The sequence below is a fragment of the Eubalaena glacialis genome, chromosome 17, assembly GCF_028564815.1.
Source record: "Eubalaena glacialis isolate mEubGla1 chromosome 17, mEubGla1.1.hap2.+ XY, whole genome shotgun sequence".
Lineage (NCBI taxonomy): Eukaryota > Metazoa > Chordata > Mammalia > Artiodactyla > Balaenidae > Eubalaena > Eubalaena glacialis.
The window spans coordinates 88,673,366-88,895,669 of record NC_083732.1 but is presented as its reverse complement, the minus strand read 5'-3'; the positions used below and the strand labels follow the sequence as shown (position 1 = coordinate 88,895,669).

The 222,304-nt window shown below is 59.0% G+C and overlaps 16 protein-coding genes, 2 long non-coding RNA genes, 1 other non-coding gene and 1 pseudogene across 34 annotated transcripts; 10 read left to right on the top strand and 10 right to left on the bottom strand.

The window, feature by feature from the left end:
* Positions 1-2,032: 2,032 nt before the first annotated feature.
* On the bottom strand, positions 2,033-11,082 carry WDR97 (WD repeat domain 97). The gene is made up of 23 exons (XM_061171980.1): positions 10,857-11,082; positions 10,523-10,653; positions 9,705-10,333; positions 9,421-9,542; positions 8,523-9,228; positions 8,309-8,451; positions 7,990-8,226; positions 7,822-7,912; positions 7,587-7,719; positions 7,375-7,496; positions 7,039-7,099; positions 6,412-6,867; positions 6,205-6,330; positions 6,026-6,109; positions 4,908-5,036; positions 4,622-4,810; positions 4,344-4,538; positions 4,044-4,241; positions 3,847-3,968; positions 3,602-3,764; positions 2,778-3,232; positions 2,620-2,681; positions 2,033-2,509 (listed from the first exon to the last, which is right to left on the bottom strand). Exons 1-23 carry the CDS (start codon positions 10,984-10,986, stop codon positions 2,307-2,309), a joined length of 4,887 nt encoding a protein of 1,628 aa, XP_061027963.1. The 5' UTR covers positions 10,987-11,082; the 3' UTR covers positions 2,033-2,306.
* Positions 11,083-11,109: 27 nt separating this feature from the next.
* On the bottom strand, positions 11,110-14,217 carry MAF1 (MAF1 homolog, negative regulator of RNA polymerase III). Of its 2 annotated transcripts, XM_061171978.1 has the most exons (8): positions 13,851-14,214; positions 12,988-13,113; positions 12,756-12,884; positions 12,516-12,681; positions 12,262-12,383; positions 12,060-12,179; positions 11,749-11,889; positions 11,110-11,622 (listed from the first exon to the last, which is right to left on the bottom strand). In XM_061171978.1, the coding sequence occupies exons 2-8, from the start codon at positions 13,068-13,070 to the stop codon at positions 11,601-11,603; spliced, it is 783 nt and encodes a 260-aa protein (XP_061027961.1). In that variant the 5' UTR covers positions 13,071-13,113; positions 13,851-14,214; the 3' UTR covers positions 11,110-11,600. The 2 variants fall into 2 exon arrangements, with proteins under 2 accessions (XP_061027961.1, XP_061027962.1); XM_061171979.1 differs by lacking the exon at positions 12,756-12,884 and having other exon boundaries at positions 13,851-14,217.
* A 240-nt stretch (positions 14,218-14,457) lies between these two features.
* SHARPIN (SHANK associated RH domain interactor) lies at positions 14,458-18,785 on the top strand. The gene is made up of 9 exons (XM_061171977.1): positions 14,458-15,003; positions 15,302-15,476; positions 17,367-17,504; positions 17,577-17,718; positions 17,804-17,894; positions 17,960-18,113; positions 18,193-18,311; positions 18,399-18,527; positions 18,623-18,785. Exons 1-9 carry the CDS (start codon positions 14,647-14,649, stop codon positions 18,704-18,706), a joined length of 1,389 nt encoding a protein of 462 aa, XP_061027960.1. The 5' UTR covers positions 14,458-14,646; the 3' UTR covers positions 18,707-18,785.
* Positions 18,786-19,914: 1,129 nt separating this feature from the next.
* On the bottom strand, positions 19,915-22,415 carry LOC133076809 (cytochrome c1, heme protein, mitochondrial). The gene is made up of 7 exons (XM_061171377.1): positions 22,253-22,415; positions 21,452-21,648; positions 21,243-21,369; positions 20,998-21,155; positions 20,751-20,911; positions 20,321-20,421; positions 19,915-20,218 (listed from the first exon to the last, which is right to left on the bottom strand). Exons 1-7 carry the CDS (start codon positions 22,382-22,384, stop codon positions 20,114-20,116), a joined length of 981 nt encoding a protein of 326 aa, XP_061027360.1. The 5' UTR covers positions 22,385-22,415; the 3' UTR covers positions 19,915-20,113.
* A 10,044-nt stretch (positions 22,416-32,459) lies between these two features.
* On the bottom strand, positions 32,460-35,944 carry GPAA1 (glycosylphosphatidylinositol anchor attachment 1). Its single transcript, XM_061171976.1, has 12 exons — positions 35,754-35,944; positions 35,316-35,495; positions 35,119-35,230; positions 34,749-34,896; positions 34,567-34,668; positions 34,284-34,480; positions 34,015-34,211; positions 33,765-33,918; positions 33,506-33,601; positions 33,174-33,364; positions 32,922-33,092; positions 32,460-32,772 (listed from the first exon to the last, which is right to left on the bottom strand). The coding sequence occupies exons 1-12, from the start codon at positions 35,825-35,827 to the stop codon at positions 32,529-32,531; spliced, it is 1,866 nt and encodes a 621-aa protein (XP_061027959.1). The 5' UTR covers positions 35,828-35,944; the 3' UTR covers positions 32,460-32,528.
* A 1,575-nt stretch (positions 35,945-37,519) lies between these two features.
* EXOSC4 (exosome component 4) lies at positions 37,520-39,446 on the bottom strand. The gene is made up of 3 exons (XM_061171621.1): positions 39,238-39,446; positions 38,036-38,242; positions 37,520-37,921 (listed from the first exon to the last, which is right to left on the bottom strand). Exons 1-3 carry the CDS (start codon positions 39,406-39,408, stop codon positions 37,562-37,564), a joined length of 738 nt encoding a protein of 245 aa, XP_061027604.1. The 5' UTR covers positions 39,409-39,446; the 3' UTR covers positions 37,520-37,561.
* Positions 39,447-45,497: 6,051 nt separating this feature from the next.
* LOC133077374 (uncharacterized) lies at positions 45,498-49,055 on the bottom strand. Its single transcript, XR_009697706.1, has 3 exons — positions 48,627-49,055; positions 46,914-47,120; positions 45,498-46,380 (listed from the first exon to the last, which is right to left on the bottom strand). It is a non-coding gene; the product is annotated as an uncharacterized LOC133077374 (long non-coding RNA).
* Positions 49,056-49,568: 513 nt separating this feature from the next.
* Positions 49,569-50,124, top strand: LOC133077373 (speriolin-like). Its single transcript, XM_061172143.1, has one exon. It carries the CDS (start codon positions 49,733-49,735, stop codon positions 50,090-50,092), a length of 360 nt encoding a protein of 119 aa, XP_061028126.1. The 5' UTR covers positions 49,569-49,732; the 3' UTR covers positions 50,093-50,124.
* A 1,103-nt stretch (positions 50,125-51,227) lies between these two features.
* On the top strand, positions 51,228-61,069 carry OPLAH (5-oxoprolinase, ATP-hydrolysing). The gene is made up of 27 exons (XM_061172142.1): positions 51,228-51,310; positions 51,800-52,023; positions 52,099-52,290; positions 52,794-52,893; positions 52,974-53,097; positions 53,183-53,378; positions 53,460-53,625; positions 53,733-53,871; positions 53,952-54,019; positions 54,148-54,413; positions 54,510-54,622; positions 54,714-54,884; positions 55,033-55,170; positions 55,262-55,400; positions 55,542-55,654; positions 55,861-56,012; positions 56,536-56,696; positions 56,775-56,876; positions 56,948-57,122; positions 58,800-58,984; positions 59,107-59,253; positions 59,339-59,473; positions 59,661-59,810; positions 59,938-60,095; positions 60,188-60,348; positions 60,512-60,609; positions 60,858-61,069. The coding sequence occupies exons 2-27, from the start codon at positions 51,853-51,855 to the stop codon at positions 61,002-61,004; spliced, it is 3,867 nt and encodes a 1,288-aa protein (XP_061028125.1). The 5' UTR covers positions 51,228-51,310; positions 51,800-51,852; the 3' UTR covers positions 61,005-61,069.
* Positions 60,706-64,446, bottom strand: LOC133077076 (sphingomyelin phosphodiesterase 5-like). Its single transcript, XM_061171745.1, has 3 exons — positions 64,386-64,446; positions 62,306-63,444; positions 60,706-61,875 (listed from the first exon to the last, which is right to left on the bottom strand). Exons 1-3 carry the CDS (start codon positions 64,444-64,446, stop codon positions 61,846-61,848), a joined length of 1,230 nt encoding a protein of 409 aa, XP_061027728.1. The 3' UTR covers positions 60,706-61,845.
* Positions 64,447-65,345: 899 nt separating this feature from the next.
* SPATC1 (spermatogenesis and centriole associated 1) lies at positions 65,346-85,891 on the bottom strand. Its single transcript, XM_061171952.1, has 5 exons — positions 85,681-85,891; positions 74,300-74,932; positions 73,655-74,170; positions 73,405-73,544; positions 65,346-65,675 (listed from the first exon to the last, which is right to left on the bottom strand). Exons 1-5 carry the CDS (start codon positions 85,889-85,891, stop codon positions 65,346-65,348), a joined length of 1,830 nt encoding a protein of 609 aa, XP_061027935.1.
* On the top strand, positions 82,579-102,065 carry LOC133077232 (uncharacterized). The gene is made up of 3 exons (XR_009697691.1): positions 82,579-82,638; positions 85,672-85,877; positions 102,025-102,065. It is a non-coding gene; the product is annotated as an uncharacterized LOC133077232 (long non-coding RNA).
* LOC133077241 (HIG1 domain family member 1A, mitochondrial-like) lies at positions 100,192-100,811 on the bottom strand. Its single transcript, XM_061171958.1, has one exon. It carries the CDS (start codon positions 100,809-100,811, stop codon positions 100,560-100,562), a length of 252 nt encoding a protein of 83 aa, XP_061027941.1. The 3' UTR covers positions 100,192-100,559.
* An 11,815-nt stretch (positions 102,066-113,880) lies between the features above and the next one.
* Positions 113,881-116,758, bottom strand: GRINA (glutamate ionotropic receptor NMDA type subunit associated protein 1). Its single transcript, XM_061171327.1, has 7 exons — positions 116,634-116,758; positions 115,265-115,652; positions 115,058-115,170; positions 114,786-114,986; positions 114,513-114,641; positions 114,271-114,414; positions 113,881-114,184 (listed from the first exon to the last, which is right to left on the bottom strand). The coding sequence occupies exons 2-7, from the start codon at positions 115,626-115,628 to the stop codon at positions 114,035-114,037; spliced, it is 1,101 nt and encodes a 366-aa protein (XP_061027310.1). The 5' UTR covers positions 115,629-115,652; positions 116,634-116,758; the 3' UTR covers positions 113,881-114,034.
* On the top strand, positions 116,111-126,625 carry PARP10 (poly(ADP-ribose) polymerase family member 10). Of its 2 annotated transcripts, XM_061171326.1 has the most exons (11): positions 116,111-116,237; positions 119,238-119,313; positions 119,433-119,619; positions 119,697-119,951; positions 120,024-120,260; positions 120,341-120,918; positions 121,029-121,250; positions 121,381-121,477; positions 121,666-122,522; positions 125,732-125,906; positions 125,989-126,625. In XM_061171326.1, the coding sequence occupies exons 3-11, from the start codon at positions 119,439-119,441 to the stop codon at positions 126,333-126,335; spliced, it is 2,949 nt and encodes a 982-aa protein (XP_061027309.1). In that variant the 5' UTR covers positions 116,111-116,237; positions 119,238-119,313; positions 119,433-119,438; the 3' UTR covers positions 126,336-126,625. The 2 variants fall into 2 exon arrangements, with proteins under 2 accessions (XP_061027309.1, XP_061027308.1); XM_061171325.1 differs by lacking the exons at positions 116,111-116,237; positions 119,238-119,313 and having other exon boundaries at positions 119,325-119,619; positions 121,666-122,304; positions 122,389-122,522.
* A 387-nt stretch (positions 126,626-127,012) lies between these two features.
* On the top strand, positions 127,013-186,332 carry PLEC (plectin). Of its 10 annotated transcripts, XM_061172186.1 has the most exons (34): positions 127,013-127,077; positions 128,357-128,555; positions 162,615-162,676; positions 163,129-163,218; positions 163,519-163,554; positions 164,033-164,110; positions 164,193-164,285; positions 165,239-165,405; positions 166,040-166,155; positions 166,233-166,339; positions 166,415-166,534; positions 166,613-166,708; positions 166,921-167,048; positions 167,313-167,406; positions 167,907-168,061; positions 168,146-168,416; positions 168,518-168,595; positions 168,687-168,848; positions 169,003-169,107; positions 169,228-169,323; positions 169,575-169,700; positions 170,796-170,948; positions 171,035-171,189; positions 171,273-171,399; positions 171,486-171,669; positions 171,779-171,936; positions 172,060-172,238; positions 173,292-173,430; positions 173,532-173,888; positions 173,968-174,051; positions 174,215-174,319; positions 174,415-174,513; positions 175,486-178,866; positions 178,970-186,332. In XM_061172186.1, exons 2-34 carry the CDS (start codon positions 128,363-128,365, stop codon positions 185,186-185,188), a joined length of 13,713 nt encoding a protein of 4,570 aa, XP_061028169.1. In that variant the 5' UTR covers positions 127,013-127,077; positions 128,357-128,362; the 3' UTR covers positions 185,189-186,332. The 10 variants fall into 10 exon arrangements, with proteins under 10 accessions (XP_061028169.1, XP_061028170.1, XP_061028173.1 ...); XM_061172187.1 differs by lacking the exon at positions 163,519-163,554; XM_061172190.1 differs by lacking the exons at positions 127,013-127,077; positions 128,357-128,555 and adding an exon at positions 130,272-130,403.
* Positions 133,678-133,750, top strand: TRNAG-CCC (transfer RNA glycine (anticodon CCC)). The gene has a single exon. It is a non-coding gene; the product is annotated as a tRNA-Gly (tRNA).
* A 20,812-nt stretch (positions 186,333-207,144) lies between the features above and the next one.
* On the top strand, positions 207,145-208,859 carry LOC133077074 (epiplakin-like). The gene is made up of 2 exons (XM_061171744.1): positions 207,145-207,468; positions 207,576-208,859. The coding sequence occupies exons 1-2, from the start codon at positions 207,145-207,147 to the stop codon at positions 208,851-208,853; spliced, it is 1,602 nt and encodes a 533-aa protein (XP_061027727.1). The 3' UTR covers positions 208,854-208,859.
* A 63-nt stretch (positions 208,860-208,922) lies between these two features.
* On the top strand, positions 208,923-209,673 carry LOC133077395 (epiplakin-like; annotated as a pseudogene).
* A 1,923-nt stretch (positions 209,674-211,596) lies between these two features.
* On the top strand, positions 211,597-218,197 carry NRBP2 (nuclear receptor binding protein 2). 5 transcript variants are annotated; one of them, XM_061171654.1, is made up of 18 exons: positions 211,597-212,025; positions 212,494-212,616; positions 212,683-212,784; positions 212,882-212,971; positions 213,146-213,186; positions 213,281-213,375; positions 213,505-213,528; positions 213,601-213,684; positions 213,755-213,810; positions 213,907-214,002; positions 215,072-215,204; positions 215,321-215,423; positions 215,547-215,597; positions 215,680-215,815; positions 216,768-216,821; positions 216,920-216,983; positions 217,106-217,161; positions 217,252-217,408. In XM_061171654.1, the coding sequence occupies exons 1-18, from the start codon at positions 211,909-211,911 to the stop codon at positions 217,318-217,320; spliced, it is 1,494 nt and encodes a 497-aa protein (XP_061027637.1). In that variant the 5' UTR covers positions 211,597-211,908; the 3' UTR covers positions 217,321-217,408. The 5 variants fall into 5 exon arrangements, with proteins under 5 accessions (XP_061027637.1, XP_061027636.1, XP_061027634.1 ...); XM_061171653.1 differs by having other exon boundaries at positions 213,131-213,186; XM_061171651.1 differs by having other exon boundaries at positions 216,768-216,983; positions 217,252-218,197.
* Positions 218,198-222,304: the final 4,107 nt, after the last annotated feature.

Sequence of the window (222,304 nt, the reverse complement as noted above, 5' to 3'; positions counted from 1 at the left end):
AATGAGATTGTTTGGTTTTCACAGTTAATTTTGAGAGTTGCTTATATATTCTGGATATGTGTCCTTTGTGGATATGTCACTTGCAGATATTTTCTCCCAGTCTGTAGATTGTCTTTTCATCTCATTAGCAAGGCCTTTCCTTAAAATTTGATAAAGTCCAATTTATTGATTTGTTTTCTTTTACATATGGTGCCTTGGGCATTATGTCTAAGACTCTGCTTCATCAATTGCTAGGTCCAAAGGATTTATGTTTTCTTCCTAAATTTTTATAATTTTACATTTACATGTATTGAGTTTTGGCTTTAATTTTATGGTGTCTTTTGCCATAAATTTTTTTTTTTAATCAGCAAATATATGTCTTTTCTGAGTTTTCTAAGTTAATTATTTTTCTAAATTACCTTCTGATATATTTATTTATAGTTTTATTTTCTACATTCCAATCTTCAACTTATCTGAAAATTACTCTCATAAGTGATGTGAGGAAGGGTTCCGGCTTTGTTTTCTATCTACCTATGCTGTGCTCAGCACTGTTCCTAAGTGCTTTAGATATAACAATTCATTTAATCCTCACAGCAGTCCTGTGAGGTATCGTAGCATTATTATCCACATTTCATAGATTGGAAACTGAGGCTTAGAGAACTTAGATAACTTGCCTAATGTCACACAGTCAGGAAGTGGAAAAATATATATATTTATGTTTGCTATATATATATTTGCTATTTCAACATCTATAGTGGAAATCCCATTCTAGCTTTTTGTACACTTAATTGGGTTGTGTGATTTTTTTTTTATTGTTATTAATTTGTAGAACTTCTTTATATACTTTGGAGATAAGCCATTTTTAGTTACATGTATTTCAAATATGTTCTCCCACTCTGTGGCCTGACTTTTTACTCTCTTAATGGTATATTTTGATTAATATATTTCCTAATTTTAAAATAGTTATATATTAATAAATATATTAGTGTTTTCCTTTATGATTAGTGGGGATTTTGACCTGTTTAAACTTTTGCCCTACTTTCTCATGTTTGTATGTTAGTGTTTTTTTTTTGGCCGCACCGCATGGCTTGCGGAATCTTAGTTCCCCAACCAGGGATCGAACCTGAACCCTCGGCAGTAAAAGCGTGGAGTCCTAACCACTGGACTGCCAGGGAATTTCCGTGTCTGTATTTTTTAAAGCATTTATTGCTTCTGTAATTCGAAACAGAGAAACACCAGTAGATGCAGACTACTACGGGCCTCACGGTCCTTGTTTTAGCAGGTGCAGTTCCTTTTATAAAAACGTCAAGTCTTTCAGTTATCTGGACCTGGCACTTCTGGCCCTCCTTGGCCTAGGAAAGAGCTGACCACTCAGCAGCCCTGTAACAAGAGCCCCTGCACAGGTTAGGGGCTGTGGGAAAGGTGTGGGAGACCAATTGTAACCACAAAGCCATTGAGCAGAAATGTCTAAAGTCAGAGGCTGAAAATACAGGAAAGAAATCTCTGCTCAGACAACCCAGCAGCAGGATATAGAAAGCTAGAACAGGCCCGTCACAAAAGCCGTCCTAACAGCCAGTGCGCACGTGGGCTCCACGTGTGGTTGGGTCAGTGCCCTTTGAGGTCATGGCAGTTCAGAAGAAGGCCGAGGCCCCAAGACCCTGTGCTTCACAGACAAGGTCAATCTCCCAGTGACTTTTAGGTTGAAAGGTCCAGAGAACACTGCCCCTTTACTGCTTCTTGGATAAAGCGCACGGGGCCTCTTCATTAATTTTTTTCCTTTCCAGCCTAAAGGTAGCAAAGCTCCGACGGACTCCTGGTTTCACCTGCATCAAATGACTGCAAGTTCCCCGACACACACCTGCGACCACCCAGACCCTCCCCTCTCGCCGGCCCACCCGTTAGTCTCCCCCTCCCCTCCTGACCCCAGTAATTAACTGAGCACCGTGGCTGAGTGCCTGAGCAGGGCCACGCCCATGCGGCGGGTTCCCTCTCTGGGCAGACAGGCCCTCCCCCACCGAGAACACTGCCCCACCACGTGCTGACCCGAGCCCAGACCCTGTCCCATCCCAGACCCCACCGGTCCCCCAGCTCCTGCCTCACACATGCAGCTGGCCACCAGCAGGTTCGTGACACACCAGCCAGACCCCCCTGCCCACATCAGTGGCCCCCAAAGGTGAAGGTGGCATCCAGTGTGCTGGCTGTGGCCTCTGGACTTTATTCCAGCCCTGGGCCTTGGCTGGGGTGAACAGCCGGCTGGAGAGCCATGTCCTGACTCCATGCTGGAGGGAAGAGGGGGAGGCAGGGTCAGGCCAGGGTCACCAGCCAGGTCAGCTGTAGCTGTCAGGGTCCGTGTCATCTGGCAGAAAATAGCGTTGCAGGGCAGGCTGCAGGAGCTGCGGGGGCAGCGGATGGGCAGGCCTGGGCCAGTCTGGGGGGAAAGGCTGCAGTTCCACCCGGGGCAGTGGCAGCTTCAGCATCCGGATGGCGCCATCCAGGGTGCGGCCCGTCCAGAGCCGGGACAGCATTCGGCCTGGGGGCCAGCAGTATGGTGAGACCTTGGGGTGGGGTGAATGCTCCGCGGGAACTGGGCTGGGGTGGGGTGGACGTCAGGGTCCGATTTCTACCCCTGCCCCTACTCACCTCTCAGTTTCATTGGAGACCTCTGGACCTTGGCCTCCTGAAGCCGGAGGATGGAGTAGTGCCTGGAGGGTAAGGAGGCGGGTTTGGCTGAGCCCGCGCCTCAGCTGTTCCACACAGGCTCTGCCCCAGCATCTTCCAGGGACCCGTGGCGTGCTCACCGGGGTTCCCGGGGCTGTGGCACCACCATGCTGGGCCTCCGTGGCGGCGGGCGAGGGGGCAGGGTCTTGGGCTCCTCCTGCAGGGGGCCCTGCTGCCGAGCCCGCTGCTGCTCGCAGAAGAAGTTGAGTGCGTCGATGGGCCCCAGGTCCAGCATTTTTGACTGTGACCAGTTCGTCTGCTCCAGAGGCAGCGGCTCATCAGGCAGTGCGGCTGGCGCGGAGGATCGCAAGTGGGCCTCGGGCAAGGGGCAGAAGTGCGTCAGTGTTTCAGACAGTGCACGTCGGGTCCGCCCAAAGCGCATCTGTGCGAGCGTCTGCTGGGCCTGTGACTCCAGGGCGGCCAAGTCCGGCTCTCCGGGTGAGACCACCGGTGAGGGCGTCCGGGAGATGCTTGAGGGCATCACAGAGATATGAACAGTTGCCCCAGAGACCATGGAAATCTGCGACAGGGCCTCCTTCGAAGGAGGGTGAAGTGCTGAGGTCTCTGAGACCTCGGGCAGCATCTCTGACAACTTGGCTACCGGCGGCGGCACAGTTTCCATCTGCTGGGGAGTTGGCCAGTGGAGGCCGGAGAGGTGCTGCCCTTGGCTCCAAGCCTGAGACCCCACCCCAGACTCCCTCCTGGGGAGGCGCAGGAAGATCCCAGGAGATGGGGAAGGGGTGAGGGATGGGGGAGGATGGAAGAGGCGCAGAGCCAGAGTGGGGCAAGGAGCCTGCTGGCCTCACCTGGCTCTCCTCTCTGCACTTGGGAAAAGCCTGGGGAGAAGGCGAGAGGCTCTGCGGGCAGGTGGCCCGCCCCCGCCCGCCCGCCCGCCAGCCCAGACCTTCACCTGCCAGATCATTTCCTCCAGCTTCTGGCAGCAGCGCTTGCGCAGTGCGGCCTTGGAGTCGAGGTCCGGGCCCTGGACCCAGGTCATCATCTCCTTGAACAGGAAGCCCTGCGGGTCCTGAAGGCCGAGTCCATCCAGCAGCTTCCTGAGCTCCGGCCTGGGACGGGTGTGGGAGGCTTCTGGGCGGCCTCCCCGGCAGCAGCAGCGGGGAGGGGGAAGGGGAAGGGAGCAGGACTCACCGGCAGGAGGCTGGCGAGTAAAGGAAGTAGCACAGGAGCTCCAGCACCACCTCGCGGGACTCCAGGGAGCAGGCCAGGAGCAGCTGCAGCGCCAGCATCACAAACCGCTTCTGCATGCCGACCTGAGCGCAGGGGGAGCGACACTGGGGCCCGAGGCCTGGGGCGGGGCGGGGCCGCTCGCGGGACTAGGGGCTCACCTGGAGGCTGGGGGGCCGGTCCAGGTTGAGCAAGCGCACGAGGATGCCCTGCAGCCGGCTACAGAGCTCTCTGCTGATGTCGGGCAGCAGCCTCAGGAGCACGTGCAGGATGTGCACGCGGTCTGCCCAAGAGGCCTCGTCCAGCAGGTCCATGAACAGCGAGGCCAGGCCCTCCACCGTGCCCACCTCGGGGTACGCCTGCAGGGATCTGGTGCTGAGGCCTGGCCCCCTGCGCCGCACCCGGGCGCTCCAGCCTCCCCCTCCCATACCTGAGCCCGTGCTTCCAAAACTCCCCCGAACCTGCAGAGTGAAGATGGGGAAGAGCTTTTTGAACCAGTTCTGGCCGACGAAAAAATGCAGGAACCTAGGCAGATGCCCGTAGCGCTCTTCCCAGAGCGAGTGCCCATAGTGGAACTGGGGGCAGTCAAGACCGGTCTCGGCCCTGGCGGTGTCCTCGCGGGAGCCCATGGGCTTCGGGATGAGACACTCGGGGCTCTAGGGGCAGCGGCAGCAGCTGCAGACCCTGCTCTCCTCAGGCAGCTCCTGCGCCGCTGCCCAGCCCAGCCCCGGACGCCCACCTGCGCCTCCTGCTCCTCGGACTCCAGCAGCTGGTCAGAGAGCTGCCTGTGGGGGCCCAGCGAATCCGAGGCCCCGTCCAGATCCTCCTCCCCCTCCTCTCCCAACGACTGGATCAGCTTCTCCCGCCGCATGGCGCGCTGCCGCCTGATGCCCCGCGGCAGCCACAGGTCGTCCTGGCTCCCACCTGGCTGCGAAGTGGAGAGCGAGGCCGAGGCGTGGCCACGGGCGCGGCATGGAGCCGGCCCCGCCCCCGCAGACCCCGCCCAGCCTCGCCCCGCCCCTTGCCTTGCTCTCGCAGCGGCGCCTGAGCGGGCCTAGGGCTCCGAGGCCGCTGACCTCCACAGGCAGCCACATCTGCTGCAGCACCACCGAGTTGGGCACGCAGCCCGGGAAGCGGATGGGCCGCCGCCAGTACTGCAGGTGGAGCACAGCAGGGCAGGTTGAGGGCCTGGACTCCAGCTGCCCCAGAGACCACGCTGGCAGGGCACCCTGGCCACCAGCCCAGCTCTGCCCGCCTGATGTCCAAGAGCTGAGCTGGGCTCACACGCCCTGCCCACGACACACAGACAGGAAGAGAGAATCTCTAGAAATCAGCCCGAAGGGCAGGCAGTGAGTGTGGCATCAGCTGTGGTAACTGAGGAGGGAAATCTGGGTAACAGCTGGCCTTTGGGGAGCCCTGACACCCACATGGTCTCCACAGGACTCAGCCCCCGGTCCTGGAGCAGAGACGCTGATAAGAAGGGGGCAGTAGGAGGGACTTCCCTGGCGGTCCACTGGTTAGGACTCCGTGCTTTCGCTGCTGGGCCGGGGTTCAATCCCCGGTCGGGGAACCAAGATTCCACAAGCCGCGCGGCGCGGCCAAAAAAAAAAAAAAAAGAAGGGGACAATAGGAGCTCGAGGGGGGCTACTGGGGGCTTGGGTAGATGGAGTAGCAGCTGGAAGGCTCCGTTACCCACCTGGGAAGGTAAGAGTGCCAGATGTGTGGGGAGAAGGGGCTGGGCCTGTCTGGGCATCTGGAGGGGGAGAGAATGGGAAGGCCGGCTTCCACTGACTCTGCTCCCCTCAAGGAAGGGGACTCTGGTCTCCCGAAGTCCACAGAGGCCCCAGCCTCCCAACCCTTGCGCTAGGGAGCGGCTGTGGGAGTGAGCGCTGGCAGAAGCTCTGGCTTTGCCTGGTTCCTGCTCTGAAGTCCCTGGCCCTCTGGCAGCCAGTTCCCAGGGAGCGAGGGGTCAGGGCACACAGAGAGCAGCCGCAGCAAAACTGGACCCGGGGGTGAGGGGCGCAGGTGGGCCTGGCCCTCGGGCCAGAGTTGGGCACAAAGGCTTACAGCAAAGGGAAGGTGGGGTGCATAAGAAGGGCCCCCCTGGGGAGGGAAGGGCCTCAGGACAGCGAGGGGCTCTCACCTTACAGGGCTGAACAGCGGCAGGGAAGAAGCCCCTGAGGTTGGAGAGACGCTCCTGGGGCCGCCTCTTCAGCAGCAGGGGGATCTGGGGATGGGACAGGGCTCAGAGCCGAGTTTGGACTCCAGTGTCCCTGCAGTAATGCCTTGGGGCGGCAGCCTCCACCCGCCTGGGCCCCTCACCCTGCGCTGCAGGTGGGAGGACAGTGGATCCGGGGCCACAGGCTTCTCCCCGTGGAGCCACTCCAACTGCAGCTGCAGGTGCAAACTAAGGCCCAGTTCGTGGCTCGGGGAAGAGTGGGCCAGCAGCTGGGGTGGAAGGAGGAGTCAGGGGGTGGGACAGGAACCATGAGGTGAAGGGACAGGGGTGGGAGTGGTGGTAAGCCTCACCTGGGATGCTCTGCTGGGCAACCTCCGGTGGGTGGTGGGGGGAGGCAAGGGGACTCGGGGAGGGTGGGCAAAGCGCTGGCCCAGGGTCCCAAGGTCCTGTGGTGGCGAGGCTTCAATGCCCCCGAAATCGGGGACATCTCTGGGCAGGGCGCACACGTCCCACGTCTGTCTCTCCACTGTGAGGGTCACAGTGCTCCACTGCTGGGACTCTCCTCCGGAATACTTGCCCTGGCAGGGAGGGCAGGGCAGACGGGCAGTGTCAGAGGCCCCGGGTGAAGGGAGGGACTGGGGAGGCCCCACACTCACCAGCAGACCAGGGCCATAAATCAGACGGAGGTAGTTATCAAAGGCCTCCTGGCACTGCTGCCAGGAGGGTGGGGGCCGGGCAGCAGGGCCCACCAGCCCCAGTTTCAGCTGCTGAAGGTCTTGGTCCCGGGCAATGAAGGCTTCCAAGTCCTGGGGTGAGGGTCAGGGATCAGCGCATTCTTCCTTGAGCCTTGCTGCGTGCCCCTAGACAAGCACAGGGATCCCAGGCCTGCCCCAGGGACTGAAGGGGAAGGGCCTGAGCCGGGGTCGGGGGGCAGGGCTGGGGCACTGCGGTGGAGAGGGGGTCAGGAGCCACCCCACCTTCTCCAACACTGGCTGCTGAGGCGTGGCCGTCTGGCGATGGATGAAAGACGAGGCTGCGCTGCAGACAGGGAGGGACACGGGTGGGACGCTGGGTGGCATTACCAGTGGGACAGGGCAGAGGCTGAGACAGGGACCCAGGGGTGGTGGCCAGGCCCCTGGTGGGGAACCACAAACAGCCAGGAGTGGGAAGGCCGGGACTGGGACGGGCTTGCGGTGGGTGGCCAAGGGGCCTGGGAGCGCTGGGGTCTCAAGCTGGGAGCACTCGGCCAGGCCCTGACCCAGGGGAGCCAGGCCGGGGCCTCCGGGACGGCTCGGCTGGGCCTGCCGGCAGACCTGAGGCTGGCCACCCCACGCAGGTTGGCGAGCCTCTGCAGCTGGGCTGAGGTCAGCGACTCCTGGCTGGTCAGCGGCAGTGCAGGGTCATCCACCACATCAGGGGCATCCTGGCACAGCTTCTGAGCAGGGGAAGGGAGCCTGGAGCCCTGGCCTTGGTGGCTTGTCTGCCCACCACAGCCCCACCCCGCCTACCTGTGCTCAGTGCACACCTTAATCAGGTAAGACGTGGGCAGGTAGAGCCTGTGGGCCACCAGACAGAGGCAGGAGCCCAGGGCCAGCACCAGGTCCCCACTGTTACTGCAGAAGCTCAGGGCCTGAGGGGCACCGTTCAGCTGCAGGAGCCTGGAGAGTTGTTCAGACCGACAGTCCGGCACTGCTCCTCGGGACAGAACACGGAGGCAGCAGCAGAGGCAAGCCCCCACCCCTCCCCCACCCCCAGCCCACCGCAGCAGGCGGTTCTCCGCGGTCCAGATGCGGATGGTGCCGTCCAGGCTGGAGCAGGCGTACAGCTTGAGCGTGGGACAGCAGCACAGGCCTGGGGGGGCCAGGACTCAGGGTCAGGGGCCAGAGCCAACTGGCGGCCCGGACTTCACCTCTGCCCTGCGCGCTCACCGGTGATGTGGTCCGTGGGGTCGTCCTGGGGCCGGTGATCAAAGCGTGGGCCGTTGCCCAGGCCAAACTGCACCAAGCCATAGGTGGCGCTGTTCAGGTCCTCGAAGCCCACGGTGATGCGATTCCCGAGGGCGCAGAGCACCACCGCCGGGTGGCAGCACGAGAAGGTGCGCAGGAGGCTCAGGCTCTCCTCGGCATACGGGAAGACGCGCCACATCTTCACGGTCAAGTCTGCCCCTGTGGGGGCGGGAGCCACGGTGGGGCCTTTGGGGAGGGAAGGGGTTCCCAGGCCAGCCGTGGAGGGAGGAGAGGTACCCACCCGAGGACACGATGCTGTTCCAGGTGGACGCAATGGCGGTGACGGGGCCTGGGCCGTGCGCCTCCGTACGGAAGACCGTCTTCGAGGAGCGCAACTCGAGTACGGACAGGGTGCCATCAGTGTGCCCCACCACGAGCAGGTACCTATGGGTGACCACAGCCTGTTGGTGTGGGCTCGGCCGCCTTGCCCAGCCCTGGCTGGCTCCGGCACCCACCGGTTCTTGTCCTTCCAGGCCCAGGCCACGTCGCTGCGGCACAGCTCGCCCTTGTACTGGCGCACTATCTCCCAGGTGGCGAACGCGCTACCGGGATCCGTGAGGTGGCTGTAGAGGTGCAGGCAGCAGGGCCGGGGCGCCGGGGGCGGCGGCGGGCACAGGCGGCGCAGCACGCGCATGGGGCAGCGTGCTGCGTTGGCGCAGAGCAGGTGCCCGGCGCGCGTCAGCAGCCACAGCACCTCGCGGGGCAGGCAGTAGGCCACGGCAGCCGCGCAGTCCTCGGGCTCCAGCAGAAGCGCGCTCACGGTGCGTCCGCTGGAGACCGACACCAGGTAGACCGAGCCATCGGCGCAGGCGCACACGAGGCGCGTGGGCAGCTGCGCTTGCGGGGCCGTGGGCGAGGGCAGCGCCGGCGCCACCTGCAGGTGGAGCACCGGCGCCGACAGCTGGGCCAATGGCGAGTAGAGCTCCCGCATGCGCCACAGCTCCACGCTGCGGGCGCGCAAGGAGAGCAAGGGCCAGCCGGGGCCGGCGGGAGCCAGCAGATGGCTCACGGTCTCCGACGGCACGCGCGGGCCCCAGCGGCTCAGCGCCACCTCACCCACCTGCGCCGCTGCCTGCAGGTCCCACGTGCGCAGCGTCCCGTCTTGCGAAGCCGACAGCACAAGGGCAGTGTTCGGGAGCACGGCCACCGCAGTCACCGGGCCTGCGGGAGGGGCGCGGGTCACTCGTGCGCACCAGGGACTGAGGGAAGGGGAGCCGTCGGTCAGGGTCATGACCAGGGCGGAGAAGCTTGGCCAGGAGCCCATGGAGATCCTGTGCCCGGAGCTCTCGAAGGCAGGGCTGTGCCCAGGGTGAGGGGAGACCAGCCCTCAATAGCCACCGTGGCACGGCGCACCTGTGTGTCCCACGAACACCATCCGGATCTGCCAGTCAGCCTCCCACACCTTCACCGTGCTGTCCCGGGAAGCTGTCACCATGGCCCCCACCTCTCTACAGTACGCCAGGTCGGAGATGGTGCTGAGGGGTGAGAGGGAGGCCCGTGGACTCAGGACCGCAGTGTGTGTGTGTGTGTGTGTGTGTGTGTGTGCACGCGCCGGCACCCCTGCCACGACCGGATTTCTGTCGCGGACTTACCTCATGATTCCCCCCTCTCCCACCAGCCCCTGGGCCCCTCCTCACGTTTTGTGCAGATCCCGACGCACATCTGTGAGAGCCCAGGTGTGCAGATCAAAGGTGAGCACGGCCGAGCCGTAGGCTGCGCAGCAGCGTGGGACGTGAGGGGGATGCCGAGGCCCCAGAGCCAGGCGCGCAAGCGCACCCGAGAGGCTTGGCGGCAGCCGCAGAGGGGACCCATGGGGAACCAGGCAGCGACCCCCTGCACGGAACTTCCAAAGCGCCAGGCTTCCGCCCGCCTCCGCCACCAGCAGCAGCCCGGGGTCGGGCACCGGCAGGCAGCAGACTGGCTCGCGGCCCGGCACCCTGCGCTCCACTGGCTTACTCTGCCACAGCAGGCTGAGGTCGGACCTTAGAATGGCCAGCCCTGCTGGGCCCCATCCCACAAAGCGGCCCACAGTGCCCAGCTCGCCCAGCACTGCCACCAGCCCTGTAAGCGCGACTGGAGCCAGCAGCTTCTCTTGCGCCCAGCCATCCTCTCTGCGCACGTGCAGGCGGCCAGCACCGTCCAGCACCACGAAGCGTCTGCCCACGGGGTCCTGTGCCACCGAACACAGCCCGGCTGCCACCTCCAGGCGGCGCAGCGGCTCTAGCCCGTGCGTCAAGCGCGCCACACGCAGCTCAGCTCTCTTTTCCTGCGGACCGGGACCAGCAAGCCTGCCGTAAACTTGGCGGGGGCCAGGGGTTGGGGCGGGGGGCGGGGTTGTAGGCAGCACCCACCTAGGGGAGCCAAGAGGATCCGGGCTGGGGTCCTGCAGGGGACCCCTAGGGGAAGAGCCAGGCCGGAAAGAGGCCTTGAGACAGATGCCATGGGCAAGCCGCACCTTTTCCACAAAAGTGTGGAGGCCTGTACGCAGGAGCAGCCACAGCTGGCGGGCACGGGCGCTCGGGGTCACGTTCTGCCACTGAGAGTTGCCGGTAAAAAGCCGTGGGGCCGGCTCCTTAAACGATGACTCTGCGAACCGGCAGCGGAAGCCCTGTCAGTGTGGCCTTGGGCCCCTAACCCTGGAGGTCATGGGCAGCCAAGGCCCCTCCTGAGGGCCCTGCCAGGTTAGGGGACTGCCCGGGGAGTGCTGCATTCCCAGAGGACAGAACCAGCGCTTGAGTGAGGCCTGCGGCCAAGCGGGCCGTCTGGGGGTCGAGGCCGGGCCACCTCACCATCCTCTTCGTTGAGCAGTCCCGGGTCCGGGACGTCGTAGATGTCGGCATCATACAGGTCCAGGTCTGGAATCAGGTGGTCGCCTTCTACGGTAAAGGGGTTGCTTGCATCCAACACTTCTGGCTCCATTTCAGGAGCCGCGGGGTCCAGGCGGCTCAACAGCCGGCTAGGACCGTTGCTAGGATACCGGACGCAGCAGGCCCCGCCCCCGACGCAGGCCCCGCCCCCACACCTCGTGAGCCTCCGTCCACACTGAGTCACAGAAACTTTTATTGGAAGCAAACCAGCTGCAGCAAAGTGACACTCAGTGCACGCTGCCCGATGGGCAAGGTGGGGAGTACAGGTGGGCGGATGACCCCTGGGGACCGCCTGCTGGGTCTCCGGCCCTTTGGGCTGGAGTGTGCAGGTCCAGGCCTGACCCTGCACAAAATACAAAAATAAACTCTGTGGTCCAGCTGTCCCTGACCGTGTCAGTTTGTTTGGGCGGGGCAGTGGCTCTTCCCACCAGGCCCTGTGCCGTTGCTGTCCAGTCCAGCCACAGCGTGGGCAGCGGGAGCCTGTGGGGCTGAGGGGACATCCACAGGCTACAGCCAAAGGGCTAGGCGGGTGTGGCCTGGAGTGGCGCTGGTGCTGTGGCAGCGCCAGGATCTGGCCAGCAGCTGTGGAGGCCCTGGGGCCCCTCAGGTGGGCAGGTCCAGGCACTGTTTGAAGCTGGGTGAAGCTAGGGCCTCTGTTCCGCCTCTTCACATACAGATCACCGGGACCCTGGGCAAAGGGTGGCACATAGTGAGTTCTGAGGAGCCCACACTCAGGAGACCAGGGAGAGGGGGCCCCACCCTGCCCTGCACACCCCAGGCTCCAGGGAGGGAGGCCGCTGCAACCGTCACACACCTGTCCTCTTCCATGGTGCTGGTCTCCTCGGGGCCGCCCTCGCGGCCTCCACCTCCACTCTCTTCCTCCTCCTCCTCCTCCTCTTCCCCGAGCTCCATGTCCAGCTCATTGCCTGCCTCCGAGGGAGTGTAGGTGGATCCACTGGGGGTGGGGGGGACCAGTCTTAAAACCGCCTACCCCCAGCCTGCTGCTAACCCCAGGGAGGGTGTCCGGGGAGAACAAAGTTAGGAATGGGGTGGGCCAAGCTGGGGAAACGGTGTGTGGGCCAAACAGGGAGGTAAAGGAAGGGAGGTGGACAGGTGCCAGCCAACCTGATAGAGCGGCAGCTGAAAAACACAATCCGTTTCAGCCGCTTGTTGTAGAAGAAGTAGTTGAAGGACCAGAGGCTGCCATCTTCCCCAAAGGGGTCTGAGTCCAAGTCTGGGTTATAGCTGGGGAGTGCGGGGCGAGATGTGGTGTGAGGTCCCAAGTGCCACACAGACCCAGGACCCACCTGCAGGGATGCCAGCTCACCTGTAGATGTCGCACTCAGCCAAGCAGATCTCCTCATCCACCGCGTTCCACAGCTGCGGCTTCAGGGCCTTGAAGTCCTCGCGGACAGCCGAGAACAGACTGCAGTTGACTGCGTTCACCACCTAGGATGGTCACAGTCTGGGCTGACTAGGACCCAGGACAGCAGGCGTGAACTGGGCCGAGCCCCAGTAAGTTAGGGAGGACACCGGGGATGGTTGTGGGCCTGCAGGTCCCTTCCCCGACCCGACCCTCACCCAGCTGAGGCTGGGCTCCCGGCTGAACTCGTGGCTCCGGGCTGTGCTGAAGTCATAGTCCGGCCGGAAGGACTCGTTGAGCGTGGCAATCAGGTAGAAGAGGGTCTTGCGGCTGCACTTGTCGCTGAGAGGGCCCTCATCCTCGCCGCCTTGGCTCTTACTCAGTCTGCACAGAGAGAAGCGTCAGCCTGTCACTGCCCCGCTTGCCAGTCCACAGTGGGCAGGCCCTGCCCGGCTCACCTGCTGGGGCTGAGGCCCGAGGTCTGGGGTGGGGACAGTGCCTCCAGCACATGTGGCTGGCCCTCCTGGCAGAACTGCTTGAACATGTGCTTGTCGTCGCCCGCCATCTTACACGAGTAGCTTTCAATCCTAGAGACGCAGACAGGACCACGAAGATGCCACCCCCCCAGGCTCAACCCAGAGACAGGGCAGAGTGACCTCTGAGACGCCAGCCCCAGAGCCCCGGCCTCACCTGCCAATGATGTGGGCATCTCCTGTCTCCACGGTCAGCTGCGAGTTGATGGCCTCGAAGCTGGAGTTCTCCAACAGCTTCATGTCCTCGGGGAGGAAGTCCTGTGCTCCGAAGGGCTAGTGCTGCCTGAGGATGGAGGTCAGTCCATGGGTGTCTGGCCCTTGGGGCTCCACCTTCAGCCCTCCTCCCAGTAAGTGGCGCCGCTGTAAACAACTTGGGTCCCTCCTGCAGCCTGCTCCCAGGCCTTCAGCACTGGCGGGAGAGGTGATGAGAGCGGCATGTCCAGGCCCCAGATCAGCCTCACCTCTTGCACCTCACAGGAGTTCTTGGGCCAGGCTGGGGGACCCACCGGGGATCCTGCTAACCCCGGGGCTGCTGGGTTAGTCTCTCCCTCAACACCCCCCATCCCGACACAAGAGCCCTACCCACCAAGGGGGGCCCTGTGAGCCCGCGAAGGGACGTGACTCCTGCAGTGCCCCTCCGGCCGGGATCCTCAGCCCGGGTAAGAACCTGCACCCAGTTAGGAACCAGGTAACCTGGGGCTCGGCCCTGCCGTCACCTGGACGCGGCGCTCTTTCCTGTTCTACAGGCTGCTTTCTAGTGAGCTCCTCCGTTTTTCTCCGAAAGTACGACAGGGAGCGGAGGGAGGCCCCGCGGCCCCCGAAGGGCCTGTCAGCCGGGCAGCTAGGGCGCTGCAGCGTCTGCCGGGTCTAAGGGGAACCCCAGCCAAGCCGCGCGAACTACAAGTCCCAGGAAGCCGTGCGCCTTGGGAGGCGCGCGTGCGCTCCAGCGCGAAGCCTGCTGGGGGCTGTAGTTCTGGGGGGCCCGAGTCGGCGCCGGGCACAGGGCGTACACCTACCTACCTGCTTACTCTGCGCTCAATCGGGCCGGGCCGGACCAGGCAGGGTCAGGTCGATTGGCGTCTGTGCGGGTGAGAAGGCGGTGCGGGCCCCGGGCAGCGCGGACGCCTCAGGACCGGAGTGCGGCGCGGCGGCCTCCGCTCGGGCCGCACTGTATCCGGGGAAAGAAGCTCCGCAGCGACGTCCCGTTACTCCCGGCCCCGCCGGCCCATCCGGGCTGCCACCGCGACATAGCCTCGCCCGTGCACGGCGCCCGACTATCGCGACCGACCTGCCCGCCGACCGCCACAGAAGGCCCGAGCAAGCGAGCGAACGACCTCTACCTCCCCGGGCCGGACAACAACAAGCGTCCGCCAGGCCCGGCCCCACGCGTCTGAATGGCCCGCTCCAGCCGCCGGGACCGGGAGCTCGCAGAGCCATTGGGGGCAGTACCCGCCGCTCAGTCCTGTCTTCCACTCCTACTGGCTGTGGCGCCTGTCCGTCATCTTCTCGGCCGTGCGAACCCGCCTTCCTCCCTGGCGCTCATTGGTCGCGGCCCCTCGCCGGCTCCGCCCCGGGTGCTGTCCGAGTTCCCCGGAGCGACTAGCGGACTATTGAGGTGTGGGCTGGAGGGGGTAACGGAGTGTTCGGTGGGCGGCGAGAGGCGGGCGGCGGCCCAGAAGGAGCCTGGGGGCTGCAGCCCCCACCCGAGCCTCTAGGGCCTTCTAGTCGTGGCCGGTGCTTCAGTCCCTGACGCTTTGCCCAGAGTACAGGCCTCCAAGCCCAGCCTCGCCCGCCGGAGTCCGAAGACCCTCTGGCCATGTCCATCGTGGGCGAAGCGGGAGGGTCAGACGGCTCCAACGCTCAGGCGGCGCCCGGAACCCCAGGCTCGCGGCCCCAGTTTCCGGCCGGTGGAGGCGCTCAGCGGCCCGAGGCCACGGAAGCGGGCTCGTGGGGCTGGGCCGGGACCGGACCGGAGATGGCGCCGCCGGCGGGCGGCGCGGCTGCGGCCTCGGACCCCGGCTCGGCCGCGGTGCTCCTGGCCGTGCACGCCGCGGTGAGGCCGCTGGGCGCGGGGCCGGACGCAGAGGCGCAGCTGCGGAGGCTGCAGCTGAGCGCGGACCCCGAGCGACCAGGGCGCTTCCGGCTGGAGCTGCTTGGCGCGGGGCCCGGGGCGGTGAGTGGGGGCGGCGGGGGCGCGCGGCCTGGCCGCTGAACCCGAGGCCATACCCTTCCATTCGCCAGCTGCGTGCTCTTGAGCAGTTCCCTTTTCTTTGCTTCTGTTTCCTCGTGTGTAAAATGGGGATAATGCTGGTGCCTCCCTTCGTAGAACTAGTGTGAGGGTTTCATAAGGTAATACGTGTAAAGGGCTTAAAACAGTGTAAGTGGCCTACAAATGTTACCTCGTGTTCCTTTGATCTTCATGCAGTATGTGCTGGGGGGAGGCACTGAGCCCGGACTCTCCCCCTCCTCAGGTCAGTTTGGAGTGGCCCCTGGAGTCTGTCTCCTACACCGTCCGAGGCCCCAGCCAGCATGAGCTGCAGCCTCCACCGGGAGGGCCTGGGACTCTCAGCCTGCACTTCGCCAACCCTCAGGAAGCTCAGCGGTGGGCAGCCCTGGTCCGAGGTGCCACCGTGGAAGGACAGAATGGTCAGTGCCCTGGAGTGAAGGTTCACTGGGACTGGGGCAGTGTTAGTTCTGCGAGAGAACAGGGGTAGCCCCACCCCCCAGGTCTGGATGGGGGGAGTAGTGGGGAAAGCTGAGCCCACCTTACCCACTGCTGGGGTTCTGGGAGGACTCCCAGGAGGGAGGAAGTAGAGAAAAGGAACAGAGACCGAAGAGCTGGAGCCTGGAGTGCCAGACAAGTGTGGAGGGGCAGAGCACGCAGGCCCTCAGGACCTGGGCGAGAAGACAGACTTATGCAGAGCTATGGGAAGGTATTCAGTGGGAGAGTGACAGGCTCAGATGCGAGCTACTTAGGACTGGCTGAGACCTGCATTCGTGTGGGTGGTGCAGATAGGGCCGGAGAGAAGAAGGATGTTTCCAGAGATGCCTCGGAGATGGAATTGGCTGGATTTCCTTGAGGTTTAAATGGAAGAGTGCGTGGTTGAGACAGAAAGCTGCAAGGAACGGACACTGGGGAGCTCCCAGATAGAGGGCCTTTTTGGGAGGGCATAGAGGTGGTCAAGTTCTTAAACATGTGGGAGGGAAGGGAGGGAGGTGGATCTGGACTGGAGCTGGGGCTCTAAAGAGGTAAAGGTTGGGGGTAGAAGAGGTCAACCAAGGTCACCAGGAGAGAGAAGTGGGAAGAGAAGAGGGTCTGGAAGGCAGACAGACACACACAGTGTATCAGGGAGAGTCCACAGATGCATCAGAACAGCTGTCAGAGGGGTGAGAAGAAAACCACACACTGGGATGGAAGAGAGGTCCAGACAACAGCATCTGCAGAGAAAGAAAGGCCTTTTTTGTTCGTTCATTCGTTTGTCCGTTGGTTCACCAAATGTGTGTTCAGCACCTGTAGTAAGCACTTTTTTAAGGCCTTAGAGATTTAGCATGAATAAAACTTTAAATCTCTGCTCTCTTGGAGCTGGCATTTCCAGAGAAGAGACAGACGTATAAAATAAGTAAAATAAATTCTGTGAGATGGTGGAAAGGATGGGAGCGCTGGAAGGGAGGGGTTTGCAATTTAAAATAGGGTGGCAGGGAAATCCTTATTAAAGTGATCCTTGAGTGAAGTGTAAAGATCATGGGGTGAACGATGTGGCCTGGGAGCAGCAGGTACAAAAGCCTCAAGGCAAGAGTATGCATGAGATCTTTCGGGCTCAGCTGAGGCCAGGCCAGGCCTGGTGCTGGGTGCTTGGGAGCCCTGCTTATCTCAGTGGGAGGACAGCTCAGAACACTGAGGCCACCACAGGAGCTGCATCAGCACCGCATGGGCAGGGCCTCAAGTGGGTGGTAAGAAGCAGAGACGGCAGCATGCCCAGGGCAGGCATCGGCTGGAGAGGGTTTGTTTGGCATGGGAGCAGCCCAAGGTGTTCTGTGATGATGGTAGAGCCAAGAGAGAGGATGGAGGTCCCCGAGGACAACAAAAGGAGGCTATCTTGACTGCAGGGTTCCTGGTGAGCAGGATGGGGTGGGCTCCTTCTGAGGACCTCCTTTGGTTCTGCTGCGAGGCCAGGGAGCCTCCTGGCTGGCTGAGAGGGCCTGTACAGGCCAAGAGAAGTGGCCTGGCCTCTGCGGAGGAGGGGCACGGGTGGGACTGGGCAGCAGAAGGGACCAAAAGGACTCCAGAGCCCAAGGAAGAGCCAAGTGCAGCTCTGAGTGGAGTCAGCCGGGACCTCTGGGGTTTGCAAGGGCCAAGGCTGGGGAAAAGGCCTGGCTTGAAGTGTGGCCAAGGCGGGGCCCTGGCAGGGGCTGAGGTGAGGAGGGAGGAGACGAAGGTACCGGAAACCTGAGGTCAGAGAGCAGAGGCCTGGGTGAGTACTCAGCTGGGGGCTAGATCTCAGGAGACCACAGCCCACCCCACATCTTCCCTCCTAGGCAGTGACAGCCAGACCCCAGCCCTAGGCTCAGAAACGTGCCCTGTTTCCCCGCCCAGTCTCCTTGAAGTGCCTGCAACCAAGGCCCCCCAGCCCAAGGTGGACCTTCCTTGGCGCCCTGGAGACTTGATGGAGAAAGGTAAAGGCAGGGGGCTGGAGAGGCTGGGGAGGCAGCCCGTGGGGGGCTGTGACGGCCCTCTCCCCCCTGCAGAGGACCTAGCAGGGCACCTGACCCGGGCCATAGAGAGTGGGGATGAGAAGCGGGCAGCCCAAGCAGCAGCCATCCTGGCCCAGCATCACGTGGCCCTCAGCATCCAGCTCCAGGAGGCCTGCTTCCCTCCTGGCCCCATCAGGTAAGGCCTGGGACTTCTGTCTCTCCCTGACCTCCCAGCCCTCTCCGGTCCCCAGTCCTTACCACTGACCTACATTCTGGCCCAGGCTGCAGGTTACAGTTGAAGATGCTGCATCCTCTGCCCACGTCTCGCTGCCAGCCCACCCCCACTCCACCATCGGGGCCCTCCAGGAGCAGGTGAGCACAGGGTCTGGGGACTCTGCTGGGGGGACCTGGGTGACATTCTGACACTCTGGCCCCAGGTATTCTCGGAGTTTGGCTTCCCGCCGGCTGTGCAGCGCTGGGTCATCGGGAGGTGCCTGTGTGTCCCCGAATACAGCCTTGCTTTCTATGGGGTCCGGCGGGATGGGGACCCTGCTTTCCTCTACCTGCTCGCAGCCCCTCGAGAGGCCCCAGGTCAGTCCTTGATTGCAGTGGGATGAGGAAGGTGGGGTGCAGCCTGACATGGTCCTGAGTCTCATCCCCTCTATGGCAGGACGCAATCCTCAGCGCCCCCAGAAGATGGATGGGGAACTAGGCCGCCTGTTTTCTCAGTCACTGGGGCTGCCCCAAGCCCCTCAGCCAGCTGGCTCCAGCCTGCCCAACCCCCTTCAGGTGGGCAAGGGACTGGGCAGGGAGGGCCTAGGAGGCTGTGGGCATTGAAGGAATGGGTAAGCAGTAACCGTGTCCTCACCTCCCCAGCCCGGCTGGCCCTGCCCTTCCTGCACCTTCATCAATGCCCCAAGCCGACCCGGCTGTGAGATGTGCAGCACCCAGAGGCCCTGTGCTTGGGACCCCCTTCCCACAGCCTCCACCCAGCAGCTACCAAAGGTACCAGGGGCAGAGGCAGAGGCAGAGGCAGGGGAGGGGATGGGGGCAGGGGGGCAAAACAAGCAGAACGACCCATCTTCTCCCCCTGCCCCCAGGTCACAAGAAGAGAGGATGGCCCTCCCCTTCCAGACCCAAGGTCCCTGGACCCCCTCCTGAACCTCTCAGGGAACCTCTGCTGACTGACCGCTCGCTGGAGACAAAGCCGGGCTTGCCGGGGAGGGGCTGTGAGCTGGAGTCATTAAATACACTTGTGAGCCAGCTGGGTGCCCCTTCACTGTGCCCTTGTGCAGACTGGGCTGCTGGGAGAACGGAAAGCAGGGCACAGCCCCACTCAGATGAAACTTGGCAGCGAGGCAGGGGTGGCGGCTCCCCAGCTGGGCCCAGGTGGCTACTGAAGAGCATACTTGGGACGCAAGTCCCCTGAAATCTCCCAGGCCCCAAGGGTGCTTAGGACACCCCCTGCCTGCTGACCACTGGGCTGGGCCCTCTGAGCCCCACCCAGCCCTCAGCTGACTGGCCCTCCTTTTCCAACCAGAGCCTTTCAGGTACACACCCTCCCTCTGCCTTTCTCCTCTCTGCTCTTGCCCTCCCCACGCTGGTCCCCACTCCTCTGGGCTATTCCCGCCAGGCTGCCCCTTACATTCCCTGCTTGGGAACAAAAAAAGCTCAGAAAATAAGAGCCCTGAGCCAGGGCCCAGGGCTACTACCAGGAAAACACCGCCATGGGCCTCCTGCCACTGACAGGTCCACGGCTGTGTGAGCCCGGCCACTGTCTGGCCATGTGGCCTGAACCCACTCCCAGCCGCCCTGTAGACTGCGAGGAGGTGCCGTTCCCTCACAAAGACCGTGACCCTTGAGTCAACAGCACCTCCAGCTGCCCAGCCAAGAGACCAGAAGCACCTTCCAGGTGGCCTCCGCCTGCCTCTCTGCTTCCTTGGAGAGGTTGAGCGCTGCCCCTCCTCTCCCGGCCACCGCCCAGCCCTGCCTGCCCCTGAGCCCCAGGAACAGCTCCTGCAGCTCCTACTTTAGGCCAGCCTCTCCCTGGTTGAAATGCTATGCAGGGCTCCCTGCCGCCTTCAGGATGAAGGCCAAGTGGTTCAATACACGGACACGGGTGGGTTACTGCAGCAGGGCCCTGGGCTGTGTCCAGCCAAGCGAAGCCCTTTCCACCTGTAATCAGGTTCTCTCCACTCCAGTCAGTGTTGCCACTTTCTCTAATAGCTAGGTCTCCGCTTCCTGTCCCACATTCAGTGCTGACTGGACTCCCAGCATGCAGGGCAATGTTGGCCACACTGCACTGGACACCCCTGGGAGCTCTGAGGGCAAGGGTCTTAGTCCTAGAGTCCTCTGCAAACCTGTATTCCCATCACACAATAGCTCAAATGGGTATGTTGAGAAACTTAATTTATTTCCATGATGGGCGCTGAACGATCTGGAGCTGGAACCTCGTCTCCTGCCCCTTCCTCTCTTGTCCCAGAGGAAGAGGGGCTTGGCCAGGAGGGCCAGCTGGGACCTGAACAGGCCCAGGGTGGCTCCTTGGCTTGAGGACCCATTCAGGCAGGACAGCAAGCAGACACTGGGCAGGGTCACTTGGGTGGCCGATATGCCAGCTTCCGGCTTTTCAAGACTGACCACTTATGCCGCTTCATGGCATAGACCAGGGGCAAAAGCAAGCCCATCATCATCAACATCTGGGGAGGAGGCAGGCTCAGAGGAGGGAGGCGGAAAGGACCCCTGCCCAGCTCCCAGCCCCTCCCCCAGGCCCACTGTGCCCCTCCGCCCAGCCCTTTCACCTTGAGCCCCATGCGTTTGCGATGGTCGTGTTCTGGTTCAGATGTCCAGCGCAGGAAGGTACACACGTCCTTGGCTACCTGGGACATGGTAGCTGGGGTGCCTGGGCCAAGGACAAGTGGTACGAGCTGCCCGTGGGTGTCCCTGCCCAACGTGGGGTAGCCCAAAGAGCATCCTCCACCATGGGGCAGAGATGGGTTCCTGCCCACAGCTTCAAAAGGGATGGGACCCACCCCTACCACCACCCACCCCTACCACCACCCAGCACACAGATGGCCTCAAGGCTGCCCATGAGCCTCCTCAGAAACAGACAGACAGTGTCCCAGCCAAGGAAGGTGCAGGCACTCTTGGGCCAAGAACACAAGGAGAGCATCCCTAGCAGTGGGGAAAGTAGGACCCAGCTTGCCCACCCCCAGCGTGGGGGGCTCTCACCGTCGTCAAACTCCAAGACTTCGTTGTAGATGGGAGGCGCCATGCCAATGGCCTGGCCAGGAAAATAGGGGTTGAAGTAGAGGCCTTCTCGCAGCGGCACCCCAGTGGGTGGCTCACAGTAGCCCGTGAGTAGGGAGAAGACGTAGTCCTCACCACCGTGCCTGGGACCAGATCGGGGTCTCCTCAGCCCCTGGCATGAGGCAGCCCTTCCTCCCCCAGCACCCACCCCCCCACCGCAGGCCAGTACCTAGCTCGCACGACGTAGCTGAGGTCAGGGGGCAGTGCTCCGTTGTTGGCCGCTCGCGCAGCCTCAGGGTTGGGGTATGGTTTGGGGAAGTAGTCAGACAGCTTCCCCGGCCGCATGAACATCTCCCCGTTCTCATTGGGGCCATCCTGAACCTCCACCTGCCACCAAGAGCCCCATCACAACCCTGCTGTCCAGCACAGCAGGAGCCCCAATCTGTGGGGTCCTCCGCATCCCCACGTCCCCACCTCCTCAGCCAGCGCCTTAGCTTCATCCTCTGTGTAGCACACGCCCACCAGGTGGCGGTAAGCCACGTAGTCCATGCTGTGGCAGGAGGAGCACACCTGCTTGTACACCTGGAAACCCCTCCGGATGCTAGAGACATAGAAAGGGTTAAGGGCGCCGAGGATTCCACCCCACCCGGCCCACCCAGAAACTCCCCCAGCCAGCCACACACCTGGTGTGGTCCAGGGAGGAGAGGAGGCCGCGGTGGGACCACGGATAGCTGGGGGGGTGCAACTCCAGGTCACTGGCACTCACCGCAGAATGCAGAGCCACAGCCAGCCCTGCACCCCCTGCCGCCAGCATGCCCAGCGCTGACAGAATCACTTTCCGACCCCGGGACGGGCCACACTTCGACGACAGGGACACTGCCTGCAAGAGTCCCGCTCAGCGCCTGCCAGAACACCACCCAGCCCTACCTGGGGATCTGACTCTCAGCGCCTACCTCTCCCAACTCAGGCACCCAGCACCGGCCACCTCCCGTGCCACTGCCCTCCCCACCCTCCCCGCTGCGGACCCCTCGACCGGAATTCGGCCCTGAGTGGGGGGTTTTGTGAGGCGTGTTCTTAGATCCTGGGCCAGGAATCGGGCCGAAGTGAGCAAGGGTGCTGGGGCAGGCCAAGGTCACAAGCAGCTGGCTGAGATCAGGCTGAGGTCACTTTAGGACGCGGGCCCAGTCTGGAAGGCCGCAGCGGGAGCGGGCCTGGGCGCGCCCCCCGGGGAAGCGCCCAGTCCCGAGCCGGCAGCGAGCCCGCCCCGCCGCCCCCCACGCTCGGCACCAGGTGCCTGTGCTGCTCGGAGGGGTGGGAGCCCAGCCCTGCTCCCAAGGTCGGCGGGCAGCGGGGGTCCGGCCGGGGCGGGGGCCCAGGTGCGGAGGCTGCTCCCGCGCTGCCTGGCCCGCGCCCGGAGCCTCCCAGCGGTGACCTTCACTGGGCTGCGGGGCCGCGCGGCGGCCAGGGTTAGGACCAGCTCTCACCTGGGGTGTCCGCAGTGGGAGCTGCCCGGGCCGCGCACCGCTCAGCAGACCCCGGGCCCGCGCGCCCGGCAGCCCCGCGCCCCGCGGGCCCAGCACCAACCCGCGAAACGAAGCCACCGCCGCTGCCGCCATATTGGCCCTCCTCAGCGCGGCCACCGCTACCGTGGGCCTCTGCGGCGCCAAAAGAGCTTAAATCTCGCGAGAACCGGGGAGTGACGGAGGGGGGCGGGGCGGGGGCGAGGCGGGGCTCTGCCCGTCAGGGCCGCGCACCGCCTCGCCGCGCTTCTCCGGTCGTCGTGGAAACCAGCGGTTGGGCGGGTCCTCGTTGCGTCTCTCTGTTGCCGTGACAACTCCCAACAACCCTGGTTTCCCTGATCCCGCCGCTGGTCTCCGGGGCTCAGCGGTGCTGCGCCCCCCACGCCCGGACGCCCCCAACCCGGGATCCACCGCTTTTCGAAACCATCGCACGCTTTCGTCCAGCAACATTTCCAGACCTGGCGCGGTGGCAGAACACCCTCACTGCAAAGCATTGATATTATTTAACCAGTCAGATGACCCTCTGGAAGGCCCCTCTTGCCGAGCCCACTCAACTTGCCCAGTGCTAGTAGCCTATTCCCCGAGGCTGTTGAAGGCAATTACGGGCAAGTGTTGTAGTTTCAAAGCTGTAATCTCCCTGAAGCAATGGAGAACAGCTGGGGCAAATAACAGACTAACCAAAAAGCTTAAAAGGAAGAACTGGGGAATACATTGTCCACAGGGGCGTTGAAAAGCCCTACAAATTTCCGGAATACAGATGGTCAAAAACATAAGTAGGGCTGTGCATATACTCATGAAAGACCTGAAAAAGCCCTAAGTGCTCACTTCTGGCTGACCTTGAGTCTCTGTGCACAGGTGAAGCCTAAAGCAGAGTTGTAAACTGCCTGGCTGAATTCCGAAAGCATGTCCCACATACACACAGAGCCACTTGGGAATGACAGAGATTTATTGGTTCCAGACACTTAAGGAAATTTCTGTCCAATCATTTATCTGACCACTAAGCTAACCAGGTAGAGACTTCAGTGGCTACCCATGACAAATAATAGACTTGACAGAATTAGTTCAGAAAAGCCAATACACAAATACAACTACCATAGCAGCAACAGCAACAAAACCTGGAATCTGATTTCCAGAAATGCCACATTATATCATTTAAAATGTCTAGTTTTCAACAAAAAATTATGAGACATCCAAAGAAACAAGAAGTTCTGGCCTATAAATAGGGAAAAAAAGAACCAATCAATAGAAACTATCCCTGGGGCATCTTAACTATTTAAATATGTCTGGGGGGGATAAATTGGAAGATTGAAATTGACATATACATACTACTATGTATAAAATAGATAATTAATGAGGACTGAGGACCTACTGTATAGCACAGGGAACTCTACTCAATACTCTGTAATGACCTATATGGGAAAAGAATCTAAAAAAGAGTGGATATGTGGATATGTATAACTGATTCACTTTGCTGTGCAGCAGAAACTAACACAATATTGTAAATCAACTATACTCCAATAAAAATTTAAAAGTAATAAAAAATTTTAATAAAAAACTAAATTAAATTTTAAAATATGTTCAAAGAGCTAAAGGAAACCATTATGTCTAAAGAACTAGAGGAAAGTATGAGAATAATATCTCATCAAATAGAGACTGTCAGTAAAAAAAAATTATAAACAGAATCCAAATGGAAATTATGGAGTTGAAATGTACAATAATGGAATTGAAAATTTTTACTTATGGGGTTCTACTGCAGATTTGAGCAGGTAGAAGAAGGAATTAGCAAACCTGTAGTTAGGTCAGTTGAGATTGTCTGGTCTGCAAAACAGAAAAAAAAAAATAGAGAGAGAGAAAAATTAACAGAGCCTCAGAGACCTGTGGGACACCATTAAGCATACCAACCTATACATAATTCTCAGGAGCAGAGGAGAAAGAGGGGCAAAAAGAATATTTGAAGAAATTGTGACTGAAAACTTTCCAAATTTGATGAAAAACATGGATCTACACATCCAGGAAGTTAAAAAACTCCAAGCAGGATGAAGTAAAAGAGGTCCACACCTGTACACATTATACATTGTTGAAAAGCAAAGAAAAGGAATCTTGAAAGCAGCAAGAGAGAAGTGACTCATCACATATAAGTGGTCCTCAATAAAATTAACAGAAGATTTCATACCAGAAACCATGGAGGCCAGAAGGCAGTGGTATGACATATTCCAAGTGCCGAAAGAATAAACTTGCCAACCAAGAATTCTATATCTGGCAAAATCATCTCTCAAAACAAGGGGGCAGGGACTTCCTTGGTGGTGCAGTGGTTAAGAATCTGCCTGCCAATCCAGGGGACATGGGTTCAAGCCCTGGTCCAGGAAGATCCCACTTGCCACGAGGCGACTAAGCCCATGCGCCACAACTAAGATCTCATAAGCTGTGTGGTGAGGCCAAAAAAAAAAAAAATCTATGGGTATAGACACAGAATATATGAGGTGGAATATGTGGCAATAAATAAAGAAGGGGGAAACAGCTATACAGGAGCAACATCTTTTAATACAGTTAAAATTGATGTAATGTTAATCTAAATCAGATTGTTACAAATTAAGATGTCAGTTGTAATCCCAAGGGTAACCACTAAGAAAATAACTCAAAAAATATAGTCAAAGAAATAACAAAGGAATTAAAGTTGTACACTGGAAAATAACACACACACACACACACACACACACACACACAAAGACAATAATGAAGAAATTGGGGGGAAAAAAGACATAAGACACATAGAGAGCAAATATCAAGAGAGCAGATATAAATTGTACTGTATCATTAATTACATTAAATGTAAATGGATTAAAGTCTCCAGTTAAAGGGCAGAGATTGGCACAGTGGATTTTTCTTTTTAAAGTCATGATCCAACTATATAATGCCTATAAGAAACACACTTTATATTCAAAGACACAAATAGAAAGTAAAATTTGGAAAAAAGGACACCACACCAACAGTAACCAAAACAGAGCTGGAGGGGCTATACTAATATCAGACAATATAAACTTTATGACAAATGTTTATATTAGAGTTAAAGAAGGACATTTTATAATGAAAAAAGGATCAATTCATCAAGAAGAAATGACAGCTATAAAGATATATTTGCCTAACAGAGCCCCAAAATACATGAAGCAAAACTGGACAGAATTGAAAGGAGAAATAGAAAATTTAACATAACAGTTGGAGACTTCAGTACCCCACTTTCAGTAATGGATAGAACAGCTAGACAGAATATCAGCAGGGAAAGAGAAGACTTGAACAACACAATAAGCCAACTAGACGTAATGGGCAGCAATGAAACACTCCAACAACAGAAGAGTACATATTCTTCCCAAGTGCACATGGAATATTCTTCAGGATAGATCATATGTTAGGCAATAAAACAAGTCTCAATAAATTTAAGAGTAGTAAAAGCATACAAAGTATGTTTTCTGACTACAACAGAATGAAATTAGAAATCAATAACAGAAGGAGAGTAGGGAAATTCATAAGTATGTGAAAATTAAATGACATACTCCTAAATAAACAATTAGTCAAAGAAGAAATAACAGGGAGGGACTTCCCTGGTGGCTCAGTGGTTTAGAATCTGCCTGCCAACGCAGAGGACACGGGTTTGATCCCTGGCCCGGGAAGATCCCACATGCTGCAGAGCAACTAAGCCCGTGAGCCACAACTACTGAGCCTGCGCTCTAGAGCCCGTGGGTCACAACTACTGAAGCCCACGTGCCTAGAGCCTGTGCTCTGCAACAAGAAAAGCCAAGGCGATAAGAAGCCGCGCACTGCAATGAAGAGTAGCCCCTGCTCACAACAACTAGAGAAAAGCCCGTGTGCAGCAACGAAGACCCAACACAGCCAAAAGTAAAAATTAAATTAAAAAAAAAAGAAATCACTGGGAAAATTAGAAAATACTCTGAGATGAATAAAAACAAAAACACAACATACTAAAGCTTAGCACCATCAAGAGAGCTGCTAAGAGGGAAATTTAGAGCTTTAAAAAAATAATAAGATCTTAAATAAATAACCTAACATTCTAACTTTAAAAACTACAAAAAGTAGACAATCTAAACCCAAAGTAAGCAGAAGGAAGGAAATAATAAAGATTAGAGCAGAAACAATTGAAATAGAGAATAGAAAAACAACAGAGAAAATAAACTAAAAGCTGATTCTTTAAAAAGATCAACAAAAATGACACACCTGTAGCTTGACTCACTACGATAAAAAGAGAAGACTCAAATTGCTAAAATTAGAAATGAAAAAAGTGACATTACTACCAACCTTACTGAAATAAAAATGATTATAAGGGAACACCATAAATAATTTATGCCCCCAAATTAGATGACCTATATGAAATGGCCAGATTCCTAGAAAGACACAAACTGCCAGAACTGACTCAAGAAGAAGTAGAAAATCTAAATAGACCGATAACAAGTAAAGAAACTGAACTAGTAATTAAATAACAACAACAACAACAACAAAAACTTCCCAGAAAGAAAAGCCCAGGATGAGATGGCTTCACTGGCGAATTCTACCAAAATTAAGGAAGACTTAACTCCAATACTTCACAAACTCTTCCAAAAAATAGAAGATGAGGGAATATTTCCCAGCTCATTATTTGAGATCAGTATTACCCTGACACTAAAACTAGACAAAATATCATAAGAAAGAAAGCTACAGGCCAATATCCTATATGAATATAGATACAAAAATCCTCAACAAAATATTAGCAAACTCAACCCAATGCTTGAAAAATGCAGTACATCTTTTTCCCAGTGGGATTATCTCAGTAATGTAAAGATAAATCAATGCAAACATCAATCAATGTATAAAAAAACACTCAATATAACACATAATAGTAATAAAGGGAAAAGGACCACATTTTATCATTACAATAGACACAGAAAAAGCTTTTGAAAAAAAACCCAACACATTTTCATGATAAAAACCTCAAAAAAACAGGAATACAGGGCAACTTCCTCAACCTGATAAAGGACATCTATGAAAACCTCATGGCTAATATACTCAATGGTGCAAGACTGAAAGCTTTCCTAGTAAGATTAAAAGGAAGAGAAGGATGTTGGTTCTTGCCACTTCTATTCAGCATTATATAGGAGGGTCTATCCAGGGCAATTAGGCAGGAATATGAAATAAAAAGTATCTAAATTTGAAAGGAAGAAATGAAATTATATTTGCAGATAACATGAATTACATACAATTGACCCATGAACAACATGGGTTTGAACTGCGCAGGTCCACTTATACTCAGATTTTTTTGCTAAATACACACTACAGTACTACACCACCTGCAGTTGGTTGAATCTGAGGATTTGGAACTGCAGATACGGAGGGCTGACTGTAGTGTTATAGGTGGATTTTCAACTTTGCAGAGGGTCGGCGCCCCTAACCCCTGCATTGTTCAAGGGTCAACTGTGAAATCCTAAGGAACACACAAACTATTGATATTAGAGGTAATGGATGAGTTCATCAAGTCTGATTGAAGATCAATATACAGAAATCAGTTGTGTTTCTATACACCAGCAATGAACAAACTGAAAATGAAATTAAGAAACTAATTATATTTACAATAGCATCAAAAAATTAAATACTTAGGGGACTTCCCTGGTGGCGCAGTGGTTAAGAATCCGCCTGCCAATGCAGGGGACATGGGTTCGATGCCTGGTCTGGGAAGATCCCACACGCTGCGGAGCAACTAAGCCCGCAAGCCACAACTACTATTTCACAGCTGACCCTTGAACAACGCAGGGGTTAGGGGCGCCCGACCCTCTGCAAAGTTGAAAATCCACCTATAACTCTACAGTCAGCCCTCTGTATCTGCAGTTCCGCGTGCTGCAACTACTGAACCCTGTGCGCCTAGAGCCCGTGCTCCACAACAAGAGAAGCCACCGCAATGAGCAGCCCACGCACCACAACAAAGAGTAGCCCCCGCTCACCACAACTAGAGAAAGCCTGCGTGCAGCAACGAAGACCCCATGCAGCCAAAAATAAATTAAAAGAAAAAATTAAATACTTAAGAATAAATTTAACAACCTTTGTACACTGAAAATTATAAAACATTACTGAAAGAAATTAAAGAAGACCTAAATAAATGTAAGGACATCCTGTGTTCACAGGTTGGAAGTCTTAATATTGCTAACATGTTAATACTTCCCGTACTGAGTAGAGTGATGAAATCTTGCACCCGCCCCTCTGTCTTGCATGGGACACAAATGATCCCTTTGCCCAGTATATCCTGCCCATTAGTCACTTAGTAGCCATCTGGGTTATCAGATCAACTGTGGAGGCATCACAGTGTCTAAGTGACCCTTTTATTTTATTTATTTGTTTTTTCATATCTTTATTGGAGTATAATTGCTTTACAATGTCGTGTCAGTTTCTGCTGTATAACAAAGTGAATCAGCTCTATGCACACATATATCCCCGTATCCCTTCCCCCTTGCATCACCCTCCCACACTCCCTATCCCACCCCTCTAGGTGGTCACACAGCACGGAGCTGATCTCCCTGTGCAATGCGGCTGCTTACCACTAGCTAGCTGTTTTACATTTAGTGACCCTTATTTTACTTAAGAATGGCTTCAAAGTGCAAGAGTAGGGATGCTTGTGATTCAGGTACACCAAAGAGAAGCCTTTAAGTGAAATGAAGTGCTTCCTTTAAGCGAAAAGGTGAAAGTCCTCAACTTAATAAGGAAAGGAAAAAAATTGTATGCTGAGGTTGCTAAGATCTACGCTAGGAACCAATCTTCTATCCGTGAAACTGTGAAGGAAAAAGAAATTCGTGCTAGTTTTGCTGGTGCACCTCAAAAACTGCAAAAGTTATGGCCGCAGTGCATGATAAGAATTTGGTTAAAATGGAAAAAGCATTAAGTTTGTGGGTGGAAGACACGAACAAATAGGATTCAGTACTATCCAGGGTTTCAGGCATCCCCTGGGAGTCTTGGAACACAAGCCCCGAAGGTAAGGGGTACTACTGTACTGCATGAATCCATTCATTTGAAAGTCCAGATTTGGCAAATCTATAGCGGCAGAAAGTAGGTTAACGGTGCCAGGGGCTGGAAGGGGAGGGGCAAGTGGGGTACAGGGTTCCTTCTGGGGGGCAATAAAAATGTTCTGAAGAACAAGGCAGAAGTTGGCCAGGCAGGCCTTGGAGACCAAGGTAAGGAGGTTTGATTTTATCCTGGAGGCGATAGGCATCCCCTGAAGAGAGACAAGGTGGACCGCAGTTCCAGGATTGGGTGAGGGCACCAGGGGAGGAGATGCACGCGGGGTGGGAGGTGTTCAGGTTGGGAAGAGATGACTTAAAGGTGACCATGGCACATCCAAGAGGCCGAGGTGACAGGACGTGGCCTCAGGACAGAGGCCTAGAGGAAAGACAGGATCTAAGTGCAGGCATGAGGGCAGCTGGAGCCTGCGGGGTTGGCTCACAGGGAAAGGCCCCCAGGGCAGCCCTGGAGCCCCACCTTGAAGCCCGAGGTGGGATGGGGTGACTTGGCAAAGGGTCTGAGAGAAGCACAGAGGAAACCTGGGACAGCCAGCCAATTGCAGGAGGACGTCTGCAGAGGGTCTGGTCGTGAGGAAGCTGCTGGGTGTCCTGAGGTGGGTCCTGCCTGGCTCAGGACCTCCCCAGTCTTGCACCCTAAACTCCCGGGCCCTCACCCCATACCATAAGACAGGAGCCCCTGTGGAAGCCAAAAGGTCTGCCCCCTGGGCTTCCTTCTGGACCTCCAGAAGGGCTCCCTCTGATTCTTTCCTTCTTTCATTCAAGAAATATGTATGAATATTCCACCACGTCCCTGGCTCTGTGCTGGAAAAGAGGCAGGAAGAAAGACAAAGCCTGTGCCATAGAGCTGCTCTTCTGGGGCATGGGAGGCAAGCGACCAAGGAATGAGCACTTACTACCAACACAATAGACACACACACTTCTAGATGCACCCGGCTGCTCACCGCCTGAGAGCCCCATGTGAGCTGGGCTCAGCAATAGTCCCTCTTGCATGAACTAGACTGAGGTGTCAGAAAACTCCAATAACAACGACTTAAACACAGTAGAAGTTTGTTTCTTTCTTGCAAATGAAGCCCAGTTTAGCAACCCTGGGTGACGGCTAACCCCAGTTTAGCAAGGGCTTTGGAGGGTCAGGGAGCCCCTCCTCATCTCCACCCCTAGCCTGGGCTGGAGCTCACGTCCCAGACGTGATTCTGGTTCCACGTGGCCCCAGGCAGGAGAGAGAAGTGGCTCAGAGGGCCATCCTCTGTTTGAAGTCTCTGCATGGAATTCACCCTTGAAGCTTCTGCTCAGGTCCTGTGGGCCACAGCAGTCACACGACCACACCAACCTGCACAGAGTCTGGCAGTGTGCCTGTGCTCATGTCAAAAGTAGGGTGCCATGACTAAGGAGAAGGGACATGGGGGCCAGCAGCAAGCACCCTCAGAGTAAAGCCTGCGGGGCCTTATACTCATCCCCTGTACGTCTCATCTGTATCTTTACAGCCTGACGTTTCCTTTCGTTTTAAAATGTATTGCACAAGCGACATCTATGAAAATCAGAGCAGAAATTCTGCTTCCCCAACATATCAGCTTCAAAACTCCCATGGCTCCCCTCCACCTCTTGTGTATGGGTAAGCTCAAAACAACTGATGATCGGATAGCTTTTGTCCCCACTTGTATGTTTCATGATGTAAGGTATTTTCATGATTTGCATTTTAAGTGGCTGCCTAAGTCCAGTTAAAAATGACTGATTGGCGCCAAAGTGCAGGTAAAATGTGTGGAAGGGATTTTGTATTAGACGCCAGTCCACAAAGACAGAGACAACAGGAGACCACAGCAGAGCAGAGATCTCTATGCGCCTTGGAAGACGGGAAGCCCACAGGCAGGCGGTGCCTGCCTTATCAGGGGAGACTTCCGAGAGAGGCCAGTCTGGAGGCACTTCTGGGGGTGCAGGGTGTGGGGCTGCAAGTCCTCCTCTAGCCTCAAAATGCCTAGAAGACAAGCAGACCAAAGACAGGCTGCTAGTCACAGTGGGCCTCCAGCACCCTTGCCCCACCTCATCCCTAACACTCTAGACACAGAGCACACGTGCCCTTCAGCAGTGAGAAGCCCCAAAGTGAACCCCTCCAGGTGCTGCCCCCCACTGTGGAGTCAGGGACCCCCAGCTGTTGAGGGGAGCCCCCCAGGAAGATGAGCCCCACCACAGAGGCGGGCCTGGGCGGGGGCCGGGGGCAAAGCTTCCTGCCTGAGACTTTCCGGCCACCCCGTCCCGGGACGCGGTCCCGAAGGGAGGGAGGCTGGTCCTGAGCTGATGCTCCAGGCACTGCATCTCTCTCTCCCTTCCAACTCTGAGACCTGCAGGAGGTGGTACCGGTCTCGCTGCCCTGTGGGGCGCTGGCAGGGCCACCTTGGCCCTCCCGTGAGGTCTCTTAGCCACATGTGGCCGTGGTGTCACCAGAGGGCTACACTTTGCTTTTCTCCCCTCCCGAATGGACACTGGACACCCCAGTCCCTTTCAGGGGTCTTGGTACAACCAGTGACCTCTCTGTGTACCAGCCCATCAGTGCCCCCCCCCACCCCCGGGGCTCAGGTGGTCCCTGTTCCGTGGCCTGTCTGCTCTGGTGGTGCTGGGTGGGCACCCGGCCTGGGCTGGTTTGGCCCCCAGGAAGCCAGGCCAGGGGCTCCTCCTGCTCCATCCCAAGCACACACAAGGTTCTGGCCTTGGCTGGGGCGCCATTCTCCTCCTCTGGAGAGAGTCAGCTCCAGCTCCTTTGACCTCTTAGCTCCAGCGCTGAAGACTGTGCTGTGTGGTCTCTGGGTGTCTCAGCTCCTGTCAGGCCCCCCAGCCCTGCCTGTTGTGTTTCCTCTCGCACAGCACTGGACCATGACACGCAGAGACCTCCAAGGCTGGGAGAGTGCACTTGGGGCTGCGGCCAGGTCTGCCTGTGCCACTTCCACACCCCGAGCATCCATCCAAGGACCTCTTCCCAAGGCTGATGCAGCTGGGGCCCTCCCTCCTGCCATCAGTAAGTGGACCAGAAGGGGCTGAGCAGGGTGTCTAATCCTGCAGGCAGAGCCTCTTGCTGCAGGCCCCGGGGCCCCACGTACACAGCAGATAATGTGACCAGGAGCCCGAAGGGCAGCTAAACAGAACTGTTTATTTCCCAGGAAAGAAAGAACGTGGGACGCGTGGGGGATTCCCACCTGCCTTCATCACTTCCAAAAGAGTACATTCCAGAAGAGCAGCCAGCAGGGATAGAGGCCCAGCGCCAGCAGCGGGAAGAGCAGGGCACCGTAGGTGTGGTGTTCCAGCACGCCCTGAGCCAGCGCGGCCAGGAAGAGCCGCCAGCCCTCGGCCAGGGAAAGCGGGGCCTCCTGCAGCTGCTGCCACAGGAACAGGCCGCCCAGGAGTGTAGCTGCTGGGCTTGTCAGCACCAGCAAGGCAGCACAGAGTGGCCTGGGTAGAGAAGCAAGGTCAAGGGGGCCTCTGAGGTGGGGGAGGAGGAGGACTAACGCGTGAGGGGGAGTCTGTGGCGAGGGGCAGAGGCCCTGGAGGGGGTGGGCACGTCACGGCGGGCTTTGTGGTGGGGACTGACCAGCACATACCGGGGCCCGGAGGGCTTGGCGAGTGCAGCGCCGGGCACCATGGTGGCAGCCAGCAGAAAGCCCAGGGAGAAGTTGGTGAGGGTGATGCAGGCCAGCTGTAGTGCCAGGTAGATCAGGGCCACCAGCTTCAGCGCCATCCAGCTCCTGTCCGGGGCCTGTGTGCTCACCACCCTGCAAGGCAAGGGGCTCAGGGGCAGCCGCCTGCGTGTCCAGGGTGCACCCTGCCCGTGCCCATCCAGCCCAGCTCCTCACCAGTGGGTGCTGTGTGGAAGGGCCAGGCCAGCTGCATAGACGGCCAGCAGCGTCAGCACCACGGCCTCCGCCTCAGCCACGGGGAAGTGCTGGGCAGCCACGTGTTGACCCAGCACTGGGAGGACGTAGAGGGCCAGGCCCACAGCCTGGGAGATCAGCAAGGGTGCCACGAGCGAGGCCAGCCCCACGCGCTGCAGGGCACACGGGCACTTGGAGACAGATCCCGGGCCAGGGGCGTCCCAGGGATCCTCACCATCCCTCCAGCAGCTGAGACTGAGCGGCAGCAGTAACCACCCCCCGGGGCCGCAACAGCAAGAGTGGGGGCCCGTCACCTGTGTCGCAGGGAGGGGAGGACTGGACCCAGAGGTCCCCCCAGCCTGCTCAGGACCCACTCCAGCCTCATGCAGCTGCATCCACAGTTCCAGAGCGTGGCTGAGTCAAGGACCCTGATGAGGGGTGTGACGGGCTCTGCCCAGTGGGGGACCCAGGGCTCACTCCCACTCCCCCGCCCCGAGGTTGGAGAGCTCTCCCCAGCCTAGAGTGGGGGGACCTGAGGCTGGCCACAAACGGACAGCGGGCAGCAGAGGATATCTTGAGACCGAGGACCAGGAGCAAAAAGCCGGCGGCAGGCATGTAGAGGCCGATGGAGACGAAACGGGAGAGCGCAGGGAGCAGGTAGAAGAAGAAGGACTGGTGCAGGCGCTCCAGGAGGTGGTTGAGTTTGCGGAACATGCCCTCCAGAGCCCTGCCGGGCGTGGGCTGGGGTCACGGCTGGCCAGACACCCCCAGGCACCCACTACCCCACCCCGAGTATGCAAAGGGGAGACCAGAAGGCACTTACTTGCCTACTGCCACTAGGTCATACTTATACTGGCGGAAGCTATTGATGCCGCGCAGCGTTAGGGCCTCCACGCGGTAGCGCAGGAAGAGGCCGTGGGCGCCGTGGGGGTGGCCAGAGGCCTGCTGCAGAGCCATGAGCAGCAGCGTTTGCACGGCCTGCGGCGGCCCGTCCACTGCCGGCCAGTCCTGGGGCTGCAGCTTAGAGAGTTTGAGACACGGTCAGACGAACCCTGCACACAGGCCCCGTGCTCCCCAGGCAGGTGGCCCTACCTTGCCCTGCAGCGTGCACAGGAGCCCCCCTTTCTGGCAGAAGGTCTGGAAGAGGTTGAGCAGGTCCAGGTTGGGCAGCTGTCCGTTGAGTCCCTCCACAGCCACGTCGAGGCTAGTGACCACATCACTGCTCAGCTCCAGGGCCACGGCTGCCTGGATGGCCCCAGCCCGGCCCTGCAGAGGGGATGACTGCATACCTGTAGAAGCAGGTGAATCAACTGCCAATACGGGGCTGCTGAGGACAGTGGCCCTGTGGGGGCCAGGGCAGGGCAAGAACACCCACCAGTGACATTGATGTCGTGGTAGGCTTCAAGCCAAGCCTCAGAGCCCAGAAGGTCGTGTTCTGTCACCAGGAAGATGATGTCTTTGGCCCAGTAAATCTGCCCTAAAGGCCAAAAGCAGGGTCAGCAAGGCCTGAGGCGGTGGCCAAACCCTCCCTTGCCAGCAGTAGCCCCTGAGCCTCACCCCGGAAGTGGGCAGCAAGTGCCAGCATCAGCCCCACAGCCTGGCTGTTGGTAGACTCAGGGCCACAGGGCACGGTGAGCACCAGGGACTCAGTGCTGGCAGCGCGCGGTGCCCGAAGGATGCCGTACACGTTGATGCCCGACACCATCTGCATGCGGTATTGGGGAAGCCTCAGCACGGCCCCACTCTAGATGGCTGAAACCCCTCCCCTTTAGCCCTAGAACGCCCACCAGTGACTTCTCTGGCCCCAAGACATCCCCCCGCCCCCAATGAGCTTCCTGGCCCCAAGGCCACCCCCTTAAAGTGCTTTTTGGTCGCAGGCACACCCCCCTCCCACCCTCCTAACCCCCCCCCACCCCAGCCCCAGTACATAGCGCTCCTGAGTCTCATCTGGAAAGGGCAGTTTCCGGGAGAAACTCTGTGTGTAGACCTCCAGCCCCACTGACCGCATCGTCCGCTCCAGCCAAGCCACTGGCAGGGCCCTGGAAACACAAAGAGAGCTTCTGAGCAGAGCTCTCTGGCCTTGACTGGCATTGCTTCCCCCATACCCACGGCTCTGTCGCTCACCCCGACTTCCTGCGGTGGGCAGCGAAGTCCCGGGCAAAGTTTCGGGCACGGTCCCCGCCCGCAAACTGCTCCTCCACCATGGTGGAGCCCATGGCGTTCTCCGACATGTAAGTGCGCTGGGTCAGCGGCGGGAAAGCCAGCGCCAGGAACCAGGCGATGCCCGCCACGTAGCTCAGCACGCTGCGGGGAGAGGGACGGAGGGACCACCGGAGCGTTAGCGGGCCCTGGCACCCCGGCCCGCAGCCTCTACCTCTGCACTGGGGGTGGAGGGGGCATGTCTGCGGGCGGACTCTGGGACCTGGACCCAGAGTCCCGGTACTCGGGACGCCGTACGGCAGAGTTGAGCCCCAGGCCTGAGGCCCCGAGTGATGCCGGAGGAGACCGGCACGCGCTGCCGGAGGGGGGGGCCCCGCCCCCGCCCCCGGGCCCCGCCCTCACCAGAGCGGCGCGTTGAGGCGCAGCACGAGGCGGGCAAGCGCGCGCCGGCGCACCGGGTCCGACAGGAGGCCCATCCCAGGGCCGGGCGGCTCCGGGACCGCGCTCCCGCTGTCAGGTACGGCCGCCGGCCGGGCACGCCTCTCCTGTCAGACCCGGGGCTGCACGCCGGCCCCCCACTTCCGGTCCCGACAGCCCTCACGCCGCTGCGCCTGCGCCTGCGCCGTCCCCCAGTCACCCCCCCCCCGCACCGCCGCCGCGCATGCTCAGAGCAGAGCCGCTGTGGAGGGAGCGGGACCCGGGTTTGGGTTTCCCCGCCTGCGGAGGGCGTCCTTCAGGCAGGCCGACGGCATTGTGCAACGCCGGAGGGCAATGAAGACGACGGGCCGCTCGAGAAAGCTCGGCTCGAAGGGGAATCAGAGTAGGATGATGAGTAGGGCAGGTGGGAGGAAATCCGGAAGCGGCGACCAGAGCATAGACGCCGGAAGATTTCCGAAGGTGCTGCCACTGGCGGTGACAGGTCTGAATGCCGTGGTGGGAAGTGAGGGGGCTTCCGTGGACTGAGAGACCAAGGCATTGGCGGACCCTTTCCTATGAGTGTCGGTCACCAAAAACAGCCGAGTGGAATCACAGCGTGTGCCCAGAACCGAGGTCATTGGGGTCACATGACCACAGGGAGGAAGGTGCGTGATACTACTGGCCAAAGGGGTGTCAAAGGAGCTGGGGTGTGTTAAGTAGAAAGTGGGGCGCACCCCTGTCCAGGCCAGGAAGTGCCTGGGATATTGGAGGAGAAGCAGCCCCTGGGTAGGCTGCAGGGGCTCGGGCAGGTCTGAGGGCAGGAGGTGGAAGAAGGGGAGTCTGAAGAGGGAGGGGCAGTGGTGGGGCAGCAGGGAGTGTCTGTGTCTGACTGAGAAAGGATCAGAGCTGAGAAGACTCCAGGCTAGATCATGTGTCTGTTGTACTTTTGGAGCCCAAGGTAAGTAGCAGGACAGGCCCAGGGGATTCCTAGGGGGAAAGAGAGCATTCAGGGACTTCCCTGGTGGCGCAGTGGTTAAGAATCCACCTACCAATGCAGGGGACACGGGTTCGAGCCCTGGTCCGGGAGGATCCCACATGCCGTGGAGCAGCTAAGCCCGTGCGCCACTACTGAGCCTGCACTCTAGTGCCCGTGAGGCACAACTACTGAGCCCACGCACCTGGAGCCCGTGATCCACAACAGGAGAGGCCACCACAATGGGAGGCCCGCACACTGCAACGAAGGGTGGCCCCCGTTCCCGCAACTAGGGAAAGCCTGCACGCAGCAATGAAGACCCAACTCAGCCAAAAAAAAATAAAGTAAAAAATAATTAAATAAATAAATTTATAAAAAAAAAAAAAAAAAGAGAGCATTCAGTCTAAGCCATAATCCAGAGGATGTGGGATGTGGGCCCCTGCATCACCACGGGGGATACCACAGCCAGCTGAGTTCTCCCTCAGCACCTGTGCTCAGGGCCCTGAATGTGCCGGGGTGAGAATGACAGGCTCCACGGTCTCAGGGCTTGGCTCATTACACCAGGCCATGTCTCACTGCTCAGCTGCCTTGATCCCTTCCTGGCCCAAGCTGCTCTCCTCACCCAGGGACATCCCCTCCTTCTTCAGGCTTTGACTCCTGAGGCTGCAAGGGGTACGCAGTTCATGTGTGGGGGAGCATCCTTAGTCACCCCTGGAGCCAGCACCAGGCCAGGCTCTGAGGGCATGGAAGTGCTGCGGGGAGAGATCAAAGTACAGTGGAGTGTGCGTGGGTTTTATTCTGGCCCTGGGTGGCCATGTGCTCAGTCCCCCAGCAAGATAGAGGCCTCTTGGACGTGCTGCCGGACCACACGGTCCAGCAGGGTATGTACGTCTCGGGCGGCGTGGGCAGCAGCCTCTAGCACCTGCTCCAGATGGTCCTCATGCAGCCTGGCATCCATCTCAAGCAGTGCAATCTGGCCTGAGGACGGTAGCAGGGCCAGGGCCAGCTGGGGGCCACCAGCTGCTTCCTCCACGTGGCTGAGGTCTGCCAGGGCTGTTCCATCCACAAAGCCAGCTGAGCAGGCACACACAAAGTCCCGCATGGGAATCCCTGCATCCAACACTGCCAGCGTGGCTGCATTCACACAAGCCGCGTAGGTCCCACCATCTGCCTGCAGCACCTGCAGGGACGCCCCCAAGTGGCATCAGTCCATTAGGCTGCTGACCCCATCCCCACCCCCCACACACCCTCCTCCTCTCTCCCCTCCCTGGGTTGAGGGCTGCTGTCTGCTCACCTGCACATAGATATCAATCTGGGAGCGTGGATGCAGCTGCGTAAGGACGGCTGCCTCGAAGGTTTGACGCAGCTGAAGGCCCATTTCGCAGGATTTACGGTCCCCATGTGGCCGCCGCTTGCGCTCGCCTGTGCTGAAGGTCGCAGAACTGTACTGACAGTTCACCAGGGCCCTGTCAGGCAGGGCTCGTGCCCGGGAGCCCCGGATCTGGGGGAGGGTTGGGGGAGGACACGTGAGCCAGGCCCACTCCTCCCAGCTCACACTACCCACTCCTTCCTCTGGCTCTTGCCCTGAGCCTTGGCCTCCCTCCCTCCCCTCCCTCCATCTGCAGCATCTCAACAAGCAACTACTTTACCTCCAAAACATAGCCTGGGGGAGGGCCACCCAAGCTACCATCACCTCTGGATCTCATCTCTCTCCTAACAGGCCTCCCTGTTTCCATCCTTGACTCATTTTCTCCCAACCCACTCTCTGTTTGTATCAGAGTCTGTTTACAAATATCAAGTCTGATTCTGCCTTCTCTAGGCAATACATATACTACTTACCTTTAAAGGCTTCCCACCACGTATGAGACCAAAATTCTAAATCTTTTTCCTGTTCTACAAATCCCTCAATCTCATTTGGAAATACTCCCCATTCTCCCCACCATCAGCCTTTCTGATCTGCAGGCGTGTCATGCTTACTCTTCCTCCCCTCTGGCCTTACGCTTCCAGCGCTGGGGTGGCAATATACCCAGGCGGCTTTATTTACAGTTCCTGTCCTCACGGAGTTTGTTCCAGTGGGGAGACAAACGGTGAGAAATAAGTTAAACTGATGTCTGAGGAGGCGGGTGCAGAAAAGCAGGGAAGTGTGTGGATGTAGGAGAGGGAATCTGACAGGTGAGTAAGGTGATCTGGGAAAGTGTCACCGGAGGGTGACGTCGGAGTAGAGCTGAGTGGTGAGGGAGCGAGTGGGAGCGCACCTGGCGGGTTTAGGAATAGCAAAGAGGAGTGGAGAGTGCAGGGGACAGTGGCCGATGAGAAAGGCAGGGACCATCGTGCATCACACTGTTAGGACTCTGGCCGCGGCCCCACACGGAGGCGCGCGCCGGCCTCACCTCCCGAGCCTCCGCTCAGCCTGGCGGCCTCGCGCACCCCGCAGTTGCCGCCGCCGGATTTCTCTGCCCGCCCCGGAGGAAGCCCGGCTCGCGCGCGCCCACTCGCCTCGTGAGGCCCGTAGACCACCGCTAGCGCCTTGGTGTTGCCCTGCTCGATGTAAGCCGAGCCGTCGGCCTGCGCGAATACACCCATCCGCGCCTGGATCTTACGCAGCTCCCCGGCGCGCCGCCCGTCCACCCGGTAGCCCTGGTCCGACAGAAGCTCCAGCCCCGCCATGCCGCCCGGCCGCTAGCCCCGTTTCCGCTCTCTGGAGGACTACAGTTCCCGGCGGTCCGGATGCCCCACTTCCGACCTCCGGGGTCCTACGGTTTCCGGAGCGCCGCCTCCCATTTCCGGTGCCGGAGAACTACGGTTCTCCCAGGGTTCCCGGCGGCGCCACTTTCCGCACTTCCGGTCCGCGGGGAGGTGGGGCTGTGGCCGTTTAGGGATGACTGTCCCGCGGCTGCCAGGGGTGGAGACCCGCTGGGCGTGGAATCCCCATGTCGTTTCCCCCCGGGTTTGTCGTGGGGGCGGTTCCCACGACCTTCGGGGCCTACCCGCCCTGCGTCGCCCTGGTCGCCGCCGGCGCGCGCCTTCTCCCGGACCCAGGGTCCCGGGCCTCCCACTGCGCCCGCGACCCGCCGGCCCTGCCGCGCCTCCGCCTCTCCCTCTCCATCTGCGGCCGAGCCCCGCTCGGACTCCACGCAGCCGGTGCGCCTCTGCTTCTCTTTGGCGCCAGGCGTCCTCCTCGAGGTTCGCGGGTGAGAGCCGCGACTGCTGGAATGATAGCATCGTTTTGTCTGACGGCTTCTGTTCTTCCGCGCTCGTAAGTGCATTCGTTTTCCCAAGCTGAGACACATTCTCTGTTCTCTTGTTTTTTTACCGTTTAGTTTTAACAATTGTCCATTAAAAAAAAAACAAAACCCACATAGTTTATATTGTACATACACATGGTTGTATTTTTTAGAGCAGTTTTAATTTCCTTTTCCATGTTGCTTTCGTTCTTCACTCCGTACGACCCCACGACCCCCAGCATCTGCCGTAGCTCAAATACTGGTTTTATGTTTTTCTCCACACTCACATAATTACATACAAGTCACAACAAATGTGCAGTTGTAATGTACAGACATATAGGGGCTGTTGGAACTCTGGTTATTTTTTTAAATGGTATTTCATACACACTTTTCTGTTTCTCACTAAAAAATATGTAGTGAAATCTGTCCAGATAATCCTGTGGAACTCTAATTTTTTGCTTGATACTCATGGGGTGGATGTACCAGAATTTACCCATCTACTGCCCCACTGTGGGCAGTGGGTGTGTGTCCAGGGGCTTGGGAGATGGAACCCCAGGGTAGGGACTAACTGGGTGAAGGCTGTAAGTGTGGGTTACATTTTCCCTCCTTTCCCACCAAGAAAAAGTGTTACAGTTTTTACATAATCCTTGCCAACCTGCAGAGTGTTATTGACATGCTGTAATCACTCTTGCATTTCTTTGCCTGATGTATTCCAACATCTTGTGTCGGTCAAGTCCCCTGGAACTGTTGAGGGGTCTACAGAAGGGAGAAATGAGATACTTTTCTCCCTAGCTGCCTCCTGTTTCCAGGTACCTCTGTTTCTCGGTGGTCAAGGTTACCATCAGGGAGTTCATCCCCCTCGCCACCGCCCCCCACTCCCACCAGCTGCATTATTCAGCCCCTCTGCAGTGCTTAGGAAGCCAGATCGCATTCCTCAGATTTGAACGTGGAAGGATGAACCAGCAGGGTTACAACACTCACCAAGAGGAGGTGACATTCACAGGGGCCTAGGAAAGGGCACAGGCCTGTGTCCCAGCACCGCCTGCACGTAGTGTCTTTCAGGTCCTCTCATGCTCCCCCATTACATCCAGCTCCCACATGCAATAAAATGGGCCTCCTTTTTCCATTTGAGAGTGAAGAGATCCTCACCCTTTCCAGAAGGGAATTGTATGGGGTTGTGTGTCTGTCTGTCTCTTGATGCATGGCCTTAGTGCCTTCAAATAACAAAAAATAAATGTATTATTGAGGTAGGAGGTAGATGGGCCCCTGGGCTGAGCAGCTGGAATTTGTCAAGCTGAGTAAGTTGGAGTTTGTCTTCCCCTGACATTTTCAAGGAAAAAGTTAATGGCAGGAGCAGAGAGGAGTTGAGCTCTGCTGGAGTAAAGAGACAAGATGACCACATCCATCATTTTTGAGGTCAAGGAGACCTCCCCAACTGCCCATGCACAGAAAGGCTCTTCAGGGGTCAAAAAGGGAGGGGGCACTATCCCATAATAGGTGCTGTCAATCTCCCAGAGACCCTCATGCTGGAATCCATCTTGGCTAAAAGATGCATGCATATGTCGGGGAGGGCCCTGGTCCAATCAGTTGTGGGAAATGAAGCAAGACGGTTGGCCAGAGGAAAAGAAAGACCCGGAAAAACCGCCCCTATAGAAATGACTCTAACTGCCTCTTTGGTGCGCTCCTCATTAGGGAGGACACCCACACATCTTCTTCCCTGGGTGTGTAACTTTGCTTTGCTTCTCTCTTAAATAAACTGCTTCTCTGTGCGCTCTCCCACATGTGCTGTGCTTCTAATAAACTGTCTGTTTTATAGCCTTTGTCTATTTATTTATTTATTTACTTATTTATTTATTTATTTATTTGGCTGCGTTGGGTCTTTGTTGCTGCGTGCTGGCGTTCTCTAGTTGTGGCTCCTCTTTGTTGTGGTGTGCGGGCTTCTCACTGCGGGGGCTTCTCTTGCTAAGGAGCATGGGCTCTAGGCGCGTGGGCTCAGTCGTTGTGGCGCGTGGGCTCAGTCATTGTGGCACATGGGCTCTAGAGCACAGGCTCAGTAGCTGTTGCTCCGCGGCGTGTGGGATCTTCCTGGACCAGGGATTGAATCTGTGTCCCATGCATTGGCAGGTGGATTCTTAACCACTGTGCCACCAGGGAAGTCCTGCATGGTGTTCTAAGACCTAGCCTCAGAAGTCACGTAGTGGCACTCTCGCCAAATTCTGGGTCAAGGCAGTCACAAAGGTCTGCCAGGCTCAAGGGGAGGGGACATGCCCCCCCCCCGCCATAGGAGCAGTTCAGCGTCAAGCCATGAGAAGAGCAGGTGGAATGGATGTACTGTGGTGGGCTTGGGCCTAAGTCCTAGGCAGAGCGTCCCCTCCAAGGCGGTGGTCTCCTAGAATACTGGGGTATGAGGCCCTGCCACTGTGCCTGGTCGAAGGCCGTGAATGATGGCCGTCATTCTCTGCCACTAGCCATCTTCCATCCCCTCACCCTCGACTCTTCAGCTGGACTGAGCAGACCTTCTTCCCTCAGCAGTGTGGGCTCTTACTCTCCCAGTTCTTACTAGGTCAAGATTGCTGTAGTCCATTGACGCAGGTGGAAGCCCCCCGGGTGCCCCGCCCTCATTGCATGGTTGGCCCTAGCAGCTCAGGATAATTAGGATAATGTTGGTTCTGGGCCTAAGGAGCCCAGAGTGACTGGGGGGTGGCTTTTCCTTCCAGATCAGTGCAAACTTTACTGTGTCCCCTTGTGGAAGTGTCCCCCCACCCCAGGAACTAAGATCTCCAACCTGGCAGCATCTCTGGTTTAGGGTATGGGCTGTTCAGGAATGAGAACCCCTTGGTTCTCTGGCCCTTGTGTTCTAGCCACAGGGTACACACATGGATTCACGTTTGGGGGCCTAAAGCTTATACACATTTGGGAGCTGTGTTGAGGATCCCCAAGACCAGCCCTGGATTCAGTGATTTACTAGGACTCATAGAATTCGGCACATACAGTTGTACTCATGACCAAGATCCAACGGAAAGGATGTTAAGCAAAATCAGCAAAGGGAAAAGACTGGTGGGGCAAAGTAAGAGGAAACCAGGCCCCAGCTTCCAGAGTCCTCTCCCTGAGAAACCGTTCAGGACACACTCCATCCCCCCAGGAACAAGTTGCAACAATGTGTGTGAAATGCTGGCTACCAGGGAAGCTCACTGGAGACTCAGGGCCTACGGCTTTCATAGGGGGCTGGTCACGGTCATGTAGGCACCCCTGCCTGGTATGTACCCAGAGTCCTGGGAGGAAAGCAGGAGTTTAGCATAAACCATATTTGTTTGTACAAAGAGTTTAGGTTCAGTGAGCCACTCTTATTGGGGAATGGTAGGAACCCTTCTGAAACCTAGGTTCCCAGACACCACAACTTTGCAAACATCGTCTGAAGGAGAGCAGTCTCAGGGCCCTCTTTAAGAAACCGAGGACAGGGATTTCCCTGGTGGTCCAGTGGTTAAGACTCTGTGCTCCCAATGCAGGGGGCCCAGGTTCAATCCCTGGTGAGGGAACTAGATCCCGCATGCCACAGCTAAAGATCCCACATGTCACAATGAAGATCCCGTGTGCCGCAACTAATTTTATTAATAAATAAATAAATATTTTTAAAAAAAAGAAACAGAGGACAAAATCATATATACAAAATTAAGTGAATAGAGGAAAGAAATCCCAACCTGCAACACAAATTTTTTAAGTCGACCGATATCACAAACATCACAAAACACAGAAAACAAACATAATGTCATCAATTAACTTCCTGACGTATTTCTCTAACATGTTTCCCCTGTGCTTTTCAGACGCAACATCTGTCACCTCTTAAGATGATGACACTTTCATGATGTCACCTTCTATATATAGAGGATAATTTAGTCTCCCCCCTAACAAACATGCTTAATCAAAGTTTACTTTATTTAATATATTTATTTTTATTTATTTATTTTGGCTGCGCCGGGTCTTTGTTGTGGCACACGGGATCTTTTTAGTTGCAGCATGCGGGCTTCTTAGTTGCAGCATGCTGACTTCTTAGTTGCAGCATGCATGCGGGATCTAGTTCCCCGACCAGGGATCGAACCTGGGCCCCCTGCACTGGGAGTGCAGAGTCTTACCCACTGGACCATCAAGGAAGTCCCATCAAAGCTTATTTTTATAACTTACAGCTTAGGAGAAAAGTTGTTTTCAGGTAACAGCACCTTTAGCTAATATTGTGTAAATAATTTTTAGAATTATTAAATTTGAGAAAACCTCTATCAAATTTCTTTCACATATGGGCCCTAAGATTTCAGGGCCTTTGGGGGCCCTTGTCTGTGACTAACTTAGATGGTTTTCGAACTGACGACACTCCTTAGCCAATTCAATTAGCTTGATGTGTAGTGACACAGAGCACAGAGGGCCGGTGTGTTCCTGGAAGCCACTTCTACAACAGAATGACAGCAATAACTGAACTACACCAGGAAGTGAATGTTTCCCCAGAACCACACTAAAGCTCTCCCGACTCAGCCTCCCTGAGTGGAGCCCACGACGCCCCCCACCCTGTTCCGTGCAGCAGGGGAGGAAATGAACCAAAGCGGGTTGCAGTGGGAAGAGACAGCATTAACCGACTGTGATTAAATTATGTACTTTTGCAAATTTTACAAAATGTGCGACCCTGTGAACACTTTGCTGGGGCCCTGGTCTGGAAGAGTCCCGAGCTGAGCCTCATGACTTCGCAGTGTATCTGTCCCCAGACCCCAGACCCCTTAGGCAGCACAGATGCATCTCAGCAGCGTCCCATCCCAAGAGGGGTCAACAGCCAGTTGGAAGCATGGCAGGGCCTTCAACAGACTGTCTCCATTCTGTTAGGCCGATGGGGAACCTGGGAAGACCAGTGAGTCCCGGGGTCATGAGCTCATTGCCATGGGCCATTGGCTCTCAGATGGGTCCTTGGTGTGCAGCACCATCCAGCGGGAGGTAAGGCATTTGGTAAGCCTGGGATGAAGGTGCTGGGAGAGGAGCTGTCAGGGAGGGCAAAGCCGTGTCCAGAATAGGGGCTGGTTTGGGGCAGAACGAATAACTGCCCCTCCAGGTGGGAGGGGTGCGAGTGAGGTTGTGGGTCTCTGCTGCTGCAGGCGGGGTATTTGCAGTGGCAGAGGGGCCTGCCACCACCTGCCACTGCAGCCACCCCTTTCATGGGCCTTTGTGTAAGCGAAGCTTTGATGTCTCTGTCTACGAATCCAAAACCTGGCCCTTCAAGGGCAGTGACTGTTGCATCCCTCTCCTGTGCAACCATCACCCTGTCCTGTTTCTCCGCACGTCTCAGGGTGTTTTGCTGAAAACTGGACGTTTTAAATGACCTGTTGTAGTAACTCTGGGTTATGTTTAGCTGGCCCCTCCTTGGGCTTGTTGCTGTTGCTGTTAATTAGTCCAGTGGCTTGTCTGCAGCAGTTCTGTGAAGTCTGTTCCTCCACAGTGTGCAGCTTATGACGTCACTACTCAGGCCCCCTCCCCCGCTCCCTTCTTTTTTTAAAAAAATAAATTTATTTATTTATTTAATTTCGGCTGCGCTGGGTCTTCGTTGCTGCGCGCGGGCTTTCTCTAGTTGCGGCAAGCGGGGGCTACTCTTCGTTGCGCTGCGTGGGCTTCTCCTTGCGGTGGCTTCTCTTGTTGCGGAGCACGGGCTCTAGGCACGTGGGCTTCAGTAGTTGTGGCTCACGGGCTCCAGAGCACAGGCTCAGCAGCTGCGGCACACAGGCTTAGTTGCTCCGCGGCACGTGGGATCTTCCCGGACCAGGGCTCGATCCCGTGTCCCCTGCATTGGCGGGCGGATTCTTAACCACTGTGCCACAAGGGAAGTCCTCCCCCCTTCTTATATTTAAGCCTGGCTGCCCAGAAGTTGCATCTGAGTCAGCATAGCTTAGAGTTCAGCCACCGACTGGGCAAAGGTTGTGCTTCAGCTCCCAAGCCAGTGACGTGCTGCCCTTTGCTGATGAATCAGGGTGCGGCTGAGGAACACTTTCAAGTCTGCCCCACGTCCAGCCAGTGTAACAGGCTGAAGAATAGCCAGGTCCTAATTCCCAAAGGCTGTGAATGTCACCTTCTATGGCAAAAGGAACTTTGCAGGTATGATTAAGCTAAGGGTCTTGAGAAGGAGTGTCCTAGAGTATCCAGGTGGGCCCTACATGTAATCATGAGTATCCTTTTAAGGTAGAAGCAGAGGGGTATTTGGCTGCAGAAGCAGAGGAGGAGGAGAGGTGACCTTGGAGGCAGATTGGAGTGATGCAGCCACAAGCCATGGAGCGCTGACTGCTGGCCGCAGCAAGGAACGGATTCCCCCCGGACCCTCCAGAAGGAACTGTCCTGGCTGACATCTTGATTTTAGCCCAAATGACTCAGTTTGGACTTCTGGCCCTTAGAACTGGAAGAGAATAAATGTCTGTTGTTTTAAGCCTTCGGGTTTGTGGTAACGTGTTTGAGCTTTTTTTTTTTTTTTTGGCTGCTCAGTGCAGCATGTGGGATCTTAGCTCCCTGACCAGGGATTGAACCCACGCCCTCTGCATTGGAAGCAGGGAGTCTTAACCACTGGACGGCCAGGGAAGTCCCATTTGGGCTCCTTAGTAATTCCTCACCACTAGGGTCTCCGCCATCCTCCCCAACACCGCACTCAGCGTCCGGGGAAGCTGCTCGGCCGCGCTGTGAAGCCACGAGTCCTTCCGCCTCGCCTCCTCACCGCTGGGTGGGGCCCGGGGGAGCTGGGGCGGGTGGGAGCCCGCCCCTCCCAGAGATGCCCCGACCCGCGGGTGTTGCGGGGGAGGCCTTGTCTTTCCCAGCTTCCTCTGCCCTCGGCTGGAGCTGAGCACAGGGGGCCCCGTGCTCTTGGCCACAGCCTCTCGGAGCCGAGCTGTCATGATGCAGAGCACGGCGGGGAGGGGCGGGTCCCGCTCTTCTTACCAAGAAGTAGTAGACCTCCACGAATGACTGCTGCAAGCCCAGAGTGACAATCTCCAGAGTGACAGGGTCACTCCCGGAACTCCTGCCCCTGCCAGGCCTCTCAAGGTCACGGCTCCGCACGGGAACACTGTCACTTCCACCACGCTCTTCCGGTCAAAATAAGGCAGAAGGCCAGTTCAGAGTCCAAGGACTGAGAACTGGATGCACCTGTGGAGGGGAGACAGCACGTGCACTTGCAGTGGCAGCAGTGGTCGGCGGCCCCCTAGTGCCCAGGGGAGGCCACTGCCCGCTCCGCCAGCGAGGAAGGAGGGGCTGCTTCTGCCAGGAAGGGGCTTGTGGGAGTTTGGCAGCCTAAGATTCAAGTGTATCCGCTCAAAGTTCCCATCCCAGGTCTCAAGGCTGATTCTGCCCCGGGACAGCGCACATGCCATTTCCTTTGCAACCCAGCTACTTGTATAATCGGCTCCTGTGTTTCCTTCAACACAGGAGGCTGTGCTAGTTTCCACTGCTATGTAATAGGTTGCCCCAAATGCAGTGGCTTAAAACTACATCCGCTTGTAAACTCACAGCTCTGTAGGTCACAAGTCTGGGTGCAGCATGGCTGCATTTGGGCAATTGGACTTGAATGATTATTTCATGTGACTTCCTTTCAGCTTGAAGAACTTTCTTTAGTATTTCTTGTAAGGTAGGTCTGCTAACAACAGATTCTCTCTTTGTTTATTTTGGACTGTCTTTATTTCACCTTAATTTACAAAAGATCATTTTCCAAAATATTGGATTCTTGCTTCAGTTTTTTAATGATTTCAGTTTGTCATCCCATTGTCTCCTGGCCTTCATTGTTTCTGGTGAGAAGTTAGGTGTGAATTTAATGGTATTCACTTGTATGTGATGAGTTATTTTTATTTTGTGACTTTTGAAGTTTTCTTTTTTTTTTTTTTTAAATTTTATTTATTTATTTATTTATGGCTGTGTTGGGTCTTCGTTTCTGTGTGAGGGCTTCCTTTAGTTGCGGCAAGTGGGGGCCACTCTTCATCGCGGTGCGCGGGCCTCTCACTATCGCGGCCTCTCCTGTTGCGGAGCACAGGCTCCAGACGCGCAGGCTCAGTAGTTGTGGCGCACGGGCCTAGTCGCTCCGCGGCATGTGGGATCTTCCCAGTCAGACCAGGGCTCGAACCCGTGTCGCCTGCATTGGCAGGCAGATTCTCAACCACTGCGCCACCAGGGAAGCCCTGAAGTTTTCTTTTTGTCTTTCAATACTTTGGCTATGATATATCAGGTCCTAGGGGCTGCCCACATGTCCTGCCTCATGGCCCCCCAGCAGTGGAGAATCTCCCTCGCGTGAATCTCTCTGGAGCTTTGCATGCTTCCTCCAGGAAGAAAACTGTCCTTATATGGGATCTCCTGATTAAGCCAGGTTCGCCCAGGATAATATCCCTTTATACCTCAGCTGTGTCATGTGACACGACACGATCATGGGTGTAAAAGCCATTGCACTCACAGTCCTGGAAGTATGCAGGGCGTGTACGCCAGGGCAGGAAAACCTGGGGGCCTTCTTAGAATGCTGCCTACCACGGTCCACCCTCTGGCCTCCAGAGAATGTCTGAGTTGGAAGTTGACTGCCCTGAGCCTGTCGTTGTTTGGGGGTAAGATCTCTAGTTCTGTCGTAAACACTCTACTTTATAATCCTTAGAATGAGGATTATTTCCCACTTACAGAAACTATTAAAACTGACATCACTTCCATCGAGATTAAGTGTGGTTGCTCCCCAGTCTCCCCGAACACCGCTCTCAGGACTGTCCCCGGACGCTCAGCACCGGTGAGAACTTCCTGCCAGCGTGCCACCCTGGAGCAGTGGGGAAAGAACATGCACATCCCAGGAAAACTACCGGTTAACAACTGGAAACAGCAGACCCGCAAAAAGGAAACGATGATGTGAAATAAACAATAATCATAATGGAAGAAATGACACAAAATAATGGCAACTGCACAGAGCCGTCCCATTAGAAGGCGCATTGGGTGAAGGAAAGAAGTCCTTTATATGATCTTCAGTGTAAACCCAATTGTTGTCCTTGAGGTGGCTCCTCCCCTGTCCCCAGGAACCTGCTGTCCTCAATGTCTCCTGGGGCCTCCCTGCTCCCTGCCCTCCCCGCCACCATTCCCTGAGCTCATGGCCCTGAATGTGGTGCCTCGTCCCCCATGTGACAATGACACTCCCTGCCACCCCAACAGCAGGACCACCTTTGCCTCCAGCCTTGCCCTAAGGAGCTCATTGGCTCACCCCACGCCCCCAAGCTCTGACCCACCTTAGTCCCTGCAGTCCAGCTCCCCCTTGCTGTTGGGCCAGACATGCCGCCTCCCTCAGGGCAGCTCAAACATCCACCCTCCTGAGCCCTTCAGATGCTGTGCTGGCCACGACCGCCTCTGGGACTGTGCCCAGTCAGCCAGCCCCACAACCTGGCACGGGCAGTGGGTGGCCAGATGGGTGGGGAAGGATGCCTGAATCTCGCACCCCTCTACCTGCGACACCGCCATCCTAGGCTGGGATGCAGAAGCTTCTGTCCTCCAGGAGGGGCTTCCGAGGGGGACTCCAGGCCTGGGGCAGGTCTGGGCTCCTCTAGTCATTCAACCCTCAGGGGGCCAGAGGTCAGAGGTCAAGTTCGCCCTGCTCCAGGTGCTTGGAACCGCTGGGCCCTGGCTCTGAAGCCCTGGAATGCGGCTGAGGCGTGGGGGGAGGGGCAGCGCTGACCTCACAATGGCAGGGTCCGCTGCCCCTCGCCAGCCCGCCGGCTGCCGGCAGCTGCCGCCCACCGCTGCCGGGCATGTCCCTCCTCAGCAGCTACGAGGGCCTGCGGCGGGAGATCCAGCGGTTGGCACAGGAGAACCAAGAGCTGCGGCGGCTGGTGCAGCTCATCCAGGAGAACCAGGAGCTGAAGCTGGTGCTCAGGAACCGGGGCAGCAGCCTGAGCTTCTGCAGCTCCGGGCTCCTGGCCGAGGTGACCGCCAGCCCCCGCTTGCCCCGGCGCAGAACCATCAAGTTCAAGGATGCTGAAAGAGGTGCGTGGCCCAGGGCCGTGGGGGTCTCCTCGGGGACCCACAGGCTGCACTCACTGAGCCGTGCAGGACAGCGAAAAGTGGGAGAAACCCCTGCTCCCGTGGGGCCGTGTCCTGTCAGGTGCTGACAGGTGCTGTGGAGGAAGGGGCGAGGAATGGAGTCGGGGGGCTCTTTTAGGGGTGCAGCAGGGAGAAGGTGACATCTCTGAGAGAGTGACCTCAGAGCAGCGCTGGACTGAAGTGAGGGAGCCGTGAGGCTGCCCTTTAATCCCCCATCATACAGAGGATGTGCGGCGGCCAGAGGCCACCGGTCCGTGGGGAGCCCTGCTGCAGCCTGGGTTGCGGCCCAGACCCTGTGCTCTCACAGCAGCCCACCTCCCTCTCTCCTCCTGGGACCAAGCGGGCTTCAAGGGCCAGCAAGCCTCAAGGAAGCGGGAGAGCCTGGGGTGGGATGGGGCCAGGGCATGCACAGTGTCCCTTCCTGTCTGGCCATCCGTCTGCCTGGCCCGTGAGGTGAGGTGGCCCCTTCACCTGCTGTTCCTCTGCTTGGGAAGCCCCCTGTCCCCCACCGTTCCTTTGCGGGAGCCCCTCACAGCTCCAGCCCACCTCAGGCCTGGGCAGGCACCCGGGCAGCTTTCAGCTCGCGGGGAAACAGGCCCGGGAAGAGCAGCCACCCGCCCCGTGGTCCCGACACTGACCACAGCGTCTGGCGATATCAGCCCGAGCGTCGCGCGGTCGGCCTGGGAGGGCGGTGTGGAGGGCCCCCAGCCCACAGCGCCTGGCGCGCCCACGGGGAGTGAGGGGTTTCTCCAGGGCGCCCCCTGCCCCCCGCCCCGGCCGGGCCACTCAATTCTGCCCTCCCGCGTCAGCCATCCCCCACCCCGGGCCGTCACAACCGCCGCACGCTGGGGGGCGCGGTCCGAGGTCGTCTGGGCAGCCGGCTCCGCCTGCCCCGGGGCACCTGGAGGAGGATACCTGGGGCGCCCGCGCTCAGCGAGCTCCGGACCGGCGCAGGGCCGGGCGGCCGCAGAGCCCAGGTGCCCGGGGGCCGGGCCGCGGGGTGGGGCTGCGCCGGCACAGCGCCGCCCCGCCGGGGATCGGGATGGAGACGCCTGCCGCCCGCGGCCCAGCTCCGGCCCCGCCCCGCAGTCCTCCGGGCAGCTCGCGGCCGAGGGAGGGGGCGGCTCCGGGCCACCCGAGCCTGACGCAACCGGAGAGCCCGGCGCGCCGGGACCGGTCGCACTAGCTCCGGGGCGGGCCCCGCTTCCGGGCTGGGGGCGGGCGCGGACAGGGCCCGGAGCTAGTGCGGCCGAACGGACGGCGAGCGACCGGAGCCGACAGGCCAGGTGGGTCCCGCGCCAGGATCCTCCCCGCTCCCCTGTCCGCACCCACGGCCCCCACTCGCCCCCACCGCCCGCTCCCCTTCGCCTCCCGGCCCCGGCCCCGCACCGTCGTCTGCGCAGGCTCCGCCCCGTCCCCGTGTCCCTCTCGGCCTCTGCTCCAAGGTCGAGCCGTTGGGAAGTGGGCCTTTCCTCACCTGCTCCCAACCCACGTGCCTCTTCGTGCTTAAGGGCCCAGAAACCCCAGCCCGAGGGCTCCCGCCACGCCCCCTCCTTTGAAAGGCCTGCTCCAGGCCCTGGGGTCCCTTGCAACCCTGCGCACTGGAACTGGGGCGTGGGGGTTATTAGGCCCTGCCGGACTTGCCCAGCTCTGGCTCCACCCAGGGCCCCTCATGGGCGTGGAACCCCTGTCTTCTCCCCATCCCAGCTCTGCCCAGGGCTGCCCGCCTGTGGATGACCCCCAGGCCTCCCTGCTGACCCACTGCCTCTGTCCAGTGCTCCCAGGACTACCGGCTGAAGAGTCGCTGCTGGACTCCAGCCCCATCACCATGGGCAGCCCGGAGGGGCGCTTCCATTTTGCCATTGACCGTGGAGGCACCTTCACAGATGTCTTTGCCCAGTGCCCAGGGGGGCACGTGAGGGTCTTAAAGCTGCTCTCAGAAGACCCCGCCAACTATGTGGACGCACCCACCGAGGGCATCCGCCGCATCCTGGAGCAGGTGGCCAGGGCAGAGTGGTGGGGTGGGGAGGAACCTTGGGGCCAGAGGCCTGATGGCTGACCACGTGGTTCCCAGGAGGGGGGCATGCTGTTGCCGCGGGACCGGCCGCTGGACACCAGTCGCATCGCCAGCATCCGCATGGGCACCACGGTAGCTACCAACGCACTGCTGGAACGGCGCGGGGAGCGGGTGGCACTGCTGGTGACTCGTGGCTTCCGAGACCTGCTGCATGTGGGCACCCAGGCCCGTGAAGACCTCTTTGACCTGGTGAGTTCATCCACGCCAGCAGGCGGCCAGCTCTGCAGCGCACGTTTTCCCTGGAGTGCCGTGGCCCCTCGGGGAGAGCGGTCCTTGGAAGGGTCAGTGCCAGCCCAAGGCCACCAGCTGATAGAGAGGAGGCTCCGGGCACTCGTAGTGGGACGCTGCGTCCCCCTAGCCCTGACTGGTCACATGTTGTCCTGTGCCTGTCTGCCGCTCCGCCTTGTCTTGGACCCTGACCCTCACCCCCACTGCTGGGTTCTGGGAAGGAGCTGCCTTTGTGGGGGTGGGGCAGTTGGCTGCACTCAGAGGCCTGGGGGCAGAGAGCCGCCCCCTGGGTGGGCCTTCCTGGGGCCACCCGCTCTGACTGTGTCACCCTGTCTCACTGTGTCTCCTGGGCCTGTGGACTGGCCTGTTGGGACACATCCCCTCGCTTGCATTGCCCCACCCATGCAGGGCCCCAGCAGGGACCCTCAGGCCTGGGCCTCCTCTGAGCCTCTGCCTGCCCTCAGGCCGTGCCCATGCCCGAGATGCTGTATGAGGAGGTGCTAGAAGTGGACGAGCGTGTGGTGCTGTATCGAGGGGAGCCAGGTGCTGGGACGCCCGTGAAAGGTACGGATGCCCGAGTGTTGGGGCGCAGGGCAGCAGGCCCAGATGGGCCTTTGACGGGGCAGCGGCGGGCTTCCCTGCAGGCTGCACAGGGGACCTGCTGGAGGTGCAGCAGCCTGTGGACCTGGGGGGCCTGCGAGGGAAGCTGGAGGGGCTCCTGTCCCGAGGCATCCGCAGCCTGGCCGTGGTGCTCATGCACTCATACACGTGAGTGTGGGCTGGCTGGGGGCACGGGCGGCGGGTGGGCCAGCGGGTGGGCGGGTAGCTCAGCGGCACTCGGACGTCATCGTAGGTGGGCCCAGCACGAGCAGCAGGTGGGCGCCCTGGCCCGGGAGCTGGGCTTCACACACGTGTCGCTGTCCTCGGAGGCCATGCCCATGGTGCGCATCGTGCCTCGGGGGCACACTGCCTGCGCTGACGCCTACCTCACACCCACCATCCAGCGCTACGTGCAGGGCTTCCGCCGTGGCTTCCAGGGTCAGCTCAAGGTGAGGCCCCCCGCCTGCCCACCCCTGGCCATCCCCGCCCTGCGCCACCCCGCCCCTCACTGCCCACCTGCCCGCCCACAGGACGTGCAGGTGCTGTTCATGCGCTCCGATGGTGGCCTGGCGCCCGTGGACTCCTTCAGTGGCTCCCGCGCTGTGCTCTCGGGCCCTGCTGGGGGCGTGGTTGGTTACTCAGCCACCACCTACCGGGTGGAGGGTGGCCATCCTGTCATCGGCTTTGACATGGGAGGTATGAGGGCCCGAGGGTGGGGTCCGGGGGAGCCTCAGATGCCGGGCTGGGCAATGTCAGGCATCCAGGTCTGTGGGAAGACTCCTTACCACCCCGTCTCCCACCAGGCACGTCTACCGATGTGAGCCGCTACGCTGGCGAATTTGAGCACGTCTTCGAGGCCAGCACAGCTGGTGTCACCCTCCAGGCCCCCCAGCTGGACATCAACACCGTGGCAGCTGGTGGGGGCTCCCGCCTCTTCTTCAGGTCAGCCCCATCCCGCACCTGGGCGGGACCCCCAGCCCTGCCTCCCAACCCACCTCCACCTCCAGTTCCCCTCTCCAAAGGTCAGGCCTCTTCGTGGTGGGGCCAGAGTCTGCAGGAGCCCACCCTGGCCCCGCCTGCTACCGCAAAGGTAAGAGCTGGCACGTGCTCTGCCAATCCCCTTCCCACACGGCCCAGGCCCAGCCGACCCCTCCAGCCCCACCCCCACTGCCCGCTTCCGGCGCTCACCTCCAGCCCCACACCGTGCACACCTCCCAGGAGGCCCTGTGACCGTGACGGATGCTAATCTGGTCCTGGGTCGCCTGCTGCCTGCCTCCTTCCCCCGCATTTTTGGGCCGGGAGAGGACCAGCCACTGTCCCTGGAGGCGTCCCGAAAGGCCCTGGAGGCTGTGGCCACTGAGGTCAACAGCTTCCTGACCAACGGGCCTTGTCCGGCCTCCCCACTGAGCCTGGAGGAGGTGGCCATGGGGTTTGTGCGTGTGGCCAACGAGGCCATGTGCCGGCCCATCCGTGCGCTCACGCAGGTACAGCCTCCTTCGCCCTCGCCCGGGGGCGGGGGGCAGGATGGGGGAGGGCCGGGCGGGGCAGGGTAGGCCACTGATCCCCCTCTGGCTCTCCAGGCACGAGGCCACGACCCCTCGGCCCACGTGCTGGCTTGCTTTGGGGGAGCTGGTGGGCAGCACGCTTGCGCCATCGCCCGGGCCCTGGGCATGGACACCGTGCACATTCATAGGTGTGTCTGGGTGTGGTGCGTGTGTCCTGGGGCTGGGGGGCCACTTTGGGAGGCACCCCACCCTTTCGCTATGCGGTCCCTGTTCCCCTAGGCATAGTGGGCTGCTGTCAGCACTGGGGCTGGCCCTGGCAGATGTGGTACACGAGGCGCAGGAGCCCTGCTCCCTGCCCTATGCTCCCGAGACCTTTGTGCAGCTGGACCAGAGGCTGAGCCGCCTGGAGGAGCAGTGTGTGGATGCCCTGCGGGCCCAGGGCTTCCCCAGGTGGGGCTCCGGGGGCTGCCGGGCCAGGTGGAGGGCCTGCCGCATCCTAGCCGCTTCACTTGGGGCCTCTTTGGCGGCAGTCAGGGAGGGCTGGACTAGGTGTCCTCAAGGGTACCCTGTGCGAGTGCCCTGCCTGTCACCGTTGCAGGGCCCAGATCAGCACCGAGAGCTTCCTGCACCTGCGCTACCAGGGCACGGACTGCGCCCTGATGGTGTCCGCCCACCAGCACCCAGCCACTGCCCGCTCACCCAGAGCGGGCGACTTTGGGGCAGGCTTCGTCGAGAGGTATGTGAGCTCCGTGTCTTGGGCGCCCTGGCTGGGGTCCGCTGGCCTGGCTGCCCGCCCTGATGGCTCTCCGGGACCTCCGGGTGTGCAGGTACATGAGGGAGTTTGGCTTCATCATCCCTGAGCGGCCAGTGGTGGTGGACGACGTGCGGGTGAGGGGCACTGGCCACAGTGGCCTTCGCCTCGAGTTCGTCCCGAAAGCCCAGAGTGGGCCTCCCCGGGTAGACAAGGTTGGTGGCCCTGCCTGTGCCCGTCCGCCCACACCCACTGGGACACGGGGACAGGTGTGGAGGGGGAGACGCGGGGAGACGCGGGGAGACGCAGGGAGGGCCCCGGCCCTAGGAACTTCGCTCACCTGACACCCTCCTCAGATGACCCGTTGCTACTTCGAGGGGGGCTACCAAGAGACCCCCGTGTACCTGTTGGGCGAGCTGGGCGATGGGCACAAGCTGCAGGGGCCCTGCCTCATCATTGACAGCAACAGGTGGGGTGAGGGCCGGGGCCACGGCTGCCGGGGCTGGGGTGACCTGTGGGGCCCTGGCGGGGGGTTCTCTGGCCCAGGCTGCAGGAGTCTGAAGGACTCTGGGGTCCCTTCATGGTTGGGCTGTTTCTGGGCCTGGGCACAGGGGGTCCCTGGTTGGGAGGGGTGTGTGGCCTGGCTCCTGCAGCCCCTCTGCTCCCTGTCCCCAGTACCATCCTGGTGGAGCCAGGCTGCCAGGCAGAGGTGACTGAGACTGGGGACATCCGCATCTCCGTGGGGGCTGAGGCCCCCAGCACGGTGGGTGCCCAGCTCGACCCCATCCACCTGTCCATCTTCTCCCACCGCTTCATGAGCATCGCTGGTGAGTGGCTTCCACCATCCTGCTCCCCCGCCCTGCTCCCTGCGGCGTGCCCGGCAGGGGTGTGCAGAGAGAAAGCGTGACCCGGGGGAAGGGGCAGAAGCGGAAGCCCTCCTGCGGTGGTGCAGGCAGTGTGGCCCTGGCCCTGGGATGGCACAGCCCCGCTGCACTGCAGGCCTTGGGCAGGGTGGGCGCTTTTCTCCTCCCAGCACCGTGTGATCTGGGCTCTGCATAGTGAACCCAGGCTCCGAAGCCTATGCCTCGGCATCAGTTTCTTAATGTACGAAGCAGGGCGTAGGGTTGATGGGGGCGCCGGGCAGGGCTGGGGAGGAAGGGGGTGCCCTTCACATGAGCAAGATGTGGCTTGGCCATGGCCTCACTGTGTCTAGGTGGACCATCACCCGCTTCGGGTCCCGGGTCCGGGACTCGGAGGCCTCGAAGGCGGTGGGCCCTGCCTCTCCGTACCCCGGGAATGCTCTGTGGATGGGGTGGGGCCAGCGGGCATCTGGTCACTCTGTGTCCCCAGAGCAGATGGGCCGCATCCTGCAGCGCACGGCCATCTCCACCAACATCAAGGAGCGCCTGGACTTCTCCTGCGCCCTCTTTGGGCCCGACGGGGGGCTGGTCTCCAACGCCCCTCACATCCCCGTGCACCTGGGTGCCATGCAGGAGACGGTGCAGTTCCAGGTTTGGCGGGCCCCTCTCCCTGCCCCCCACCCCTCGCGCCGGCCCCCTCCCGACTCTGCACCTGTCTCCTGGCTTCAGATCCAGCACTTGGGGGCTGATCTCCATCCCGGCGACGTGCTGCTGAGCAACCACCCCAGTGCGGGGGGCAGCCACCTGCCAGACCTGACTGTCATCACACCGGTGAGGGTCGCTGCCCAGGTACCTTTGGTGGTAGGGCCGCCGGCGCCCCTGACCGTTGCCCTCACCCCTAGGTGTTTTGGCCGGGTCAGACGCGGCCTGTGTTCTACGTGGCCAGCCGCGGGCACCACGCGGATATTGGGGGCATCACACCGGGCTCCATGCCCCCCCACTCCACCACCCTGCAGCAGGAGGGTGCCGTCTTTCTGTCCTTCAGACTTGTCCAGGCGGGTGTCTTCCAGGAGGAGGGTGAGTGGGAACGGGTCTGGGGTGGGGCTGAAACACCTGGCCGCTTCCTGCAGCCAGGCTGGGCCGGACACGGGGATGCAGCCCCCACTGCCCCCCTCCCCCCTGGCCTAGGCCGGCCTCCAGGCTGAGGGAGCCGGGCGGTGACCCCCCAGGGTGGTTGCAGATCGCCTCTCAGAGGTGATCAGACCAGCTGAGCTGAGTTCTGCCTGGGCCCAAGAAGGCCTGGAAGGTTTGGGGGTGGGGAGCTGGCCAGGATACCCAAGAGATTGGGTGCAGGAGGGGGAGGAGCCTATTTTAAGGTGGGCGGCTGCTCATGGCGTTTATGATTTGCACTGGGTTTGCACTGGGTCTGGGGACTGCAGAGACACGGCAGCACCAGCGGCCAGGGGCTGCAGGCTCTCGGAGAGCTTTCCTGGGCCTGGGTCAGTCACTGGGCAGTGGGGCGGCCGGGCAGCTGTGAAGGGCTTCAGCTGGCCCTGAGCTGCCTGTGCACCAGGCAAGTCCCCTGCCTACGTGCAGGGCGCATGGAGGGTCCCGGGCATGGAGGGTCCTGCAGGCCAGGCAGAGGGAGTTGGGTGGGGGCAGCTACACTCGCCCTGGATGATGCTGAGCCTCAAACTGGGAAGCAACGGTGAGGGTGTTTTGGAGGTAAGGTTGGTAACTGGTGGGATTTGGGCAGCGGGGAGGGAATCAAGTTTGGACAGCTGTAGGATGAAGGTTCTGGCACTGCAGTTGCCAGGAAGGTGGGACAGAAGCTGCAGTGGGACCTGGGGGTCAGGGACAGCTGGTGTGAAGCTGCAGGGGTCTGAGAGCCTTGGGGGCATCCCAGAGTGAGAATAGGTGATGTGGGTGGGGTGGAAGGTGGGCTAATAGAGCCATGGGCTGCTGTGGGTGCTGAGAACACGAAGACAGTGACTGAGGCCTGGCTGCTCCCTTGGTCAGTATGGGGTGGGGGCAGAGGGCAGGGATCACTGAGGGACCTGTGCAGCCATGTGGCAGAGGACCCAGTGACCAGGGAGCCTGAGAGGACCCTGATCCAGACTCAGGAGGGGAGCTTTCCAGAAGCAGGGAGTGGTCCATGGGTCCAGAACCTGTACTGCTTGCCCGAGGTGGAGGCCTTGTCCAGATCTTTTGGGGGTGGTGCCGGGGCGCACAGGCAGCCATGCTGGCGCTCTTTCAAAACGACTGGTTGTGGCGGTGAGTTCGGGGCCCCAGGGCTGAGGGCAGTGTGAGTGTGGGAGGGTTAAGGGAAGTGGTTTTTCCTGCTGGGAGAGGGGAGGGGGGCCCAGAAAAGGCTGGAGAGTGTGGGTCAGGTGGTGGGGAGGTAGGGCAGGAGGAATGAAGGAGGGAGGAGAGTTTGCTGAGGGAACCTGCCCCCTGCCCCGCCCCCTGCCCCAGGTACCTCCAGCCCATGTGAGATCATGGTCATGGTCAAAGCTGCTTGTCCCGTCCTAGGGTGCCCTGGGGGATTGGGGTGTGGGAAGAAGGTTCAGCAGCTGATGGGGGGAAGCTGGGGGTTTTCAGGGACCTGGGAGAGCCAGCAGGGTAGTGGGGAGCCAGTGATGGGCCAACATGTGGTCCCTGCAGTGCCCCAGCAGAAGTACAGCAGGTGTGGAGCAGGGCACCAGGTGGCCCTGGGACTTTGAGAGTGGCTTAGTGGCAATCCCATCCATTCAGCGGTAACTGAAGCCCTGCGGGCACCAGGCAAGATTCCAGGCTGCAGCGGAACACGGAACCTGCATGACAACCTGTCAGATCTGCGTGCCCAGGTGGCAGCCAACCAGAAGGGCATCCAGCTGGTGGGCGAGCTCATTGGGCAGTATGGCCTGGATGTGGTGCAGGCCTACATGGGCCATATTCAGGTGGGCCTGGGGGAAGGAGCAAGCGGGCAGCTCTGTGCCTGCCCCAAGCAGGTGGACGGAGGTGGGGGCACCTGGCCCACCTAGAAGGTGGCGTGGCCGTTACTGAACGTACTTCCCACCAGGCAAACGCTGAGCTAGCTGTGCGAGACATGCTTCGGGCCTTTGGAACCTCCCGGCAGGCCCGGGGCCTGCCCCTGGAGGTGTCTGCAGAGGACCACATGGACGACGGTTCTCCCATCCGACTCCGAGTGCAGATCAACCTGAGTCAGGTGAGTCTTGGGAGGAAGGATCTCCCCAGGCATCAGGGCCGTGGCCACCTGGCTGCTGACTTCTCCCCTCCTCTCTGGCGAGCAGGGTAGCGCGGTGTTTGATTTCAGCGGCACGGGGCCCGAGGTGTTCGGCAACCTCAACGCGCCTCGGGCCATCACGCTGTCTGCGCTCATCTACTGCCTTCGCTGTCTGGTCGGCCGCGACATCCCACTCAACCAGGTGCGCAAGGGTGTGCTGTGCACACGGACAGCAGGTCAACCCCAAGCCCCATGTCACCCTGAGGGAGCCTGGGGCTAGGTCAGCCCAAGGTCGGACTGATCCTAGGGCCTGATCCCCCCGGTGGGCCTGGGGGAAGCGGGTGGTGTACCTCCCAACTGTTCTTGAGCGCTGGCCCCTCTCCCCACAGGGCTGCCTGGCACCGGTGCGTGTTGTGATCCCTAAGGGCTCCATCCTGGACCCGTCCCCAGAGGCGGCGGTGGTGGGCGGCAACGTGCTTACGTCGCAGCGGGTGGTGGATGTCATCCTGGGGGCCTTCGGGGCCTGCGCTGCTTCCCAGGTGCGGTGGGCCAGTGGGCACAGCTCGGGGGCTGCTGGGGGCGGGGGGCGGGGGGCGGGCTGCGGGCTGCGACCGGCAGAGAGGGGACGCACCCCCAGCCAGCGCAGCGGCCACTTGCCCCTGCCAGGGCTGCATGAACAACGTGACCTTGGGCAACGCCCACATGGGCTACTACGAGACGGTGGCCGGCGGCGCGGGCGCGGGCCCCGGCTGGCATGGGCGCAGCGGCGTGCACAGCCACATGACCAACACGCGCATCACCGACCCCGAGATCCTGGAGAGCAGGTGAGCAGTGCAGGAAGGGGTGGGGCTGAGGAGAGGGGCCTGGGGTGGAGCGGGGGCGGGGCGGGCTGGGCTGAGCCCCTGGCCCCGCGCAGGTACCCAGTTATCCTGCGCCGCTTCGAGCTGAGACTGGGGTCTGGGGGGCGCGGCCGCTTCCGGGGCGGCGATGGTGTTATCCGCGAGCTGCTTTTTCGTGAGGAGACGCTACTGTCGGTGCTGACCGAGCGCCGCGCCTTCCAGCCTTACGGCCTTATGGGTAAGCGGCTCCCTTCGCCTCTCCCCCCAGCCCAGTCTCCCCCATCACGGCCGTCAGTTCCCCACCCACCTCCTGTCCCATCTACCCCCTGTTCCCCCACCAGCCCCCCATGTCTCTCACTTCCTTGCCTCCTGGGCCACCCCCACCTTGCCTCTTCTTGCAGGGGGTGAGCCCGGAACCCGTGGCCTAAACCTACTGATCCGGAAGGACGGCCGGACAGTGAATCTGGGTGGGAAGACCTCGGTGCCCGTGTGCCCCGGGGTAAGGATTGCGGCCTGGCCTGTCCCATCCCCGCCCCCACCCCCAGCTGCCCTCATCCCACAGAGTGAATGGAGTTGCAGAAATAACTAGAGACGGAGTTTAATTTGGCTCCTGAAGGATGGGGGCCGCAGACCGGCTCTCTGGGGTCCCAGCTGGCTGCTGTGGATGCACTGCCCCACCGGGGATGGGATTGCGGCAGGAGACAGGCAGAGCCCACTCCCAGGTTGAACCTCCCCTCTGCCCCACAGGATGTGTTCTGTCTCCACACACCAGGCGGCGGGGGCTATGGGGACCCAGAGGACCCCGCCCCACTGCCGGCGTCGCTCCTGCAGCCCAAAGCCTTCTCTGAGCGGGGCAGCGTCTATGAGTACCGCAGGGCCCAGGAGACTGTGTGAGGGAGGGCCCCGTACAATAAAGATCCCTGAAGTCGTCCTGTTCCAGTGGCGGCTGGCCAGGCTCACGTTCTGCGTCCCTGTCTGTCTTTCCACCCGTGCTGGCACCTGTCTCCTCCGTACCTGCCTTAGGAGGGCTTGGAAGTCCCACAGCCAGGTGGTCCGTAAGCCCCGCCAGGGCGGTGCTGAATGTCACCTGTTCCACCTCTTGGGGGCAGGAGTCAGGTTGAGGAGTCGCCCCAGCGCCAGCAGGCCCAGCACCCTGAGCTCTGGCACTTCCTGGGCTCGGAATGCCCCCGGGTCCTCCCCGGTAGGTGACGTAGTCCCGGCGCCGGCCCCGCCAGTGCTCAGCCGGGCGGCCTCCCCCGGGAGGGCCTGCCAGGGAGCGGCGGCGCCCTTCCCCCTGCTCCAAGGCCCTGAGGAGGGTGGCGGCGTCAGCAAGGTCAGGGCAGCCCTCCTTCCGGGCGTTGCCTGGCCCCCAGGTAGCCACTCCCCTCAGCATCTCCGCGGAGCAGGCCACGGAGTGGCGGAGATTGGAGGTGCTCAGCCGCGTTCCTGGGGAGGGCGGGGGAGGGCGGGCAAGGGCGGTATCAGTGGGAGCCTCGGCCCGCGAGCCCGCCCTAGGTCCGCCCGCCCGCAGCCCCGGCGCGTCCCCAGCCGGCAGGGGTCCCGGAAGCGGCTGAACAGCTGGTGCGCCGGCCGCCCGCCCGCCCCGCTGCAGCCTCCTCTCAGCTAAGCGAGCAGTTGTCGCAGTTTAGGTCACCCAGGCGCACACTGAAGGCCACGGCCTCGTCGCTTTGGCGGCTCTCAACCTCGGACCGCTCGGCCCAGTCCAGCAACAGCGTCAGCTGTTTGCGGCGCAGGAGCCCGTCCTCTGCGGGGCGGGGTGGGTTGGAGGGGAGGGACGGGGAGGGAAGGAAGGCTCAGTCCGAGGTGCCATTCTGCTTCCTGGACACCCAGCTGCCCCCGCACCTTCCCCCGCCCCGCCCGGTCCCGATCTGTGAGCCCACCGGCACTCGAAGGGACTGGCGGCGCCTGGGGCAGTGAATAAGCGGTGGGGGGAGGGGAGGCGCAGACAAGGGTTGGGACTCCGCGCAGAGAGAGTGAGAGGGGGCGGCCCGCCCACGAGCCTACGAGCAGCCAGTCGGGCTCACTGCTCGGCGCATGCAAATGCATGCAGTGCAGGAAGCCCACGATGCGGCGCCCGTCCGGGATGCCCAGCTGCGCTTGGGGATCTTCGCGCGTTCGACCCCATGCCCCGCCCCCTCCCGGGTGCCGGAGCGCCGCGGCCTGTGGGCGGGCACCTGTGCAGAAAGTAGTCCCTTGGAGGCCAGCGCATCCTCGCGACGTGCGTGAGGAAGGACTGCGCGTAGCAGCGGGTAGCGCGAGGCCAGCAGCAGCCCGCTGCCCAGCAGCTTCAGGTGTAGCCCGGGCTGCAGGCCGAATGTGCCCACGTCGTACGACACCGGGCCCAGATTGGGTGCCAGGCGGCTCACCAGGCGTCGCTCTGCGCGAAGATCGAACACCTCCTGCAGGCACGTGAAGTCCAGACTCGCTGGCATGGCGCCTATCAGCACCCCGCACGGCATCCCCTGCACTGGCGAACTGCAGCCGGTAGCCCCATAGGGCGAATGCCGCAGGCCGGCGAGCAGCACGGCGCCCACGGTCTCGGCCCGCCGCTGGCTGTGCGGCAAGTTGCTGAAGCGCGCCAGCCCGTCGGGGAGCAGGCACAGGTTGGCGCTGAAGAAGCTGAAGCTGCGCGCGGGCTCAGTTGGGGGGCGCCAGGGCGTGGGGGGCGCCCCGCACTGCGGAGGGGGCTGGTAGCAGAAGGGACGGCGCCAGGCTTGCAGCAGCAGCCAGAGCAGCAGAGCCGCTCCGGCGCCCGCTGCGGCGCTCAGCCAGATCGGGTCGCTTGGGCGTGCGGCCGGCGCCCAGCAGCCCAGCAGCTGGTCCAGGGCCCAGTAGGCCGGGAAAAGTAGCGCGCGGGCCAGGCCGGGGAGACCGTGCAGCACAGGGTGCGGGAAGGGCGAGGGCCGTAGGGCGCAGGGCGTCGGGGGCCAGTCGGGCGGGGATGGCGTGGCGCGCGGGGCTCTTGGTAGCAAGTCTCTCCGACGACTCACGGGCTTACAGCGTGCGAGTCGACTCGTTCGTGCGTGCCCGGGAGCTGCAGGGGAGTCACAGGGGTCAAGGCCACGTGGCACAACTTGTGCGCGGAGCCGGCAAGGCGCTGAGCCCCCGCGAGCGTGGGGGTACGGGCACAGGCGGAGCCACCCGGGAAGCCGCCCTCTCCTCCCCCGCGCGGAATCTCGGCGGCGGTTGGAGAACAAAAGGGAAAGCGAAAGAGACCCTGGTCCCGCCCCAGATCCTTCTCGCCCCGCCCTCCCCTGAAAGCCGCTGGGAGAACCCCCAGACCCGCCCGATGGGAGCAACTTCTGGGTGCAGCCTACACCAAGTGGAGGGCGACACTTTTTAATGCGGGCCGGCGCAACGACAGGGAGTGGAGCGCGATGCGCGCTGCATCCCCCTCTCCCTCCTCCCGCAAGTCAGAGTGAAATGGCCCCGGCGCTCGCGCTGCCCAGACTGCGGGATCTACCCAAACCCGACCTGCTTCCCCCGGTCCGAGGAAGGGGCGGACTCGGAGAGGCCTAACCAGCCACCGGCTCAGCCCACAGTGGCCCGGCAGAGCCCACAGTGGAGGCGGCTCTGTGACCCTCCCCCAAGAAGCTTCCAACCTGGGGGAAGGGCCGTTGGTTCGGCTCTGCGCAGCAGGCCGGGCCACCGGGGCACGCGAGCCAGGTGGAAGCCAGCTCCCCATCCGCGGAGCCCTCTTGCACCCGCTCTGTTGCATCCCAGGACCCAGCTGCCTCGCGCTTGCTCAGGCGCTGCCCTGCCCTCCACCTTCCTAATTCGAGCTGTGAACCAGTTCCTAGAGCTCTTAAGGTTGTCTCTTAAATTGCCCTGAAGTTTGGGCCAGGGCTGCCCTTCACACCTACAGACATGGAGGAGAAGGGGCTTCTGCTCTCCCCCCCCGCCAGCCCCCAGTTTTCCAGAAATCCCTGATCCCCTTTACAAATCAAGATCTGGTGCTGGGTGTGCTCGTTGCTACGGGTTTGTCGTATTGCTAAGCCTTCTCAGCAGACAGAGCTAGAAGGTCTGTATGTATAGCTCTCTAACATATCTATACGCAGAGGCCTTCCCTGCCTTTCCCAGGGGTCTGGCTTCATCTCCTGAAGTAGCAGGCCTGGGAGCGAGGGGAGCAAGAAGGCAGGGAGCTCTGGGGCAGAGCACCCCAGCACGCCCTACACCCCCTCTCCTCTGCACCCCTTGCTGTTTGCTGACATGATTCTCCTGTTTGAACCCAGACCCAGGGGCTCCTCTGTTCACTTGCGGTCCTCAGGCTGGCAGGCAGCAGTGCTTCCAGAGCCTCCTTGGCTGGGGTCCGCATCCCCACCACCTCCTCCCCTTCTTCAGGCAGGCCCTCTGCTCTGCCCCACACTGCTCTCCTCTCCTCATGCACGTCCCGAAGGGACAAGCATCCTGGCCTACACCCCTCTGCATCCTGCACTCTCCACGAGCGCTTCCCCCTCCGAGTCTACAGGTCACCTCCAGGTATCCCATCCCACCCCACCCCCACTCCAGCTCTCCCCTGCTCTGTTCGGCTTTCCATCCGGCCTGTGCTCCTCAGCTCTGCCCCTGCAGTAGGTGGGATCTGCCCTCGCCAGCTCTGGCTCTCCCAGTCCAGTCCCTTCCTGCGGGTGCCTTTGGCAGGGACCCCGTCTCCCTGGGCTGCCCGGTGCCCAGGTTCCTCCTGGCTCCCCTCCCTTTAATGTCCTCCTGCCCTCAGTGAGGTTCCAGAAACACTTGTCCGCACTCTCCTTGTCGCTGCCTCGTGCAGAGGGAGGAGCTCCCAGGCCCACATCCTTCTCTTGACCCCGCCTCTGCCTCCTGCTCTGTGCCCAGGCCTCAGTTCCATGCTCATCACCAGGCCTGCTGGCACACCCACGACCCTTCCCTGCCAGCTCGGCTCCTTCCTGCTTCCTGCTCTTCCCCCTCCAGGTCTCAGGGGCTCCTGTGCTCCCACTGCCAGGCCAGCTTTGGGGCCTTTGGAACATCCCCCTTGGTAAGACAGCTGCTGAGCTTTGGTCCTGGGGCTCTCTCCAGGGGCCCCGGAAGAGGCATGAACCCACAGGGCAGGCAGGACTGAAGGGGAGCTGGGGAGGGGGTGCTGGCGAGCCCCCCAGAGGAGGCAGCACCACCCAGGAGTACCAGCGCAGGCCCAGAGGCCAGCGTCCGAGGTGAGCTTTAATGGCTGTGCGCCCAGGTGCGGGCCACGGCGAGCCAGCGTCACCAGATGAACATGGGCTTGCCGTCGTCGCGCGCCAGCTGGCTGAGGCAGGAGAGCAACAGCAGTGCGTCAGTGAGCACGCTGGGGTGCACGGTCTCCACCAGCACCCGCTGCAGGAAATCCACGGTGTAGGAGCCGCCCTCGGACGCAGCCAGCTCGGGCCGCTCCCGCAGGATGCCGTAGGCGTTCACCAGCTGCTCCGTCAGCGCCGGGTGCACCCGCCCGTTGTAGCCCAGGCTCTGCAGCCGGTTCATGATGCTCGTGTAGCGCTGTGTGAGGGTCTGGCACAGCTCCTCGTCCAGCCTGTGGTCGCTGGGCTTCAGGGAGGCCTGAGGGGACAGCAGCCGTCAGGGACCTTCCCGCCCCACCGCAGCACAGAAGCAGGCAGGCCAGTGAGGGGCGATGGAGGCCCAGGGGCATGGCTGTGGGAGGATCGCCATCAGAGGGAGTGTCCTCAAGGGAGGTGTCCTGGAGGCCCTGAGAGAGACGCCTGTGGGCTCTAGGGTGAGGGGAGCCCTGTGGGCTGAGCCTGAGCAGAGAGGTTCCAGAGGCCCCATCACCTGCTCCATCCACCACCAGGGATTCGGACTGAGTGGGGGCCACAAGGAACTGGGGACAGAGAGCATGGCTGGGGGTGACGAAAGACGAGGGGGCCTCCCAAAGCCCCCAGGGTTGCCCGACCCAGAAGACACCGCCGCCTCCTGGGTCCTGCCCTGCTTCCTCTCAGTCTTTCCTCCGGGCCCCCTGTCCCAGCACCCCAGGCTGCCTCCTCAGCACCCCGTGGCCTGCACACCCCCCTGCGGGAGTCCCTTCCCACCCCTCATGCTGCACCGACGACCCCAGGCCCAGAGCCAGGGCCCTGAGTCCCAGCGCTGGGGGTCTGCTGCCACCGGGTGCCGGCTCCCAGCGCCTGGACCCGGGGTCTGCCAGCAACCGGGTTGTCTTTGCCTACGTCTTCATCACCTGTGACCTCCCTGCCAGGCCGAGCTGCGTCCTGCAGCGTCAACCCCTCTTCCCAGTCCCTCCCTCCACTGCCTTCTGGGGCCCTCAGCTTAGTTTCTGCTGTAGCCATCTTGAAGTTCTTCATAATTCTGAACAAGGAGCCCTGTGTTTTTGTGGGCACTGGGTCCTGCAAATTTGGTATCTGTCACTGGTACTGCTGCCCCCAGGCCTGCAAAACGAAGGTCTGAAGTGTACGTAGTGGGACAGGGTCTTTCCCCGCTAGAGCCCCCCCTGCAGTTTCCACTGCTCCAACTCCCAGGGCCAGGGCGCACCCGCAAGGCCCGAATCTGGCCCTGCTCACCCTCTTCCCGCAGTTCCCTAGACGTCCACCAGGCTGGCTCCCAACCTGCTGGGGATGCCGGGACAGTCTGCTCAGGCATCGCCCTCTCCGGGAAGGCCGCCCTGTCTGCCCCCTGGATGGTCATGTGAGCAGAGCACCAGGCTGATGCTTGGGCTCAGCCAAAGTGAGCCCTGACCTCTGGCAGGGGCACCCCGAGCCCTAGGCTCAGCACCTTTGCTGTCTGGTGACTCTAGGACAGGCCTGTCTTCCTGACCTGGGCACCTGAGTCTTCTTCTTCCATTTGCCTGTTTCCAGGCCCCGGTGGGACAGACTGCAGGAGCTCAGCCAGCATCTGTGGGTGAGCAAGCAGACCCGCGGCTGCTCACACCAGGGCGACCCAGGGAGCAAACCGGTGGGTAGCGTTAAGCCTTGGCCCCTGCGGGGGCATCGACAGCCGTCACCTGCTCACCCCCAGCCATGGCTGGGCTCCTGCTGTGTGCCAGGCTGGGCACATGGCGCTTAAGACATGAGCAGGGGTCCGACGGGGGCACATTTACGCTGAGAGACAAGGCCAGGGCTGCCCCTAGGAAGTGACCCCGTGAGAGTGGAGGGCGACAAGGGGGGGGGAGTGGGGAAGAGCGGGACAAGCACCCCCACAGCACGGGAGCAGCGGGTGTGGGTCCCCGGCCCCAGTCCCCTCAGCCTTCCCCTGAGAAGCTGCAGGCCTGAGCAGAGCACGGGGCCGGGGTGGGTGGGCGAGCGGAGTGCCCTGTCCTAAAGGGCCGGAGACGCCTGGTGGGCTTTGTGGTTTTAAGCGATCGTGCTAACCGCTGGCAGGGGATGGACAGAAGCCGGCAAGAGAGGGTGAAGGGTTCCGTCCATCCATCCTCACTCTGCACATCTCCTCCGAGCCCTCCCGGTTCAAGTGTGAGCAAAAGGCCCTCCGAGTTTACAGTGAGGACGCGGCCCAGGAGAGGGATGGTACTGTGAGCGCTGCCGCTGGGGAGGGGGTCCTGGAGGGAGAGGTCGCTGGACCGAGGCCTGAAGGACAAGGACAATGGAGGGAAGAAACTTCCAGGCTGAGGAGCAGCATGCATGGCATGGAAGGTGCCAGGACGCCGGGTGCAGAGCAGGGCCCCCGGGAGAGTCGGGTTCAACGGCCGCCACCACCCTGAGTGTGAGCCTCGTGTTCTCTGCCGGGACTGCAGGAAACAGCACCGCCCGACAGCGCTGCTGTGAGGACAAAGGAAACGTCTCCGGGGGTGTCGAGCACAGCACCCGGGCCGGTCAGCTCTGCTGCATGGGGGTCACGTCTACAGGCGTAGGAGTAGGGAAGGAGGGGCGGTGAAGTTGGCCCCGGTGAGCCCGGGTCTGGGTGGGGAGAAGAAGGAGAGGCAGAGCTCCTGACGGCTTTTCTTGTTGACTGAAGGCCTCCGAGGGGGAGAGCGAGCTCCCCGAGGGCAGAGACTGTGTCTGGCGCCTGCTTGGCGTATTCTGAATGCTTGACGCTAGCCAGGCCTGAATAGGTGCAGCAACAAGGCTAGCTGTGGGCCAGTCAAGGCGACAGCAGTTTGGACCACGGGGTAGGAGTGGAGGAGAAGAGAACGTAGATGTGGATGTGGACGTGGAGAAAATCAGAGTGGATGGGAAGCATCTTTACAGCGCGAAGCCACAGGACCTGGTGTTGGAGGGGATATGGCGGGGGGCGGGGGCGGGGGGAGGCACATAGACTCACACCTGCGAGACCCAGCACACGTGCTCGTCACGCAGTCTTTCCATCCTGGACCACACGCAGCATCGACCATGTGCTCAGTGAAAGGGGAAATGGCGGCAAATGTCAGAGAATCAGTCTGGTACGGCCCTCATTCTCCAAACACAGGGCAGGTGTGTTAGAAGCCAACACTCACATGCAGCCAAACGCCCCGCAGATGGTGGTCCTGACTGACTCAGGGGTTAGAGAGGAAATGCAATGTAGTTCGTGAGATATTCAGACCTGAACAGCCCCACACCCACCCCTCTAGCCTGCAGGGCTGCAGCCAGAGTGCCACCAGACTCAGGCTGGAGCCTTGCCAGACATAGCCGGGGCTGCCAGGAGGCTGTCGCTTTTCCCAACCAGCCTTAAACAACAGAAGCCTCCCGCTCTGCCTGGATCCTGGAACAGGATCCACGCTGGCTGGTGCTCCCCTGGTACCGGTTGCTGAATATTTTGAACATCTCCCTGACTAGAAGGAACTTCCTTGTCCTAAATGTAGAAACAAAAGAGATGTAAAATAAAATGATTTAAGAGCTCAACCCAAGAAAGAAAAATAAAGCAAAGCTAAAGGAAGGAGAAGGAAAGAAATAATAAAGAGCAGAGGTGAGGAAACACAGCCTGAAGGACCAATAGGATGAGCAGAGCCCACACTCTCCACTGAACAGGGCAGCGCCTCCCCCTTCTTTTAGGTAATGAAATGCCCAGCTGAGACCACCACGTGTCCCACCATCCTGCAGGGGGACCTGATGTCACTAAGTCCGAGCCAAGGGGAAGAGCCTCGGACTTCGAGCACCAACCCCCAGGCCGAGTCCCAGGACGCGGGGACCCTGGGGACCCTGACGTGTGCGAGGGGCCGGTCAGCAGGGCCCGACACCCCTGTGGAGAGATAAACCTCTGGCTTATTGAAGCCATGTATTTCTGTCACAGAAACTTGGCACGATCTCTAAAAAAGTAGCGAAGCTGCAGAAGTCGTAAACAGCAAACAGAGCAGCCCAGTGCATTTATAAACACCAGGGATGCAGTGTGGTTTATGAGCGGAGCATCTTCTCATGTGTATCAATATGTTAACAGAAAAGGGAGGGGGAAGAAAACTGTGTGATCATCTCAGTGAGAGAGAGAAACAACATTCTAAAAAATTCAGTATTTGTTCATGAGTAAGAAAAAAACCAACTCTGAACAAAGGAGGAAGAGGGAACTTCTTCACCTGATGTGGCAGATGCTGAATGTGGCTCACCTGGCTTCTGTCCTAGTGCGTTCCAGCACCTTCCTGAACTCTAAGAGGCTGGACGCTAAACATCACCTATTCCAGACTCCCCTGTGGCTTAGGTACCCCTCTGACCTGGGTTTCTGCCCAGCAAGTGCAGGTGGGTGGACCTTGTCTCCTGGAGGAGACAGTGCATGCAGGGGACTGGGCTCTCTGGAGAGTGCACTGGCTGTGGCGCTGGTTCTTCGGGGCAGCTGTACCAAACTGCAGGCATCCGGCTAGGTGTCTGCATGCTGTTCCTGGGGCAGCATGACAATGGCGTGTTCACTAGGAGACTCCCTTGCTGTGCTGGCATTTTTACTGGCTGTATAGCGGGCAAGCCCAATTTGGTGTCCTTCCTGGAGCCTGCCTGAACACCTAAACATTTATAATAAACCCCTTTCTGCTTATATCAGCTTGTGTGGATTCTGTTATGTGCAACCAAGGACTCTGACTGATTTGTCGAAAGAAGATCTGGCAAAAAGCCTGGAACACATATCATACTTAACCGGAAGACTAGAAGTGTGTGTTTGTAATCAAGTCAGAAACAAGATGAGGTTGCCTTATGATCTGCTTTTAAAAAGTGCTATATGGGACTTCCCTGATGGTCCAGTGGGTAAGACTCTGAGCTCCCAATGCAGGGGGCCCGGGTTCGATCCCTGGCCGGGGAACTAGATCCCACATGCATGCCGCAACTGAGTTCGAATGCCGCAACTAAGAAGTCCACATGCCGCAACTAAGAAGTCCACATGCCGCAACTAAAAGATCCCGTGTGCCGCAACTAAGACCCAGTGCGGCCAAAATTAAAAAAAATTTTTTTAAAGTGCTATATGATATGATTGTCTACAGAGGAAAGCCAAAATGATATGCAGGCTATCAGAACTAGTGAGGGGGTTTGGCAAGGTAGCTAAATAACAAATCATTACACAGAAATCAAAAATGTTCTGGGCAGGCCAATGAGTTGGACTCCAGAGAGCATCCGGGGGGGACCATGGGCAGGACTGAGGTACCACCCTCAGTCACCCTCACACTGATGCAGCTGGACTCAGGGTCTCCTAGGACAAGGGTGCAGAAAGGAAGGGAGCCAGAGCGTCTCCCATGGAGCAGATCTTTGTGTTTGGGTAGAAGAACTGACAGGCACGAGCACTGGGATGACTTTCAGTTGAGCTTAAAAGATGGCATAACTGTCTGCGAACTTACAAAAAGTAGATAGCCACGCTCTATGCAAAAAGTCAGCGAGTTCTTATTGAATATCGGGTTCCATTACAGTTTTCAGCGTTAAAGCTGTACGGCATTCGGGAAGCAAAGGACCCCGGTTGGACGACACCAGGTTTCACCTGGTTTGGTGAATCTAGGTAGAATTTAGGGGTTCTAGCAACCACCAACACTGGAGTTCAATGTGCAGAGAAATAAAGAAGATGTCTTGATGAAGGGAAGTAAAAGGCTGGGCAAAGTGGAATTAAATGCAGATAGGAATCAACAGATGATCCAGCCAAGTAGGCAGGATGGCTTGAGACCAGGAAGCATCTTCATGATCCTCAGGTGGGACCAGACCTCAGTCAACCTGCAGTGGGCCCTACAGAAGGCCAGTCGGGGGGTATCCTGAAGACAACTTCTGTGCGGGTGGGCTGCAGTGGAGCAGCTTCCTGGGAACAAGGGCAGCAAGTGTATGATCCTGGCAGCTCTGGTCATTGCTGGATGAAAGGTGAGTGGGACCAGAGGCTGTGGAATTGGTGACGGTGGCCGATGGGCAGAATGACCAGATGAGTGTTGTGGTGAGAACCACCAGCTCCCCAGAGGCCGCCAAGGTGGAGGCTGAAGCACAGGCTCAGGGGCACCAAGTTCCTCGACCTCCTTAAATACCAAAAAAATTGCCTTACGTACATTCTGCTTCCTTTTCCTGCCTCTTCTCTAAAGAGTTGCCATTTAGTGCCGTGACTTGAATTCTCCGGCATAAGCAGTAACTCGCAGGCAAGGTGAAGAGCAGCGTGGAAGGGGAGGGCTTGCACAGCCCACGCCCTCCCGGAAGGTGTGTCTTATCCTCCGAATAAACAGCAGTTTCAAACAACCAGAAACCTCTCGCCACAGTTTGATGTCTAACTTCTATGTGGGCAACTAGACTTTCACTTATGATTAAGTGTAGTCTTTGCCAACTAGATATCGGATGCAGCATTTTAGAGACATAAATGTTGTGCTTCTCCCGCGTCATCTGCCAATTTTTAAATAGCCGCTGCCAGGCTGCACTCATGGCACAGCAGTGGTGGCGGTGGTCCAGGATAGGAGTCAAGGGTCGTCAAACCCAACATGGCCAAAGTTGGCCCCGCTGACACGAGCAACACAGGGATAGCCAACATGGCAAAGATGGGAAACTTCCCCAGTTCAACCTATAAACCAATGAAAAACTAAAAATTTGAACTAGGTTTTTCTTGGAACTTGACAGACTGATCCTAAAATTCATATTGAAGAGCGAAGGGCCAAGAGGAGCGATGACGACCTGGAAGGAGAGACGCCCAGGCTCCCTGGGCCTCCCAGGATTAGGACACTGTCACCTGGGCAGGGCCAGACCTGCAGACCTGGAGCCCACACTTGTGGGACTGGGAGAGGGGACCGAGGCGGGGCTGGCAGCTCCAGCCTTAAATGGGACTCGAAGAGTACAAACAAGAAAGGAAAACGTGGGACTTCCCTGGCGGTCCAGTGGTTAAGACTCCGCGCTTCCACTGCAGGGGACGCGGGTTCTACCCCTGGTCGGGAAACTAAGATTCTGCATGCCGCGTGGTGCGGCCAAAAAAAAAAGAAGAAGAAGAAAATAAAAAAGGAAAAGGTGGATAAAAAAGGTGGATAATTTCGGTCTCATTAAAATTAAAAACCTAACCAAAGGACACCTTAACAAAAGGAGAAGGCAAGCTCAAACCGGGACACAGATGAGCCCACTGTAACTGGACGTGACTCCTGCCCACTCACAGACCCAGAGCCACAGTCTATCCACGGATAAGGACGGCCAGAGAGGAAGGGGCCGGGAGCACCGAGGGCTACTTCGCGAGGGAAGAGTAAACGGCTGAAGGGCCGCGGCGCAGGCGCCCGCCCCCTGCCCCCCTTCCCCCGCTCGACCCGAGTGGGCGTGTCGGTGGGGAAGGGCGCGCCCCAGCTCATCCTGCCGCCGCGCAGCCCAAGCCCCCGACGGATCCCACTCCTCCGTGCCGCCTACACGTGGTGGCGAGGAGACGCGCTCACGCGTGTTTGGGAAACACCGTCCTCTGTGTCCCTCAGTGGGAGTGGGCTCAGTGGACGGCATGCTGGGAATACGGAACGAGCCCGGCTTGAAGACCCCGGCCACCTGGCCGCCAGCTGCTCAGAGGCTCTGAGACCTGCCTCCCCTGCGCCCCCCAGTGACACTTGAGGACTTGGACAGGGCGAGGGAGAGGCATAAGGCGTCAGCTCTGCCAGTCTGGGGAGGACCCGTGGGAGTGGGGCCTGGCAGACCCGAGGCCATTGCAGTGGCAAAGTGGGAGCTCACAGGCCTGGCAGTGCTGGGGCCCCTCTGCTGCTCTGCCCTCTGGGAAGGCCACCCGTGTGGCTGGGACCACAGACTCCTGCTGCCAGATGCCGTGGACACCTGCTGGCCACTAGGACTGAGCACGGTGCTTCCTCCGTCCCAGGGTGCCCGCAGATTCTGATGCGCTCTGCCTAGCGGGAGTGCAGGGGCCCCCAGAAGGCCATCCCCATCCCTGCAGGTGGCGGGGCAGGCCCTCAGGCGGTGAGTGGCAGATAGGCACAACACACCTGGATGATCTTCTCCGGAATGTTGGAGACCGTGAAGCCGTAGAGCCGGACACGCTCGGGGAAGATGCTGGACAGGATCCTGCGGTCCAGCTGGAAGGCGATCTCCCCCACCAGCCTCTCCCAGGCCAGCTGCTTCGACTCTGGGGACAACAAGGGGTGGAGGGAGTGGTCAGTGACCGTGGTCAGCAGCCCAGGGGGGTGCCTGGGAGGTCTCCAAGGGCAGCCGAGGAGACCCCAGACTCGTGCTGACCTCGGGAGCTGTCAGGGAGCTTGCCGCTCTTCCGGGGGGCTAGCTTCCGCTCCAACTCCAGGATGCCTTTCCGAGACGGCTCTGCCACGCGTGGACCCCGGGTGTCGTTGACTGAAGCCGGGGAGGACGAGGCTCGAGGCGGGGAGTGGGGGTTGTGTGCAGGGCAGTGGAGGGTGGGCGAGGGCCGGGTCGGGGAGCAGTGCGTGCGGGCGGAAGGGTGTGGGGTGCTTGAGGGCCTGTAGCTGGTGGCAGCTTGGGGGGCGGGAGTGGGGGCAGAGGCGAGGACGGTGATGCTGTGGGAGGTGGCCGAGGCAGGGGCAGAGGCAGAGACCGCTTGTCCCTGGGGGCCACCAGGCTGTGTCCGGGCGTCTGGGGTGCCATAGGAGAAGGCTGTCGCAGGGCCGGGTGTGCCCGTGGGACCGACAGGCGTGGAGGTCTGGATGGGCGCACCCACAGATGTCATGCTGGGGGGCTCCGGCTCCTGGGCGGGCTGGGGGTGCTCAGCGGAGGGTGGGACTAGCGACGTGGGGGAGGGGCAGAAAGGAGAGGAGGAGGATTAGAGCGAGGCAGGGCCAGGGCCTACTAGCCTGGCAGGAGTCCCCTCCCCCTGGGCCCCCCGCTGCCCCTCCCCCCTGCACCGGTTACCTTCGTCGGTGGCAGCAGGTCCCCCACCCGCTGAGGGATGGGATCCAGAGGGGCATCCTTGGAGCGGCTCTGCCAGCCACACCCTTGGGGCCTCGGACAGCACCAGATTGCTCATGGGATTGGCCGGAAGGTTCTGAGAGACACCTAGGGGAGCAGCCGTGGACGGGAGCAGGGGGCTGCTCAGAGAGAGGACCACCGAACCTGTTATAGGGGCCGTAAGGGGGCTGCTTGGAGTCAGGGAGCCAGTCGAGGGCAGGCCCAGGGAGCTGGCCAGTGTGCCCGCCAGGGGCACTGCCACGGGGCTGGCCAGGTGGCTGCTTGGATTCAGGGGGCCAGTCGAGGGCAGGCCCAGGGAGCTGGCCGGTGTGCCTGCCAGGGGCACTGCCACGGGGCTGGCCAGGTGGCTGCTCAGGGGGCCAGTCAGGAGGCTGGTGAGTGGGCTGCTCTGTGAGATGGGCTCCAGGCCGGGCAGCAGCGTGTTGAGAGGGCCCATCAGGGCGCTCACGACGGGGCCTGCCGCGGGGCTGGGCTGCGGGCTGTTTAGCACGTCGGCCAGGGGCGCCAGAGCCACAATCCCCACTTCTTCCAGGACGGGTTCGTTTGCTGCTGCCGGGGACGGGGGCAGGAAGACACCTGGGGGACACAGAGAAAGCACTGAGACCCCAGGCTCTCTCCGTACCGTGGCAGGGCCTGGACCAAGATGCCCATGCCCCTCTGATGAGCTGACCGACTCTCTCTGAGCCTCACCTCTAGGCGGGCGTCTGTGGGGCTGCTCAGTGGACCCCACGTGAGGGTCTGGCCCCTCATCCCTGTCCTCCGAGGGAGCCCGGTCCCTCCCAGGATCGCCTCTGTAAACGCCGGCCCCCCAGCCACCAGGACCTTCCACGCTGCCTGTCCCTCAGACGGGCCCACTGCCTTGAGCCGCTGACCCCTCGCTGAGGAGAGGAGGGTCTGAACACGTAGGTTGCCAAGTGGACCCCTCTGTTCCCAGGTGGTGGGGGAGTGGGCCCGGGCCTCCTGACTGCCGTCCTCTTGGGGACAGCCGAGCCTCACTACGTGGGGGACCCTCAGGGAGGCCAGAGCTCAAAGCTGCTGGGAGCCTCCCGTGGAGCCCAGGGTGTGCCCGGCCCCCGTACAGGGCCCCCGCCTGCCTGTCGCCGGGGTTGCAGGCGCAGGAGGGGGTGTTGCTTCTCCCCTGCGTGGGGCCTGGGAGCCCGTTTGCTCTTGGGTTCCTGAGGAGACTGCCCTCAGATGACCAAGTGACTGCTGTTTGGGGGAGAAGGCCCCTAGGGAGGGTGCAGGAAAGGTTTCTGTGAGTGTGCAGTTTGATTGAAAACTTCCACATTAAAAAAAATAAAAGCAGTACAGGCTTATTATAGGGAAAGAATGGAAATACAGAAAAGTCAGAAAAGATGAAAACCACTGGTGGTCCTGTTATCACACCGTCCGTCACATAGCAAAGCTCCGCGAAGGCTTGAAGACTTTCTGCACGTGTTTATGTCGCTCAGGGGCTGGCGAACCCCTCTGTAAAGAGCTGGTGAAAAGAGCTCCAGCTTTCCTGGCCATCCGGCCTCCACTGCAGCTGCTCCGCTCTGCTGTCACGGCTCCAAAACAGCCGCAGACAGCACGGAAACAAACACACGTGGATGCTTGGCGACAAAACTTTACTTATGGATGCTGATATTTGAATTTCATGGACTTAGTGCATGTCGTGAAATAGCACTCTCCTTTTGATTTTCTCTCCGCTGTTTAAAAAGGTAAAATCCATTCCTAGCTCCCAGGCCACGCACACATGTGTGGTGACTGTGTATGTTGCCCGTGTCCTTATGTGCCCCGCCTCTTCATACTGGGCCTGCACCATGGCTACCTTCAGCATCACCGTTCTTGGAAAACAGCGCTTATTGTGGCTGCGGTGGTGTCCATCTTGTGCACGTGCCATTGTTTATTGAGCCTATTTCAGCTGTTGGGTGAATCAATTGTTTCCAGTTTTCCCAGTGACAAAAATTCTACTATTTAAATCTTTATTATCTTTCCCCCCAAAAACAGACATTTTAGAGGTTCTTAACGCACACTGCTAAATCTATCCACTTGAAGGCCCCTCAGAGACATCTGACATTCCCTGAGAAGTCCGGGACTTGTTACACTGATGCTGCCCTGCACAGTGTGTGCCAGGATGTCCTGCCATTTATTTTTGTTTTAAGTTTCGTTATTTTTTCCCAAACAAATAACTTAAAATTTCAGAATCAAATCAACCAGTCTTTTATGATTTCTTGCTTTGGCTTTTTTGGGTTTTTACTTTAGGATTGAAGAGACAGTGAAGCCTGTGGCCCAAAGGGAAGTGTCCCACGGAGAGGAACAGCGTGAGGGAAGGAGCAGCCGGCGTGGCAGAGAGGGGCGACGGGGCACGGAGAGCCGCCCGGGGCGTTTGTCCTTCTCAGCCTGTCTCCTCTTGGCGGAGCCTAGGGTCTGGATGACATGGGAAAGGACCACTTGGGCAGCGTCTTCAGGACTTGGGAGAGAAGATGGTCCCTGCACGGCCAGGTCCTCATGGTCTCTGAGACCCAGGGGATCTGGTTTCCATCCCACTGATGTCCCCACCTCCACTGGTGTCCTCAGTGTCCCTCGAAGACGTCCCTGGGCGTTGTACCAACTCACCATCTCAGGCCATTTTCTCCTCCTCTGTCCCTCCACCCAAACACCGGTCGAGCGGCCGGTGACCCCGCGTTGCAGAACCCAGCACGCGCTCCACGGGGCTCTTCTTGCAGGTGGCGGGTGGTGTCCACGCAGCGGGACGTTCCTCCCTGTTGAAATCCCGTCTTGGTTTGGCATCCAGGTTCCCGGTCACCCAGCTTCCTCCAGGTGCTTCTGGGCCCACATCCTCTGGCCCTGGGGGCAGCCCCAAGGCCCACCTAGAGTCTGCTTCTCCTCAGGAGCTGATGCAGCTCAGACGCTCGGGACCAGCGCAGCCTGCTCCCTCTCCGGCTGCGCTCCGACTCACATCCCAGTGGCCTGACCCCCTTCTTCCCGGGGCTCTGCTGGGGACTCTGCCGCCCTGGCGTGCCGGCAGCCGACATCTTTGCTCTTTCAGTGGCTCAGGCCTCAAATGGTGCAGCCTCAACACTTCTCTTTCAGGAGCCCCGAGCATCCCATCCGTCTGCAACACCTTCAAGTACGTATATCCAGAATTCAGCACGTGTGCTCCCCCCAACTCCGGTCCATACCGACATTACCCTGCCTGGATTATTGCAGGAGCCCCCTGGCTTGCCGCCTGTTTCTGGCCTTTCCCCTCAAACATCAGCCAGACTGTTCCAGTTAAAATGTCCCCCTCTGGTTAAAATGCCCACCAGCTAGCTCACCGTCTCACTCTGAGCACTAGGCTGTTCCGTGTCCCCCGTGGCCTGGCTCGTCATCTCTCTGTCTTTGTTCTCCTGGTCTCCCCCTGGCACCTTCAGCTTCAGCCCCTCGGACCTCCTTGCTGTTCCTCAAATGCTCCGGCACGCTCTTGCCTCTGTCTTTGCGTTGCTGTTCCTTCTGCCTGGAACATTTTCCCCGTGTGCACAGCTGGTCGCGTACTTCCACCCGTCCTTTCAGTTGTGACCTCTTCAATGAGCTCTTCCATCCCAAATCACCAGTTTCCTTCACCCCACCTGTTCCTTCCCCTTCTTCTGGACTATTTCCTCCTTAGCACTTATCTCTCTCCAAGATACTCTCCATTGACTTATTGGTTTGTCCTGTTTCCCTCGATTAGAATGGAAGCTCCGTGAGGGCAGGGCTTTGTCTGTTTGCTGCTGTTTCCCAGTGCCTAGAACAGTACTTGGGCCACAGAAAGTGTTCAATAAATATGAAGAACATGATGTATATATGAGCACAGATAAAACTTGATGATTAAAAAAGGTCAGTATAGGATTATCCATAGAATGACCTTATAAACTGTGACCACTGAGACAGCCATGTGAGATCCAAAACTCAATCAGGTAACAGGTAACTATCTGAAGGAGTTGTGTGGTCCTTAGAATACAAAGAGTGCAAGATTCATCAGCAGGGTCTACAAAAATCAATTGTATTTCCATACACTTGCAATGAACAATCTAAAAATGAAATTAATAGCATCAAAAAGAGTAAAATATTTAGGAATAAATTTAACAAAAGATATGCAAAACTTATGCTCTGAAAACTATAAGCATTGTTGAAAGAAATGAAAGAAGATCTAAATAAATGGAAAAACATCCTGTGTTTATGGATTGGAAGACTTAATATTGTGAAGATGGCAATACTCCCCTAGTGATCTACAGATTCGGTGAACTCCCTATCAGAATCCAAGCTGGCTTCTTTGTAGAAACTGGCAAGCCAATCCTAAAATTCGTAGAGAATTGCAAGGGACCCAGAATTGCCAAAGCAATATTGAAAAAGAAGAAAGAAAACTCTCACCAAAGTGTACACCAGAAATTAACACAACACTGAAAATCAACTATACTTCAATTTAAAAAAAAGCAAGAGGGCTTCCCTGGTGGCGCAGTGGTTGAGAATCTGCCTGCCAATGCAGGGGACACGGGTTCGAGCCCTGGTCTGGGAAGATCCCACATGCCACGGAGCAACTGGGCCCGTGAGCCACAATTACTGAGCCTGCGCGTCTGGAGCCTGTGCTCCGCAACAAGAGAGGCCGCGATAGTGAGAGGCCTGTGCAACGCGATGAAGAGTGGTCCCCGCTTGCCACAACTAGAGAAAGCCCTCGTACAGAAACGAAGACCCAACACAGCAATCAATCAATCAATCAATCAATCAATCAATAAGAAAAAAAAAGCAAGAAAAGAAAAAGAAGAAAGTTGGAGAACTAACTTTCAGATTTCAATACTTAATACAAAGCGACAGTAATCAAGACTGTTTGGCACTGGGATAAGGAGAGACAGACAGACCGATGGAGTAGAATAGGGAGTCCAGAAATAAACTCATGTATTTACGGTCAACTGATTTTTGACAAGGGTGCCAAGAAAACTCAATGGCGAAAGAGTAACCTTTTTAAAAAATTGTGCTGAGACTACTGGGTATCCACATGCAAAAGAATGAAATTGAATCCTTACCTCACACCTTATACAAAAGGTAACTAAACAGATCAAAGGCCAAAATGTAAGAGCTAAAACTATAAAATTCTTAGAAGAAAACATAGGGATAAATCTCCATGACCTTGGATTTAGCAGTGGATTCTTAGATATGACATCAAAACCATGAGCAACAAAAGAAACAATAAGTTGGATTTCATCAAAATTAAAAGTTTTTGTGTTTCAAAGGACACTATCAAGAAAATGAAAAGACAGAATGGGAGAAAATGTTTGCAAATCATATATTTGATGAGGGACTTATATCCAGAATATATAAAGAACTCTTACAACTCAATAATAAAAAAAAGACAAATAGTCCAATTAAAAAATGGACCAGGGACTTCCTTGGTGGCGCAGTGGTTAAGAATCCGCCTGCCAATGCAGGGGACACAGGTTCGAGCCCTGGTCTGGGAAGATCCCACATGCCACGGAGCAACTAAGCACGTGGGCCACAACTACTGAGCCTGCGCTGTAGAGCCCACGAGCCACAACTAATGAAGCTTGAGTGCCTAGAGCTCGTGCTCCGCAACAAGAGAAGCCACTGCAATGAGAAGCCCATGTACCCCAATGAAGAGTAACCCCCGCTCGCTGCAACTAGAGAAAGCCCGTGCACAGCAGCGATGACCCAACGCAGCCAAAAATAAATTAAAAAAAAAAATGGACCAAAGGTCTGAACATACATTTCTCAAAGATGATATACAAATGTCCAAAAAACACATGAAAATTTGCTCAGCCTCATTAGTCATCAGGGAAATACAAATCAACACCACAATGATATACCACTTCACACCCACTAGGATGGCTATAATCAAAAAGTCAGCTAATAAGTATTGGCAAGGGGTGGGAGGGAGGCTCAAGAGGGAGGGGATATATTTCTATATATAGCTGATTCACTTTGTTCTACAGCAGAAACTAACACAACATTGTAAAGCAATTATGCGCTAATAAAATAAAATAAAAAAATAAGTATTGGCAAGGATGTGGAGAAATTGGAATGCTCATACATCGCCGGTGGCGGCGTAAAGTTGTGTAGCCCCATTGGAAAACAATCTGGCAGCTCCTCAAACAGGTAAACATAGAGTTAGCATATGATGCAGCACTTCCTCTCCTAGATATATAGTCAAGAGAAATAGAAACATACATCCACACAAAAACTGATACATGAATGCTTATGGCATCATTATTCATAATAGCCGAAAGGAGGAAACAAAAGTCCAAGAACCAATGAATGGATAAACAAAATGTGGTAATCCGTTAACAGAATATTATTCAGCCATAAAAACAACCTTCCCCACATCCCGCGTAGACGCACTGACTCATCTACAGCATGGATAAACCTTGAAGACATTATGCTAAATGAAAGAAGCCAGCCACAAAAGCCACTTATATATGAATCCAATTATATGGACTGTCCAGAACAAACGAATACATAAAAATAGAAAGTAAATTAGTGGTTGCTTAGAGTTGAGGAGGGTTGGGCAGTAGGAGTGTGATTGCTAGAGGGTTTGTTTTGGGGGTGATGAAAGAGTTCTAATATTGATTGTGGTGGTGTTTGTACATATCTGTGAATATACCAAAAAACATAAAATTGTACACTTTAAAGGAGCGAATTTATGGTATTTGAATTATATCTTAATAAAGTTGTTAATTAAAAAGAGATTCAGGGCTTCACTGGTGGCGCAGTGGTTAAGAATCCATCTGCCAATGAAGGGGACACAGGTTTGAGCCCTGGTCCGGGAAGATCCCACGTGACACAGAGCAACTAAGCACGTTCGCCACAACCACTGAACCTGCGCTCTAGAGCCCGCGAGCCACAACTACTGAGCCTGCGCTCTAGAGCCCGCGAGCCACAACTACTGAGCCTGCGCTCTAGAGCCCGCGAGCCACAGCCCAACCACTGGACCTCCAGGGAATTCTCATGAACAGGAGTGTTCTGAGCCAACAGGAGCCCCAGGTCGAGCCTCGGTTTAAGAGATTTCAGTCCTATAGCTTTGCATTGTAATGCAAAATGTGCAAGTGATTGTTTTAACCTTATAATTTATATTTTGCTGATTTAGATTTATGAGTTGAAATGTTCCTACGTACTTTACTACATACAGTATTAGAAACTTAAAAGAGAACTTAGATTCACTGCATCTATATGGGTTTTTTTTAGCTTTTTAAAATAATTAATTAATTATTTTTTGGGCTGCGTTGGGTCTTCGTTGCTGCACGTGGGCTTTCGCTAGTTGCAGTGAGTGGGGGCCACTCTTCCGTGTGATGGCTTCTCTTGTGGAGCATGGACTCTAGGCGCGCGGGCTTCAGCAGTTGTGGCACAGGGGCTCAATAGTTGTGGCGCGCAGGCTCAGTAGTTGTGGCGCACCGGCTTAGTTGCTCCGCGGCATGTCTGATCTTTCCGGACCAGGGCTCGAACCCGTGTCCCCTGCATTGGCAGGCGGATTCTTAACCACTGCGCCACCAGGGAAGCCCTATATGTTTACTTTATGCATAAGAATTATTTGGGTCCAGGAAGGTTCGTTTGTTACATCAGACTATTGAAGCTAAAAAGAAAAGCAAATGTCTTAGATCTACAAATGCAGTTTACAATGTTTTAACCGTTTAAGTGAACTTGTGATTTCCTCCCGCCTGCTCCTCACAGGGGCAGCTCCATCCTTCCCGCCGAGGCCGAGGGCGGGACTCGGGAGGGGCCCCACTCTGGTCTCCCGCCCCTCGTCGCGTCGGTCAGGACGTGGCCGCCACACTGTCCTGCACTCGGCCGCGCCCTCGCGCCTTCTCCCTGGCCGGCCCTCGGGCTCCGGGCTGCAGAGCCTCCCCAGCGGTCCCTCCCGGGCCTGCCCACCGCCCGTGGCCTCTCCGGCCTCGGAAACTTCCCTCCGCGAGGACGTCGGCCCCGCGAGGGACAGGCCGGGCCCACACCCGGGCAAGGGCGGCCCGGCCACCGAGACCCCCCGGTCCACGCGGGAACGAAGGCGGGGGACAGTCAATGTGGCGGGGGTCGAAGTTGGCGATCGGAGGAGGCGGGGCGCCAAGGAGGGCCCTGACGGGGCGGAGCCCGAGCGTAGGGGCGGGGCCAGAGTTGCGGCGCCGCTCAAGGGGCGGAGCTGGCGTAACGGGGCTGCCCTGAGGGGCGGGGCCTGAGGTTCTGGGCGGGAAGGTGTTGCTTAAGGCCGGGCTCGAGGAGGCGGGACGGGTGAGCAAAGGCCGCTAGAGCCCAGGGTTCCAAGAGGTCTGGGGCGGCGGCAGGTGAGAAAGAGAGGGGGGATGGTGACAGGTCCTGAGGAGGGGACTGGCCCTGAGGTGGGGGCGGGTTCTGAGGGGGGACAGAGGTCCCAAAAGGAAGGTGGGTCCTGAGGGGGTAATGGGGGCGGTTCCGACGGGGGACAAGGGTCTTAAAAGAAAGGCAGGGCGGGATGGGGTCCTGAGGGGGGAGGGTTGTGAGGGGGTGGGTTCTGAGGGTGGACAGGGGTCCCAAAAGGAAGGTGGGTCTTGAGGGGGGATGGGGTCCCCGGGGGGGTGGGTTCTGAGGGGGGACCAGGGTCCTAAGAGGAAGGCAAGTCCTGAGGGAGGGCTGGGGTCCCACGAGGGATGGATCCAGGGGGCTTAGGGTCAATCCCTGGGGTGGGGTGTAGGGTCAGGGGTGGGGGGTTGGGACTTGGGGGAGGATGGGTCCTGAGGCGGGGACAGTTCCTGAGGGGAGGAAGGAGGCCCTGATGGGGTAACGGACCCTGGGGGTAATGAAGGCGCTGGGACTGGGGGGAGGGGGAGGGAGGCGGTGAAGAGCAGGGCTGGTAAAAGCCCTTCGGAAAAGAGGAAGAAGGCTGCTCCCCGCCTAAGGAAGCTTCCACCAGCCTGCAGCCCCCAAGAGGAGACAGAGGGGGCAGCAGGGGTGGCGGCCTGGGAGGAGGGTGGGCTTAGGTGAGGAAGGAGGGGGGAGCGGGGGAGGGTGCCCAGCAGAAAGGGCAACGGAAGCCCTGCTGCCCACCTGCCCTGACAGCCTTTCCCAGCCTGGCCACCTCTGGAGGGAGGAGCCAGCGTGGGGGGCGGTCCCTGTTTTAGTGGCTTGAGCCCTCAGTGCCCTCAGTGCAAGCCCTCCTCTCCTCTCTGCTCCAACTGCCCCGACTCCCCGCGCATCTTCCGGCTGCGAGACATCCCGGCACGGCCCAGTGAGTCCCTGAGCCCTCAGGAACAGGAGGCCCTACAGGCCTAACCCATCCTGGCTCCACCTGCCACCTGCCGTGTTCACAAGGCCAGCGCCTGAACCTCGTGGCCTTTCTCCCCTGTGAAATGAATCCAGCCAACAGCCAACGTTTACTGATTTCCTGCCGCGCAGGTCACCCGCTCTGACCACAGAGGTGTGCCTTCTGCCATCACTGCCAGCCTCTCTAGATCTCTGGTACGCTGACCTCTATTTTCTTCTCATGTGACAGCCCGGCTGGCGTCCACTTCCTTCTTTGATGTGCCCAGGCTCTTGCTGACTGGCCCTTCGCTCCCCCTGCCTGCCTTCCCCATGTCGGTCCCCACCCCCGCCAGCCAAATGCTGCTGGAGACGGTTGGTGGCTGCTGCCTTCATGGTCCACACATGCCGGCATCATTTGGGCCCGTTACACACCTCCCCGCTTCCCCTCTCAGTTCCTCCTGCCATCTTCACTCTATTTCAGACTTTCCCCGTCTTCTTCTCTCCACCCTGACTCTCAGAGAATGACATTTTTCCAGAGGAAAACTGAAGCCATGGCTCTGGAGTTTTTTTAGCTTCCCGCCTGGCATTCTCACTCACCCTTCCTCCCTCCTTCCTTTCCCAGACAGTGGAGGAGATGTTCTTCCTTCAGTCAAGGCAGCCTCTGCTCTGTAAAGTATTCCTTTTCTCTTTCGTATCTTCCCTTTCCATAGAAATAAACTCAGGTCTCTGCCATCAGGAAAAGCAGCTCTGGATGCCAAGCCCCTCTCCAGCTAGTGCCCGCCTCCAAGCCCTACTTCATGAACGAAGTGTCAGCCATCTATTCTCTCCATTTTCTCACTCACTCTTCACCTCACTCCGCGGGCCTTTCCTACTTACAGTCGGGTTGAAGCTGCTCTAGCCAAGGTTACTAACGCCAGGTCATCAAGCACTTTGCTTGCTCGACCTCTCAGGCAGCCTTCATTTTGCTGACACTCTGTCCCCTTCGAAGCTGTCTCGGCTTCTGTGACATTACACTTTTGAGGTGTCCCTTGTCTCTCTGAGTGCCCCTTTGCCAGCTTCTCTACCTGTCTTGACTCAGGACTTGTCCCCAGTGTCTTCTCACTGTTCCTCTCTCTTTCCAGATCGTCTCACCCTTCCTGCGGCTTCAGTGATCAATGATGACTCTTCGATCTTTTCTCTCTAGCCCTGACCTCTCCTTTGAGCCTCAGGCTCATACCTCCACTGCCTCCTGGATGCTCCAGGTGGATGTCGTGAGAACGTCTTAGAGTCAGTTTGTCCAAAGTACAACTCGTTCTCTTCCTCCAAGACTGAATTTCCTTCTCCCAGGTTCACCCTGGCCAAGAGCGCAAGTGGAGGCTTACATATGATATGTCAGTTAAAAGTTATCAGTCAAGCTAACGAACTGTTAAATTATGTTCCATCTGCTTACCTGACAAATAAACCTTTGTAACAACCTGGAAGGTCAGGTTTGATTTTAGGACTCTTGTACTCCCTGGAGTTCTGTGCCAGAATGTGGTGGCCTGGGGAGCGCTGGTCCCTGGCCAGCTTCTGTGTGAACGCCTCTAACTTCTTTGCCCATTCTTCTGTCTCACCCTGCCCCATACCTCCTCTCCAGCCCCAGGGCTGTCACACACTAATGATTTCAAACCTCAAGCTTCAGTCCTGGTTTCTCTCCTTGGTTTCTAGACTCCGGTGGTCAATTGCCTTCTGGCCACCTCTGAGTGGAGAGGGACGGGGCAGGGGGCTGAGGGTGCTGAGGGGGGGAAAGGAGGGGGGAAGCTGAGGGTGGGTGCCGTATTGGGTCCAGTGGGGCAGCACCTTTGGATTCTAGGGCTGGGAAATTCTCAGTCTGTGGAGCTGCTTGGAAATTCACCTGAGGGGAGGCGTGCGTGGGTGGGCAGGGACTCCTGCCATCAGGTGAATGGGGCTGGTGCCTAGTTTTGTCCTTTTATCCTGGTTGTCCTATGTCCTCGCCCTCCCCTCACCCGGCGTTTGTTGCTATCTCCGCCCTTCTCTCCACGATTTCCCGAGACCCCAGCACAGAGTCTCTCCTCTCGGGTGCAGTCTCACCCTTCCCTCCCCGCTTTTCTTGAACTCAGGCCTCTTGCAGTTACCCTGGTGTTGAGGAAGGCCGGTCGCTGCCTCGCCCAGCCTGCTGCTGAACCCGCTGATGCCCAGGCCACCCGCCTGCATCTTGATCGCCGACTTGAGCTCGTGATTCTCCCGAATGAGCCGCACCAGCTTCTTCAGTTCCTCGTTTTCCCGCACCAGCCTCTCAATCTGATGCCGAAGCCCCTCATAATTGGTGAGTAGAGACATGCCCCAGGGCAGCGGGAAGGGTGCGGCCCTCAGCAGGGCGCTGCACCTGGAGGCTGCCCAGGGCCCGGGGCCTCGCCCGGGCTGGAAGAGGGCACCAGAGTTTGCAAGTTGCAAGGCTGGCCCGTGGGCCTGGGTATTGTGAGGTCAGAGGCTGCACCTCCTCCAGGCCTCTCTGCTCTACCAGGCTCAGCTCTCCGTGCCTCCAGGCCTGAGCGCAGGCCCTGCTTCAGCCTGGAACATTCCCACCCCTTCTCTGTCCAGCCGGCTTGGCTTTCCTCTGTGGAGCTTCCCAACCGCCGCCCTCTAGGCTTCCCCGCAGGCGTGTCCTCCATCACAGCACTTACCTGGCTCTGTGCAGTTAGCTCTCTAGCGCTGTTTCACTCACTTCACAGCCAGGGCAAGGATTGTGCGACTCGCCAGCATCCAGCAAAGGGCCGGGTGCCGTGTAGGTAGGTAACCAGTGAACATCTGCTGAATGAAGGGTCATCACCTGCCTTCCTGGAGAGGGTGCCCTTTCCTTGGGATCTTGGGCACACCTGGATTTAGCTGTCAGCCTTCTCCTGGGGACTAACATCTTGGACAGTGGGACACTGGGCTATGCCTTCTTCTGACCCCAGGTGCTCAGAGCCTTTCTCTGGCTGCTGGCCCAGGGGCTCCCTTGTCTAAGCAATCGGCTGCCTATAGCTTGGAGTTTCCATTTCTGATGACTCAGGTTCCCCTATTCCAAATTCCCCAGCGGTGTCCCCTCTGTGCCCGCTATTCTCTGGCTTCTTGAATTTTCCTGACTGTAGTCCTTCAAGAACCCAAGACTGCATTCCTCGTCAGGTTCCGAGAACTCATATCTCTGAGTCCTTATCGCACTCCCCCTTTTTAGAGCCGTCTACACAGAGAAATTCGCAGGCCTGACCTTGGGAGTTGAGTGAGGCCATGTCCTTGTGACCTCCACTGGCTCTGCGGGCATCTGCTCTTGAATAGGAGAGGGTGGTGACGTCCTGGTATAAGGCAGAGGGCACCTTCCTGGCAGGAGGGTGGGGGTGAGGATGGAGTCGAAGATCAGCCAGGGCTGGGGCCAGTCTGAGTCGAGCATTCTACCTGGACCTCACAATGGGGGGCCTGCCCTCACCTTCCTCTGACGCCCCAGACTGTAATCCTGGCTGAGTCACTCTGGCCCTGGGGACCAGGGCTGAGATTTCTTCAGTGGAGGAGATCCCCTCTCCACACCCTCTTCTCTTCATAGAACATCTCTGCTGGGTTTTCCTCCAGCATGTGAAAACAAGCTTGTCACGGCCCTCTCAGTCCTCTTCCACTGTCCAGTCTTACCTCGCTGTTGGCCTCTCCTTGGGTTGATGCCCTCCTTGCCATCTGTGGTGGTTACATTTTCTGTGTCAGCTTGGCTGGGCTATGGTGCTGCCCAGGTATTTGGTCAAACACTAGCCTAGCCATTGCTCTGAAGGTTGACTCTAAGTAAAGCAGATTATTCTCAATCATGTGGGTGGTCTTTATACAATCATTTGAAAGCCTTAAGAATAGAAAACTGACATTTTCCAGGGAAGAAGGAATTGTGCCTCAACGCTGTCCTAGAAATTCTGCCTGAGTTTCCGGTCTCCTGGTCTGCTCCACAGACTTCGGACGTGCTATTTCCCACAATTGTGTGAGCCAATTCCTTAAAATAAATCTCTTAATATACAAGAACGCTGACTGATACACCATCTGTATTTCCCATTGTACCAGTGCTGCTTTCCTCCAAAAATACATATATTGAGCACCAACCATATGGCAGGCGTTGTGCTAGGAATTGGGGGTTCTGTGCTGGGAACTGGGGGTTCAGTCCTAGTCGTAATCAGGCATTGTCCCTGCCGTATCAGCCACATCAAGTACAGTGGGGAGCAGCCGTGAATCGAACAGTCACACATAAAAGTCGGATTACCACCGTGATGAATGCTGTACGTGGTGCCGGGAGAGGGTGCGGCGGGCAGGGTAGACCCGGTCAGCTCAGGGCAGCCTTCCCTGAGGAAGTGATGACTGAGGTGACACGAAGGAGGAGTCTCTGGCGGGAGAAGAGCTCCAGCCGCGAGAACAGCCCATGCAGAGGCCCCAGGGCAGTGTGCCGCTGAAGGAACTGAAAGAGGCCGGCCCGTGTGATGGACCTGGGGGCGGGGCGCGGGGCGTGGAGCACAGAGGGCCCAGGCTGTGATGGGGCCTGGCGGCCGCAGGGCTCATACTAATCTTCATCCTAAAGGCCTTGGGAAGCCCTTGAAGGGCTTTAAGAAGGGCGCGTGGGAATGGATTGGAGAGAGAGAGAGCCGCTGAATGGAGCACAGTAAGGAGGCCGCCACAGTCACGCAAGCAAGTGGCGCGGGTGCCTTGGACGCAGTGGTGCCGAGGAGGCGGAGAGAAGTTCTGCGGGCACCCGGTGGCCTGGGCTTGGGCACGGGCGTCAGCAGGGACAGCCTCACAGCTGCTGGTGACCTCAGCCCAGCAGGAAGCAAGACCAAGTTTAGAGCAAAGACCCTGAGTCAGGTTTGGATGCGCTGCTGAGAGTGGGTGCCATGAAGCCTCTGACGAGTGAATTCAAGGAGGCAGTGGGTACCGCCCGGGCCCCAGGGGAGGACCCGCTGCGTGGACTGGCAAGATACCACTTGGGGTCGTCAGCTTCTAGACGACAGACGAAGCCACAGCGGTGGGTGAGGTCACCCGGGGGGCCAGTAAGCCACGAAAGACAATAGGCTTTAGGCCTCCTGGGCCTTGAAGAGCAGGACAAGCCCGCAGAGAACACAGGACGGAAATGCCACAGGGACACCAGGAGGAGCCCGAGGGGGCTGGGCTGGCACAGCCACAGGCTGAGGAAATAGAATGGCGCCGAGAGGCCAGATGACACACAAAGTGTGCATCGGCCTGAGGGACTTGGAAGTCGCTGGGGACTTAGGGAGGGCTGTTTGGCTGGAGCCATTTGGCCAATGCCGGGTTCCTGAGTGTGAGAAGTGAGCGGGAAGGTCGCGAGGAGATGGGGGCACCACAGCTCCCAGGAGGAGGTGGTGCGGAGGGCGGGGTGCAGCTGCGGGCTCCCCAGCCCCTTCCAGCTCTGGAAGCCCGGGGCCGGGCCAGATGCTGTCCCCACTGCCTGGCTGCAGATCACTGTACCTCTGCTGCCACCAGCCTCTCCTCAGAAGACCCGGCTCCCCCAGGCGCTGAGCTGCAGCCTCCTGCCTTTTCCTTGTATTCACCCTCTTCAGGCTTCATTTGCTCTCTTTAATTTTCTCATCTTTTTTTTTTTTTTGCTGTTATATCACATAGACAGTGTCCTTTGGTATCCAAATCTGTTAGGTTTGAGCTTGGGATTGAGAGTAGCAAAAATCTGGCGAGCAAGGGATTCATCCAAAAATTGACCTGCGTTAATTTGGATCATGTGTTTGGGGGCAGGAGTTTGGGGTGTGCACGCATGGGGCCACCCCTTGATGTCTTCTGTCCTGCTCTTCTGTCTGAGCTCCTGGCCAGTGTCACTGTGGAACGGTTCTCAGGTCCTGCTACAGGGAGGTCAGGGCTGCAGGAGTGACGGGAACCTCCACGCCTCTACTCTGGCTTTGCATTCCCCACGGGCTCGTCAGGAATTCACTGCAGACAGACCTTCAGTGTTTTCCCACTTGCTTATGCTGAGTCAGACCCCCCGGTCTGGTCTCGGGTCACTGGCTTTTGCACAGTTTGTCCCCATTCAGATTTGCCTCATTAGATTCAACTCGGCGTGCCAACTCGGCAAGGCCTTCAGGGATCTTTGCTCCTGTCTTGGCTTGGGATTCTTTGTAGGTTTAGCAAACTTCGTTTTAAAGCCATCTTCTCAAGGCACTAAGTTGCTGAAGAACAGGGACCTTCAACCTGGAGCCCTCTGTCCACACCCCGTTTTACTTCCCGTCCCCTCCTGAGGAGGGGCCAGTCTGCATGTGGCTAACGCACATTCTAGCAACACCGGCCCTGTGATCATTTCAGTCCTGTTTAACCTCAGGGTCTGTGGGCTCGCAGTCACATCCTGGTGCTGGCAAGGAGCTCCTGGGGGGCTTTGCCCAGTCTGCGCTCCCACAGAGTCGGCCGGCACCCTCCAGGCGCTGCTGTGACAGTCCCAGCACCCGCCACCCCAGGCGGATGTACAGTCACCTCCTCCTACAGGGGGGGCACCGAGACACAGCCATGCCAAGTGCCTGGGCTTTCCAGGTCCCCACAACTGGCCCATGCTTCCTGCATCTTCCCAGCTGTTAAGGTTGGGGCTTGGGGCGGGCTGCCTAGTCTCTGGCCTGCTCTTCCTGCATCCAGCCTCACCCTTTCTGCTGCAGCCTCTCTGCACAGCTGCCAAGGGGTCGTTCTGACCCACTGCTGGATCCAGGCTCCACTCAGAGGGAGGACTCAAAGTGGCGTCCCGGAGAGGACAAGGACCACAGCACACTCTGCATCCCAGAGCCCAGTACAGGCCCTGGCACACAGTAGGTGCTCAAGAAATGTATCAGTCAGTGCATCTTTATTCAACCTTTTCTTCTCTTTTCTGAAAGAACTCCAACCATGAAGCTGGAGAAGACGCGTTGGCTAGCGGTAGAAACAGGCCAGGTGCTAGTTGGCCTTCTGAGTGTCTGAGGAGGACGTGCCTCTGGGTTTCTGAGGGGCCGGCTGTGCCCTCCCTGAGTCTGGAGGGCCGTGGGAAGGCAGCCGGCCCTGGGGGCAGCAGGGGCACCTGCTGCTCACCTACCTGGGGCCCTACCAGCCAGAGTCGGGAAGAGCAGCCTCAGAGGAAAGACTGTCCAGGTCTCGGCTAGAGGCGGAATGTTTTAGGAGTGAGACTTTGGTCACCAACCCCGGGGCTCGTCCATCACCCCTCGTGAAGGGCTCGGGGACTAGAGGCCAGGGCAGAGACCAGGAGGGCTCTGCCAGGCTCTGGAGCCTTGGCCACGTCTCCGTGTTGGTAGCAGGGCCCTCTCGGCTTTTTGAGAAGTGTTATCTGGAGGGCAGCAAGGAGGAGGAGGGCTGGTCAGCCCGAGAGAGGGGAGGGGGCTAGGAGCCAGGGCTGCTGGGCGTGTGTGGTTGGGGTTCAGGGCCCCAGGCTCCACAGGCCCCACGTCAGACCCGCGTGCCCCCTACCCTGACCCTCAGTTGATTCCTGCTCCCACTTCACACCCCAGCTTGGGAGACCCCCTCAGGGTTCCCCTTCAGCAGCATCAGAGGGGTCACGCGTCTGGTCTCCAGCTTTGCTGTGTGGGCCCGGGGCAGCCCGCATCCTCTGTGCCTCTGTTCCTTTGTCTGTCAAGTGGGGTAATAACGCTCCCTCCTTCTACTGTTGTTGTGAGGCTTAGATGAGGTAATGTGTGTAAAATAGCGAGGCAACGTCTGGCACAGAGGGAGAGCTAAATGCGTTTTCTCATCAGCCCAGAGATCTTGAAAGCCTGCCAGGCCCCGTTGCGGGGGACAGCAGGGAACAAACAAGGAACCTCTGCCCTCTCTGGCTCCATTTCTATGGCTAGGAGCTGCCCAGGGCAGGGCAGGCTGGAAGCTGTTGGCGGGAACCCCAGGCTCCCCAGCCCCATTCCTTGACTGGAGGGCGTTCTCAAAGTCTGGGTCGGGGGCACAGAGGGGCGTGGAGGTGGGGGGGGCCTGAGATCTGACGGGCCCGAGCCAAGGACCGCCCTGCCAGCGAGGGCTAGGGTTAGGCCAGAGGACACGTGGCCCTCTGATGCCTCAGTCTCCCCCTCTTCCATGTGGGCTTGCGATGCGCTCTCGTGGCTTCTGTAAGGACCGTACGTTTGGTCGTTTGCTCCACGGCAGCCACCGACGCCATCTCTCACTGGTGCAGGGAACACAGCAAAGGCCTGCTGCCTCGGAGCTGATGTCCCGGCGGGACCATGGGCAGTCGACAGAGAGAAGGATGATGAGGGTGGTGGTGATGCAGGCCGTGGGGAGGCGTAACGCGGGGAAAGGGCGAGCAAGCGGAGGCGAAGGCCTTCAGTACAGAGTGGTCGGAGGGCCTCCCCGACAAGGCGACACTTGGGAGGGGACTCGAGGCGGGGGCAGGACAAGAAATGAGGATGTTGAGGGGCAAGCCTTCTAGATAGAGGGCCAGCCAGTGCAAAGGCCCTGGGCACACGAGCAGGCCTGCTGCACTTTTGAAGACCATCCAGGAGGCCTATGAGATGGAGGGGAATGAGCCATGGAGAGAGAGGTGGCAACCGAGTCAGAGAGGCAGAGGGCGGCGTGTGGGGGTCATACAGGGGTTTGGATTTTATCCCCGGTGGGACGTTAAGGCTCAGAGGCTTTGGAGTGAAGGGAGGAGCTTTAACCACCCGTTCACGTGATTGCATGACCTGTGACCCCAGGGCTGCAGGACTCTCGTCTCTGTTGGGTCCTCGAGTCCACTCCCAGCGCTTCACGGGCTCTGGGTGAACCCCGCAGGGCAAGTGCATGGGCCCCGCCTGGCCCTGCCACTGCCCCTGCTCCTCGGCTCCAGGTAGAGTCCAGACGTCCCTGCCGGCCCCCTCCCCTCCGCACCTGCAGCTCCTCAAAGCGCACGCCGACTTCACGCCTGACGATGCCGGCCCCTCCACTGCACGCTTCCCTGGTCCTCACACGTCTCCCGTGAGCCGGGCGCTCTGCCACCCCGCCTGCCACACCAGCCTGCCCGCCCCCGGCTCCGGCTCCGGGTGCCTCTGTGTCAGACCCTTGCCGGCGCTGCGGCCGAGGGCAGACCTGCCTTCCCAGCTCTCAGCGCAGCCCAATCCGAATAGAACCTTCACGAGGGATTTTCATCAGGAATCTCTGTGCACACAGAGGGAAGTGGCAGGGGACAGAGGGGCCTGGTTTTAGGCCTGAATCTGGAGAGCGGTGGGAGAGGCACTGTGAGGTCACGGCAGGCTGGGCTGTGTCATCTGGGGAGTGGGTTTGTCTTGACGGTCAGATGACCCTGAGGGTGAGAGCTGAGGCCAGGCAGGGGCCTGCACGTGGCGCTCAGCACCTGGTTGTAGTGACAGACTTCCGACACTTGGGGTCCCATCTGCCCACGCTCAGGGCTGGCAGAGGGAGAGCTGCTAGAAGGGGAGCAGCTCAAGGCCAACAGGCACACGCTAGGTTGGCCTGATAAGGTCACCAAGGTGCATGTCAGATATTGGGATTGGCACAGGATTAGAGCCCAACCTGGGGGCATTGGCCACCCCCGTCAGCAGCCACTCAGGCCTTCCTGCCCTTGGCCCTGAGGCCGCCCCGGTCCCCATGCCTGCAAGTGAGCCCTGGGCGGGGCTCTGGGCTCCGGGTGGATCAGGGGGGCAGAGTTACCCCCACTTCTTCCTGTGACATATTTGGCCAGCCTTTTCTGCCTGGTCCTAGGAAAGTGTCTCTTGTCTCCTCCCTTCTTCAGCAGATCAGAAGTAAAGACTTTCCCCAACCCAGTCTCCTTAGAATCTGCCGTTTGTGCCCTGGGTTTGTGACCCGAGGACTCTCTAGAGCTAAGCTCATTTGCTTGGTGGTGATGATGGACACCTGCTTGGGCTGACCAACGCTTAGACTCCCCGTGACGATCCTCTCTTTCTAGCGTCTTGCACCACAGTGTTTAGGCTGACGTCCCGCAGGTGGGAGACTCTGACCCCAGAACCCCTCTTCGGCCAGTCTGGGTCCTTGAGCCCCAGCTTGAGGAATTTCGTGCCACAATTTATGACGTAGATGAGTACCCTTCTCTGGTGCAGTCTCTTAATTTGTCGTGTTACTGAAAAATCTGGTTATAGGAGGGAATCCTAAAAAAATACAGTTTGCTAAAATGCTTGTTTTGAAAATGTGAATTTGTTTCAACATGGTTGATATATTTAGGGACAATTTGAACATAAGGCAAATTCCGTTTGTTTATGTGCAATTTTGTTTATGAGAAATGGGTGAAAACAGAAAGCAAAAACCGCACCCAGATGAATGGACCACAACAACATAGGAAGGTGCAAAGCACACACACCTCGGACACCTGCCAGCATCGCAGCTCACTGCACCTCCCTGTGCTGAGCCGCGCCTCGCCACATCCGTGTCCCAACTTCCCATCCGCTTTCAGACGACTCGCTTCACAGTAACCCACAAGCCACGGCCCTTCCCCCGCCACTTCTATAAACTGCCTTCAGGTCTTCTTCAAGGTAAATGCCATATTTATTGTAGTATTTTTGGTGTTTCTTAACCATGTAACATATGTAACACTGTGCTATCGCTTTTATGAGGTTGTTGAGACTTCTTAAATGTTTCACTGATGCCGTTTTGAGTACTGTGCCTCTAGCCTCATTTTCCTCGAAAGCCTTGTGGCTTTCCTTGTGCTGCTCGGACACACCTGAGCTGCCGCTGGACTCTGGTAGTTACTGAACCTCCGAGAGCCACGGGCTCCTCATCGGTGAAGCCTCCTGAATGTTCATGTTTCCATTCGGCACCTGAGGACTCGGGCACGTCTGTCTGTGTGCAGATGCATGCCAAGCTCTGGGCACGTGGTGTGGACAAGACCGGGGGTGCTGCTCCAGCAGAGACGCATCGAGCAAGGGCCACAGAGGCATCAGAGCAGGTGGTGGGATGGGGGATGGGTGGCCAGGGAGGACTACAGGGCCTCTGAGGGGACATCGTGGCTGAGAGCTGGGATGAGGGGCAGAGCAAAGGTCCTGAGGCAGGAACCGGCAGGCCACGTGGAAGAAGAGCCAGAAGACTGTGGGGCAGGACAGCGTGAACCAGGGGAGGGGGCCGGTGGCGCGCATGGGGCCTGTACACGGGATGTAGGCAGAGCAGGTGACTGGGGAGCCATGTGACAGGAGGTGTGTAAGCTCATACCCACTGCTCTCTAGGCGTCAGCCGCTGTTTGACCCTGTGCTGAGAGCAGGGTGAGGCGGAGAGCCAGGACTGGGGAGAGTGGAGGACAGGCTGGTAGCAGGGCTGCTTGGCCACGCCGAGGTCCATGAAGTGTCCCTGGGAGGACACCAGGCCACCTTGCCCTGTGACTGTCCTCCCAGCCTCGGACTGCCTCAGGATGGGCTGGGAAAGGCCCGTCAGAGGGGGCTGAGCCAGGGCGCGAAGTGGTGGGACAAGTGGCGTGGAGCAGGCCCTGTGCACCTGGGGGAGGGAGGGCAGACAGGCCTAGGAGGCGGGAGGGAAGCAGGGTGGGGTGGGAGGGGTGAAGGGCTTGAGGGCTTGCCAGTTTGCACCTGCGGACAGGAGGAGCAGGGTGAGAGGTGTGTGGCCAGGACGCAGTGGTGGGACGGGCAGTGCCCCAAACGGTGAGGTCCATAAGTGGGAGGCTGGTCTGGTCCATTCCCAGAGCACCTGGGCTGCGGGGAGCCTCAGTGGGCCTTGGTTTGGGAGCCTGCTGTCAGGAGGTGAGCTCGCTGTGGGGGAAGGAGGGTGAAATCCTGCGGGGAAGTGAGCATGCAGTGCCGCAGGCTCCGGCACTCAGCGGCTGAGAAGCAGGGGAGGGCTGGGGAGGGCTGGGTGACTGCTGCGGGCAGCACGGAAGTGGGGAGAATGAAGGAAAAGAAGGGTTAGCAGAGACTCGGTGAGTGGGACCTTCCAAGAAGCACGTTGAAGGGCCTGCACCGGCAGAAGTGGCGACGGATGACAGACAGACACTTGGAGACGATGTTAGAAATGGCAAATTCAGAGGGAAGTGAGAGCAGGGCACAGTCAGCGGGGAGGTGTCTTGCCCACCGACACAGTGTGGGGGATGGAGTGCACTTCCGGGTGGCCCGGGCGCTCCCCGAGGCCCCTCGAGGGAATCACCCATGGGAGGGCTAATCCTTTTTCTTCCTGCGTCACCTGCGCCTTGAGGGAGCCCTCCCATTCCCACATTACCTCCACATTGGACTCGGGCAGTGCTGTGTGCTCTTTGACACACAAGGCAATTCAACAGGGACTAGGTTTATTGAGCACCAGTTGTGTGCCATACACCGTGCTGGGTATCCAGGTGGCCATGGTGGCACCACAAGCATTACAGAGAATTACAGTAAGTGGGGCACACAGATCGACAAACAGCGACCACACAGTGGGTGAGGGCTTTGCTGGGGAAGCCGAGGCAAAGGGCATCTAGCCCTGGCTGGGGGTCAGGGGCGCGTCCCAGGGGAATGACTTCTGAAGATCTAACCCCTGGAAGGAGCCAGCCAGGTTAGAGGAATGTCCAGTGGGGACAGGGAGGGGAAGGTACAAAGACCCGGAGTCGAGGGAGTTTGGGGCAGCTGAAGTGTACAGAGCAGGGACAAGAGAGGGGGAGGCCGGGCAATCATCAGGGCCCTGAGGCCCCATCAGAGAGCCTGGACTCTATCCTGGGTGCTGGGTGCTGGGTGGAGGGGCGGGCAGTGGTTGTCACCCAAGGGGGCTGTCCATTTGGAAGTGCGTGTGGGCTTTCTCGTGTCACACGGACGGTGGGGTGTCAGTACCAAAAATGCTAAGCCCTCCTGCGCTGCGCTGGGCAGTCCAGCACCACATTTTTTCTGCCCAAACGCAGGAGTGTCTCTATGAGAAACACTGCGTCTTCAATGGGCAGCCAACAAAGAGTATTTTAGTTTCCAAACATACATTTTTAATCTTGTTGTTAATTTAAAATTTTGTTACCTTGTGGTCAGAGAACAAAATTGTTACATTATTGTTCCATGTAGCTGCCATTCTTTCATTTCGACTGTTGGACACTCTTCCCTTGTGTGCATGTACCACAGTTTGTACATCCATAATCTTGTCTGTGGACGTCTGGGTTGCTTACAGGTTTTCGCTAATATGAACAAAGACACTGTGAACATTCTTATACAGGTCCCCAGGCATACAAGTGCAAAAATTTATGTTGGGCATACCTAGGAGTAGAATTCTGGGTTGTAGAAATGTAAGTTTCCAACTTCACAAGATAATGTCAAATTGATTTGCTAATTGACTTGCTCACCAGCAAAGTGTCAAGTGATCCTGTTGCTATATATCTTCTCCAACACTTGATATTGTCAGAATTCTTAATTTTTTTCCCATTGGATGGATATTAGCTGGTATCTCATTGTAGTCTTGATTTCATTCAGCCAGTGCCAGCCACTGCTTTAGGACTAGACTTGCATCCCCTTGATAATTTATAAATTTATTTATTTTATTTTTGGCTGCGTTGGGTCTTCGTTGCTGCGCATGGGCTTTCTCTAGTTGCAGCGAGAGGGGGCTGCTCTTTGTTGCAGTGCGCCAGCTTTTCATTGCGGTGGCTTCTCTTGTTGTGGAGCATGGGTTCTAGGCGCGCGAGCTTCAGTAGTTGTGGCGCACGGGCCCAGTTGTTCCGCGGCCTGTGGGATCTTCCGGGACCAGGGCTCGAACCCGTGTCCCCTGCATTGGCAGGCGGACTCCCAACCACTGCACCACTGGGGAATCCCCCCTTGATAATTTATGAGGTTAACAGGTCATCTGTCATACGTTTCATGGCCATTTGTCTTACTCTTCTGTGAAATACACACTGCAGTGTCCATCGGGGGATCTTAGTCTACTAAACACCCAGCCCCATCTGTAAGATGACCAAGGGCCACCCTTGGCAACCATCTGCTCAGACGTGCAGGAAATACAGCTGGCCAGCAGGGGAGCTACATCTTCTTTTTCTGAAGGAATCATGGAGTGATTTATATAGCCATCAAGGCTACATCTTTGGACCCACAGGTGACAGCCCACACGCAAGGGGATGAGATTCACGCTGGGCAGGGCTTCCAAACCTTACGCCTCACAGGAGCCATACATCTTGCGACAATTGCATAGGTGTAGCTTCCAGGGTCTCCACAAGAGACATGCTCTGCTTCAAGAATCACTGTCCTCCAGGAAGCTCAGAGTTATGGCTTCTCTCAGGCATTCACAGTTCATTTCTAGTTCCTCCCTGCCCACGTGCATCTTCCAATAGGGGCGATTGTTACCATACGCAGTGTTGCCTAGTTAACTCGTTGACACTCTACCTTTATCTGGTTACCAGGGAAACATAGCTAGAGAATTAACCAAAGGGCAAATTCTCAAGCAGAAGAGGAAGGGGTTTTGTTATACTTTTGCCTACATTCATTAAAAAATTCAACTTTATCAAGGTGTAATTCTCATGCAATAAAATGTACCCATTTTAAGCAAACAATCTGATGAGTTTTGACAAACCTGTATACCATGTGAGCACCACTGCAGCAAGGTATAGAATTTTTCTATTACCCTGAAGTTTCCCTGTGCCTCTTCCTAGCAATTCTCACCTCCCATCCCTGGTCCTAATAGATTAGTCTTCTCTGGAGTAGTAATCATACAGTATATATTCTTTTGTGTTTGCTTTCGTTTGTTAGGCATGGTGTTTTTGAGATCGGCCCTTGTGGTTGTGTGTATTACTAGTTTGTTCCTTTTTTATGGCTAAGTAGTATTCTGTTACATGACTATCACAATTAGTTTATTCCTTCACCCGTCGATGGACATTTCAGTCATTCCCATTTTTGGTTATTATGAATAAAGCTGCTATGAACACTTGCGTATAAATCTTTGTTAAAAATCTAGGAGTAGAACTGCTAAGCCATATAGTAAATATGTATTATAAACTGCCAGATTGTTTTCCAAAGTGGTTATACCATTTTACTTTTTCACCAGCAGTAAATGAGAGTTCCAGTTGCTCTACATCCTTGCCAGTATGTTAATGTATATCTTTAAATTTTAGCTATTCTAGTCAATGTAGAGTGGTATCTCATTGTGGTTTTAATTTGCATGTCCTTGATGGCTAATGATTTTGAAAATAATTCATGTGCTTACTGGCCATTTGTATATCTTCTTTTATGAGGTTCCTGAAATCTTTTGCCCATTTTAAAAACTTAGGTTGCGTGTCTTCTAATTATGAAGTTGTAAAAGCACTTGTATGTCTGGATACAAATCCTTTGCCAAATATATGTATTGCAAATATTTTCTCCAAGTTGTGGCTTGTCTTTTCATTTCCTTTTTATTTATTTATTTACTTATTTATTTGGTTGCGTTGGGTCTTAGTTGCAGCAAGTGGGCTCCTTATTTGGGGTTCGAGGGCTCCTTAGTTGTGGCAGACGGGCTTCTTAGTTGCGGCATGCATGTGGGATCTAGTTCCCGGACCAGCGATCGAACCTGGGCCCCCTGCATTGGGAGTGTGGAGTCTTAACCGCTGCGCCACCAGGGCATTTCCTTTTGAAGAGCAAAAGGTTTTAAGTTTATCGAAAAAAATTTGTTAAATGGTCTGTGCTTTTTGTGTCCTATCTAAGAAATCTGCCTGCTCTAGGGCCATGAAGATATTCACCTACATTTTCATCTAGAAGTTTTTGTAATTTTAGTTTTTACATTTAGGTCTATGATCCATTTCAAGTTAATTTTTGTGTATGACATGAGGTAAGGGTTGAGGTTGTTTTTCTTTAATATTGATATCTAATTTTTCCATTACCATTTTATTAAAAAATTATTTATTTATTTATTATTTTTGGCTGTGTTGGGTCTTCGTTTCTGTGCGAGGGCTTTCTCTCGTTGTGGCAAGCGGGGGCCACTCTTCATCGCGGTGCGCGGGCCTCTCACTATCGCGGCCTCTCTCGTTGCGGAGCACAGGCTCCAGACGCGCAGGCTCAGTAGTTGTGGCTCACGGGTCCAGTTGTTCCGCGGCATGTGGGATCTTCCCAGACCAGGGCTCGAACCCGTGTCCCCTGCATTGGCAGGCAGATTCTCAACCACTGCGCCACCAGGGAAGCCACCCATTACCATTTTTAAAAGAAATATGTGTAGTTCTATTTCTGGATTCTCTATTCTGTTCCACTGATCTATATGTCCCTCCTTAGGACAGTATCACACTGTCTTGATTATTACAGCCTTAGTTAGAGTAAATTTTGAAATCAGGTCTTCCAACTTTTTTCTTCTTTTTCAAAATTCTTTTGGCTTTTCTAATTCTTTTGCATTTCCATATGAATTTTTTTTAAAGGATTTTTCATTTACCTTTGCATTAGCACTTAAAATACACAGGTCTATTTCAAAATGCCATTTAAAAATTATTCTGATATAACAGCAGCAAACTATAATTCTGCAATTACAAAAGAGCTAAATGGGGATCTACAGTTAAGTTATTCTCATGTTTACAACTATGATTCTGAAACAGATACTACTTCAAAGCAGCTGTTACCAGCTCTTTAGGTTTGGTTTAAAACACACACACATAGTTGCCGGGAGGTTCATAATGTTGTATTCCGTGCACTATTCTGAAAGGGTTCTTCAAGAGCCAAGCAGACCTTAAAAACAGTACTCAGTCCACAAGGCAATCAGAAAGAGTTAAATTAACTGGGGTAAATAGGATTCCTACATTACATCAAAAGCATATGATATTCTGCAGCAACTGGGAGCATTTTCAGGTTTGGCATGTTGTCCTCTTTACAACTAATTTTATCAGAAGAGTTTAAGAAGGTGGACATTGTACCACTATCAAGTGCATTTAAAAGTGACATGTTTTTGTGCTAATCTGACTCCCCTGAATGACCTAGCTAGTGAACTAGTCACTAGGCAAATCAAGCCTGCAAGAAAGGAAGCCAATATTCAAATTGCCATGTTATTGTCCGACCCACAGAATTTATTTTCAACGTAAACATATAACCTCAATATGAGATGTCTAACTAAAGCAAGCACCACCAAGACCAAGACAGCATCTCCTCTTCTAAGGTTTAGGTTTTGCCCAGAATTCTTGCTACATGGAATAGCCCATACCAAGAGTCATTGCTCCCACAACAAAGCCTTGGGCCGCCACGCGCGTGTGGATCAGGTGAACAGACATTTTAGAATCACCCCTGCTCTTCCATTTATATAATCCATATGCAACGACTGCTGCAAAACCTGCCGTTCCAACGGGGACAAATGGTGCCTCTCTAGCTTTTCGGATAAGTTCAGATCCCTGATCTTCATCATATGAAGAAAGAGAAACATCTGTGTCACTTGACATAGTGATTGAAGAATAGACAACTGCACAACGTCGCAGGCTCCAACCGGCTTCTCTCCATATAAATTTAAGGTGTTTGTCAATGTCTACGATAAAGCCTGCTAGGATTTTGACTGGGATTGTGTTGAACTTCTAGATCAATTTGTAAAGAATTGCCATCACTATTGAGTCTGAGGCACGAATTTGGTACATCCCTCTATTTATTTAGGTCTTTTAAAATTTCTCTCAGAAGTGTTTTGTAGTTTTCAGTAGACAGGCATTGTACATATTTGTTAAGTTTATCACTGTGAAGAAAAGAGTTAACACAGCAGGCCTGACTGAGACTGCTGTCCTTAGAAAGGTCTGCTTGGAACAGAGGCAGGAGTGGCAGCTGCCCCCTCTCCCCTGGGTATGCAACCCTTAGAGATTGCCTCAGAGCCCCCTCCCAGCCAGCGGGGAGATGGACCCCTCCCTTGCTCAGTGCCTCCTGGGTGGGGCCCCTCACCCCAGGGGGTCTATATATACATTTGGTGAGCCCACCCCTCCCATGTTGCATGCATGTTATACTCTAGAGCCAAAGTATAGCCCTTCCCCCTGTAGCCTCTGCCCTGCCTCCCCCTGCTGGGGTGGTGGGGGGATGACTGAAGTGTCATCCTAGGTGGATTTTGTGGAGGTGGGAACCGGGGCATTGAGACTCTAAAGCAGTAGACAATTCCCAGATACCATCAGTAGATTTGGAACTGCATTTATTTTTAATTTTATATGCATATATTTTAGGGCTGTAGATTTACTTTCCTAATTTGTTTTCCATAGCTTATTCCTGAGCACAAAATGATAATAATCGATTTATACATCACCTTTTTGACTTTTCAAAGCCCTTTTACAACTATCGGCATTTTCCTCACCCCGGCCTTTGCCGGTAGCGTTATCTTTTCTGAGAGACCAGAGGCCGAGACAGTTCGAGTGTGAGCTAGGACTAGAGAAACTTGGACCTCCCACGCAAGGCTGGGAGGCAGAAGTTTGGCTGAATGAGTGTTAGTTCCACACGGGGCGGGTGGGCGGGCGGGCGGGACACTTAAAACCGGCAGTTACTGAATCCCTTCTCCAGGCGGGTCCTGCCGCAGCTACAGGGGTGCCGGCCCTGCTCTGTCCTTAGGCCTTGTGGATAAGGGAGCGTGGACTATCGAAATCCTCACCTCCTTTTTTTTCTTTTCTTTTTGTTTGGATGTTTTCACAGGCCTCACTTATACCAAAGGGAAAGAATCTTCATTAAAGTCCATATTTCTTCAAAAAAAAAAAAAGAATAGTCTGCTTGGCCTTGGTTGTCATCTGGACATTTGATTTCGGGAGAGTTCCCATAATTCTCAGAACTGATAAACTGGTAAGAATGGCTCACTGTGCCTAAACTGTTGGTTCAAACAACATGGCTTATGCTGAGCTTCTGAGTTCCTTCTGAGAGTCTAGAATTTTGGTACCTGCTAGGCAGAGGGTGCCTGTATGATCAGCCCCCTGTGAGAACCTTGGGTGCTGAGTCCCTAATAATCTTCCTTGACAGACAACATTGCACGTGTGTGGTCCCAACTCATTGCTCAAGGAATTAAGTTCGTCCTGTGTGACTCCACAGGGAAAAGACTCTTGAAAGCTTGTGCCGGGTTTCCTTCACATTTTGCCCCCTGAGTCTATTTTCTCTGCTGATCTTGCTTTATATCCTTTCTCTGTAATAAATCGTAGCTGTAAGCAGGAGTATATGCTGAATCCCCTGAATTGTCAAACCTGGGAGTGGTCTTAGGGAGCCTCTGCCATAATCCCTAAGCATTTAAAAAAAATTAATTAATTAATTTATTTTTATTTTGGGCTGTGTTGGGTCTTCATTGCTGAGCACGGGCTTTCTCTAGTTGCAGCGAGCGGGGGCTACTCTTCATTGCGGTGCGCAGGCTTCTCATTGCAGTGGCTTCTCTTGTTGCGGCTTCTAGGCGCGCAGACTTCAGTAGTTGTGGCACGTGAGCTCAGTAGTAGTTGTGGCTTGCGGCCTCTAGAGCACAGGCTCAGTAGTTGTGGCGCACGGGCTTAGTTCCTCCGCGGCATGTGAGATCTTCCTGGGCCAGGGCTCGAACCCGTGTGCCCCGCATTGGCAGGCGGATTCTTAACCACTGTGCCACCAGGGAAGCCCTATTTATCCATTCTAAATGTAATAGTTTGCATCTACCAACCCCGAACTCCCAGTCTATCCCTCCCCCCACCACCACTTGGCAACCACAAGTCTGTCGTCTATGTCTGTGAGTCTGTTTCTGTTTTGTAGATAAGTTCATTTGTGTCATATTTTAGATTCCACATATAAGTGATATCATATGGTATTTGTCGTTCTCTGTCTGACTTCACTTAGAATGATAATCTCTAGGTCCACCCATGTTGCTACAAATGACATTATTTCATTCTTTTTTATGGCTGAGTGATATTCCACTGTATAAGTGTATCACATCTTCTTTATCCATTCATCTGTCAGTGGACACAGGTTGCTTCCATGTCTTGGCTATTGTGAATAGTGCTGCTATGAATGTTGGGGTGCATGTATCTTTTCGAATTAGAGTTTTCTCTGGATATATGCCCAAGAGTGGGATTGCTGGATCGTATGATAACTCTGTTTTTAGTTTTTTAAGGAACTTCCGTACTGTTTTCCATAGTCACTGCACCAATTTACAGTCCCATCAACAGTGTAGGAAGGTTCCCTATTCTCCACACCCTTTCCAGCATTTATTATTTGTAGACATTTTAATGATGGCCATTCTGACTGGTGTGAGATGATACCTCACTGTAGTTTTGATTTGCATTTCTCTAATAATTAGCAATGTTGAGCATCTTTTCCTGTGCCTACTGGCCATCTATATGTCTTCTTTTTTTTTAAGTGTTTTTTTTTTTAGAAATTTATTTATTTTTTATTTATTTATTTTTGGCTGCGTTGGGTCTTCGTTGCTGTGCGTAGGCTGTCTCTAGTTGTGGCGAGCGGGGGCTACTCTTCTCTGGGGTGTGCGGGCTTCTCACTGTGGTGGCTTCTCTTGTTGCGGAGCACGGGCTTTAGGCGCACGGGCTTCAGTAGTTGTGGCACGCCAGCTCAGTAGTTGTGGCTCGAGGGCTCTAGAGCAGAGGCTCAGTAGTTGTGGCGCACAGGCTTAGCTGCTCCTCGGCGTGTGGGATCTTCCCGGACCAGGGCTCAAACCCATGTGCCCTGCACTGGCAGGTGGATTCTTAATCACTGCACCACCAGGGAAGCCCCCTATATGTCCTCTTTGGATAAATGTCTATTTAGATCTTCTGCCCATTTTTTGACCGGATTGTTTGAGTTGTATGAGCTGTTTGTATATTTTGGAAGTTAAGCCCTTGTCGGTCGCATCATTTGCAAATGTTTTCTCCCGTGCCGTAGGTTGTCTTTTTGTTTTGTTTATGGTTTCCTATGCTGTGCAGAAGCTTATAAGTTTGATTAGGTCCCATTTGTTTAATTTTGCTTTTATTTATTTGGCCTTGGGAGACTAACCTAAGAAAACATTACTATGATTTATGTCAGAGAACGTTTTGCCGATGTTCTCTTCTAGGGGTTTTATGGCGTCATGTCTTATATTTAAGTCTTTAAGCCATTTTGAGTTTATTTTTGTGTAGGTGTGAGGGAGTGTTCTAACTTCATTGATTTACATACAGCCGTCCAGCTTTCCCAGCACCACTTGCTGAAGAGACTGTCTTTTTCCCATTGTATATTCTTGCCTCCTTTCTCTAAGATTAATTGACTGTAGGTGTGTGTGTTTCTTTCTGGGCTGCCTATTCTGTTCCATTGATCCATACATCTGTTTTTGTCCCAATACCACTCTGTTTTGATCACTGTTGCTTTGTAGTATGGTCTGAAGTCTGGGAGGCTTATGCCTCCTGCTTTGTTCTTTTTCCTCAGGATTGCTTTGGCAATTCTGGGTCTTTTATGGTTCCATATAAATTTTAGGATTGTTTTTTCTAGTTCTGTGAAAAATGTCATGGGTAATTTGATAGGGATCACATTAAATCTGTAGATTGCTTTGAGTAGTATGGCCATTTTAACAATATTAATTCTTCCAGTCCAAGAACATGGGATATCTTCCCATTTCTTTGAATCATCTTCAGTTTCCTTTATCAGTGATTTATAGTTCTCAGCATATAAGTCTTTCGCCTCCTTGGTCAGGTTTATTCCTAAGTTGTTTTTTTTTTTTATGGGATTTTTAAAGGGATTGCTTTTTTACTTTCTCTTTCTGATATTTCATTGTTAGTATAAGGAATACAATAGATTTCTGTATGTTAATCTTGTATCCTGCTACCTTGCTGAATTTGTTTATCAGTTCTAGTAGTTTTTGCATGGAGTCTTTAGGGTTTTCTATATATAGTGTCATGTCATCTGCATATAATGACAATTTTACCTCTTCCCTTCCAATTTGGATACCTTTTATTTCTTTTTCTTGTCTGATTGCTGTTGCTAGGACTTCTAATACTATGTTGAATAGAAGTGGTGAGAGTGGGCATCCTTGTCTTGTTCCAGATTTTGGCAGGAAGGCTTTCAGCTTTTCGCCATTGAGTATTATGTTGGCTGTGGGTTTGTCATAAATAGCTTTTATTATGTTGAGATATGTTCCCTGTACAGTAAGTCTCCTACATACAAACCTTCAAGTTGTGAACTTTCAAAGATGCGAACGTGCATTCACATGTCCAGTCACGTAAGTTAGTTCACATGTTTGGCATACTTTGTCACGCGTGTGCATCCTCTACAAATGGTTGTGCTTTTGTGCACTTTACAGTACTGTATAGAATATAGTAGTACAGTAGCTTTATTTCAAGCCCAGGATGTCTGGAAGCAACCGTAAAAACGGCGGTGTGTAGCTGGTACTGCTATGAAGTGCCAAGCGATAACGATGGAAACAAAAGTGAAAATAATTGAGAGGGTGGAGTGACAAGAGGAAGAAGAAGTAACTGAAGAACCAAAGAGATTCACGATGCAGGAAATGGCAAGGGCATTTTCTTTATTTGAGGAGACACTGTTAGTTTTTGAGGCACAGGACCCGAACGTAGAATGGTGCACGAAGGTTGTAGCAGCCGTTCAGAATGCAATCCAGTGCTACCGTGTCATCTATGATGAGAAAAAAAGAGCTACTACCCAGAAATCACTGGATCGTTTTTTCAAGAGGGTAGATAGAATTGAATCCAGCAAGGAACCAGAGCCTGTGCCATCAACGTCAGGTGTGAGTGAAATTGCAGCTTGCCTTCCATCTCATATTGCTGACGATCCTTCAGCTCTACCATCTCCCACCTCCTCTCCCTCCTCCAATCAGTAACTCTTCTTGCCTGTTCACTTGATGCCAGCCCCTGTATGCCAGCTGTTGTACTGTACTACTGTACTTTTCAAGGTACTGTACTGTAAGATTAAAAACGTTTTCTTTATTTTTTGTTTTTTTTTTATGTATTATTTGTGTGAAAAGTATTATAAACCTATTACAGTACAGTACTATATAGCCGATTGTGTTAGTTGGGTACCTAGGCTAACTTTGTTGGACTTACAAACAAATTGGACTTAAGAAGGCGCTCTCGGAATGGAACTCGTTCGTATGTAGGAGACTTACTGTATACCCACTTTGGTAAGAGTTTCTACCATTAATCGATGTTGAATTCTATCAGAAGCTTTTTCTGCATCTATTGAGATGATCATGTGGTTTTTGTCTTTTCTTTTGTTGATGTGGTGTATCACATTGATTGATTTGCGTATGTTGAACCATCCTTGTGACCCTGGGATGAATCCACCTTGATCGTGGTATATGATCTTCTTTATGTGTTGTTGGATTCAGTTTGCTAATATTTTGTTGAGAATTTTTCCATCTATATTCATCAAAGATATTGGCCTATAATTTTGGTAATGTCTTTGGTTTTAGTATCAGGGTGATGGTGGCTTCATAGAATGACTTTGGAAATGTTCCTTCCTCTTCAATCTTTTGGAATAGTTTGAGAAAGATAGGTATAAGTTCTTCTTTGTATGTTTGGTAGAATTCCCCAGTGAACCATGTGGTCCTGGACTTTTATTCGCAGGGAGTTTTTTGTTTCTTGGTTTTTTTAAATTACAGATTCTATTTCACTTCTAGTGATTGGTCTGTTCAGATGATCTGTTTCTTCTTGATTCAGTTTTCATGGGATGTATGCTTCTAGAAACTTGTTCATTTCTTCTAGGTTGTCCAATTTGTTGGCATATAATTGTTCATAGTATTCTCTTATTTTTTTTGTATTTCTGCAGTATTGGTTGTTATTTCTCCTCCTTCATTTCTTATTGTGTTTATTTGGGTCCTCTCTCTTTTCTTCTTGGTGAGCCTGGCCAGAGGTTTGTAAATTTTGTTTACCCTTTCAAAGAACCAGTTCTTGATGTTATTGATTTTTTTTCTGTTGTTTCTTAAATCTCTATTTTATTTATTTCCTCTCTGATCGTTATTATTTCCTTCCTTCTGCTGACTTTAGGTTTTATTTGTTTTTGTTTTTCTAATTCTTTTAGGTGGTAGGTTAGGTTGTTTATTTGAGATTTTTCCTGTTTTTTGAGGAAGGCCTATATCGCAATGAGCTTCCCTCTAAGGACTGCTTTTGCTGCATCCCATAGATTTTGTATGGTTATGTTTTCATTGTCATTTGTCTCAAGGTATTTTTTAATTTCTTCTTTGATTTCATCATTGACCCATTGGTTTTTTAGTAGCATGTTGTTTAGTCTCCATGTAATCGTTTATTTCTTGTTTCTCTTTCTATGGTTGATTTCTAGTTTCACGCTGTTGTGGTCAGAAAAGATGCTTGAAATAATTTCTATCCTCTTAAATTTGTTGAGGCTTGCTTTGTGTCCTAGTATGAGGAAGTATGACCATATCTTAATTAATTATATCTGCAATGACCTCATTGCCAAGTAAGGTCACATAATGAGGTACTGGGGATTGGGACTTCAACATTTGAATTTTGAGGGGACACAATTCAATTCATGACAGTGGGCTCTTAAAAAATTGGAAAATTTTGGAGGTAAGCATAACCTTTTTGTGTCAGTTTTGGTAGATTGTGGGTTGATGTCCTATTGCTTGGGGAAATTTTCAGGCGTTATCTTTCAGACATTACTTCTCCATTCTTTCTCTCTTCTCCTCTGGGACTCTACATATGTGTATTTTTTACTTTTCTCCCACCTATTATACTATTGCCTCTATCCATTCTTTTTTTCCCTTTGTAAGTTTGGATATTTTCTATTGACCTTTCAGTTCACTAATCCTTTCTTCTGACTTGTCTAATTGGCTCTTAAACCCATCTATTGAATTTTTAGTTTCAGTTCATTGTATTTTTCCATTCAAGATGCTCAGTTTGATTCTTTTTATAGAATTCAATTCTCTGGGAAATCTCCATATTATCTTCCATGTTTCTCCATTTCCCCCTGCATTTTGCTTAACATATCAATCATATTTATTTTAAAGTCCTTTTTTGCTATCTCCCATCTTTGAGTCACTTTTAGGTCTGTTTCTGTCATCTCATTTTTCCTCTTGGTTTTCAGTCATATAGTTCTGTCTTTTGAAATACCTAGCAATTTCTAACTGACAACTTGTGTATTAAAAGACTGTAGAGGTTCTGGGTGATGTTATCTTCTTACAGGAAGATAGAGTCCGCAGATAAAGTGGGGCCAATTACGTTCAACCCTTGGGGCAGAGCTGAGGCAAGTCCGGGTTATGGCTTTGGTAAGGCTGTTCTTAAGGCTCCCTGATAGTTGAGAGCCTGCGGTTTCGCCAAGGCTCCTTCCCCTGGTAGGTCCTAAATGCTAATTCTTGTTTCCTCAGCACAACCTCTCTAAATCCCATAGCTGTAACTCTTCCCTCACAGCCGCAGGGTCTCCCTTCACATTTATTTTTGCTTTCCGGCTCAGTTATTTAAAAGTTTAAAAGTATTTTATCTGGCAGTTTTATGTGTTAAGAGTAGGAGTCAGGATCCCGGGTCAGTCAGTCCGCCATCCTGATGGGAAGTCCTCTGAAGGTATTTAAGCAGGGACATGCCATCATCTCTTTGTCTGTGGTGCTGAGGATGGTTTGGGTCTGCTCAGAGGTGGTCATGGCCTTGACTCGAGAGAAGGGCATAGGTGAGAGAGGCACTTGGAAGATACCACCCAAAATGCCCCAGGGTCGTCATAGCAGTTGCGGTGGAGGGGAGGATTCTGAACCTGGTGCTAGAGCCCTCCCATATCCGGGAAGCTGCTGGATACCAGCGAAAAGCAGACCGGAGTGGGATGAAGGAGAGGAGAGGGCGCAGGTTTCAAAGGAGGAAGTTGCTGCACAAGAGCCCGAAGGTTTGTGGGGGTGGACATGTGGGTGACCTTGTGAACTGGGTCCCGGGGGATGAGGGCCCACGGGGAGAAGAGGCCTTTTTTAGCAGTGAAGGTGGGAGTTGAGAAGTTGTGGGTGTGCGTGTGTGTGTGTGTTTGTGGTGGGTGTTGTTTGCATCTGGGGCGTTCTGAAAGGTCTCCAGTGCCTGACAAGCCTGAGACGAAGAAGACACTCAGGAACACAGAACGTTTGGCGGCAGACGGGCCAAGCCATGCTGCTGCCCGGGGTGCAGCGTCTGGGCCCCGATGGGGAAGGGTGCCTTGGGAGCTACAGCCCCGGGACCGGGCCTGCACCCATGCCTCCCCTCCCAAGCGCCCTCTGCTCCCCAGGCCCGGCCCTCCCTGCCGCCCTGTCACTGTGGTCCTCGCCGATTTTCCTGCCTTTATTCAAACCACTTCTGGGCTCTTCCCTGGAAAACTCCAGTGGCTTGTCACTGCCTGAGAAATAGAGTTCAGACTCGAGCTTTACATCCACAGCTGTCACACCCGACCTCGACCCCTCAACTCTCCCACATCCTCTTTCCTCCACCTGGCTCCCCCAAGTGGGCCTCCATGCATGTCCTGGGCTTTCGGCTTTGCTGCCTGCACTCCTGAAATGCCTCCTGCTGATGCTGATGCTGAGCCAGAGTCCCTAAGTCTGCCGCGTTCTCTGCCCCGCTCTTGGGGCAGTTGGTGCCTGTGCGGCTCGTGCCACGTAGAGTCCATCCGCTTATTCCACGGTCGACACCAATGGCACACCCACTCTGGACTGGATGCTGGCCTGGGTGTTAAAAGGCACAGGTCACAGTCCCCGTCCTGAAGGCGCGTCCCGCTCTGAGATGCCGACGGTAGCCCTGGTGAGCAGGGCAGGTGGCACAAGGCATCTGTGGGCGTGCTGAGCAAGCTGGGGTCCTGGGCTGGCCTCTCACCGTGGTTTTCAGCAGGCACCAGTGATGGTGTTGCTTTTTTGCAGGGCAGGGAATGTGACGGAGACCTTGTGTCATTTAAACTTTTTTTTCTTTATAAATTTATTTATTTTATTTTATTTATTTTTGGCTGCGTTGGGTCTTCGTTGCTGCGCGCGGGCTTTCTCTAGTTGTGGTGAGCGGGGGCTACTCTTTGTTGTGGTGTGCGGGCTTCTTATTGCGGTGGCTTTTCTTTTTTGTGGAGCACGGGCTCTAGGCGCGCGGGCTTCAGTACTTGCAGCACGTGGGCTCAGCAGTTGTGGCTCACGGGCTCTAGAGCGCAGGCTTAGAAGCTGTGGTGCATGGGCTTAGTTGCTTCACGGCATGTGGGATCTTCCTGGCCCAGGGCTTGAACCCGTGTCCCCTGCATTGGCAGGCAGATTCTTAACAACTGTTCTACCAGGGAAGTCATGTGTCGTTTAATCTTGAAAACAAGAATGGACTTAATGATTACTCATGTAAATAAACATTTTTGATTGAAGGATAAATTAGTCCACCTCGTATAGTGGCCTTAGTATAGCGAGCTGTGTCAAGGCTCCAGAGGAAGCCCACTGGACAACCTGTGGCTGAACAGGTCAGGCTTACTGCTCACTGCTGCAAGGTGGGGGGACCACAGGAAGGGGGATTGGAAGGACTTCCTGTGGGACTTGGCTTGTTTGGGTGAATTGGGGTGGGCTTAAAGAAGCAGTGCTTTGCTTGGGATTCCATGCTGTCCGGAAGGGGAGTCATCCTGTGACTGGGTATCTCAACACCTCTTCTTTGGAAGGGGGACGGACTAGGGCCCGGCTAAAGCTGTCCATTCTGAAGAGCCAGCGGCTCCTCAGATCAGGCAGGACAGGATGCACGCAGTAGGTCTTCTTTATGGCTTGGACAATGCCTGCCTCTGGTCTGTGTTCAGACATGATTACAGAAGAGTCCTCTCCTCTTGACCCAATCCGGCACAGAGGGGCCTTGCCTGATGCAGATCTGCATGTGAAACTGCATATTCTAAACAGGAGACCACCAGGGGCTGTATCTGAGTGTGCCAGGCTGGCCCCTACGACACCAGGGCCTCGCTGATAGGACCAGGGCAGCTCCTGGATGTTGGGGGCTGTTTCTTTCCTCACCTGAACAATCTCCCCTGCTGACCTCACAACTGCTGTGGCTCCTTCTACACCCTCATCCACCCGGTCAGATCACAAGCTGCCCCTTTTCTCCTTCCCAGGGGGACACAGCAGACAGCAGGCCAAACTCCATTGGCAGAGATGCCCTGCCCGCCTCGACCGGGCCCATCCTGAGCCCTCTGTGGCACTGCCAGCTGCCCCAGCCCCGAGCCCCACCTGATCTGCTCCTATCTGCACATCTCATCTGCTTCCTCCCTGCTTTCTTCTGTTGGCACCCACCCCTTCTCCTGGACATTCTCTTGCCGGACGCATCTTCCTGAACCCACAGCCAGCTGTGGCTCCTGCCAGAGTCCCCTTCACCGGCAGGACAGGTCCAAGCCTTCACCCGTGTGCAGCCCTGGCCTTCCCTCCCGCGGTGGCCTCTGCCCTGCGTGCGTCCCCCAGCTTCCCGGCCCCGCCCTGGCCCACACCTCCAGCCCCTGGTCGTCCCCAGGGAGCCTCCCCCAAGGATTAGCTCAGCCAAGAGTTTGTCCCCCTTGAATTCCCTGAGAAAACACTGTCCCTGCACATTTCACTTGGCATTTGTCCTGAGCTGCTTCTCTTGCCTCTACTGGTGTTTTCTTCAACCACATGACTGCTTCGTGTTTTCTCCCCTGCGTGAAATCCTCACGGGTCTGTGAGCTACCACGGAGCAGGTTCCCGTGCGCTTGGAGCACCTGCAGGCAGGGTACCTTGGATGAGGAGCCGCACCTGCTCGAGGAGAGGTGGGGAAGGGGAGCTCGGCAGGCGAACAAAGCAGAGTGACTAAAAGTAGCCGTGTAGCGTGAGGTGGTCTCCAGGAAGGGCCCAGGTGGCTGGGAAGGCGGTGTGCGTCGGGCCTGGGGAAGTGGGGCCCGCTTGTGGCTCAGGCCGAGCAAGGTCAGGCCTTGGGTTGAGGAGCTCGGGGACAGCGGAAGGCCAACTCGAGCAGCCATCAGGGAAGGTGGACTTCATCCCGCTGGCAACCATCAGGCGGGTGGTGTGATCAGTGTGTCGGAAGCACACCTGGCAGCTGGGCAGAGGCTTGGTGGAGGTGAGCTGACAGGTGAGCACGAGGAGGGTGGGCAGGGAGAGGGGGTGGGGCAGGATGAGCGAGGGCAGAGAGGACAGACCCGTTTCCGGCCTGGGGGTCGGGTGGACGCCGACGGAGCTCACGCAGGAGCAGCAGGTATGGGGCAGGCCACAGCCGAGGTGCCCACGGGCACTGGCTCACAGTGTGGGGTCCCTTCAGAGATGCTGGGGCGCTGGCGCCAGTTAAAGGAGTGGGTTGATGGGCTGGCGGGGAGGAGGTGGGAGAGCCCTGCATAGCGGGCCCTGTGGGGGAAGGCCACAGTCAGGAGTGTCCACTGGGGGGCTAGGAGCTCAGGAGAGCTCAGGGCAGGGAGGTGCTCAGAGCGACTGAGCCCCGGGCAGCGGAGGGACCCCTCTGTGGGAGGATGAGGATAAGGACAGCTGGCTGACCTCTGAGTGCACATCCCAGGGCCAGGGGTGGGTGGGGCAGGCTCTGAAGTTGACACAGCAAGAGCCACAGGGGAGGACGCGCAGGACCAGCTGAGGCTGAGGGCCACGGGAGGGTGGGGCCTGGAGAGCTGCGGAAGGTGCCAGAGGCAGGCCAGGGGCCCTCAGAGTCTCCAGCCAGCTCTCCCCTGGGGGCTCCGGTGTGCAGGTTTCTCAGGGGGAGGGGGGAGGGGTGCGGAGGGCCTTCGTCTGAGCCAGGCCTGGGCCGCGCGTCAGGTGCCCGCTGATGGGCTCCCTGGGGGCCCTTCAGAGCCAGAGAAGCAGGACAGGCCTGCCTGGGGGTGGTCAGTGACCTGTGCCGCTGCCCATCAGGCCTGAGGCGAGATGATGAGGGTGTCGTGGCCCCCGCCCCCCCATCATGCCGTGCAGTTCCCAGGTACGAATGGCAGACGTCGTGTGACCCAGGCACCACGCGTAACCACTGGGAGCCTTGGGGTCCCCGTCCGTCAGCTGCGAATCCCGGCATACAGCTCATGACGTGGCTGGGAAGATTGCAACAACGGAGGTGGAAGCGTGGAGAGAGAAAGATCAGCTGCTGTCGTTAACCTCCACCACCTCCACCCCGAGCCAAGCCCCACCGTGGACGCCTGTCCTGCCCACTGCCTCACACTGGCAGTGCCTAGACCCCTCCCCACCTTGTGGAGGAAGTGGCGGTGACGAGAGAGTGACGAAGGGAACACAGAGCGCGGCAGGTCCCATTTATTGTAATTTTAAAGACAACAAAATGAGAGGAAGGCGTCCTCCTCCCCTGAAACATACCCGTCCTCTCTGCCCTCAGGGCCCAGCACAGGGACGAGACCCTCACACCCCGCAGGTCCCCCGAGGGCAGCACTCCAGTGTGGGGCTGGGGAGGGGAAAGGGATACTTTATGCCAGGCGGGGGAGCTGGGACAGGAGGGGGAGACGTGCACCCTCACCTCTTGGCTCCATCCCTCTCCCCTGGGACCTGGTGTTGCCCCCAGACCTGGGATGGGCTGGCAGACAGGGCTCATGCAACACTGAGTGGGCAGGAGGCGGCACGGAAACCCGGCCCCACTGCCCTTTGGCAGGGCGGGAGGGCTAGAAGGGGCCATGCTGGCCACAGCGGGTCCAAACAGAAGTGTCTGCAGTGTACACACACAGGAGGGTTGGAGAGGAGCTCCCTCTGTCCCAGGCTGCGCACAGGGATGAGAGAGGGGAGGTACAGGGGAACTGCCACGCTGGGGGCAGGGTCCAGGCCAGCCATGCCACCTGAGTGGGGCCCCGCATGTGCCAGGCGCTCGGGCTACTCCTTGGCACGGCCGATGAGGGTCAGGATGTACAGGAAGATGTTGATGATGTCCGTGTACAGGTTCAGCGCGGCAAACACGTACTCCTCCGGGCTCAGGGACAGCTGCTTGTTCCCCAGCAGCAGCTGGGTGTCCACTGCCAGGAACTGCGGGTGGCAGCACGGTCACGTGGAGAGACATTCCCCCCCCACCGCCCAGCCTCCCGCCCACGCCGCCCGCCCCCGCCACTCACGCAGGTGAAGAGCAGAGCGCCGAGCGAGGCGTACACGATCTCCAGGATGCGGTTCCGGACAAAGATGCAGAGGATGGCGAAGACGACGAGCACCACCATGCTCACCAGGAGCACGCCCATGCACGAGGTGAAGTCGTAGCGGGTCTGAGGGCACAGGGGCGGACAGGAGGCCCTGCGTGCCACAGCCTCGCAAGGCCTCTGGGCCCCCAGGGCCGGCGGCCCTGCCCTGGGGGGCCCCTTACCTGCATGGAGAAGATGACCACCGTGAAGCAGACGGTCGTGGTGATGCCTACGGCCATGATGACCGCCTCAGTATTGTAGAAGCTGGCGATCATGCCCACCATGTAGGACAGGCTGACGGTCAGGATCGACTGAGGGGAGACGGAGCCTTGAGCACGTGGAGCCGCTGCCCCACTCCCACCCCCACCCCCGTCCCCCTCTGTCGCTCCGAAGCGTGAGTCATGGGGTGTGAAGGCCTGGCCCTGGGGGCCAGGGGCTCAGGGTCTGGGGGTTACCAGTGCAACGAGGTTCCAGGGGTGCTTTCGCCGGAAGTCCCCACAGCAGCTGAGGACAATGAGGGAGATGAAGAAGACGGCGTAGGAGACGTAGTAGGTCCAGACGTTCTCCCGGACAAAGCCCTTCACCTCCCCGACGAAGGTGAACACGGCCACGGTGGACAGAGTCACGGACAGCTGCAGGGTCAGCACCAGGAACACCTGGGGAGGGAGGCAGCTCAGAGCTCCGGCCAGCACAGCTGCCCACGCCCTCCCCAGCCCCTGTGGCCCACCTTCCGGATGAAGGCCTGCCGGATGCTCTTGTCATCCCAGTTGGTGGCAGGGAAGTCCTGGTTGTCATAGTAAGATGGGGGACCCTCCTCGTGATAGTTCCCATGCTGAGGTGCTGAGGAGCAGGACGGGCTGGGTCAGCACCCCTCACTGGTGCCAGGAGCCCCTGCCCTCCCCCTGCCCTCCCCTGCCCCTGCCCCACTACTCACAGCCAGAATCCTGTGCCGGGAAGGCCTGTGGTTGTCCATAGGGGTTGGGGGGAAAGGGGCTCTGTGGATACGGCCCCTGAGGGTAGCCCCCTTGGGGGTAGGGGCCCTGAGGGTAGCCTCCTGGGGGATAGGGGCCCTGGGGGTAGCCTCCTGGGGGGTAGGGACCCTGAGGGTAGCCCCCCTGGGGGTAGGAGCTGGGGCCCTGGGGATACCCTGGCTGGCCATAGGGGGAAGGCTGGAACGGGGGCTGTGGGTAAGGGGCCCCTGGGTAGGGAGGCAAGGAGGGCTGGGGCCCCCCAGGGTATCCAGGGTTGGGGGGAGGATAGTTGTCCCCGGACACCAAGAAACTCTTTTCATGGGACATGGCCTCAGGTTCTGTGGTCTCCCCCTAGAAGACAGAGAGAGAACAGTTAGCCCTGAGGTGACAGGAACCAGCCAGGGGCCGCTCCACCTGCTACCGGGAAACGGGACGGAAGGAGGGGGTTTCGTGACCTTTGCCCCAGGGCTGTCTGGAGCCCGAGCTGGGGGGCCAGGAGAGGCGGGTGGGTATCGGGTGGCTGGGCGTGCGGCTTCAGGAGGGGCCAATACAGGCCGACCCCAAAGATGGAGGAGGGGATGGACGAGGGGATGACTTTGGCAGCCTCGGGATTTTGGGCTTCTGCCGTTTCTTGCAAGCAACTGGAGGGGCCGTCTCACCGCTGCTGGCCTCTCCGGGTCAGAGCTCAGCGCGGGTCCGGGCTGGGGGCGCGGTCGGGGAGGTGCGGGGGTGTGCCCGGACCCTCCCCTTCACATCCCGCCCCTTAAGCAGCTTTAAGGGGCCAGAGCCGGCGGCTATTTCTATCCCAGGAAATCCCCACGCCATCTGTGACCAGCCAGAACCCTGACCCCCCTCCAAGAGCAGGGCCCGAGCGTCCCTCGCTCCCGGGGTGGGGGCAGCAGGCCTGGATCGGCTGCCGGGGTGCCTGCCAGCGGGGTACGCCAGGAACAGCGGGTTGCGGGGGGGTGGGGGTGGGGGATGGAAGCGACCAGAGGGCGTGCGGGGGAACAAAGCGGACGTGGGGGCGAGCCGGGCGGTGGTGGCGGCCACGGAACCCGCACCGAGGGCGGGGTGGGCCCTCCTGCCCGTTCGGGGAGCGCTCGGACCGCCCGTCCGCCTGTCGCCGCAGTGCGCCGCCCCCGCCCGCCCTGGGTCCTCCGGCTCCCCGGCCCCGCCGCCACCGCCCCCCGGCCCCCGCGGGCCGCGCGCCCGGCCGGACCGACCGACTGACCCACCGCAACGCCTGTCTGCTGCGCAGGGCCCGCGCGGGGGCGGCAGCGGCCGGCCGGCTGAGCGAGTAGACACGCTGCTGGGCTTGGGCCGGGGACTCACCAGTCGCGCGAGTCGCCTCAGGCCTGGGCGCCCGGTGTCCGCTGCGCGGCCGCGCGGTCGACGGCCGCTGTGCCCGCGCCCTCACCCGCACCCGCTCCGCGGCCGGCTGGGCTGGGCCTGCGCCTGCGGCTCGGGAGACGCAGCGGGGCCTTGTGACGGGGCGGGGCCGGCGGCGCGGGGGCGGGGCCGTGGGCTGGGCTCCGCGGGGAACGCGGGGGCTTCTCCCGGATGGACCCTGCCCGACTGGGTCGCCCTGCTGGCTTCTTTCCGAGCCCCAGGCCCGGGACCCGCGTCCCGTACTGTCCGCTGAGGGGTGGCCTTGGGCCGTGAGGGCTGTAGACCTCTGGAGGCTGAGAGCTAGCCTCTCCAATTTGGGTCAGGGAATTTTGAGAAATTTATTCCTAAATCTGGAATTTGCTAAGTCTAACAAGCACTCTCCATCCCTCCTTGGCCTTAAAACTCCGCTTCCTCTTTCATCCAAGTCTATTCCAAATCAAGAGGCCTAATTGTTTAAATGCTCTATCCTCTCTATGAAACTAGTCCAGGTCCCTACTGGACCGGTTATCCTTATTTGTCTTTATCACAGAACCACAAAGCTGTAAGGGTGGCATTCTTAGCCCTGTTTCGCTGCTAAGGGGCTGAGGCTTAGAGATGCCCCAGGACTGGAGGCCAAGTTAAATTCCCTCGGCTTCAGCGGTCCTGAGGAAGTGCTGCCTGCCACTGCCAGGGACATCCCTGCAACGTGGTCTCCTGGAGCCCTCTGCAGGAGTGCCTCTCCACCTGGGGCCTAGGGATCTTACTGTACTTTCCGGCCTTTTGGATAGTGGCCTCTCCCAGGCCCAGCAGTGATTGGGAAGAGGCTCTGTCCTGTGCAGCTGGTGTGTGCTGGTTCGTCGTTGAACAGCAGGCCCCAGGGAGGGGAAGCCCTGATCTGTACCTTTGCACTTGTCCTTCACATAAATACCCCATCCTGGCTGATTTCAAGCGACCACCAGTTTAACAACTGATTCACAAAGATTCCTGAAAATTGAACAATGTAGTCATGATGTGAGTTGCTCCAGCACACTGCCGCCTGTGGTAGCAGGGATTGGTGTAATAAGTAAATTATACAGTATGTTAGAAGATGATGAGTTCTGTGAGAGGACAAAATATAGAGCAGGCAGGGGTGACTTCAGGTTTTGTAGAACTAGATGCTCATACAATTTGAGGGGTCTTTTTTAAGAAAAATAATTTAAGATGACAAATGTGAAGTTGAGGCCAGGGCCCTAGGAGGGGCCCGTGCAAGTCACAGTTCCTTGAAGAATTTTAGGTTCAACTTGAATCTGCCACCAAGAACCTGGTAAGGTGAATCAGGGGGAGGGGTGGCCAGGTGGCTCTGTAGGAGAGGCTGGTCTGGGAAGAGGGAAGGGCCAGTGCAAGGGCATTGGGCTGGGAGGGTCTGCTGCACTGGATGACGGAGGACGGGGGATGCAGGAGGAATGCGGCAGAAGGGACTGGGGCCCGGTCAGTCCAGCCTGGCAGGTCCTCCAAAGGACTTTGGCTTTACTGTGGACACAGCTGTAGCAGCTGTCGGTGCCACTTATAAGGCTCACCCTGCCCTCTGTTGAGGATGGACAGTGTGAGGGGGCAGGAGTGGCAGAGAGAGATCAGTTAAGAGGTCAGAGTAGTGACCCAGGCAAGAGATGATGGAGGCTCAGATCAGGGTGGGGGCAGCCAGTGTGCTGGGTGTACAGCTCGGGGCACAGACTGGACAGGTCCTCAATTCCTTGGAGAAGTAGCAGGGGCAGAGGCTGGGTTTTAGTGGCTGAGGGATAAGTGGGAGGTGCGAGATGGAGAGCAGTGGAAGCCAATGGAGCACAGGCAAGGGGGGTACTCCGTGGCAAGAGGGATTGTGGATTGTAAAGGTGCAGCCGAGCATGAGGCTCCACGTCCCCTCTGTCACGGGGATGCGCTGCAGCAAGGCCCGTGAGCACAGCATCAGCCCCTTCTGGGGTCAGCCTTGGTGCCGCCGCCACCTCCGAGGACAGCGTAGGCTGGGGAGGCGGCGGGGGGGGGGGGGGGCGGTGGGGGCGGGGAGGAGGGCTGTGCTGGGATGGAAGCTCTCATAGGTCAGGAGTGGGAGCTGCCGACCCACCCTTGCAGGGTGGGAGGTCGGTCACCTGTGTGTTGTTTAAGGGTGAGTGCGGTGCCGTCGCCCAGGTTGCTGGGGAGAGTTGAAAGCCAGCCTTAGCCAGGCCGGCCAGGGCCCCAAGGTGCTCGTGCAGTGGGGGAGGGTAACACGGAGGCTTGAGGTCTTGAGTGGAGGGCGATGATTCGAGTCCCCCGTGTGGATATACTAGGGAGGGCCGTACTGAGGTTCACAGGGAAGGGCCAGTGGGAGTGGAGGACCTTGAGCGGACACTCCCCCCACCCTGCCAGCCGCTGGGCTGAGGTCAGACAGATGGGGCGGGTGGGCTGGGCAGAAGGCTGAGGAGCTGGGGGTGGGGCTGGAAAGTTCTGCAGGAGGGGCCTGAGAAGGGAAGCACCTGAGAGGCAGCCACTCGGCCCCAGCACTGCGGGCCCCTCCCTCCCTCCGACGGTTTCACTTTTGTTTTCTTGTCCCAGCCCTTCGGCTTCAGGGCGAAGGGGAAGGAGTCCAGCGGAAGGCCTGGGCTGCGGCGGCCCAGGCAGCCGGGGGAGCGTGAGTGCGGGATGTGGGCCAGCCTCATAGTGAGGGGGGTGCCAGGGAACGCTGCCCAGGGGCCTGCGAGGGGTGAGGTGGGGCTGTGGGCTGCTACCCCACCTGCTCCTCCGGCCCAGGCTGTGATGATGGACGAGGAAGAGGCGGAGCTGAGGGCAGCAGTGGAACTCAGAGGCCTGCCCCCCGACGTCCCAGACGAGCTGCTCACACTCTACTTCGAGAACCCTCGAAGCTCTGGGGGTGGCCCTGTGTCGAGTTGGCAGAGACTTGGCCGCGGGGGCATCCTCACCTTCCAGGAGGCTGCAGGTGAGGGGACCCACGCAAAGGGGCAGCCTGGGCCCCCATCGGCCGCCGGCCCTGACACCCCCTCCGCCTGCCTGCAGATGCAGCGAGGGTCTTGGCCCAGGAGGAGCACACTCTGCACGGCGCTCGGCTGAGCCTGCGGCCAGCCCCACCACGCGCCCCTGCGCGCCTGCTGCTCCAAGGGCTGTCTGCTGGCACGGGACCCCAGCGCCTGGAGCAGTACGTCCAAGCCCTGCTTTGTGCCGCAGGGCAGCCGGTGCAGCCCTGCCGTGCCCTGGCCAGTCCCCGACCAGACCGGGCCCTGGTGCAGCTGCCCAAGCCCCTTTCAGAGGCAGGTGAGAGGCGGGATTGGGGCGGACGTGCCTTTCAGGGGAGATGCCCCGAGCTGACTTGCACCTTCCCCACAGAAGCCCGCGTCCTGGAGGAGCACGCCCAGGCCCTGAGCCTGGAGGGGGCTGAGGTCTCCCTGGCCTGGGTGCCCCAGGCCCGGGCGGTGCGTGTCGTGGGGGGCAGCCCCCCTGCAGACCTGCTGCTGCTGGAGCTGTACCTGGAGAATGAGCGCCGCAGTGGCGGGGGGCCCCTGGAGGGCGTGCGCAGCCTGCCAGGGCACCTGGGCACCATCGCTTCCTTCCAGCAGTGGCAGGGTGAGTGGGGCTGGACAGGGCAGCCCACCCTCCCTATGCCTTGGCGCCCTGACGACTTTTGTCCTTTCCCTTCCTCCAAGTGGCCGAACGGGTGCTGCAGCGGGCCCACCAGCTGCAGGGTTCAGAGCTGAGCCTTGTCCCCCACTACGATGTCCTGGAGCCCGAGGAGCTCAGCGAGCACACCAGTGGAGGGAACCGCTTGGCCAAATTGGGGCCTGGGGCCCCCAAGCATGCTCTCCTGGAGGCTGGAGGGCCAGCAAGGGCACAGAATTGTGCAGGGAATGTGACATTGGGCTCTGAGGAGGCACCGGGGCAAACAGGAGCCTCTCTGAGGACAGGTCCTCTCTGGGACAGGTCCTCGCTGGGACAGGCCAGGCCAGTCAGCTCAGGGCCTGTGGGGTCTGAGGAGGGGCTGGTGAACCCAGGGCCTACGGGGTCTCCAGGCCCAGTGGAGATCGCTGTGGAGTCTCTGGAGCAGGTGGCGTCGATGAGCCTGGGCCCTGTGGGGTCACCGGGGCAGGAGGGCCTGGTGGAGACAGTGCTGCCGATGGAGCTGGGAGCAATGCGCTTCATTCAACTCTATCATGAGGACCTTCTTGCTGGCCTGGGAGACGTCGCCCTCTTCCCGCTCGAGGGATCAGATATGACTGGATTTCGGGTACGCGACCCCTGAGGATTCCTCACCTCAACTCCTGGGGGCTCTGGCTGCCTTTCCCGTGCCCTAAACCTGCCAACTGCTCCTCCTCACCCCGCCCCATGGTCCTGCAGCTCTGCGGAGCCCTGGCCCCATGCCAGGCAGCCGAGGAGTTTCTGCAAAGTCTGCTGGGCAGCGTTAGCGGTCACGTGCTGAGCCTGAAGCACCCAGGCAGCGCCAGGTTCCTGCTGAGCCCAGAGGGGCAGCGCCTTCTGCGGGGGCTGGAGGCTCAGTTCCAGTGCGTCTTTGGGACAGAGCGTCTGGCCAGGGCTGCCCTGGACACAGACCTGGGAGAGGTAGACATGGAGCCCTCCCCTCCCCTCCCCTCCCCTCTTTCACACCTCAGTCCCCCGTACCTCCTCCACCCTTGCTCAGAGGCCTGGGAGGGGTATGTGTCCAGGGGGTACTGGCATTCTTTCCCAACAGGTGGACCCCACTGAGGCCCTACAGGCCCTCCCTGGCCACTCCCACACCCTGTGGCCTCCAGACAATACGGACGGTGACCAGGAGAATGTGAACCTAGGTAGGGCTCCCTGGGGACCCTGGCACATCCTGCGGCCCTTTCTTGACCTCACCCTCTGCTGCTCTGCCCTGTGACCATATACCCTCTAACCCCCTCTCCATCTTCCACGCGTCCCCTGACTAGTCCTCTCCTTCAGCCCCATCCTGGCTGGACTTGACCCCTGACCCGGTGCCTCTCCCTGTCCCCAGAGGAGGTCCGAGAGCTGCTGGCCGCCCTGGAGGGCCGGGACGGGGAAGACTGGCTGCCACTGGAGCTGGGGGAGGAGGAGCCTGAGGGGCAGCCGGAGGAGGAGAAGACTCCCAGGGCTGGGGAGGGGCCCGTGGCCCCCAGCACCCGGGCACCTGGGCGGCTGGAGGAGGAGGCCGAGCTGCAGCTGGCTCTCTACCGGTCACTGGAGCCACAGGGCCAGGTGGCCGAGCGGGAGGAGGCTGTGGCGCTGCAGCGGGCCCTGGCCCTCTCCCTGCTGGAGCCGTCCCCACTGCAGGAAGAACAGGAGCTCCGGGGTGGGGGGCCTGGTAGCTGGGCCCAGCTGGAGGTGCATGCGGCCTTTGAGCAGGATATGGATGAGCTGGACCGGGCCCTAGAGGCGGCCTTGGAGGTGCACCTCCGGGAAGAGGCGGTGGGGCCCCAGGGCTGCGTGCTGCCCGCGGAGCTGTGCGCCCGCCTGGAGCGGCGCCACGGCGTGAGTGTTGCCCTTCGTGGTGACCGCACCGTCCTCCGTGGCTTTGGGACCCAGCCCACCCGTGCGGCCCGCCACTTAGCAGCGCTGTGGGCTGGCCCCCGGGATCAGAGCTTGGCCTTTCCCTTGGCGGCTTCGGGCCCCACTCGTGAGTCTGCAGCCCACGCGGGGGAGGGCAGGGTGGACCGGTGCCCCAGGCATGGCCCGCACCCCCTTTCTCCCTGTGTGTCAGTGCCACAGCAGAGGCCGAGGGAGCCCTTGGGCAGGCTGGAGTGTGTGGCCGAGAGCAGCAGTGAGTTCCAGACGGTAGTGCAGGCCTTCTACGACACACTGGACGCTGCCCACGGCAGGATCCGTGTTGTCCGGGTGAGTCCACGCCCTGCCTTGCCAGCCTCTGGCCTCCTGGGCTCCTGGCACCATTTTTGCCTTGCAGAGCCTGTGGGCTATCAGAAGCTGCCCAGCAGGCTGAAAGCTGTCGGGGGCAGGGGAGCACCAGGTCTCCGCAGCCCCGTTCCCTGCCCGAAGGGTGTTCACGAGTGTGCGGCCAGGGAGACAGAAGGCTGTAGAGCTTAGGGGGCCCCAGCACAGGTCCCCACTTCGCCGGTTACAGCTCGATGCCTCCACAGTTTCCTCCTCTAGAGCATGGGGTGGTGATGCCATCTCGTGGCTACTGTGAGGATGACTCATTCCACCAGTTGTTTGGGGTGCTGTTCTGGGGCCCGTCTGCCTCCCAAGGGGTCTGCTCCAGCAGGAAGAGGGCTGGCTGCAGCGAGGCAGCCTCCTCCTACATTTTCACTTGTTGAATGTGGCAACTCTGAGCACGGTTGGGTTGCGGAAAGGGCTGGGCACCACGGGTGGGGGACCCGAATGAAGCTCTGGGAGCCCCAGGAGCCCTGGCCACCCAGGCAGGTGGGAAGCAGAGGCTGAGAAGGAGGGGCTCGGAGGCGGGGCGCTGGATGCAGCGAGGGCCAGAGCTCCTGCAGGGCCAGAAGGAAGGACTGAGGAGGGGCCGTGTGCCAGGCAGGAGTGGAGAGTGACTGGGAGGTGAGAGCTGGGCTCGCGGTGCGGGTGAAGCCAGGTGGCCCTCTTGACTGTTGACGCACCGACTTGTGGGGGGGTGGGCCTGGGGGCAGGGGGCGGTGTGCAGCAGTAGCAACCCAGATCTGGTCAGATACGCAGAACCTCAGGCCTTTCCCAGACCGGGCGCAGTCCGCCACCAGCACCGCCACCACCGCTTTCCTGGGGATGACCCCTGTAACTCTGGGTGGACTTAGCAGCTGTCACTTCTGCACTTGGCGAGAGGAGGACGCCCTGCACTCATGCCCCGTGCTCCTCCCGAGGCTCTGTTAGTCACGTGTGCTTGATTCTTCTATCAGGACCTTTGTGACTTTACATGGTACACTTGAGTCTTTTTTCCACTTAACGATTTTAGAGACTGTTTCTTGCCTCCCTGCACGGAAGATCAGGCAAATGGGCTTCCCTTCCCCCCTTTCACCTCCTCCTCCCTCTTCCATCTCACAGTTTGGCCAGTGACATTATTTTGAAGTTGGCAAGGTTGACAAACAAACGTCATCTTCTATTCTGCATGGCATGCTTCTATTCCAAGCATGAAGCTCCATGCTTGGGCCATAGGTTGATCGATATATAATGACAATGAAACAATATTTACCACTGGACCAGAGAGGAAAGGGGGAAATGAAAAACCTAGTTATTTAAACCATGTTGCATGAAAGAGAATATTCTAGGATTCAAGGACTAATGGCTCTTTTTTTTTTTTTTAATAGACTTATTTATTTATTTTTTAGGCTGCGTTGGGTCTTCGTTGCTGTGTGCGGGCTTTCTCTAGTTGCAGCGAGCTGGGGCTACTCTTCGTTGCAGTGCACGGGCTTTTCATTGAGGTGGCTTCTCTTGTTGCGGAGCACAGGCTCTAGGCCTGCAGGCTTCAGTAGTTGTGGCATGTGGGCTTCAGTAGTTGTGGCTGGCGGGCTCTAGAGCGCAGGCTCAGTAGCTGTGGCGCACGGGCTTAGTTGCTCCGCGGCATGTGGGATCTTCCCGGACCAGGGCTTGAACCCGTGTCCCCTGCACTGGCAGGCGGATTCTTAACCACTGTGCCACCAGGGAAGCCCAACTAATGGCTCTTGATTTTGTTTACTTTCTTCCTTTTTCTCTGTGGTGCTTGGCTGCTGGCTTACTCTTGGTGACCCTGTCACCTTCTTGCATAGATTCCTTTTCTGTGTAGTAAAAGTATCTCCTTGAGTGAGTAGTCAACATTTTGAACTTTTAAATGGATTTTGCCTTCTGCAATTAGAAGTAATTTGCAACTATAATTTGATATTGGTATTTTTTTCAAACAAAAGATGCTATGTGTTTATTAAGACATTTCTGTAAACTTAAGCACAGCTGGTTCTTGTATACCTTAATCTGTCCTTATTTTGTCCTCACCATTAATAGTTTGGCTGGATATAGGGTTCAAGATCAAAATATGTTTTCCTTCAGATCTTTGAAAGACTTAACTCTTTTTCTTTCCTCCTTAAAATTTTTTGTTCTTGGAAAGGCAAGAAAAAAAAAATCCTTCTATGGTCTCTTAGCATCCAGTATTGCTGGTGAGGACCCCAGTATGAAAACGTGAGGTTTTTTTCCATGTCTGTATGTCGACTTTGGGGTGTGCGTGTGTGTGTGTGCATGCGTGCGTCTGGACGCTTGTAGACTTTTCTTTCACTTTGAAGGTTGGAGTTTTCCCAGCAGGTAGGTGCCTTTCCACATTGTCTTTGGCATTTTATGGCAAGATCCTTTCCATCTGAAGATGCTGCCTTCAGCTCAAACTGTCTTCCATTAAGTCCTCACCTGCTCCCATCACCTGTTGGGTGTCTTCTTGTGGAGTTCCTACGACTCAGATCTTAGAGCTCCTCCCCCCTCCCTCATCTGTCCTCTCACAGTTCCCAACTCTTTTCTTTAGCTCTGCACTCTGAGTCACTTCCTGAACTCCATCTTCATCATCTTATTATTATCCACACCCACTGGATGCAGTTCAGCAATTCCATTCTTAATGTAAGAACTCTCTAATTTTCAGACTGTTTCTTTTTCACAGTAGGTAGTCTTGTTTCATGGATATAATATTCATTTGCATCCCTCTGAAGTGACTAGTTAGAATTTCTTTAGAAACTTTTTGGATCCCTGAGTTGGCTCCTCTTCGGTTGACTACTGGGTTGGTCACCTTGGTCTCCCATCACTGAGAGGTCCGGGGCATCTCCTGGCGTTGGGAGTGAAGTCCTGCGGGCAATGCAGGCGGGGGGCTCAGCTTTTCTCTGCAGAGGCCTGGCTGTGGGTGCAGGGTTCTGGTGAGTGGATGGGTTGCCTACCTGCAGACCCCCCTGGAAGCCCTCCAATGCCACTTGGGGCTCCGTGGAGGTGGCGAACGTCCGCCTAATGTCTGCTACTGGGCAGAGCATGACAGGAGCTGTGAGGTCTCCCCAGGCCCTGAACTCCTCCAGGAGAGGGCTCTTGATTTCCGGGCTCAGCCCCGCCCTGTGGCCCAGGGGATACAATAGCCTGGCTCTGACCAAGGCCGCCCGCAGGTGGAGCGTGTGTTGCACCCGCTGCTGCAGCAGCAGTACGAACTGCACCGGGAGCGCCTGGAGCAGTGCTGTGACCGGCGGCCGGCCGAGCAGGTCCTGTACCACGGCACGTCGGTGGCCACCGTCCCAGACATCTGCGCGCACGGCTTCAACCGCAGCTTCTGCGGCCGCAACGGTGAGGCCTGGGGCCCTGAAGGGGCGCGGTCTCTGCCCACCGTAACCACCCTGACCCCCGTGCCTCCCTCCCCCCGCCGCAGGCACGCTCTACGGACAGGGCGTGTACTTCGCCAAGCGCGCCTCCCTGTCGGTGCTGGACCGCTACTCGCCCCCCGACGCCGAGGGCCACAAGGCGGTGTTCGTGGCGCGGGTGCTGACCGGCGACTACGGGCAGGGCCGCCGCGGGCTGCGGGCACCCCCTCCGCGGCCCCCCGGCCACGCGCTCCTGCGCTACGACAGCGCGGTGGACTGCCTCCCCCGGCCCAGCATCTTCGTCATCTTTCACGACACCCAGGCGCTGCCCACCCACCTCATCACTTGCAAGCACATGTCCCGGTCTCCCCCTGGAGACCCCCCTGGGCTCTTGAGCAACTCCCCAGCCACCTAACCCTAGAGGCCCCGCCCCCTCGGCCCAGCCGCTGGCCTCCTGCTCCCCAGGCTCCCCGCTCCGCACAGCCCCACCGCCCCCTTCCCCGGCCGAGCTGCCCCCGGGGGCGCCCCTGCCTCCTGCACTGGTGCCCATACGGGTGGCCGGACGAGGAGGGCTTGGGCAGGGTTCCCCGCCCCCCCACCCTCGGGCCGGCCCAACCACCAGGGGTCAGCAGAGCCCAGGAGGAGGGGGGCCGGCCCTCGCCCGAGCGCGACTGTGTTGTTTAAATAAATGTGTACGTGAAACCAGGCGGGGGGACCTGCTGGAGCTTCGGGTCCGACCTGTTTGGGGGGTGGCTAGGGGCGGGGGGCGGGGCGCAGAGTCCGCTGGTGCTTTGGGGCAGCCCTGGGCAGCCGGCCGAGGCCAGACCCGGCGCGCACCCGAGCGACCCCGCGTCGCCTTAGTGTCACGCACGCTCCGCTCCCCTAACGACGTCTCCTTGCCGACCGGCCCGCCCTCTGCGCGCGGGGAGGGGGCCGTGCCGGGCGGTGAGGGTGCGCGCGGGGGACGGTCCCCAGGAGAAGCCGCGCTCGCGCTCCTGCCCCGCGCGCACTCGAGCGCAGGGGCCGCACGGGCGGCGCTCGGTTCGCGGCCGGGGCGGGGCTCCGGACTCGCCCCGCCCGCGCAGCCTGCGCAGCTCTCCCGGCACCAGCCGTCCGGCCGCACTGGCCGAGCCCAGCGGAGCTGAGCCACCGGGCACGTAAGACCGGGGCCGGGACAGAGAGGCGCGCGGCGGGTGGGAGACGCGGGGTGGGGTAGGGGCTCTCCCTCCGCAGGCATCGCGGAACCAGAGGCTGCGTCGCGGCCCATCCTCCCTCGGGAGGACGCCACCTCCGCGCGCGGAGACTGCGGAACTGGACGGGCGGTGCCCGGGGTGTGGGCAGGAAAGGAGGCTGGGGTGGTGCGGCTGGCGGCGGGGGGCTGGAGCGGAGGCGCCCCGCGGACGGGCTGTAGGGGACGGGGCAGGGTGGCCCCCAGCTCGGTGCCCGCCGTCTCCTCCCCAGCCCTTAGCCTAGGGGCGGAGGCACAGAGCCCACATTGTGCCCCCGCGCCAGCCCGGCCCTGCCGGGACAGAGCCCCATTCACCTCCTGCACTCCAGCGCTTGTGGGGCCCGGGAGCTGAGGGGCGTGCACGCGCGGGTGTGGGTGCCCTTCGGCAGCTCCGCGGTGCGGTGTGCGTGCCGCGCAGGGTGGGCCGCTGGAGGGGCAGCCCAGGCTCCCACCCAGCCTTGCCGCAACAGAGCTCCCGCGGCCCACGCTGATGCGGCTCCGGCTATTTATAGGCCTTCACTGCGGAGACCGAGGTGGGACTGCGCTGGGGCTGGGGTGGGGTAAGGCGACGGGGAGCGCTATTGGCTCAGACAGCTTGGAGGTAGAGCCAGTGTGCGAGGTGCGGGGTCTGGGTCCTTCCCTGAAGGCCGCTGAGGGGAGGGGCAGCAGCTAGTGGTTCCTCATGGCCTGGCTTGCTTGCTGACTCGAGGAGTAGAGGAGATGGGGTCCAGGTTTGGGATGGAGGGATCGGAGGCCAGTGTCCGAGTGACGGGGTGGAGGGGGGGATCAGTGTCCTCTGATTGGGTGAACCCCTGGGTGACAGCGTGGAGGGGTCAGTGTTTGGGTGACTAAGAGAAGGGAGTGGCAGTGAATGTTGGGGGGTGGGGGGTATCAGTGTCCCAGTGATAGACTGGAGGGAGTGAGGTCAATGTCTTGGTGTGGGGGGGGGGGATCACCGTGTGGGTATCGGAGGAATGAGCTTAAGGGGGTGAGGCCAGCTGTGGATGGCTGCAAAGGGTTGACCGTGTCTGGGTTGAGAGGGTCGGGGTTCAGTATGTCGATGAAGCGGGACATAGGAGTGGTGTGGGTGTCCGTGTCCAGATGACAGGGTGGATGGGGTGGGGTCCATGTTTAGGTTAAGAATGTGGTGGGTCAGTATGCAGTATCCCCCCCATACACGGTGGTGTGACACCCCCCTCTCTCTCCAGGAGGCCATGTCGGGCGAGGACCACGAGGTTCGGGCAGTGGTTGAGGATGGCTCCAACGGAGGCAGCGGCTCGCCCAGCCCTGGGGACACACTGCCCTGGAACCTGGAGAAAACACAGCGGAGCCGGCTAAGCGGAGGTGGCCCTGGGGGGAATGGGAGTGTCTTGGACCCTGCCGAGCGGGCAGTCATCCGCATTGCAGGTAACGACGCTGAAGAGCTTCGTCTGTCAAATTCATAAACATTTGCTTGTTGACTGAGCACCTGCTGTGTGCTCTGTGCAGGTGTAGGAGTGGGATGAGAGACCTGAGGGTGATGTGCGGGTCAGAGGGGGCTCTCCTGTCCCAGGTGATTGCAGACAGCACAGCGCCACCTGCTGGCTCCACCCGGTCAGCTGCATGAGGCCTGAGGTTGAGCTTGCTGAGGTGGCGCCATCATTGGTCTCAGGACAAGGGTCCAGTGCCCAGATGTGATGATGACACTTTCTTGGGATCCTGGGGCAAAGCCGCCTTCGAGGCCCCTGGTCTTGGCTGCCACCATGGGGGTGGGGTGGGTAGAAGCATATAGGAGCAGGACAGGAGGGGCCACCTGTTTGGCGAGAGCCCCAGCCCCTCCCTGAGCCAGGGTCTGGCCGTGCCCTGTAGTAGCTGCCATTCTTGCGGGGAGGATGGGGAAGGCCCAGTGCAAGGCCCCTGACAGTGTTGGGCTGGCAGCTGGACGATGGCTCCTCCCTTTGGCAAGTAGGTGACCTAGGGCTTGAGGCTATTGGGCAGGGCATGCTGGGAAGGGAGGAGCCAGCTGAGGGTCTCTGGATCAGTCTGTGGACTACTGACCCTGTCCCGTCGGCTAGGACAGAATGATGATGAGGGTCTGGGGGACGGGCTGGCCCTGCAGGAGACCGGGAGGGTGGACCGAGGTGCGTGGGAAGAGGCCTGGAAGCCCAGTGCTGGGCGAGGATGGTGGCGTGGGCAGCGAGGAACTTTGTGGGTGGAAACACAAGCAAGAGCTTGCGGGGACGCAGGGGAGCAGGACAGCGCGAAGGGAAACCTCACCGTCTGCCCCACCCCCGGGGGCCAGTGTGGACATGGCACGGGACCGCCAGTCCTTTTAACATGTCACATCCGGATGTTAAAGGACGAGGCTCTTTTTCACTCACATGAAAGTGAACCCTGAATGTCCTCCCGCAGCCCTGGACCCTCTTCACTATCAGGCCCTGCGGGCGCTCTTAGTGTGCGCGCCTGGTGACCCTCTTAGCCCTGAGCGCTGGAAGTGGGGCTTCTGGCCACAGGGTTTGTGGCATTTCCAGTTAGAGGAGCATTGCCGGGGGCATTCTGGAGAGGGTATTTCTCAACACTGGGAGATGGGGGATTGCCAATCTGATGGGTGGCAAAGAATTTGTCTTTTTTTCACCAATCATTTTTTTTCCTGTAAATTCCCTATTTCAGTCCTTTTATTCGTAGTTAAGTTTTTGTGTGTAAGGGTTTCATGTTGAAGATACCCACTCTGCCTCCCAGGTGGCGATAGAAGGATCCTAGGTAGCGGCGGGTGGAGCAGAAGGGGGGGAGGGCGGCCAGGTGAGGTCGCTGGGTCTGGCAGGGTGGCGGAGAGCTCGCGGCTGGGGAGGGAGGGGGGCCCCTGCAGGGCCGGGCGCGGAGAACTCGTGCTGTCGGCGGGCTGGCGACTGGGGCGGGGAGCGGGTGTGCGCCCGCCGGGACGGGCGCGGGACGCAGAATCGGAGCCTGCCAGCCCGCTCCGCTGCGGCTGCCGAGCCGACGCCGGGAGGCGCCCGGGCGCGCTGCCGCCTCTCCCCCGGGCCCCGCCCGCCCGTGGGGCATCCTGGGTGCGGGGCGGGGCGGGGGCGGCCCCTTTAAGAGGCGCGCGCGGCCGCAGGGACCGAGTGGCCGCCGGGGGCAGGAGGCCCACTCTGCGCCGCAGCGCCCCGCCGTGTCCCGCGCCTGCCGCCGGCATGGCCGCCCTGCTGCCGCCCGGTCCGCCGCCCGACGAGCAGGACTTCATCCAAGCCTACGAGGAGGTGCGGGAGAAGTACAAAGGTACGGCGCCCCCGCCCCCCTGCGGGCTGCCTGCCGTCTGGCCGGCCCTGACAGGTCCTCCGGCCGGACAGTCCGGCCTCTGACACCTCGTCCGCGGTAGTCGTCCCGATCGGAGCCCAGCCCCGCCCGCCGCCGCCAGCCTCGCTCGACCCGCGCGGCCGCCGGCGCCCGAGGAAGAGGCAGCGCGCTCGGCGGAGCCCCATAGTCATGTCCTTAATAGGGCATCGTGTGGCGCGGGTGGGTGGGGTGGGCCGCCCCGCCCTGGCCAATGTCCTGTGTCCGGAGTCTGTGCACAGCAGACACGTGGGTCAAGGTAGAGCTGTCCCCTGCCTCTTGGCTAGGTGCTTCCCCCAGGGGTGCGGGTGGCTGCCACTGCCTGGCAGTGGGTCGCATAGTTTCTGCCTTTCCTCACCTCCCCCAGTGGGTGAGCACCTAGGCCGCCACCCGCCTTGGCAGGGACTCCTGTTACGCCCCTTTACTGTCCCCTGGGGAGCAGCTGTGGGCTGGGGAAGTCAGGGCAGCCCCCTCCTCCTCTTTAGAGGAGCCACTCTGTGGCTTTGGCAGACCCCCCTGGCCCTGCTCCACACCCCCTGGGGCCTCTGGACCTGCCCAGGCCTTACTGCTGTCAGCTGCCCACAGCCCAGCTGCCTGGGGCGCTGGGCTCTGAGCAGGCGTGGACACAGCCCTGGCTCCTGGCCCGCAGAGGCTTAGAGAGGGTCGAGGTGGGGCCCTGGGCAGAGCTGACCCAGAGAAGGTCCCAGCTCCACATGGCTGGTTAGGCTGGCTCTGCCCCCAAGGGCAGCTCAGGGAGAGATGTCCTGCTGGGACCTTGCCTGGAGCCTGGGCAGCCGCTGTCCATCCACTGACCTCGCCCAGGCAAGCAGGGGAGGTTTCACGGGGCCCAGGGCTCGCCTCCGCCAGGCAGTCCTCCACTCACAGCTTTCCTGGGTCCTGGGCGGGTGGATGTGCTATGTGCTTCTCCTTGTCAGCTTCTCCTTGTCAGCACTGTGGTCGCCGATCCATTGCCTCTGTGACCAGTTCGCTGGGGCCCGGTAGAGACACTCGTGACAGTGGGCTCCTGAGCCTGACCACCGCACCTGCAGGGAGGGAGGGTATGTCTCTGGAGGGCTGGCCTGGCCTGGGAGGGTCCATCTGGACAGGTCCAGGGCAAGGAGGCAGCTGCCCGCTGGGCCACAGCTCTCCTGGCAAACCCCAGGAAGGAACTGTTTATGAACTGGCCGCTCTAGTGAAAGTGGGGACACCTACACAGAATAACTAGTGCTTTGTTCCAGCATCTTTCTCGGTCAGGTAATGTCGCAGGGCCGTGTGTGGTTCCAGAGGCTGTCAGGGCATCAAGCTGAAGCATCCCGGCCTGAGGAGCAGTGTCCCTCTGCCCCCGGGATGCCGGCCCACCTCTCAGGAGTGAGTCCTGACAGGACCCTGCGGGCTTCCAGGGTTGCTGTGAGGGCACACAGGGCTGCCGTGGCCCGTGCCCCCTCTCGGGCTCGCCTGGTTCCTGCCTGCAGGTGCTGGGGCACATGCCCAAAGTGGACTGGTCACCGCCACGGTGAAGCCCCCCTAGCGTGTGGCACTGGCCCGAGGGCGGCTGAGAGTGGCGAAGTGGGAGCGTAGGTGCCGGGGACTGCCGAGCGGCGCCGAGGGGAGGGGAGGCTTCTGGGGCACCCCGAGTCACCTCCCCTCCTGGCTTGAGGCAAGGGAATGGGGGGGCGGGGCTGTGCCTGTGGCTGGGCTGGGGCCACTGCCAAGGCCCATGAGTGGCCTAGAGGAGCAGAAGCGGTCAGGCTATGGGCCGCGGCCCGATCCTTGTGAGTCCCTTGGGCCTACTGGAGGCCTGAGGCCCTGGCCCATGCTGCCCCGGAGAGGAGGCCGCCCCTGGTGAGGGAGCAGGGCGAAGCCCCTGATCCCGCCGCTGTTGGGTGCCTGCTGGGGGCTGGGGGGGCGCAGCAGGCACTAGCAGCCTCTGCCCTCGGGGACCCCTGCCCAGCTCTGCACACCCACTCCTGGCCCACCGCTGGGCCCACGAAGGGCTCTAGCTTCTGCCTCCTGACTTCTTCCCCACACCGGCACTCGCCCCCAGCCCCACCTTTGCCCTGCTCTCGCTGGTGAGATGCACTTGCCCGCCTGCCTCCAAAATCCAGCTTCTTCGCCCCTCACCTTTACGTCCCCCCACCCCACAGCAGTGGAGGTGTCACTCCCCAGCTCTCCCTCCGCAAATCCCCAGTCCTCCCCAGCGGGCCCTGCTCCTTCCAGAACAATCTCCACTTCCTGTCTGCCTGAACCCCTTGCCCCTCCCTGTCCTCCCTACCTTCGCTCCAGGACAAATTCCTGCGGGGCTGAGGCCACCTGGGCCTGTGGCTGGAGAGCTCCCTGCGGGCTGGCGGGGGTCTCCAGAGCCTGGCCTGCGACAGTTACGGAGGCGGGGCCGCCCGGGGGAGCCCGGAGGGGCCTGTGGTCCCGGTGCACAGGCAGGGCTGGGGGCGGGGGCGAGAATTCGGGTGCGGGGGAAGGGTGTGTGGGGAAGGAGCCCCCCAAGCTTCCGAGGCAGCTCTTTGCGCGCGGGGCCAAAGGCCTGTCCGGGCGGACAGGGCATGAAGTACAGGGCAGGGTGTGGGAGCGCCGGCCGGGAGGGTCTGGGCAGCTTGTGTAGAGACTTCAAGGTTGTGTCATCAGGGCTGGGAGCAGAGTCAGTGTGGATGGGGGTGGGGAGGGGAGGGCTTGAGGGAGGGGCAGTGGGTGTGGAGAGGGGAGGGCAGAGGGGAGGAATGTTGGCAGGGACAGGGGTTTGGGGGGGCAGGTGCTCCAGGCAGGGTTGGGGTAGGGAGCCTGCAGGAGGCACCCACCTGGAAGGCCTGCGTTGGTCTAGAGAAGGTGGGGCTGGAGAGGCGGGCGGGGTTGGGGAGTGTCAGCGCATCTGCAGGGCACGTGCTTTCTTTAAGGCCCAGCTGGAAGGGTTCCCCCACCTCCCTGTCAGGCCCTGGGCCTGCCTGGTGCCATTGCGCCTGACATCCTCCTCACGTGTCCCACCGTCTCCCGTCCTGGACTCTGAGCGTGGTTATCTGTGTCACTGGCACCAGCCCCAGGCCCTCAGCCAGCACTTGCAGGGTGCTCGCATGGGTGAGTGGATGAGAGCGTGGGGTGTCATCTTTGGTGGCCAGAGCTCAACTGGTAGGATTGGAGGCTGGCAGTTATTTGGGGCTCTTTGAAGAGGGCTTTTGGTCTGTGTTTATGGTCAAAAGCAAAATGTGCTGGGACTTCCCTGATGGTCCAGTGGCTAGGACTCTGCACTCCCAGTGCAGGGGGCCCAGGTTCAATCCCTGGTCAGGGAACTAGATCCCACATGCTGCAGCTAAGAGTTCGCATGCCCCAACTAGAGACCCCGCATGCCTCAACTAAGACCCAGTGCAGGCAAATAAAGAAGTAAATATTTTTTTAAAAAAAAGAAAAATGTGCTAAAAACAAACAAACAAGCACTGTGGAAGTATATGAAGAAAAAAGATGAAAGTCACACCTTGGGCCCCTAGTCTCGCTGGCTGGGGTGACCATTGTGTGTGTGTGTGTGTGTGTGTCTGTGTGTGTATGAGAGAGAGAGAGGGAGAGAGAGAAAGAGAGGGAAAGAGAGGGAGGGAGGGAAAGAATTCAGTGGTTTTTAGTGTATTAATAGACTTGTGAAATGGTCAGCACAGTCCATTTCAGAGCATTTACATTCCCCAGACCCTGGCAAACACTGATCTACTTTAGGTCTCTATGGATTTGCCTATATTGGATATTTCATATAAATGGAATCATACAATTTTGTGTCTGGCTTCTTTCACGTAGCATAATGTTTTATCCATGTCACAGTGTGTACTGGTTCTTCATTCCTTTTTATGGAATAACATTCCATGGTATGGATAAACTACATTTTGTTTATCTCTGCATAGGTTGATGGCTATTTGTGTTGTTTCCACCTTTTGGCTATTATGAATGTGCTGCTATGAACACTTGTGTGCCAGTTTTTGTGTGGATGTATGTTTTCATCTCTCTTGGGTATATACCAAGGAGTGGAATTGCTGGAACATGTGATAATTCTATATTTAACTGTTTGAAGAACTGTCAGATTGCTTTCCACAGCAGCTACACCATTCTATGATCCCATGAGCAGTGTATGAAGCTTCCAATCTCTTCACATCCTCACCAGCACTTATTATCTGCCTTTTTGATTATAGACATTTAGTCCTAGTGGGTGTGAAGTGGTCTCTCTTGATTTTGATTTGCGTTTCCTGATGACTAATGATGTTGAGCACCTTTTCTTTTGCATATTGGTTATTTCTATATCTTCTTTCCAGAAATGTCTATCCAGAGGCTTTGTCCATTTTTAAATTGGGTTTTTAGCTTTTTATTATTGAGTTGTAAGTGTTCTTCATGTATTCTAGATATAAGTCCCTTATCAGATAGATGATTTGCAAAAAGATTTTCTCATTCTATGGGTTGTCTTTTTATTTTTTTGATGGTGTCCTTTGGAACACAAAAGATTTTAATGGTGAGTCTAATTTACTTATTTTTTTCTTGGTTGCTTGTGCTTTTGGTGTCATATCTAAGCACTATTGCCTATTCCAAAGTCATGAAGATTTATGGCGATGTTTTCTTCCAAGAGTTTTATAGTTTTAGCTCTTACACTTAGGTCTTTGATATATTTTGAATTAATTTTTGAGTATGGTGTGAGGTAGGGGTCCAACTTTATTCTTTTTTTTTTTTTAACTGTGCCTTGAGGCTTGCTGGATCTTAGTTCCCCAACCAGGGGCCTGGGACCCCCAGCAGTGAGAGTGCTTAGTCCTAACCACTGGACTGCCACATAATTACCCCAACTTTATTCTTTTGCACGAGGATACCCAGTTGTTCCTTCACCATTTGTTGAAAAGATTATTCTTTCCCCATTGAATGGTCTTGGCACCCTCATGCTTTTTAATGGGTACTAAGTGTTCCATTGCATGGAAGTACCTCCGCTTATTTATCTGGTCCCTTTACATGAACATGTGGGCTTATCATTAAAAATGATTGTATTTCTAAATTGTCCTCTGGCGTAGATGAGCCAGCAGATACAAGGCAGACTAGTTCCAATCCCTTGCCAATTGATTGATGAGAAAATTCTAATTTGTTTTAATTTGCATTCTTTGACTAAGTGATCATCATTTCATAGTTATTCACTCTTTGTATTGAAAAGCATTATTCATTTCTCTGTAAGGTGTTTTGTTTTGAATTATAAGAGTTCTTTATTTATTATGACTATTAACTTCCTTGTGTGTTATCAGTGTTTGTAATTTTTCTTTCAGTTTGTTACTTTTTTAAAATAAATTTATTTATTTATTTATAGCTGCATTGGGTCTTCATTGCTGCATGCGGGCTTTCTCTAGTTGCGGTGAGTGGGGACTACTCTTCATTGTGGTGCGCAGGCTTCTCACTGTGGTGGCTTCTCTTGTTGCAGAGCGCAGGCTCTAGGCGCACAGGCTTCAGTAGTTGCGGCACATGGGCTCAGTAGTTGTGGCGCACGGGCTCTGGAGCGCAGGCTCAGTAGTTGTGGCTCACGGGCTTAGTTGCTCCGCGGCATGTGGGATCTTCCCGGACCAGGGCTCGAACCCGTGTTCCCTGCATTGGCAGGCAGATTCTTAACCACTGCACCACCAGGGAAGCCCAACAAAGAAGATTTAAAATATCTTCTCTCCCACCGAACTCAGCTTCCCGAGGGCAGGGTTTGTGTCCTGTTGCACCTCGTTATGTGGTTTGAAAATGAGCAGGTGAATGGGAGGGAAAGTGGACCCCGAGCTGAACCCCTGCAGAAACCCAGACCCCAGACTGGGCTGCCATAGGGTGGGAGTGGAGGTGGGGGTGGGGAGCAGTGGGGGGGGGTGGGGGGTGGGGGTGGGGGGGTGGAGTGGTTCCTCTGCAGCAGGGGCGGTGGAAGAACAGGAGCTTAGCTTGGGGGCAAATAAACAGATGATCACTGAGCTGGGCAACATGTGAAGACTCGAGTTGCTGGGGGGACCAGGCTGGGCACTGCGCTTGGGGATCTCGAGGTGGAGGGGAAAAGCCTGGGGCAGAGGGGGAGCCTTCCCCAGGGGGTGGTCCGGGCAGCCCAGTGAAAGGGAAGGAGGGATGAACCAGGAGCCGGCTGCCCTTAGAGCGCCTGGCGTGGTCATAAGGGATATCGGGACCTTAGGGAGACCTGTTTGGGGGCGTGGTCAGATTGGGGGTGCCAAGGGGTGTGTAGGAATTGAGAAGGGAGGTGGAAACGGTGAGGGGTTCAGCAGTGTGTGAGAGGGAGGCCGCCATCCAGGACGGGGCAGTGACACGGAGGCCGAGCTGTCAGCAGAATGCAGCCTGGGCAGAACACTGGCTGACGGGGGCCTGGGGGGCCCGAGTGCTGTGTGACCCCTCTCATTTGCCCAACCGCACATGCTGGGGGTGGGCGTGACAGCCCCTTGCCACTCAGGGCCCTGTGGTTCAGAAGGGATAGAGGCTTCTACAGGTGTGGGGCTGAGAAGGTGTGGGGGATGGGAAGGTGTGGGGACGGGAAGGCGTGGGGGAGGGAAGGCGTGGGGGATGGGAAGGCATGGGGGATGGGAAGGCATGGGGGAGGAAAGGCGTGGGGGAGGGGAAGGCGTGGGGGAGGGAAGGCGTGGGGGATGGGAAGGCATGGGGGAGGAAAGGCGTGGGGGAGGGAAGGTGGCGATGGGAAGGTGTGGGGCTGGGAAGGTGTGGGCGATGTTGCCTCCTGGCCTCAGTTTCCCCAGTGAGACCTGAGGGGAGCCGGCAGCGGGGCGGGGGTTGGCGGCAGGATCTGGGCACCTTGGGAACAGATGCGATGAGGCTGGAGAAAGATGATGCAGGTGGGGAGCCAGGTGCCCCCGCCCGGCATGGGGCCAAGGGCAGTGGCCAGAAGCAGGCCCACACTGGACAGGGAGATGCAGGGCTGGGAGAGCTGGTGCTGTGGCTGCCTGCAGGGGCTGTGGGTGGTGAGGTCGGGGACCTAAGAGGGGCCATGGGCTGAGTCATCTGGTGGTGGCCCCAGGTGATGGTGGCTGGGTGGAGGGGGAGTCAGGAACCCCTTCTCAGGTGATGGGAGGCGGGTGCCCACTTGGAGGACTCAGGGCACAGCCTGCAGGGCTTCCTCCCCTCTCCCTTCCTCCCATCCTCCTCTGGGGGAGCTCGGGTCATGGTTTAGCTGCGGAAGGGTCTTCCCAGCTGGGTGGTCAGCTCTTGGCAGGGACCTTTCCTTTCCTGCTGCCCTGGGGTCAGGAAGAGGATGGGGGGACATCTGCTACCCACGCTGGTTCCTGAGGTAGGGGCAGGTCCGGGGCCAGTGCTGCAGGAAAGGAAGGCCCTAGAAGGACGGCCGGTGTGGCTGCCCTGGAGTCTGGGAGATCTCAGGCAGGCTGGTGGGTCAGGTGGGCTGGGGGCTGCATGGGTGCCCGGTACAGTGGGGTTTGGGAGGCCCTCCATGGCAGGCATGGTTGGGGAGCTGGGGGTACAAGACTGGAGGATGCAGGTGTGAGGTAATTGGCAGCAAGCCAGAAAGAGGTGTCTGCATCAGGTGTCTCTGGCTGGGTGGATGGCTTTTACGGTCTTTATTCAGGTCTTTTTTTGTCTTTCAAGTGAGTGTGTATTTTGAACTTTTGAAATGTACCTTTCTTCGCCTTTCTTATTAAATGAATGGCTACGTGGGAAGCTTATAGAACAGGCACAGGGTTAAGCCTCAAGGGGCACGACTGAGCTTCACTGTTGTTATTACCACAGGATCTCATGGATGTTTTCAGAATACAAATAGCCCCCACTTGCCACACTCTGGGTGGCTTAAAACAACAGAAATGTATTCTCTCACAGTTTAGGAGCCAGAAGTCTAAAATCAAGGTGTCAGCAGGGCCGAGGCTTTAGGGCAGATTCCGCCCCGCCCCTCCCGGCTTCCCATGGCTGTCAGGTTCCTTGGTTTGCGGCTGCATCACTGCAGAATAGGCCTCCATCTTCAACACGCCTCTCCCCTGCGTCTTCTCTTCTGTCTCTGGTGAGGACGCTTCTGACTGCATTTTAGGGCCTTCCTCACAGTCCAGGATGATCTCAGCTCAAGATTCTTCACTAAGTTACAACTACAAAGACCCTGTTTCCAAAAGAGGTAACTTTCCCGGGTTCTAGGGATTTGGAGGTAGACATGTATTTTCAGAGCCACCATTCAGCCCACTGCAATCTGCCCTCTGGCCTCCTAAAATTCATGTCTGTCACATGCAACGTGCATTTGCCCCAGCCCAGCATCCCCAAAAGTCTTACAGCAGCAACCCTCAGTCCAAAATCTCATCAGCTCAAAAGCCCAGTCTCATCTAAATTCTCTAAATCAGGTATAGGTAAGGTTCTGGGTATGGTCCACCCTGGGGCAAAATTGCTCTCCATTTGTGGACCAGTGAAACTAGAATGCATGTTGTATACTTCCAAAATACAATGGTGGGACAGGCATAGAGTAGACATCCCCTTTCTCAAAGGGAGAAAGGGAAAAGAATAAAGGGGTAACAAAGAGAAAAGAATAAAGGAGTCCCAAGCAAGTTTGAAATCCAGCAGGGCAAGTTCAATAGGTTTGAAGGCCTGAGAATACTCCTCTGTGGCTTGATGCTTTGCTCTGTACACTTTCAGCTCTGCCGGCCTCTGCCTCTGTGCCCATGGCTCCACCCTCTGTGCCCATGGCTCCACCCTCTGGGCCCAAGGCTCTGCCCTTGGAGTCATTTTTCCTTTTTCTTGCCGGGCAGCATATGTTTGAAGCTGAGTAGCTCTGTTACCCCATTTCCTGCCTGTAGTATCCCAGAATTCCAACAGCTTTCCTTCCTTTCATCCTGTCTCTATCCTCTTGCATCCAAGCTGGCAGTGTTTCTGCTGATACAACATTCTTATACACCTTGTGGGTCTCCCATGTATGATACAGGGATCCATGCCATCAGGTTAGAGGCTTCTCCACAGAGATTTCCTGGATGACCCTCTCTATCCCCAGCTTGTGCTGCGAGGTTTAAATGCATCTGTGAGTCAGAGATCAAATCTCTTCAGAGGAAGATTGTCCAGTTGCATCCTTGTCTTTCTCTCCAGAGCACTCTCTCCTAACAATGAGTCTCCCCACATTAGCATCTTCTGCAATCTGAACAGGCCGTGAGTTTCCCAATCACCAGTGCTGGTTCTTTTTTTGCTTAACAGTTCCTTCCACAGTTTACGTCTTTCCTCCTGCACTTTACCGTAAGGAACAGGTTAAAACCAGGTCACACCCTCCACACTTTACTTTGAAATCTCCTCAGCTAAAGATCCAAGTTCATCACTTATAAGTTCTGCTTTCCACCCAACAGTGGAACACAGTTCAGCCACATTTTTTGCACTGTTTAATCGGGATCACCTTTCCTCCAGCTTCTGGCAATATGTGCCTCATTTCCTTCTAAGTCGTCACCAGCAGCATCTTTAACATCCATATTTCTTCCAACAGCCTGTTCAAGGCAATCTAGGCTTTTTCTGTCATGCTCCTCAAAATTCTCCAGCCTCTGTCCGTTACCCAATTCCAAAACCAGTGCCATGCTTTTAAATATTTGTCACTCCTGGTAAAAATATCTTCATTAGTTTCCTGTGTCTGCCGTAACAAATGACCACAAACAGGTGGTCTAAAACAACAGAAGTTTATTCTCTCATACTTCTGGAGGCCAGAAGGCCAAAATCAAGGTGTTGGCATGGCCGTAGTTTCTGTGAAGGCTCTAGAGAAGACCCTTCCTGCCCCTTCCAGCTTCTGGTGGCTGTTGGTGTTCCTCGGTTTGTGGCTGCACCATTCCAGTCTCTGCCCCATCTTCACATGGCTTCTCCTCTGTTTATCTCTCTTCTGTCTCTTATAAGGACACTTGTCATTAGATTTAGGTCCCACCCAGATAATCCAGGGTGATCTAATCGTGACAGCCTTAACTTAATCACATCTGCAAAGACCCTATTTCCCAATAAGGTCACAGTCATGGGTCCCAGGGATTTAGATGTGAACATATCTTCCAGGGGCCACCGTTCAGTGCTTTCCCCTCAAGCTGCCCTGCAGTGGTTGATTGGTGTTTTATAAAACCTCCACATCTTTTTGTTTTATGCTTGTTTTATTTTTTTTAATTTTTTAAAAAAATATTTATTTAGGATGTGCTGGGTCTTAGTTGTGGCAGGCGGGCTCCTTAGTTGTGGCATGTGGGCTCCTTAGTTGTGGCTCACTGGCTCCTTAGTTGCAGCTTGCCAGCTCTTTGGTTGTAGCTCGAGGGCTCCTTAGTTGCAGCAGGAGGGCTCCTTAGTTGTGGCTCGCCGGCTCCATAGTTGCGGCTTGCCAGCTCCTTAGTTGTGACACTCAGGCTCCTTAGTTGTGGCATGTGAACTCTTAGTTGCGGCATGTGAACTCTTAGTTGTGGCATGCATGTGGGATCTAGTTCCCTGACCAGGGATTGAACCCTAGCCCCCTGCATTGGGAGCATGGAGTCTTAACCACTGCACCACCAGGGAAGTCCCTATGCTTGTTTTAAAAAAATGTGCACAGTATTTTATAGTATAATTTAATTTATTTATAACTTTATAATCTAATATTATGAAGTATTTTAGGCACGTGTAACTTCTTTTTACTTAATGTTACAACAAATACATCTTTCTATGACATTAATTTATAATATAATATTCTTTTATATGGTAATCATATCCAATTTAATCTCTTCCCATGGAACATTAGGTTTAGTTTTGTTTCGTTTTGTGGGTTTTTTTGGTGTTGTAAACTGCTACATAGAAGAGCTTTGTGGCTGGATCATTGTGTGTCTATGGCTATTGTTAGAAATAGAATTTCTAGGTCAAGTAGTATGCAAAATTTAAGCTCTAGCTACACCAGGGTGCCGTGTTTTCACCTGTCAGATTGGTAAAACTCCAGAAACCCAGAATTTCTGGATTGCATTAGTGAACCGGTGTAAACCAGGCCAATGAAAATGTCTGTCAGGTCTAAGAACGCAGTGTGTGTGTGAGAGCCAAGGATGGCAGCCAGCGCCCTGAGGGAGGGCGGATGCAGGGGTGCAGCGGGAGACCTCCCAGGTGTGGGGTCAGATGGTGCAGGCGAGGTGTCACTTTTTTTTTCCTTTTTTAAATTAATGTATTTATTCATTTATTTATTTTTGGCTGCGTTGGGTCTTTGTTGCTGTGATCGGGCTTTCTCTAGTTGGGGCTACTCTTTGTTGCCGTGCAAGAGCTTCTCATTGCAGTGGCTTCTCTCGTTGCGGAGCACGGGCTCTAGGCATGCAGGCTTCAGTAGTTCTGGCACACGGGCATAGTTGCTCCGCGGCACGTGGGATCTTCCCGGATCAAGGCTCAAACCCATGTCCCCTGCATCGGCAGGCAGATTCTTAACCACTGTGCCACCAGGGAAGTCCCGAGGTGTCACTTTTGGTGTTAAAAGGGGGAAAACCAAGGATCATGTTTGTATTTACGTGACTTTCCACATAAAGAAATTTCGGAGGGATAAAGAGGAAGCCAGTCCTGACAGTGATTTCCACACTGTGTGCGGGGTGGAGAGGGGACAATCTGGGAGGAGACTTTTCCCTGTATGGCCCATGTTTGCGTCTGGGGAATATTTTTAAGAAGTTCCTAAGGTGTTTGCTAGGTATTACAGCAGCGCCCGAAAGGGCTCGCTCCCTACACCTGCCCAGCACCCAGTGACAGGGTTTCAAACAGACAACAGAACCTCGCCGATCTGATATAAAATCATGTGAGTGTCTGAAGGAGGCAATTATTAAGAGTCGGTGCGGCGGGGCTTCCCTGGTGGCGCAGTGGTTAAGAATCCGCCTGCCAACGCAGGGAACATGGGTTCGAGCCCTGGTCCGCGAAGATCCCACATGCCATGGAGCAACTAAGCCCGCGCACCACAACTACTGAACCCGTGCGCCTAGAGCCCGTGCTCCGCAACAAGAGAAGCCACCGCAATGAGAAGCCCGCGCACCGCAACCAAGAGCAGCCCCCGCTCGCCGCAACTAGAGAAAGCCCGCGCACAGCAACAAAGACCCAACGCAGCCAAAAAAAAAAAAATTAATTAATTAATTAATTTAAAAAAAAAGAAAGAGTCGGCGCAGGGCTGGCAGGGCTGGCGGGGCTGGCGGGGCCGGCGGTGGGGTTCCGGGGGTGGGTCAGAAGCGCAGTTCTAGCTCGGGGCACAGTGGTCCTGCGAGGTCGGACCTCTGCATTGGGAATGTGAGTCTCCCCATGGGTCTGGTTCTTGCTTTGTGCTTGTTGGGCTTTCTGAACTTAAGTTCTGACTGATTTTTATTTATCTTGTTCCAGAGTAGTTTATATCCTGCACTGTGAATGAAGGTTTTTCCCACCCTCTTTTTCCAACTCGTTATTATTGGCCTATAAGAAATCTCTTGGGTCTTTAGAAGGGTGTTGAAAGCCGGCCACTCTAGTGAGCGCCTTTGTTGGTTCTGGTGGGTGGTCAGTGGCACTGGTTCAGGTGCTGAGGAGGTGCAGACTCTGAACACTTGTCAGTGCTCTGCATCCGGAGCCTAGGTTCTTCCCCCTCACACGCCCTGGGTCAGCCTTGTCCGCGGCTGAGCCTGGAGGCTTGCCCTGGCCGCCGAAAAAGGCGGCGTGGCTTTGGGGGTGTCCCGGCCACCATGCTGAGCCTTTCAGCCCCGCTGCTCCTGCTCCCAGTACGTCCTATGGGGGAGGCCCCTGAGGCGGTGTCACGGTCAGATTTGGAGGGACGTCTGTTCTCATGTTAACGATATACAGCCAGCCCTCCCCATCCATGGTTCTGCAACTGGGGATTTAAGTAATAGATCAAAAGTACTACTGGGGAGGGACTTCCCTGGTGGTCCAGTGGTTAAGATTCCGTGCTCCCAATGTAGGGGACGAGGGTTCGATCCCTGGTCAGGGAACTAGATCCCGCATGCTGCGACTAAGACCTGGTGCAGCCAAGTAAATAAATAAATAAATAATTTTTTAAAAAAGAAGTACTATTGGGGGGGGGATTCCAGAAAGTTCCAAAAAGCAAAACTTGAATTTGCTGTGGGTGCTCAAAGACAGCTATTTACATTTACATTGTTGTGTTTTTAAAAATAAATTTATTTATTTATTTTTGGCTGCGTTGTGTCTTTGTTGCTGCGCGGGCTTTCTCTAGTTGCGGCGAGCGGGCACTATTCTTCGTTGTGGTGCGCAGGTTTCTCATTGCTGTGGCTTCTCTTGTTGCGGAGCACAGGCTCTAGGTGCACGGGCTTCAGTAGTTGTGGCATGCAGGCTCAGTAGTTGTGGCTCATGGGCTTAGTTGCTCCGTGGCATGTGGGATCTTCCTGGACCAGGGCTCGAACCCGTGTCCCCTGCATTGGCAGGTGGATTCACTGCACCACCAGGGAAGTCCCTACATTGTGTTTACAACTATTTACATAGCATTTGCACTGTATTAGGTTATATGCAAATACTATTCCAGTTTTTATAAGGGACTTGAGCATCCGAGGATTTTGGTGTTGGCTGGGGTCCTGGAATCAATCCCCCTCAGATACTGAGGGTGCCTGGACCTCCTTTCCCAGTTTACTGGGTCACTTTGTAAAAATCAGAAATATTGGTGAGTTTTTATCAAATGAGTTATCAGCAGTTTTGAGATCAATATACAGGTTTTCTGCTTTAATCTATTAATGAAGTAAACCTCTTATTAATAGCGTTCCTGGGAAGTACCTCATCCTTGAACTGCAAGCATCCACTGCTTGGTTCCCTGCGTGGACGCCTCTGACCAGGCCTGGGGTGCAGGGGTGCTGAGACAGGCGTCCCTGTGTGAGAGCACTGTCCCCACTGTCCCTGCTGGAGGAAACCACAGAGGGGTCTGTGCAGCAGGACGACACAGGACAGGACAGGATCGGGAGCCTCTCTGTAGCCCTGAGATGGAGCAGGTGTGGCAGCAGGGCTGTGGCCGCTGAGCGCCTGGAGGTGGAAGGCAGCGAGGAGGCCAGGGCTGTCTCCAAGGGGAGGAGGGTGGCGGTGGAGACAGTGGGAAGAGGACAGGTTTGAGAGATATCTGGGGGAGCAGAATGATGGGACCTCCTGATGGATGGAACATGGGGGTGGGACCCAGGATCCCTGCCCGAGGTCTCTGGCGGACACCTGGTAACGGTGCAATTTTTGAACTGGGCTACAGGGAGAGAGAGCTGGATGGGGCCCAAACGGGGACCCTCTATGCCTCCTGGACCATCACCAGGACCCCTGGGGCCCTGGCAGCACCCACCGCAGTGCTGTGGACCTGGCCCTGCGGGGTGGAGCCGCACGGGGTGGCTGGTCTAGCTGAGCTCCCGCCTTCATCACCCAGTGGCTGCCCACGTGGAGGAGCGTTCTCCTCCTGCCCAGCCTGGTAGCTTCCTCAGAGGTCAAGGCCAATGCCAGGCGACGGCTGTGGGGTGAGGCCCGGTGGTGCAGGTGAGATGGCCCCCTGTTCCCACTGCAGGGAACAGGCACAGTCCGTAGCGGGGTCTCACTGGGTGATTATGGGGGACCCTGTGTGGAAGGTGTCTGCCGGCAGGGCCGACAGCTGTCACATGTCACCCCTGCACAGGATCACCTGCCCACCAGTCACTAGTGAGCCCCGCTAGGGCAGGCTGCCCGGGGCTGGGCACAGGCGTGAAGCTGGGGAGCCCTGGTGAGGAACACGGACTGGAAGGCAGACAGGGCCTTGGGAGCAGTGGGGTGGTCTGAACGGCAGGGGGTGTGGCCTGGGGCCACACCTGCCAGCGTCTCAGGAGGCTTGTGAGGTGGGGTGCTTTGTCCCAGACAGAGGGGCTGGGAAGGAGGGGGCCTGGCTGTGGCGTAGGGGCTCAGCTTGGGTTGCAGGGACCACAGGGGTGTAAGCTGCCTCCTGGAATTTGCAGTAAAGCTTTAAGAGCGTTCGGCCTTGCATGAGGCGAGTCCCTGGTGCAGGCGATCTGCCAGGGCCCCAGCTGGGCGTGGGGAAGCTGTGCCGGGTCAGACAGCCTGCTTTCTTGAGGACCCTGGGACTAGATCTCCTGGGCAGCGAGACCGTGAAAGCTGAGGACTGTCGGGAGGGCCAGGGCCGTTGCATCTCACCCACCAGAGCCACGCTGCCCCCATCTCTTGCCCCCAGGCCCTTGCCCGCCGCAGTCCGAGGGGCCTCCCTGGCCCAGGGGAACCCCGCCTACAGCTCTGTATCCAGGCGCCCTCCACGCAGACGTTCTCTGGGGTTGGCCAGACTCCTCTTCTCTTGACCTGGGGCCTTCGTATGTGCGTCCGCCTCCTTTGCTGGCTAGCTGCAGCCTGTCTTTCCATGGCCCCACTTTAGCTGCCCCTTCCTCTGGGAAGAAACCAAGGAATGGGCTCAGTGTGTCCCGTGGACTCTATCCAGGGGCCGTGGCCACAGCCCACTTCCCAGGCCACACCATGTGGCTGCCGTTTGGGGCAGACTGGGCAGGGGCAGGCTGAAGGCCTCTTCACTGGGCCTTCTGGCTGCCACCCCTTCTCTGCGAGCCCTTGTTTGCAAGTGGCTGCAGGTGACTGCAGTGGCCACTCTCGGGTGGGCAGCGTGACTTGACGGGGCAGTTAAGGGCCTGGGACATTCCTTCTCTGTCCCCATGGTTCTGAAAAGTTAGGAAAAGCCACCTAATTGCGCCTGATCCTTGTGTTACCCCATTACTTGCTTTCTGCCCTCATCTTTTCAGTAGCTTAAAATTATAATCTTATAAAATTCAATTATACGCAGTTTTGTTTGTTTTTTTGGCCGTGCCGGGTGGCTTGTGGGATCTTGGTTCCCCAACCAGGGATTGAACCCTGGCCCGCAGCAGTGAAAGCGCTGAGTCCTAATCACTGGACCGCCAGGGAACTCTCAATTATATGCAGTTTTAAAACTAGAACCAGCACTAATTTTGTGTGTGGGTGACTTTTCCTATAGTTTTTAGTTCTGTTTAAGTATCTATCAGTTTCATTTGAGATTTAGTTAGGAAGTACTCTTCAGTTAACAGTTTGAATTTAGGTTCATCTGGACGTGGCTAATAGAAAAGTAATAGGAATTCAGGTGTAAGGAATCACAAAATCCTCTATTAATTTCCCATATTCCTGTTTACCCCAGGTCTGCCGCTGTTTTTTCCTGAGACCTGCCAGTGCCCCGCACTGGCTGAGTCCTGAGAGGGGCAGGGGTGGGGTTGCGAGGGATCCTAGAACATCAGGCCTTGAGCCAGTATAGGGCCGCACCCGCTTCTTTGCTCATCAGCCAGTACCTGTGGGCACCGCCGGCTTCCCAGCTCTGCCATCATCACGCGCTCGCCCCAGTCCTGACCCGACACACGGTGGGCCTGCCTGCAGGAAGAGTGGTCGCCTAAAGGCAGCGGCCTGGCTGGGCAAGGTGTGGGCCCCGCGGGGCCAGGAGGGGCCTTGGGGTGAGGACGGAGGAAGCATCTGGATGCGGTCCTGGCAGGAGACGAAGGCTGTGTCTGTCCCCCACAGCCCAGCACAGAGGACCAGGGTGGGGCGGGAGGGCCCGATCCTGGGGTTTACGTTGAAGCCGCGCGTGCACATGCCCGAGGTGTGGGCAAGGCTTGCGCGCTTGTTTACGGCTTCCTGCGGCACCGTGAGGGGGGCAGAGCTGACCCCACCCCGGCAGTGCCAGCGCCGTCATTCTCCCCAGGGGGCAGGCAGTGACAGTGTCCAGGAGGCTGATCCTGTCAGCAGTCGGGGTGGTGGTGCAAGGAGACTGCTGGGCCGGACAGTTGGTGGCAGGGGGACAGACTGGAAGGCGGAGCCACCAGGACCTGTGGGGCTGACCCGTGGGGGCGAGGACCCTAGGGGGTTGGCCTGAGCTGCTGGGTGGTAGATGGTGGTACATCCGCAGAGCCGGGAAGACAGGAACTTCCCAAGACAAGCCTTGTGGGTATTTGCTGAGTTGGAGAGGCAGAGGCTGAATGTGTCACCTTGGGAGTCAGAGTGTCACAGGACCCGGTGAGGTGACCCAGAGGCGCGTGTGGGTGGAGGAGGGCCCCCAGCTGAGGGGAGAAGGCGGAGGGCATGGAAGGGGGGGGAAGTGAATGGTGGTGATGGAGCCTCCAGCCTCTGCCCCGGTGGGATCTACCTTCCCTCCTCACCCAGGGTGCTGGCTGGGGAGGTCGCCAGGAGGTCCAGACCGGTGGGTGTCTCCTGCAGGGAGTGAGTGGCCATGACTTCGAGGCCAGGAAAGCCACGTGCAGGAGCGGCTAGGAGGGCACTCTGAGGGTGGCCAGCGGCAGAGGCCCGGGGACTGGGGGGTGGGGTGGGCCGTCCAAGCACACCTGGATCCAGCCTGATGGCCTGGCAGTCCGGCTGGAGTTACCGGGGTCAGGTGACCGGGAGCAGGGGTCTGGAAGGGTGGGGGCGGTGTAGACGGGAGCAAGCTCGGGCCGGCCTTGCACTGCGCAACGATTAGTTGAGGCTCCGCCCCGGCTGGCAAGCCCCGCCCCGCGCCTCCCGGCTCCTCCCCCAGGCTGCGGCTCTGGCCTGGGCAGTGCAGTGCGGGGCTGGACTCTGCGTGGCGGCCCGCGCGCCGCCCTCAGCCCTGGCGGAGACATGAACCCCTCGAGAGCCATCCAGCATGAGATCAGCTCCCTCAAAGGTGCGGGCCGGGCTTGGGGACCGAGCCGGGGGGTGGGGAGTGTGGATCAGGCAGTGACCTCTGGCTGGGTGCAGCCCCCACAGGGCAGCGGTCGGGGTCTGCCGCCTTGGGAGCAGCTTTGTGGGTGGGGAGCCGGAGCCGCAGGAGACCCCGTGTCCATGTCCTGCCGGGACTCCACCTGGTGCGAGGTCCGCCCGGAGCTGGCGGGGGTGACTCCAGCCGCAGCCCCGCAGCCCTGCAGCCCTGCAACCCTGCAGCGAGTGTCGGGGGGCGGGGCGGGCTACTGCGGCGGCGGGGGCGGGGCGGAGGTGGGAGGCGGCCTCCGCCACCTCTCGGATCCGCACTTTTCTGTCCTCCCGAACTCTGCCGAATCCCCGCCCCGCTTGTCGGCCTGCCCCCCAGCGTCGAAGGGGACAGGGCAGGGCCTTGGGGATCGATCACTGGCGGGGGAGGCGCCAGGCGGGCTGGCCCCGGGCAAGTCCACACTGCGGTTCTTTGTTCCGGAATGGGGGGGTTCTGGGGGCTGCCCAAGGACCCCGACTGGTTGCCCTGGAGATCCGGAGGGGCCTGGAGTGGGGTGGAGGGGGCCGCCCTGTCTGTCCGCCCCGGTCCTTCCTGTGCTGAATCAGCAACTGCGGCTGCGGTTCCCGCAGCGTGGGGGCAGGGCAGAAAGGGGTGTTCTCTCAGCCCTGGGACCTGGGGGTCGCGGGGGTGGGGGGATGGGGTAGAGGGAGGCGTGCCGAGGCTGGCACCGCGGGCCAGACCGGGACGTCTCGTTCTAGGCTCCTGCCTGCTCCTCCCCTCAACCCCCGAGGGCGGGGCTGGTGGGAGGGAGGGGGATTCCCCTTCGTGCCCCGCCCCCCCCCCCCCCCCCTTTCTTCAGCGTCCCGAACTGCTGCCCTCTCCTGCGGGGATGGCGTGGGTTGTGACGGGGCTGAGGGGCTTGGCCAAAGACCCGTGCAAGTCTGTGTGGAAGGAGGAGAGACCTTAGGTCTGGGGGCCTTGTGTGTGGCTTGGAATCAGTTTGGGAGGGGGCATGCTGTGGGGTCGGTTTGGTAGGAGGCTTGGGGGTTGGGGGGTTAGGTCGGGGAATCAAACCAGGGAAATGTGCGGTGGACGTATGGGGTGGTTAGGAGGGAGAGGAGGTCAGAGTGGGGCTGTGGGGTGGGCAGGGGAGTGCACGGGAGATCGGGGTGGGGCAGGGGGAGCGCAGGAGGTCCGGGGGAGGGCTGAGGGTCAGGCCAGGAGTGGGTCTTCCGTGGGCACAGGGCCGGGCCGGGCCACTGGCCTGAGTGCTGGCCTGAAACCACAGCTGGTGTTGGTTCCCGAAGCCACAGCCGTGGTGCCCGGCAGGGTCCGCAGGCGCCTCTAGGCTGAGGGGGCGTGGCCGTTGCCCACTCCAGCGCCTGCTGGGCGTCCTCCCCGAGCCGGCGCCCCGCCCTCCCCGGCCGGTGTCCCGCGGGGCTGGCCCCCTTCCCGCCGGCGGAGGGAGAGCGGCGCCGCAGAGCTGGCGGGCCGGGCTGTGGGAACAGTTGGCTGTGCCTGCACTTTCCTCTGCCACAACTGTGTGTGTGTGTGTGTGTGTGTGTGTGTGTGTGTGTGTGTGTTGGGAGCCGGCTCTGCACTGCCATGGCAACGGCCTCATAAACCCGCCCCCACGCGCCGCCTGTTGGCCTCCTGCCCGCGGGAGCCTCCCACCTCGGGATCCCCCCCCTTCCGCCCTATTTATAAACAGTTCCCGAGTTAGCAGTGCTGGGAATGGGTGTGTCCGCTTGGGGGAGGGGAGAAAGCGCAGGTCCAGGTGTGAGTGGTGCAGCACCAAGTGGGAGAGCGGGGTATTGGGTGGAATGGGGAGGCGCGCGATGTCCGTGGTTGGAGCCTCAGCTGTGAGGGCTTAGGGGTGACTGCTGGGCGTGGCCGGGCCAGGCTGCAGGGTGTTGGCATGGAGCACACAGCCCCTTCCCCCCCCTGCTGCTGGTCCCCCTTTCACTGGGGCCCCCGACCCTCTTCTAGCCTGGTGCTACTCTCCCCTCATCTGTCCAGCTGACTCAAAGGAGGCACTCAGGCTGCCCAGGGTGGGGTGTCTCCTGGCGGCAGGGGCGCTAGGCCGCGTGTGGCTTTGGGTCCCTGTGGCAGGTGAGAGCTTCTGGCCTCCAACAGCTGGCCTGGGGCGGTGGTGGATGGAGGCCACTCAGAGCCCCTACCCTGTGCCCTGTGGACAGTGCTTGGACTCTGAGCCGACTCCCTGCTCCTGGCCCACCCTTGATCTGGCCTGGCATGGCAAGGGTTAAAGAGGGTGGCTGCTGTCTGGGTCTGACGTTTGGAGGTGGACACTCTGTCCCTTTGCCCGCTTGATGGACAGCAGCCAGTGGTGCCTACAGCCTGTCCATGTGCTGCAGCAGCTGCCCCTGCCATTCCCCTCAGACCTCTGCCCCCCCAAGACCCCAGCTCTCCCCTCAGCCCTTGAGTCCCCACAAGACCTCAGCTCTCCTCCCTTAGACCTAGAGGACCCCCTGCCCAGACGGCCCAGCCCTCCTCTTCAGGCCCTTGTGAATCCCTGAGGCTCTGAGACCACAACCCTGAGTTGGGTCCCCGGCCTGAGGACCCTCCTGCTCTCTCGTCTCCGGCTTCCCTTCTGCCAGCCTTTTAGATTCTGGGTCCACAGCCACTCCCGTCCACCCTCCCGCTAATCTTAGGAACCCTGAAGGAAGTGTTTAGAAACTGATGTAATTTCTGACGTGGAGCCGCGGGCCTGGGAGGGGAGGGGGCCTGCCTTGGGGATGGCCGCTGCTGCGAGGTGCCCCCCACTCTGCGAGGGGCCCTGTTAGCTGAGGGTGGGAGGGGCCGCCCTTGCCGCTGAGTCAGAGGGGGCCGGCCTGGGCGTCCTGAAGGGCGGGCAGGCGGGAGGCTCGCGCAAGCGGTGGGCAGGCCGCAGTGTCGGCAGGAATCGCACGGAGCCAGAGAGCCAGGCGCCGCGAGCCACAAGCCCGGAGCCCGCGCCCTCGAGCTCAGCGCCACGGCCTGCCTGCCCCTCGGCCCCGGTTGCACCTTGTGCCGAGGGCGTCTCCTGGACCTCCTCCCTGTGCCCCGCCCGCCGCCCTCGACTCGCCAGCGCCCTCGACTCACCGGCTCCGGCAGCCATGGTGGCCGGCATGCTCATGCCGCTGGACCAGCTGCGTACCATTTACGAGGTGCTCTTCCGCGAGGGTGTGATGGTGGCCAAGAAGGACCGGCGGCCCCGCAGCCTGCATCCCCACGTGCCCGGTGTCACCAACCTTCAGGTCACGCGCGCCATGGCCTCCCTGCGGGCGCGGGGCCTGGTGCGGGAGACCTTCGCCTGGCGCCACTTTTACTGGTACCTCACCAACGAGGGCATTGCCCACCTGCGCCAGTACCTGCACCTGCCGCCGGAGATCGTGCCCGCCTCTTTGCAGCGGGTGCGCCGCCCTGTCGCCATGGTGATGCCTGCCCGCCGCACCCCCCACGTGCAGGCCGTGCAGGGTCCCCTGGGCTGCCCGCCCAAGCGGGGGCCGCTGCCAGCCGAGGACCCTACCCGTGAGGAGCGGTGGGTCTACCGCCGGAAGGAGCCTGAGGAGGGGGCACCTGAGCCCCCTGTGGTGCCCGCCACCACCCCAGGGACCCTGGCGAGGCCTGGCCCGGAGCCTGCCCCAGCCGCAGGTAGCTGTGTCCTGGCCCCAGGGTGGGGGATGGGAGGGGGTGCTGGGGCCTGGGCCTGGTGGGCTGGGGTGGGCAGCGAGTGTGCAAAAGCTTTGCTCCCGCCAGCAGGTGGCGCCGTTTCTGCCTGCGCGCTCTGGTCAGTGGACCCACAGGGCTCCTCCTCCTGGCTTGAGGACCTTGGGGTGGGTAGGCCAAGGAGGAGCCGGTAGGTTACTGCCAGCCCATCCCCAGGCACACCCCGGAGCTAGGGGTGGGGCTTGTGGTTCTTGGACTGGCAGGACCAGCTGTTAACACAGCCCTGGCCGGCACCCTCGGCCCTCTCCCCAGCTTGCCCTTGTCCTGGGCCCTGCTCGCCTCCCCCCCCACCCTGGCGACTTGTCTGCCCTGAGGCCCTCTCTGCAGGAGGTGGGGGCATGCAGAGGAGGTGCTGGGATGGGACAGCGGTGTAGCTTCTCTCCAACAGTGTGGGTGACTACCTGACCTTTCTGAGCCTTGAGTTTGTCCAGTGGGGGTGACAGCTGCCCCCGTGGTTGTGTGGCACAGATGTGATATTGTGACTGGCTGCTTGGTCGGCTTGGGGTTGGTGATGGCCTAGCGGGCAGCCCTGGGTTGGGGCGAGAAGAGCAGACCCTAGGTAGGAACATCTGCCGCTGGTCCTGAGGCCAAGGCGTGGCGGGTGCAGGGCCCAGCCCGGGGTCTAGGCAGATCCTTCCCAGCGGGACCCAGGTCTCAGAGGATGGAGCAGGTCCTCTTGTCCCAGAGGTGGCCAGCAAGCCCTTGCTGTGTCCCTGCTCTGTGGCATCCCTCTGTCCCTAAGCACCTGTGCTGCAGGACCCAGGTGGGCAGAGGGTCCCGTGCAGCTCGAGGCTCACACATGCGCTTCTGTAGCTCATCGGCCTTGGCGTTGAGGTGGGGCAGCCCGCACCTGCTTCCGTCTCTGTGTCTCACTACCTGAGGAGGAACTTGGTTTCTGAGGGGTGGACAGGGGGCCTGGGGTGAGGCTAGCAGACTGGGTAGGAGTTTGCCAGGTAAATGACTGTGGTCTGGGGACCCAGGCGCAGGCCCAGGTGCTGAGCGGAAGCGCCGGTCCTGGCCTGGTCTGGGTTGGACCCGCTAACTCGGGCCTAGGGGTGGGAGCCCATCTGGGAGGATCAGTGAGGCTGTGGGCAGAGGGGCAGCCTCGGGCTCACCACACGGCCTCTCCGGCTCCTGTCAATGGGGCGACAGTGACACCCACAAAGAGGCAGTAGTGCTTCGCTGGGCGCTTGGTCAGCTGTGACCAAGCACCCGGTGGCCGGCTCTCGGCCTGGGCCTTCTCCCCCAACCTTCGCCTCGCTGCTGCCCCTACCCTGCTCAGTGGCTGGTGGACAAGCCTTCTCCCCCTTCTTGGGTCGGGGGTGTGGTGAGCGCAAGCCCTTCCCTCCCCTTCGCTCCTTCCTTCCCTGTCTGTGGCCTGGCTGGGCTGGGCAGGGTGGCTGGGCGGGCAGTTGGCCGTGGGCCAGGAAGGGGGGCTGGGTGTGGCTGCAGTGGGCAGAGTGGGGGTGGGGGGGTGGGGGGACCCCCCAGCCCTGACGGAGGTGACTCAGTCTTCCCTTCCGGGCCGCAGTCGCCAGTGGCAGCTCAGAGTTTCCAACAGGAAATGAGTTCCAGCTCCAGGCTGAGTCAGGGCCGGCGGGTGTGGGCGCCCCTTCCCCTTGGTCCCTCAGGCCTAGCACGGGATCTGAGTGCCACTCTGGGTACAGGAGGACGCCTAGGGCGCCTTGGTGCTGGGTGTGGCACGGGGCTGCCTTCTGGTCTGCAGGGGTTCTGATGCGCCACACTCCCGCTAGGAAGGTTCTGATGACGTTTAGAACCATCGACTTCCCAGAGTTTTAAAAACTATCAAGTGATGAGCCACACAGCCGCCTTCCTTCCTCACAGCCTCGCCCTCCAGTCAGCTTGCAGAAGGACCAGGTCAACAGCCCATGGGGCCAGCCGCCCTGCTCACCAGAGTGGCCTTGGTCAGGTGGGCTGCCTGTGCACGTCCAGCCCCGGCTGGGGAGTGACGGACGCTGCAGGGCAGTCAGCTGTGCCTGCCGCGCCACGGTCCCCACCGTGAGGCCACCCGCCCAGCCGTGCCCTGCTGGTCTGCTCATCCGAGTGGAAAGGTGTCCACTCGCTTGTTCAGCCACTTACCAGCCAGACCCAGGCCGAGTCCCGGGCCGGGAGCCCCCAGCGGCTGGGGATGGGCTGGATGAAGAGCTAGCAGGGAGGGCCCCTGTGTGGAGTTGCCCTGAGCTGAGCCCTGGCTGATGAGGACCACGCTTGGCCAAGAGCCGCCTGGCGGAAGGAGGGACAGAGGGAGGCCAGGTGGCGGGAGGGCGAGGAATTTGGGGTTACTTTGTGTGATAGAAAACTCGTGGAATGGGTTTTTATATATGAATTTGGTTTATGTTTCAAGTGATAATGCTCGGCGTGGCTTAAAATTCAGAGTGAACTGAAACTTCTGTAGAGAACAGGTACCATCTGAACGCCCTCAGCACCTGTGCTCCAACAGCGTCTTACACAGCAGACGCAGGTGGCCTTCGGGGTCTTGCTTCTTCTGACCCCGCTGTGCACCTGGCTTTCCCACGCGGCTTGTCCCCCACGCAGGGGACACAGAGTCAGCGCCCAGAGCTGCCGTGCTCCTTTTCACGGCGCGTGGCGCCCCAGCCAGCCCTCCATGAGTCTCCAGCTTTGTGTCTGGGCTGTCTTCGGAGAAATCTGCAGAACTCTGGCAGATTTTCTAAGCAGGGTACGGCAGGATTAGATTTGTCTTTTACTGGGTCCTGCAGTGGCTGGGCAGGCCAGCGCCCGGGGAGGAGCACAGAGGCTGGGACTCGGGGAAGAGATGTCACCTTTGTCAGGGCTGGAGGCTGCGGTGGCTGCGCCTGAGCTGGTCATGGGGGATATGGCGGGGAGGGGTCCAGGAGGGGCCGGGGAGGTGCAGGCTGGTGGGGCCTGTGCAGCCAGGGGGAGGCTGCGGGGTGGGCCGGGCAGGCACAGGAGGGAGACCGGTGGCCCCTCCGGCCCCGCCTGAGGGCTCAGGGATTGCAGGCAGGCTGGTCCGACCTGTTGATCCGCTGGGCTTCAGCTCTCCTGGGCCTGCTGACTAAGGGGTGGCCGTGAGGAGGAGCCACGGCTCCCAGGGCTGGGTGGGGAGGCCAGGGCTCCAGCGAGCCTGCCCTCCGCCTCCCATCCTTTCCCTCCTTCCTGCCTTCCCTTCCTTTCCTGTCTGCCGGCTCTTGGAGCGGCCTGGCCCGTGGTGGCAGCCATGGACAGGTACAGCATGGACGAGCTGATTCAGCTGGGCCAAGGTAGGGCAGGGCTGGGCGGCGGCTGCAGGCCTCTCCCCTCCAGCCTGGGGCTTGGGCCCTGGAGGGGCCGGATTCGGGACTCGGGACTCGGGACTCGGGGATGAGCACGGCTCCCTCTCAGAGGTGCCCGGGTGTGTGTGGTGTGGGATGGAGGCTCTGGGAGCTGCAGGTCCTGCCCCAGGTCCCTGGGGGGGCGGGGGGTGCTGCCCGCCACCCTCGAGGGAGGGACACCCTTGCCTCTGGGAGCTGGTTCTCCCCTGGCCGTTGACTCCTCAGAGGAGCTCGGTCCCAGTCCCAGCCTCCAGAGCTGGCCACTGCAGGCCAGTGTCCTTCAGAAGTGAGTTTCTGAAGCACGGGGTTGATGGGCAGGAGGCTTGGGTGGCCTGGCCCTCCACCCCTTCACCCCTCCGGCCCTCTTCTCGTTGCCCCTGGCCTCCCCACGTGGACCAGGGGGCCCCTACCCCGGCGGCCAGAGGCCAAGTGTGGTTGGCTGTGCTTTGCTGCAGGCTGACCACGCACTCCAGGCAGACCGCCGGGGCTGACATCACAGCCTTGTGTGACCGAGGGTGAGCCCCTCACCCTTTCTGTGCCTCGGTTTCCTCATCTGTACGATGCAGTAATACACGGGGCTTACTCCGTAGCTTTCTCTGAGGATTGGAATAGAATGGTGCTGGACACAGGGGAAGCGCTACAAAATGGGGTACAAACCCCAGTGCTCTGTCTGCTCGGGCCTGAGGGGTCCAGGCTGCTGGGAGGAGAGGGGAAGGACCGTGACCCCCACGTCCTGTTTCCTGAGCGCACTGAGGCCTGGGTCAGTCCAGGATGTGATGTGGGCCGGTACCTCGGCCCCAAGCGTTCTGCAGACCCGCCGCTGCTGGGGTCTGGGTGGGGTCAGCGTAGACACTGGGACTGTCCTGGGGTGGGGAGGCACGGCCCGAGCTGGGGGGGCGGGCGCTCACGTGGCCCAGCCTGATTTGGCCTGAGATGTCACCTTGGGGAGGCCGTCCCGTCCCTCTGGGCCAGGTGTTGCGTCCTGTGACTTGTGCAGGGGGGTGGGGGGAGCCCTTGCCTGTGTGGCCTTTCCGAGTGCTCCCCCACTGCTGTCCCTACCCCACGAGGCAGGCAGGGCGGGGCTGTGCCCCATTCAAGGGGTACGTGAGCCCCTGAGGCCCACGTGCCAGTGCTCGGCCTGTTCCAGGAGGCTTCTTATTGTTAGAATCCCCCGTGGGAGCCTGGGGGGAGCGTCGGGTGGCGCCGCCCAGTCAGCCTGGGCTCCAGCGAGGCTCTGGGCCCAGGTGCCCTCGCTCTGCACGTCATGTTCTAAGTCTGGACACATGACGGGCCTCGCTGGCCCTCCTTGGATATTTATATCCCCCCGGGCCCCCTGCCCACCCCTCCCCTCCCCCACGGACACAGGCACTGCTGCTGTCAGCGGCACCACCGCCACTGCCGGGCTCACTGCTGCCTCCGAGGGGCCTGTGACCCTCCCCACACCCCGCACCCACTCCCTGTCGGATCCGTGGGCTCCCGCCACTGTCCCCAATGAAGATTGTGCCGGGTAGGTGGGGCAGCCTTTGAAAGCCCGGCTGGGGCCGTGGGTGGGAGGCTCTGTCCTTACCTCTGTGCACAGTCTGCTCTCCAGGCCGGCACCTGGGCCCCTCCCCCACGCCCTGTCTGTTGCCCTGTGGGGGGGTAGGGGCGTCGGGGCTCTGGCCGCTTGTCTTTGAGGGTGGTTGGGTCAGCTGCCAGCCTGGGAGGCCAGCGAGGGCTGGGGCGCTGGCAGCTGCCACCAGAGGGTACCCTCGGAGGCAGAGTGGGGTGCTCGGGCACCACGGTCGCCCTCCCGGTGGGGGTGGGGGCAGGACTGTGCTGAGGCCGCGCAGGGCCCAGGCGGGGGTGGGGGGGGGGAGGGCTGCCGCTCGGCCTGGCTTCCCCGGAGGCCCCTCCTCCTGGCGGGTGTGGCCGAGGGTGGGCAGGGGTTAAGGCTCCCGCTAACCTTGAGTGTGACTACGTGATAGCTGCGCTGGGACAGCTGAGCCGGCGCCGCCGTGGGAGGGTGGGGAGCGCGGAAGGCCGGGAGGGGGAGGGAGGGGGGCTGGCGGCAGCACAGTTGGTGCAGCAGCAGCGCTGGGGCTGGTCTCTGGGCGCCAGGCGGACGGCGGTAGGGCGGTCCTGCAGGGGGCGGTCCCTGGTCCCGGGGCACCCCCCACCGTCCTCTCCGCTCGGGGAAGAGAGGGGGCTGCCCGGCCTCGAGCAGCCCTTCCGAAGGGCGATTCCGCCTGCTCTGCTCTCCAGAGCCATGGAGCCCTCGGGCAGCCTGTTCCCTTCCCTGGTGGTCGTGGGCCACGTTGTCACCCTGGCCGCTGTGTGGCACTGGCACAGGGGGCGCCGGCGGGTGCAGGATGAGCAAGGTAAGGCCGCTGGTGGCTACTGCCCGGGCTGCAGTCACCAGCTGCCACCCCGTCAGGGGGCTGAGGGCGGGGCAGGCAAGGGGCCGCCTCCCTCCCGCCCCTGCGTTTCCCTACGCCCTCCCCTTCCGCCCCGGGGGAAGCAGCACTGGCACGTGGTCAGAAGCGGTGTTGCCCCCGCCTCCTACCCTGCTTCTCTGGGCAGGGCCGGGGCTCTGTGGCTTCATTAGCCTGGAGCCCCCTACTGGGCGAGGGGGCTCTGGACAGGTGGGGAGTGGGCGGCAGGGGCAGTGCAGGAGCGTTCAGTCCGGAAGGGAGGTCCCTCCCTAGCAGTCAGGGACAGGGTGAGCACAGGTGACTGTCAGCACAGAAACTGCAGCTGGCAGGTGCAGGCCGGGTGTCCTGGGGCAGGTCTTGGGAGAGCTCCCGCCCAGGACTGAGGTGGGGTTGGGCCTGGGCAGAGCCTCCCTGCCCCTGCACGGAGGTGAGGCAGGTGCCTGAGCGCCCTTGGCCAGGGCCTAGGAACGCCTGGGACCGGCAGCCTGGCTGTGCTCTGCCCTCCCCCTGCTCCAGGTCACCCGCTCTGGGCTGTAGCCCTTGGCAGCAGCTGCGTGCAGCCCAGGAGGGTGGGGCCTCCACTCAAGTGAATGAGCTGGGGGGGCGGGGGCATGGGGACTGGGGTTCTGGCCAGAGGGACTGCCCCAGCGGGGACCTGCCGGTCTGCCCTGGGCATAGCCTGGAGTGTGGAGGCTTGCCTTCAGTAGGGGTGGCCAGGGCTGGCCCCTGGCAGGGGTGCTGGGCCCGCTGGGCCCTAGGTCTGAGTCCGGATGGGGCTTCTAGGCGTGGCTCTGGGGGCTGGGGAGCAGCTGGTGACTCAGCTGCAGGGACGGTCAGTAAAACAAACGCTCGGGCCAGGACTTCCTTGCTGTGGTTTGGCCCCCCTCAGCCTGCTTCTGTGCGCCGTCCCCACGTGGGGAAGGGGCTCCCCTCCGGCCGCTGTCCTGGCCGCTCCCAGTCCCTGCTGCCCTCGGTGCCCCTCGAGGCTTCGGTGCTCCTGCTGTGTTCTCAGCTGTTCTCAGCCCCCTGCTCCTCGCACTGCCCCCAGCCTCTCCCTCGAATCCTGCAGGGAGCAGGAACGGTTATCTTAGGGAGTTCCCAGGCCTCTTTGTCCTCGAGGGCAGCCTCCCCCTGCCCCCAGTCCCCCAGGCCCAGCCGGGTCCTCTCTCTCCACGTAGGGGCGCGGCTTCCAGGCTCACATTGGGCGGGGCGCCCGCCAGGGGCAGATTCTCAGCGTCTGGCCCGCCGCCGCGGCGGGGGAGGGTGTGGAGAGAAGAGCTGGCGGCCCGGCCTCACGGGTGGGCTGGGAAGCAGACGCTGCACTGTCCTGTTTGCTGTCCCCAGGGCGCCCAAGCTCATGGCTGCGCCCGGCACACTGGGGGCGGGAGTCGCTCTTGCCGCGCAGGAGGAGGTTGTGCTGGAACGGCCGTGCTGGCTGGATGGGGGCTGCGAGCAGGGGTTCCGCAGGGGCTACCTCTACGGGCAGCTGTGCTGCGTAGGTGGGTGCGTGCGGCTGGAGGGTGGTGGTGCAGGGGGGGCACCTGCCTCTGTCTCCTTGTCATCTCCGCTGGGTGCTGCCCAGCCCAAGTGCAGCCCCACCCGCAGGCTCAGTTCCGGAAACACCTGGGGAGGAAGGCGGAGTGAGGTCCCCTCTGCCCCTTTGTTCCCTCTGGAGAAGGGGGAGGGGGAGGTGGGCGGGGCGGCTTGGGCCTGGGCCTCGGCTTCTGGGCACCAGGCAGTTGGCAGTCGGGCGCGTGAGGGGAGAGGGAGGAGCTGGGGGCGGGGCTGCAGGCCCTCTGCCTCCCGCCTCTCCTAGGCCGAGGTACCCTTCTCCGTCTGCAAGCTTCCTGTCCCAGGAACGGCTTCGCTAGTCGTGGGGGCTTCCAGCCTTAGTTTCCATATCTGTAGAAGGGGGCATCGATACTCTTCAGAGGCCATGGGCAGCTCTAGGGGACGCTGGGCTGGTGGACAGGACAGGGGTCAGGCAGATGTGCAGGCGCACCAGTGCTGGGGAATGTCCTGGGGAGGGCCGGCTGAGATGTGCTGCAGCCTGGCCTGTGGGGAGTCAGGAGGGGCAGGGCCGGCCTGGGAGGGGTTGTCTCTGGGTTTGAGGGCCCGAATAGGATGGACAGGGGAGGGAGCATCTACAGCTAGGGGCGAGGGGCTAGCAGGCAGGGCTGGAGGGAGGGGCTGTGGAGGGGGGAGAGGACAAGCTCTGAGACCCTGGGGGGAGCTCAGAGGCAGGAGGGCGTCCAGGGGGGCCGGGCGCTGGAGCCAGGCTTGGGAGGAGGAGGTGGAACCCCATCCCAGATGGTGAGACAGCATCCTTGGAGGCCTCTTGGTGGCAGAGAGAAATCTGGAGAAGGAGCTGGGGCTGGGGCCTGGGCTGGGGGCTCACCAAGTCCTGTGGGTCCTGCTCGTCCTGGATTCCCTGCTCCAGCTCCTGACTCATTCCCAGGGGTCTCGTGTGTGTGCCCCTCCCCAGAATGACACCCCTACCCCTGCAGGCAGAGACCCCACCTCCCTGTTACTGCTGAACTAGCCCCGAGCCTGCATACAGCAGGTGCTCAGTACAGGCTTTTTGAAGTTGGGCTAGGACAAGCGGCTCTCTGAAGAAGGCGTTTCTGCAGGATCCAAACCTGGGGAGGGGCAGTGGGTGTGAGACGTTCTCGGTGACCCTGTCCTGGGAGCGCTGGCCAGCGTGGGGTCAGATTTGGGATTCTGGAGCGCCTCTGGAGGGTGAAGAGCTGACGTCCGAGCAGCCTCTCCAGGCCCTGCACAGAAGGCTGCGGGGCGTGTAGAGCAGATTCAGAGTCTGGGCTTGGGGCCTGAGGGGCCTCTCCAAGGTGGGGAGGGATGTGACATTCGGCAGAGCCCGGGAAGTCTGGCTGTGCCCCTAGGGCTGGGGGTGGGGTGTAAGCAGCTCCACCTGGCTTGGGCACCCCCTACCCCATGGGGTTTGGGCGCCCTCCCGTGGTTACAGAAGGGCAAGCGGGGACGGGGTGGGGTGAGCTTTCCCTGGAGCCGAGGCTGGAGGTGCTGTGGGCATGGGGGGGGCAGCGCTGACAGCTGGATCACATCACATCTGACTGGAAAATTCTGTGGTCGGGGCGGTGCATTCTTTCTTGCGGTGGTCGGGCAGCCTGGGCAGTCCCCACGCTTCCAGGGGCAGCTGTGTGCGAGACCAGAGGAAGCAGGCTCAGGTGGCACCCCCGTGCCCTTTGTCCTCCCACCTTTACAGCCCAAATAGCTGCTATCTGTGCGCCCTGCCCAACTGCAAACTGCCCCCCACCCGTCCTGCCCCCACTGCCCCCAGGTGCGGCTTCCTTTCCTGTGAGTCACCGTGCCGGGGGGGGGGGGGGGGGGGGGGGTGTGTTCCCTCCCTGACTCACTGGCTGCCGCCCCGTGCTCCCCTCTGGCCCCAGGCCCCCCCTCCCCCCCCCCCCAACCGTGGGGCAGAGTTCCTGTGGCTCAGGGCTGGGCAGTCCTGCCCGGTGAGTCAGCGCTCGGCTATGTGCCCCCTCCCGCCCTGCTGTGTGCTCTGCCTTCAGATGGGGCACTGCTCCAGGACGTGCCTGGTGGGCAGCTCGGGAAGGGCCCACCTGGCACTGGACCATAGTGGCCCTGGAGCCAGGGGCACAGTGGAGCCTGGCTCCCACCCCACAGAGAGCATGTAGGTCTATGAGAAGGGATGATTTAGGGGGGCTGCAAGGAAAGCACGGGCACTTGGCCCCCCCAAGCCAGGTGTCACTCAGGTTGGGGGTCCCTCCTTAGAGCCCCTCCAGCAGGTAGTGTGGGCAGGCATGGGGGTAGCCCTGGGCTCGGCAGCCCTGAGACGGTGCTTGCCCAAGAGGTGTGACCCGTGGGCTCCCAGGGCCCAGCCACACTCAGGTACCCTCCCTGTGGGAGGCCCTCCTTTGGAGTGGCCATGAGGAAGGCGTGTGGTTCCCTATGATCCCGGCAAGGTGCCAGGTCCCCTTGTACCCCCCGGGTCCCGCCAGGGGCTGCAGTGGGCAGGGTGGGTGAGGAAACCCCTGGGTTTCCTGTTTCTGTCGGGCTGTGGGTGTGGCCATGGGGGACGGGCCGCCTTCCTCCTTCCCGCAGGGACACTCCCTCTCTGGGGGGTGTGCAGGGCGGGGTGGGGCTCCGGGGGCGGGGACAGCAGCTGGGGAGTACTGCGGGCAGGGAGTGGCCCCACGACTGGGCTCTGAGCTGAGCTGAGCTGAGCCACTGAGCGAGGACCTTCGCCGCTGTGTGCCGCGCCTGAGCACAGCACCTGGGGACTGAGGGACAGAGCGCCGAAGGGGTGGGCGCGGCATCATGTCTCAGAACCAGCTCCGAGTGCCCGAGCCCAAGGGCCTGGGTCACGAGAGAACCAGCTCGGAGGACAACCTCTACCTGGCTGTGCTCAGGGCTTCAGAGGGCAAGAAAGGTAGCGGGCACTCCTCGCTCGGCAGGGCAGGCGTGGGGCAGGAAGGGCCCAGTTCCTGCCGTGGGAAACGTGGCACTGGGTGGGGTGGGGCCTAGACTCTGAGGGTCTGAATTTGGGGGACAGACTCTGAGACAGGTGGCTGGCGCCACGGGGAGCGTGCTGTGTCCTGGCCCAGGTGCAGAGCTGCTGGGGTCGGGGGGCCGGCCGGCCACCCGTGCCCAGCACAGAGAGGCCGGCAGTGGCCTGTGGGCCTCGGGTGTCGGGCAGTGTGTGGGGGGACAGCTCTCTGTGTCCTGGGAAAGGCCCTCTGCCCCGTGGGGAGGACAGAGCTTCCCCCTCGCCGCATCCCTGCCCAGCCCGGGGCCCTGGGAGGCAGCCTGTGGGGGGGAGGGGCAGGCCGGGACCTGTGTGCTGCGGCTCCAGGGGCGGCTGCCAGCTTCAGGGGGAGACAGTAGGGAGATCCAGCAGTGGGCACCGTGTGCCTGGCCCCTCCCCTCCTGTCCAGGGATGAGGAGGGCGTCGTTGGGCAGGGGCGGGGAGGCTGGGTCGCCTTGTGAGGCTGAGGCCCTCTTCAGGCGCCAGCCACTGTATCTGCATGGTGGTCACCTCCTGGGGGCTCGCAGGGCTTCTCCCAGGCCCCAGGTAACCTGGCCTTGTCTCTCCCAGATGAGCGGGACCGTGTGCAGAAGAAAACCTTCAGCAAGTGGGTCAACAAGCACCTCATCAAGGTTGGTGGCGTGCGCACACGTGGGTGTGTGTGCAGGAGCGCCTGCGTTTGCATGCGCGTGGTCGCAGGGGCTGAGGAAACTGCAGGTGGGGGTGAAGGAGCGTGCCCCTGGCCCTCCAGCCCGAACAAGGGCCCGCGCCCCTCCTGCCACCCAGCCGCTCGGGGCCAACCCTCTCCGCCCTGGGAACTCACCTCCCACTTCTGAAACCTGTCCTTTTCTCTCTGCTTCCTCTCCTCGCTCGCTCCTGCCTCCCGTCTCCTCCTCCTCCTCCTCCTCCTCCTCCTCCTCCTCTTCCTCCTCTTCGCCTCTCCTGATCTCTCTGCGTAGCACTGGAGGGCAGAGGTAGGTGCCTCCTCGGGGGTGGGTGTCTTCTGTGTGCCTTTGCCTCATGCTCTCTGGGCCTGTTGGTGGTTCTGGGGACCTGCGGCCAGCCCAGCCCTCTGTCCCTGCAGGCACAGAGGCACATCAGTGACCTGTATGAAGACCTCCGTGATGGCCACAACCTCATCTCCCTCCTGGAGGTGCTCTCAGGGGACAGCCTGGTACGTGCGCCCTCCTGCCTGCCCCCTCCGAGGCCCCGCCTGCGTTCCCTCCTGGGGTCTTTCCCCGTGCCCTCTCCGTGTCCAGCCTGGCCTCGCCCCCCACTGCGCCTCCTGGTCCGGAGTGTCGGGCCGGGCCCGGGAGCGGCCCCACCCCTGTGCCGCGGCGCACAGCCCTGCTGCCCTCCGTGCCGGAGCCTTGACACCGTAACCTCACGCTCTGCTCTGCTTTGGTTTCTCTGCTGCTTGGACTCTGAACTTTGATCTCTGCCCTTTACCCTTTGCCCTGCTCTGGCCGGGCAGCCAAGAGAGCGGGACGTAATCAGGAGCTCGCGCCTGGTGAGTGGTTGTGCCCGCTGGCCACGGCGGCACGTGGGCTCCCTGAGACCAGGAGCCCAGCTCACCCGGGGCCGATGGCACTTGGGCTGGCAAATGGCCCTGCATCCAGCTGCCTGCCATCCTGCCTGCCGCACTGCCTGGGGCCGGGCCTGAGACCCGCCGGGGCTGCCACCACCGGGCAGGAGGACCCCTCCCCCAAAGTCACTGCCCTCCACCCGTGGCTTCCTGGCTATTGTCTCCTCCCCTCCCCCTCCTTCCTTCCCGCAGCCTGGTCCCTGCTGGGCCTGGCCCCTGGGCCAGCGGCCCCCCCTTCCCAGCTGGGGTGGGTGGACCCGGGTCAGGGAAGGGCTGCTGCCCCACTGGGGAAGACCCTCACTATAGATGCCTTGGGGGTTCTGAGGGTGGGCAGACGCCGCAGCCATAGGACGGGCTGTGACCGGGCTCTGGGGCCGCTGACCGGCCCTGCTTCCCCTCCCAGCCGCGGGAGAAGGGCAGGATGCGCTTCCACAAGCTGCAGAACGTTCAGATCGCCCTGGACTATCTCCGGCACCGCCAGGTAATGCTGCCCACCTGGCCGCAGGCCCCGGCCCCCTTTTCCGGCCGGCTCGGGGGCATGACTGAGGGCAGCTTGCTCGTAGGTGAAGCTGGTGAACATCAGGAACGATGATATTGCCGATGGCAACCCCAAGCTGACCCTCGGCCTGATCTGGACCATCATCCTGCACTTCCAGGTAGCGTGGCCGCCCACTGACCCTCTGCCGCCCCCGGAGTCTCCGGGGCTGGCCTGGCACCCGGCTAGGTGTGCGGCCTGGGAGCTGGGGCCCTCGGCATCCTGGCACTTGGAGCCTTCCTGCCAGCCCGTGCCGCCGCCCTGTGCTAGCCCAGTGCTAGCTCCGTGGCCTGAAGGCCCAGGCCTCTCTCCAAGGCCTGCCTATCCCGTGCCCTCTGGCCCTGACTGGGCAGGGCCCGCAGAGCCTCCCTGCAGAGGAATGCATTCTCTACTCTTGGTGTGGCCTCCTGCCCCAGGGAAGGTTCTAGAGAAGCACCCGCTGCACGGGCTGACTCACCCACTGCCTGCCCCGCCGCACAGGAAGCTGCAAATCTGAGAGCTGGGCAGGCAGAGCCTGGCTGGCACAGCAGCTGAGTCACACAGGCGGGCAGGCCGACAGACAGATAACTAGGGCCAGGCAGGCGGGGGAGCAGACAGGCTGGCAGACCCAGGCCTGAAGCATTGGACCAAGTGCAGGGCCCGGCCCGTTGCTGTGGCCACGCATGCTCAGTCCCCGGGACCTAACCCTGGCCTGCGGCCAGGGAGGCCCTACCCCGCCCCCTGCCCCGCCCCCTGCCCCTCATGACAGCCTTTTCTAGGCCTGGGACTTCTGGGTGAGCTCCATGCACCCACCATCCACCAACTGATCCATGCCTGCCTTGCGGGGTGCAGGGTGTGCCCCAGGAGGAGGGAGTCCAGGGCACCCACCATGTGGCAATGGCAGGGGCTGGGGGCCTGACATTCTGTGGCAGCTGCCGCCTAGAGTGGCCTCGGCTTGTGACACTGAGGTGTGGCGGGTCCCTGTGGCCCCAGCCTGCCTCAGCTGGCCTGGCAGCTCCCGTGCACCTTGACTGGGCACCAGGCAGGTCGGTGGCCGTGGCTGAGCTCCTGTCTCCTGCCCGCCGTGTGGGGCAGATCTCAGACATCCAGGTGAGCGGGCAGTCGGAGGACATGACAGCCAAGGAGAAGCTGCTGCTGTGGTCCCAGCGCATGGTAGAGGGCTGCCAGGGCCTGCGTTGTGACAACTTCACCACCAGCTGGCGAGATGGCCGCCTCTTCAATGCCATTATCCACCGGCACAAGTACGCGGCCCGGGGCAGGGAGGGCACTGTGGGTCGGGGGCGTCCCTGCAGCCCCTCAGCTGGGCAACTTCAAACAAGTGGGGGTGAAGACTATGGCAAGAAGCGTCTGCCGCCCACGGGGACCTGCCGCCCACGGGGACGGGCACCAGCGCCAGCCCGCCTCCCTGGGAGGGTGCAGGCGAGTAGGCCCAGCCCTACGCACACCCTTCCCGCCGCCTCCTGGGCCCTTCCTGAGGCCGTGCCGGCTTCCTCGAGGCCAGAGGACAGCAGGCTGCTGGTTTTCACAGCTGTGAGCGCTGGCCCCACGTGGACACCCCAGAAGGGGCCTGTGTGGGGTCGGCCCTGCGGGGGGCCCAGGCTGACCGGCACCCCACTCTGTGCCTGTGCCCACTGTAAGCCCCTTGAGCTCCTGGGGGCAGGGCCCAATGTGCGCAGCACCTGCAGGTGGGCTGCCTGGGTGGGCGGGACTGGACGCTAGTGGGGTGGGGGTGTTTTTCAGGACGAGGGTGTGCTGGGGGTTCTGTGTCTCTGGGGGGCCTGTGGGGGGCGTGTCTGTGCGCTGACCTGCCCGGTGGGCCTGGCTGCTCCTGTGTTCCCGCCTGCCTGCTTGCCCCACCCGCCCCTTTGCCCACAGGCCTATGCTCATCGACATGAACAAGGTGTATCGTCAGACCAACCTGGAGAACCTGGACCAGGCCTTCTCCGTGGCGGAGCGGGACCTGGGGGTGACAAGGCTCCTGGACCCTGAGGGTACGTGCCGTGGCCCCCGCCTCACTCTCTCCTCCCCTGCCTCTCGCTGGGGCCCCTCTGACCCTCCTCCCCCGCAGATGTGGACGTCCCTCAGCCCGACGAGAAGTCCATCATCACCTATGTCTCATCCTTGTACGACGCCATGCCCCGGGTGCCCGACGTGCAGGACGGGGTGAAGGCTAACGTGAGTGCCGGCCGGCAGGCCCCGGGCGGGCGGGGGATAGGCGGGCCCCTGACGGCCCGTCGCCCCCCTCCCCAGGAGCTGCAGCTGCGCTGGCAGGAGTACCGGGAGCTGGTGCTGCTGCTGCTGCAGTGGATCCGGGCACACACGGCCGGCTTCGAGGAGCGCCGCTTCCCCTCCAGCTTTGAAGAGATCGAGGTGGGTTTCCCTGCCTAGCCAGGGTCCTGTGCCCGCTGTGGGGCCCCAGGTTCGGCTACTGACACCTCTCGTCCCCAGATCCTGTGGTGCCAGTTCTTGAAGTTTAAGGAGACGGAGCTTCCAGCCAAGGAGGCGGACAAGAACCGGTCCAAGGGCATCTACCAGTCCCTGGAGGTGAGGGGGGTCCTGGAGGGAGGGGAGCGGGGCCATTCTGGAGGGGAGTGAAGCTGCCCGGGAGCCCGGGGCCTGGGGCGTCCCCTCCAGCAGGCTTGGCCCGGCCTTACCACGGAGCTGGGGCCAGGGCTGTTTCAGGTCGGGTGGGCCGGGGGCCCGGGTGACCCCCAAGCCTCTGCTGGCCCAGGCCTGAGCTAGGCCCCTGCCCACAGGGGGCGGTGCAAGCTGGACAGCTCAAGGTGCCCCCCGGCTACCACCCGCTGGACGTGGAGAAGGAGTGGGGCAAGCTGCACGTGGCCATTCTGGAGCGGGAGAAGCAGCTCCGCAGCGAGTTTGAGAGGTGGGCGGGCGCTGGGGTGGACGAGGCAGCTGGTGGGCGGGTGAGGCCCTGCGGTGGCAGGGAAGCCACCCCGAGGGTGAGTCACTGCCTGGGGAGGAAATCCCCCCTCCCCCGAGGCTGGGAAACCCACACTCGGGGCCAGCTCAGCTGTGGGCCGCAGGCTGGCGGGCAGGCCAGGAGCAGGAGGGGAGCTGCGCCCTGCGGTGGGGAGCCTGGTGGGCCGACGCCACTCACCGCGGGTCCCGTGGCTGCTCTGGGCCGCAGACTAGAGCGTCTTCAGCGTGTCGTGAGCAAACTGCAGATGGAGGCCGGGTTGTGTGAAGAGCAGCTGCACCAGGCCGACGCCCTGCTGCAGTCGGTGAGGGGCAGGGACGGAGGGGACGAGGCTGGGCCTGGGCGGGGACGAGGCTTGGGGGAGGGAGGCGGGCCCTGAGCGCTCCTCCCTCTGGGTGTGGAGCCGACTCTGACTGCGAGCTTTGGGCAGAGCTGGCTTCTGGGCACCAGGCTGCCCTGAGCTGCTGCAGTCTGGAGAAACCCAGCCCCGTGGGGCCCAGAGGGGCAGGACTGTGTGGGCCTGGACAGGGGTCTCTTGGGGAGAACTTTCCAGGGGTGGGAGCTGGAGGGCAAGACCACGAACCGTCTGGCTCCTGGGCCCTAGCGGAGGCCTTTGGACCCGGTCCTGGGTCCCCCAGAGAGATGGGGGCTGGGGGTCTGGCCAGAAACATCAGAAGGACGTACCGTGGTGGACGAGGAGGAAAGGGAAAGGATGGGGGTGGGCCCGGAGGCAGCGGGGGAGCCCCATGCAGGCAGGCGGGAGGCGGGGTGGCCAGGCTCTGAGTCAGGGCCACCACCTTGCAGGACGTCCGGCTGCTGGCCTCAGGCAAGGCACCGCAGCGGGCAGGCGAGGTGGAGCGGGACCTGGACAAGGCAGACAGCATGATCCGGACGCTCTTCAACGACGTGCAGACTCTCAAGGATGGGCGGCACCCGCAGGGCGAGCAGATGTACCGCAGGTGGGCCAGGCCCCCCCCACCCCCAGGGCCTGGGGAGGGCACCCCGGTTCCGCTGACCCCTCCTGACCCCTGCCCCGCCCACAGGGTGTACCGCCTGCACGAGCGTCTGGTGGCCATCCGCACCGAGTACAACCTGCGTCTGCGGAGCACGCCGAGGCACCCCGAGCTCGAGGACTCGACCCTGCGCTACCTGCAGGACCTGCTGGCCTGGGTGGAGGAGAACCAGCGCCGGCTGGACAGCGCTGAGTGGGGCGTGGACCTGCCCAGCGTGGAGGCGCAGCTGGGCAGCCACCGAGGCCTGCACCAGTCGGTCGAGGAGTTCCGGACCAAGATCGAGCGGGCGCGCACCGACGAGGTGAGTGGGGGGGGGACGCACTGACGAGGTGGGGGGGGCGGGCATTGGGCGCAGGCCAGGTCCCGGCCACCGCAGGCCTCACCCCTCCTCATCTCCCACAGGGCCAGCTCTCCCCGGCCACCCGGGGCGCCTACCGAGACTGCCTGGGTCGGCTGGACCTGCAGTACGCCAAGCTGCTCGTGAGTGGCGGCCGGCTGGGAGCCGGGGTGGGGGTGGGGGTGGGGGTGGGGGGTCGCGGGGCTGACACACTCCCCGCCTGCCTGCTCACAGAGCTCCTCCAAGGCCCGCCTCCGGTCCCTGGAGAGCCTGCATGGCTTTGTGGCCGCCGCCACCAAGGAGCTGATGTGGCTGAGTGACAGGGAGGAGGAGGAGGTGGGCTTCGACTGGAGCGACCGCAACACCAACATGGCCGCCAAGAAGGAGGGCTACTCGGTGAGGCAGGCGGCCGGCCTCCAGGCCCTCCCCTCCCACGATTGCCCTCCCCAGTTCGGGTCCAGCTCCAGGCCCCGGGTGGTGCTTGGCGGGAGACGGGTGGACCCCGACGCGGCCCTGGCACCGCCCCTGAGACCCCTTGCCTTCGTGTCAGGCCCTGATGCACGAGCTAGAGCTGAAGGAAAAGAAAATCAAAGAGATCCAGAGCACCGGCGACCGCCTGCTTCGGGAAGACCACCCTGCCCGGCCCACAGTGGAGGTGGGGTGGGGATGCGGGGACCCCTCTGGGCCCCCCTGGTGTGGTGGGGCAGGGCTGGGGGGATCCCCCCGGGCCCCTGTGGTGGGGCAGGGCCCGACGGGGCCACGTGCTGTGCTGCAGTCCTTCCAGGCGGCCCTGCAGACCCAGTGGAGCTGGATGCTGCAGCTGTGCTGTTGTATCGAGGCGCACCTCAAGGAGAACACTGCCTACTTCCAGGTGAGAACTGGGCCCCCCAGCCCCCGGCTCTGCTGCAGTGACCTCGAGGAGCCCCTCGACCACCGCTGCAGATCTGGGGCCCCTCCCCGTGTCCATGCAGACGTGGATAATCAACCCCACGCACTGTCCCGCTGACCTCGCGTCAGAATCCTCCCCGATTGTTGGGCCCAGCCCCTCCGGCCCGTACTGGGGCAGCTGTGGCCGGGGGCTCTGGGCTGTTGGCCTAGCGTGACCCATTTCTGCCGCCCCAGTTCTTCTCAGACGTGCGGGAGGCTGAGGAGCAGCTGCGGAAGCTGCAGGAGACGCTGCGCAGGAAGTACACCTGTGACCGTTCTATCACCGTCACTCGGCTCGAGGACCTGCTGCAGGACGCCCAGGTGAGCCGACCACCCGGGCCCCCGCCGGGCCCAGGGCTGTGCAGCCCGGCGAGAGGCAGACGCTGAGGCCCGGCCTCTTGGCCCGTGGGGCTGGAGGGGCGCAGGCAACGGCAGGCATTGAGGTGGCAGGGTCCAGGGCCAGGGGAGCACAGGGAGAGGCTGGCCCGGTGTCTGGGCTGCATCGATGCTCTGGAAACGTTCCTCTGGAGGCGGAGAGTGGTGACTAGAGGTGCCAGCAGGGGTCAGGAGGCACGATAGGGGCTGGAGGTCAGCACAGTGGGGCGGGGGTGTGGGTGAGCCGAGAGTTTAGCGGCAGGGTCCTGGCCTGGGGGCAGGTGGCTGGCCAGAGCTGGTACGAGCCCCCCCCCACCCACAGAGCCCCTGGAGGGAGCAGAGGCCTGAGTCAGCTGCTCTGTTGCCAGCCATGTCACCACAGGCAGGTCCATCAGCATCTCGGGCCTGACAGTCTGGGGCAGGCGCAGTCGGGAGGGCTGAGGAGGACACAGAGGCAGCTGAGTGTGCTGCCAGGTGCCCTGGGGCAGGGAGTGATGGAGGAGACAGGGGACTGGCAGGCCCTGCCGCCTGGAGCTCCTGCGGTCAGGAGCGGGGGTCAGCGAAGCCTGGGGTCCAGGAGGCCCCCTCAGCGGCAGCATCGGCCGGGGAGGGGGCGGGAGAGGTGCAGGCAGCTTCCGCGTGGACTCTTACCTGCAGCCTTGGACGGTCCTCCGTCCCTCGGAGTGGCTGCATGGGAGGAGGTGGGCCACCTTCCACAGCAGGACAGGGGAGGGCAGAGGGGAGAGGACGCTGTGGGGCCCTCCCCTGAAGGACGCCACGTGTGACGGGGGCCGGGGAAGGCCGTTCGGTCCTGACTGGGAAGGAAGGAGTGTCGGTGGGACCAGGCGCCTGTCCTGGCTGAGTGCCCAGCCCCACAGCATCCTGGGGGCAGTTGGAAGGACACCTGATCTCAGGGCGTTGCGGGGGTCCAGGGGTGCTCGTGCATTTCCCGGGGTGGGCACGTGGGTCCTCACAGACCCTCGTCCGGGCGCTTGGTGTCCGACACCGGATGCTGGTCTCTGAGCTGCCCCTCCTCGGCAGGACGAGAAGGAGCAGCTAAGCGAGTACAGGGGGCACCTCTCAGGCCTGGCCAAGCGGGCCAAGGCCGTCGTGCAGCTGAAGCCCCGCAGCCCAGCGCACCCCATGCGGGGCCGCGTGCCGCTGCTGGCCGTGTGCGACTACAAGCAGGTGGAGGTGAGGGCTGGGCCGGGCAGGGTGGGCCGGGCAGGGTGGGGCGTGGGTGTGGGTGGGGCCACGCTGCGATGCTCCGACTGCTTCAGGTGACCGTGCACAAGGGTGACGAGTGCCAGATGGTAGGCCCTGCGCAGCCGTTCTACTGGAAGGTGCTCAGCAGCTCCTGCAGCGAGGCCGCCATGCCCTCCGTGTGCTTCCTTGTGCCCCCGCCCAACCAGGAGGCCCAGGAGGCCATCGCCAGGTGCGTGGTCCTGGGTACGCAGCTGGAGAGGGTGGTGTCGGGCAGGTCCCCAGACACCTCTGACTGTGCCCCTGACCTGCCAGGCTGGAGGCCCAGCACCAGGCCTTGGTTGCGTTGTGGCACCAGCTGCACACGGAAATGAAGAGCCTTCTGGCGTGGCAGAGCCTCAGCCGCGACATGCAGCTCATCCGCTCCTGGTCCCTGGTCACGGTACGACTGCCCCGCTGGGCACTCTGGGTGGTGCCGGGCGGCAGGGGCCTTCCTGCGGCCGTGCTCAGCCCTCGTGCCGTTTGCAGTTCCGCACACTGAAACCAGAGGAGCAGCGCCAAGCCCTGCGAAGCCTGGAGCTGCACTACCAGGCCTTCCTGCGGGACAGCCAGGACGCTGGTGGCTTCGGGCCCGAGGACCGGCTGCAGGCTGAGCGCGAGTACGGCTCCTGCAGCCGCCACTACCAGCAGCTGCTGCAGAGCCTGGAGCAGGGTAGGCGGGCGCCGCCCGGAGGGCGGGGGGGGCGGCAGGGGGGCGGCGGTGTGTGTGTGGTGGCGGGAGGGCGTGGCCGGGGCAGCCTGTGAGCAGGACGTGTCCCCAGGCGAGCAGGAGGAGTCCCACTGTCAGCGCTGCATCTCAGAGCTCAAGGACATCCGGCTGCAGCTGGAGGCCTGCGAGACGCGCACCGTGCACCGCCTGCGGCTGCCGCTGGACAAGGAGCCCGCGCGGGAGTGCGCCCAGCGCATCACCGAGCAGCAGGCAGGCCCCGTCCACTCCCCCCACCCCCACCCCCACCCTCTACCGCACCCCACCCCCGGCCTTCCACGCGTGCCGTGTGCTGGGCTTGCGGGCTCAGCTCGCCTCCTGCTCCGTCTCTCGTAGAAAGCACAGGCTGAGGTGGACGGGCTGGGCAAGGGGGTTGCCCGGCTCTCTGCCGAGGCCGAGAAGGTCCTGGCCCTGCCCGAGCCGTCACCCGCTGCCCCCACTCTGCGTTCAGAGCTGGAGCTGACCCTGGGCAAGTTGGAGCAGGTCCGCAGCCTGTCCGCCATTTACCTGGAGAAGTGAGTGCACCTGACGGCGTCCGGGGGGCTGTGACCGAAGGGGCGTCTTGGGGAGTGTGGCAGGGCAACGGTGCCAACAAGGTGGGGTCCGCTGTGGGGTGTGGCCAGGGGATGGCCGGTGTGGACCAGGGTGGAGGTCGCAGAGGTGGCCGGAGGGGTTCAGTCCTGGTGTGCCTTGGAGGTAGGGCTCCCTGATGACTGGATGTGGGGTAAGAGGGGTTGAGGGGCCTATTGGAGGAGGACTTAGGGCCCCCCCACCCGCGGGAGGGTGGTAGGGGAGGGTCACCGATGTGGAAGGTGTGTGGGCAGAGGCGAGGGGCCGGGGTGCATCGCGGGGTAGGTCAGGACCGGGCACCTGGGGGCACTGGCAACCTTGGGGGAGGGGTTTCTTGGCAGAAGGTGCGGATGAGGTCCTGCGGAGAGTAGGCAGGGTGGGCAGTGGATGAGACAGCAGAGGGCCAGGGTTCTGAGAGGGTCCCGATCCCCTCTCCCACAGGCCCTTCCACCCCAGTGCCTCCCGGGGAACGCGGAGTCCTCACCAGGGCCCCTGCCTCCTCCTTGCCCCCCGCCCCCAGACACGGGTACCTCTTTTTCCCTCACGGTTCATTTCAGGGTGTACACTCACGTGGCTCAAAGATCGCTTTCGGAAGCTTCGTGATAACCCTCCACTCCTCCACTCTCAGTCCCAACGTGATCCGCCCTGCAAGGCCCTGGTTTTGGTGTCTGTCTCTTACCCAGTCTTTCTGCACACGCCCCATGTGCTGTTCGTGAGGAGCGTCCCTGTCAGGCACATGGCGTCCCCCTCACCCAGTCTGGGGGCTGGAAGGCTGATGGGGGCTCCCTTGGCCAGCACAACCTCCCTCCAGGTCTCAGGCTGGAGCTGGAGCATCCCCGTGTCCGAGGTCCCCAACCACCTTCCGCCTACACCTCTCTTCTCCCTGAAGCCCATGACCACGGGGGTCAGCTGGCCTCCAGGTCTGGGGTTCCACCGTGGCGGCCTGGCTGCTTCCTCCAGCCCACGCCAGCCCCGCTCTGAGCCCTGCTCTCCCGCAGGCTCAAGACCATCAGCCTGGTGATCCGCAGCACACAGGGGGCCGAGGAGGTGCTCAGGGCCCACGAGGAGCAGCTCAAGGAGGCCCAGGCTGTGCCCGCCACCCTCCCAGAGCTCGAGGCCACCAAGGCTGCGCTGAAGGTACTACCACAGGCCCGCGCCCTGCCGTGAGGGCCCAGAGACGCCGGGGCCAGTGGCAGGGGCCTCGGGCTGCAATGGCACCCTCTTCTCTGACCCAACAGAAGCTTCGGGCCCAGGCGGAGGCGCAGCAGCCCGTGTTCGATGCCCTGCGGGATGAGCTGCGGGGGGCGCAGGAGGTGGGCGAGCGGCTGCAACAGCGACACGGCGAGCGGGATGTGGAGGTGGAGCGCTGGCGTGAGCGGGTCACCCTGCTGCTGGAGCGCTGGCAGGCCGTGCTGGCCCAGACCGACGTGCGGCAGCGCGAGCTCGAGCAGCTGGGCCGCCAGCTGCGTTATTACCGTGAGAGCGCGGACCCGCTGGGTGCCTGGCTGCAGGACGCCAAGCAGCGGCAGGAGCAGATCCAGGCCGTGCCACTGGCCAACAGCCAGGCCGTGCGAGAGCAGCTGCGGCAGGAGAAGGTGGGCCCCGGCCAGGCGGGCAGGAGCGGGGCAGGGGGGGTGCTGCACCCTCTGGCTGCTGACCACCCTGCTCTCCCAGGCGCTGCTGGAAGATATCGAGCGCCACGGGGAGAAGGTGGAGGAGTGCCAGAGGTTCGCGAAGCAGTACATCAACGCCATCAAGGTGAGGCCTTTGCGGCCTCGCGTCCCAGGGGAGACATGCAGGTGGTGGGCCTGGGACCTCAGGGGGGGCCCCCAGACCAGGCCGTGCTGGGGAGAGCCTGTGGGCAGGTTCAGGGGCAGGGTGGGGAGGGCAGAGCTGGTGGCCAACCAGTGTGTCCCTGCAGGACTATGAGCTTCAGCTGGTCACGTACAAGGCACAGCTGGAGCCGGTGGCCTCGCCAGCCAAGAAGCCCAAGGTCCAGTCGGGGTCCGAGAGCATCATCCAGGAGGTGAGGCTGATGAGGGGCAGGGCTGGTGGGTGGGCTGAGCCTGAGTCAGCAGGGGCAGGGCTGACTCTGGGTGCCTCCTCCCTCCCGCCCCCCAGTACGTGGACCTGCGTACCCGCTACAGTGAGCTGAGCACGCTCACAAGCCAGTACATCAGGTTCATCGGTGAGACTCTACGGCGTATGGAGGAGGAGGAGGTATGACCCGCCTGGGGTGGGGAGGCCATCCTGCTGCCCACCTTGCCCCAGATGTGGCCCCTAGGAGCCTGCCTGAGCTCTCCCCACTCCCTCCTGCCTGGTGCTGCCAGCATCCCCTCCCCCTGCAGCTCCCCGCAGCACGGCCTGTCCCCAGGCTCGCCTCACCTGCGGCCCAGCCCACCTCGGCCCGATGCTGCACTGCTCTCCGTGTGGTGGCTGGCACCTTCTCTTTCTCTTCTGTGTTGGCACTTCCCCCCACCAGGCGTCCCACCGGCTCTCTTGTGTGTGTGCCTCCTCGGGACTCTGCATTGGCTCCTTTACTTGGCCACTTGCTCTGGAAGAACTTTGGGCGGTTGGGTCATGGGGGCTGGGGAGGGGTGCCCCGAAGTGCTTGGGTGAGGAAGGGTGCCTACCCCGTCTTGTTCCTCCTGCCTCCTGGGTGACCCCTCCGTCTGGCCTACCTGCAGCTTCCTCTCTGCTCAGAACCGCAGGCTATCGAGTCCCCCTTCCGAGCTGGCTCAGATCTGCACTGATGTCCCACTCTGGCCACCCCGCCCTGCCGGGTCAGGGAGAGGGGCCCCATGGCCAGAGCCAGGCCGCCGGGCATTCAGCGGTGCTCAGGCAGGGCTGTGCGGTGGGCGCAGCTCCCAGGGCCCGCAAGCCTCCTCCTCTGCTCGCTCTCTCTTCCTGTCTGTGTGTCTCCGTCGCCTGTCTGCGGGAAGAGGGGAGAACACCTGGGTCTCCTTCCCCGGGCTGGTGAGCACTATGGGGCCAGGCTGCGCTCGCTGCCCCAAGTGCCCTGGGTGGGTGCACACAGCCTCCCTCGGCTGGGCCGGGACCTCTGTCCCCTCCCAACCCCTGCACCGCGCTGTCAGGGGGAGCTGTGGTGGCACCGTGTCGCGTGCTGGGAGCACCTGCTCCGTGCTCACCCCTCTCTCTCCGGTTTTCTCCCTCTCTCCGCTGCGGCCGCAGAGGCTGGCTGAACAGCAGCGGGCAGAGGAGCGGGAGCGACTGGCTGAGGTGGAGGCCGCGCTGGAGAAGCAGCGGCAGCTGGCCGAGGCGCACGCACAGGCGAAGGCGCAGGCAGAGCGCGAGGCCCAGGGGCTCCAGCGGCGCATGCAGGAGGAGGTGGCGCGCCGGGAGGAGGTGGCGGTGGAGGCGCAGCAGCAGAAGCGCAGCATCCAGGAGGAGCTGCAGCACCTGCGGCAGAGCTCGGAGGCGGAGATCCAGGCCAAGGCCCGGCAGGTGGAGGTGGCCGAGCGCAGCCGGCTGCGGATCGAAGAGGAAATCCGCGTGGTGCGCCTCCAGCTGGAGGCCACCGAGCGCCAGCGCGGCGGGGCAGAGGGTGAGCTGCAGGCACTGCGTGCGCGGGCGGAAGAGGCCGAGGCGCAGAAGCGGCAGGCCCAGGAGGAGGCGGAGCGCCTGCGGCGGCAGGTGCAAGACGAGACCCAGCGCAAGCGGCAGGCGGAGGCCGAGCTGGCCCTGCGCGTGCAGGCGGAGGCTGAGGCGGCTCGCGAGAAGCAGCGGGCCCTGCAGGCGCTGGAGGAGCTGCGGCTGCAGGCAGAGGAGGCGGAGCGGCGCCTGCGGCAGGCAGAGGCAGAGCGGGCACGCCAAGTGCAGGTGGCCCTGGAGACGGCGCAGCGCAGCGCCGAGGCAGAGCTGCAAAGCGAGCACGCCTCCTTCGCCGAGAAGACGGCGCAGCTGGAGCGCAGCCTCAAGGAAGAGCACGTGGCCGTGGTGCAGCTGCGGGAGGAGGCCACGCGGCGGGCACAGCAGCAGGCCGAGGCCGAGCACGCCCGCGCGGAGGCCGAGCGGGAGCTGGAGCACTGGCAGCTGAAGGCCAACGAGGCGCTGCGGCTGCGGCTGCAGGCGGAGGAGGTGGCGCAGCAGAAGAGCCTGGCGCAGGCCGAGGCGGAGAAGCAGAAGGAGGCGGCGGAGCGGGAGGCGCGGCGGCGCGGCAAGGCGGAGGAGCAGGCCGTGCGGCAGCGCGAGCTGGCCGAGCAGGAGCTGGAGAAGCAGCGGCAGCTGGCGGAGGGCACCGCGCAGCAGCGCCTGGCGGCGGAGCAGGAGCTGATCCGGCTGCGGGCCGAGACGGAGCAGGGGGAGCAGCAGCGGCAGCTGCTCGAGGAGGAGCTGGCGCGGCTGCAGCGGGAGGCGGCCGCGGCCACGCAGAAGCGCCGGGAGCTGGAGGCCGAGCTGGCCAAGGTGCGGGCTGAGATGGAGGTGCTGCTGGCCAGCAAGGCGCGGGCCGAGGAGGAGTCACGCTCCACCAGCGAGAAGTCCAAGCAGCGGCTGGAAGCCGAGGCCGGCCGGTTCCGCGAGCTGGCGGAGGAGGCCGCCCGCCTGCGTGCCCTGGCGGAGGAGGCCAAGCGGCAGCGGCAGCTGGCCGAGGAGGATGCGGTGCGGCAGCGGGCGGAGGCAGAGCGGGTGCTGGCCGAGAAGCTGGCCGCCATCAGCGAGGCCACGCGGCTCAAGACGGAGGCGGAGATCGCGCTCAAGGAGAAGGAGGCGGAGAACGAGCGCCTGCGGCGGCTGGCGGAAGACGAGGCCTTCCAGCGGCGGCTTCTGGAGGAGCAGGCGGCCCAGCACAAGGCCGACATCGAGGCGCGGCTGGCGCAGCTGCGCAAGGCATCGGAGAGCGAGCTGGAGCGGCAGAAGGGGCTGGTGGAGGACACGCTGAGACAGCGGCGGCAGGTGGAGGAGGAGATCCTGGCGCTCAAGGGCAGCTTCGAGAAGGCGGCCGCCGGCAAGGCGGAGCTGGAGCTGGAGCTGGGGCGGATCCGCGGCACGGCCGAGGACACGCTGCGCAGCAAGGAGCAGGCGGAGCAGGAGGCCGCCCGGCAGCGGCAGCTGGCGGCAGAGGAGGAGCGGCGGCGCCGCGAGGCCGAGGAGCGTGTGCAGAAGAGCCTGGCGGCCGAGGAGGAGGCCGCGCGGCAACGGAAGGCCGCGCTGGAGGAGGTGGAGCGGCTCAAGGCCAAGGTGGAGGAGGCTCGGCGCCTGCGCGAGCGGGCAGAGCAGGAGTCGGCTCGGCAGCTGCAGCTGGCCCAGGAGGCCGCCCAGAAGCGGCTGCAGGCGGAGGAGAAGGCGCACGCGTTCGCGGTGCAGCGGAAGGAGCAGGAGCTGCAGCAGACGCTCCAGCAAGAGCAGAGCGTGCTGGAGCGTCTGCGCAGCGAGGCCGAGGCGGCCCGGCGGGCGGCAGAGGAGGCGGAGGCGGCGCGGGAGCGGGCGGAGCGCGAGGCGGCGCAGTCCCGGCGGCAGGTGGAGGAGGCGGAGCGGCTGAAGCAGTCGGCGGAGGAGCAGGCGCAGGCGCAGGCGCAGGCGCAGGCTGCCGCGGAGAAGCTGCGCAAGGAAGCCGAGCAGGAGGCGGCGCGGCGGGCGCAGGCCGAGCAGGCGGCCCTGCGGCAGAAGCAGGCGGCCGACGCTGAGATGGAGAAGCACAAGCAGTTCGCGGAGCAGGCGCTGCGGCAGAAGGCGCAGGTGGAGCAGGAGCTGACGGCTCTGCGGCTGCAGCTGGAGGAGACCGACCACCAGAAGAGCATCCTGGATGAGGAGCTGCAGCGCCTGAAGGCGGAGGTGACGGAGGCGGCGCGGCAGCGCGGCCAGGTGGAGGAAGAGCTGTTCTCCTTGCGCGTGCAGATGGAGGAGCTGGGCAAGCTCAAGGCCCGCATCGAGGCGGAGAACCGCGCGCTCGTTCTGCGCGACAAGGACAGCGCGCAGCGCCTCCTGCAGGAGGAGGCGGAGAAGATGAAGCAGGTGGCGGAGGAGGCCGCGCGGCTGAGCGTGGCGGCCCAGGAGGCGGCGCGGCTGCGGCAGCTGGCGGAGGAAGACCTGGCTCAGCAGCGGGCCCTGGCGGAGAAGATGCTCAAGGAGAAGATGCAGGCGGTGCAGGAGGCCACGCGGCTCAAGGCGGAGGCAGAGCTGCTGCAGCAGCAGAAGGAGCTCGCCCAGGAGCAGGCCCGGCGGCTGCAGGAGGACAAGGAACAGATGGCACAGCAGCTGGCCCAGGAGACGCAGGGCTTCCAGAAGACTCTGGAGACGGAGCGGCAGCGGCAGCTGGAGATGAGTGCCGAGGCGGAGCGGCTCAGGCTGCGCGTGGCCGAGATGAGCCGGGCTCAGGCTCGGGCGGAGGAGGACGCCCGGCGCTTCCGGAAGCAGGCGGAGGAGATAGGCGAGAGGCTGTACCGCACGGAGCTCGCCACGCAGGAGAAGGTGACGCTGGTGCAGACGCTCGAGACCCAGCGGCAGCAAAGTGACCGGGATGCCGAGCGCCTGCGGGAGGCCATCGCGGAGCTGGAGCACGAGAAGGACAAGCTCAAGCAGGAGGCTCAGTTGCTGCAGCTCAAGTCTGAGGAGGTATCTCCCCGCGCGCGGGCAGGGAGCTGGGGCGGGGTCTGCTCTCAGGCAGGTGCTCCCGGGGGGCCCTCCTGCCCCTGACCGCCCCCTTCCCCCTTCGCAGATGCAGACGGTGCGGCAGGAGCAGCTGCTGCAGGAGACCCAGGCCCTGCAGCAGAGCTTCCTCTCCGAGAAGGACAGCCTGCTGCAGCGCGAGCGCTGCATCGAGCAGGAGAAGGCCAAGCTGGAGCAGCTCTTCCAGGACGAGGTGGCCAAGGCGCAGGCGCTGCGTGAGGAGCAGCAGCGGCAGCAGCGGCAGATGCAGCAGGAGAAGCAGCAGCTGGCGGCCAGCATGGAGGAGGCCCGGCGGCGGCAGCACGAGGCCGAGGAGGGCGTGCGGCGCCAGCAGGAGGAGCTGCAGCGCCTGGCGCAGCAGCAGCAGCAGCAGGAGAAGCTGCTGGCGGAGGAGAACCAGAGGCTGCGTGAGCGGCTGCAGCACCTGGAGGAGGAGCGCCGGGCTGCGCTGGCACGCTCGGAGGAGATCGCCCCCTCTCGGGCCGCGGCCGCCAGAGTCCTGCCCAATGGCCAGGACGCGGCCGATGGCCCGGCCGCGGTGGCAGAGCCTGAGCACGCCTTCGACGGCCTGCGGCGGAAGGTGCCAGCGCAGCGGCTGCAGGAGGTGGGCGTCCTGAGCGCAGAGGAGCTCCAGCGGCTGGCGCAGGGCCGCACCACCGTGGCTGAGCTCGCCCAGCGGGAGGACGTGCGCCATTACCTGCAGGGCCGCAGCAGCATTGCCGGGTTGCTGTTGAAGCCTGCTGACGAGAAGCTGACCATCTACGCGGCCCTGAGGAGGCAACTGCTGAGCCCGGGCACAGCCCTCATCCTGCTTGAGGCCCAGGCGGCCTCAGGCTTCCTGCTGGACCCCGTGCGGAACAGGCGGCTGGCCGTCAACGAGGCCGTGAAGGAGGGCATCGTGGGCCCTGAGCTGCATCACAAGCTGCTGTCGGCCGAGCGCGCCGTCACTGGCTACAAGGATCCCTACACTGGGGAGCAGATCTCCCTCTTCCAGGCCATGAAGAAGGACCTCATCGTCCGGGAGCACGGCATCCGCCTGCTGGAGGCCCAGATCGCCACGGGCGGCATCATCGACCCCGTGCACAGCCACCGCCTGCCCGTGGACGTGGCCTACCGGCACGGCTACTTTGACGAGGAGATGAACCGCGTCCTGCAGGACCCGAGCGACGACACCAAGGGCTTCTTCGACCCCAACACGCACGAGAACCTCACTTACCTGCAGCTGCTGGAGCGGTGCGTGGAGGACCCTGAGACGGGCCTGCGGCTGCTGCCGCTCACGGACCAGGCTGCCAGGGGTGGTGAGCTGGTCTACACTGACTCGGAGGCCCGGGACGTGTTTGAGAAGGCCACCGTGTCCGCGCCGTTCGGCAAGTTCCAGGGCAGGACGGTGACCATCTGGGAGCTCATCAGCTCCGAGTACTTCACGGCCGAGCAGCGGCGGGACTTGCTGCGGCAGTTCCGCACGGGCAGGGTCACCGTGGAGAAGATCATCAGGATCGTCGTCACTGTGGTCGAGGAACGCGAGCAGAAGCGCCAGCTTTGCTTTGAGGGCCTGCGTGCCCTGGTCCCTGCTGCTGAGCTGCTCGAGGGCGGGGTCATCGACCGGGAGCTCTTCCGCCAGCTGCAGCGGGGCGAGCGCTCCGTGCAGGAGGTAGCCGAGGTGGAAGCCGTGCGGCGGGCCCTGCGGGGCTCTGGCGTCATCGCGGGTGTGTGGCTGGAGGAGGCAGGGCAGAAGCTGAGCATCTACGAGGCCCTGAGAAAAGATCTGCTGCAGCCAGAGGCGGCTGTGGCCCTGCTGGAGGCCCAGGCCGGCACCGGGCACATCATCGACCCCACCACCAGCGCACGGCTGACTGTGGACGAGGCGGTGCGCGCCGGCCTTGTGGGGCCCGAGCTACACGAGAAGCTGCTGTCGGCCGAGAAGGCTGTGACAGGCTACAAGGACCCGTACTCAGGGCAGAGCGTGTCCCTGTTCCAGGCCCTGAAGAAGGGCCTCATCCCCAGGGAGCAGGGCCTGCGTCTGCTGGACGCCCAGCTGTCCACAGGTGGCATCGTGGACCCCAGCAAGAGCCACCGTGTGTCCCTGGACGTCGCCTGTGCCCGGGGCTACCTGGATAAGGAGACCAGCACCGCCCTTTCAGCACCCAAGGACGACGCCAAGACCTACCGTGAACCCCGTACGTGGCAGCCAGTCACCTACAGCCACCTCCAGCAGCAGTGCCGCCCCGACCAGCTGACGGGGCTGAGCCTGCTGCCGCTCTCGGAGGAGGCTGCCCGGGCCCGGCAGCAGGAGCTCTACTCCGAGCTCCAGGCCCATGAGGCCTTCCAGAAGGCCACCGTCGAGGTCCCTGTGGGCAGCTTCCAGGGCAGGACGGTGACGGTGTGGGAGCTCATCAGCTCCGAGTACTTCACGGCCGAGCAGCGGCAGGAGCTGCTGCGGCAGTTCCGCACGGGCAGGGTCACCGTGGAGAAGATCATCAAGATCCTCATCACCATCGTGGAGGAAGCAGAGACCGTGCGGCGGGAGAGGCTCTCTTTCAGCGGCCTCCGAGCCCCTGTGCCGGCCAGCGAGCTCCTGGCCGCCGGGGTCCTCGACACCATCCAGTACGAGCAGCTCAAGGACGGCCAGACGTCGGTCAAGGACCTTTCGGAGCTGGACTCGGTGCGGACACTTCTCCAGGGCAGCGGCTGCCTTGCCGGCATCTACCTGGAGGACTCCAAGGAGAAGGTGACCATCTACGAGGCCATGCGACGCGGCCTGCTCAGGCCCAGCACAGCCACTCTCCTGCTTGAGGCCCAGGCAGCCACTGGCTTTCTGGTGGACCCCGTGCGGAACCAGCGTCTGTATGTGCACGAGGCCGTGAAGGCCGGTGTCGTGGGCCCTGAGCTGCACGAGAAGCTGCTGTCGGCTGAGAAGGCCGTGACGGGCTACAAGGATCCCTACTCAGGCAGCACCATCTCTCTCTTCCAGGCCATGAAAAAGGGCCTGGTTCTCAGGGAGCACGGCATTCGCCTGCTGGAGGCCCAGATCGCCACAGGCGGCATCATCGACCCCGTGCACAGCCACCGCGTGCCCGTGGATGTGGCCTACGAGCGCGGCTACTTCGACGAGGAGATGAACCGCGTCTTGCAGGACCCCGGCGACGACACCAAGGGCTTCTTCGACCCCAACACGCACGAGAACCTCACTTACATGCAGCTGCTGGAGCGTTGCGTGGAGGACCCCGAGACGGGCCTGCGGCTTCTGCCGCTGAGAGGGGCAGAGAAGGCAGAGGTGGTGGAGACCACGCAGGTGTACACCGAGGAGGAGACCCGGAGGGCCTTCGAGGAGACACAGATCGACATCCCTGGGAGCGGTGGCCACAGTGGCTCCACCATGTCCCTGTGGGAGGTGATGCAGTCGGACCTGATCCCTCAGGAGCAACAGGCCCAGCTGATGGCCGACTTCCAGGCCGGCCGCGTGACCAAGGAGCGTATGATCATCATTATCATCGAGATCATCGAGAAGACCGAGATAGTCCGCCAGCAGAACGTGGCTTCCTACGATTACGTCGGCCGCCGCCTCACCGCCGAGGACCTATACGAGGCCCGGGTCATCTCCCGCGAGTCCTACAGCCTGCTCCGGGAGGGCACCAGGAGCCTCCAAGAGGTGCTGGAGGCCGAGTCCGCCTGGCGCTACCTCTACGGCACGGGCTGTGTGGCCGGCATCTACAGGCCCGGCTCCAGGCAGACGCTGACCATCTACCAGGCCCTCAAGAAGGGGCAGCTGAGTGCTGAGGTGGCCCGCCAGCTGCTAGAGGCACAAGCGGCCACGGGCTTCCTGCTGGACCCGGTGAAGGGCGAGCGGCTGGCCGTGGATGAGGCCGTGCGGAAGGGCCTGGTGGGCCCCGAGCTGCACGACCGGCTGCTGTCGGCTGAGCGGGCCGTGACCGGCTACCGTGACCCCTACACGGAGCAGACCATCTCGCTCTTCCAGGCCATGAAGAAGGACCTGATCCCCACCGAGGAGGCCCTGCGGCTGCTGGACGCTCAGCTGGCCACGGGAGGCATCGTCGACCCGCGCCTAGGCTTCCACCTCCCGCTGGACGTGGCCTACCAGCGCGGCTACCTCGACAAGGACACGCACGACCAGCTGTCAGAGCCCAGCGAGGTGCGCAGCTACGTGGACCCCTCCACGGACGAGCGCCTCAGCTACACGCAGCTGCTCCAGCGGTGCCGCCGCGACGAGGCCAGCGGCCTGCTCCTCCTGCCGCTCGCGGACGCCCGCAAGCTGACCTTCCGCGGCCTGCGCAAGCAGATCACGGTGGAGGAGCTGGTGCGCTCGCGGGTCATGGACGAGGCCACGGCGCTGCGGCTGCAGGAGGGCCTGACCTCCGTCGAGGAGGTCTCCAAGAATCTGCAGAAGTTCCTCGAGGGCACCAGCAGCATCGCCGGCGTCCTCGTCGATGCCACCAAGGAGCGGCTGTCGGTGTACCAGGCCATGAAGAAGGGCATCATCCGCCCTGGCACGGCCTTCGAGCTCCTGGAGGCGCAGGCAGCCACCGGCTACGTCATCGACCCCATCAAGGGGCTCAAGCTAACCGTGGAGGAGGCTGTGCGCGTGGGCATTGTGGGTCCTGAGTTTAAGGACAAGCTGCTGTCAGCCGAGCGTGCCGTTACCGGCTACAAGGACCCCTACTCCGGGAAGCTCATCTCCCTCTTCCAGGCCATGAAGAAGGGTCTGATCCTGAAGGACCATGGCATCCGGCTGCTGGAGGCCCAGATCGCCACGGGCGGCATCATCGACCCTGAGGAGAGCCACCGCCTGCCCGTGGACGTGGCCTACCAGCGCGGCCTCTTTGACGAGGAGATGAATGAGATCCTGAGCGACCCCTCGGACGACACCAAGGGCTTCTTTGACCCCAACACGGAGGAGAACCTCACCTACCTGCAGCTGATGGAGCGCTGCGTCACTGACCCCCAGACGGGGTTGAGGCTCCTGCCGCTGAAGGAGAAGAAGCGGGAGCGGAAGACGTCCTCTAAGTCCTCAGTGCGCAAGCGGCGTGTGGTCATCGTGGACCCGGAGACGGGCAAGGAGATGTCGGTGTACGAGGCCTACCGCAAGGGCCTTATCGACCACCAGACCTACCTGGAGCTGTCCGAGCAGGAGTGCGAGTGGGAGGAGATCACCATCTCCTCCTCAGACGGCGTGGTCAAGTCCATGATCATCGACCGCCGCTCGGGCCGCCAGTACGACATCGACGAGGCCATCGCCAAGAGCCTCATTGACCGCTCGGCACTGGACCAGTACCGCGCCGGCACGCTCTCCATCACCGAGTTCGCCGACATGCTCTCGGGCAACGCCGGCGGCTTCCGCTCACGCTCGTCCTCCGTGGGGTCCTCCTCTTCCTACCCTGTCAGCCCCGCTGTCTCCAGGACCCAGCTGGCCTCCTTGTCCGACCCCACCGAGGAGACGGGCCCCGTGGCTGGCATCCTGGACACGGAGACGCTGGAGAAGGTGTCCATCACGGAGGCCATGCACCGCAACCTGGTGGACAACATCACCGGGCAGCGTTTGCTGGAGGCGCAGGCCTGCACCGGGGGCATCATCGACCCCAGCACTGGCGAGCGCTTCCCCGTCACCGACGCCGTCAACAAGGGCCTGGTGGACAAGATCATGGTGGACCGCATCAACCTGGCCCAGAAGGCCTTCTGCGGCTTCGAGGACCCACGCACCAAGACCAAGATGTCGGCCGCCCAGGCCCTGAAGAAGGGCTGGCTCTACTACGAGGCGGGGCAGCGCTTCCTGGAGGTGCAGTACCTGACGGGCGGCCTGATCGAGCCCGACACGCCAGGCCGCGTGGCCCTGGACGAGGCCCTGCAGCGCGGCACCGTGGATGCCCGCACCGCCCAGAAGCTGCGCGACGTTAGCGCTTACTCCAAGTACCTCACCTGCCCCAAGACCAAGCTCAAGATCTCCTACAAGGATGCGCTGGACCGCAGCATGGTGGAGGAGGGCACGGGCCTGCGGCTGCTGGAGGCTGCGGCCCAGTCCAGCAAGGGCTACTACAGCCCCTACAGCGTCAGTGGCTCTGGCTCCGCGGCCGGCTCACGCTCCAGCTCGCGCACCGGCTCCCGGGCTGGGTCCCGTCGCGGCAGCTTCGACGCCACCACCTCGGGCTTCTCCATGACCTTCTCTTCCTCGTCCTACTCCTCCTCGGGCTATGGCCGCCGCTACGTCTCAGGGCCCGCGCCCTCCCCGGGGGGCCCCGAGTCAACGGCAGCCTGACCCCTTCCTGCACCCCGCCTCCCGCTCTGCATGTGGCCAGACTCCCCGCCCAGGCGCTGGGGTCTTTAATGTTTCAAGGTGTCTTCCTCCCAAGCGGTGCCTAAAGTTTAACCAAAAAGTGCAGACTAACATGTTAATGTATATCTGTTGTCCAGACGGCCTGTCTCTCGGGGGCCGGGGCCAGTCCAGCCCCACTGACCACCTCGCCCCCCGACCCCCCCCCCAGGTCTTCCTGCTCCTCTTTACCTGCCACTCACCACAGCCAGGTGCCTTGGAGGGTCCAGAGCTGGGCCCCCAACTCAGCCCTCTCATCTCCCCAGGGGGGTTCCATCTGGGCGAGGTTCCCCCAGCCCTGTAGGCCAGCCCCACCCAACCCCCAGCCACCTGCTCGGGCAACAGGCATCGGCCCCGCCAGTAGCAGGGCCCTCAGCGCCAGCGTTTTCTCCTGTTTCCGAGACTGACCTGCTTGCTCGGTGGGCCTTGCTGGGGAGGGAGGGAGGGAGGGAGTCCTGGGTCAGCCATCTCTTCTAGGCTGCCCCTTCCCCATGGGAAGATGAGGGTCCAGTCTGCAGACCCAGCTGGCCCGGGCCAGGCCCCAGCCTGTTCCCGGCTCCATTCCCAGCACCCCCACCTGCGCCCGAGACCCCACGCCTCTGGCTTCAGCCTTCCAGCCTCAGCTCCCTAGTAAGTGCCTTCTGTGTCCCCCTTCGCACCCCAGGCCCCAAGGATCCAGACCTGGGGTGGGAGACAGACCCTCCTGGTGAAAGGCTCACCACTGCCCAGCTCTCGGGCGTGCCGGCCGGGCACGACTGAGCTTCTGCAGGCCTCTTCCCCTCCGTGGGCCCAGTGTCCCCTGGAACCCCACCCTGGGTGCTGCCTGCCTGCCTCTCCCAGGGCGCCTCAACCCCTGTGTTGGGCCTGGGGACAAGGCAGCCCAGCCCGGTGCCACCAGTCCTGTCCCATCCAGCCCCGGGCCCTGGTGGCTTCCGCCTCCGCCTCTGCTCTCCGACTGAGCTTTGCATGTCCCACTAACCCAGGTAGGTGGCGGGTGGAGGCCCAGGCTTCGGCTGCCTCTGAGGACAGAACACTAACCCGACCACGGCGGGCCTGCGGCGCTCGCCCCAATAAAAGCAATTCCAACCTTCCCGCGGGTCCTGTCTCACTTTTTGTCCTGAGGTCAGCTTGTGTGTTGGGCTAAGAGGGTGCTGCAGCCCCAGGCTCTGAGCTTGGCCGCTGTGTCCTGGCCTGGGGCAGAAGAGCGGGGCCTCGTGAAGATGCTGGCCGGGGACTGCACCCCTCAGAGAAACCGAGGCTGAGTGATCCAGAGCATAGGGCGGGGTGGAGGCCGGGCCAGCTGGGGCCTGCTCAGTCCAGGTGGTGACCTGTCCCTCGGCCCAGCCCGTCCGGTTGGGTTTGTGATTGGCGCTTGCGTCTGGGACGGGGGTCTTACATGCCCTTCAGTCGGTCGTTGACTGTGTGGAAGAGGCAGCGTGACCCCTGGGTAAGTTGGTCTGTGTCGGCCAAGGGTAACTCTCCAGAGAAGGATGCGGTCACGAGCCTGAGCGGCGGCCGGTGGAAGAGGGTGAGTGGGGCAAACCACAGCCCCGGTGAGCCACTGGCTCTGAGGCCTGACCGATGCCATCTCCCTGCTTTGCCCCAGGGGGTGGCCCCTCATCCTTGGGGGTCTAAAGTCCTGGTTACCGAGCCCTTGTCGGGCTCTGCTCTCTTGCCCACTTGCAGTTAAACCTGGGCGTGGAAATACCGAGGTGCCCGGGGCAGCAGCCCTGCCTCCGTGGGTGGTCAGGGTCCTCCCGGCCAGGATGGTGACCGCCTGGCCTGCTGGTCTACTGCAACGAGGAGCCGCCTGGCCAGGTGGTAGCCGTGGCTGTGAGTTGAGTGGGACGCTCCCGCCACGCCCCGGGTGGCCGTGCTTTCCTTCGCCGACCAGGACCACGAGGGTCTCACAGCCTGAAGTTGCAGGGATGAGAAGCGCCTGCGCCCCAGCAGGTCCCGGGGCCCGTTGGGGGTGGGCCGCTTCTGCTTCCACTCCTGGGTTCCCAGACCTGGTGGGCCGCCTCCTGGGGTCATTGACTCAAGCTCACGCCCACATCCGGAAGGACGGCACTGCAGTCCCTCAGGGTGTCAGCTACTTCCTTATGAGGCCGTCCAACATTCTGCCAGGCCAGCAGCTTCTGGAGGGTGTGGTGTCCTGTAGGCCTGGACCCCTGCGGTACCCCCTTGCCGGAAGAGGGGTCTGAGGTCCAAGGTGATGTTTTGCAGGAACCCATAGGGAGACTGAGAGGCAAAGGCAGCCGAGCTGAAGTGATCCATCTCCCTCTTGTTGCTGGTGGGCCTCGGGCCAGGCTGGGAGGGGACGTGTCGCCAGCCCGTGCTTACGGGGCCACCCCGGTTGTGAGCCCATGTGCTGGTCACAGGGTGACCAGCATCCACTGGTCAAGTCCGTGGGTGGCTCAGCGGCTCCTCATGGTGCTCCCAGCAGACGTCAGCGCGTGAGGCGAGACCTCACTCCCACGTCCACCCAGCACCTCCTTCCCGTCTTGCACTCCTGCTGCGCTCGGGCCCTGACCAGCCAGCCAGGCCATTCCTCCTGGCCGCCCGGGAGCCGCTGTCCTCTCCACTCTGGGGGTTACCCAGTGCACCGCAGAAGCTCCAGCCAGGGGTTTCCCCGGCCGCTGTCGGCAGCCCCGAGTGGGGCTGTGCCTGCGCGCAGCCCGACACACCGCACGGGCCACGGTGCACCCGGCCAGGCCTCCTCCTCCGTGCCCTCGTGGGGACCCTCTGCAAGGCTGTGGTCTGGCAGTAGTGCGGGACATGAGGGTGTGGGCCACCTGCTCGCGTAGCCCTCTGGCTCTGCGTGAGCCAGAGCCTGTCGTCCACTCCCCCTTACCCTAAGCCCTCGCCCAGCCCGCCAACTGTGTGTCGGTGGGTCTCAGGGCACCAGCTCCTGACGGGAGCTGTGGTCGCCCGGTCACCCACGTCCTGTGGTCAGTTGTGCAGCCCCCCAGCCCCAGGAGCACTCTAGGAACAGCTCTGTGGAGTCCGCACGTGCTCTGTCCTCACTTCAGAGCTGGGGCTGTCCTTCGGGGCCTCGCCGGAGACCCCACATCACATTCTTGCTGCCAGGGCTGCCGCAACAAATACCACAGGATAGGGGCTTTTAAATGACAGAAACGTACTTCTTCTCGGTTCTGGAAGCCGAAGTCTGTGATCAACTTGTCAGCAGGGATGGGAATTCCCTGGTAGTCCAGTGGTTAGGACTCCACGCTCTCACTGCTGAGGGCCCGGGTTCGATCCCTGGTCGGGGAACTAAGATCCCACAAGCGGCGCAGAGCAACCAAAAAAAAAAAGGCAGCGGGGCTGGTTCCTCCTGAGGCCTCTCTCCTTGGCATGTGGACGGCCGTCTTCTCTCTGTGTCCTCATGGGGCCGTCCTCTGTGCGTGTCTATGTCCCGACCTCCTCTTCTTGTGAGGACACCTGTCGGATTGGGTTGGGGCCACTCTCATGACCTCATGTACCTTGATCACCTCTTTAAAGATGCCATCTCCAGACACAGTCCCATCCTGAGGTCCAGGAGTCAGCCCTGCAGCACGTGGGTTCGGGGCACACGGTTTGGGCCACGCCCCCGCCATGGTACCTGTGCCCTCCCCCCACCATACGCGGCACGTTTCACCACGTACGGTCTGAGCACCAGTCCTGCTCTAGGTGCTGGGACTAACAACGTGCACCGCCGCCGGAGGTGAGCCGTGGGCGTCCAACCCCAAACCCCGCTGCGGGGGATGCTTCCGGGGACCACGCCCGGCAAGCACCTGTCTCAGATCAGCTCCCCAGAAGCAGAGCCCACGACGGCGGTCCAGGTGCACCTGGTTTACGGGGGGTGTGCTCTCGGGAGAGGGTGGGAGAAAAGCACTGGGCGAAGGTGTGGCTTCGGCGAAGCCCACCACGCGTGGCCTGATCCGTGGGGTCTCAGGACTGTGAGTTTCACCTCAGAGGGCTGTTTCTCCAGCGACAAGCGGTCTAGGCTGCTATCCCCCCTCCAGCCGTGGACTACGGGCTGCCCTGGGTGGGGGCAGGCGGCTCCCAGGCACCTGTTAGCCAGGCAGCTCGGTCATCCCAGGGCACCTCTCGCTGAGGGTGCTGGCGTGAGTCCACAGCAGCTGGGGGATGGGCACACCCACCCCCCAGATGGGCTCTGAGTGGATCACCAACTGCACCTGCTGGAACCACGACACCTTCGCAGCGGCAGCAGCACGACAGACCCAGACGCCCCGGAAAACCCTCCCACTGTGAAGCTCCCAGGTGAAAATTAACAAACACCTTCTCAGGTACCTGAGGTCACAAGAAAGAAAAGGAAATCCTCAGGGGTGAAAAATGAAGCAGAACTTCAGCGTGGGGGCTGACACTTCCCTGAGGAGCCTGCCGACCCTAGGAACCCAAAACCTCGGGCTCCAGCAGACCCTCAGGAGCAAGAACGAGGGCCTGGGCTGCACAGGCAGGTACCACACGACACCTGTGTCCCCAGTGGGCTCTGCTTAGTGAGCATGTGCACTAGCGACGGCCCAGCACAGGCAGATGCTGACAGAAGGAACCTCCCTGGATGCAAAAAAAAGTTTCCACTGGACATTTGTCACCTCGGGTCTTCTGCCTGTACGTTCTGGGGAAGCCCACGCGGAGAAACTAAGCCCGCGTGGCCCCAGGTGGGCTGTGGCTGTGCCTGGCGTGAGCGAACACAACCTTCTCTGGGGATCTTGCCCGCAAGGCCTCGCAGGATTCCCAGAGATAAAACCCAGTCTTTCAAACACGATCTCACAATTCAAAATTACAAGGCAAATGAAAACAAACCATTATGAATAAGTCAGCATAAACAAAAGCAGAATTAGAACCCAAGGGACTTAGGACATTGGAATTATTCAATAAAGAATATATAGTAAGTTTGTTGAAAATGATTATGAAGTGAAAGAATTTATAATATGAGAAATGAGACTCCATCTAAAAAACTCAAGAAGATTGTAAAGGAATTTAGTTGAACTTCTAGGAATAAACCATATAATAATGTTTAAAACTCAGTGGATTGATTCAGCAGTGGATTAGACACAGTTGAAGAATAGTAACTTGGAAGACAGATCTGAATAAGTTACTCAGAATTCATTCCAGAGACACAGGGAAATATGAAAGAGGTTAACAGACAGCATATAACAAAATACTCTAACATTGGTCTAACTGTAGTTCTAGAAGAAGATCCTGAAGGAAATAGGGAGATAATTTTTGAAGAAATAATAGGTGATAATTATTTTCCAAATTGATGAATCATTATATCCAAGAAGCACAATAAAATCCAATCATGGCAAATGAAGTATCCATATCAAAACACTGTAGCAAAATTATAGAAAACCAAAGACAAAGATAAAAAATTTTATTTTATTATTATTATTTTTTTGGCTGCACTGCTTGGCTTTCGGGATCTTAGTTCCTCGACCAGTGACTGAACCTGGGCCACAGCAGCGAAAGCACAGAGTCCTAACCACTGGACCACCAGGGAAGTCCCTGAGAAAAAATTTTAAAGCGGTCAGAGAGAAAAAACAGATTACCTACAAAAGGATGACATTTAAACTCAGTAGCAAAAGTGGCATCTTCTTAAAGTGTGGTCCATGCATCCTGGATCTTTTGGAAATGCAGGATCCCGGGGCCTGCCACAGGTCCACCGAATCACAATCTGCATTATAACAAATATGCACATTAATGCCATTTAAAAATAAACTTTAAATTTTAGAATAGTTCAAGAGTTACAGAAAAATAGTGAAAATACAGAAAGTTCCCATATACCCCATACTCAGTTTCTCCTATTAACATCTTATAGTAATATGGTACATAAAATCACACTCCTGGACATATATCCAGAGAAAAATCTAATTTGAAAGGATACATGCATCTCAATGTTCATAGCAGCACTATTTACAATAGCCAGGACATGGAAGCAACCTAAATGTCCATCCACAGATGAATGGATAAAGAAGATGTGGTACATATATACAATGGAATATTACTCAGCCATAAAAAAGAATGAAATAATGCCATTTGCAGCAACATGGATGGACCTAGAGATTATCATACTAAGTGAAGTAAGTCAGACAGAGAAAGACGAATATCATATGATATCACTCATACGTGGAATCTAATTTTTAAAAATGAAACCAATGAACTTATTTACAAAACAAAAACAAGGGGCTTCCCTGGTGGCACGATGGTTGAGAATCTGCCTGCTAATGCAGGGGACACGGGTTCGAGCCCTGGTCTGGGAAGATCCCACATGCCACGGAGCAACTAGGCCCGTGAGCCACAACTACTGAGCCTGCGCATCTGGAGCCTGTGCTCCGCAACAAGAGAGGCCGCAACAGTGAAAGGCCCGCGCACCACAATGAAGAGTGGACCCCGCTCGCCACAACTAGAGAAAGCCCTCGCACAGAAACGAAGACCCAACACAGCCAAAAAATAATAATAATAATAATAAATAAATAAATTTTATTAAAAAAATACAAAAACAAAATAAAAACAAAAACAAACTTATGGTTACCAAAGGGGAAACATGGCGTGGGGGGAGGGATAAATCAGGAGCTTGGGATGAACATACACACACTACTGTATATAAGATAGATAATCAACAAGGACCTACTGTATAGCACAGGGAACTGTACTCAATATTCTGGGCTAACCTATATGAGAAAAGAATCTAAAAAAGAATGAATAGGGACTTCCCTTGTGGTCCAGTGGTTAGGACTCTGCACTCTCACTGCCAAGGGCCCAGGTTCAATCCCTGGTCAGGGAACTAAGATCTCACAAGCCGTGCAGTGTTCCCCCCCCCAAAAAAAAAAGAATAAATGTATGTATATGTATAACTGAATCACTTTGCTGTACACCTGAAACACAACATTGTAAATCAATTATACTCCAATAAAATTAAAATGAGAAAAAGGAAATTTATAGCATTAAGCACCTATATTAGAAAAGAAGAAAGGTCTCAAATCAATGACCTCAGCTACTATCTTATGGAACTAGAAAAAAAAAAAGAGGAAATGAAACTCATAGTAAGAAGAAGAATAGAAATAACAAAGATCAGAGCAGGAATCAATGAAATGGAAAACAGAAAAATAATAAGGAATAGGAAAAAATCAATGACACCGAAAGCTATTTTTTTTAGACAATAAAATTACTAAATATCTAGAAAAACTAACCAGGAAAAAAAGAGAGAAGATAAAAATTACCAATATCAGGAATGAGAGAAGTGACATCACCACAGATATTAAAAACATGAAAACAGAATGTTATGAACAAGTTTGTATCAATAAATTCAACAACCTAGATGAAAGACACAACTTTCTTAAAAGGTAAAAACTACTAAAGCTCACCCAAGAAATAGATAACCTGTATAGCTCTGTATCTGTGAAAGAAATTGAACTTGTGGTTTAAAATCCTTCCCACAAAACAAGCTCCAGTCACAGATGGCTTCACTGGGAAATTCTACCAAACATTTAAGGAAAAAAATAATACCAATTCTATACAAACTCTCCCAGAAAATTGAAGAGGAAGGAACTTCCTTAACTGGAAAAAAGGCGTCTAGGAAATACCCACAGCTAATATCATATTTAATGGTGAAAGACTGAATGCTTTTCCCCAAAGATCAGGAACAAGGCAACATTGTACTAGAGGTTCTAGACAGTGTCATCAAGGGGAAAATAATAATAAATAAATAAAAGACATCCATATTGGAAAGGAAGAAGTAAAACTGGTTTTATTCACCAGTGACATGATTGTCTACGTAGAAAATCTCAGAGACTCTACAAAAAAGCTGCTAGAATTAGTAAATGAGTTTAGCAAGACTGGGGGATATAAGATCAAGATACAAAAATCAATTGTACTTCTGTATTCTAATAATGAACAATTAGAAATGGAAATTTAAAAGATCATTTAAAAAAAAAAGATCATTTAAAAATAGCATCAAAAGCATGAAATAGGAGTAATTCTGACAAAAGATGTGTAAGACTTGAACACTGAAAACTACAAAACATTGCTGAGGGAAATTAAACAACTAAATTGATGGGGAGATAGACCTTGTTCATAGATGGGAAAACTCAATATTGTTGAGATATTTCTCTCCACATCAAACTATAGAGTCAATGCAGCTCCATCAAAATCCCAGCAGTTTCTTTTTTTAAAGAAACTGACAAGCTAATTTTAAAATTATTATGAGAAAGCAAAGGACCAAGAATGACCAAAACAACGTTGAAAAGGAAAAGCAAATTTGAAGGACTTATACTCTCTGACTTGAAGACTTACTGTAAATATATAGTAATCAAGACAATGTGGTATTGATATCAACATAGATCAATGAAGTCCAGAAATAGAACCATGCATGTATTGTCATTTGATTTGAAATAAAAGCACAAAAGTAATTCAGTGCAGCAAGGGTAATCTTTCAACAAATGATGCTGGAACCACTGGATATCTCTATGCAGAAAATGAACCTCACACTGTTACAAAAATGAACTCAGAATGGATCAAATTGGAATCTTAAAACCATAAAAATCTAAAACAAAATAAATGAGAAAAGTATTTGTGATTTTTGGGTTAAGCAAAGATTTCTTAGACCTAACACTAAAAGCATGATCAATAGAAGAAAAAATTGATAAGTTAGATTTCATCAAAATTAAGAATTTATGGGAATTCCCTGGCAGTCCAGTGGTTAGGAGTCTGTGCTTTCACTGTCGAGGGCCTGGGTTCGATTCCTGATCGGGGAACTAAGATCCCACAAGCCAAGAACTCTCAATACTCAGTAAAAGAAAACAGACCAGTTTGAAAATGGGCAAAAGTTTTGAACAGACACTTCACCGATGAAGATATAGGGATGGTGAATGGCCCATGGAAAGATGCTCAACTTCACTAGTCATCAGGGAATAAAAATTAAAACTATGATGAGAGAACATTACACACCCACTAGAAAACCTAAAATAAAAGCACTGACCACATCAAGTGTTGGTGAAGATGTGGAACCACGGGAGCTCTTAGATGAAGCTGTTGGGAAGGTAAAATGGTTCAGCCACAGTCCTAGGTATTTACCCAGCAGAGAGCAATGTGTCCATGCAGAGAGACTTGGCTAGTCATAGCAGCTTTATTTGTAATAGCCAAAAACTGGAGGGTAACCGGATGTTTATCAACTAGTTGGTGGATAAACTAATTGTGGTCTAACCACACCATGTAAAACAGCTCAGCGATGAAAAGAAGTGAGCTACTGATGCCTGCAACGCCATGGATGAATCTCAAAATAATTATGCTGAATGAAAGAACCCAGACAACAAAAGAGCACACATTGTTTGATCCCATTTATATAAAGTTCTGGGCAATGCACAGTAACCTAGATTGATGGAAAGCAGCTCATTGGATGCCTGGGGCTGAGGGGTTGGAGGGGGTCGAGGAGACTCAGGAGGGCCTGGGGAACCCATCAGCCAAAACCTATTTAAAATCAACCCCTGTGATCTGGCTTTTTCACAAATAGGTCTCTACAATGAGAAATCTCACACGTGCCCAAGGAGACATGGCCAATTTGCGGCATTCTTGGACAGAGGGTAAAGTTGGAAGTAAACCACTATCGATGAAAAATTAATCAGTCGATCTGAGAAAGAAATGGAAAATTTCATTTGAGCCAAATCTGAGGATTATGACCCAGAAAGAACATCTCAGAAAACTCTGAGAACTGTTCCCTGGTTAGAAGTCAAGACACAGTTTATATAAATTATTTGAGACAGAGGGCTGCACATCAAATGAGGTATTACTGACAGTTTACACAATCCAGGTCTAAGCGTCATGCTGGTGGGTCATGTGCCCCCTACCAGACGGAGGAGGAATGTTATCTTTCAGGAGTCGTCCTGCTGATGCTGGGAGAATGTCGCTCTTCACCGTCGAGCAGGTATTTCTGCCTCTGGGGAGTTCTGGTCGGTGCGCAATGCAGATACACGATTCATGGTGGGGGGAGAGGGGGCCAAAGGGCAGAGACTTTTTGTTTACAATTTTCTTGTCTTGCCAGAAAATATGAGTTTTATTTCACACCATGTAACCCAGGTTACTTCCAACGGGTGAGATATTCATGTACTGTGATAAGTAGAGGTTAAAATGAGAAAGAAAAGGTGGATTTAAAATATCAGACATGAGTCACATGTAAAATAGAAGGCACACCTGGTCTAAAACATTTTAATGCCTTAGTATTTTTCAGGACGAGGATGTGGATTTTGATTGATTCAGCACTTTGTTAAATATTCATGTTAAAATTGACCCTTAAAAAAGTGGAAACACAGTGTGTCTGTGGTCGGGAGTCCTGACATGAAACAGGGGAGGTGATGAGCGTGTAACAAAGGGGTCATTTACCAAGATGTGGGCGGGCAGGCCTCCGGCTGGGGCCTGGGTGGCCTCAGGCCGACCTGGGCTGGGAACTGCTGATACCGCTGTTGACTGAAAAGCGTGCACAACTGAGAAGCATGAAAAAGCTGAGAACCATGTTTTCTCTGGCAGACAAAACCGGGGACTTGCGCCCGGAGGACAGCCTCTCAGATGGCTCTGAGGTTCTGCTCCAAAGAGGTCACGGAGGGGCCGAGATACACAGCAGTTTCAGCAACAAAGATCAGGTAGTCGGCACATCAAAAGATTACCGTTCATTAAAGAAAACCAGACCTCTCAAGTTAAGGAATTTAGCGCTTTTCTATGTATGGGAAGATGCAAGAGTCTGGCTCACTGAAATTCCTTGGACGTACACCTCAGCTACCTGGGGGCTGTATCCTGTGCTTTCTCATCCTGAGTCTCCTCAGGACGCACCGTGGCAGGGTGTGGGTGGCCGCAACATCCTTTGTTTACTGATATGTCAGGGGATATTCTTCACCCACACTGTTATGGCAGAACGGGTTTCTCTTTCCCCTGTTTCTAAGGGGTCTGTCTGCTGTTTATTAGCCTGGGTCTGCAAGGTCCCTGGGTGACCACGTAATATTACAGATTTTATTGTCAAAACAGCTGACCCCAGTCAGGGAGCACAGGGGTGCCCAGAAGTTCTGGAAACCCAGTGACTGTCACACTCGTGCTGCCAGCAGGCACCTCCTGGTCAGGCTGCTGGGTCCTCTTCAGTCTAGGAATGGACTGAGATGCAGCCAGACGGGGCCGGAGCCCCTGGCACATATGGGGGTCCATCCTTCAGGGACTGAGGCAGTGCTGGCCCCTGGCATGAAGCTGAGCCTGTGGGTCCAGGCTGAGCCCTTTGGGGACCATGCACGCTGCTGGCAGAGGGCCTGGCATGGGGCGGGGGAGGCCTCCAGGCAGGAGGCAGCTTCACACACCCCCTGTGTGAGGAGTGGACAGTCTTTTCAACAAACAGCCCTGGGGAAACTGGGTGTCCACATGCAAGGAAGGAAGTTGGATGCTTACCTCACACCATATACAAAAATTAACTCAAAGTGGTTCAAAGATTTAATTTTAAGACCTAAAACTATAAAACCCTTAGAATAAATCATCGAATAAAAAAATGCATGACTTTTGATTTGGCACTGACTTCTCAGGTATGACACCAAAGGCACAGGCAACAAAAGAAGAAAAAAGACAAATAAGACTTTATGAAAATTTGAAAATTTTGTTTATCCAAAGACACTGTCCTCAGAGTAAAAAGGCAATCCGCAGAATGGGAGAAAACATTTGCAAATCATATACCTGATTATTATTCAGAATATAGAGAGAATTCCTAAAAACAACAAGAAAACAAACAACCCAATTCAATAATGGGCAAAGGACTTGAACAGACATTTCTCCAAAGAAGATATTCAAATGGCCAATAAGTACACAAAAATATGCTCAACACCACTAATCATCAGGGATATGCAAATCAAAACTACGAGGTACCTCCCCACATCCATCTGGACGGCTACTATGAGAAAAACAGAAAATAACAAGTGCTGGTGAGGATGTGGAGTAATGGAACCCTTGTGCCCTGTTGGTGGGAATGTAAAATGGTACAACTGCTGTGGAAAACAGTATGGAGGGTCCTCAAAAAGTTAAAAATATAATTACCATATGATCCGGCAATTCCACTTCTGGGTGTATACGCAAAACAATTGAAAGCAAGGACTCAAATAGATGTTTGTACACCCATGTTCAATGCAGCATTATTCAGAATAGCTAAAACATGGGAGCAACCCAAGTGTCCACGTATGGATGTGTGAATAAGCAAACTGTGGTCTGTACGTACGACGGGACATTATTCAGCCTTAAAAAGGAAGGCAGTTAAGACATGTGCTACCACCATGGATGAAACTGGACGACATTATGCTCAGTGAAGTCAGCCAGTCACAAAAAGACAAGACTGCAGGATTCCACTCGTATGAGGCACCTGGAGTCATCAAAATTATAGAGACAGAAAGTAGAAGGGTGGTGCCAGGGCTGGGGGCAGGGGGAGAGTTATGGTTCCATGGATACTGTTTCTGTTTACAAGATGAAGGGTTATGGTCATGAATGCACCTAATGCCACATAACTGTACTCTTCAAGAAATGGTTCAGGTGATAACTTTTATGGCATTTGTATTTTACCTCAATAGCAAAAAAAGGAAAGAAGGGAATAATTGTGAAAAATTGGAAACGACTTAAGTATCCAAGATTTGGAGAATTATTAAATTGAAAAAAAAAAAAAAAGAATCAAGCATTTATCCTGTTTTTGCTTCACAAACAGGGACACTGGGTAACCAAACAGTAGGAGACAGGAGTTTCTCTCTGCAGAGACACTCCAGCCAGTGAGCACAGACGGGTAGCAGGTGGGAACGTCTGCATGGGACACAGTTACCACCCTGAGCCTCCTGACGGGAGCCCAGACCACGAGCAGACCTGCCAGAATCCCAGCTGATTTCACCCGTGTCCCACCCTGAGACATTTCAGAGCCGGGGGGTTCCCAGGGGGCCGTGACTGGTGCTGGACAAGGGCCCTGCAAAGAGGGGAGTGGGCTGATGGGTTGGGGTCTTGAGCGCCCGCTCCCCCCCTCCAGGGGCAGCCACACCCTGAGGGACAACAGCCAAGGGGAGAAGGAGGGCAGAGGCTGGGAAATGCCCCCCCCATCCTGGAGAGGACAGGGGCTTCTCCAATGGCCTGACCTGAGGCCACTGGACAGAGACGGTGCAAACACGGGTTTGCCCTGACCCTCTCTGGGCGGCGGCGCTTCCCACCCTCGGACGGTCTTCGCGGCCCGCCGGGGAACCAGGGCGTGGCGGTGTCTACATCTGGGTGCTGGTTCCACTCCGTCTGGTCCTCCTCGGTCCGACTCTTTCTTTCTTCATGATTGGTCCAGGCCAGGCGGGAGGAGGGGGAGACTTCCGGGCTCCCTGACTGCAAGAACGTCCGCTCTAAGGAGGCACCGGCACCTTCTGGAATCAGACGAGCGCTTCTCGTTTTCATTGTAACGTGTTTCGGTCATGGCTTCCTGGCCTCCAACAATTGGTGGCAAAAGTGGAGATTTATTATGAGAGTTTTCCAGCAGATGGCAGCGAAGTGTCTTGTTCTTACAAAAAGTAGTATTTTACTCCAGCTTTCTGTTTTTTAATCTTTCTCTTTCAGTTACCATCCTATGTTACTTAAGAATATATATATTGAAATATAGTTGATTTACAATGTTGTGTTAGTTTCAAGTATACAGCAAAGTGTTTCAGTTATACAAACATACACAATTTACCCCAGCTTTCTGACAGAGAAAGGGAGTGTGGTGTTTGGTCTGGAAGGCTCCACACCAACGCCTGAGGAAGAAACAGTCCAGTCGCTGAAGGGGCCGATGCTCTGACGTCGTCCGGAGCAACCTGTGCTTCTCAACACGCAGCGGCTCCTCAGCTAGAGAACCGACCGGCAAGCCAGGGGCTCCTCAGCTAGAGAACCGACCCGCAAGCGTCGTCAAGGAAATCCCCCACTGGGAATATCAAACACGGGACACTGGTCTTGAAACCTGTCCTCCGCAAATACAGATTTCTAATCTCCAAAACAGCAGCCACAGGTAGGACGTTTTTGGAAACTTAGTAAACACGTATTCTTCCAAAAGGTGACATTTTTAAAAATCTAGAGCCTGGTTTCTTTATTATATACGACACTCAAAAGATTATGTATTGGGCTTCCCTGGTGGCGCAGTGGTTGAGAATCTGCCTGCCAATGCAGGGGACACGGGTTCAAGCCCTGGTCTGGGAAGATCCCACATGCCGCGGAGCAACTAAGCCCGTGCGCCACGAGCCTGTGCCCCGCAACGGGAGAGGCCGCGACAGTGAGAGGCCCGCGCACCGCGATGAAGAGGGGCCCCCGCTCGCCGCAACTGGAGAAAGCCCTCGCACAGAAACGAAGACCCAACACAGCCAAAAAAAAAAATCTAATTTTAAAGTAATATTAAAAAAAAAAGATTATGTATTTTGCTTTGATTTCAACCTCTTTTGGCATGAAACAAATGAACTGATGAGTGAGGGTGGGGACAAAGCATTTATCCACAATCTTAGTAAACGTGAAAATGTGATTTGCACATCACTAATAATAGCGAGTGTGAACAGTTTTTTTAGAGTTTGAAAAAGATAAACTATGCTATGGAATAGACATTATATGAAAAAAATTTAGGCCGTGTACTGTGACTGACTGATCACACACAGGCCTCTTCCCTTTAATGGCAAGAGAATATTCCCAAGAATTAGACATTCTCCACAAAAATATCAGTTGGACATCTACGTGGGAAAAATTATAATGTAACTAAAAGCCAGTCAGTACACATGCGTATAAGTGAGTGTGAAGCGCTACACATACTGCTTCCCAAACACAGTGACAAACATGGATGCTAACAAGTCCACCTGCAGGGACGTGGCTTCTTTTAGCCCCACCCCATCCCACCACCCACACGGACACTTGTTGATCCCCGAGCTTTGCACACACCCTCGGGTGGTGATGATCATCTAGCCATCGTATCTGAGGTTTCATTCAAGATTTCCCCTGCACACTGTTCGATTAAAGTTCGTTTATTGATTTGGGGTGATGTGAATATAAAATGTTCCTGTATAAATATTGCTAGAAAGAGAACTGAGTGATACACATGTTCTATGAAGTTCATGTATTAAACCCCAAGTTGTTCAATGGCAGAAATGTTACCTTGTAGGTGATCTCTGGGCTGTGCCTGTAGTAGGTTCAGCTTTGGGCGAGGCACTATCTAGGGGTCAGAAGAGCATCCAAACAACTGCACACATGAGATAAAGTCAATAGTTTTCACTCGGCAGAAATCATAGGAAACTGTCATAGCGTGACGCCAGGTCACTTACGAGGAAAGCAACCATCAGTGTCAAACAGTGCTACTCATTATTTAGAGTAGGGGTCCCCAAGCCCCAGGCCGCGGACGGGTAGCGGGCACGCGAGTGACGCTTAATCGGCCACTCCCCATGCCCCCCATCGCTCGCATTACCCCCTGAACCATCCTTCCCCCTCCATCCCCGCATCCGTGGAAAAACTGTCTTCCACAAAACCGGTCCCTGGTGCCAAAAAGTTGGGGACCGCTGATTTAGAGGATGAACTACAAAACTGAATGACTAAAATCATGACAGGTGGGATAAGTGTGATGGTTTTGAATGCGGGGCTGTGCGGTCACGAGTACTGTTCACCAGCGCCACGCCATCCACTGCACAGGAGGACTGCATTGCCACCCCTTGTGGTCGGGGGACCATGTGACCAGTGCTGGCCAGTGGGGTATGAGAGGAAGTGGCACGTGGCCCCTTCACACCAGAGCACTTAGCTGCCAGTATAAGACCTTCCCAAGTTCTCACTCCTTAAGCCAGGAGGACCAGCGATATTCCAGATAATGGTAATTTCATCAGCCTGGGTCCTGAAGTGAAGGTGGCAGAGCGGAGCCTCAGCCAGCCCCTGACATGCAACATGAGTGAGGGTAAGCTTTCAGAAAGGAAAGACGAAGCAACCCAAGTATCCACCAACAGATGAAAGCATAAACAACATTGGGTATATACATACAATGGAATATTGGGCAGCCTTTAAAAAGAGTGAAATCCTGATGTATGATACAGCCTGGATGAAGTTTAAAGTTACTACGCTATGTGAAATAAGCTGGACACAAGAGGACGAACATGGCATGATTCCACTTATATGCGGTCCCTAGAGTAGTTATTCATAGAACAGTGGTAACCAGAGCTCCAAGGGAGGCACCAGCTCTGGCTGACCAGGGACAGCCCAAGGGCCTCGGGAGCAGGACAGTCACCCAGGCTTGCCCCCCGGGAGGGCTCCTGGAAGATCTGAGCTGGAGGTCACCACAGGGAGCTAGAGCCACAGGGCGAGTAGCCGGAGGCATGAGGACCAGTGGGCGTGGCTGGGGCAGGGGCGGCCACACGCAGCCTGCCCGCGCCTGCAGGTGAGGCACAGGCAGGCATGCTGCCCACCCCTGGGCACAGAGAGACCCAGGCCTGGGCAGCCTCACACCTCCTTCCCACAGCGAGGAGCTGGCCCACACCTGGGTTTCGTGGCCTGGCAGCAGTGCTGCCTGCAGTGACTGGGCCCCACGGAGAAGAGGCTCCGGGCTGCACTCCCGGCCACAAGCCACAGCCAGCTCGGGCACGTTTCCCAGCAGGACCTCATGGACGGTGTCCTGGCGTTTGGTGAGCAGGGACGGGGACGAAGGCAGCTGGCCTGACACGCCTTGGGGGGATAGGGTCCCAGGCCGGAGCTCACTACTCTATCGGGTCAGGCCTCTCCAGCGGCCAGCAGCAGCCACATAGCATAGCCAGTGTGGGGTACGCAGACAGGGACAAGGACACAGGCGGCCAAAGGTTGGCCCAGGGTCCAGGAAGCCTTGGTGAGCAGGTGTGAGCGTGGGCCTGGGGGGTGGGAGTGAGGACAGAGCCACGGGAGCCAACCCTGGCACCCTCTACCCTGGAAGCCCGGCCCCCCAGCCCCTGTGCCTGCGCAGGTGTCTCGAGGTGCCCTCATGGTCCGTGTTGGAGGTGGCTGGGTGGCCCTGGATGAGTATCTGGTTGAGAACGACCCGGAAAGAGGTGAGGCCTGGGGAAGCGGAAAGACTAAGTCCTCAGGGCCGGGATTGGGGACAGAGGAGGACAGGCCTTGGGTCCTGACCCTGGGGGGCAAGGGGCACCTGCCCCATCCCGTCCATCTGGGACCTCTGGGCAGCAAAGGGGAGGACCAGCCAGAAGATCCATGAGTGGTTCCCGTCCTGGGCTGTGGCCCCAGCCTGCCAGGCTCTGGGCCTTCTCCCTCAGCACCTCCAGGAGTCCCCGGCCCCGGAAGGTGGGTGCTGGGACTGGTGTCTGAGAAGGGGCCCAGGTCCTCCTGGTGACAGAACACCTGCTCCGATCCCAGGTGGAGGTGCTGAACCCATGGGGCAAGGCCTGGTCATCCCTTCCAGACAGACTGGAAGCCTGCTGGGGACAGAGACCCCATCTCTTCCACGGTCAAGGCAGGGAAGCCACTCGGTCATGGAGGCAGCCTCTGAGGACAGCCTGGCCCGGCAGCCCCAGGACAGGGCAGCAGCGCAGGCAGCCGGCCCCGAGGCGGTGAGCGAGGCCTGGACGACCAAGGACACCGGACAAGAGGGGCACCTGGGTCGAGGTCAACGCCTGCACCAGCGGCCCCATGGCCCCCCTCGGGCAATAAAGTCACGTTTGTAAAGCGAAACTGCTCGCGCACTGGCAGGGCCGCATTTACCTTGCAAACTCCGTTCAAAGGCCGTCAGGGCGGCGCGGGACGCACCCTGCTCCCTGCGGCCGCCCGCGTTCCTTCGCGGTGACTCTGGGGGAGCTGACGAAAGGGGCTGGGTAGGAGCGAGAGGACCTTGCTCCTCAGCAGCCGCCCTCCTCCCCGCCTAGGGGTGTTCACAGACCGTGCGGCCGAGGGGCGCGCGCGGGGGCGTCGACCCAGCCCCGCGTGGTCTTCCCGGTCCCGCGCCCGCGCCCCTCCCGGCTTCAGGGCGCCCGCACCCGTCGGAAGCACCACGTGCCGCCCCCAGACCTGGGCGGGGACGCCGAGGGGAGGGGCCTGAGCGGGTTTAAACCGGGAGGCGCCGGTCGCAGGCACAGCAGCGAACGGAGGGACTGCGTACGGAGTGCTGCGGGCAGGTGGGACAGCCAGGCCGGCCCGGGCGGGGCGGCCGCCGAGCGAAGCCGAGACACCTACGGGGGCTCTCGGCCCGGGGCCTGCAGAGGCTGGGGCGGGGGCGCGACGCGCCCGGAGGTGGCCCGGAGTTCTGGGCTCCGCTCCGGGCGAGCGGGACGCTGAGGCCCGGTTCCCTCCCAACTAGCCCTGGTGCGCGGGAGTCCTGGCAGTCGCCCCCGAGCCTGGTTCCCCGCACGGGCGTGGGAGACGTGGCAGGGGTCTCGCCTGCCCAGCGGTTTCCGGGCAGGATTGGTGCGCGCCTGGGTGGGGCCGTGCAGGTCCGATTCCTTCCTGCCCCGCCCCCTGCCTTGCAGCTGGAGCCGGTCCGAGCGCCCAGGGCGCGAGGCAATTAGGCTGACAAATTGAGAGGGTGGGACGGCTCCTGGCCCGGTGCTGGGGTGAGGGAGGCCAGTGCTTACCGACGGAGGGAGCTACCTGCCGTCGGGGGTGGATGGGCACCAGGGACCCCTGCGTGGGGCCATCTCGAGACCCTTGGGAGGTAGAGGCGGGAGGGGCTCTGCCACGGGTTCCAGCCTGCGTGACTCTGCTCTCTCCCTTAGCCGCCCCTCGTGCCGAGCTTCTGTGTGGCCTTGACCTCTGCAGTCTGTGGGTGCGGGTGGGCGGGATCTTTCTGCAGCTGCTCAAAGTGGGCCAAAGGCCAAGGTCACTGCCTCCATGTGTGAGCCTGAGGCAGCCTGGCCATCCGGTTCTGTTCTGATTTGGCTCAGAGGGACAGCCAGAGAGCCCCCTCCACAACCCCCAGCCCAGCCTGGCGTGTGCGGGCTGCCCTTCAGAGTACTGATAGGTGACGCCCCCTCCCAGGGATGTGACCCACCCTCCTCAGGAATTGCCCTCCCACCTCTTGTCCCCTTGGGCCACCTGAAGTGGGGCTGCTCCCAGGAAGCCGCAGGAGGGGCCTCCTCTCAGAGTCCCTTTCCAGTCCTGGGAAATCCGTTCGGCCCCTCCCCCCAGCCACGAGGCCACCCTCCCCTCTGGCCACATGCCACTGCCACTTCTGCTGGTAGCCGCCTCTCTGGGACACCTGTCTTTTGGCTTCTGTGCGATTGGGCTCGTCTGTGTCTCCCACTCCCCAGGCCCTGGACACCCCTCACATGCCCTGGTCTGTCTCTCCCGAGCTCCAGACCCCTCTGTCCAGCTGCTTCCCCAAGGTCCCCACTTCAGACTCAAGGCACCCACTCCCAGGCCCCTCTTCATGTCCTGCCTGGTCAGGGACCAGGGAGGCTCGTACCAGGCCCAAGGTCGCTGCTGACCAAACAGGCCATGGCCCAGCCACGGTTACCCAGCTGCGTCAGGCAGACCCGCAGGCACAGGGCCTCTCCCAGCCCCTCACGCCCTCCCCCCACAATGGCCCTCAGGGCCCCAGCACCCTCCCTCCTACGAATCCCTTCTGTGCAGGAAACTTGAGCCTCCTGCTCAGGAGTTTGTCCTGCTCCTCTGGTTTTCCTTGCTGGGCTCCCCGGCCCGGCACAGCACAGCCTGCAGGGCCCCCCCCCACCCCGCCCCGGCTGCTCCTGACCCTGTGGCCCAGAAAGCCCTCCCGCCTTTGCTGGGTAGCGAAGTGCCTTTTTTCTTTCCCACCCTGGTCCCCTGCCAGACTTCAGGTGATCGGCTCACTGCTCCAACCACCCCGGTAGCCCTGTTACCTGAGGCTTCCTCTGGCTCACAAACCCTCTGAAGGCCGTCCTGGGACGAGGCACACCATACAAAGGAAGCAGGCTGGTCACTGGGCAGGTGGGCAGCACAGCACGCGTCCAGGTCAGCTCGCGGAAGCAGAGTCTGACACGGTTTCAGGGAGTGGCCTCGGGAAGGCTCCTGGGGAAGGAGGGGAAGAAGCAGATGGCAGGGAGATAGCTGGCTGGTGGTGCAGTCTCAGCCACCCCTAGAAGGAGATCAGGGCAGCCTTGCGTCCACCGTGGTCACACCGAGTCCTGGAACCCCGCTCAGGCGTCCAGCTGGTCACTCAAACAAAGCCTTTTGTGTTCTTTCCCAAGTCCTGGACCTTAACAACGCTCCTCTCTCCCCACCCCATGTCCTCTTCCCATCTTCTCAAAGGCCTGATGATGTGCCCTGCGCGCCCGCACTGCATGGCCTGCTAGCTTCGGGAAAGCTGAACAAGTGCCATGCTTCCTGGAACCTGGCCGGGGGCAGGGGCGGGGGTGGGTGAGCGCCAAGCCACCACCTCCACGTCTGCCCGGGCCTGGCACGCACTCCGAGATTCTGAGCAGCAGACCAGCTGCAGGCGCCCACGGGGGTCTGGGCCCAGCATCCGGGCAGGGAAAGGGGGCAACAGGATTTTGCCCAGGGGTCTCAGCAGGCACAAAGGAGCACCTCTTGGGCCCAGCTATGGGGAGGGAGGGGCCGTGGGGGGATTTAGGGTTCAGGCTCTGCAGAGCGGGTGACGGAGAGATGCTCACAGCCAGCACCTCTGGGGGCACCATGGAACTTGAGGCTCCTTGCGAGACCGCTGGGCATAGGTGTCCAGGAGGCAGCTGGACACGCGGTTCCGCGACCCCAGGACAGGCTGGGCTCCAGCTGCCGTCAGGGGAGCTCTCTAGCTGAACGGGGAAATGTCACCAGGGAGGAGGGTCCCCCATGCCCCATGACCCAGAGGTCGGGAGGTCAAATCGGAAATGCGTTTGTGGGGTTTGGCAGTTGGAGTCCGAGGTCACCTCAGCAAGAGCTGCGGAGCGGGGGCGAGGGCGCGTGGGGCCGAGCCTTCTCCCGAGACCCCGTGTGAGGCTTTGGGGAGCTGCGGGAGGGGAGGACAGGTGTGGAACCAGGACGTGGACTGGCTCCTGGGGCCAGGAGGGAACAGTTACCGCAGCCCGGGAGGCTTCAAACAACAAACCCTTATTCTTCCACAGTTGAGGGGCCAGAATCTGGAATCAGTGCTTCTGGCGTTTGGTGGCGATGCTGGGTTTTGGGGCCTGAAGCTGCATGCCTCCAGTCTGCTTCTGTTGGCTGGGCGTCCTCCCCTGTCTGTCTTCCTGTGAGGACACAGTCGTGTTGGAATAAGGGCCTCTCTACACCAGTGTGACCTCACCTTAACCTTAACTTAATTACATCTGCAAAGACCCTATTTCCAGAGGCCATGGCCCAGAGGACACGGGGCCAGGTGGGCAGAGGGGGACACAGCCGGGCTGAGGTGGGAGACTTGGGACAGAGGGCAGGGATCTGGCTGAAGCCCGGTGGGGAGCCAGGAGGGAGCAGAGGCCAGGGCAGCAGTGGGTTAAGGTGGGGGAGGATTTGGAGGGGTCACTGGGCAGGGGGAGGGAGAAGAACACGAATACATGGAGACCGCCCAAGGGCAGGGCAGGGACGGGGCCTTTGGGGGGCCAGAAGGAGGGCCGGTCGTTGGCGTGGGTACTGAGGCCAAGGGTGGGTGGAGGCCGAGCCTCTGCACCAGGACCCTGGGGGGAGGGGGGGAGGGTGCGGGGTTGAGATGGAGGCCAGAGAATGGCCTATAGGAGAAAACAGAGCCCCCACCCCCCAAGGCTACCGTGGGGTCCCTGTGCTTGCCCTGGGAGCCGCAGGGCAAGGGGAGGGACCAAAGCTGGATGTGACACCCCTCCCCGAGGAGGGCCGGCTGCACTGGAGGTGGGTCCAGGGTGCGGGGTTGACCTGGCCGTGTCTGCCCTCCCACCCGCCTGGGCCGTCTCGGGCCCCTCACAGAGCCTTTCCATCCCCACAGGGAGCACAGTGGACCCTGGCTGAACAAGTTCTGTGCGATGAGCAGCCACGCCTCTCCGCTCAACCTCCTGGTCACCAGTGGCACTGAGACGGCTGTCGTCCCCGAGACCGTGACGGCCGTGCTGGGCAGCGGCACCCCGTCCGGGCCCCAGGCCAAGGCAGCCACGTCCACCCAGGCCAGGAGCATTGCCGGGGTGTACGTGGAGGCCTCGGGCCAGGCCCAGCGTCTCTGCGCTGTCATGAAGCAGGGTCTCCTGCCCTTTGGGCTCGGGCTGGCTCTGCTGGAGGCCCAGGCGGCCACCGGGGGCCGCACGGACCCCGGGCAGGGCCAGCTGCTCCTCGTGTCTGAGGCCCTGCGGCAGGTCTGGTGGGCCTGGAGCGGAAGGAGAAGCTGCTGGCCGCTGAGCGCGCCGTCACCGGGTACCCTGACCCTCTGGGGGTGGGAAGCTGGCCCTCTTCCAGGCCATAGGGAAGGAGGTTGTGGACAGGGCACTGGGCTGGAACTGCGGAGGCCCAGCTGGCCACGGGGGGCCTGGTGGACCCCATCCAGGGCGTGCGCGTGGCCGCTGAGCTGGCCTGCCAGCAAAGCCTCTTGGCCCAGGAGACATGGTGTGGGCTGTTGGAGCTTGGGCCCGGCTCAAGTGCCCCAGGCTTCCTGGACCCCAACACGCTGGAGCAGCGGCCATACCGGGAGCTGCTAGGCAGGTGTGTGCGGGCCCCCAGCACGGGGCTGGGCCTGCTGCCCCTCAAGATCACTTTCCGTACGCTGAGTGGGGCACTGAGCTTGGCCGAGCTGCTGGAGGTGGGGGTCCTGGACGGGGAGACGGCCCGAGGCCTGCGGGAGGGCAGGCTGGCGGTGCCGGATGTGGGTGCACGCACCGAGGTGCAGCGCCACCTGCAGGGCACCGGCGGTGTGGCAGGGGTCGTCCTGCTGCCTGCAGGGCACAAGAAGAGCTTCTTCCAGGCCACGGCCGAGCACCTGCTCCCCATGGGCGCCACGCTTCCGGTCCTGGAGGCTCAGGATGCCACCTGCATGCTGGTGGACCCAGCCACCGGCCGGCAGCTGTGGGTGGATGAGGCGGTCAGGGCAGGCCTGTTTGGACCAGAGCTCCACAGGCAGCTCCTGGCAGCAGAGCAGGTGGTGACGGGGTATCATGACCCCTTCAGTGGCACCCGAATCCCCCTATTCCAGGCCATGAAGAGGGAGCTGGTGGACCGGCCTCTGGCGCTGAGGCTCCTGGTTGCCCAGCTGGCCACAGGCGGGCTAGTGTGTCCTGCCCGCAGGCTCCAGCTCCCCTTGGAGGCCACCCTGCACTTCGGCTGCCCGGACAAAGAGACTCGGCAGCATCTCTCGCAGGCGGCTGGCTTCTCGGACCCCGGCATGCAGGAGAGCCTCAGCTACGGGCAGCTGCTGGCCCACTGTGTCACCGACCCAGAGACGGGACTGGCCTTCCTGCCCAGCTCAGTGGGGAGCCCTGGAGAGGAGCCACAGGGGCCCCCGTTCACTGAGCACAGCACCCGGCAGGCCTTGAGAGCCGCCGTGGCCACCGTCTCCATGGGCACGTTCCAGGGCTGGCCCGTGTCGCTCTGGGAGCTGCTGTTCTCCGAGGCAGTCCCCGTGGAGCAGAGGGTGACGCTGAGCCAGCAGCACAAGGACGGGGCCCTCTTGGCGGAGGAGCTGGCGGCTGCGCTGAGGGCCGCCCACGAGCAGGCTGCAGCCACTGCCAGGACCACCTTTGCTGGGTGAGGATCCCCGTGACTCCAGGAGAGCTGCTGAGAGCGGAGATCATCAACCAGGGCGTGTACGAGCAGCTGGAATGAGGCCGGACCATGGCCCAGGACGTGGGCAGCCTGGCCTCGGTGCAGAGGTACTTGCGAGGCACCGGCTGTATCGCCGGCTTGCTGCTGCCCGGCTCCCAGGAGCCCCTCAGCATCCACGAGGCTTGTAGGAAGGGGCTTCTCAGGCCCGGCACGGCCCTCACCCTCCTGGAGGCGCAAGCAGCCACTGGCTTCATCACTGAAAGAAAACAAGGGGTATTCGGTGGAGGAGGCACTGAGGGCTGGTGTCATTGGGCCCGACGTGTTCGCGAGGCTGCTGTCGGCTGAGCGCACCATCACTGGCTACACCGACCCCTACACCGGGGAGCAGATCTCCCTCTTCCAGGCCGTGAAGAAGGACCTCATCGTCCGGGAGCATGGTATCCGCCTGCTGGAGGCCCAGATCGCCACGGGCAGCGTCATCGACCCCATGCACAGCCGCCGCCTGCCCGTGGACGTGGCCTACCGGCACGGCTACTCCAACAAGGGAATGAACCGTGTCCTGGAGGACCCCAGCGACAACACCAAGGGCTTCTTCAACCCCAACACACACAAGAACTTCACCTACGTGCAGCTGCTCCAGAGGGCTACACCTGACCCAGAAACAAGCCTCTTGTTTCTTCTTTGTCTGGAAAGTGAGTGGGTATTCTTTCTAATTGGTTGTTTTTTTCAACCCTGAAAAATATATGACAATATTTTTAAACACTTTTTAGTGTGCCAGTATCTGTGTGCAATGTGTTCAACTTACGTGTACAGTGACATTCTACTCTCTTCCATCCTTTTTTGCTTCTGGTTCCTCATTGCATTAAAGGAAAGGCATTGTCCTTTATGATTTTTTTCTCTTTATCCTTGGTGTTATCAGTTGTGAATTTTCAATTAGAATTTCACAAGTGGCCATTTCTGATAGACTCTGATGCATTTAGAGTGAAGGACTTTCCTTTGTTTCCTTGGCCTATCACACATCAATTTGTTATATTCCCATTTTAATTAAATCCGTTCCTTTCAGTTATCGATTTTTCTCCTGTTTGTTGAGTAAACCATTTCCCATCAATTTCTCGCTGTAGTAAGTGCCTTTTGGGTCTCAATTTGAGGTCCACTTGCCATTATTTTCCATCCTATGGCTGTGCTTTGAGGGGGCAGAGGCTGATTCTGTCCCCTGGTGCAGCTCTCCCAGTTGGTATGACCCCCTTGGTTTGCGTCACCAGCTTTGTTCTGGAGGTATGGCCTTTACAACGTACAAAGAATTGTTAGTATGTCAACAAAGCTTTTTTCTTTGATTTCAGTTTTTTGAAGGTTCATCCACAGAACTCTTTATGCTTATTGTAGATATGAGGTTAATCATGGGAGATAAGCATTGACAACCTAGGGTGGCATACAGTTGTATCCAGAATGGTCTCTACTTACACTGCAGTTCAGGTGTCAGACTCTCGGATGAGCCTGGAACTTCAGACACTCATTGCACAGTGTCTGGTTGGGGCAGGTGACAGAGGGCCAAGTCTTGCTGGTCCCTCCTTTGCGACACAGAGCCTTCTGAGCAGTGTGAGTGATGGTTTCACAGGATCGCCTGAGGTGGGTGGAGTGGGGAGTGCGGGGGCTATGCTGGTCCACCAGGATGACGGCAGTGGAGTTATGTCTATGCAGAAGGTTGGGAGGAAGAGAGGTGTGCAGGGGACTCTGAGAGACCAACAGGCTGAAGGCCTTTGAACCCGGGGGGAGGAGCAGGAGGTCAGGGTTGTGGTTTAAGTTTGAGAGAAGGCACACACGTGTCCACTACTTTTCTCTCCAGAAAGACATAGTGAAGGGAGGGTGAGGACTCAGCAGGTGTGAGCGGGAGGAGACTATTGAAAGGTAGTGGGGGTTTGGGATAAAGGGGGTTTTAGACAAGAATTCTAAAGCACATCCCCTGTTGACATGGCTGGAGAGTGTGGGGGGGCCTCTGGGGTCGGGGCTCCCTTCTGATGGCTCCACTGTTCCAGAAGAGCCATCAGCAGAAAGCGGAGAGAAGGCCATCCCGGAATGTGGGAAGGTGGGTGTGTGGACGTGAAGGGGAAACACCCAATTGCAGGCCAGTGGGAGGTCTGTGGTCACTAATTAAAGTCCACCTGCTTGCCTATTTTTGTCTCCTTCGGGGACCCTCGCACGTGTTCCTTAGGGGAGGGGGGACGTGCCGGGAGAGCTGGCCTCCCCGACGCCCATCCCTGGCCTTCCCCCAGACCCTCGCGGTGATCCCCGGGCCGAGCGGGCTGCGCCCGGCCCGCTCCACACTGGGTTCACCCTAACGCGGGCGCCCGGGGACTGGGCCGGGTTTCAGGATGTGTGTGGCAGGAGTGTGGTGGGGAATCGGTGCAGGAAGTACCAGCGGCTCCCAGAGCTGGGCAGGGCCGGTCGGCGCAGGCCTCTGCGCGCCCGGGGAGGTCCCGACGGACCCGGCTCCGGGCCGCCACGGAAACCCCTGTGCCCGGGCCGCTCGCCTCAAGCTGGTGCCGGGGCAGCCGAGAGCAGCGAGTCCCGGGAGGAGCCTGGCTGGGACCAGGCAGCTCCGCCGGGAGGGGGCCTCGGGAGGGGGCCTCGGGGCGGGGCCCTAGACGGGGTGGGCGGGGCCTATGACGGGGCGGGGTCCGCGAGGCGGGGCCTTCGTGGGTGTGGGCGGGGCCTCGGCCGGGGTGGGGCTCCACGCGGTGGGCCCCTGGGCGGGGGACAGGTAGGGTCTCCGCCGGGCGCCGCAAGGGCTCTACCTTCTACGGGGAGTCTCCGCTCGGGCTCCGGCCAGGGGAGGCGGCTCCGGCGGGGCAGGCTGGCTCCACCCCCCGGCTGGCCGCGCGCCCGCGCCTCCCAGTTCCCGGAGCCCGAGTAGGGGCTCGAGGTGGTGGCGGCGGCGGCTCCGCTCCCAGCTGGGCGTCTGGGCGCGGGGCCAGGAGGGGAGCGGCGGCGGCGGCGCTGGGCGGCGGATAGCGCGGAGGGCGGCGGCCTGGACCCGCCGAGCCATGGCGGCCCCGGAGCCGGTGCCGAGGCGGGGCCGGGAGCGGGAGGACGAGAGTGAGGACGAGAGCGACATCCTGGAAGAGAGCCCGTGCGGCCGCTGGCAGAAGCGGCGGGAGCAGGTGGGCACGGCGGGGAGGGGCGGGTCGCCACCCACCTCCGGCGGAGGGGCCCTTGAGACCACGCGGGGCTGTGCGGACTCTCGGGGAGCCAAAAAGACGGAAACCTCTCCGAAGCGTCGCGCAGGCGGCACCCTTCTTGACGGGCCCTTGCACTCCTTTAGCCTGGCGCCCACGCCCTGGTGAGGAACCCCCGATTCCCTAAGTCTTCTCCCGAGACCACCTCCCCATGCCTCTGGGACCAGCTGTTAGTCCTCTGGGGACCAGCCTCAAAAACACCCGGAGCACGCCCCAGATCCCCTCAGCCCAGCCCAGGATACCAAGCCTCTGCTCCTGGGTGCCCAGCTTCCCCCCAGAGCAGGCCAGCGCCTGCCTCACATGCTCGGGCTGCTGGAAGGGAGGTGAGCAGAGACCTAGCCTGCACCCTCTTCCTCTCCCCCACGCACCAGCTCACTCATGCCCCCCCGCCAGGTGAACCAGGGGAACATGCCCGGCGTCCAGAGCACCTTCCTGGCCATGGACACGGAGGAGGGGGTGGAGGTGGTGTGGAACGAGCTGCACTTCGCTGACAGGAAGGCCTTTTCGGCCCACGAGGTAAGGCCTGCTGCCCCCCCCCCGCCCACCCCACCCCCCAGCCTGGTGACCGCCCCCCCTTCCCAGGAGAAGATCCAGATCATGTTTGAGCAGCTGGCGCTGGTGGACCACCCCAACATCGTCAAGCTGCACAAGTACTGGCTGGACGCCTCGGAGGCCCGAGCACGGGTGAGCCCTGGGCACACCACGGGGAGGGGGCCACCAGTGGGTGGGGCGGCTGTGGGCATCCACTGTTGGTGGAGCCCATGAGCCTGCCGTCTCGCAGGTCATCTTCATCACAGAGTATGTGTCATCGGGCAGCCTCAAGCAGTTCCTCAAAAAGACCAAGAAGAACCACAAGGCCATGAACGCCAGGGTACAGGGAGTGGGCTGGGTCAGCGTCAGGGACAAGGTGGGGTCGGGGTGTGCTGGGGACAGAGATGGTGAGGGGGTGCTGGGCGGCCCTGGGCACAGGAGCGGGGCTGGGCCGGGGCACCTCGGGCCCAGCTGCCTTTCCTGCGCTCATCCCACGGAGTCCGTCCGCCGCCAGGCCTGGAAGCGCTGGTGCACGCAGATCCTGTCCGCGCTCAGGTGAGGGCCTGGGCTTGCCCGAGCACCTGCCCTCGGCGCCCCCGCCTCCCTGGCACCCCTGACCCAGCCCCGCCTGCTCTCCCCTCCTCCCCAGCTTTCTGCACGCCTGCAGTCCCCCCATCATCCACGGGAACCTGACCAGTGACACCATCTTCATACAGCACAACGGCCTCATCAAGATCGGCTCTGGTGCTGGCAGAGCGGGGCTGGGCAGAGGCGGGGGGCGGGGCTGGGGGACCTGTCTGGGCCGGGGGCGGACGGCGCCCAGTGCCCCATCACGCTGACGCCTGCTCTTTCTCCCCGCGGTGACCGGCTCAGTGTGGCACCGGATCTTCTCCAATGGTGCGTGGGGACCCTGGGGGGACGGAGCGTGGGAGAGAGGTCCGGTCTGCTCATCCCGCGCTCTCTCCATAGCGCTCCCAGACGATCTTCGAAGCCCCATCCGTGCTGAGCGGGAGGAACCTCGGAACCTGCACTTCTTCCCGCCAGAGTACGGAGGTGAGTCTGGGAGGTCCCCCCTCACCCCCGGCATCCGCCTTACCTGCCCTGAGCTGCTCTCCCCTTTCAGAGGTTGCCGATGGCACTGCCGTGGACATCTTCTCTTTTGGGATGTGTGCGCTGGAGGTACTAACCCCGTGGTCTCTGGGCCCCTCCCAGCTAACTCCCCCCATCCCACCTGTGCTGTCCCTTCCCCATGCCTGACCTTGCCCTGCCCCCCAGATGGCTGTGCTGGAGATCCAGGCCAATGGGGACACCCGGGTCACAGAGGAGGCCATCGCTCGCGCCAGGCATTCTCTGAGTGACCCCAACATGCGGGTAAGCAGCTGGCCCTGCCCCTACCGGCTGGCTCTCAGTGTTCCAAGGAGGGCCGGTGCGGTGCTTTGGGCAGGCCTGGAGGTGCAGCAGGTCAGGGCCAGGCCCGCTGCACAAGCCTCCACCCCACCACCCCCGCAAGGAGGGCCTTACTGGGCGTGCATGTTGAGTTGCAGACGTGAAGGCTCTGAGGGCACATTCTCAGCACAGAGAGACCGGAGAGATACTTCCTGTGTGGGCACAATTTTTATGCCTATTTTGTAGATAAAGAAACAGGTTCAGAGAGGCTTTAGAGCGAGTGGTGGAGCCGATGTTTGCATCCAGGTCTGCCCGATTCCACATCCCTGCCTGTAAGCCTTCAGGAGACCAGTTAGAAAGGACGCGGTCCTAGCCTGTGTTGGGGGCAAGGTGGGTGGGGAGCCAGCAAAGGGCATGCGGACGGATGGAAGCTGCAGCCACAACCTCTCTGGCCAGAGTCTGGCGACTGTCTGGCTTCACCGCATGACCTCTGGGGATGGGGGAGGGAAGTGACGGGGCCTGGACAGGACTGACGAGGAGGTGGAGCCAGGATGGACCGGAGAGGCAGTGGAGGGCATGGATGTGGGGCAGGGCAGGGACACTTCAAGGTCATCTCCGGAATCGGGCCTGACCTGAGGCAACCAGAAGAGGGGCAGGCTGTAGGTAGGCAGGCTCTGGCTGGGCTGCACTGACCTCGAGGCCCGCGCTGATCTTTCAGCACTCTGCCCAGCCCCAGGGCTGCGAGGTGGGGGCTGGTGTCCTCCCTGAGCAGTGCAGCTTCACCTGGAATTGGGGACGACAGTGCCAACCCGCCACGATTTTTGTGAGGGGTGTTGGAAGTAGAGCACGGGCAGTTCTGGGCCTGGGGGCAGACTCAACTGCCCTGTTTGAAGAATCAGGTCCTGGCTTGGCTGCTAACGGGATGCCTCTACTCTGTGCACGTTGCTCCATGAAGGCTCCCACGGGGTTGGACCCTGCAGGGGCCCCTTCTCCTCACACAGTGGGGCCAGAGTGGAGGGGCTCCACCGACTGCAGCCCCTTCTCCACACCCCAGGAGTTCATCCTCTCCTGCCTGGCCCGGGACCCTGCCCGCCGGCCCTCCGCTCACAGCCTCCTCTTCCACCGTGTGCTGTTTGAGGTGCACTCGCTGAAGCTCCTGGCCGCTCACTGCTTCATCCAGCACCAGTGTGAGGGGCAGGCCGGCCTGGGGGTGGGCCAGGGCCTGGGGTCGGGATGCAGAAGGAGGCCCCGCAGGACCTCGTGCTTCAGGGCCCACTGCCCTGTGTGCTCCCACGGCCCGCAGACCTCATGCCTGAGAACGTGGTGGAGGAAAAGACCAAGGCGACGGACCCGCACACGGTCCTGGCAGAGATCCCCCGGCCGCCCCGGCCCCCGTTGCAGTGGCGGTGAGCGGCCTGCAGCCCAGAAGCCTCCCCTCTCCTCCCGGCCGTGCCCCACCCAGCCCTGCCCACCCCCCCCACCCCCCCGGCAGGACCGCGACCCTCATGTTCTCTTCACACCCATACTAGGTACTCAGAGGTCTCCTGCTTGGAGCTTGACAAGTTCCTGGAGGATGTCAGGTGAGGGCTGGAGTGAGGCTGGGGAGTGGGCAACTGTCAGGCCTGAGCCCTCAGCTGTCACCACCCCGCACTGTGTCCCTAGAAATGGGATCTACCCACTGATGAACTTCGCTGCTGCTCGGCCCCTGGGGCTGCCCCGTGTGCTGGCCCCACCCCCCGAGGAAGCCCCAAAGGCCAAGACCCCGACGCCAGAACCCTTTGACTCAGAGAGCAGAAAGGTAAGCCTCTAGCCTCCACAGGCCTGCCCACTGCCCAGACGGGTGCCCTTATCAGGGGTTTCAAGTCCCCCAGCCCGGCTCTCCTCCAGGCTGCCAGGAGAGACCAGGTCCTGGCTGACCCCTTTGTGGGGCTTGGGGGGCAGTCGTACAAGCTGGGATACCCCCTTTCCCAGAGGCTCCACAGGGGAAGACCCCTGCAGGCCCCTGTCCCATACACGCTGCCTCTCGGATCCCACCTCCTTGGCTTGCTGATTAGCTGACATCTGTGACCTGGTGTTTCTGCCAAGGCCCCCAGGCCCTGTGTTTCCCCCATCCCCTCCTCCTGCTAGGCTCCCCACTGGCCAGGGGCCTCCCCGGCCACCCTCTCCCTTTCCTTGTCCACACCCACTGGGCTCCAGAGCCTCTGGGTTTGGCCTTGGGTGTGTCTCCATGGTTACCTCCCTGATCTGGGCCCCCTCTGTTCCCCACTTGGATGCTGCACCAGCCCCCAGCCTGGCCGCCTTCCCCGGCTTCCCAGCCAGAATTCATGTTCTAATAGCCACAGCTGGGGGTCCTCAGCGCACGCCCCCAACCCCCCCCCCCCCCCCCCCGCTCGGCACTCTGAGGCCTGGTTTTGCTGGCATCCTGTGCTTCTGCTGTCATATCCCTGCACACCTCGCTCCTCCCCCACCCCCTTCCCACAGCTCTCTCTTTGTTCAGGTGTTTTCTTCACCTGTGAAAACTCCTATTCATCCTTCAGTACCCAGCTTCAATGTCTACTCTGGAAGTTTCCCTCAACTCGCCAGGCTCCTAGCAGTGAGATGTGCTTCCTAGGCTCCCCTTGGAGACCGTCCTCATTTCCCGTCTTTACGACCCCTTTGTGTCTGGGCCCCTTAGACACAGCATCTGCTTTTGCTGCCCAGTTGCTGAGTTCCAGGCATCGTGGGTGATCTTGGCCTCCCCCTTCCCCCAGGTGATCCAGATGCAGTGTAACCTGGAGAGAAGCGAGGACCAGGCGCGCTGGCATGTGAGGGGGGGGCCACCGCCCACAGAGGCGCGGGAGCGCGGGAGCGCGGGAGGGGCGGGGCCGACTCCGGAGCCCACCTCGCGCTCCCGCCTCCCCAGCTCACTCTGCTCCTGGTGCTGGAGGACAGGCTGCACCGGCAGCTCACCTACGACCTGCTCCCAAGTAGGCCGCCGGGCAGGACCCCGGGCGGGACCCCGGGCGGGCGCGGGGCGGGCGCGGGGCAGGGGCGGGCGCGGGCGGGCGGCGCTGCGGCCTCACGCCCGGTCCCCACGCCCCTGCCGCAGCCGACAGTGCCCAGGACCTGGCCGCCGAGCTGGTGCACTACGGCTTTGTCCACGAGGTGAGGTGCGCAGCCGGTTACGGCCAGCCTGGGAGGGCCACAGGGTGGGCCGCGCCCCACCATCCCCCATGCTTTCCTCCCGCCCTGCAGGACGATCGGCCGAAGCTGGCCGCCTTCCTGGACAGCACCTTCCTCAAGTACCGTGGAGCTCAGCCGTGACCCTGATTCCGCCTCAGCGCTCCAGCTCCCCAGCCCCCTGGAACCAGACCTGGTGGCTCCCGTGGGGAAGCTCGGCATTGGCCCCGGCGTCTGGGTGGGGGACCAGGGGCCACCTCTGCCTGTGTGCCTGGTAGTGAGGAACCTCCCCCTTCCACAGCTCCCAGCAACCCTGCGGTGGGGCTGAGGGTGGTGGGGTCAGGCCCGTCAGGGGCGAGGGAGCCAGGGCTGGGGCTGGGGGGCTGGTTAGGCCCCGCATGTCCTTAGGATCAGGATCCCCCCATCGGCCAGCTTCCACAACTCAGCATCCCTTCCGTGCCCTTCATTTCCACCCCCGACGCCGTCTGGTCATGAGGGGCTGCCCTGCAGGGAAACGCGGCACAGTGCTGGGGGGCTGAGGGGCGGGGGTCGGCCCTGGACAGATGTGTGCCCGGGGAAGCGCTCCATTCCAAGTTGCTACCGCAGAGCCACACGAGGAACCGGAATCGCCGCCTTAAACCCATGGTAAACCACCTGCAGGTGTCAGGCGTGGTGCTGGGCACTGGGCAGGGCCACGGCCCTGCAGCTCCATGTGGCTCTCGCACCCCGCCCCCCGGCCAGTGCAGACCCTCCAAAGGGCTATTTTCTGTCCGTGTTCCCTGGCCTCGAGTGGTCAGGGTCAGGCACCCTCCCTGCTCCTCCCAAGCTCACCACCCCTCCTGCTACCTCTCTTACCTCCTCCTGTGGCAGCTGCCTTCCTGGGTCCTAAGGCTACCAGCCCCGGCTCCCTGTCTCCTCCACCCCTACCCCCCATAACCCTAGCCTCCGTTCACTTGGACCACCTCCCTTCATTTTCAGATGTAGTTGATCACTCTTAAAGATTTTAAACTGCGTGTATAAATTTAGCACATTCAGGTTTCTAAGCATCTCAAATGTCAAACAAGAAAAGCTCACCACTGTGTTAGTTCTCTGTTGCTGCTGTCAGGGTTTACCACAAACTCAGTGGCTTAAACCAGCACACTTAGATAGTTCTGTAGCTCAGAAGTCTGGCACAGATCCCACCAGACTAAAATCAAGGTGTTAACAAGACTGCGTGTCTTTCTGGAGGTTCTAGGGCAGAATCCATTTCCTCCTCCTTCAGGTCGTTGGCCTGCAGGTGTCAGGCGCGGCGCTGGGCACAGGGCACGGATTCATTTCCTTGCAGCGATGGGGCCGAGGTCCCCACTTCCTTGCCTGCTGTAAACTGAAGGCCACTCTCAGCTTCTAGAGGCAGCCACCTCCATTGGCTCACAGCCCCGTCCTCTGTCTTCAAAGTCAGAAACATCGGGGGGAGTCTGTCTCATGAACTGTGTGTCTGGTTTTCTGCAGCCGGGAAAGCTTCGTGTGACTAGGTTGGGTCCACCCGGATAATCCAGGATGATCTCCCCATTTCAAGGTCCTTCATCTTAATCACATGTGCAAAATACCTTTCACCAAGTAAAGTAATATTCACAGGTTCTGGGGATTGGGACACGGACATCTTTGCAAGGGGCAGGGGGCGGGTGTCATTATCCCACCTACCACATCACCCTAGCCAAAACTCTAAACCAAAACACCTTACCAAGATGTATCAAATGAAATAAATGCACCAACATGGTGAATCCCAAGTTATCTTAAACATTCCAATACCCTTTACAAAATTATTCAAGTTCTCACACCTTTCAATTTAAAATTACAATCTAAAATAACTTACACATCTAGTTGGAAACGCTGATGCTGTCTGATTCTGAGTCATCTTAAACAGTTTGAGTGTCCAATGCATAACAGATTGTACCAGTGATTAAACTGAACTCAAAAGGATCAATACTATCATTGCTTCGTTTAATGCCTATATTGAGGTTTTCATTTTAACTTTTATCTTTTCAAAGTTATATACACATTATTTTAAAAGTGGAATTTTTTTAGGCCAATAATAAACAAATAATAAATACTGTCTCTAAGCCTGACCCTTTAGAAATTCAACTCTTAGCTGTTTCTTCAGGCATTTAAAATGCATGTTTCACAAAATTGAACACATGCTTTTACTGTCTTTTTATTGGTTTTTTACATCACATGTCACCTGCTGGTGTCCTCTGGGGGGAAGGGGATCACTGGCCTCAATCCCCTGACCCAGCGTCATCCCAGTGTGATGCGTAGTATTACCGCTTCATTCCCACAGGTCTCAGCAGAGAACAAGGTGTCCTAGGATTATATTTGCTTTCTTGCACAACTTTTTGTTTCCCCTGGAGTTAATCATTGCCTTTCGGGGGGCTTAGTTTTCTACATGTCTCATTAATTCCTCCCTAGATTCTCCCGCAGAAGTGTGAACCTACTCTCAGTCTTGAGATTTGTTGCATAGCTGGCTGCTGTGTCATCTTTTCCTGGAGCCCCCAGCCTGCCCACTCTCTGCCCCCGGCTACTTGTTCTTGGGTTTGTGACCCAGCTGTCAGCATGGGCTACGCCTTCACCAGCACCTCCCTCCTCTTGTCTCTGGAACCCATGCTTTCTTCTTCCTTCATTCACCCTCTGTTTGAGGAGGAACATCCTGAGCGAGGATGCATGGAGAGTCACGGAGTCATTCCTGTTTGCCCTCACTACTCTCACATCTGCTTGTTCGTGCAGCTAGGGACAGTGTTGGGCTGGTGGAAGATTACTTCTTGCCAGGACTTTGAGGGTATCCTGTCATTTTCTTCCAGTCCCAAGAACTCCCATGCCTTTCTGAGTTCTGACCCTTTGTGATTTCTTCTCTCTTTCTCTCTGGATCTTCTCTTTACCCAAGTGCTTTGGAAATTCTCAACGATGTGTCCTGATGTAGACCTCTTTCTTTTATTTTGTTATTATTTTTAATTGAAGTTAGTTGATTTACAATGTTGTGTTAATTACTGCTGTATAGCAATTTGCATTATGGTTTATCATAGTATATTGAATATAGTTCTCTGTGCTATACAGTAGGACCTTGTTGTTTTGTTTTTTAAATATTCATTTATTTATTTGGTTGCGCCAGGTGTTAGCTGCAGCTCGAGGGCTCCTTACTTGTGGCATGCGAACTCTTAGTTGCAGCATGCATGCAGGCTCTAGCTCCCTGACCAGGGATCGAACCCGGGCCCCCTGCATTGGGAGCGCAGAGCCTTACCCACTGTGCCACCAGGGTAGTCCCTGGACCTTGTTGTTTATGACCTCTTTCATCTATTGTCCAGAGATCCCAACCCTTCAGTTCTAGGAAACTTTCTTTGCTTTTCTGGTGATTTCTCCCCTCTCCTTTTCTGGAATGCTTACTTAGATGTTGGACTTATTTTTTGACAGGTGCAATATGTGCTGGTTAAGGGCATAGGCTCTGGAGCCATTCTGCTGCTTCCTGCTGTGTGACAGTGGTCTGTGACTCCACTTTCTCACCTGTAAAGATGGGGATAATAATGGTCCCCACTTCATGGGGTGGTTGTGAGATCGCACAAGTTAACTGTGAAAAGTAACGAGAACAGTGCCCAGCACACAAGCACTCTGAACGCAGCAATGCCAGATTTTCACAGGGGAAGCTGCCACCAGGGGGTGGTGCTTTTGCCCCCCACAATGGTGGTGGCAAGTCCCAGCCCATCCACCCCTTTATCCACCTCCTCTGTTATGGAGACCTCTAAGGCGCCCGGCCAGCTCTAGCACTGGGGAGCGCTGACAAGTGTGACAGTGACTCCATTGTCTGCTTTCTAGCTATATGGTTTTGTTGTTGTCATACATTCTGGAAAATTACAGCTTTATCTTTCAACCTTTCTGTTTAACTGTTCGTTTTCCTCTCATGCTTTTCATTTATAAGTGCTCTTTCTCGTTTGCTGAATGTTCTTTCTTTATAGCCTCTTGTTCATGTTTTCCGATGCAACAGCCTCTCTAATATCTCTGAGGATACGGTTTTAGCTTTCCTTTTTTTCCTCCTTCTTCTGCTCGCTTTATTGGCTGTGTTCCTTCTGAGTCCCTTTTCCTTTTGCTTTTTTGTTTTTTCCTCTCCCTCAGCTGTCTGGTGAGCCTGGGTTGCCCAGTTGCATTTAATCTTAGTGGCTGGGGCTTATTGCCTGGTGAGCTTTGAGATCAAGGAACGAGCCAGGCCAGTCTCCTGACCACCTCCCAACTGCCAGGCTTTTCTTCTGTGTTGGGAGCTACTGCAGAGATGAGCTCTTCTCTCTGAGGATTGTGGGTGCCACATGCTGGGGGCCGGACTCGGAGACAGGGGTGGAGGTGGCAGAAAGGCGGGAATCTCACGTATTCCCCCACTTTCAGAACAGGACCCTGCCCCCAACGGCCAACCCAACGGAGAGCGCCTCTGCTGGAGCTCACCTCCCAGCCACTGCCGGTAGGGGCTGAGCCCTGGAGTCTCTCTTCCTTTTCACAGTTGCACTTGCGTGAACGATCTCCTGGACCCCGACCTCCAAGATGCGAAAGCAGCTGCCGCTGTCCGCCTCTCTTCAGCTCCACAACATTCCACCCCTTTGTCTTCATGGGTTGCTTCCTTTATAAAATCCTTTTCCTATCATTTTAGAGGGAAGGGAAATGAGGCAAATATTGTTGGGTTTAACCAGGGGTGTCTGTATTTCATGTCAAACTCTCCCAGGATGGAGAAGAGACCTGCCTAGTTGGGGAAGACACCTTGCTGCCTCAGGCAGGCTGAAGTTGCTAAGCTGACAACCTCAGGGCCTGAGCCTCACTGAGTGAGGGTCTTGGGACCGGGTGGGCATGCAGCAAGCGTCCAGGGTAGTTCAGCACCAGGGATGGACACCTGGAGCCTTTAAGAAACAGTTCAGAACTAAGGGGACTCTGAGTGCATACCCTTCCCACGGGATTGGTTCAGAAGCCTGTCTCTTGGGTTGCAGTTCTACCGACTGTATGTCAGTGACTCTACGACGCCATCAGCGCAAAAGATGCACTGTTTCATGGATCAGTAGGAAAGAGAAAATGCGGCCATTAGGTGACAGCACACCATGCATTGGTAGGCGCATTCAGAGATGTT

What these genes read in the sequence shown, in the direction of transcription:
- PLEC (XM_061172184.1), top strand. Translation starts at nt 151,179, where the DNA reads ATGGTGGCCGGCATGCTCATGCCGCTGGACCAGCTGCGTACCATTTAC. An exon ending in GGAGCCTGCCCCAGCCGCAG is followed by an intron (nt 151,717 to 162,614) that starts GTAGCTGTGTCC and finishes TGTCTCTCCCAG; the next exon opens with ATGAGCGGGACCGTGTGCAG. An exon ending in TAATCAGGAGCTCGCGCCTG is followed by an intron (nt 163,555 to 164,032) that starts GTGAGTGGTTGT and finishes TTCCCCTCCCAG; the next exon opens with CCGCGGGAGAAGGGCAGGAT.
- NRBP2 (XM_061171650.1), top strand. Translation starts at nt 211,909, where the DNA reads ATGGCGGCCCCGGAGCCGGTGCCGAGGCGGGGCCGGGAGCGGGAGGAC. An exon ending in CTTCCCGCCAGAGTACGGAG is followed by an intron (nt 213,685 to 213,754) that starts GTGAGTCTGGGA and finishes CTCCCCTTTCAG; the next exon opens with AGGTTGCCGATGGCACTGCC. An exon ending in TTGGGATGTGTGCGCTGGAG is followed by an intron (nt 213,811 to 213,906) that starts GTACTAACCCCG and finishes CCTGCCCCCCAG; the next exon opens with ATGGCTGTGCTGGAGATCCA.
- LOC133077241 (XM_061171958.1), bottom strand. Translation starts at nt 100,811, where the DNA reads ATGTCAAGTGACACAGATGTTTCTCTTTCTTCATATGATGAAGATCAG.
- OPLAH (XM_061172142.1), top strand. Translation starts at nt 51,853, where the DNA reads ATGGGCAGCCCGGAGGGGCGCTTCCATTTTGCCATTGACCGTGGAGGC. An exon ending in CCCCGCCTGCTACCGCAAAG is followed by an intron (nt 54,020 to 54,147) that starts GTAAGAGCTGGC and finishes CACACCTCCCAG; the next exon opens with GAGGCCCTGTGACCGTGACG. An exon ending in TGCAGATCAACCTGAGTCAG is followed by an intron (nt 59,254 to 59,338) that starts GTGAGTCTTGGG and finishes TCTGGCGAGCAG; the next exon opens with GGTAGCGCGGTGTTTGATTT.
- SPATC1 (XM_061171952.1), bottom strand. Translation starts at nt 85,891, where the DNA reads ATGTCTCTACTCACCAATTATGAGGGGCTTCGGCATCAGATTGAGAGG. An exon ending in ACCTGCTGCCACCGACGAAG is followed by an intron (nt 74,171 to 74,299) that starts GTAACCGGTGCA and finishes CCACGTCGCTAG; the next exon opens with TCCCACCCTCCGCTGAGCAC. An exon ending in GCTCCCTGACAGCTCCCGAG is followed by an intron (nt 73,545 to 73,654) that starts GTCAGCACGAGT and finishes TGTTGTCCCCAG; the next exon opens with AGTCGAAGCAGCTGGCCTGG.
- LOC133077076 (XM_061171745.1), bottom strand. Translation starts at nt 64,446, where the DNA reads ATGCGGACCCCAGCCAAGGAGGCTCTGGAAGCACTGCTGCCTGCCAGC. An exon ending in TGCCAGCCTGAGGACCGCAA is followed by an intron (nt 63,445 to 64,385) that starts GTGAACAGAGGA and finishes CACTTGGTGTAG; the next exon opens with GCTGCACCCAGAAGTTGCTC. An exon ending in AGGGACTACTTTCTGCACAG is followed by an intron (nt 61,876 to 62,305) that starts GTGCCCGCCCAC and finishes CCCGCCCCGCAG; the next exon opens with AGGACGGGCTCCTGCGCCGC.
- WDR97 (XM_061171980.1), bottom strand. Translation starts at nt 10,986, where the DNA reads ATGGAGCCAGAAGTGTTGGATGCAAGCAACCCCTTTACCGTAGAAGGC. An exon ending in ACTGCTCAACGAAGAGGATG is followed by an intron (nt 10,654 to 10,856) that starts GTGAGGTGGCCC and finishes GCCGGTTCGCAG; the next exon opens with AGTCATCGTTTAAGGAGCCG. An exon ending in CCACAGCCCCGGGAACCCCG is followed by an intron (nt 2,682 to 2,777) that starts GTGAGCACGCCA and finishes CTTACCCTCCAG; the next exon opens with GCACTACTCCATCCTCCGGC.
- PARP10 (XM_061171325.1), top strand. Translation starts at nt 119,325, where the DNA reads ATGTGGGCCAGCCTCATAGTGAGGGGGGTGCCAGGGAACGCTGCCCAG. An exon ending in CACCTTCCAGGAGGCTGCAG is followed by an intron (nt 119,620 to 119,696) that starts GTGAGGGGACCC and finishes GCCTGCCTGCAG; the next exon opens with ATGCAGCGAGGGTCTTGGCC. An exon ending in CAAGCCCCTTTCAGAGGCAG is followed by an intron (nt 119,952 to 120,023) that starts GTGAGAGGCGGG and finishes CCTTCCCCACAG; the next exon opens with AAGCCCGCGTCCTGGAGGAG.
- LOC133077373 (XM_061172143.1), top strand. Translation starts at nt 49,733, where the DNA reads ATGTCCCTCCTCAGCAGCTACGAGGGCCTGCGGCGGGAGATCCAGCGG.
- GRINA (XM_061171327.1), bottom strand. Translation starts at nt 115,628, where the DNA reads ATGTCCCATGAAAAGAGTTTCTTGGTGTCCGGGGACAACTATCCTCCC. An exon ending in CCCGGCACAGGATTCTGGCT is followed by an intron (nt 115,171 to 115,264) that starts GTGAGTAGTGGG and finishes CCTGCTCCTCAG; the next exon opens with CACCTCAGCATGGGAACTAT. An exon ending in CCTGGAACCTCGTTGCACTG is followed by an intron (nt 114,642 to 114,785) that starts GTAACCCCCAGA and finishes GTCTCCCCTCAG; the next exon opens with TCGATCCTGACCGTCAGCCT.
- LOC133077074 (XM_061171744.1), top strand. Translation starts at nt 207,145, where the DNA reads ATGAGCAGCCACGCCTCTCCGCTCAACCTCCTGGTCACCAGTGGCACT. An exon ending in TGTCTGAGGCCCTGCGGCAG is followed by an intron (nt 207,469 to 207,575) that starts GTCTGGTGGGCC and finishes TCCAGGCCATAG; the next exon opens with GGAAGGAGGTTGTGGACAGG.
- MAF1 (XM_061171978.1), bottom strand. Translation starts at nt 13,070, where the DNA reads ATGAAGCTGTTGGAGAACTCCAGCTTCGAGGCCATCAACTCGCAGCTG. An exon ending in GATGCCCACATCATTGGCAG is followed by an intron (nt 12,885 to 12,987) that starts GTGAGGCCGGGG and finishes CTGCGTCTCTAG; the next exon opens with GATTGAAAGCTACTCGTGTA. An exon ending in TCGGGCCTCAGCCCCAGCAG is followed by an intron (nt 12,682 to 12,755) that starts GTGAGCCGGGCA and finishes CTCTCTGTGCAG; the next exon opens with ACTGAGTAAGAGCCAAGGCG.
- GPAA1 (XM_061171976.1), bottom strand. Translation starts at nt 35,827, where the DNA reads ATGGGCCTCCTGTCGGACCCGGTGCGCCGGCGCGCGCTTGCCCGCCTC. An exon ending in CTTCCACACAGCACCCACTG is followed by an intron (nt 33,093 to 33,173) that starts GTGAGGAGCTGG and finishes CTTGCCTTGCAG; the next exon opens with GGTGGTGAGCACACAGGCCC. An exon ending in GCCAAGCCCTCCGGGCCCCG is followed by an intron (nt 32,773 to 32,921) that starts GTATGTGCTGGT and finishes TTCTCTACCCAG; the next exon opens with GCCACTCTGTGCTGCCTTGC.
- EXOSC4 (XM_061171621.1), bottom strand. Translation starts at nt 39,408, where the DNA reads ATGGCGGGGCTGGAGCTTCTGTCGGACCAGGGCTACCGGGTGGACGGG. An exon ending in TGGTCTACGGGCCTCACGAG is followed by an intron (nt 38,243 to 39,237) that starts GCGAGTGGGCGC and finishes ACCCTCCCCCAG; the next exon opens with ATCCGGGGCTCCCGGGCACG. An exon ending in AGATTGATATCTATGTGCAG is followed by an intron (nt 37,922 to 38,035) that starts GTGAGCAGACAG and finishes GCGTCCCTGCAG; the next exon opens with GTGCTGCAGGCAGATGGTGG.
- LOC133076809 (XM_061171377.1), bottom strand. Translation starts at nt 22,384, where the DNA reads ATGGCGGCAGCGGCGGTGGCTTCGTTTCGCGGGTTGGTGCTGGGCCCG. An exon ending in TCCCACTGCGGACACCCCAG is followed by an intron (nt 21,649 to 22,252) that starts GTGAGAGCTGGT and finishes GGACTCTTGCAG; the next exon opens with GCAGTGTCCCTGTCGTCGAA. An exon ending in GCAAACGCATGGGGCTCAAG is followed by an intron (nt 20,219 to 20,320) that starts GTGAAAGGGCTG and finishes CCTCCTCCCCAG; the next exon opens with ATGTTGATGATGATGGGCTT.
- SHARPIN (XM_061171977.1), top strand. Translation starts at nt 14,647, where the DNA reads ATGTCCATCGTGGGCGAAGCGGGAGGGTCAGACGGCTCCAACGCTCAG. An exon ending in CACCGTGGAAGGACAGAATG is followed by an intron (nt 15,477 to 17,366) that starts GTCAGTGCCCTG and finishes CTTCCCTCCTAG; the next exon opens with GCAGTGACAGCCAGACCCCA. An exon ending in GCCTGCCCAACCCCCTTCAG is followed by an intron (nt 18,312 to 18,398) that starts GTGGGCAAGGGA and finishes TCACCTCCCCAG; the next exon opens with CCCGGCTGGCCCTGCCCTTC.